The sequence below is a fragment of the Solanum lycopersicum genome, chromosome 10 (assembly GCF_036512215.1).
Source record: "Solanum lycopersicum chromosome 10, SLM_r2.1".
Taxonomy (NCBI): Eukaryota; Viridiplantae; Streptophyta; class Magnoliopsida; order Solanales; family Solanaceae; genus Solanum; species Solanum lycopersicum.
Genome location: NC_090809.1, coordinates 64,072,459 through 64,322,639, shown reverse-complemented (window position 1 = coordinate 64,322,639; position 250,181 = coordinate 64,072,459). Strand labels below are relative to the sequence as shown.

Genomic DNA, 250,181 nt, shown 5'->3' with positions numbered 1-250,181 from the left:
AATTTACCAGGAATGTACTGCTCTAATAAATATCATTATTGTACTAAGTGAAATATTACTATAAAGAAGTAAAATAAATACAATACGAAAATTAGATTCTAAAGAATATCATATTATTATAATGAAATATCATTATAAAAAATGATCATTATAAACATATTTAACTGTATTATTAAAATAGGCACATGTGATTAATATTATAATTTTTTTTCAAATATTTCAATTTTGTGAACTCGTTAGAGAATGACAAAAAGTCTTATATTGATAGTTAATAAGATGAGTGGACTTTTTATAAGATTTGAATAATTTTTCTCCTTTTAAATTAGCTTTTGATGTAAAAACTAATTTCACACGGTAATAAAATTACGAAAATATAACAACAATCAAATTTCAGAAAGGAAAACAACGGATGCAAATTACAATTTGTAAAATCATAGTATCTCTCACAGCTAATATTGATGGTGAAAGACAAATGTTATTGGTATTCCTAAATTGTGGGGAATGTTATGTAGGATCCATACAAATATGGCGTTTTCAAGGAAGTTTCTCTTTGGGAGAAATCTTATTTTTCTCAAAGAAAAGCACATGTTTAATGAGACACATTAGGAAGCTACTTTTCTCCTTGCTATATGGATTAATAATAGGGTGTTAAAAAGCATAGGCTAAAACCTCCGTTTTTATGTGATAACTTGTACATATTACATAGTTAATTCGTATTAAGTAAGTTTTGATATTACGAGCTTAATTCAAAATACAAATTTTTTATTTTTAATGGTAAGGTGTTTCAAACATGAAACTCTTACTGTAAAAATTTAAAACCTAAATCATTAAGACATTTCGAAGAATATAATTACCTTATATTTTTAAAAGAATGATTGTAAATAATTAAAAAGAAAAATCTTAATTTATATTGTTGAACACTTCTTCAAAAGAATTTATAAAAACTTAACAATTCACTTAATACATTCTCTTTCTGATCATGATTATTGACAAGAAAAAATTGTTATATGAGAGATATAAATAATTTTAAAAATAATTATATGAAGTATAAATTTTATTTATATAGGAAATAAATCACTTATAAGTGTTAAAAGTAATTATTTTTTGGGCAGCTAAAATGCATATCATGGCACAGTCGTTCTTAGGCATTGAACCCACCTACTTAACTTTAGCACCTGACGTATTTGCTGAGGCAAATTTTATCTATGATTAAATACTTATACACTCCTATTTTGTTTATACAATATTATACTATCAAATAATTGTACAAAGTAATAAAGTGACAAAGTCGAGTCGTGAATAAGCATTAAGCAAATTAAATTATTCCAATTAGCATCTAAATGAGGAATAAAAATAAAACTAAAATAAACTAACTAAAAGTTAATAAGCAAACAAATAATGAACTTTAACCAAGACATGAATTCACACCAAAAGTTAGATTGGAACATGAAGGACATTAGAAAATAAAACAAAGAATTTCTAATTTTCACATTATTGGTAGTTGAATTAAGACAAAAATAAAGGGAGAAGATAAGGATGGCCTCAAAATGGTACCGTTGGATATAATGAAGACTTCAGTATCGAAAAAATTTAAGTATCATGACACATTTAATTGGCTTAAGATAAATGTATATCAAATAAATCAAAGAGTAGTGTATAAAGTTAACGCATGTATTATTCTTCAACTCAATATAAATAATTTACTTTTTTTTATTTAATCTAAAAAAATTGATATATTTGACTTTAATATCTGTTTTAATTTTAGCAAATTCATATAACTATACAAATATTTTTAATTTATTTTACACTATAAATTCAAAAAATAATTCTAATCATATTATAAAAAAATAAAATAAATAATTTTTTCTAATACATCCTAGTAGTTTTGCTGAATTTGGACAAGTGGATATGAACCGGGTCTGAGATTAACATTGAATTTTGACCCGGCACCAAACATCTAGAAGGAAAAAAATGAGCCACCAAATATGACTCTTGTGGCCCATTCTACGTCATCTTGACATGACGCTTTGTTGGAGTTTGACTTTCTACATCCTTTTCGTTATATAAATTATTAATTTTAAACTTGATATATTAGTTTAGTTGGGATCATTATTTTCTTGATAAGTTTTAATCTTTGAACTTTGAGTATAAAAAAAAATATTGCTCCTATGCCACATTAAATTTGAGATGATTCAAAATTAATTTCGAAATTAATTATCTCTTTTATAGATTCGAAGGTTTCATGAAAGAAGTCCTTCATATGGGATAAACAGGGTGCGGATTGCCAGACCATTTTTATTTTTGACCAGTAGATATTCTCTCTATTCCTATTTATTTGTTCATATTTTCTCTTGTAGATGTTCCTATTTATTTGTTCATTTTGACAAATTAAGAAAGAATAACTTTTTTTCTATTACAACCTCACTTAAACTTCTTGAAAATTTCATAGTTTTATATGAGATAAAATGTGTGTCTTTTATAAAGTGGACAAATAAAAAGAGACAGAGACAGTACCTTAGGTTAGTAGGTCTTGACTATTTTTCCGTAGTTTATGAATTTTTGTTAGAAGACCAGACTTTTCACTTTCATATCCCAAATTTATACTCTCTGCATTTCAAAAAGGAAAATCTAGTTTGACTTGAAGTTTAAGAAAAGAAATAAGACTTTATAGTCTTGTGATTCTAAATTAAAGTTATGTCAAATGTATCAAAATACCTTTTAATCTAGTGATCTTAAATATGTTATGTAGAAAACTAAAGTTAATGTGTTGCCGAAAAACAAATAAACAAAAAAAGAAATAGAATCATTCTTTTTAAAACGGAGGAAGAATTTATGTACTCTTTATTATTTTTTGAAAGAAGAATAAATACAAATCATATGAGATTAGATGGTGGTATAGGTAAATAAAGAAAAAAAAAAGGTAAACATCTATGATTAGGAGAGAAATCTAAAAAGTTCTATAAAAACTTATACTAATATTTATTCTTAAATACGTTGTTTATTTCTTTTGCAAAAGTCTTGAAAGGTTAAATATTAGGAATTGGGTTTGGACTACTTAGCTTCCCATACTAAATCATATATTGTTGACCCAAAGAGTGGCCCAAAATTATTTTGCTGGACCTTACCTCTTCCTCTATTCTAACTTTTGAGAGACAAAGCCCTAGTTTGTAAAATATTTTAGAAAAAACTATATAATTCGACATACTATATTATCAATATATAATTCTTAAGATTACTTTTTAAAAATATTACGTATCTTAGCATTAATTAAGTTTTTTCTATCATACACTGAGAAAGATGCATATACTTTTGCTATTAGATAAACTAAAATTGTGAGGGAAGCAAGTGAGATTTGTTATGTATCTAGTGAGCTTCATATGTTTCATGAGTAGATGGGGATCCACTATATAAGGTGGGGGTGCACATGCACCCGTTAACTAAGGAAAAAATCATGTGTATATATGTATATCTATGTTGACAGATTGACAGAAATTAGGATACCATCAACAGTTCATCCATGAGGAACATAAGAGTGATGTTGCGCTATTGGTACAAGCCAAAGAAACCACCCTTGAGACCTAGGTTTGAATCCAACTAGACGTCTATTTTCATTGTTTTTATTTTAAGTTATCTTAGAGTTCATATTTGTGCTAAGGTAATATTACTGCACCCGAAGTCTTCAAATCCTTTGACCTCATGTATCTCAAAATACATGTATCTAAACGTATCTAGACCCATCAAAATCCGATAAGATTTGTAATAGTACAAATTCAAGTGTATCAAAGTAATCAACTCTTAAACTAATAAAATTTATGTGGCAAAAAATTAAATTGAGCTGTACTTTCTATCATAAATGTCCACATATTGTAGAAATTACCCACGTCCAATTGCTATAGAAATCCCCATTGTTCTAATGTTGCCATTGTTATGGAACTGATGAAGTTGGTGTTTATATAGTTAAAATTTACAACCCAAAGAATTTCTCATTACAATACGATAGCTCTAGAATCTCATAATAATATAATTCCTTTCTTTAAGGGAACTACAAGATATATTAGGCATTTTATAATTGTGAAACAAAACAATTATTTTAATTATTACATATGCGGGTTACATTAAAAGAGACATGGAATTATAACATATCTATCTATGTTTTAGAAATGATTTAGGCCACTGAATTACTTCACACATGATTTATTAATGTTGAGCAACAATTTAATCATCAATCAATTTAACAATTGAGATGTGCTCCACTTTTTATCGACTCTAAATATAATGACAATAGATATTGTAACTAAAATGAAAATTTATTATATTACATATCTTTTTTGTTATAGTGATATGAACATTTAAACAAAGTTACTGAGTTGGTTGGATTCATACATTGATTTCTAAGCCCACTCTCAAAGTAAAAATTTTAAATATAAATTTAAATTAATCAAAATATAAAATAGAATTTTTAAGTACAAAACCACCTAAAATATTTCAAACTTCGAGATTTGACATTTCGACAAAGGTCCCTTTAACAATCTTTTATTGGGCCAAACATGTCGGATTTTTCTTTGTAGGGGAAGAGGAAGGTACCAATAATTAAGCAAATTGTAGCAATCATGCACGTTGTGCGTACCCTAATATTTCATTCTTTTTAATTTATTTATCGGATAGTGACATATTATTAAATTTATAAAAATATAAAAAAAGTAAATAATTTAGCCTTATGATATTAGTAAAGAAAATTAATATGTCTTTTTACTTATAAAAATAATGGTCAATATTCTTTTTGAAATGATTTTTTATAAAAACAAAAATAAAATGAAGTGAGTATTAGTTAATAAAAACAAGCAGCTCTATTCCATCTGTCACAGAAGCAAATGACAAATCTGTAAGTAATTACGACAATGAACAAATAATAAAACCTTCATTTCACTTTATTTCTTTTATAAATAAATAAACATGCTTCTTTGAAGTCTTTCTTGATTTTTAATTTATTTTGTTTTCATGTGAATTAATTGGTCTATAAAAGAGAAGATTTGTTGAAACATTGATATGTGAATGTATATATATATATATATATTTTTTTTTATAAAAAAAATACGAAAACAATTAATCAAGAAACAGGATTTTATAAGGTATATAGAAATTTGAGTTTCATAGCCTTTACAAGGCAAAATTGGGTAGCTACTGAGCTTCTTCTATGTTTTCCTATTTTGGAATTTTTTGTGAATGTAATGTCCCTATAATGTAATTGTAAGTTGGGGGGATAACCAAATTGGAAGACCCAACACATAAATTATTGTGAATGTAATGTCCCAATCAATTATCATTTGTGGGCTAGCCAATTTGGAAATTAAGTATTGTAGTTGAGTTATAAAATTTGTTGCCAATAAATCTGTAATCATCTTATATACAAACGTGGTTTAATTTAATTTAAATTAATTATGTCCTTATAGATAAATGTGGTTTAATTTAAATTAATTATGTCCATTTTATATACTAGGGAAATATAAAAGTGAGGATTGATACTTGATTATTGTCACCATAATTTTTTTTAATTAGTATTTTGCATCTATAATTTAAAGAAATAAAAAAAAAAGTTAAAACATTTTATTGAAAAGAAATGGATGAAATGGTGACTAGCATCTGGCATCTTGTATGATAGAACGTGTTATCTAGGTTTAGTGATAACTTTATGAAGTAATTGTTAGATTAACAATGTTGTATGTGCAAAGTTTTGACTCATCAACGATATAATTCACGTGTCTAAAAGATAATAATAGAAATAAAGATGTTAAGATGGATAAATATGAAATAAAATATTTTAATAATAAATAGTCTGAAATTGATTTAAAAAGTACTATTGTAAATTTTTTTAAAAGTATTTTTATTATTTAAACAATGACTTTTCAAAATAATTATACTCTTTAACGAATAAATACAAAATTTTCACCTTGGTCATATAGACTCATGATCCCACAATGGCTAGGCCTCACATGACTTGTTGCAACTCTTTTATGACGTTCATTAAATATCGTCATGTCAAACAAAGACATTCATAGAAAAAAAAATTAAAAATTATGGGGAAAAAGTGATGGAAATGAGAGGCTGGCAGGATAGCTATATTAGAAAAATTGTATTTTTACGTAGAAAATGATTGTTCAATTTGTTTTTTTTTTAATAATAATTATCACTGATTTTTAGGAAAGTTCCACACCTTGGTGTTTAAAATTCATAATAAAAATAATATTAAATATAATATATTAGTAGTGTTTAGATTTATTATTAATATTGATATTAGTCCAATTTTTAATCACTAATTTGATATATTAGAAAAATAAGTCTTGTATAGCTTCTATAATAAAATGTTTGTCTATAAAAATACCTTCTACATTCATTGATTAAAAAATAAATAATGTTTTGAGAGAGACACAAGTAATAGTTATATCATTAAATCAATTATATACATATATATATTGAAATTCTTTGCGTACATTATCTTTCTAATATATGGTTTAAGTACCGCCCCTCAAAGTGGTAATAGGTACACGTTTTGAATAATTTTGGTGTTCAATTGGTACTAGTATTAGTTGAAGTGTGTAAGTGAATTATGCGGACAAGTGCTGATGATTTAAACCTATATTATTTGTTTTTATTTCTTATTAAAGAAAGATCAGGGAATGACAGTTCTACGTAACTGATATCTATATACCTTCTTTATCTATCAAAGTTGTGCATATTAATTTTGTAACTTGAAACAAATTTATCACTACATTAAAAATGTTTGATACATATATACTCTATCGTCTAATAACTATCATATACATACCTTTCATTCTCTATCAAACGCTGCACATTTAAATACCAAACGTCGAATAAATACAAATTGCATGAGAGGGGAGCCCCCATCCAAAAATGGGTAGCTACATAGCTTCCCTTTAGTCCAATGTAGGGTAATTAAACTGGAAACAATTATTGTGAAATAACACTCAGCATCCCTAAATTTTATTTTATTCTTTTTGAGGAGAAAAGTTAATTATTATATTTATTTATGACACTCTCAAGATTTAAGAAAATAGTACATACAAGGACCATATTTTCTTGCCGCGTAAAGAAGTTAAAACGATATTTAAAGCATTAAAATTCTACTTATTAGTTCAATAATAATTGTCTATTATAATAAAATAATAGATAATCAGTAATATCAATTTAATTTAAAAAATTAAGAAATAATTTATTTTTTTAATCTATTTTTTCCTTAATATTACAGATTATTTATCACCTAACACATTTTTAAAGCATTAAATTTAATAAAGTCAAAGGATAACATAATAATATTAACCTTATTATTTATTATTTTTTAAGAGGCGTACCAAGTTAATAGTGGATAACTAATATTAACAGTATTATATTGATTTTAAAAAAAAATTAAAAAGACAAAAATCCCTTAAATTACTCATTTATTTTTTCTTTTTATGTTAATTTTTAATGATTTAACATGAGTGAGATCCCTACCATTGTGAAATTAGGTCTTACGACTAAGTCAAACCCTAAAAGCTAGCTCAAAGGGAGGAGGATTGCCCAAGTCTTATAAAAAGTTCACCCATCTCATTAATCACCGATGTGAAACTTTTGTCATTCTTTAACAACCATTCCGAATAAGCGAGTGAATTTCAAGCCAGGGAAACTTCCTATTAGGAATGGCTTCCTTTCAGGTTGTGTTGTATATGCGTTAATCAAATGAGAAACACAAATTTTAAGGGGGACATCGAACCAAAAAGGTTCCAATTTATAAATTTTACATAGAACCTAGATATCATAATAAATTCATAGGGGCTCATAACATCTTATACTATCTTTTTAATTTGTCCTCCTACAAAAAGCAAGACAGTTTGTAAATTATCTATTCTCAAAAGGCATCTAAAAAGTAATGAAAAGAATATACCAGCATTTACAAGGTTCAAGCACGAGTACATATCAGCTAAAGTTCAACTAACATGTTTACGTGATTGGCCGAAATGTTTTAAAAAATATTTTTTGAATTATTTTATTTTTCTCAAATTTACAAAAAATGTATTTCCTTAGAAAAGAAAGTAACGTAAATATTTTCTAAAATCATTTTAAATATCACACCTCAACTTAATTATCATCATAACTTGAGACTTATGTATCAATTTGCGTATTTGGAATTGGGTGATGGAGTTGAATGTCAGAATTATGTTTTGAGTTAAAAATCAAGATTAAATCTCATATCAAATATCAGTTTCAGCCTATTGAAAACTATCTTCCTAATAAATAGATAACTAAAATAAAGATAAATGTTTTCCATCGCTATTTTTTAGAAAAACATTTTTCCCTCTTCCTTAAAAGGCAAACTTAATAGAATTTTTTTGCATTAACTGCATTTACAACTAAAGAAAGTGAGCAACTTCAACCTTTAATATGAAATTCCATATTAACCTCTCTAAAAGGAGAGTTTGGAATCTCACTTCGCTAGAAATAATATCTCAAATGATCATTCAAGTTTAAATCATTTTTTTATATATATTTATTCAAAATTGATTTTTAACTAAAATTAAATTAAAACAGAGTTTGCAAAAAGCCAAACTACTTGCAGAATCTAATGGATGATAAATTTTTGAGTGATTATTTGATGTCTTATATAGAAAATAAAGTATTTAATAATACTCCTACTAATTTTTAATAAGTCTATTATACATGGATTTTTTTTTCTTAAAAAAAAAAAAGGAGAACTCATCGAGGATATGGTTGAATTAATTTTTTAAAATTATGTTATTGTTACATTTATTTCTTTATTCCTTTTTAAATATTGATATTGCTTACGGAAGAAGTTGCATATGCTCTCACAATTTTTATCAATTCTACATTTTGTAGTTAGACTTGTAAATTGAACTCTCCAAATTCCTTAACTAAGCAGCTTGATTCTTCAAAAGCTCTCTGCATTCACACATCAAAGTTTTAAAAATATTATGATTTATAATTAATCCTACTTTTGGTTCTTTGGAAGTATTTGATTTGACTTAGTTAATAATTAAAAAAAATATCATGTTCGTTAGTGGGTTCGGTAGCTACGAAACGGAGAAGAGAAGGATAACTTACATATTTTACGTCTGTTTCAAGGAATGTACTAGTCTATTTCTATCGAGTCATGGAAAGAAAATGAAATAGAGGTTCATAAAAAATAATCGATTTCAAGTGGCTATAGAAAATATATATATATAGTATAAAGTAATATATAGCCTGTGACCTCTCCTCTAAACTCTATTCTTTTTTACTAACATCTCGCTCGATAGTAATAGCTTCCTCCTCTCTCTGTTCCATCCTTATAACAACTTTCAAACCTAAACATTATCATTTCAAGAAAAAAGATAAAGTAAATGGAAGTGAAAGAAAAATAGAGTACTAAACGTAATAATATAATAGTTTACTTAGAAATAACTCGTGATATACTGTCTTGATTTGCTCAATCAATATATATTTATATCAGTTTTTGCTGTATATATAGATGTATGAATATGATTTTACAAATAATTTGTGGGTTAACCAATTTGAAATAATTACTATTGTGAATGTAATGTCCTTGTCATTTGTGGGGCAACAAAATTGGAAATTATTGTTGTCTAACGTCATAACACTTCCTGTCGGTGAAACTATATATTATAATCTTTTATATATATAAAACTTAAAACTAATATTATTGTGGTTTATTAAAATGAACTTTATAACAAAGATTTGTGATAAACACAGAATGAAGAAATTTTGTTTATTTATCCTCCGCGGTTTAGGTGACACATTTTAAATAAATTTATCTTTGATTATTTTTTTTATACATATTATTTAAATATAATGAATTGTAAATAATTGATACTTATAATAGTTTTTACACAATTGACAAATATATAAACTTCAGTTAATTTTTTTAAAATGTCATGAGCATATTTTCGTCAAAACTTAAATTGTTTGACTCTCGAGAAACGAAATGTGTCACATAAATTGAGATAAATAGAATAGTTAAGAAAAACTAACGTATGTATTAGATTTGAATATTATTAATATTATATTTAATATATATTTTTAATCAATGTATAAACTACTATATAGAAAATATTAGCTACGCAAAAGATCTGAATATATGGATTCGCATGGTTAAGATATAATAATAATGATTTAAGATGTAATTAAGAAAAAATTTTAATATTAGAAAATATTTAAGATAATCGAAGTTAAGAAGAAAATTTATTTGTCAATGCCTTTGTGAATAGTTAATCGATGTTCTGAGGCACTATTTAGAAAGATAGTTGAAGTGAAAAGTTTTTTTTTAAAGATATTGGAGATTTAGTATTATATATAATTTTTAATTTATATATTTTATACAATTTTTTATATACAAAATATAATTTTTCGGCTTATTATATTGTACTATTGCAATTCAAAAAGATCCAACTACTATCAAATTGGGCTATTGGAATATGCCATGTGCTGTTGGAAGATTATTCTCTTTCACGAAAAAGGAAAAAGGAAGATAGAATACACAATGATTTGCAATTTGAATTGAGAATTTTCAAAATTACAAAGTTTAGAAACCTAATGAGACATAAATATCTAATAATTCCTAATTACATAATATAGCTACGTATATCGAAGTAAATCATCTTAATACAATATCTCTTTAAAAATAGTTAGAAAAAAAAATAAATTTTAAGAAAGATTATTACGTGATGTTTTTTTTTTTTTGTTATACGTTTGTTTTCTGAAAAATTTTGTGTGTGTAAACTAAGTTAAAATATATAAAATGGGGATAAAAACATGTGCATTTTGTCCAATCACGTTTTTTTTAAAAAAAATATTATTTTATGGTTAGGTAAAAACAAACAAAGCAATGACAAGAAACTATAAGTGAAATTGTTTGGTAACATTATATAGATTTTTTTAAAAACTACTTCAAGATAATTTTTATATTTATAAAATTTAGGGGATTACCTTTTCTATGTAATTATTATGCTTTTCTACAAATAAATAATATATGTTCAGTTTTAGACCTCCAAATATCACAACTTAACTATGCAAAAAACTTAGAAGTTGCTCGTCTCACGTGACTTATCGCAACTCTTAGGGCATGTGAGATAAAATTAAGATATGATATTATTTAAGATAAAATTAAAGTTTTATTTGAACATGTAATTTGGAATATCAAATTGTATACTTTGGCTCATCAAAATAAAAACTTCATAATTTGTGAAAAGTTAAAATTATCCAAATTTTTTATTCAATATGAAAAAAAAAGAGACTATTACAAATGTAAAATACAATATCACACACAAGGGTGTCGTAACCTTGTAGTAAATGAATTAGTTTAGAGTCACGAGATCTCAGGTTTAAATCATAGTAAAAATTAAAAAAAAATGCTAAGCGATTTTCTCATCTATTATAATCGATGGTGAGAAGTGACAAATATCTAATGAAATTCAAATCTAAATTTTAGAAGAAATATCCAAACTCCGTTTATATTTCATAATTTTAAATTATGAAATAATACCGCATATCCAACTGCCTATTAAAAATCTTTCATGTCAAACGAAAAAAAGAAGTGATGAAAGTGAAATTTAAAAGAGTATCTCAAGGCTGGCATGATAGGTACATGGGCAAATCTGGATTTTTGTGTTTGAAAATGAGTAAATGACTGATCAATTTGGATTTTAGAACAGTTGTCACTTAATTTATGGAAGACTCCCTACTTTTGTGGTTCGATCTTTTCCACGTCCATAAAAAGGTTTTAATGCACCTTTTTAGAATCCAATTACTTCATTCGTCCACGATTGTTTTTTATTAGGATACTCTCTTCAAGAAAATTTAATATAAGGTGTAACTTGATTAATATAATCCTATTATATTAAGAATATCAAAAATTTACATAATTTTTTAATTGATCATAATAGAGTAATTATTAAGCGCAGAATTGGGAAAAAATGAGTAATTTTTTTTTTGATTATTTAAATTGATAATTAATTTTGGACATTTATTTTTAATATATATGTCAAACAATTGTGGACGGAGAGGGTATATACGTGTATAACTATATATAAAGACAAAAAACAGAGGTAAAATCAAATCATCATGAACAGTACATCTATGTCTTCTTTGGGAGTAAGAAAAGGTTCATGGACTGAACAAGAAGATCTCCTCTTGAGGAAATGTATCAACAAGTATGGTGAAGGAAAGTGGCATCTTGTTCCCATAAGAGCTGGTAATTAAACTAACTATCACGCTATTTTATCTGTCTGTCTTATTTTATGTGACATATTTTATAAAATCACGTGAAAATATACTTGCAGGTCTGAATAGATGTCGGAAAAGTTGTAGACTAAGGTGGCTAAATTATCTAAGGCCACATATAAAGAGAGGTGACTTCGCTTCGGATGAAATAGATCTCATTTTGAGGCTTCATAAACTTTTAGGCAACAGGTATATATATATATGCAATTTTTATGTTTTAACATATATATATATGTGATATTTCATCCAAATGTTACTTTATTTTATGTAGATGGTCACTTATTGCTGGTAGACTTCCAGGAAGGACAGCAAACGATGTGAAAAACTATTGGAACACAAACCTTCTAAGGAAGGTAAATATTACTAAAATTGTTCCACGTGAAAAGTTTAAGAGTAAACGAGGAGAAATTAGTACTAAGATTGAAATAATAAAACCTCAAGCTAGGAAGTTCATATCGAACACAGAGAAGAATATTACAAACAATATTGTAATTGTAGACAAAGAGGAAGAATGTAAGGAAATAATAAGTGAGAAGCAAACTAGAGATGCATCGATAGACAACGGAGATGAATGGTGGGCAAATTTACTGGAAAATTGCAACGACGACGTTGTTGAAGAAGAAGAAGGAGGAGGAGGAGGTGTAACTGATTATGGAAAAACAATAACAAGTTTGTTACATGAGGAAATAACACCACCATTAAATGGTGGAGGTAACATCATGCAACAAGAACAAAGTGATGGTTGGGATGATTTTTTTGTTGATATTGATATATGGGATTTACTTAATTAAAGAAATATGTAATGGCAATATTATTGTAATCTTGTAATAGGGATATACATTTATTCTTTATAATTTGTATCCCAACAACAAGTTGTGAGGAAAGTAATGCTCAATATATATTTTTATTAATATATAAGTGCATGTACTCTGATAGTGTTTAGGTTATTTTTTTTTTTTTTTTTGGTGTTCGATATCCATATTAAAATTTTGGCTATTTATGCTTGGTTATATATGTTCAACATCTTTATGTATATTCCCTCTGGTTTATATTAAAAAGAAGAATTGTTGAGATTTTTTTTTTGTCATTCAAAATAAGTGAAATTTTTAAAAGTTCAAGAGAATTATTTAGACCTTTTCTATATTTACCTTTTATTTAAGAAGGTTTTTAACTATTTCTTCTGTTCACTTTTATTTGTTCATTATTTCAAAATAAATATTTTACTTTTATTTGTTACTTTTAATGTAGGCGGTTGCGCGTGATAACTAGTCATGTTAATTTTTTTTATTAATCAAGCTAAGTCACAAAGAAAAGTGAATAAAGAAAATACTTTATATTTTCTAGGAGAATAAATTTATAATTACAATTAAAAGGAGGAGTGGCTCACTGATTTTGGCTTGGGACTTCCATATTATCCCTTACCAGCAAAGAGGTTTGCCTTTTAGGTATCGGATTTATCTAGTACGAATTACCTCTCTCATGTGATTTGTAAGCTATTACATAAGAACAGAAACTCTATCGTGTGCACACCCAAAAAGTAGCGACTATGAATTTTCTTTGTCATGAAAAATACTGTAACCTTTGATTTATGTATTTACAAATATTTTCTCAAAAGATATATAGTATCCCCAGCATTCAATTAATATGAACTAAAGAGAGAGTACATATGCTTTTGTGTTTTATAGTGTCAAGTTCATAATTGATACTCCCTCCGTTCCTATTTAGTTGTCCACTTTAGAAGTGACACACATATTAAGAAACCAATGATTATCATAAGTTAGTTACAATTTTACTCCTAACTTAAATGATTATTCAACTCTCCAAGTATAATAAATGTAGTTTCTGGTTCCAAAGAGCATGCATTACAACTTAGTAGTACTATAAATTTTCTAAATTAAATAAGAATATATTAGAAAAAAATTATTTTCCTTGCTTAATTTGTTAAAAATAAACAAATAAATATGAATAGATTATAAAAAAATATGAACAAATAAATAGGTAGTGTAATTTGTGGACTAACCAAATTGGAAACAATTAATATTGTGAATGTGATGTCCCTATCATTTGCCAGCTAACCAGCTGAAAATAATTATTGTCTAGTCATTAAATTTCTTAAATTAGTCGTCTCAATATAATCTTGTGTTAAATTTAATAAGTTGATATAATGTAACGATCTGTTAGATTGTTTTTAGTTCTAGACATATTCTTTCCTAAAAGATCCTCTTGTAAAATTATAAATGAAAATTTGAACTATTCATTTATTGCACCTTTTTGTGGTGCAGATCCAATTTCGGATACAAGCACACAGTTTGAGTTTGGAGTATTTTAAAGTTGTAGTGAGCTATTTGGTTGTTTCGAAGTCTATATCTCTCTTTATCTTATTATTTATTTTATTATTTTAGTATTTTGAAAAAATATTTTTTACGTTTAAATTTGTCAGTTTAGTTTTAGACTTGAATTGTATTTTAAAAGTTCTTATATTTATGACACTGAAATCTCGAGTGATAATTTAGCTTTTCCACATTTCATACTTATGAAAGACTTGATGTTTGAGGTATTATACTTATTATTACCTTTTCACCTTAATTATTAAGTTAAGTTGATAAAATAGTGTACTGATTTATCTATCGATGGAAAATTAGGTGTCATTACGACATATAAATTTTGAATTGCGACAAATATTGAAATATTATTAGCTTGTTGCAAACTTGAATTTGAAGAAACACTAAAAAGCAAATTTAATCTTTTTGTAGCAATATACTTTGTGAGAATGTTTGCCAATTTAGGAGACTTCAACCTATTCAATAATAAATATCAAACACTTTGCAAAAAAACAAACTCCAAAAATATAATTTTTAAAAGAAAAAGAAAAAATAATAAAGAAAACCCCAAAATATGAGATGGACATTTTTAACAATCTTTTTTTGGGCCAAACATGTCGGATTTTTGTGTGAAGGAGGAAGAGAAAGGGTACCAATAAGCAGAGTTGTAGCAATCATGCATGTTTTGTCCTTACTTGATAATAGAAACAAACAATTCTTTTACATCTGTCGGGTATTATATTGGGATAAAACGTTTCGTAATAAAGATAATTTTATGCGTAAAACAATTCAAATTTAAAACACATAGTTAAGAATAAAAAAGTATATATCATTAATTTTTCACATACTTCTTAGATGTCTCTTGATTTATCTATTTATTTCGTGTTCAAGTTAATTTAATTAGTCTAGAAAATTAAAAAGTGAAGACTAATTGAAATATTAAATATATGAAAATATTTTACAAAAGAAATAGGAAAATAATTAAGAGTACAAGATTATACTACTAAAAAATATTATTTATTTGTAAATAATTTTATTATTTTCATATATATTTTGATGAATCGATGAAAAAAAAAATAGTAATATTTTCATACAAAAGAGATAAGAAAGTTTCCGACTATATCAGGAAGAATTTATTTTTCACTAATTCATTTTTCCAGTGAACTCATTTGGTGAAAAATAAATGGGTACATCATGTGCTATAACATGAAATTCCTACCGACTCGTGATGAAAAAAATCATTTATTTTTGTAGTGTTATCCATATAAATATTGTAGTTGTTTTATATTTAAAGAGGAAACTTTAATTTATACTCCATCATACCAATTTTCGTAAATATATTTGACTGAAAGTTTAACAATGAAAGAAATAACTTTGCAAGTTGTATAGTCCAAAATAAGATATATATTTATGTGGTTATATATAAGTCATATTCTCATTAAAATAAAATAATAAATTTAGTTAAAAGTTGAATTATTATTAAATATAAAAGCGAAGTTATTTTTTTTGAATCTAACTAAAAAAATTATATAAAAAAAATTATTTTACGATTCAAAACTCAGTTAATTGAAATTCAAATTTCGTCTCTACCTCTCCCATGGATTAATTACTCTCCTAATGATCGACTAGTACTCTATCACAAAAGCCACATTTTGTATAGAGAAAAATTAAATTCATAATCATATATGAATATCTCATAAAGGGAGGAATAAACAATGTTTCACGTAGTAGCTTTATGAATTATGAGTCAACTTAAGTCCGTTATTAGTGAAATTAAAATTAAAATCTAAATTAAATTAATTTAATTAGATTTTAAAATTATTAAAATCAAATCAAATATATATATATATATATATATATATAGTTTGACTGTTATTAATTTTAATTTAGTGTTTCAAGTAGTATCATATACAAAAATAAAATAAACAATTCATTCAAAAGAGAGAAAAGAACAACTCATTCAAAAGGAAATAAATTGTCCTCGTGCCTTTTTGGTCATAATAATTCTTATATCAAAACTCTCATTATATTAAACCTCCTATTTATATTGTTGGTTAATTTAATGTACTAAAACAACATAAATTTACTGAATAATGCATAAACTATCGATATTACTAAACAAATAAAAAACACATTATATGTTTTTCTCTTTAATTAATGTCTTCTTTCTTTAATTTGTGGCCTAACCAAATTTGGTAACAATTAATATTATTTTATATATATGAACCCCCTAAAAATGAGGAGGATGCCCGATCCACAAATGGACATTTGAAAACGTAAACTTATGTGTTTTCCTATTGAGTTTTTTGAAAGTGATATCCCAATAAAATAATTTATGGCTTAACCAAATTTGGTAACAATTAATATTATTTTATCGAATGTTGCGCGAAAGGAAGAAATAATTACTATTATTTAATATTGACATTTGACTATTGTTAATGTGAAGTCCCTATCCTACCATTTGTGGGTTAACCAAATATTCTAGTCTATATATAGTATGTGTGAGGGTTAAAATATTAGTTTTCTTGTTATAATTTATGTGATATTTTTTACGAGTCAAACATTTTAAATTTGACCAACATTTTATGTATGAAATTTTAAATTTTTTAAAATAAAATTTATATATTTATAAATTACAAATTGGATCGTAAGGGCTAAAATAGTACTTGGTCGATTATGCATTTATTTGTTTCAGCCTATCTTGTCCATTGGTATTTTTTTATGACTTTAAAACAACTTTACCATTCGATCGTACGTGCTCAACATTGCCTTATATATATATATATATATATATATATTCCAACTGTAATTTCTCACTTCAAAAATTTACAGTCTATCGATTTTTGAAAAATAAAATTGAGAGATTGCATTGATTTTCTTTAATATTTTGAGTCTTTTTTTACAATATAATTTTCATGTACTTTTACATAAAAACGTTCATCGATTTTTCTAAGTTCGTTGGTGTGATATTATTATTATTTTTAGAAAAATAAAAAAGTGACTAACTAAAAACATCACTTATTTTAAAAGATAATAAGTATTAAGGATAAAACACGTTAAGATTCAACTTGTATATTTCCTTGAATAGATGTTTCGTCATTGACAACTATATATCAAGCATGATTCATAATTGCCATGTTTTGCTTGAAGACTAGTATCTTTCAACCAAAGAAAAAAAATGTTACATTCAATTGCGATGATCTACGGTAACAAAAGGCTACTCCGTATTCAAGGAGATTCAAATTCGATATCTCTAATTATAGATGAAGGAGTATTTACTATTCAACCACAACACTTGTCGGTGAGATTATTTAATGCTGATTAGATTAGACAAAAATTAATTAGTTTTGAGTAGTGGCGTAAGTGTAAATAATTAGTCTCTTTTTTAACTTAGAAAATAGTTTAATCCTTAGTATAAATAGTCAAAATCACTGGAATGAAAAACAGTTTTTAATTTTTCCAAATTTGATTCTGATACCATGTTAAATTCGTGGTTCAAAATCACTGCAATGAAAAGAGCAATATTGTTTAACTTTTTTTAGGAAAATCGAATTGATTTATAGTCAGTTGATATAGAGTGAATACATAAGGAACATATACAGTTGATACAATTGTATAATTCGTTCATACACTTAATACAAAGTGAACCCACAAGGAACATATACACTTAATATAATTGTATTCCTTGATACAAACCAATTTTGTTCGTGTCTCTACTCTCTATTTCAATTTCGCTTGACTCTTTACTTTTTCTAATATGTAGCTATAAATCGTAATTAAACAATACTATATCTCTAAATCTCTTATTAAGCTCAAACTATGGTCATATTCGAAAAAATCCTTTTAAATATTGGTCCCCTCTCACGATTAATGATAGTTATAACTAACATTCAAATTTTAGTTGTACTTGACATCTAAAACTTAAAAAATAGTACAAGTTAACTTTTTCTTTTTTTTAAAAAAAGGAAATACTTGTATTTATTTTTTTAATATATAGTTATATTTTTGGTTATTTGAAAATACTTGATCTGTCATGTATGCTCAGTTAAATATCGTCACATTATAGAGAAAAAAGTAATAGGAGAAAAAAATTAAAAATTATTTCGAAAAATCAAAATTTTTTTTTGATTGAAATGAAAGATGGGTTTCCCAATCGAGGCTGGCAGGATAGGTACATTGGGAAATTTGGATTTGTGTGTTGAAAATGATTGTTCAATTTGGCTTTTATAACATTTGTCGTTTATAATTTGTAGAAGGCTCTCTACAAGTTGGTAGTTACAATTTAATACACCTTTTAGGCACGTGTATAAGTATATATAGACAATAAAAAAGTAGTATAATATATTATCAAATTATTATGAACAGTACATCTATGTCTTCATTGGGAGTGAGAAAAGGTTCATGGACTGATGAAGAAGATTTTCTTCTAAGAAAATGTATTGATAAGTATGGTGAAGGAAAATGGCATCTTGTTCCCATAAGAGCTGGTAACTATTAAATTAACTATCACGTTATTTTTATTTGTCTTTCTGTCTCATTTTATTTGACGTTATTACGAATATCATCTGAAAATGTACGTGCAGGTCTGAATAGATGTCGGAAAAGTTGTAGATTGAGGTGGCTGAATTATCTAAGGCCACATATCAAGAGAGGTGACTTTGAACAAGATGAAGTGGATCTCATTTTGAGGCTTCATAAGCTCTTAGGCAACAGGCATGCAAGTTTATGTTTTGACAAAATTTGATTAGTATATATTATATATACGTGTGACTATTTCATCTAAATGTTACGTTATTTTACGTAGATGGTCACTTATTGCTGGTAGACTTCCCGGAAGGACAGCTAACGATGTGAAAAACTATTGGAACACTAATCTTCTAAGGAAGTTAAATACTACTAAAATTGTTCCTCGCGAAAAGATTAACAATAAGTGTGGAGAAATTAGTACTAAGATTGAAATTATAAAACCTCAACGACGCAAGTATTTCTCAAGCACAATGAAGAATGTTACAAACAATAATGTAATTTTGGACGAGGAGGAACATTGCAAGGAAATAATAAGTGAGAAACAAACTCCAGATGCATCGATGGACAACGTAGATCCATGGTGGATAAATTTACTGGAAAATTGCAATGACGATATTGAAGAAGATGAAGAGGTTGTAATTAATTATGAAAAAACACTAACAAGTTTGTTACATGAAGAAATATCACCACCATTAAATATTGGTGAAGGTAACTCCATGCAACAAGGACAAATAAGTCATGAAAATTGGGGTGAATTTTCTCTTAATTTACCACCCATGCAACAAGGAGTACAAAATGATGATTTTTCTGCTGAAATTGACTTATGGAATCTACTTGATTAAAAGATATGTTATTGTAAACTTGTATTAGGGATACATTTGTTCTTTATAATTTGTGTCCCAACTACAAGTTGTTAGGGAAGTAATTAATGTTGTTAGAATGGGTTACCATCCACATACATTCATTAGGGAATGGACCGGTGGTAACTTATTTTTACGGACTTGGATAAATTTATCTTCACGAACTAATTTCTGGAGTTGAGTTAGATTCAAGTTCCAATCAATAAGTGCATATGCACTATGATATTGTTCATGTGATTTTTAGGTTACTTATGTTATTATATATTTGCAACGTCTTTGTGTTACTTCCTTTAGTCTATATTAAGTGAAACGTAAGAAATTTTTTTTTCTTACTCATTATTTAGTGAAATTCTTCGCTATATTATATTTTCAAAGAAAATATTTCAAAAGAGAAACAGCAAAAAATAACATTACTTTGTTTTCCTAAGTATATATCATACCCTAAAAATTCATTTTTAATATGGATATAGAAGGAATATATGGTTTTGTGTTTTATGGTGTCCAAAGAAAGAAAAGTCTACTCCCTTACGACCTTTTCCACCAATGATGAAACGATTACATCAAGGGTCTGTTTGGAAAGGTCAGATAATTGTAATTGGTGTAAACGTAATAATTATTATCTTACCAATTTAGTAATTATGAATTTACGATGACACACATGTTTGTCACCAGTCTAATTATAAGTGCCTTGTTTGGTTGCACATATATCATCATAATGTTATATTGAAATTTAAAAATAAAATTAATTATTTTAAATTAAAAACTTGCTTTTGTAATAATATTAAATTGTCCTATTTTTAAGTAAGGTTTATAAAATATAATATCCGATGCTTATATTTTACAAATTGCTCATTTGTTCACGGTAAAACAAACCTATGTGTCTAATGGTTAATATGCCGAATATTCTACATGTGTTTAAATAAAAATTTTGAAATAAATAAATGTGACGTGACATAGCTTCGACTAACGTGTATTTATTTTTGATAATGGCCCCATCATCTTGTAATCATGAATCTACCTATTATCTCTTATATATATATATATATATATATATATATGAAGTAGACACCAAGTGATCGTTTGGTACAAAAATGAATAATGCAGGGATTAGTAATATAGAAATTATTTTTATCAAGTGTTTGATTCATTGTTTCTTATCTAATTTTATGTGTGATTTAAAAGTTTTAAAAAAAAACTTTCCAATGATACCGTAGAGTTATTATGAAATTTTATATTTCATGTAATTGAGACAAAGTAGATAATTAACGGAGAATATTATTTTTTATGACATTTTTAACTAATTAGGAGAATAAAATTTTTATTGTCATGTTCACTGTTTTCTCACTTAAATTATTTGAGAGTAAATAATTGTTATCTTAATAAATTAGAGTTAATAACTCAAGGTCACACAACCATAATGATTATAGAGAAAATTTATTGAACTTTGTTTTGTATCAATAGATTTTAAAAAACTCTTTATCATAAAATAAAATAAAAATATAAAATAAATATAGAAAAATAAATTAAACTATTTTTATACTCGAGATGTGTGTGTATATACACAGAGTCTTGTTTTAGACTACTTGTGTAATGTTTAACGAACTTTCATTAAGAGACAATATTTTACTTATGACTTGTTCTTAAATTCATACATCAACATTAACATATTAGTCGAATTATAATATTTTGTATTAATAATAAATAAATTAAGTAATTTTTATTTTAGAAACAAAAAACTATATCTAAATAATAAAATTTATAAGCTAATTTATTTAAATAACTTTATTAGTATAAATATAAGATATAAAATATAAAATCAAAAAAATAAATAAAATATTAAAAGGATTTGAAGGGTATTTTTGTCTTTACCTAGAATAGTCTCATGGTATTAGAGTTAATACCTCCAAATGAAAGGTATTAGTAATACATCACATAATACCATGTAGGATGTATTAACTAATTCATGGATTAGTTATACATAGGCTGACATTCCTACCAAACGCAATATTAAATTATATCACATCTAATACAAGAATTATTTCTTTTAATACAGACTACCAAACGCCCCCTAAATGATAATATAATTGTCTCACAAAATCACCTAATCTATCTTATCTTTACGATATATGTTTCCGTGGCTGATAACTAATAAACATGATTCTCAATTGATGAAATGAAACACCAATTAAATATAGTTACGTCAAATAAAGAAGTTATGAGAAAATAAAATCTAAAAGAAAACAAAATTAAAACTTACTTAAAATGATGAAAATGAAAGAGAAACCAAATATGTGTTATGAAATAGTGGTAATACTATTTCATTTTTAATTAATAATATTAAATTTGAATATCAAATATAAATAAAATGCTATTTTAAATAAATCTTATAATATGCTATACAATTTAATTTATCAGTACGGAAATAAAAAGAGAGTGTCCCAAGGGTTGAAGAATAGCTAATAGGGGGACATGGGCTAATTTGGATCTTTTTGATTAAAAAAAAGTGCAATTTATTACAAGTGTCATTTTGTGGAAAGCTCCCTTAGTGGTTACAAGTTCTTCCACGTATGTCGAAGGGTTTAACTTTTTGTATATATAGAGACAGGAATGGTGTAGTATTATAATTAAAATATATGTATTAAAACTATATATTATAGAAAAAATAATGAATACTCCTATGTGTGCATCGTTGGGAGTTAGGAAAGGTTCATGGACTGAACAAGAAGATTCTCTTTTAAGAGATTGCATTCAAAAATATGGTGAAGGAAAGTGGCATCTTGTTCCTGCTAGAGCTGGTATTACTTTTGTACTTTTTCTAATTTGTTTTAAAAAATAATGTATTTTATATATTTATAAATGATTTACTAAATTCTAAGTTTTGATTTTACTTTCTAATAACATAATTTATAGTTTTATGATTTGTTTTAAATCATAAATTTTTGTAATATTTTATATTTATTTATTAATTTTGAATGTTATGTGAACATGTATAGGTTTAAATCGATGTCGAAAGAGTTGCAGACTAAGGTGGCTAAACTATCTAAGGCCACATATCAAGAGAGGTGACTTTGCTCCAGATGAAGTGGATCTCATCTTGAGACTTCACAAACTCTTAGGCAATAGGTAAGTCTATGCTGCAATTATTTCATTCAAAAGTTTTTGATGTTATATTTTTTTTTATATTGTATTGGTCAAATATATAAGTAGATTTTTAAATTTGTTGGATTTTTTTCCTCAGATATTTCAATTACGTCATTTTTCTGTATAATCATTGAACTCCCATAATTTGTTCCATTTAAACAATCATCGTTGTCTGATGTGGATCAAGATTTGTGAGGGTATTGTTTCACAAATCATAGTCCAATTGATAGTGAAAATGTTTGAGAATAATTGTGTTTTACTGAAGTCATTTTGAACACATTAGAAAACAAATGAGACTAGCACGGTTTGTCTTCATTCCTTCTATCAAAATTATTACAACTCAAACACAATCGAAGACATTTACAATAGAAAAGCTGATCAAAAGTGTTTTAAAAAAACAAATTATGGGTGGTTCAATGATTCAATTGAAAAATGACGTAATTGAGGTACCTGAGAAAAAAAAACCTAAACATATGTGTAATTATTTCATTTAAAAGTTAGTTATTTTGTATAGGTGGTCACTTATTGCTGGTAGACTTCCAGGAAGGACAGCAAACGATGTGAAGAACTATTGGAATACACACTTTCACAAGAAGTTAAGTATTATTGCTCCTCATCTACATCCTCATTCTCGTCCTCGTTCTCATCCTCGTCTACAGATTAAGCATAAGAGCATCGCGGTTACTAAGAATGAAATAATAAGACCTCAACCTCGGAACTTCTCAAACGTTAAGAAGAATGATTCTCATTGGTGCAACAACAAAAGTATGATCACAAACACATTAGACAAAGATGACAAACGTTGCAACGAAATCGTTGTAAATATTTGTGAGAAGCCAATAGGAGAAAATACATCGTCGATAGACGATGGAGTTGAATGGTGGACAAATTTACTGGAAAATTGCATTGAAATTGAAGAAGAAACAGCTAATACAAATTTTGGAAAAACACCAACAATGTTGTTACATGAGGAAATATCACCACCGTTAGTTAATGGTGAAGACAACTCCATGCAACAAGGACCAACTAATAATTGGGATGACTTTTCAACTGATATTGACTTATGGAATCTACTTAATTAAAGAATTTTTATTTTTGTCGACGTTTGATATTTATATTAGAGTCCAACTGAATTTAAATTTACAGATTCATACAATGGGTGTGTCAAACTCAACCTCTCTCCTTAATCCTAATTAAGGAGTACTTATTACTATGACATATCCTTAGTTGGTATTAAAGAATATGTAATGATAAATTAATATTATTGTATAACTTATAATAGGGATACAATATAGTTGTCCTTTATACTTTGTATCCTAATTATAAGTTGTTAGGAATGTAATTTTAAATATTTTAGAATTATTGTAAGTGCATGCACTCTATTTTTATATTTTATGTGATTTTTAGGATAAGCATAAATATCAAAAAGTTAAAAAAGATTTAGATAGAATTGGGTTGATTCGGTTCAAATTTTATATTGCAATATCGTGGAGTCTTGAATACTCCGTCATTCTTAATTAGAGCTCTCATATTTAAGCTTCTTGTGCTTGAAGTCGTATTTATTAGGAAGCACACTAGTCCCTAATATGATACTTTTTAAAGCGAACCCAAATTTAATCAAATTTTAATATAAATCACGAACGACCTCAAATGACAAGCCAAAATACATGAACAAATAAATAGTTAAAAAGTTTAATTGATGAGTTCTTCATTAGAATCTCTTTTACTAAATAATATCCGAATAAAAAAAAATATCTTATATAAATTTTTAAATATAATAGAAAAAATTATTGATTTTTCCCATGTCAGGTCATAACACTCGCTGTCGGTGAAACTTAGAAATGTGGTTTCGTAAACTTTGAAAAGAAAAACAATTACTTGAATTATTTTACATGAGATCATTTCAAATATACTGTACGTCAATTTTAATAACCTTCAACTAATAAATATCTATTGTTTATAATCGAAGGAAATGACATATTTAAATTATTAAATTATTATTTCCTATGTCTTATTTATATTATGATTATTTTAAATATTTTTAGTTATTTTAAGAAAGAAGAATATATTTTTTATATACAATTAGCAATAAATAATTTAGATGATATAATTTTTTAAAATAATTAGTATATTTAAAAATATATTATTTTTACATTAAATGTTGATTAGAAATTGCAAATTTAAAAAATTATTTGATGTTTTCTACACTTCACATCAAATCGATCAAATAATATTATAAAATTGTGATGAAAGGAATAATAATAATCCCTTCGACATTTTTCATTTTGTGAGAAATAATAATACTGAATTAAATCAACCTCTTTATCCTGGAAAAATCTATAATATTTTTGTCTTGCTAAAATTTAATTCTCCTCTCATAATCTGAATTAAATGTGTATAAATTCTGAAATTTGTACTTTGTTTAAGTTCGATGTAAAGAAAGGAACAATTTGAGAAGGTAAAATATCCTAACTATTCACGAATCAGGTACCGTGCATTCATGATTAGTGTTTTAAAAGATAGTTTAGGACTCGTTTCTCGTATATGAACAATAATTTATAACATTATATTATTATTATTAAAACCGAATATAAGCAGGTGTAAACGCGAAAGCTAGCAAAGCAAACCTCAAAAAACCATGAGTAAGAAGACAACGAGAAATATATCAAAAAACACAAAAATTTAACGTGGTTCGGTGAATCGACCTACGTCCACAAAGAAAATGAGCAATCCACTATAAATATGAGAGTACAAAATACAGAAAGAAACAACCTCAACCAATTCACTCGGAATACATAGGAGGTTCACACAAGTGATAATATATCAAGCTTGTAACTCACAAATTACCCCCCTAATCAGAACTCTCAAAGCCCTTAAAACTACATTGTGAATGTTGATTAAGTTAGAAGGAACATGTCTCTATTTATAGAATCCTAAACTTTTTTCCTACAAGAAAAGAATTAGTCAATCCAAAACTTTTTCCTAAAAAGAAAACCTATTTATGGTAAGAAATTTAGGGCAAATAAAACCTAACAAATCTCCCCCTTGGCCTAAATTTCTAACAAAATAAATTTGTCCACCTTCTTTACTTAATCTTCAACTACTTGCTTCTCTTCTCCATAATCTCATTTGCAAAATTTATGTCTCAACACAGATAACCTCTTTGAAATAATTTCTCCAACAAAATCTTCATTACTGTCAAAAAGGTTGCGGTTAGAACTACACCCACCAAGATGAACACCTCTTTCTAACCTGGTTCAATCATCGATTATCAAACCACTAAACCTGACTCCATCATTGAATTTGGCTCTGATGCCACTTGTTAGGACCAAAAATAAGTAGGTGTAAACGCGGAAACTAGCAAAACAAACCTCAAAAAACCACGAGTAAGAAGACAACGAGAAATATATCAAAAGACACAAAAATTTAACTTGGTTCGGTCAGTCGACCTACGTCCAACAAAGGAGATGAGCAATCCACTATGAATAGGAGAGTACAAAATAGAGAGAGAAACAACCTCAACCAATTCATCTCGGAATACATAGGAGGTTCACACAAGTGATATCATATCAAGCTTGTGACCCACAAATTCTCTCCCTAATCAAAACTCTCAAAGCCCTTAAGACTACATTGTAAATGTTGATTAAGTTAGAAGGAACATGTCTCTCTCTATTTATAGAGTCCTAAACTTTTCTCTTACAAGAAAAAGATTAGTCAATCCAAAATGTTTTCCTAAAAGGAAAATCTATTTATGGTAAGAAATTTAGGGCAAATAAAACCTAACAATTATTTACTTTGATATTATTTTAGAGGAATTATTAGAATCATATAATGTAAATGTGTTTTGCGATTTCAAAGAAGATAAAAAGATAATATAGTTATATTGCTAGGATGTTTCAAAAATATCCTGGTCGTTTGTCAATTAGCTAAAAAAAGGCACTCCAATTAGTCAACTTATTCAAAAATACTATTCTTACTAACGATTACTTCAAAATAAAATAAATATATCAATTTTTTACTTGGATTATTTGAAATGGGAACCTTTGCGGATTTGCCCTCCATTTGAAGTTGTGAACAAGTGTTATTAATTACTAGGCATTTTGAATTGTAATTTTTATACAATGCCAATTTTATAATATTAAGTATAATTATGGAATTGTTTTTTCAATTAAATATTCGTTCTTTGGATTTTTCTAAAAATTATTATAGCCCCGATTGAAAATTATAATGACTTTATGGCAAGGGAATATTTTAGCCAAAAGATAATAGAGGACACAATTAATTTTTTATACCCTACCATATTTGTTTACTATGGTCATCAGAAGCATGTGATAGTCTGGAAGTTGCTTAATAAAAGAGGAAAATACTCGTTTTCACTCATGCAAAAAAAGTATTTTTTTAAAAAAATATTTTAGTGGAAAATTGTTTGGCTCAATATTTTTAAGTTAATAAGGGTTGTCAAATCAAGTTTTGATTACCATTACTTGTATACTACTATAAAAATAAAATAAGAAAATACCATATGCTATAAATTTGAAAGGGGAAAAAAGTCAGGCTCAGAAATATACGTTGTCACAAAACAATTTTTTTATATATATATATATATATATATATATATATATATATATATATATTGCCACTCTTACTATATAATTTATCACATAAATTGTTAGGTGAGGCGATTAAAAATAATAATATGACTCAACTTATTGAGTCATTTAATTTGGAATAAGTTATTTCAAAAGTGTCAAATAAATAATTTAATTATCTGATATATATTTTCGATCAAATACAAAATAATATAATTCTGTTTTTAATTTTTAAATCATTATATATACATTATATGTCACACCAAATCGTTAAGATTATCAAAAGTGATTAGAGTAAAAATAGTACTCTATGTGTGCTTATTTAATTGTCACCCTTTTAAGTTTTATTTCCCTCCATTTTACTTTTAACTTTGTGTTTTCTTAGATCAAAATTTTCATAAATAAATATTAATTTATTTATTTTAATATTATAAATATCAATCAATTAATTGGCCTTTCTATATAGATAAGATAATGCAAATTTTAAAGACTAATAACTAAAGGCCCACTTATTCCATCTAAATTAAAAATGGAATCTATTGGTGTTATCACTAATCTACACGTGAAAATATTGAGTATTCCAATACAAACAAGTTATCATTTTATTTTTTTTCTTGTAACGGAAGCATTTTATTTACTAAAATAATGATAAATTTACATGTATAAAAGAGAAAATAATCTAAGTAGTGCAGATGATACGATCGAGGGAGATGCATAAAAATATAAGGTTGTCTATTATATATTCCGAAGCAAAGAATTATTTTTTTCAATCTCGATGTATTTGCTTTTTTTGGTTATTTTTTAAAAAATGTCTTTTTATAAAATAATATTTTATTTTTAAATCTTCACCAAATATGTTTAAGATATATGAAATTAAATGACCTTTTAATATTTTTTTTAAATTTTGTAAGATGTAGCAACCAATGAGAAAGCACAAGCTGGAGCAAGATGATATAATTTTTTAAAATTATTAATATACTAATTGCTTTCTTTTTGTCGTAATTTAGATATATAATTTTTTAAAATAATGAATATATTTAAAAATATATTATTTTTTTATAATTAATGTAACTTACATTAAATGTTAATTGTAAATCGCAGGTTTGAAAAATTATTTGATATTTTCTACACTTCACATCAAATCGATCAAATAATATTATAAAAATTGTGATGAAAGGAATAATAATAATCCCTTCGACATTTTTCATTTTGTGAAAAATAATAATACTAAATTAAATCAACCTCTTTATTCTGAGCATAGGAAAAATCTTTAATATTTTTGTCTTGCTAATATTTAATTCTCCTCTAAATAATCTGAATTAAATGTGCATAAATTCTGAAATTTGTACTTTGTTTGCGTACGATGTAAAGAAATGAACAATTTTTGAGAAGGTAAATCATCCTAACTATTCATGAAATAGGCACCGTATATTCATGATTAGTGTTTTAAAAGATAGTTTTGAACTCGTTTCTCGTATATGAACGGTAATTTATGACATTATATTATTATTTACTTTGATATTATTTTAGAGGAAATGTGATTATGTTACTAAGAGATTTTGTTAGTTTATAAAAATCGAGGGATATAAATTATAATTAAAAAGAGTACATATTCTTTTTGCGAGAAGTATGAATAAACACAATTTCAGTTCCATTTTGGTCCTTCTAGATTGGCTCAAATGGGTTGGAGGGTGATTATCCACACAGAAGATTTAGAATCGATCTCCCTCAATGTTTTCTGTTTCGAATTTATCGCATAAGAATTTACTCAGCGCATAGGTTATCCTGGTCACGTTCCAAAAAACATCCAATTTTTAAAATTTCAAAAGAAGTAATTTTTTTTGGATTGTATGATCAAACGTCCACTTAAACTTTGCATATCATAAAAATCAGATAAATAAATTAAAAATAGGAAATAATATATTAATAATACTTCTATATATAGTATAGTAGTATTTATAAAGTATAATCACTTGTCATTTGTCATTTTGTGTGAAATAATAGACAAAAGCCTTTTGTACGTTGTATTTGTTTGATCATATATATGTATGCTACCTAAAAAATTGACCACCATGTTCTTAGATACTTTTTCCAAATATTAAAGTTATTAATGTGACATCGGATTCCAATGAAGCTATTTGCTCTAATTTATTTCTAGTATTTTACGTCCACATTGTGCCAATCTTAGGCGGCGGAGCTCTCAGTCTGGATGCGAGTTTAATTGAATTCAGTATATTTTATTCAAACAATATATTTATATTAATAAATGCATCAATATGTAAATAATAAATTTATAATTTTTTTATTATCACTTAAAATTATTATTATAAAATTCAGATATCGTAAAATTGAAATCCTAATTTCGACATCTATGGCCACAAGATACCTTATCATCTTTCCTATAAAATGGAGACTCAAGGTCACTTCATTTTCCACACAATATACACTATTAAACCTAACTTCACTTCACTATAGAAATGATGAACCAAAGTACACACCAAAAGCCTCATGCTATATTATTTCCTTACCCCCTTCAAGGTCATGTAATTCCTTTTGTTAACCTAGCAATCAAACTTGCATCCAATGGCTTCACAATTACCTTCATAAACACTCAATCAATTCATCAACAAATATCGAAAGCCGGTCGATCGAACGTTATTGATAACGAGAACAACGATCTTTTCTCATGTGCATGCAAATCAGGCCTTGATATACGAGATGTGTCTATTTACGATGGTTTTCCTGTAGATTACGATCGTTCACTTAATCATGACAAATTTTTTGAAGCTATCATGAATGATTTTGTTTTTCATGTCGATGAGGTTGTTGGAAAATTGATGCTCTCAAATCCATCACCAAATATATTGATTGGTGATACTTTTTATGTATGGTCATCAACCATAGCTAAAAAGTATAGTCTTGTGAATGTTTCCTATTGGACGGAACCAGCTCTTGTTTTTAGTGTGTATTATCACATGGACCTTCTAAAGCAAAATGGACACTATGATTGCATTGGTAAGTGATCTCTTCGTTTTTAAATGATAGTAAATTTCAGACATAATGATAAAATAAGATCCATATTTCGGTTAAAAAAAAGATATTTAAATTGAAATGAAGAGAATATTTAATTTTCACTTTTACATATACTCGATACTAAGTATATACTTGTCAGGAAAATTACATTGTGTAATTAGATAAAAATAATTTTTCTTTCTTTGACTTTTATGAAATAAAATTTCTTTTATATTTTGTCATCTTAAAATGAAATTCGGACTCCGTCACTGATCACTAGCTTTGTGAATTGTGATTGAATTTTCATGTTTTCTTTGCTAGAGAATAAACGTGAGGACATCATAGATTACATACCAGGAGTGAAGGCTATAAAGCCAACAGATTTACCTTCTTATCTTCAGTCTGATGACACAAATATGGTGGTCAATCGAATAATCAAAAGGGCATTCAAAGAGGTGCAAATCGTAGATTTTATTATTTGTAACACTGTCCACGAACTCGAACCTGAAATCATAACCGCATTACAAAAATATCTCTCTATTTATTCGATTGGACCAATTTTCTCCCCTGGATTCACCAACACCTCAGTGTCAACTAGTCTATGGTCCGAATCCAATTGCACCGATTGGCTAGATACCAAGCCAAATGGCTCGGTCTTATACGTCTCGTTCGGGAGCTATGCTCATACTAATAAAGAAACTATAGTGGAAATTGCGCGTGGTCTGGTAATCAGTGAAGTGAATTTTATTTGGATACTTCGTCCTGATATTGTTAGTTCAGAAGAGACTGATTATTTACCGATTGGCTACGAAGAGAGTATTAAGGATCGAGGATTAATCGTGCCATGGTGCTGTCAAACGGCTGTCATTTCTCACCCCGCGGTAGGGGGATTTCTGACTCATTGTGGATGGAATTCGATTATGGAAAGCATATGGTGCTCTGTTCCGTTTATTTGTTTTCCCTTGCTAACCGATCAATTTACTAATAGAAAATTAGTAGTCGATGATTGGAAAATTGGGATTAATCTTTGTGATGAGGGTTCAATTTCGAGGGATGAAGTGGCAGAGAAAGTGAAATTTCTGATGAAAGGCAAGGAAGCAGAGGAAATTAAGCAACGGATTAAGAAAATTAAGAAGGAATTAGAGGATGGATTAGCATTAAATGGATCATCTCAAGTGAATTTTTCAAAGTTTATGGATGATTTAGAGTCCAAAATTTCAAAGAAAAATGTGTTGGACGTAGAATTTGAGAATCAGAAATTAAATCATATCGCAAAATGATTATAATGTAGCCCCTTCAAAATAAGAGTTTACAATAAGGAATAATATTGTTAATTATTTATTTCTTTTTTATATGGTAAAGGAATAGTAACAACTTATATTTATCAAACACCTTTAACTCTAAAAAAAATGATCACATATCTTTTCAGATAATAAAATAAATCCAGTCGACATACATATATAAACAAGAATACAAAAAAAAAAATTAATAGTACATGACATGGATCACTCATTTTGATTTAGCAACACAACAATTATGAACCAAACTAATCATGCAATTCATTACCCTACAATTTGTATGTCATGTAACATACACGTGATTCTTTTTCCTATAAAAAGCTACAAAATTCACAAAAACTAATCACTTTTAATTGTTTTTTTTTGTCTTCATAATTTTCCCTAATTGTGTGGCCATGGATGAACCACAAAAGATCAAATTTAAAGTTGAGTCAGAAACATCAGAGTTCAATGTGACAATGAAAGAGGAAGATAAAGTAAAGGATTTGGTTGAAATTGTTAAAGCCAATTTTGGTGATGATTTGCATTACACACTTGAATACAATTCAATTGAAATGAAATGTGATCAAGCCTTGTCTACATACAACCTCAAAGATGGCTCAATTGTTAAAGTAAAATGGTTTGTTGATTCACCTTAGTTAAATTTGGCTTCTACAAATACTATGGTAGTATTACATTTAAATTAAATGTTTTTTAAAAGTTTATGAAGTAAGTCCAAGAATATGATCATGTATAGATGAACATCTTTATTATCATCCTTAGTAACTAGTGATTGGAAACAATATTGTAATGAACCTATCAAGTTCTATTGAAGAAATATAATTTCAAATTTCTTGTTGTTAAGCCTCAAGTAAAAATAAAGTTATCACCTGTCTTTAGAATTATTCGATATCGTGAAATTTTAAATTCTATATGTGAAGTTTTAGGACATTAATGTCACGGGGGGTTCACTTTTAAAATTTAAATGTTAATTACTTTCCCTATCTTATAATTTTGATTGGGACTTTCAAATTATTATGGTTGGAAGCAGGGAAGTCAAACATTACAGTTGTAAGGCATAACATTTTGTACATTGCGATAGAGTGGTGTAGGGGCGGAGCCAACCTTCTATTATAGATTTATTTGAACTTTATTTAACAAAAAAATATTATTATTTGTATATGATTGAAAATATTATATATATTAGATATTGAAATTTTATTAATTCGTATATTTATTTTCTTCAAATTTTGAACTCCTATTAAAAAGTGTAGCTCCGCTATTGGTAGTAAGGCAGTGTAGCAATAGGACCACAAAGTCCTTTTTCCTTTTGGACCAATGAAAAGAGTTTAAGTTGTAGTGGTGTCAAAAATGAATCTAAATATGGATAATTCACCGAATTCGCTTAGAATTTTAAGGGATAGACTCAAAATAATTTGAATTGGCTCAACACACTCAAATAATTCATTTGAAGAGAATCCATAACAAAGTCCAATTCAATCTCTAATTTAAATCCGTTTTAATTTTTTTTATTAAGATATGTACTTATATTGAGATTAATAAAGTCAAATTGTGTAAGTCAAAATCCAACCCATTTTTTAATCCATTTAAATCTAAAATAAACTTGAAAGGATCAAGACCCAATTTAATTTCTAGTTCAACCTAACACGCCCATTTGGCACCCCGATTTAAAGTTTTACCTTTGTACAACTTTCATAGATCTAACGAAGAGCAAAACCTAACTTTTGCAAAATTGAAAACGAGGAGATAATGAAGCCAATAAAAAATTAAAATTTGCACCACATAAAATTTAAATTTGCACCGGATAAAATTTAACCAAAATTTTTGATAAAGTTATTCACCAATAAGTATTACTATAATTCATAATAAAACGACAAAAGAGAAGACTTGAAAAAATATTAACTCTCCTTATATTTAAGCTCCACTCTTATCATCTCGTGAAAAAGAATACTATCTGTTTCGTATTAAATTGATTATCTTATTAAAAATATTTGTCTCACATGATAGAATTAATTATTTTTTCTCATTTTTCCCTTATAATTAATTTGACCTTTGGAGGCTTAAACAAATTTTGAAGATCTAATTTTTCTTTCAAGTGGCTAATAATTAATATAAACAAAAGGTAAAATAATAGTAAATTGATAAATTTATTGCTAATTTCTCAATCCAATTATTGGAGTTATTGACACCGGATTCCAATGAAACTATTTTCTCTAATCTATTTGTAGCATTTTAGGTCCACATTATTGTACCACTCATTCATTACCACAAAATACATTATCCTCTTTCCTATCAAATAAAGACGAGAGTGGACAATTTTAGAAAATATTTACGTTTCAAAGAAATTATTGTCAAGGGTGGTGATATGAAATATCATCGGTTGGCTCGAGTACCACGCTTGATACAAGTTATCAATTTCTCGTTTGTTATAAATATTATCCATAATCACTAACAAGAAAGCTTACACCAATGGAAAATAAAGTCGTTGAAGAGAAACAAGTAGACAAGATCCCTCTAATGAGCCCTTGTAAAATGGGAAAGTTTGAGTTATGTCATAGAGTTGTATTGGCACCATTAACAAGGCAAAGATCTTATGGTTATATTCCTCAACCACATGCTATACTTCATTACTCACAAAGAAGTACAAATGGTGGCCTTCTAATAGGAGAGGCCACAGTAATATCTGAGACTGGCATAGGGTACAAAGATGTACCTGGTATATGGACAAAAGAGCAAGTGGAGGCTTGGAAACCAATTGTAGATGCAGTTCATGCTAAAGGAGGAATCTTCTTTTGCCAAATTTGGCATGTTGGTAGAGTTTCCAACAAAGGTAAATCATCACTTAATGTAGTCTTTATTTTATATTAGTTTGGTTCGATATTACTTTTTCAAAATCAAAAATCAAATCGAAATTTGATAAAATTGAACCGTAGCACACACCCTGTATTTTTCCTAAAATAAAGAAGATACGCTCGAGAAAGAGAGTGATCTCACACCCAAATTGTTGTCTTTTCCCCAACACTTTTCTACAGATTTTCAGCCCAATGGAGAGGATCCTATCTCCTGCACAGACAGAGGACTAACACCTCAAATTCGTTCCAATGGCATAGATATTGCACACTTTACACGACCTAGACGGTTGACAACAGATGAAATTCCTCAAATTGTTAACGAATTTCGAGTTGCTGCTAGAAACGCAATTGAAGCTGGATTTGATGGGGTTGAGATCCACGGAGCTCATGGCTATCTAATTGATCAGTTTATGAAAGATCAAGTTAACGATCGAAGTGATAAATATGGAGGGTCTTTAGAGAATCGTTGTAGATTTGCACTTGAAATAGTGGAAGCAGTTGCAAATGAGATTGGATCTGACCGAGTTGGTATAAGGATATCCCCATTTGCGCATTATAATGAAGCAGGGGACACGAACCCGACTGCTTTGGGACTTTACATGGTGGAATCGTTGAACAAGTATGATCTCGCGTATTGCCATGTGGTTGAGCCTAGGATGAAAACAGCTTGGGAAAAAATTGAATGTACTGAAAGCCTTGTACCGATGAGGAAGGCATATAAAGGTACTTTTATAGTAGCTGGTGGTTACGATAGAGAAGATGGAAACAGAGCTTTGATTGAAGATCGAGCTGATCTTGTTGCGTATGGACGTTTATTCATATCTAATCCAGATTTACCAAAGCGATTTGAGCTAAATGCTCCTCTTAACAAGTATAACAGAGACACATTTTATACTTCTGATCCAATTGTTGGCTATACTGATTATCCATTTCTAGAAACCATGACATGATTAAAAAAAAAAAGATCTATTAATAAGGATCACTAAGATTTTCTGCACTTAAATTCTGTTTGTAAGTTTCCATCTTATTTGGTACTCCCAATAATACTCATGCCCCTCATTTTGGTTTCTGTGGTAGTTGGAAAATTATCTTGTGGTGTCACGAGGCTTAACTTAACTCTAGAAGATAATTTACGAGGAAAGAATAGTCCAAACTCTAAAAGATAATTCACGAGGAAAGAATAGTCCAAATCTGTACGCCAATCCATTTCTCAACTAATATAGGATTTTAATCCACTCTAACATCCCTCTTCACCTCATGTCCAATTGAAGCGTGCTCCAAATGTCCGAACATAAATAAACTTGATTTGCATATTATATAAAGATATAAAAACCATTTTCTTATAACTTATTTAAGACAATTGACACACATCCCTTTTCGTATTCAAATATTTTATCACATAATACTATCTAGTTTGCTAATATTATCATTAAATTTGAATAAAATTTGGACCTATGATGACACGGGGCCTAATTTAACCTTTTAAAATAATTTACAAGAAAAAATTATTCAAATTTATACAAGCAAATCGTCATTTCATTCCTTAATCAATGTGAGAGTTTAATCTCTTCACCTGTCGTCAGATCCAATTAGGGTGTGAACCAAAAATTTAACCAGAAACACTATAGTAAACTTGACTTTCATATCATATAAAAATATAATACTTAATCCGTATAACTTATTTAAGACAATTAACACACATATAAATATAATTCTCTGTTCCGTATTCAAATATTCATCATAAAATACTATCGAATTTGCTTATATTACTATCAATTTGACTAAATATTTTTTTTTCCAACCAAACATCAAAATTATTTTGAAAAAAAGCACTATAGTGACCAATCTATATTTCAATTAGACTCTTCCCCACTATCCCCAAACATGATATCGGCATTTCGAAATACTCTTTTCACTCATTACTTGTTAAACCCTAAACCCTTCTTCCCTCTTCTTCTCATTTCTACCCAAAAATCCACCTTTGTCTCTTCGACTTCTTCTCTCTGCAAACCTCGTTCTCACTCTACATTTCTCTCTACTCTAATGGCGGGTGGTGATTTCCTCAATCCTTCGTCGGACAAACTGGAGAAACAGTTCGAAGACTTCCGCCATCATTTGGAGGAATCGGGGAATCTCCGGGAGCGGATACGAGCTGTGGCGACGGAGATAGATTCAGTTACTAGGCTCATTTATGCTAGCCTTCTTCTCGTTCATCAGTCTCGCCCTGTTGCTGGTATTTCAAAAAATCAAAATTAGTACTTTATTTTAGGTGTTTTTTGTAATGTTAGATGTAAATTTAGCTCTATATAACCTTCACATTTTCAGAATTTCAGTTTCGTTATACCATTCACATCTTGTTACATTATGTTTGTATGTTGTGTTTTGAAATGTTTGTGCTGCATAAACTATTTGTGCCTGTGTATGGTTAAGATGTTTTGAGTTTAGGTGTGTTTGTAGTGTGGACATCAGGAGCAAGTGAAGATTGAAACATTTATCTGAAAGCGTGTAAATGTCTTAGGAATTGTCTATTTTCACGCTGATTGAGTGATTTGGTTGGTGAGGTGAGGGTATGAGGCACTTCACATTTGAAAGAATGCAAACCTCACACAACTTTAAAATTCTGAACTCAAATCGTTTGAAAGAGCTAAGATAAAATGTAATGAAAGATTAATTACTTCTATGATTACTTGATTAGAAGCATGCTCATACATAGTGTGCAAAGTTGTTAGCTTTTGGTTTCAGAATGCCCTTCATGCAGATTAATAGTTCATACTTGAAAAATAAGATTAATCAAATTATTTAAACTAAGAAACACAAGTTGGTGAGAATTGCTGGAATGTGGCAGAATAATGGGGCCAAAACATGGAGGGAGAATAAATGCACGGGGAGGGTGGCTGAGCTTTGAGCACACCGATGGGGAAGGAAAAGATTGAGGATAAAGGGTGATGCAAAAGAGAAGGTCACTCTTTGACTTACTTAAATAAGAGGGAGAATATGTCATTATGCCATAACTATGATCCAAGCCAACATAATCACCCCATCATTGCTAATTCAATGTAGTTGTAGATTCCCCAAAAAAAGATGGAAAAAGTCTATCAAATGCGAGATTGCTCTTATCCGCATTCTTAGTTATCCAACTAACTATTAGTCCGTGACCCCTAGAGCCGTACATGGAAAAAAAAAACCTAAACTCTAAAGCAGTACAGAACATCCATTCTTAAGACTGTAGGGATTAGAACACTGAATTGATGAAGGGAATGGTATTTCTCTTTACTTAGCATGCATAAAGCCAATCAATATGTAATATAGGTAAGTGCTTATGACAATATATTCATACAGGTTTCATCATAAATTGTATCAGTAGTGAACAATTCAAAATGTTACTTTCCCTGTGCCCCCCAGGGCTTTGGTCTAGTGGTAAGAGATCCCGTGATGTGTGGTTAGGTCCACATCATAGGCTCAAACCTGACTATGGACAAAATGTTTGGTATTTAAATGAAGAAGAATAGAGCGGAGGGCGCATTATTCATTGAGTTTCAAATTGTGCGCATTGGCTCTCGGAGATTTCTCGGCTATTGAAATATGAAAACAAAAGTACCCACACTGTGGTAGTCTGTAATCTGCGTCCACTCAAATCACTAACCAAGAGTTCTAATCTTCAAATTTTTCTGTTAATAACTTCAAAAAATACAATTGACGATAATTGCATTAGCTGATATATCGGGGAGATTTTACTAGGTCATGGAAAGGAAATTCAGAAAAGAAATGTCTAGACAACTTTTTAGTTTCTTGCACTTCTTATTATTAGCATAGATTTTCTTTTGACATGTGACATAGTGTAATATTGTTCTGTTCTCTATGCTGCAATAGAGGTTATCGAGAGGGCTAAGTCTCAGATTGGAGTGCTGAAGGAACTTTACAGTCGGCTTTCAGAAATTATACGAGAATGCCCTGGTCAGTATTACCGGTGAGTGATACTTAGAATTATTACCCTTTTTACTTGATTTCTCAATATTAGGTTATTTTATTGTTTCCTTTCAGACCTTGTAATTATGGATTTTTTTGTGGATTAGGTATCATGGTGATTGGAAGAGTGAAACCCAAACCGTGGTCTCATTGCTTGCTTTTATGCATTGGTTAGAAACAGGGACTCTTGTTCTGCACAGTGAAGTTGAAGAGAAACTTGGGTGTAAGTTTTTCTCTGTTTATCATATTTCCTTTTCCCAAGAGGTGCTTGGATATTTTCTTGGGCAAAATGCGTTTGGTATTTTTTAGTATAACATAATTATTTAATACTCTACACTAGTCACATCGGGTGCAGGCTGCAGCATTTTTTTTTTGTGATGTTAAGCTGTTCTCCTCATATCAATATTGTTTCTTTGTACCTCATGGCGCTCTAAGGAAATTTCATATTTCTCATTATCTTTTCCTATCTTATAATTTACTTTCATAACCAATTTAAGGTGAATTCAAATGATATATCTTTGAACATTGAGAGTTAAATAGTGAATGTTTGACAAGGAAACTTCAAATTATCATTGGGAGCAGGGATGCTCAAATGCTCACTCACCCTTGCTGTAGTGCCTGGTGATACCTCTCTTTGCACCTTCTACAGTTCTTGGACTGTTATCACCTTTCTTTATGGGGATTGATTCAGAACTTCTATATTTGAATTCTCCGACAGCAAATGCTAACGAGGGAGCCCCTTCTCAAAAAAAAAAAGAAATGCCAATGAGGGAGTGTCAACCTCTTTAAAAGCAAAAGCCAATTTAAAACTGAAAGCAAAAATAATCTCTTTAATTGGCTGCTTCTGCAGAACAATTCTCCCTTGACTTTAGAGGTGAATAGACTCTTAGATATTCAAACTGAACATCATGTTGATTTGTTTAAAAAAAACATCATGTTTATTTGTATCAGTTTTGATCTATGTGTTTAACTTTTGGTTGGATTACAGAATATTTTATGTTTTTAACTTTTCATACTTCTCTACTTGTAGTGACACCAACAGAATTTGGACTTGATGTTGATGACTATCTTATTGGTGAGTGTCTCTAATTTTCCAGTAATATGTGGTATAAAACTTTCTTTCTTTCTTTTTTGATGGGTAAACTTCTTGTTATTCTATTGGAAATGTTTCAAGGATAATTAAAAGTGTTGGAGATTATTTGGTTCTGTTGGTTTGAGGCTCTATCTACCACATGTCTAAGGAATTCATTGTGTAATATGCAGCCATTGTTGTATTATTCGATTCAATTTTTTTTGGAGGTGGTAATACTTTTTTTTTTCTTTCTGGCAGGTATTTGTTTTATGTCCAATGAGTTGGTAAGCACAAAAACTAGAACCCAAAATATATTGGATTTTCTGTTTTATATGTCTTAACTTAATCTTGGTAGCTCTGTCATGGTTTGACTCAAAGCTTCGCTTGTGAAAATTAATGTATAGAGGAATATGCCTAAGGTTGTCTTCAGTTCTTTCTTCTTTGGTCTTTGCTAGCTGTGAATATTTCATAATGCTATTGATATGCAAAATTTTCAAGCAATGGATTCCTAGCCAAACTAATTAGGAAGGGCTATTGATAATATCTGTTATTGGATTGGTGAATCATGTGTTAATGGTGTTGCAGCCTAGATATGTGGTGAACCAAGTGACAGCTGGGGATTACGATTGCCCACGGAAGGTTTTGAAGTTCTTGACAGATCTTCATGCAGCATTTCGCATGCTTAATCTCAGAAATGATTTCTTGCGCAAAAAATTTGACGGTGAGCTTGCTATTCCATATAAATTAGATTGTCCTTCTTCTCCTCGAAGATCCTTATAAATTTGCATATTTAGATCACTAAGATTTCAAAGTATCTTCAGTTAAAATTTGCTCTTGTAACGTGTGAAATGAAACACAAAGGAAACAATAAAATCTAATCTTGGTAACTTTGTGGTTTTAATCAAAACTGGAGGACATGACGAGAGAGATTAAAGTATAAGTACTGCTGGTCTGCAGAAGAAAAGAAAATCAGACGAATTGTCCAACATACATAAGTTGTGTATATTTTTTTACCAACCATAGAAAGAGGTAAAAGAAATGCATTATTTTCCAAAACCAGTCAGTTTAACTTTTCCAGCTTGAGCGATAAACTAATTTTAATGTGGACATAAGGTGACTTTTTGACTGTTTCACTAAATAGGGTAATTAGTAAATAGCATCGAAGCTAGACCGATCATCTTCACCTCCCAAAAAAGTATGTTCCACAATAAACCAGTGTGTGAATGCATGTTAAAACTAGTCCTGATCAATCCACAACATTAGGTTGCTGCCCTTGATCATATGACAGAGTGCATTATTCCTTTTTCTTTTCCTGGCTGAAGGACCACAGAATTCTCCCACCTTTCTTTGGTTCTATGTAAGGCAAGAAGTTACTCAATATGCACATTTCCTCTTTATCTTTAAGAAGGGTGCATTCATTCTCTATGTGCAAGTATTCATAACTTGTATTTTCCTTTACATTCAAATATTCTTGGATTTGGTTCTTGATTTTAGTGCTTCTTCTATTTGACTTTCCAAATCATGTTGTTCTATGAAGTTGAAGTCTGTTGTTTTGTGCAGGAATGAAATATGACCTGAGGAAAGTTGAAGAAGTATTTTATGATGTAAAAATCAGAGGCTTGGCTGCTAATGGAGACTCAACCGGAGAAAAACAGGCACAAGGACAGTCTTGAATATTATCTGTGCACTGACATTTAAAATAGTATTTTGTCTTTGCTTTTGTGTATGTTCAAGGATGGGGAGTGGCTCTGTTCCAGTTCTAGTTTCTCCTGTAATGCCACAATGCAGGTTCTGCTGATACTGTCAATGAAACAGGAAAGAGTTGAACTCTATGCTATTCCTTTTGCCAATGTGATAATTGTAAATTTCATCCCAAAAAAAAAAAAGGTTTTTAAATCTCTAGTCAAAATTATAATATTGTGGAAGAAAATAGTTTAGTATTGGACGATATTGTGGCTGGGTGCCAGATAAGAAAATACACGTGCAATGCAAGTGTACAGAGTCTGTCTAATCAAATCATTGCCAGAAGTTAGCCCTCTTTGCAATATAATGTTGTGATCTCCTCCCCGTGGGCTTTTGGTGGTAGGTCCCTAACTTCATGTGCTCTACATCCCTACTTAATCAATGTTTCAATCCAAGAATGGCTTGGGTGTGGTTTCATCTCCGGTGTTTGGTACTTAGGAGCTTGATAAAATTTGGATTTATGTCAGAAAGTTCTACAAGTCAAGGGTACAATATTCTATAACAAAGGTGATTCTGTAGTTGGGTAAATTCAAATTCAAGATCTTTTTTTGTTACTCCAATTACAACCCTTCTTGGTGGGTGCTAGTTGATTTTGAACTTTTGATCTTGCTTGTCTTATGAAAAAACATCGAGTTAAACAAGTTTGTCATTTGACCTTGAAGGTTTTTGCATGTGATTTCAAAGTTTAAGACCATTCATTTTCTCGATGCCTCCAAACCCCGTAAACTCTGAATGCACCTGCATACTATTCAACTGTTCCAAACTTTCTGTTGGGAGTTAAATTTTGAGTTTCTTCAAGTACTACTGGATGTTAATTAGTAGTAATGGTGAACAGTAAGGCGAGAGTTTCTAATTGTCAGACCTCACCATTTAGTCTTCAGTCCAATAATATGGAGGGCATGATTCGAGCAATAGAAATAACCTAATGTAAGGTAAGATCACGTACAATATATCATTGTGGTTAATTTATTTCTTAAATCTCGTGCATAGTAAGAATTTAATGCACCAGACAATTCTTTTTACACGTGGTCATTTTACCATACTGATCCTACTTCAACTTATATAAATAAATTTTAGAAACAATTTTTTTTCCCAAAAAAATCATTATGGAATAGTCTAGAAAATAAATTTTGTTTGGGAATATAAAAACATGGAATTTCGAAGAAACTTCCTTAATGTACAGCCAAAGTTTCCTTGATTAAGACATCACATTTTTGTGATATGTTGTAAGAATATTATGCCTGTAGGTAGCAAGACAGACACCATGCTAATATTAATCATTTCATTATTTTTGTAATTCATGACCAATATTCTTCTTTGATATACTGCTTACAAAAACAAAGATCAAGCTCCCCTTGTCATTCTTTTTTTTTTTTTGAAATGTAATACCCTCCTATTTTATGTACTTAAGTCTGTCCTTTAGAAATAACTTCTTTACCTCCATGAGCTAGGGGTACAGTTAATTCAGGGTGGCTAATCAGACATTCATCGTCAAAAACTTGTAATTATCTATATAAGAAGATTGTATGAAGTATATAGGTTAAAAATTGTATTTTCATACATATATATTAAATCTTAGATATTCTTAACAAAATTTCTAATTTTGTCACTGCATGTGTACATTTTACCCTTCTCCTATCATACTTATCGAATATTGATATATCGTATCATTATTAATATGTCTAAAACTTAAGTCATGAATCATGATAATTAGATGTATTGAAAAAAAAAGGAAGAAAGAAAGCTAGTAAACTCCATTTTGTTGCGATATTAAGGAATATTATTAGTATTGAAAAAACATTCAAATACAACAAGCTTTTGAAGCCCATCCTTTCTACCTACACTCTTTTTCTCTTTTTTTTTTTTAAGTGATGTTATTAAAAATATTAAAATAAAATAAATTAGACTGTAATGACTGTCAACAAAATTTGTTTTTAATAAAAAACAGAAGCAGGAAGTTGTAGGTACCATGATCCACTAATGAAGTGCTTTTTGCCTTTGGATAAATGCAAAAATATTGCAGCCTTACATTGCCAGAAAAAGTTCCCCAATATTCACACTTACCAAGAAAATAAAGTCCTAAATTTCGCATATACTAAAATTTAGTACATTTTTAAAAATAATATATCATATTATTATAAATTTTATATTTTTTTTACCTTCGATAAAAAATGATTTTCAGTCGTACAAATATTTAAGAACAAACATATACTATAATTCAGAAGTTCCTTTAATTTTTTATCTTTTTTGTCATTATCGTATCAAGTTAAATAGGATCATATAAAATAAAATAGAAATAAATTTCAGAAGTTTTTTTTATCTTTTTTCAATATCGTGTCAAATCAAATGATATTACGAAATAGAAAGAGTATATATATGTGTATTTAAATAAGTGTTAGAAAAAACGTGGTTCCTTTACTACTGTACGGCAGATGGCACTTTGAGTGCATTAATGAGTTGTTATATGCAAAATTAAAGATGAAAGGATAAATACACTAGCATAAAAAAAAGTACATGCTAAATAAAAAATTACCTAGTGTAGAAAATTAAAAGGTCAAATGATGATTATAAAAGATCGGTTCAAATCTTTATCTTTTTAACATGGAATTTGCTAATGTCACCACCACTCACCTAATTATAATGCAGTGCTCTAATTAATTGGATGAATGTTTGATAATCATCCTTCCAATACAATTAACCTTGTTATCGACGTTACAAACAAAAATATTTTTTAGCGATTATAATATTAAATTTTTTATCGATATTAATAAATTGTCATTGGATTAAACATTTCTAAACGCTTTAGAGACATATATAAAGAATATTAATTGCCGCTAAAATTACATTTTTAGTGGCGATTAATTAATTGTCATTAATTATCGCTAAAGATCATTTATTAATGTAGTGCAAATTAGCGATCTGTTAAGTCAATTTAAAGAAACTCTTAACATGTTATAATATGATCAAGTTTTTTCTCTCACCCTACTCCACTCATTCTTTCGGAGAACCAATAATGTATCCACTTATATTCTAGCGTAATTTGAACCTTCAATCTATTGGTTAATGACAGAGGTGTTCAATCATTTCAAGCTATTCAAAACCTTCTGAATACCTGAGGTATGGAATGGAAAATCGGTGGCAAACGAGAGTTTTGAGCTCCTTATAAATCTTGGATAAATTTTTTTGAGAGTGTAAATCAAATTCGAAATCTAATTTTGCATGATCTCAGAACCATGCCTGATTCGACAATGTGAGGCCCCCAAGGAGTTACGCCAATTGAAGGGGGTCGAGGATACCCCAGGTCTAGAACAATCGCGAGGGACGAGAATCTTGTGTTTATTATGAAGATCGATTAATCTTTTTCTCTTCAGCCTAACTTTTGAAATGTGAATGAGCGAGATTCAAGAGCTAATTTGCTAATAAGTTACTTTCTTTCATCAATTAATTTTAATATTACCGACATTTTCTTCTTAGTCAAAATCTTTATTGATCAATCAAAGTGAAATTATAGAGGAACATGACTCAATTCTAGATTTCTAGCCCCCACTTCCCACTCCTCTAATTAAAGTATATAGTATTATTTTTAATTACTTATGAGTTGTGACAAACAATTATATAATTAGTGGGAGATGGGCAATACACTTTCCCCAAGAAACTTATCTCATGATTTCATCTTTTCATATCTTATCAACTTCGTTTTTCCATCTGTAGGGACCAAAATTAATTTTTCAGCACATCACTAATAAAAAATAATTAAAATTAGCCTATCAGAAACAAAGATGAAAAAAAAAATAGAGCAATTTTTTGATAATTTACAAAATGCACAATATTCTTTATTCATCAAAATTGCCTGTTCGTACATTATCGTATCTAGAAGTACATGACTGCGTACTGTTAAAGAACCACCTTGACCTACGGTTAGGGGTGGTTTCGTCAACTTACTAATTATTCTCGAGAAGCAAAAAATAACAATTATTCTCAAATAAAAATAGGATTAAATTGAGTTTACAATTTCTTAATGATATGCTAAAATAACAAATATGACAAGTAAAATAAATCATAAACAAATATAAGGTCAATAATAATACATGAAAATGTTATGTTATAATTACTTTCTTTTTATCTTCTTTTTTTTTCTCTTAAAATACTTTTATCTTTATATCGTTTATAGATATACTATCTTCAAAGGATTGTATATAGTTATGCAGAGAATAATTATTTAGTACAACTAATTAGACAGTACAAATTTATAGTGATAATGTTTATTTATTTTTTCTGATTTTCAAACAAGCATCGCAATATTAATCTATGTGTTATTTTATGCTGGAGTTATTTTTTCCAACCCCTCATAATATCAATCACACATGCTTTGCCACTCTCAGTTACTCAACAGTATGTTGACCTTTTAGTGATCCCAAAAAGATTGGCTCTTGTACATATAAATAATATATATACACACACAAACATATCTCACTTCCATACAAACACCATTCTCTCCTCTTCTTCTATATACTCTCTTTACCAAAAAAAGAAGGATATATTATCAAAATGATGGATGGAAAATTTGTCAAGGCATGCCAAAAGATGGGCACAAAAGTGATAACTTGTGCAACAAATTGTGACAAATGTTGTAAGTGGACAAAATGGCCATTTGTGCAAGAAGATAATAATATCCCTAGAGATGTTCCAAAGGGTCACTTAGTGGTGTATGTAGGAAAATACCAAAAGAGATTTGTAATCAAAATTACTTTGCTCAAGCATCCACTATTCAAAGCATTGTTAGATCAAGCACAAGAAGATTTCTATGATTACAATCATGTTGAGTCAAAATTATGGATCCCTTGTGATGAAAACATATTTGTAAGTGTTATTAGATGTGCCACATCTCCAAAAAATAGACGTATCTCTATATGTTTTTGATGTTTAAATCATATACATACCTTGTGATTAAATTTCATTAATTCATGATGTTCAACTCATAGATAGAATGTTGACATCTATTAAGTCTATATTATATCATATCGTGTGTATTCGTTGCCTAATGTATCTTAAAAGCATTACTTCCTAAGGCAAGAAAAGTAAAGCCGGTAAATTCATTTAGAATCGTGTCAAATTAGATTTTGCGCCTAAGTCACACCTCCAACCGCTAGTTTAAAGGGAGGAGGATTGTTTAAGCCTTATAAGGAGCCCAGAATATCGTCATTCATTTACTAATGTGGGGACATTTCATTCATCACCCGTCGTGTTTGGATCCGAATATTATCTATCAAAGATACATTGTCTGGTCCAGTACGTGCACATTCATGGCCCGGGGGATGTTGTCATCCAGACAACTATTCGATTTCCTAAGGGGCCACATCGAGCAAGGCTATGATACTATATAAAATTAGGTCTTAGGCATAACGCATTATCCAAAAAGTTTAGCTCAAATGAAAAAAGATTGTTCAAGCTTTTATCACAAGGACATTCCATTCATCAAGTCACTTAGTGGCGTATGTGAAATTTTGTGAAGTTATATCAGTCGATATTATCACAATTTAACTTGTATGTGTTAAATCTGTCGGTTGCATCTTATGCAAATTGATGCTTATTTTGTGTTAATTCAAGGCACATGGACGGACGGCTCTGGTCTAAAATCAAATTTTAATATAGCCTTAAATTCTTTCTTGTAAGGCTTAAGCCTTCGTAATTCTTGTGTCATAGGATTACACTAAATATGTTTTTGTTTGCTTTCTAATAATTATTTCTTACCCATCAGCATCTAAGATCTACTATCGCTGGGCAAACCATAAACTTAAGTCAATTTGTGGCAACCAACGGCTATGCTTTTAATTTGGCGCATCACATAAGCAAAATTAAATTCGACACACAACCTTTAACAAAAATTGAGTTGTTGTATGATGAAATTGTTTTACATCTTTCATGTATTTAAAAGATCACATAGATTTATAGGCGTTGGCGTTGGAGAGGCATCTAGCTACTACCTCTTTTCCATGATATAAAAACAAAGGGCAGTAAATGAAACACACTTTCTTATTACGAATGAAAAACTATAGATAGAACCATCGTAATTGCAATTACAATATAATGTTATTCTCAAATGATGGAGAACAAACATAATAAAATCCCTTACAATATATGAGATAGGAATTAGGATATGGAAATACCATTAGCAACAGGCATAACTCAAGCAATCAAAATTACTAAAAAAGAAGCTGAAAATATTACTGATTAACTGGAGTAAGAAAATGGCAAGCCCTCATTCAAAAATCGGGCTTCTCGGGGTATGTGCAACCAGGCCTCTGGATGATGACATTTGATGCATAACATCCTGCTTTTACACAATCTGCAATAGGTTTTTCTTGGACCAATTGTGCAAGGAAACCTCCAACAAATGCATCCCCTACAAAAGTTTTTAAACACAAATTATGTAATTTCACTATAGAACAGGGTGTGTACATGATAAATCATTAATGCATCACAGGACATAATTCAACCGAGTCATGCTAGTTGATTTTACTCTAGCTGAAGAAATATATTACCCAGAAAGTAACAAGAGGCAGTTAGGAAGTGCTATATTTTATAAGAATTGGTAAACACTTCACATTTCCAAAAAAAACTTGTAAAACTTTATAAAAGTAGGTGCAAAAACATCTCTCGTCTTCTTTTTAAAAAAGAAAGTGGCAAAGTAGCTTGGTCAATGAGAAATCTGTAAAATTAGGATTCTGGTTCCTACCCACTGTATCGTTTGGATTTTCTAGATAAAAAACTCAGCTTGTTAAATGTGTTACTGGGTGCAGTTTCATCAGTACAGAGGCAAAGATGACAGAATACAATGGTTCATCTCTTGTATGGGTCACTTGAACGTTTTCCATTATAATAATGAAGTCATAAAACTATCTTGTGACATTGAAGTTACTAAACTTAACCCACTACAATAGTAAAAGTCACAAAACTTATCAACCATAGCTGTCTAATCATCTTGATGGTTAGGTTGGGACGTTATAGTGGGTAAAAGTAGCAACTTTACTGTTACAGTAACAGTGAAAAAGGTTCAGTTACAGCTTGGTAACGTGTATTCAATTGAGTTACTATATTGTCCAAAAACAGTTTTGTGATTTAATTGTTGTAATGAAATTAAGTTCAATGACTACATGAAATTAACCCAAAAGCAAAACTAATATAAACCACATACCAGCACCATTGGTGTCGACAAGTTTCTCTTTTGGCAATAGAATTACAGGGAACTGCTTCACCTTCCCATCCTCAGCCACAACAACTGGATCAGCACCCTGGGTAATGACAGTGATTCTCTTGCGAGTTCCTGATGCCTTTGGCCATTGGGAGATCTTCAAAGCTATTTCTTCAACATTATCAGTCTGGTCATTACAGCATAAGTTAGCTATACAACACAAACCCAAATAACTATGAGAATGTTGCAGTTAGTCATCCATTACCTCCCAGCCATGAACTCTAGAGAAGGTTCTTGCTTCCGTTTCATTACCAAAGACAAAGTCCATATACCTGAAAACAAGAGATGCAAGGCCTAATCAGTATCTTCTACAGTCAAGTAACCTTAAATAGGTGGGAGATTGGTCTTACGGCAGGACTTTCTCTTGCTGATCCTTGAAGAACTCACAGATAAATGGAGCTGAAAGATTCATTGAGAAAACCTGCAGTATTTAGGAAATTATATGATCGCTCATTTTAACACTACATAAAGCGGTCAAACACAAACAATGTCAACAGTCAGACCTTGTTCTTAGCAGCTGCATGTTCAGCAACCAGCTGAATAGATTCTGGAGAAACAGTGAGAAAGAATCCAGCGATGTAATAATACTTGGCCTTCTCCACTATATACAAATAAAATTAGTTTAACATAAAAATTACAGATTTGCGTGGGAATAAAAAAAGGAGTAAGGATTCCTACCCAAAGCCCAGTTCTCTGGCCGTTTCAAATGGTCAACCTTGTAACAGTTTGCAGCTGATAAGTTTGCAACCAGTGACCTGGAAAATTTTGTTTCCAAACAGATTTGTAAGAAGCACTGAAATCTTGAGAAAGATGAGTTTATCATGTTTTAAACTTTTTCTGATTGAAAAATATATTTTCTTCTTCTTCACCCTCCTCATAAGCTAAGAGATTAATTATACGACAAGAAGGAGGTAAAACGAAAGGCAAACTGCTCCAGACTAACCTTTCGCCGTCAAGCACACAGACAGCACAAGTACCAGTTGGACTCTCATCCTCATAGTAGTGAACCTAATTACAACCATGTGTAAAGATCATAGAAATTAAAGTCTCTCTTTACCATGTTCACTCCAAATGATAGCAAGAACAAGGCAAAATGATGAGTTGATAAATCTGAAAGTATTCATACTAACCCCACATCCCCACCTGGGGAAAAAGGAGAAGAGAAAAAAGCAGACAAGGAGAAAAGAGACAAGGAATTTACATTAACACCAGCATCTAGCGCGTTTTTCTTCATCTCCTCCCCAAACTTGTCCTTCCCGATAGAGCCCATGTAACTTGTTGCGCCAGGAATTTGAAGCATCCACTGCAAATGATAATGAAAAGTTAATTCTGCTGGACTAAATAGGCCATGTAAGATAGCAAGAACCAAGGGAAAAACAAAATGACAACACACCTGAGCTACTCTGATTGAATTTTGAGTTGCACCTGCAATTCAGAATTGTAAAGACAATATTTTTAGTGCATCCTGCTTTCTTCAATGCAAAATATCATTCAATACAGATATTGCTAAGCAAGGATCAAGTGATGGCAGTTTACCTCCAGCAATGAAGTCAACAGTATACTTGGATGTCATTTCTTCATACCTAGGATATAAAATTACTTTATCAGCACTTTAAATTAACAAAGCATTTTACTTGTAAAGGCACAGGACCCAACTAATTCTTCAGCACAATAAGTTCTAGTGACTACTCTGTTCATGTTTGTACTCCAAACATACAACTATTCAGCAAGGCAAAGACTTCACCTTTAATATCAGAAAAGTAATAGGCCCGTTTTTAAAAGAAACAATTCATACTGACCAAGAACAAGATTAACTCTAACCAGTAAAATATCTGTACAAGACTAATCTTTTGAATCAGAGTGTATTGTAACCAGACATGCACTTATGAAAGCATTAAGCTTATCCATAGAAGAAATATACTGATTTTCTGGACACTGCATTTGTGATTTCACATGCGAAATTAATTGGTTTTTGACAAGTCATATTCAAAAGTTGGGTTTAAGGGTAATTCAAAGTGAATAATCAAGAAACCATGGAACCTAGTTTCTCACAATAACATGGTGGGATAATACTGTGAGGTGATACTATCTATAACTTCCAAATTGACTAGAAATTGTACTTTGAAATAAAATGAGCACAGATCTATTCAAAATAGGGCTTTTTTTAAGCGGCTTTGTATTATTTTTAGCTTGCATTCTACATGGCGTTAAAAAAATATTCAACGCGGATAAGCACAGAGGCAACCCATTAGTTATTTTACACATGAAATCAGGTAACTGCAAGAAATATTATAATCAATCTTCCATAAATAATTCAGAATAAAATCCTCATTGCCGAATAAACTTGCAAATCATTCTAATCCATAAGTACATTATTAATGACTCTGAAACACGGTATACTCCATCTATCTTACTCACAGTCACTGATTATTCCCCAAAAAAGTTGTCTTTTTTTCCCCTATTAGAAAGGAAGTAGACCTATTCTCTACTGTTTTACACAGCACATAAATAACTAGCACAATCAACAGCAAGCTATGTCTACAATGTTACCCAAATGACGGTCAGGAAAAGAACCAATTCCGCAACTCAGTACCTCTGAACCCCAATCAGCTGAATTATCACTCATATGTACGTGCGAGCATTAATATAAACGATAAATAAACAAATGACAGAGGCAAACTTATCAAAACGAACGAAAAAAACTAATTAGTACAAACACAAAAATACAATCTCTTATCACAAGCTATAAAATGTGGATAAACACATCGAGCTAAAATGGAAAACACAGTGTAACTTACATAGGCAAGTGCTTATCCTCAGCAAGTATAGCATTGTTCATCTTGATGTCATACCTGAGATTTAAAAACATAGCATTCACATAAAAACATGATTTTACATCCAAATCCAGATAAAACTAATGAATTTCGAAAGCTATTATACAACTTCACTCTAAAACTATAAACTAAAAACTAAAAACAATATATAATAGGACAAATACTGAAGATTCAAATTCAAAATGCAACAATAAGTGTAAATAATGTAAATCAACATCGAGCATTCACCAGATCTATGGAATCAAACTGCACAAACTAAACAGTTTAGATTTAGCTAAAAAAAAATCGAAAAAAAGTGATAAAATCGTTACTTGTTTAGGAAATCTTGATCGATAACAGCTGAGATATCGAGCAATGGATTGCCCATACCCAACAGAATTCCTTCATACTCCATTTTTTGATATGATGTTTGGAGTTTGTTTCAGATCTCAAATTAGATGCAAATTCGGCTTTAGGTGTGTGAACTCATTATATAAAGCAGCGGAGTCGGGTGTTGGTGAATTAGTGGGTAAATGATAGTGACACCATTTATTTTATTGTAAAATTTTAATTAATTAGTATGATTATTTTCTAATTGTCTCATTTACTTTGGTTTTCGCTTAATAAAATTGAACAAGTAAATACACGTGACATCAGATAGGATGCAATTTATATATTTATTGTAGATTGGTTTTTTTTTATAATGTTAATTTTTAGAATCTATTTTTAGTAAAGTGATTTATATTCTCATACATATAAGTTTTATTATTATTATTAAATTTTGTATTTGATCAAATATTATCAAAATTGGAATGATAGAGCCGATAGTTTGCAATTATATGATTATTGTTAATATTACTACATAGCTATTTCCTACTTAAAATTATATATAATATATTTTGTATGTTGTACATTAATGAAAATGTTTTATTTTAATTTATTTTTGATATTAATTACTTAATTTTTTTTTAAAAAAAAAGTTATAATTTAATACTAAACAACAATTAATAAAAATAATAAAAGAAAATAATTATATTAATTATTATTTTCTTATGAATCGTGAACGAAAAAAGTATGAGATTAAAATTTTTAAGTATTAGACTAGTGTACGAGTAAGTTACTCTCATTTCAAAAAAAAATGTTAATAACTGATTATTTTATAATTAGATCAACTTGTAGTAGGAGTAAAGATAATAAATTTGATTAAGTTCGGTCAAATTACACTAAAATAATGAAAAACTGTTAACATGGAGTTTAAATTCATAATTTATTTATCAAGAAAACTTTAAACCTAACCTAGCGTGACATTAGGCTTTTCACATCTCCAAGTTCAAAATTGGGTAGGTTGGTCCACTTCATTTTGGTGGGGTCTTTTCACCAACCATTTTTTTGAAAATAATATATAAAATAGAATATATAAATGTCTATTTTAAATTGATTTCAAATTTATATTTATGTTTTCTACTTTTAGGCTTGTACGAGTAGTTATGTAAGTTGTATAAATTTGAATAAGTTAGTGAACATATGTGTAATACATGATATAATATAAATTAGTTCAATTGCATTATATATAAATTGTCATATATATCTATTTGTTCAGTTTTATATAAATTTAAATGTTTATTTATGCATATTTAAAATTAAACGATTTAAATATCAACTGAATCAAATTAAAAATCATATTCATGTATTTTACCAAAAAAAAAGATCCACTCATATGCTTCCTTTCATACACTGCAAACAAGGCAAAAGTATAAAATCATTTTTTTTTTTTTGCCAAATTTGACATGAAATATTAGTTAGAAGACATTGACCTTTTTAGTGATCAATTACACATCATGGAAATTGGATGAAGGACATTGGTTGATGAGATATCAAATTAACAAATAAAATCTTTAGTGTGTAATTAAAAAGATAAAAGATGTCACCTCTTTTTAGGAAAAAATAATATATAAACTAAATATCATTCCCCTCCTTTCCTAATAAATTTTCGGGTTTAATATGTATATGGATTCAATAAATATATATGGCGGGCGCCATATTAATATATAATTTATGACTAACACTAATTAATCAATCTAAGGATCCTATCAATATATAGTGAACTCAGGTAATATAATTTGATATAAATATTATATTTTAATAAAAATTTATTCTTCATTACTCGGAGAATTTCGATCTTAATTAGTTATAATAAAGTCATAAAATCTTTATATATTAACCCTTTGCTTTTCATTAAAAAGATTTTGTAATAGATAAAATTGTAATTTAATGATTTCTTCAAATTACTATGTGATTATCTTTAAAAATTAAAATATTTGAAATTAAAGAGTCCTAAAATATTTGATAAAGAAGGAAGTATATTTTGAAATTTTGGGAGTCCTAAATATAAGGTAAAGTATTAGAAAACTTAAAAATTAAAAGGTCCTTAAATATATGACAAAAATTAAAATATATTTTAAACAAATGCATCATAAAAAATAGAAAGTGAAATAAAATCACATAAAAATAAGAATTTTGCCAACATAATGTGGCCTAAAATTTGGCATAAAGAACCCACATTATTATTTATTATATGTTTTGGTATTCCAATAGTTTTGATACCTAATAGCTCAAATACATTATTTTCGATTTATTCAGAATCTTAACTTTTTACGTTATTGTTGCAAGTTAAAATTTTATTTTTGACCTAATATATTTTATTAATCAGTATTGATCCATGTTCATAAATTATCATTCTTTTTTCTCTTTTGCTTTATTAATTATTGTGTTTTTTTAATGGGTTAGTTATCAACAATAACTTTGAATCTAGAATTATAAACTTGAAAAACATTTTAAGTAAAATTCAATCCACTCAATAATTCACTTGTGATTTGTTAAAAGAGAGAAAAAAAAAATTGAGTGGAAAGTATTGACTATACTCCAATTCTATGCTTTATGTTACTCTTTTGAAGTAGTGACATGTCATTTCAATTATATTACTATTATTAAGGAGTGGCGGAATTGAACCATCCTGCAAAATAAAAGTTTAGATAGTAAATGAATCACGATAAAAACTTCTCAGTGTTTTTTTAAAAATTAAAAATCACTTTTTTTTTCCAAAGTTGAAAAAATGATTTTCATCTTGGAGTAACAAAACTTTCTCCCTAGTGGTTGAGAAAGTTATTTATATGACTAAATTACAATAAGAAAAAAAAATACAAAAGGTACAGAACATATAAGCACAAGGTCACTTTTCTTTTATTTTCATAGAATAAAAAAGGACTTGTAATAATATATAGCTACAAACCAATATATTCAAGAGAGTTCATATTTAGTTTTTAACTCCAAAATGGTAAATGTAAAAAATAATTGAAGTAATTGACAAACATTTAACATAATAAAACCTGTTGCTTCACTTCTAACAGACTGGTAGTGGAGCACCATTCCATTCCTTAAGGCATTCTAACAATGAATCAATGATTTGTCCATTGCACATTGCTGTGAACACCTTGTCACATTCTTCACCTGGTGATCTTACTCTTTCTCCTGTCAACAATTCCGTCCCGAGCTCCTCCCTAACAAACTTGTAGAGCGGGTATGATCTGCATTCGTTGATCCTGTTTGCAATCGCGGGGTTTCCACTTTCCAACGCGACTCTGGCACTCTCGACTTCTCTTGGTAAAACAGACTTCAACTCTTCTTCAAAAGCTACAATCTTTTGAAAGATTGAGCTGCTTGCATTCTTCTCATTTTCACCGTTTTGCAAGGCGTGCTCTACGAGGACTTGTCTCAGTTTCTGCATCAGTGGGTAGTTAGCGCTGCAGGGGTCATCAGCATAAGCGAAGAGGTATTCCCTGTCCACAATGCGGAGCAAGTCTTTCTCGCAGAATCTTGATGGATGAAGTTCTCCGTTGGCACCCATTGTCAAGGTCCTCTTAGCTACTTGGCACACCGTGTTCTTGACAGCATTTCTCAAATTCTCTTCCAAATGCCTCAAGTCTATAGCTTGACAAAGTGCCACTAGGTATGTGGATGACATTAGCTTCAAGATATCCACTGCTTCAGCTGTTTTTCTTGCTGAGATTAAGCCCAAGGAGTTCACGTCTTGGTTGTGCTGCTCCGCGCTTTGTACGTGGTTAGTCACTGGATTTGCTAAGAATTGAAGCTCTGAACAGTATGAAGCCATAGCAATCTCAGATCCCTTGAAACCGTAGTCCAAGCTTGGATTCCTTCCTGCAGTCAGATTAGATGGCAACCCATTGTTGTAGTAGTCGTTGACAAGCTCGGAGAATTGTGCAAACATCAATTTCCCTATTGATGCAAGGGCTAATCTAGCATTGTCCATAGAGACACCAATGGGAGTGCCCTGGAAATTGCCACCATGTAAAGCCTTGTTTCTTGAAACATCAATCAAGGGGTTGTCGTTCACTGAATTAATCTCCCTCTCGATCATCTTGGTTGCAGAACGAATAACTTCAATCTGAGGGCCAAGCCACTGTGGTGACGTTCTAAGAGCATAACGATCTTGCTTTGGTTTCTGCAAAGGATCCATTTCGTGGAGCTTCTGAGCTGCCTTCACATAAGCACTCCCATCCAAAATGTGTTCCATGATTGCAGCAGCCTCAATTTGTCCAGGATGATGCTTCAATTTATGCGTCAAATGATCAGTGAACTCGGGCTTTCCATTCATCACCTCAGCAAAAATAGCCGAGAGAACTTCAGAAAATACCGCGAGCACATTAGCATCAAACAACACAATCGAAGCCAAACCAGAACCAACAGCAGTACCATTCACAAGAGCAAGTCCTTCCTTAGGCTGCAGCTCAAAAAATCCACCATTAACTCCAGCAACATGGAACGCTTCCTCAGCATTCAACGTCTCACCATTAGGTCCAACAGCCTTGGAATTAGGCCTGCCAGTGAGCAATCCAGCAATGTAGGACAAAGGAACAAGATCACCGGATGCAGTGATTGTGCCACGAAGAGGCAAACATGGAGTGACATTGTGGTTAATCAACTTAGTGATAGCTTCCAAGATTTCAAATCTGATGCCAGAGTACCCCTGAAGAAGAGTATTAATCCTAACAAGCATGGCTGCCCTTGTGCTTGATTGTGGCAATGTGTGACATGACTCAGTACCATTACCAAAAACTCCAGCATTCAAGAATCTGTCAAACCAATAACATCAAAAATCAGATATGCCCCACAACGACATGTCATATGTGATTGGAATTATTATTATTATTACTTCCTCCGTTTAAAAAAGAATGACCTTATTTTCTTTTTCGTCTGTTTTAAAAAGAATGATCTCTTTCCTTTTTGACAACACTTTAACTTTAACTTTCTACATAGCATATTTAAGACCACGATGCACAGTTGATATAACTTTAATTTAGAACCACGAATCTTTCTTTTTTTAAATTCCATTTTAAATCAATCCAATTCATCCTTTTTTTAAAAGGGAATATTATTTTCATAGTAAAAAGAGAGGAATGGGCCTAATGTCAGAATCATTAAGAAAACGCTTGAAAAATGTGATAAGTCATTATTATACTCATCAAGAATAATGTGATTAGAGCCATTATTACTCCTTTTTTTTTAAAAAAATGACAAACTGACCTTTTTCCCAAAAAGAGAAAAAAATGCTGGAAAATTTTGTCATTTAAGGTAGCACATGGCACAACAGTGACAACACTGAGACTCACCAAAAAAATATAGGAAAAAATGAACTATTTACATGTGCCCAAAAAATTATATTATCTCACACTTTCCCCTTTTTAGATTAAAATAAATCTCATATAAATTTTTCTATGACTACAAAAAATTATTTTTTTAGTCTAACATAATTTTCTTTTCCATTTTGTTGACCGCTAAAAAACACCTACATATTTTCTTACACTACATAAAAGCCCACCTACTAATTTTCTTTAATTTACACTCAATATTTTCTTCTTAAGAATATTCAGGCAGCTACTATTTTCTTAAAAAGACATATACTTTTAGCCAAAAAAAATAGTGAATTATTGATCTTCTCTTCCTACTGTACAGAAACTATAGATTCTTTCTGACAAAGTTTATATAAACAGGATCTCCAAAATAAAGACAGTTTAAATATAAATCCTACCAATCCTAATAGGCTAATTCAACATTAATCACTTTAATTTTAAAACTTATATTCCTAAATATGCATTAAATAGGTTAACACAAAGTAGACATCTCATATATGTTGATGATCTAAAACAAAGCAAGTTAGATAGAAAATGGTTTACCTAATAAGTTCCTTTTGTAAAGCACCACCATTTTTTGTTCTCCTATGAGATGTAGCACCAAAACCAGTAGTAACACCATAGCTATCAGTCCCTTTACTCATACTTTCCATAACCCAATCACTACTAGCTTTAACACCAGCCCTAGCATCCTCACAAAGCTCCACTTTCACATTTTCAACATTAACCTTTGCAGCTACTGAAGCAACTTGTGCAACTGTCAATGTTTCACCACCAAGTTTTACAACTGGCTTCCTAAACTCGGCCACCATCTTTTTCACTTCATCTAAATGGCTACCCCTCAATGACTCCGCTGCCATTTCCCAGTTCAATGGATCCACTTTGATGCAAAAGTCCAAATCTTGCTGACCATTAATGACACCAGCCATTTTTTTTTCAAGAAAGTGTATAAAGATTGGATTTTTATGTGAAAAGATTCAAGAAAATATAAAGGGGTTGTTTTTTTTTGGTGAAAAGACTCAAGAAAATGAAAAGGGGTTGTGAAAAAATTCAAGAAAATGTAAAGGGGTTGTTTGTTTTGGTGAAATGGTCCAAGAAATGTAAAGGGGTTGGTTGGTTTAGTGAAAAAGATTGAAGAAATTTGTATAGAGCAAAAGATTGTTGAAGAGAGAATGATGTAAAATAAATGTGAGGATGGGTAGAAAGATCCTGATTATTGAAGTAGTGAATTGAGGTATAAATAGAGGGGGGCTTGAATGGGTGTAATATATGGTAGGTGAGTTGATAAGGGGTCCATTTAAAATGATTTAATTAAAATGAACCGTTTGATGAATTATGTGAATATTTCTTGGTAGGTGGACATAAGGAATTATATGGACCGTTCGATTAAGAGTGGAATTTATGGTTGAGATATATGGACAGCGTGGGGGAAAGGATGTAACATGACTTTCAAGAAGTTTTTTTGGGGGGGTTGGTGGATTTGGCAAAAGGTTTGGTGCTTTTGGGTTGTTGAGACTCTAATTAAAATTGTGTGGGGAGGAGGGTGGGGTGTCAAGACGAGAAACTTGATGAAATTAAGCTAGCGTTTGATATATATTAGTTATAGAATTATGATGAGGAATTTGATGCAGTTAAGCTAGAGTTCGATCGAGATGAGAAATTTGATGAAATTAAGCTAGTGTTTGATATATATTAGTTATATGGAGTTATGATAAGGAATTTGATACAATCAAGCTAAAGTTTGGTTATATTTTTTAGACTAAATTTGATAAGATTTAATGTTTTTGAATTAAGATATTCGTTAAAATTCGGGAGGGGGGAGGGGGGTTGATGAAACTAAATCAGCATTTGATTATATATTTTAGATTAGATTTAACGAAGTTTCATGCTTTTTGGATTTTTGAGACACTAATTAAAATGGAAGGGGATGAGGGGGCTTGATGAAACCAAGTTCACATTTGATATTAAATTTAATGAGGTTTAGTGCTTTTGGGTTGTTGTGACATTAATTTAAAAAATTTGATGAAATTAAGTTAGTAGTTGATCATAAATTATATATTAGATTTGATGAGGTTTGGTACTTTTGGGTTGTTGAGATCGTAATTAAGATTTTTTTTTCGGAGGGGGACGAGAGATTTGATTTAAAATTATGGGGAGGAAATGAGGGATTTGATGATATAAGTAAGCACTTGATCATATATTTTTTAGATTAGATTTTAGAAATTTATTTTTAAATATCCATTGGGAAAATAAACTTTTTCGTAATGTATGTCTAAATATAATTTTCAATTTCAAAAACTATACACGGAGAAAATGAGAAATTTGATATTATTAAATTAGTCATAGATCATATATTTTAGATTAGATTTTAAAATTTTGTCTTTGAAATATTTTATATTTTGAGAGTCAAATTATGTACGTTTTGAAAATATATATATATATACCCGCTTTAACATCTTTGTATTTTGTTAAAAATAAGAATTAATAGTGAAAAGTGTTGAAAAAAGTGTGTTTCAAATTCTTTTTTATTTCTTTTTAAATGATAGTTTCAAACATTATTACGAGCATATTAAAATGGGATATATCAAGTCATCAACTTTTTGTGTCAAATTCTATGGTTCTAATTCTTAACTTTATTAAATAATTGTCAACGTATTACTTATAGAATTATAATTATGTTAACAATTCATATACTAATTGCCTCAATGAAAGGATGTTTTTCAATGTTTAGTTAATAAAACTTTATCTAAAACTAATACCTGAAAAAAATAATATTAAAATAATAATATTTTTTATTTATCTTAAATAGTGTAAGAAAAATAGATTTTAAATAAATACTATTTGAAGTTTATTTATATTTTAGGTCTTGAATTAAAATTTAATTTTAGGCCTCCAATCACTGCTCACATTTATATCATTTAAATTTAAGCATGGAGGAAAATATGATAGTTTTTGTATTCTTTAATTTTTCTAACTTTAATTATTATCATTTAAGCAAGAACAATATATATGATATTTTTGCCGTATTCTTCAATTATTTTCTAACTTATCTTTCTACATTTACAATTTGCATCATTATCATTTAAGAAGGAAAAACAATAACATCTTGTCGTATTTTTCAACTTATGAAATAATTCATTCAACTTTAATTAAAAAATGAAAACCTTTACGTAACAAAGAAATTGGCATACGTGACACTTTTGTTGACATCTGAAAATAGATATTATGATTAATCTTCTGTCTATCAATAATCACATATCTTTTTATACAATAAATGTGATATAATGAATTAAACTAGTACTAATCCCCCTCCCCCTTAAACTAATTATGTGTTATTATTAGAATACGCACTGTCTAATAAACTTTATTGAGTGAATGTAGTTAGAGCCGAATATCATTCAGTTTAGTTTGATTTTGAAGTTTATTGAATTGGTTTATTGATTATCGGTTCGTAAAGATGCTAAATCGTTTACAGAACATTAACATATTGGCTTATTGATTTTTTATTGTTATCGATTTAGCCGTTAAGATTTGACACAAAAGAAAAAACATTGAAAATCACTTATAAACAAGGTGAAACCAAATAAACCATGCACTTGAGTTCATAAGTTATCTTGTTAAAAAACAAACCTTTTACATTGTAGAATAACCAAATGTTCGAGACAATCAAAAATAAAAGTAGGAAATCAAACTTTAAGTCGAGGACTTTATATACAAAATGGTATAAATATAACTATTTAATTTACTATCGGGTTATCGGTTAAAAAAAAATTCAAAACCGTTAAGAATCGATAATTCAATAACAAAAATAATCATAACCGTTATCAAAACCACTAAACTAATAACTGAGTACCATAAATCAATAACTTTTTTATCGATTTGAGTTTGATTTTGAACAACCCTAAATGCAGTTGCTCTTATTTACCCTTAATAGTTCTAAACAAACTTCTTAAAATACCAATTAGTTTTACTTTACGAAGTCTTGCGGTATATTATATCAAAAAAATCAATGGATTATGGAAGCAACTAAGAGTATCGGATAATAAAAAAATAATAATGACCTAATAATAATATATTCAATATAATGTTATAAATATAATTTAAAAAGGATAAATACATAAATTTTATTACTTTTTAAAGAATGAAAAATTATTTTCCATATTTTCATTTTTATTAATCAAATATATTATGAAAAATTAGTTATTTTTCTCTATACTTCGTCTTTGACATTAAATATTATTCTCCTAATTATTTTTCATGAGTTATACTAGGAGTATATATATATATTTGGTTTGACCAAGCATATATAAGTCAACAGTCTTCGGTCTTCAACATTTGACTTGCATTTCTAATTATTTTATTTTATTTATTTAAGCTTTTTAGATTATTATTTTTCTATAACATCTCCATAATAGCTCCTAACTTTTTTCTTTTACTTAATTAGTTATTCAAATTTAATTTTAATTAATCTAACTTTTACCTATAAAATTTTATTATTATATTGTTATATTCTTTTAAGTAATAATACTTATATAAGTCAATTAGTAGCTTAATACTATACAATCTTTTATTAAATACGGTCAAAGATGAACTAACACGACATAGTTGATTTACTAGAATATAAATAAAATTTTAATAACCTTTAATAAAAATATGACGTGTTTCAATTGTGCTTATTTGACTTGACTTTCTTCGTTTTATTTCATGAGTTACTATTTAACTTAATAATTAATATGACATTTTAAAAAAGAAAATTATGTGTGTCTAAAATGTTTTATTATGAAAAAATAAATAATTTTAATTAAATAAGATAATATGTTTTTTAGTGTAGTGTTTTGAATATGGTAGGAAGATTGTTAGAAACTTGACGGTCTTTGACTTAAAACTGAATTAAGACCAAAAGAAAAGAAGAGAAAAAAAAAAAGACAAAAAAGGCAACTTAGGTTGTTAGGGAAATTATATGCAATTCATTATTATTTTATTATGTCATATTGAGTTTAATTTTATTTCTTTTATTAATGATGAAGGATTAGGTGTAGGACTCGAATTAGGTGGTTTCCGAATGAGTTTATTAATTTTTAATAGAATATGTATGTGTTAGAGAATTGAGCAAATATGTGTATATATATTAATCGTGAATTGTCTAAGTAAATCAATTGATAATTCATTGGTAAAAATTTAAGGAATGAATGATAAAAGTATTTTTTTAAAAGAAATTTGCTATATACGTGGCTTTTCGATTCAATACAATTGGTGAATATCTCTTGTAAAAGATGTACTAGTTTTTTTTTACTAGTAGTTTTTATTATTTAATTTTTAAAGTTTAAATAAGATTAAAATTGAAAGAATATTGATAAATATGAAACCCAACTTATTATAAATTGACTTAGTTTAAATATTTTCAAGTTAAATTACTTTTTAAGTACTTTTATATTGTTAAAATAAAAATTGTAAAAAAATATTTTGTAGCACTTCCAATCCCAAAAAATTAAGATTAATTGAAAATCATAATTGAACTTTTTAGTTTATACTATAAAAAGTATAAATTTATCCAAATAGACTCTAAAACATGACTTACTTCGAAAGGACAAAAGTATCAAAATTGCAACTTCATTAAAGTTTCCTAAATTTGACTCTTATAAAGGCGTTTTGCAATAGATTTTAGGATAAAGTATAAGTATTTCTTTTGATTAGGATTAAAATTTTAAAGATATATTTTAATAAATTAAAATTTTTATTTTTTTTGAATTTATTTATTTGTAGTTTTATATAGCTTTTGCACTTCGTGATCCTCCACAGTTAAAGCGTGTGAGAGATATTTAGATGTTACATAAGTAAAAAATATGTATAAAATCACACAAAAAATAAATTTATTGTATCTATGAGATTTTGGACATAACCTAGGGATACTCGTAACCTTTAAATGAAATAAAAAATTAATTTAAAATACTAATAATTTTTACGATAATTATTAAGATGATAACTTTCGAGCACTTGTATGTCGAGCTAGGAGATAAGAGTCAGGATGAAAAATTGTATAAGTTTACGACAAACAAGAAAGAGAAACGCCTAGATTTAAATCAAGTGAAGTATAATAAGGATGAGAAAGACAAATATTGATGGAAGAAACTTCCATTAAGGACTTCTTATTAGTTCTTACATATATAATATGACACAATTCTTAATGTTAAACATGGTAAAGTTAATTCAATAATAATTCAAGAAAAATAGTAAATAATAGCGATCGACAGTTTACATGCTATATCTATTTAAATGATAGTATCGACAAATATTATATCTCAAGTAGTTATTGTTTATAGTGTCTCACTTGATCTTTTTGTTACAAACAAAAAGAATAAGTTTAATTTGAACTTCAAAATTTTAATTATATAGTGTAAATTAAGATAAAATAATTATTTTTTATAACTATAAAAATATATATGTGTAAAACTCTAATGAAAAATCGAAAGAAATGATGTGATCCTACATGTTCTCGAACTCATGAGGCAAGTCCAACGACAATGCACAAAATATCAAAGAATATTTTTAGTTTAAAACTAAAAATACATGGAATTCAATTTCGTAGCTTAATAATATCATGTGGAAAAAATCAGAATTAAAGATCTTTTTTGAAAAAGGTAAAAGATAATTTTTTTTGACGAAGGAAAAAATAAAGATAAACAAATTAAAACACAATGAGTAATAAATAAATTAGAGTTTTAAAAGTTCCAAAATATTTTGATTAGCTGATTAAGTATGGATTCAAAGTTTGTTTAGTTTATAGTTAGTGTCCACGTGAAGTTTCATGGATTTAGTTATAGAGTTCAATCAACAATTAACCAACTACACAAATTTAGATAATTAATACAGTATATATTACCCCATCATTTTTTCAATCATATATTTTAGGACTTCTTTTTGACATACACGAAAACGAAAATGTTCAACATTAAATTTTCATAATTTTCCCTCTTATCATATATTTTAGGATTCTTTATTTTTTTAAAATTATAGTCAATATTAGAAAAATATTTAAATAATAATTTGAGAAAAAAAATAGTATATGACAATTTTGTCTGGTATAAAGATTTTAATAAAGGGTAAAAAGCTTAATCATTATTTTAAAGACCTTCATACCTTAAAAAATAATATAGATTAAATGAATAAAAAAATCTCTCCTTAAACTTATTCACACTTTTATGTTTACATCAGATTTAGAGAATGTTTGACATTACTGTTGAGAGGTTAAAAATACTTGTTTTGATAAAAAAAAAAAATATTTAAAAAATTAAGTGTTTGACAAATTCTTAAAAATGTTTTTAAATTGAAGTAGAAGGAATTTTCTGTTATTAACAAGAAGTTAAAAATGTCTACTTCTTAAAAAAGGCAGAATCAAAAGAAGAAAATTATCTTTTTTCGAAGACTAAAATATTTCTTTCATATATACATTTTATCAATATATTTCTTATTAATTAATTAATATATCTCATAAGTTTGATCATGTTTCAAGAATTTTTTTTTTGTTTTTTTTTTAATTTTATTTTATGTTTATGTATTATTATTATATTTTATATATTGTTTTATATTTTATTTCACGGGATTAGAAATAAAGGTAACAAAGATATGTTTGTAGAAAAAAAAAATGAATTTTTCAATGGCGAATTTTTCATATATGGTAGTTTATTTTGTGGAATGCTTTTTAAAATTTTCTTTGCTTAACATTTTTAATTATATTTTAATTATCATGTTAATTTTATACATAATTTATTTATCTACGTATATATGAATGTATAACACTGATTGAAAATTTGAATCTATGCATTTTGATTTAATTAAAGTAAATATTTTATTAAATTTTTCTAATAAATATTTAAAATAGTTTTCTCTATAAAATAATTTTTAATAGTAAAAGATATAGTGATACATATTCTTTTTCCTAATTTGATTTTCAAAAGCCGTTATTTAAAAAAGAATTAGTTAAACACAATTTACTTATTAAGAACAATTTTCAAATGAATTAGCCAAATAATTACTATTTTTTCAAAAAATTATTTTTTTAAAAAACCATTTTAAAAAGGTGTTTTCTGAAACAAATAATTTTTATGAGCAACACAGAACAGGCTCTTATAATACATGAAACTTGTATTTTTTTATATTTGTACAAATATAATTATTACTTTATTAATTATAGTTAATTGATATATATTTTCATTTTAGATAAAAAAAATGAACATCAAATATGTGTAAGTTTGCTAAAAAAGTTATGTTGCGCACATATTAAGGTCAACTTTTTTTTTTGTATGTACCTATAATTAATTTTGAAATATCTTAATTATTTTTTTATATATTTTTTGAAATTAAATTATAAAATATGTATAAAATATCATGAATAAATTTATAAAATAAAAATAAAAATGAGTGATACATCTTCATAGACACAAAAAACAATGCATAAGTGCACTCAACTGTGCAATAGCATTATCCTAATATATACCACATAAAAAACAGTACAATCTTGATAGACCCTAATTGCTCTTGTTAAGAGGAGTTTTAAAAATGAATGTTCATTAAGTTCAAATATTCGATTAACAAAATCGTAAGTAGAGAAATCCATTTTACAATTCAAACCCAAGTATGTATATAAGAGCCAATCACACTATTTTTCTTAAGACTTGCAAACTTTGAAGAGGTAAATAATATGAAAAAATTAAATTCAGAATCATATATTATAATATTTTGATAATTTAAATTTATAGATGCATAACTATCAATTTCGTCCAAGTTAGAGAAAATTCTTATATCTTATTGTGTTTTAAATTCTTTTAATGAAAATTTTGATTATTATCAATATCTAAAATGTATCCGTGTAGAATTTCACACGCCACAATTTAAATCTTGATGGCAAATTTGACACACTAGACTTGTAGTGAAACAACGTGTCCACCACCATACCATGATAACCATTTTAGGTGCAATAATACCATTATATGCTACTTGCTCCATCATCATTTATAATTGTTGGTGGAGGTAGCATTAAATAAGAAATCAAATTGGTACAAAGTAAGTAGTAACAAAAATTAAAACCTCAATTTTGATGTGTGATTTATTTTCGTGTTGTTTCAAAAGTCAAAACCAAACTCATGGATGATAAAAAGGAAACAAACCTAACCACAATCGATATTGTTGTCTTATAGTTCCCACTATATATTCAATAGTAGCAAATATATATTTTCTTTCACACCATATTACGTACCTAACCACAATCAATGTCATTGTCTTAATCTTTCTTTTCGTATTTGATACTCGTATTGAAGTTGGGTTTAAATTTGAAACCTCTAATTAAGAGATAAGCAATCTCATTCACTATATCACATTCTTCCGTAGTTTTCCCAATATATATATATATATTTAATTGTAGCAAATATATACTTTCTTTCACATTATATTACCTAATCACAATCAATATTCTTGTCTTTTATTTCCCACTATACATGTATTGGTTTTCCATCCAATGTTTGATAGTTGTATTAGAGCTGAACTCGATCTCTTATTAAGAGAAAAACAATCTCATTCACGACACTACATTCTTTCCTCCATATATTTAGATTTAGATTGTAGCATTGTATACTTTCTTTCCCACCTAATATAACACATGTATATATAGATATGATTTTTTTTTCCGTTTTTAATTAAAAGTTATAAGAATCTTGATATAAAAAAGAAATTTATTGTGGAGCAATCACATGGATTTTAAAGAGACTTATACAAGGTGACCCGTTAATAAATATCATATTGTTATGATAACATAGTATATTAAAAATAATAATATATCTATTTTACATTACAAAACAAGACTAAATATAAAAGAACCAAACTATAAATATAATATTTTTATGGTATCTTGATCGGACCTTAAATCTTGAAGTTTGTAGAAAACAACTCAAACCATATAATTATATTGTAAACAAATAATTTTATGACTTATGTACGTGGTGACGACGTGGTCTACTAATGATCCTAATTATATGGTTGATTTGCAATTTTTAATATTGCCTCGATCGGATTTAGTGAACTAATCAATAAACTATTGCTATTAATAATAATAATAAAAAGTTATTAAGTGTGTCTGTTATAATCATGCAACATAAATTTTTAAATATATCTGGAGCCTAAGCACGTGTAATGATGATTAAAATATTTTAACCTTTTTAGGGTACGGTCAAACTCTTTTCCTTTGATCAAAGTCAAAAATAGTTTTATAATTCTAATTTATTTGGTTTTATGTGAGCCATGTTGATTTCACTCTTCTCTAAAATATTTATTAATGATTTATTTTATAAAATTAATCTTATTGATTACACATGTAAAAACCAAATTTTGACTATTAACATCTATATAGTTGTTTGATTTCTTAATTTGCTAAAATATATAATTATTTTTTCAATATAAGAATCAAATAAAATAAAATAATTTTTTTTTCTAGAGTCAAGTAATTATCAGTGGCGGATTTTCTATAAATACCAAAATTAACTGACTGGATTCTTAATTTGTCTCCATTCAAGGGAAGTTAATTGTCATGATCCAAGATTCCTCTCTTGAGAGAATATCACAAAATCATTATTCTCAGAAAAATAAAATTTTGCATGAATTTATTAATATGGTAAATGTCATTATTAAAAAATCATTATTTTTCATTAAAATTATCACTGAAATATATTCAATGGCTATATATTTCGATAAATATTTTGAGTGGATCAATAAAAAAGAAAAAATAGTTATATTTTCACATGATAATTTAAAAAAATTCTCAATATTTTCAATTCCTCATCATTTATTTTTTAGCGAGATGGTTTATTGAAAATACTAAGGATAAGTTATTTTATTATCATTAATCATAACATATTTAACCAATTAATTTTGAATGTAGCTTAGTGAGCTGATTAATTGAAAAATATCAAGGATAAGTTATTTTTATTGTCATTAGTCGTAACATATTTAACCAATTTTAAATATAGCTTAGTGAGCTGATTCATTGAAAAATATCAGGAGTAAGTTGTTTTTATTTTCATAAGTCGTAACATATTTAACTAATTTTAAATATAACTTAGTGACATGATTCGTTAAATAATGTCAAAGATAAATTGTTTATATTATCATAAATCATAAAATATTAAACCAATGATGGATGTAGCTTAGTGAGCTCGTTAAAGGATAAGTTGTTTGTATTGGAACATTAGTCATAACATATTTAACCTATAGTGAATATAGTTTAGTATAGACTATAAACTCGATCAAATACTATGTATATTTTTCAATAAAAAACATAGATATATATGTAGGGAAGTTGAAAAAATATTATATGTTATCTATAATACAAAAATGTGAATTTAACTTTGCATCATTAATTTCACATATATGTCATCCAACTTTAGATATATATAGGTAGACTCTTAAACTTATACAAAGTCGATCAAATAAATATACTAGCCCTATGTGACATTATACATGTAGAACACAAATTATTATGTAGGATGTTATGTTAGACGCATGTGTCAATTTATTCAAATTTATATAACTTTAAATGTCTACTTGTAAACATTCAAAGTTGGATAGCATAAAGGTATAAATTGAGACTATATTAAATAACATATTTATATATTATACCATTTAAAAGTATAGTAAATTATAATTATGCCCAATTTGAAAAATTTAGGTCGAAAGTACTCATCAAAGATATAGGACCACTTTTGTTTTCCTCCCCCACTCCTAAGTCCTACCAACTAAGTTATTATAAGTAACTAAAGATGTTTCGCAACTCCTTTTTAACTTTCACTTCCTACCAACTCAATCCTCATATCTCCATGCCCTACCAAACCAATAAATCAATTATTTTTCGGTTTTAGTTTGATTGTCCTGTTTTAATTAAATATAAGTTTAAAAAAAAAAAGTTTTTTAAATTTTTTAATTTTAAAATTAAAATTTAAAAATATGTAGAATATGTTAAAATATTTTTTAATTTTATAATTTTTAACATATTACGTGAAAATTAAGCTGTCAAAAAATGAAAGAGACATTTTTAGAAAATAAGCGATAAAAAATAAGATAAATAAATTGAAATAAAGTCGAATGTACGTGGAAGTCCAAGCACCATACCAAAATATATGTTCTAATCCTTATATAAACTTGATGACTTATATCTACTCACAACTTAATGCTTTCTCTTGTCAACGAGCCGATTTAATACCTTTAATTTTCTCGGAGCTTTGGAGGCACATACAGAAAAAAAGAATTTTTTTTTGAATTTTTTGTAAATTCTTAATTAATATGGGTGACAAAACATAATTATTAATAATATATATCTCGAGATAAGCCTATGATCGAGGTGATGGTTAAAATGGCACTTTGTTTGATGAGAAAATTATTGGATATGTGAATAAAGTATCATATTAATAGTTAAGGGAAGATCCACGTGAGTTACGAGGGTTCATATGAATTCTCTTGATAAAAAGTTATATGATATATATAAAGTAAATTTTTTATATTAAAGCAGATATGTCATTTTTGAACCCTCTGGCCCTCATGAACAAGAAGCAAGTTGTGGTGTAGCAGTAGATTTCCTCTTAAATTGATCTTTGTGTCCAAGGTTTGAATCACCGTTGCAAACATTTTTTGTTTATATTTTTATTTTCTCTTTATTTAATTTCAGGATCAATCTTTTACGCTTTTAGTTGTTTTCATTTTAAGAAAAATAATTTTTATCTATTTATTTAGCTTCTCGTCATTTTATTTGAGGTCCAATCTTTAGAACAATTTGTAGGCACTGGGACAATAAATCACAGTCAATAGACTTACTTGGCTCTAAATAATCTTGACACTTAAACGTGTACTGAAATGAGTGGATACAACACATTGGAAAAAATATACCTGCTTCAACTGTTTATATCAAATCAGTGTAAAATATATAATTACGTAATTTAATAAAATGAAATAAACTATAAATTTGAACACATATAATGTATATATTAACTTAATATAAACACCAATATAAATAAATTTTATCCCAAAATATTATATCGTAATTTTTTTTTATACAAATTATAATTTAGTAGGATTATTTTATAGATATCAAATATTTCGAATGAAAAATCAAGCACCCCCACCACCCAAAAAAGGACACCATATGTTGTTTTTATTTATTACTAACAAGAAGTGAGTGGTAGATGAGTTGGTTCAATTATCCCACAATATCAGTGATTTTATTTTTGGTGCTTTATCCTATCCAGTACTAGTAATTGATTGGGGCATACAAGAGCCAGTACAATAGTATTGAGACTAGCTTAGCCATCATAGATTTTTAAATACTATGTGGATAAAAATTTAGGTAAAATTTTATATTGTGTTTGATTATAATATTTGAAAAATATATATAATTTTTTTAAGAAATATAATTTATACTCATAAATTTTAAAAGCTATCAAAACTAATGATAGGTTTGTATTAAGTAGCGCATGATTTTGTTATTTTAAGTCGATTATTCATCATTTTCATCAACAATCATATCATCTTTTTGGCCATCACTACTTTGATGATCATATAAAAAGAAATATGTAAAACAACACAACCAACTACCATAGAGTTATAAAAGATAAAATTTTGATGTAGAATTTGAATTATTAAAAATTCTTAAATAATGAGATTTGACCCAAAATACTAATTTTTCTAGTATTTAAAAATTTAAGTTATTTATCGAATAATAACAAATTAAATGAACAACATCATTTGTCAATTTTTTTTTAAAATATTACTTAAAAAATCTACGACCAAACAAAAAAAAAGTAAAAAAAAGTCATCGTTCAATTTTCAGGTTCTTCTATCTTAGACATGACCGAAGATAAATAATAAAACAAAGAGTGAAAATTCACATCATGTGAATGTAAGTAGTCTTTGTTAGGAAAAGTCCATACCCTTGATAGTCCTATTATCGAAAGCATAATTAAAATTTAAAATTTAATTCTTTTTTAAATTATTAAGCTCAGATGAATCGAGTCGATTGCCCCGCTCGGTCTACCAGCCATTGTATTTCACATCAAACATTATCTTTTCCTTGTTTTCGTATGGCCAATAGTAATAAGACACGTGTTATTTGAGATTTTGTCTAAAATCTCCAATTCAATCCTGTAAAACTTGTTATGAAAATTTTCAGTGTAAACGTTAAACATTGATGAAAATAATGGAGATGGAGTCATTGAAATCATGCGGAGCATTCATGAAAAAACTAAGATTAGAACCAATTGGCTCTGATTCAGATGAACTCAATGGTCTAACTTTTGCGGTGAAAGACATATTTGATTTAGAAGGACAAATTACTGGTTTTGGAAATCCAGATTGGGGAAAAACTCATTCTGCAGCAATATGTACTGCACCAACTGTACTATCTCTGTTGAAATCGGGTGCTACTTGTATCGGTATAACCGTAATGGATGAAATGGCTTACAGCATCAATGGCGAAAATTTTCATTACGGTACACCTGTTAATCCTGTTGCACCAGATAGAGTACCTGGAGGATCTTCAAGTGGATCTGCAGTCGCTGTTGGTGCAAAAATTGTTGATTTCGCATTAGGAACAGATACTGGCGGAAGCGTTAGAGTTCCTGCATCGTATTGTGGGATTTACGGTATTCGTCCTTCTCATGGAGTTGTTTCAGTTGATGGAGTTATACCTATGGCACAAAGTTTCGATACAGTTGGATGGTTTGCGACGAATGCTTGTATTTTAAAGCAAGTTGGAAGAGTATTGCTTCAATCTGATCACGAATCGAAAGGTCTAACTAAATTTATTGTGGCAGAAGATTGTTTTAAGCTTCTGGATTCCAAGAGTAATCGTCAAACGATTGGAATACTTGTTGATTCGGTGAGGGAGCTATATGGAAGTGATCAAATGATTGAATATGTGAGTATAGGTGATTACATTGAGAAAAATGTTCCGAGTTTGAAGAAATTCATGACGATTGAAACTTGCAGTAATAATAACATTCCATCCTCATTGCGAGCTCTTTCAGCTGCAATGAGGTTGCTTCAGAAATACGAATTCAAAGAGAATCACGGAGAATGGGTTAGTGAGGTGAAGCCTAGTTTAGGTCCTGGAATAGCAGAACGCGTGCAGGAGGCGTTGAGAACTACCAAAGATGAAGATATTGACGTGTGCCAAACGGTGAAGACTGAGCTTCGAGTATCTCTTAGTGGTCTACTTGGGGATTGTGGAATACTTGCAATCCCAACTGTTCCTGGACCTCCACCAAAACTAAAAACTGAGACGACTACGTTGGAAGGATTTCGTGCAAAAGCTTTTAGTCTTTTGTCAATTGCTGGAGTATCTGGATTTTGCCAGGTTAGTATACCTCTAGGTATACAAGATAATCTTCCTATATCAGTTTCTTTATTAGCAAATCATGGTTCAGATTGGTTCCTGCTAAATGTTGTTGAGGCTATTCACAATGTTCTTTACTTGTAAGAAACATAATAAGTTGCGAAAAACCAAAAAAAAACAGAACCATGTATATGATGAATAATTTGCAATTCCAAGGTCTCATTTCTTTATTTTGGCATCAACATCTTTATTTATAAGCTTGAAAGCATCATTTGATTCACGACATACTTATAACCGAGTCTACGAGCACAACCTTGGAATTCATCAAACTCGTCCTGTAACTTGTATGCCAACTTAAACATTTGCAATCAAATTACTCAAAAAATAATAGAAGAAAGACTGGATACTTTTACTAGAATGAAACTTAAAAGGTTCTAAAATGGTACTTGTGCGCGATAATGGACCAAACTTATATTCCAACGCGGGCTGAAAGCATCTATAGTCTTTGACAAAGAACCAGCCTTCTCGGGGAAAGTGAATCGACAAAGAAGCTCATTGTGAAGATTTGATCTACTGGCTGTCTGCACAATTGATAGCAAGTGGGAAAAAAGAAGGAAATCAAAACATATGAGCCATCGATACCTAATGAAAACTCCATATTTTACAGAATCTTTGCTGATGTCCTCAAAACAGTCAGGAATGAGATTGACTGATTGATACTCTTTCTACTGATTGAGAATCCCAGTTCTGAATATAAATATTTCTGCGATTCAAAAAATAACAATACAAGTAACAAAGATTTGATGAAATTCAGTATGTTACCAAATGTGTCGAGTGATCTTTGACCAAGTCATTATCTGTAAGATTAACAGTGTGCAGTTTTGCTGATCTCATTTTCTCTATCAGAGCTTCAAGTTCCGATTTAGTTTGATGAGCAACCCTGCAGACCAAAACAGATATTTTCTTGTGAAAAAAAAGGTGAAGTCTGTTAAAATGAGCCAACGTCTCGTTAAAAGATCAAGAACCTTGCCTGTCAAGCACTAGAGCCTTTTCATCTCTAGAATGATATCTGTACTTGAATTCAATAAACTTCATCGTTGGTCCAATCTATGATCCAAGTTGACTTTTCACGTCAGAGACATGGGTAGATATCTTATATGATCACTCAACTAATAGTGCTATTATGTCTTAAAAAGTCACCTTTCTTCTATATTCTGATTTTCTTCAAAGAACGTGACTTTCTAAGATAATAATATTAGTTGATTTAACCATCTATAGAGCTTTAGTGAGCAAAATAGCATATTGAGTGCTCTATATGACCTGTTTACAGAACCGTTTGAAGCTTTCGGGCTCTTCTGGCATACAAGTAGCTAGCACAGCTTCGCGATTTCTACCAACATCTGCAAATTTGCTTATCAATCTTAGTCTGTCAAAGTTTATATTGACTCCACTTGTTATTGCTACTACATTTTCATCCTTGAGGCCATAGTACTTGCAGTATGCTTCAGCTCCTGCAAGTGCAAGTGCACCTGCAGGCTCTAATATGCTCCGTTTTCTTCAAACATGTCTATTAAAAAGAAATAGCAAGCTTTTGTCACGTCTAATAAACTAAAATTCAGATAAGAAACCAGTTATCTATTACTTCTAAGATTATTTTGATAATAGACAATGGTAAGAAGGCACATCTGAAGGCCATAAGAACAACATTACCACCTAACCTCTCAACTGATTTTCACTGCTCATTTGGTAAAATGAAGAAGAGAAACCAGAGTTTAGAATAGAAAAATATAAGGGGGTAATAGATAAGGGCATATGAGTCAATGCGTCCGGTATACCACGTAGGATGCGTGCGTTTACCTGTTCAATTTTATACAAGTTTAAGCGTTTACTTGTGCACATCCAAAGTAGAAGGGCATAGATGATAGTAAAGCTAAGTTAGAGATCATATTTATCTAAGTTTGATTCATAATAAGCAAGACACCAAATTAAACACATTGACTCATAAACGAAAAATTCAACAGAAAATTTCTTATTTCATTCTAATTCTTTATTATCCTTTTTGAGATATGTCGAAAGTTATTGAAATAATAATAGAATGTCTTAAAAAAAATAATACATAATTATGCGGTGCCTAATTATGCCTTTTAATTAGGTCTCAACTCACATCTATGTCCTTCAACTTCGACTATGCACAAATAGATACTTAATTTGTATAAAATGGAAGAAATAGGTACACACATCCTACATGACAATTTGCTACCTACATGTTCATGTCTTATATGCATTATTCAATTTTATACAAAATTAAATGTCTAATTATGCAAACCTAAAATTGAAAGGCATAAACATAATCAAATAAGACCAAGTTAAAAGAGCACTAATTTTAATATCATCCAGTAGTTGCTTTATTATGTTTTAAGAGTAGTTGTTGACTCATCTCCATAAAAAGACTGAATGAAACAAAGTTTCATGTTTGTAATCCGCTACATCATTTTTAAAGAGTTCAAATAACATAGTATAAACCTCTTCTTCAAAAACTTTAACCGTATATACAAATTTTAAGATCAAAATTATTATCTTATTCTAACTTTAAATGAGAAGACTTGTCAAATGAATAATTTGTGTTTGTATAAAGCGAGAGAGAGATTTGATTTACAAATATAAATGTTTTTACTCGATTTAATTATATATGGATTCACATTTTATGTAGATATACAAACACAATCATTGATACGTATACATAGTAGTTATATATATATAATTATCTAATCTATATTCATATACCAGTCAACTCTCTCCACTCTTTGCCCTTTCTCGCTCACCTCTCTCATCTCTCCTAATCTCGCTCGACTCTCTAGCCTAACATAAAAAACATATACATATTCAAATACAATTTTCTTTGTTATTCCTAAAATTTACTCTAAATTAAATCCAACCCTCAAAAAGAATACAAAAATCTAAAGGGCTTTGGTGTTTGCCACTTTGGCAATAAAGCGTATGTTGATATAGAACCAAATTAACCCATTGGGCCTTATTCCCCCCCTTTTAGGCCTTAACCTAAAAAAATGAAAATATCTACACATTTTCCCACTTATAAATATGAACGTTGCTTCTTCAAAATCTTGAAAAACCTTATCTTTCCACTTCTACACTATCATCAACTCGGCGTCTTAGCAACAATGGCTTCTTCAGTTTCTTCTCTTCAATTTCTCTTTGTAACTCCACAAACCCTTTCTTCTCTGAAACCCAATTCCACACCAACTTCATTTTCCTTCTTCTCTCTTCCTTCGTCCTCTTTGAATCTTTCTTTATCATCTTCAACCCCTTCTTCTTTTATCAGGCCTTTTGAATCTTCTTCTTTCGGCTCTCGGTTTATTCGTAACGTGGCGTTATCTGAATTTGACCAATTGGAAGATGATGTTGGAGAAGTAGAAGAAGAACCCAATTTCTCTCCGGACCTTAAACTCTTTGTTGGTAATTTGCCGTTCAGTGTTGATAGTGCTACACTTGCTGAGCTTTTTGAACGAGCTGGAAATGTTGAGATGGTTGAGGTAATTTAGCAAATTATTCATTGTTTCTATTATTGGGATACTTCAATTTTGTTGCTTAAAAGCATAATTGAAGTAAATAGAATTGCCCTGTTATAGTATTTGCAGCACTTAAGACGTAATTCAAATAGTGTAGTTTTTCGGCAAAGAAATTGACACCCTTAATACCTCTAATGTATAACTAAATGAGTTAGTGATAATGAGACATGCTATGAAACTTTTTCGATATAGTAGTAAAACGTTTTCTCCATGCTTGCTCAAGTATCTTGGAGAAAGGGCTGTGTTTTGTACTATTCACTGTAGTGAGCTTGAGAAGATTTTATTTGCCTATATCGAGTTTTCGATTGGATGCGAGATGCTAGGATTGTATTGAAGTTGTTATACTTTTGCAGGTTATCTATGACAAGCTCACAGGAAGAAGCAGAGGGTTTGGTTTTGTGACAATGTCATCAAAAGCGGAAGTGGAAGCTGCTGAACAACAATTCAATGGATATGTAAAGTTTTACCCTTTGCTCTTGCCATTTATTAGTATCTTCGAGTTAACTTGTATTACAGTGTCTGCTTAATGTTTCGACAAGTGAATATGACTTGCTAAGCTAATTAGCTGCGGATGATATCACTTTCTAGTCTCACTTTTCAATTTGTCATTTGTGTAATCTACAAATCTTGTCTTTCCAAAAGAAACATGCATATCTAAGTAAATGTTTTGATGTTTCTCTTGCAGGAAATCGACGGGAGGGCATTGAGAGTGAACTCTGGGCCAGCACCAGAGAAAAGGGAGAATTCTTTTGGAGGTGGACGAGGTGGAAGAAGTGAGAATTCTTCTTATGGAGGTGCACGAGGTGGGAGAAATTTTGATAGCTCCAACAGAGTCTATGTAGGAAACCTCTCATGGGGTGTCGATGACCTTTCACTTAGAGAATTGTTCAGTGATCAAGGAAAAGTTGTTGATTGCAAAGTAGTCTATGACAGAGATAGTGGTAGATCAAGGGGTTTTGGATTTGTCACATTCAGTTCTGCTCAAGAGGTCAACAAGGCAATCGATAGCTTGAATGGCTTTGTAAGTATATTTTTACTAACCCTGATTAAACACGGATTATAAATTAAATCTCGAGTTATTGTGAAAAGATACACGATATTCTCATCAGGCTGTTCTGATACTATGCATCTGGTGTGATTTGTTGTGCAGGACCTTGATGGCAGGCCCATTCGCGTAAGCGCTGCAGAAGAGCGACCCCCCAGGCGTCAATTTTGAATGTGTTAAAATACATCTTTTTGATTGGGAAAAACTTGAGGTAAACAACTCACATGTTCATGTTTCAAATTTATTCATAGTCTCTTAAAAGGCAGAGAGGAAAACTCATCACTGTATACTCTTCTATGGTTAATTTACGGTTCAACGCTCTTGTTGAATGTGTTTTAGCTTCTTACAAATGTGAAATCTTACATGGCAGGGCCTGGAAATGATGAAAATCGCAACAAAGCTCACGAAATGCTTGCAATGGTCAACACCTGCTGCTACTTTTACACCAAATTTGGTACAAAAATTTTGGTATCTGCATCTAGACTAATGAGAGTACTCAGTATATTTTGTTTTACTGTTTCTGTTCCAAAAATTGCCTTGGGGATAAATTCTAACCTGTAATATTATTATATCCATTAGTTGATAATGGACTAGAGAATGACATGTTAGATCACTCTTTGGGATGTGTTATCTTGGTGTGAAGTGAATGTGGTTGTTGCACAATTTTTTTGTTTGAAAACTTAATTTGTTGATTGTATGTCTGGTGTTGATTGTGTTCGAAAAATGGTCATCGCATACAAATACAATACAACGTCAAAAATCTATGTAATATTTTATGCATGAAAGGATGAGTGATATCTAATCTCTGCGTGCTTTGTACTCTAGTAGTTCATTCACCACCTTGTAAAACGATACAACCTCTTTTACCTGCTTCTGTGGAAACATTATACTCAAGTCTCTTTGGTAGATAAGCAATTGTAGCTGGCATGCTGCCTTTCTATAGCAATAGAATGCACACATCCTATAAGAAAAAAACTCGAATCTTGTCTATCAAATGTCAGACCAATATCCATATGATCAGAGACCATAGCATATAAACGAAGTCCTGATGGCAAGAAATGAACAAAACATAATGATAAATTTACTATGTCTACCTTCATGTAGAGCCTCCATTCTTTTGATTTTTATGCTCATTAACATGTCGAGGTTGTAACTTGCTGGGATTTACTGAATTCAAGTCACACTCAGATTTTCTTCCACAAAACACATTCCACTTTTTCTTTGTTTTTACCACCTTTTTAAACTCCTGTTTCATGCTGTTGCACTCTTTCTCTAGTTCTGCAACACGCTCCCTCATGTCATCGATACTTGATCCTCTTCCATTTGATGTGTTTGTGTTCCTGTTGCCTCCATGAAGAGTAGTACTTTGGGAGTTGTCAAGATTATCTGAGACAAAGAACAATCCTGATATTGATGTCCTTAGTCGAAGTTGTTCAAAGAACAAGACCTGAACTATGACCCTAAGAGGTAGCCTCTCGTTTTGAGCAGCGTGTGTGCAAGCTTCCAACGAGAGCTTCTGGCAATTCATTAGTCTGCAGATTTGCTCTCTTTCTGAGTCTGTGAGCCAAGGATGTGCCTAAAATTGAAATGTGTAAGAAAGGATGCACAATATTAGATCACTGTGAAGTTTAATATAATATGTAAATCCCAACAACAATCCCACATGTAAAGTCTGCACAACTTGTCCCTACCCTACGGAGGTAGAAATACTATTTCCAAAAGACCCTCAACTCAAGTAACCGCATGCATTACATAGCAATTTTACATAAGATTAAACGACACATTTGAAATAAGAAGAATGCGTATCATTAACAGAAATATAGAACTACTTGTTACCTTCAAATATATATCAATTGCACGATAGATACCATCTGTAAGTGGCCTTGCAAAATCCGGGATTGTTGCAGCAAGAGACTGAAATTTAGGGAACTTGTAATTAGCATCAGGCGCGACTTCAGAAAGATATGAATCCACTAGATTTGCTACCCTTGTTAGTGAAGTTAATGAAGTTGAACCTTCCATCAATTGGTTTTCTTCCATAATACATGGAGAGGGTGCAGAAGAAGCCTGGTCTACTGACATGAAATGATCCAAAATTCTCTGAAAACAGTCTATGTCATATAAAGTTTCTACTGAATATCCCATATTTGGTATTAACAAGTCATCAAGTGCAGCTTGATCTAATTGCAATCCCACTCTTCTCTCCAAATTCTCCCTGCAAGATGGACTTGCTTGTAGCATCATAGCGCTACGCAGTAGCCTAAGAAGAAACCTGTATAGATATGCAAAATACGTAATTTAAAGTATGCTCTATGTAACAACAACATAAACTTGTAAATAAGATAATTCACGCAATTCATTATGGTACCAGGGCAGGCGAAAGGTGTGTTTGGTATGAATGAAGATGTTTTCTTACAACTTCTTTCTCGAAATAAGTGATTTTCTTACTTATTTTCTAATATTTGTTAAGTAAGTAAGAAGTTATTGTCTCGAGCATTTATACGCGCTTGTTTGGATGGACTCATAGCCTATGGCTTATAAGTAAGTTTGAGTTCAAAACATCTATAATAAGTCAGGATCTCTTAGAAAAACATTATGGGGATGGGGTGATTAAGTGGTGGTAGGGAGGAGACAATTGAACTTTGGAGGGCCGATTAGGAAAGTCACTTTTCTCATTTTCAAGTAACTTGTATTCCCAAAGAAGAATATTCTTCAAAACATTTTGACCAACCAAACATGGAAAAATTGGAAAACATTTTCTCAGTATCAAACACATGCACCCCTAAGTTCAAATCTCATGGCCAAACAAAAAGGAAAAAAATGTTAAGACATAATATGATGAAGTAAATAAAAGTGTCTTACGAACCTAGTTTCTGTTACTCCTTTCTGATTTGGCAACAACTCCATTATCTCCTCTAAAAGTGCCCTTTGGTCTGCTTCTGATGGAGTTGAAATTGTTGATCCTGATTTATTAGTTTGGCTAGTAGCATCCTTGAAACTTGCTTGTCTATTCATCAAAGGAATATATTTCTTTGCATAAAACACAACTGCGCCTGCTACATTATCCGGCCTCATTCCTCCGGCTTCAACTGCCTGAATCAACCGTTTATACAGAGGTAAGCTAAGGAACGACACGTCTTCATACCACCAATCATCTGTCATCGGCTGTGTCTTGGATCCGGTGCATATCCCATTCCACACCTCCGTGTCTGTGGTATCCTCGTGACCATTTTCAGACACAGGCCAGTTAAACAACTTTGCATCGGTACAAGCTTTCATTGCTAAGGAATTTATGCATCTTGACACAATATGAAGCTCTTCAGCCTGTGGTAGAACTTCTTCACATGTTTCAAGAGCTTTTATAGTATCTGTCCAATTCCCAAAAACTTCGTTAAGAAAAGATTCTGTTTGTGCAATGAGATTTCTCTCACCATATTCATCTGTCATTTCCAAATACTCTGATGCACATCTAAGGCTCACTATATTCAACGGAGTGATTTCTATTTTGACACCATAACAGAATTTGGCTACTAACTCAAATGCTTTAGCACCACCAGGTATGTCATTGAGCTGCAGTTCGCTAACTGATACGTCGTCTTTTGATGAATCTTTAATTAGCTTTGCTAGTAGTCCACTTCTTGATATCAATGGGAACTGCACAATAATGCACAAACACTATACCTCCGTTTCAATTTGTTTGTGTTACATGGCATGTTTAAGATCAACATTTTGATACATTCTATATATCTTTAGCTTTAAGACCATAAGATTCAAAAGTTTTTTTTACTCCGTGTCAAGACAAAACCAGGTTGAAACGGAGGGTGTAATTGATAACAACAAAAGAAGAAGAAGGTGTGTACCTTGTGTAGATAAAAGGACATTTCTCCAATTTCAAATGTAACATCACTGGGAAGGCCTGATGTGCAATGCCTGAAGAGAGTTCATAATTCAAAGAAAACATTTCTAAGTTTGTTACTTCAGAAACAAAAATGAATCAAATGTTTTGAACTTTTAATAATACTGAATTGTTATGTTGCTCGAACTCTTCAACAATATCAATGGATGCATGTTATGTTCTCCAAAAATAAATTCAACACAGATGCGGCATCAAAAGTGAAAAGTGAAGTTGAACTTCTGTTAGTGAACATAGTGATTTTAAGCATAAGCTCAAATTTTTTAATCAAATTTGACAGGGGACTAACTCCTTCTAACGAGTTATGCATTTTGTTATCATTTTCCAATCAAATGATCCAATAATCCAACTAGTGTATGATTACAAACGGATCGATTTTTTTTTTATTTTCATTGGACATCGATCTCTAAGAATGAAAAATAAATAAATAAATAGGGAGCGTTCTCTTCTTTAATAAGTTATACACATCACAAATCTAGATTAATCAGGGTCTTGAAGCGAACATTGAAATTTTTTATTTTATTTTAGAGCTCGAAGAGGGACTTACCAAGCTTGGCCTTCACGACGGAAGGCCTCAGATTTGGAACCAAGTCTTAGAAATGCCATGTATCCAAATGGAGTCAAAAAGTTAATAATGCAATAATTTTATTGTTTCAAATGACTGACAATAATTTCTATGCTGCAAATTTACACAAACATGAAGAATCAAAATGAAGATAAACACACGACATAATTAGGAAAAAAGGTCTTTAATAATGATAATCAGTTAGGAATTGGAAAATTATTATATATTTGTACTAATTATATTATTTGTTGTTTTTATGTGTATTAGTAATTAATTAAAAAACAGTGAGTGTTGGTAGCAAAAATAGTTTTGGACCGAGTCTTTGGCAGTTTAAACAACTGTTTTCCTCTCCTCTTATCTACCCTCTTTATACTCTTCATATTTCATAAACGTGGCCTATAAATTTATATTATATAAGAAAAAGAACTGTTATTTTAAATTTTATAAAAAAGACATATGCTTAGAGTGAAGAGATTGTTGGTATCATTAAAAGAATTATATTTAAAAAGTTAAATAGTTACTATGATTATCGACTAGTAGATCTTTATAAAATTGTGTATATTTGAAAGTTTGTAATCACGATATTTATTTATAAAAGAAACATGGAGATATGTGATTTATCAATACTTGTTGAATTTGGATATTTTATTTATGAACTATGCTTTGCTCATTTGGTATTACATAAGAATTTGGAGAAACTTTGATAGTTTTTACAACCTGTTAGACTTTATATATTTCTGAGAAAAAAATTAAATTAAATGTGCAAATAAAATAAAATGTCAACTTCAAATGAAACTGATATCAAATCCTATGATTCTATATCACATGTCCAAATTAACAAATATGAAAAAGAATAGAAAAAAGATCAAATTTCAAAAAACATAGTGGTATAGAGTGAATTCCCTTAAAAATAGTCGAGGTAAGATATGCGTATACCTATCCTTTCGAACCCTCTATGCGAGATTACATTAAATCATTAGGTATAAATAAAAAAGTGTAAATTAATTATTTTTAAATATAGATTAGTAAAAAAAAAAAAACTTAAAAAGCCACAAAACATTGGTTTAGCACCACCTAAGGATGTGGAGCAGAAAAAAAAATCAACGAATGCATATCGAATTTTTTAAAAATATATTTTATAAAAAAATTGATATAAGTAAATAACATTTTTAAAGAGTCTGATCATCTTAGCTTTCTTTTTTTGGATATGTATATGTTGAAATTATTTATTTATTGCATGATGAAATAAATAAAATTGTTGGTGTTGATTAATTTGGATCTAAATAAATAAACAAATATATTTTTATTTCAAATTAAAAGATGGAAGGACACACTGGTGAGGACTCCTCTTGTATCGGTGTCCTGTGTCCGTTAAGAGAACTCCTCCTGCATTTTCTTACCTAAAAATAAAATTATATAATTTATCAAACATTATATATTAAAAAAATATATACGATATATATATAATATAATATAATATAATAAACAATCCTTCGAACAAAATGTAAGAGAGATAAAAATAATTAAATAGTCGTACACAGAAATTTCACCCAATTAAATCTGAAGTGTAGGTAAATCGAGTAAGAAGTTAAACTTCCTCTCAATAGCTAGTTAGCAAGCACAATAACCAGATTAGTGTTGCTTCACTTACTACCACACATTTGTTTTTATTTTTGTCAAAATGTTCGATATGATAAATATTTTTTATTTGATCGAAATAAAATAGTCTTATACACTATAACATACTTTGAATAATTCGTTATAATTAATTCCAAAGAGAATAAATATATTATAGGAATAATACAAATAATAAATAATAAAAAAAGTTATATCTTTGTTATTTTGATTGGTTTCTGAATCCGAATAAAAAGGTGAAAATTATCAAAATGTTCCATAAAAATTTAACTGCAAATAACACTTCTAAAGAGAGAGAAAAAGATAAAAATAAATAACATGGGCATGTTTTTCGTTTTCCACCTCTTCCTATTTTCTCTAGGGCGCTCTCTCTCCTTAATTCCGCGATTTTGTTAGTCCATTGCATTTGCTGCTATATTTATTCACAAATTTTACTCACTCTGCACCACACTCACTTCAACATCTTCAATTGAATCAAAATTTGATTTCGCCATCTTTTTTATACTGATTAATGTTTCTGCAGAATCTGTTAATGGCGGACAACAAATCAAATTGTTTTGATTCTCGATTGTGGCAAGCATGTGCTGGTACTATGGTAAAAATGCCTGCAGTTGATTCGATAGTGTTGTATTTTCCTCAAGGGCACGCAGAACATGCCGGTGTAAATGTTGAATTTAGGAGTGACGTTAAGATTCCATCCTACATTCCTTGTAGAGTTTCGAGTATTAAATACATGGCAGAACGTGAAACTGATGAAGTTTTTGCGAAAATTAGATTGACGCCTGTTCGTCTTAGTGAATTTTTCGAAACGCCTGAGGAAGAAGGAATGGTGAAAATTGGGTCGGATAATTCACGTAAACCTCTTTCGTTTGCTAAGACATTGACTCAATCAGATGCTAATAACGGTGGAGGTTTTTCTGTTCCGAAAAATTGTGCAGATACGATTTTTCCTACTTTGGATTACAATGTGAATCCTCCCGTTCAGACGCTCTCAGCAACGGATATTCACGGGAAATCATGGCAATTCAGACATATTTATCGAGGGACACCAGAACGTCATCTTTTAACAACCGGCTGGAGTACTTTTGTCAACCAAAAAAAGCTTGTTGCAGGTGATTCCATTGTGTTTCTAAGGAATGAAAATGACAAAATTTCTATAGGAATTCGAAGGATTAAAAAAAAGAGTGTTGCAATGGAACCCGAGACTTCTCCTTGGTGGTTTCCATCGGTTGGTAATCTTACTATACCACGCGGAGGATTTTCAGCTTTTCTCAGAGACGATCATAATACAAACTCGAGTTGGAGTTTGATAAACAGGGGAAATGTTAAAGCAGAATCAGTTATTGAAGCTACGAAACTTGCAACTAATGGACAACCATTTGAGGTTATCTTCTATCCGCAGAGTACTACTCCAGAGTTCTTTGTTAAGGCTTCACGTGTCAAGGCAGCATTGCAAATCCCCTGGTGCTCAGGAATGAGGTTCAAAATGCCCTTTGAAACTGAAGACTTAGTGATAAGCTGGTTCATGGGAACTATATCGTCTGTTCAAGCCAACGATCCAAGTCAATGGCCAGATTCACCTTGGAGGATGCTTCAGGTAATACAAACTATATTTAGTATATATATCATGTTATTGTGATCCGTTATACCACGACCTATTAGTTGATACCTTTATCTCTCTAATTGTTGTAGGTGACATGGGACGAGCCAAATTTGCTCCATAATGTGATGTGTGTCAACCCATGGCTCGTGGAACCAGTCTCAAACATGCCCACCATCAACTTTAATCCCTATACACCCCCACTAAAGAAACTTCGATTATCTCACACTTCGGATTTTCCTTTAAATGGTCATCTTCCTATGTCAGGTTTTCCCAATAACCATCTAGAATTTTCTATAGATCCTCCTATGTCAAGTTTTCCCATCCATCATCTACTTAGGCCCTATGGTTGTCCTCCTAACAACACCCCTGTTGGTATGCAGGGAGCCAGGCATGCTCCATATAATTTATCATTACCGGATATCCACACCAATAATTTGCTCTCGAGTCTATCTCCTGTCGGATTTCCATCACTTCATCATGTTGTTGCGAGTCCAAATACCTCCAATAATACCATGATTCCCAAGCCAAGTAGAAATGCCGGTATATCTAGTTTGCTAACCCTTGGAAGTTCAACCCAAACTAATAAGAAATTTGACAGTGAAAAAACGACACAATTCGTACTGTTTGGTCAACCCATAGTTATTGAACAACAAACCTCTCAAAGCAATTCAAGAATTAGTGTTTCTCCCCGTCATGCAACGAATAGTTTTTCTGATGGGAATGAATATAAAAAAGAGAATACCTCTGATTCCTCAGATACTTCATTTGTTCACAATAGTGTACCAGATTACTTACCATCTAAATCATTTCGATCAGAAGAAAATGTGGAGATTGGACACTCTAAAGTTTTCATAGAATCTGAAGATATAGGACAAACAAAACAACTTGGTGAATGGTGATGAGTCATTTAGGTATGAATATTCAAACTTAATCCAGATTCATACCATCATTTCTTTTTTTATGTATATTATCCCAATTTGTTTTGTAGGAAAATTCACAAAAGCGGCACAAAGATTAACAATTCTAACGGCTGGAAGCAGTGATAATATAAGAGCTAGGACTTATAGTCGCTTTTTATTTTTGTCTCGATTAATATTTTTACTAGGTTCAATGATGATCTTGAGTTTTGTTTTCAGACTTAGTACGTTTTGTAGACTTAAGTTTAGCATTTGTTGATAGTGAAAATTATATCTCGTTCTTCACTCTAGTATTCTACTAAATTTAAAATGTAAATTTTTTTGTTTCATTTTGAGTAATTACTCCATATTATGTTCATGAATCATGAGGAGTAGGGCGGAGATAGGAAATAAATGACTATATAGACTTATAATACAACACAAAGTAATGAAATCATACGTGAGAACCAATCTGCTCTTTTAAAGTCTAAAGACAATACTAGTTTGAATATTCATGATATTGATGATCTTAGAGGATTGTTCAGTATATTGATCTGCGAATTAACTTGATAAAACATACTCATTTGAAGCACCCCAACTGAAAGTTGCTAGCCGTCGAGTCCATGATACCTAAAAACTTTGTTTTTATTATACAACCAATTATTTGTATATAATTATAGATTATGACTTTGTTTATAAAAACCATAAACTTTTTATACAACTTGGAAAATAATTTTTCCAAGTTAATAAAATGTTAGTTATTTGTTGCAATATAATACCTTGTTCTAGTTCTTAAAACTTTTATTGATTGAAAATAATTTAATTCAAAGTTCCAAAATATCAAATAAATTTTTACTGTCATATAACTAAATATTTTTAAAAAAAATCAAAGAAAACATTTTCACGTTTCCAATATGACAACTATATAAGGAAATAATGAACTTCATATATATTAATTATAATTCTACAATACATATGGACATCATAAATATTGGATCATTATAGATGATAATTTGTCCACGTGAGCACATATATACCTTTAAAATACATATTAAATAGTGGAGCGGTGATAGGTCCTGCTCAAAGTGTAACTATGTGATTCCGTCATTATGGAAAAGTCAATCAAAAAATAATAAGGGCCAGAAAACTTTTTGATAGTAACTTGAAATTTTCCAATCTAGTCCAGATTTGGATGTAATCGGAGGCATTAAGGTGTAGGGAAATCTAGTAATGAATGAGATCTAATTGTGAATTTTATTACATGAGTGCATAACTAAGACGATAAGGAACCCGTACCACTTCACGGAATCGAATTCAGGCGAGTAAAACTCTGAGAAATGATCTTTTCATGAATGAGTACATTCTGTTTCCGTCGAGGCCGCTGGAGAGGGATTTTGGGACCTTGAGCGACGCCGTTGTAGCGAGATGAGTCTGTAGCGGGCCAGACGTGACTTAAAGTCGTTAATAAACCCCTAAACGACCATATTTGATATTTTTCGACTTTTAGGGCTAAAGAGGCGACCCAGACGAGTTCTTCATAGTTTTTCTCCATTCTTAAGGCTATATGTAAGGTTTTAACACCCTGAATCGATATTTATAATGTGAATGTTGCATTATTGGTCACCTTACTAATCGTAAATGAGGATTGAATAATTGTATGTCATTAATCACCTCTTGTTGTATGATCTTGATGATATACTTGTGTTTGTGATTGTGGTGCGTGATTGGGGATCGGATTGCCACGTTTCGGCAAGTTAACTTGGATCGAGTTGCTACATTCCGGCACAACTATTGGATCGGGTTGCCATGTTCTGACACAATTATGGGATCAAATTATCACGTTCCTGCAAGCTAACGGTTTGGATTTGAATTCCACGAGAAAATCATTGAATTGTGTTGTGTATCTACTTGTGATGATTATGTTCATACCTAATGATAATTGACATTGAAGGACTAATTATTGCTCTGAAATGATTTAATTATATATTGTTGAGAATTGTAAAATTGTCCGTTGATGTGAATGATAATGATATTGTATATGTTTTGATATTTGCTTGTTTTATAATGTTGTGGTTACTTATATATGTTTCACTTAGTGGGATAGCCCAGTACACTGTGGTTGTGTAGTAATACTGTACTTGCTCTTATTTTTGTTGAGTACATAGCATCTTCCGGCGGCTATTAACAGATCTCGTTTAGAAATCAATGATTGTTTGAATTTAAGAATAAGCTAGTTCTTGTGGGTTGCCCGAGTTCAAGGGCGAATAAGTAAACCTACGCTATCGTTATCATTATCCTTACTCAAAGTATTTTGTACTTATGTTCCGTAAGAAAGGAAAATAAAGTTTATACTGTTGTTAACTCATTTCGAAAATATATAAAGCAAAAATTACTTATTTTTTATTTGTTTGTATATTTACTTAACTACGAGTTTTTCTCCTAATCTCTAATTTAGCAATTTCTTAGGGAGCATCTCCTATATAATGGCTCTTTCATTCACAGTTTTCTCTTTAATTCATAAATAATCTATCAATTTCTCTTCATTAACAGAAGCCTTTTAAGGTAAGTTCTTCTATTGCTCATCTCTATCCTTTGTTTTTATTTTTATTTAGTTTTCCTTTATTCCCTTTTATCTAAAAAAAAAAAAAAGAGGTGAAATTTGGAGTATGATAATTTACTGTCTATTTTCTTGTTAATTAGGATGTTAATTTCTTAAATTTTTGATATAAAATTTATGGGTAAATTTATATATTTAAGCGTACATAAGAAAGAATGAAGAAGTTTGAAATAGAATAATTGAAATTCAAAAACTGAGGAATTATAACTTATATATTTAGATACTATATACATGAAAATATATACAACAATTCCTTTTTTTTAATTTAAAGAATATTTAAAATAATTTTGCCCTTTCCTGAATCTTATGCCTAGTGAACTTTTTTATATTTCAAGATAAAAGTTATTTTAATCTCTAAGCTGTAATTATCTATTGATTTGATCATCTCATAGTTCAATTTATTCAGATGCTCTGAATCGTATCTTTATTAATTTAACATAATTAGTTTAATCTCGATCGATCTATTTTTGATCTCATATATATTTTTTTACATTTATATATATTTTGTGAATTTACGTAGTCTTATGAGCAGAAATATATAGAAATAATGTAAAATTCAAAATAAAGATAGAATTTTTACACGTACATCTTTTTCCCAATCATATATTAGGATATATAAGACGAAAAAATTGTCTCAAAAATCAAACTATCTTTACAATTGAAAATATCATAAAAACGATCTAAAAAAGGAGATTATAAAGATAGACTACATATGTCAAATCCTTGTCAAGATCTAATCATGATTTAGTTCAAATGATTAATAATATTATCCTTTGTTGTTGTTTTTTTTTGAAAAAAAAAAATATTAAGAGAATACATTAATATTTTTATTTTGTACAACTTTCAATACTTTCTCTTACGGATGCAAATCTTTGTTAAAACTCTCATTGGAAAGACCATTACTCTGGATGTGAAGAGTTCCAACACCATTAACAATGTTAAAGCAAAGATTGAAGACAAAGAAGGAATTCCCTCAGATCAACAAAGATTAGTATTTGGTGGAAAACAATTTAAGGATGATCATACACTTGCTGATTACAATATTCAAAAGGAGTCTACAATTCATCTTGTCTTGAGTCTTTGTGGAGGTTATAGGGAAGATGAAGTTTATCCTATCATTATTAGGACATATAAGGGCGAGAAATTTATCTTGGAAGTCAGGACTAGCTTTAAAATTGAAAATATTATAAAATCGGTTCAAGAAAAAGGAGATTATAAAGATAGGTTACACATGTTGTTAGATGGTAAGTATCTACAATATGATAAAAGTCTTTCGCAGTATCATATCAGAAAAAATTGGACACTCCATCTTATACGACGATAGAAAGTAAATTATAAATCCTTCATTGTGAAGACTATTTTTGTTTAAGAGAATTCTTATACTATTAATAATGTAATACAAAGATTAAGAATATATAGCATTGTGTCACTCCTCTATCAATTGGCTCTAATTTTAATTCATGAAGTATAATGTTTAAAAGGCTTAATTGTTTTAAAGTTTATGTTTAATCAATGCCCAAAGCTTACTTGGACTAAAATAGACTGAATCAATATGAGCTAAGTTATGGATCACAACTCAATTCGTCAAATATAAATTCATTTTCTAAACAAACAAGTCTTCCTAAATATTTCATATTATAAAATTTAATAGATTTATTTACATGTATAGCTAAAAATTAAAAAAAATGTAATTTTAGTTAATTAAGTATACTATATATCTATATGTGCATATCAAATATTCATGTAAAATGTATTGACATAAAATGATATAGAGAAAGTAAAATTTAGGATTGAAAGGAGTAGAAAAAAAAATGAAACCTAAATAATAATAATAATAATAATAAGCACCAAACAATAAGGAAACAAAAATAAAGATATAGGAACTGAAGTAGTTGAACTCAAGCATCAAATTCATCAAAAAAACATTTCAAAATTAACACTAGATTGGCCAAAAATTCAATGTTAGAATACTCAATAACGAGTCTTCTGTAATAATATCATTCGATACAAAATTTATTTGTGAAAATTTAATTTTCAAACTTCGAAATTTTGAATTTTAACAATGGCCAGACACCAATTTTTACTTATAATTATATCAAAGGTTCAATATAAATTAGGTTAATTTGGTAGGTCTTCCTATTCGTATGTCTTAGGAATAACATTTATTTATAGGCTTACGTTAATGGGAAGAATGCACAAGTTGAAATACTTAGGACTATTGTAGCTGATTAAGTGTATAGCAGGGAAATAATAATTGAGTTTTTTTAGATAACACAGAGAAATTATGCAATTTTTTCAAGAAAAATTATTTAAAAGATGGTGATGCAATATAAATTTTGAAAGCCAAGTTAACTATTCAAATTGCGAAACTTAATTACTATCCTTTACCTATAGCTCATGTGTAGTTGCTTAGCTATTCATATGTTAGGACTATGTCCAATACCAGATACTGTGTATATAATTTCATACTTTGATATATAAAATATCTTTATTATAAAAACTAAAAATAATATTATAGAACAAACTACGTGCAAAATAAAATATTCTATCATCAAACAAGAAGAAAGCACTCTGCAAATATAAAATATGCAAAAAAATCAAAAAAATATAATTCTAGGCTATCCTTTGTTGACCTACCCCTATCAAAAACACTAAAGATTCCAACCTTTATATAGCCATGTTTAGTATAAAATTATACCTTTCTCAAGGTAACCTTTGAGGTACCTTAAAATTCTTTTTACTATACCTGAAATGTAACACAAAAGAGTTATTAAGGAAAAAACGATAAGACATTAAACTTAACATCTCGTAAATAAGTTTAGAAATTTATTTTTTGAAATATTTGAATTTTTTTTTGTTTGAGCATTTTCTTTCGAAAAATAGATTAAAAATTAAAGTAGAAAATGAGAACTATGAAAAAGTAAGAACTTTCGTTCGTAAAATTTATAAAAAATGTCTACTAATCCTTAACCGAAGGCGCATTGTTATAATTTGTTTCAACTCGACACATTATAGTAATTTATTTCAACTCAAGACATAAACAACGACAAGATTAATCCGACTCGTCAGAAGAGCCGATGTACAACTATACCAATTACTTATTTTTCAAATCCTTTTTCGTAATATAACTATAAATTATTTTTTTCAAAAAAAAAAAAACGTGTAAAATTTGATATAAACAAATAAAAGAATATTACTCATTAAAAACTTTAGAAATTAGAATGAATTTGGGCCAAAAAAGGCATAGGGCTACGTATTTTATTCTGCCCTTTTGTTCTCCTTCCACAGGAGCCAAACGTCAGTAGAGTTTCAAAGCTCCACTCTCCTTCTTCCTTTACCGATTCCATTTAGGGTTCTGTTCTCTCTCTCATGAATTTCTCACAAATGTCTTGAATTGTAATTCCAAAGTTTAAAGGCAGACAGCGATACACAGAGAGAGAAATGATGAGTGGACCGGCGGTGCACCCAGTGGAGGCTCCGCCGATGACTATGGCGGTACCGATGGTGAGGATGAAGGACTTTCAAGGCATGCCTGGTACTCTTGGAAGCCTTTTTCTACGATTGTGTCAGTTTGTGTTTGCTGTTATCTCTATATGTGTCATGGTTACCACCTCCGATTTCCCCTCCGTCACTGCTTTCAGGTATACTTTCCTCTTTTGATGCTAATACTGTTTATTGTATTATGTTTTATTGCTATTGTATTGTTTTAATAAATATAATATTTGAACTTTCCTCTTCCATTAGCCTAGCTTAGAGGTGTGAAATGGGGCGGGTTGAGTCTTAGAAGTGAGAAATGGGGCGGGTTAAGTCAAATGTGTGCGGGTTTACTTTAGTTAAACATAAAGTGGATAATTATTCAACCCGTTGATATTTGATATGGATAAAAATGTGTTGGATAATAAATGGGTCGGGTAAAATGCTAGTTTACCCATATTTTCATGAAAAAATAGTATTTTACTTAATAATTCAATATGGAGAAGATATTTTAGTCTCTCTTTTTTTAAGATAAAAATGTTAAACATGCTTCATTTATTTTTATTGTATCATAAAAATCCTATAACTTTTCAATATAAAATGAATTTGTTATATTGTATCATAGAAATAAATAAAAATCCTATAACTTTTCAATATAAAATGAATTTATGTAATAACAAGACGAAAATATTCTTAATTTTAAAGTAAATGAATATTTGCATTTTAGTACTAAAACATGCACTTTAAGCAATGCCAATACTAATACATTATTTGCTTATTTTACATATTATTGATTATCAAATATAAAATTAAATAAATAAGTAAAATGTAATTATAATTAACAAAAGAAATGTACATTTAAATTGTTCATTTTTGGAGGGTCAAAGACTTCATCTTTTCAATCAGAGAGAAAAATAGTTAGTGAAGTTACACTTTTTTTTTTAGTGATATCATGAATTTTGAGTGAATAAAAGGTAGAAGCTAACTCATTTGATTCATACTTTACCCATAGTTACTCATATTTTTATGGGTCAAATATGGGTATCAATCCATATTTTATCTATGTGAAAAATCATTCACTCAGTCCATTAAAAAAATGAGCGGTTTGGGCGGATCACCAAAATATGGGCTCATTTTGCCGGCACAGCTAGCTATATTTGAACAAGATGAATCAGCAACAAAATTGAAAAAAAAATTAGATAAATGGGGGTATAATAAGGATGAATTGAATCTAAATATTAATTTCTAGTATCGTAAAGGAACATTGAGTACAAAGAATTGTTGTATCATTCTACTACTACTCAATGATAAACCAAGTGTTCTTGATAAAGCATATGTAGCTTCAATTGGCTGAGTGGCAACCAATTTTTGTGCAAGAAGGTGTTCACTAATCACTACTATTAAACCTTCCAATTTTTGATCGTTCAATTATCTTACCTTTTATGCATGAGCCTAACCTTTCAACCTGGTCTGGAGCTTGAAATTTTGTGATTGAGGATGGGGTTACAATTTTAGGAGATTAAGTAAACTTTGCTTAGGTCTCCTTCAATCGCGTCCAAATGCAAATAATGGTTTGTGTAGTTGCCTTTTCTAGTGGAATCTTAATAGTTTCTGAATAAATTAGGAATGGCCCTATTTAGGTTTATAGTTTCCCTGCATGGTTCATAATCTCTCATAACAAGATGTTGCTAAAAAAATATTGCATGCTTCTACACATAATTTCTTGCTGACGTATTAATTTAGTGGAAAGACAAGATTTTTGCTGACAACTTTTACCTCTTTGAGTTGCATGTGCTTTACTGCCTTTCTCTCAATAGTTTCATGCAAATTTATCTAAACAAAGAAAGTTGTTCTCGGGTTTTCTGTCACCCATGCAGTGAGTAGTTAATGTTCTTCTAATTTGGATGCAATATTCTTCCTGCATCTGTATTTTAATTACCGAAAGAGATTAATCATGAAATTCTTCTAAAAAAAGATGAAAACACATAAATAGCTTCACAACTGGGTCATACTTAAATTAGTGTATGCAGGAGTAAACTGAATGTTTTGTGTGGTATCTTATTATCAGATGAACGATGCAAATACCAATGGATTAAGTTAGAAATAATGTTGTTATTTCGTCCTACTTCTAGCACACTTTAGTGTTGGTTTAATCAATAAATCTACCTGACACATATTCTTCAGAAGAGCTGGGATTTGGATTTAATTTTACCTCCATTTGCTTCTTCTTCTGCCATTTGGTTTATGTGACATGTTGTGTTGTTAAATGCAATTGCATCCCTTTGGAGAAGGGATTGTCACAAGGAATCAAAGGTGCTTTGATGTAAGGAACATATTTTGTTTGTGAAAATAGATTTATTCTAAATTTTAAAATATGGCATAATGCTTCTCTTGAATTTTGATTATGACGTTGACGCAATGTTGGGATGCTTAGAACCCTTTCAGATTTGAGGGACCTGTATCCAGTTGATATTATAATAGAATCATCTTTTACTGATCAAAATTGGTTATATGAAGGGATTCTAACCAGTATTTGGGACCCTTGTTTGTTTCAGCTACCTTGTAGCTGCTGTTGGTTTACAGATCATATGGAGCCTCGGACTTGCTATTGCCGATATATATGCAATTTTGGTGAAAAGAAGTTATAGAAATGCAGCAATTGTCAGTCTATTTGTCATTGGTGATGGGGTAAGAAACATCTTTTTGCAAATATGTAGACCGTTTGTTCCTCGAGGTTGTTTTCTGTGTTCTCAGTGATCAATCTGTCTTCTCTACCAAAACTTGTGTAGCTGTCTTACTGGGACTTGATTGACATTTACATTTTCCCTAAATGAACTTCTCTTCTGTAAGGACTGTTGTTTCGCTCTGAAATATTGATTTTATTTGCTGACTAGCTGGCCTTTGTGAAACATCCGATACACATTTGCCTTTCATGCTACTTTGAAATTCTCACTTCATATTTGTTTGATAAAGCCTTGTGAATTCTAAATGTGGTTGGCATTCTTGTCTTCCTTGTTGAAACCGTTTTGCTAATTTCCATTTCGTTCAAGTGAATTAATTTCGGTATAAACACGTCAACATTAACCCATTGATGAAACACTTACTAAAGAAGGCTAAAGGTCCACATATCTCAAGAAAGAAGATGTTGATGGAGTATCATACATAGAATAGAGTAGTAAAGATTAACATCAAATTTTGCACTTCAAGATTAATCATTACTCCTACAAAAGTCTGTTCCATGATGAAGATCAGATCCGCACAATACAAACAAGCTTAATATATATCTAGGACAAAAAGAGAAAAGTAACGTGAAGTTTCATAACTTTTGATATTTACTTCCTTCAAAGTAGAGGAATATAACTTGGTAAAAATATCTTCCTTAACTTGAGCTTCCTTCACTAGGGTAAAAGTTCCTACTAAAAAATTATGGCACTGCAACAAACTTAATACACAAACTATGACAAAAGAAAGAAAGTTAGTAGAAATTTTCACAACTTTTGATCTTCTTGAAATAGCTTGAACTTGGAATGGAACTAGGTAAAGATCTCTTTCTTAGCATGAGCTTCCTTTTCTAGGCCAGGGTAGAATTCCTTAACAAAAAAAATGCAACTTTTCTATTTGTACCACTTGATAGCATAGAATAACATGACGAAAATATCTTCTTCAAGAAAAGCTGCAACTGCAACCTTGTTGGAAACTACAAAAACTTAATTTTTCATTGTAGAGGCAAATAATGAATTTTTGAAGGATTTGAAGAAAGAAAGGCTTCAGCCCTGTTGCAACTAGTGAATTTCAAGTAGAATATAAGAGTTTTTGGGCAGAGTGCCTTCATTGCTTGGGTTTGGCATTACAGTTCAAACTATTTGAAGGATTAGAGACCAAAATCGATGAATCTTTCCCCTTCCCTCTTTGTTTACGTAATAATTTGTGTTAAGCTTGTTTGTATCATCGGAAATTTGGAACTCTACGATGGAGTATTTGTTGTTGCTACTAGTCTCTTCAATGTTATCTTCTATATGACTTCATCACTAACTTTTTTCTTTCCATAATTGATTTTAATATGCTTTACTAGGGTCTATCAGAATCAACCCTCTTATGTTCACAAGGTAGGGGTAAGAAACACGACACCCTTCTGAGACCCCCCTTGTGGGATACACTTTGTATGTTGTAATAATCGGGCAAAATTAATTTGTTCATTGAGAGAAACCAATCTCTGCGGAAGATTACCTTTTATATTATAATTTGACTTTATGAGAATAATTTTACACTGCTAGTTAGAACTCGTCAACAAGATTAGAGATGATGGTGTATGAGAATGCAACTATGCCAAGTGGAGTAAAAAAGTTGAAGGGCGTTTGATCATTTTCTACACAGATCACCAAATTTAGTCTTTTAGCGCGGTATTAAATATGGTAGAACGAAATGAGGTAGATTTGAAATCTCTTACATGGAATTATCTCAAATGATTTTCCATCTTTAGGAACCATTATGGATTTAGCTAAAGATATGAATAAACAGAAGCAGAAAATCCATTTAGTTAATCCAACTAGTTGTCACTAAGACAAGTTGTTGTTACGCTTGTATTAGGTATGGCTCAAGACAGGTTTGAGATTTATAGAAACATCTAGTTTTAGAGATACCCTAACGCTCATTAAAAGACGGTCTCAAAAAAAATAGGAGGGAAATATATGGAGAATAACTAGTTTGGGCTTGAGAGGTGTGTACTTATTATATGGTTAGGAGAAGTAATTGGATCATCTTTTGCATAGTCTGTTTTTGAATACATTGTAACTGCTAGCACCGTTCTCCAAGCCTTGATTAGGTCGTTTCCATAAATTTTGAGCTGGGTACGTAAGCCAACGCAATATGCATATTTTAAAAATAAGTCTGTTTAAACAAATTGCTTGCAATCGATTGAGTTTAATCAGGCACCTGTGGAATGATTTTAATATGTGATCATCATCACTATGGTTCATGCTTTCATTTTGGTGCAGATCACTTCTACTCTTACATTTGCTGCTGCCTGTGCATCAGCCGGAATAACAGTTCTTATTAGCAATGATCTTGAGAAATGCAAAGTGAACCACTGCACGAGATTTATGTCGGCTACAGCGATGGCATTTTTAAGCTGGTTTGCTGCATCACCTTCCTTCTTCATGAATTTTTGGTCTCTGGCTTCTCGCTAGCTGCACTTCTGGTCGACTGCAAAAGGATCTTTTTTCAGTCAGGCCACCTTAACTGTTCTTGTATGTAAAAATCAGCACATTTCAGTCGTTATTGACAAAGTTGTATAAGAATTACCAACTATTTTTTAAAATTTTGGCTCGTCATCGTTTGTAACCTAGTTATGTGCCTAGATTGCTCATGAAGCCTCTTAACTAAATTACTTTACCATCTTAGGGTCACATGTTTCATCTCTTTTGTGTTAATGTGGCCAAAACTGCTCATGAAAAATATACGTGACAGTTTTCGAAACTGAATATCTTTCCTATGAAAGTTAAATACTTTGTTGTGGCTCTCTCTGTATAAACTTGAGAGAATCTCAATATTACATAAAGTTGAAATTTTGTTTTCTAAACAAGTGTTTAACTGTGTAAAACATTGAGATGAGAGAATGAAAGTTAATTGCTCAAAAAATAAGATGATGGATGTTAAATCGACAGAAGGAATAATAACAAGAGGTGAATTTATTAATACTTATTTGCAAATACAAATTCCTATCCAAAGAAAATCTTATACATCAAAAAGTCAAGCAAACTTTATTTTATATTTTCAGTTTGTTAAATCGTATCAGTAAGGTAAGAGTCGACTAGTTCAATTAATTCAAATCTTCATCAGAAATAGAATAGATGCATTCAAGAGATAAAACGAACCGTCTTAAGCAAACAGTGTTAAAAAAAGACATGTCTTAAAGCCCCAAATTTAAGGGGCCTCATTTTTAAGGAATTATTATAAGAAATTTGATATATTTAGAGTACTATATCTCATGAAAAATAATTTAAAATAAGAGTGGTTATATTATCAATTGAAAACTAGAAGAAATCAGTTATATAAAAGTTATTAACAATTCAAGTCTAAGGCCCTATTTGATTTTCGCTTTAGGCCACTAATATACTTGAGCCGCTCCTGATAATAAAATTTGCATAGTCTTTTACCCTAAAAGATTTCCATAATCGTTTTCCCAAAAGAACTACTCTAAAAGAAGTAGAGTTTTTATGGTTAGACAAGCATAATTATTAGCAACAAGTATGCACGGTCTTGCTAGTTTGGTAGAACGTATTAGTAGTAAATTTTAGTACTTATAATGTTTGGTTGAAATCTAAATGTGCTATAATTAATACGTGTATTAGTTATATACTCTACTCTGATACTAATTTTAATATATAGTAAACGATAGTAATAACAATATAAGATATTATTTCTATTTTAATACATCATAACAATAACTATTCTTGTTCTAGTATATCCTATTCATCTAATATAATAAAATCAAACCGCCGATAAAAAATAATACCACTATTGAAGTGTATTTTCACATTTGAAATATCAAAGTCCCAATGCCATTTTTGTAGTTCAAATCTATCATGCGTTCTATTTTATTTGATGGAAATCCAGAATATGAGAATCACGTTACTTAATTTCTGTTGTGCATTCAGAGATAAAAAAGAGTTTCTTTTTTTTGTCAAATCAAATTTTAGTATAATATGTATCACAAACATCAAAATATTTATGATTATTTAAAAAAATCTTGATAAAAACAATTTGATTTTCCTATTGGTAACAACTAACATGTAATGAAACAAAAACTATTCTCAATTTTTCAAATACCCTTTTAAAGCTAAACTTCAAATACATTTATAATCAAATCTCAACCAAACATGTCCAAATACCTACAAAATCATTTAGTAACATTTCTATATTTCGAAAACTTAAATCAAAAGTTAAAAATAACGAGGAAAGAGGATATCAACAAAACAGGAAATATATATTATTAATATAACATAAACTTACATAATTCATGATCCTATGCATTAATGTCTTACTAGTTAAACAAAAGATCAATCTACCCCCAAAATATTAATAAGACATAACACATTAATCCAGCAACCCCCCCAAACCCCAAACCCAAAAAAGCATCTAAAGATTTGACCTAACGATCAATAACATTATTAAATATTATATTAGTTCTGATAAATGATATCGATCTATTCGATATCTATACTGATGAAACATAACAAGTACCACCTCCTCGCGAAATGTTAGTTTGCTAATCTATAAAACCTGTTTGTTTCAAAATAGCATCCCTCAGCCTACTCAAATCCCTTCCTTTGAGTGTCCTTCCCACACCTTCACACACTGAAAATGAAGCCCCTCTTTTCTTAGCCAAATATTCATGAGGTGGAATCCAGGTATCATCATCAGCATCCACTTCCTCCTTGTCTTGAATATCCACTTCCTCCTTGTCTTGAATAGCCTCATTCTTGTTCTTATCACCTTGGACTTTTGACCAATCCGGTATGTTCACGGGCAACGATCTTGCTAGTGATGGTGATGGTGGTGATGGTGATGGTGATTTTCTTGAGGAACGCGGAGTAGGTATCAACCTTTTGGGCTCAGAGTGATGAGAAACAACATTAGTAGTGTTATCCCATATGTCAGATTCATCAAACTCAAAAATGAGATCATCAGAGCTAGTTTTTAGTTCCATTGATGCAAGGAATTGGAAGTTCTTTCTTGTAGCCATTTTGGGAATGATTTAACCAAAAAGGATAATTGAGTTGTGTTGATATATAGGGTTCTATTTATTTTGGTTTAGTCTAGTCAAGGAGGGACTTAAATAAGACTAGAAATATTCTTATATAATAGTGAACTTGGACATCCTTTTATTCCATATTCTTTTTTTACATATATTTTTCATCATTTCTGAAATCTGTTCAGCTTTTTACTAATAGATTCGAATTCATGTTAAAAGACAAATATCTGTTCAGCTCTCACGTGAAAAATCAGATATATTTTTAACGTTTCACTGATTATTCTGAATTCACGTGAAAAGTTTTATTTCAGTTAAAAATTTTAAATTAAAAAATACTTTAGTGTTTCATTGTTTTCTTTTTCTTTACTTGGTATTTTTTTTTAAATTCAATTTATAAAATAGTGTATTATTGTATTTCTTTGTTACACCATTTTCTTAGTTGCATGTTCATTAAAAAATAAAGATGTATCTTTATCTTTGTTTAAGAATTATTTAATTAATAAAATATACTATTATATTACATTTACCTAATTGTGAGCTTATTGTTATTCTTTTTTCTTTTATATTTTTTCCTTTTTAGTTCATAGTTGACTAGATTTACTACCCAAATTAGACCCCATGAAGCTCAATCTCAGATACGGTGTCCAAATATGTTAATTATAATAAGAAATTTAATTTTATGTCATCTTCATTTTCTCTTTAATTAGGATTAGTGCCATTTGTTGAGTATCGGCATGAAATTTATTTGAATTTAATATTTTCAATGTAAAGCATATATTATTTATATAAGAAATTAATATTCGAAAGCTTAAAAATAAATATTAAATCTTGAATACATCTGATTATGAGTCATGATTTTAATCATCTAATCACGTAAATACCTAAGCATAGAAGTCGCACGATCCACGTGAAGATCCTATATTGCATTGTCATCTCTTCACAAAGTAATTCACTTGGGACAAATATAATGGGTTATAAATTAAAATATCTAAAAGACAAATATACGAAAGTAAATAACGATGATTAGAATTTTATACTTTAATTAATTATATCTTAACTATTAATTTTAAACTATGATATGTTCTCCAATCTAAGGTAGAACTTGAAAAAATGAAAAAAAGAGAAATAGAAAGGAGCTAAATCTCGTCTACGTAAAGCCACATAGTAACCTAATAATTTAAACTATATATTAACTCATAATAATAATCAGAAGTGTACATGACCAGTAGGAGATCAACTTCGTCTATGTACATAGTTTATAACCACAATCTACTACTACTCATATGGGTATGGGGGGAGGGGTCAGGATATGGGTGGAGTGAAAAATGAAATTTAAAAAATTTAACATATTTTTGAAAAATGTTGCAAGTAAGAATTGAACGAGCACTAACTCATAAAAGATGTCTAGACATACATTCAAGACATCTTAAATCATTAAGCTATAACAATCTATTATGTCAAGGGTGTTCAAAGTATATTAATTAATCAGTTCATGTAGCATTTTACTTGCATATATGGTGTTTTTTCCGACGAAGGGTATCCAATTGGACGCCCTAACATACATGTGTCTATGCTCCTGATGGGAGGGGGGTTGGGGATTGGTTTGAGGTAGGGGTAAAAATATATTTGAAATTTAAAAGTTAAATAATTTTTTTTTGGATGGGGAGGGTTGGATACAAGGGGTAGGGTAAGAAAAAAATCTTGAATGTTGAAGTAGAGTTTTGGGAAATATTTTATTTAATTTTTGAAGAAAAATTGATTTCAAAAACATTTAAACCGAAAAAAAAATAAAAGGGGAAAATTAGAATGAGTGTAATGCATGAGTCTAGGGAGGCTAATTAGTGATATTAGTTTATAAGTATCAATCTGAAAAAAATTCATTGAAAACTTTATTTTGAAACTGTTATTAAATTTCTTTTGCACATATATCCATTTCAGACATGCTGGAGTTAGGTTTAAAAATATTCCATATTCTTTTTTTATATATATTTTTCATGATTTCTGAAAACTGTTCAGCTTTTTACTAATAGATTCGAATTCACGTTAAAAGACTGATATCTGTTTAGCTTTCACGTGAAAAATCTGATATATTTTTAACGTTTCACTAATTATTCTGAATTCATGTGAAAAGTTTTATATCAGTTAAAATTTTTTAATTAAAATACTTTAGTGTTTTATTGTTTTCTTTTTCTTTACTTGGTAATTTTTTTATTAATTCAATTTATAAAATAGTGTATTATTGTATTTCTTTGTTACACCATTTTCTTAGTTGCATGTTCATTAAAAAATAAAGATGTATCTTTATCTTTGTTTAAAAATTATTTAATTAATAAAATATACTATTATATTACATTTACCTAATTGTGAGCTTATTGTTATTCTTTTTTCTTTTATATTTTTTCCTTTTTAGTTCATAGTTGACTAGATTTACTATCCAAATTAGACCCCATGAAGCTCAATCTCAGATACGGTGTCCAAATATGTTAATTATAATAAGAAATTTAATTTTATTTCATCTTCATTTCTCTTTAATTAGGATTAGTGCCATTTGTTGAGTATCGGCAAGAAATTTATTTGAATTCAATATTTTCAATGTAAAGCATATATTATTATCTAAGAAATTAATATTTGAAAGCTTAATAATAAATATTAAATTTTAAAATTTAAATCTTGAATACATCTCTAATTATGAGTCACGATTTTAATCATCTAATCACGTAAATACCTAAGCATAGAAGTCGCACGGTCCACGTGAAGATCCTATATTGCATTGTCATCTCTTCACAAGCTAATTCACATTTAGGACAAATATAATGGATTATAAATTAAAATATCTAAAAGATAAATATACGAAGGTAAATAACTATAATTAGAATTTTATACTTTAATTAATTATATCTTAACTATTAATTTTAAACTATGATATGTTCTCCAATCTACGTAGAACTTTAAAAAAAAAAAAAGAAGAAGCTGAATCTCGTCTATATGAAGCCACATATATAGTAACCTAATAATTTAAATTATATATTAACTCATAATAATAATCAGAAGTGTACATGACCAGTAGGAGATCAACTTCGTCTATGTACATAGTTTATAACCACAATCTACTACTCATATGGGTATGGGGTGGGGGGAGGGGTCAGGATTATGGGGTGGAGTAAAAAATGAAATTTAAAAAATTTAGGGAAAATACCCAAGTACCCCCTCAATTTATGGCCGAAATTCCAGAGACACACTTATATTATACTAAGGTCCTATTATCCCACTGAACTTATTTTATATGTAATTTTCTATCCCTTTTTAGCCTACGTGGCACTAGTTAGGAAAAAAAAGTCAACCATCGTTGGGCCCACAAAATAGTGCCACGTAAGCTAAAAAGGGGTAAAAAAATTATTAATAAAATAAGTTCAGGGGGGTAATAGGACCTTAGTATAGTATAAGTGTGTCTGTGAGATTTCGGGCATAGGTTGAGGGGTACTTGGGCATTATCCCAAAAATTTAACATATTTTTTAAAAATGTTGTAAGTAAGAATTGAATGAGCACTAGCGCATAAAAGATATCTAAATACATATTCAAGACATCTTAAATCACTAGGCTATAACAACTTAATTATGTCAAGAGTGTTCAAAGTATGTTAGTTAACCACTTTATGTAGCATTTTACTTGTATAAGGTATTTTTTTTCGACAAAAGGTATTCAATTGGACGCCCTAACATAGATGTGTCTACGCTCCTGGTGGGAGGGGGGCTGGGATTGGTTTGGGGTAGGGGGTAAAAATATATTTAAAAATTAAATAATTTCTTTTTCTGGATGGGAGAGTCGGATACAAGTATGGGGTAGGGTAAGAAAAAATATTAAAAAAGGATAAAGTAGAGTTCTGAGAAATGTTTTATTTAATTTTTAAAGAAAAATTATTTTTCTTAATTTGAGAAAAATAAATTAATTTCAAAAACATTTAAACTGAAAAAAAAAAAAAGGAAAATTAGAATGAGTGTAATGCATGAGTCTATGGAGGCTAATTAGTGATATTAGTTTATTAGTATCAATCTGAAAAAAAATCATTGAAAAATTTATTTTGAAACATTTATTAAATTTCTTTTGCACATATATCCATTTCAGACATGCTGGAGTTAGGTTTAACAATATTGAAATCCATACCTTGTATTTGAAGTTATATATGAATGTAGTTCATTTACTTTTTAAAGTTGAACGTTAATTATTTTTGCGTGAGTTTAAATTGTGAAGATTGCTGAATTATTTTAGTTGTATGGTAATATTCACATCTTATTACCAGAAAAAAAAAAGAGATTTCCAAATATATAGAAACTTCGACTATGATTTAATTATTATTACTTTCCAAAATCAACTATGTATTTTCTCGTTTTATCGAATAAAAATGACAGGTAATACGTGGATGAAAGAACAAACAAAGATTGGGCCACTGATGGACTTGTAAGTGGGCCTCTAATTTCCATGGGCCCAGTAGGCCCAGTCCATCAGTCCATACCAATCATCATCATCAATATTTTGTAAGACTTGAAATGGGTGTCACGAGCCAAGTTCCAAATTAGGGATTAGGATTCGAGTTAATTAGGTAACATAATTATAATTTTCATTAATTATCACTTGCAACTTAATTTTATCTGTTACATCCCCTCTCACCTTTCTCTGCTCTTGTACATATTCTAATTGATATGATTATATACAATTTATTCAGTCATACAAATTGTATTTCTTTAATACTATTGCATTTTTTGATACCTATGCATATTATATAATATGTAGAGAGAAGTATGCAAATATACAAATATAATTATTGATACATATGTATAACTATCATATATAATATAATCATTGATACATATGTATATCAGTAACATATATACAATTATATGACAGATATATAAATACAATTCGTTTTTCTCCACTATGTGCCCTCTCTCGCTTGCCTTTCTCCTTCCTCTTCCAATCTCGTTCGTCTATATCCTCCCTCTAACATATATCTATGAATTGTAATCAGCAAAATATAATTATAAAACCTAATTAAGATTATTTTATTGGCTATTTACAAGATTTCTTCATTTTTATATCTTAAACAAAGAAATGGTCATTGATCATTATGTAATATAAATAACAAAAGTAGAAGATTGCGTATCATCAACAATTAACCAAACTTGTACTATAATATAATGTATATTGAAAAGGAAATTTCGTACTACAATGTTTGAACGATTAGAGCAACTATCTTTATTTAATATTTTGGTTATTAATTGGACTTTTAAATGATCACCAAAGTTCAAAAACAATTTTAAACCCTATCACGAATGTGTCTTAATTATTATTTACGTCTTTTTTCAAAATATTCGCTAATGTTCCTTTGACCTTTTATATTATTCTTTTATTTTTTTGGTTTTCTAACCATCAAAAAAAATTACCGTAAATAATAAGTATAATTGTAGCTTAAATGAAATTATAGTTCGAACTTTGAGAAACGGGAATGGATTGCTTCGTGTTGGGAGTATTTTATCTTTTACGTGAGACTTTTTCATTTAAATTTAAACTATCAAATTCTAAAACAGATTGTTTCTTCTAATTTATCTTTCTAGTATGAAAAAAAAATGTGAATTTTGATAAGAAATGCTTTGTCTATATCAAAAATCTTATACTCTACAATTTTTTTTGCATTTTAATCAAAGTTTACATCGATAATTTTTTATGTCAAAATCTACATGGTATTTCGTAAAACACTCAATTTTTATATGATTATTTTAGTAATATAAAGTACAACAAGCAAGAACGTCAATGGATGCAAAATGTCAACATATAAAGAAAAAATCAACAAACATGTAGTCGGCAACTCATCAAGCTTTATCTCTTCAAAATTAAATTAATTAATTTACTATATGGTTTGGTTATTAGGGAAACAAATATCTCCTATAAATATCCCCATAAAACCAAATGAATGCAACTCATCAAAACTAGAAAATTTAGAAGAAAAGACTATGGAGAAGTTAACTCTTGTGGTTGTCTTCTTGCTTCTTGCATCATGTATGTTAATTTGCCCTTATTTCCCTCTCTTATTAATTCTCATTTAGGTTTTCTTCGATATAGAAAAAAAAATATTTTCTGATTTTTTCATGTTCAGTTAGTAAAATTATTTTTTCTTTAATGAAATTCATTTTTTTAGAAAAAAGAAGTTCCTTAATCATCAATCTTGAATTAGTTTGTTGGAATAGTGCATATAATTGTCTTTCTGAATTATCATGTTTGAGTAGTAAAGATCTTTTTTTATTTTTTGATAAAATAAATTTATGGGAAAATAAGCTCCTTAACATCAAGAAAATGAATTTATTTGTTGGAATAATTGCATAGTATTGTCTCTTCTGATTTTTTTTCATGTTTGATTAGTGAATATATATATATATTTTAATAAAATATATTTTTTACTAATTCTCATATTTATATGTTTTTACTTCCACTATAATTAAAATATGCAAATTTTGAAAGAAATCAGTTGGGAATTAATTCATATGAAATGTTTTCAACTGACTTTCTATCAAGTAATAAAATATTTCAAATGAAATTAACATATTTATATTTTTAGTAGTATTTTCTTTTTCCTATTTATTCAGACAAAAATTAATAGTTAATCATTCTATATGAACAGTGATTCAACCTCTCACGGCTCAATCCGGTTGCCCAGGTTTGATTTATAAAACTCTTCTTAATTTATCATATAGTATATTGCTAAATTATTTGCCCATATATAATAATTCTTATTTATTTTTTTCATAAATGTTAATAAATTATTACAGGAGTGAGAAAAGAAACATGGCCAGAACTTCTTGGTGTACCAGCAAGATTGGCTAGGGAAATAATTCAAAAGGAAAATCCAAGACTAACTAATATTGGAAATGTACAAAATGGTTCACCTGTTACACAAGATTTTCGATGTGATCGAGTTCGTCTTTTTATTAATATTTTGGATTTTGTCGTACAAGTTCCTCGAATTGGTTAAAAAAATATATATATTTATATATATACGAAGAAACATATTATTTGTTTCGAATGTATACATCAACCAGCTTATTAGGTCAAGAATAAAATTTGGAGCCGTATGATTAGTGCTCCAGGCTTGTAATTCAATATTTGGTGATAAATAAATGTGGCTTTCTTTTATTTTGTGTTTATTCTATTTTAGTCATTTTATTATTTGGATTAATTAAAGCATAAGTAGTTATTTTGAGATAACTTCCAAACATATTGTATTTACTTTAAATTATTTGTGAGTGTAGATGGAAGTTTTCGTAATTCCTTAATTAGAGAAGTTCTTTAATTTCTTTAGTTTAAAAGGGATGACTTATCTATTAAATGTAATTAGAACATGTTTGAAAAATTTGAGATCATATTAAAAATAAAAGTCTACTCATTTTTAGGAAGAAATTCAGGCATAATTTTCTTAATTAGAGTAATTAACTTGCACCAAGAGCATTTCTACAAGTAGTTATTTTGTTTTTATTCATTTTATTATTTGGATTAATTAAAGCATAAGTAGTTAGTTATATGGAGAAGTTAACAATCATGGTTGTTTTCTTGCTTCTTTCTTCATGTACGTTATAAGTCCTTATTTCCATCTCTCATTAATTAATTCCCATATTTAATTTATAAATAAAATTCGTTTTTTTTGGGTAGTATTTTTACACATATTTTTCAGCTTATTCAAACAAAAATTGATGTAAATTATTTTATATATGAACAGTCTTTACTCAACCTCTCACGGCTCAATCCAGTTGCCAAGGTTTGGTTTTTAAAACTCATCATCTTATCATATATTCCTTTATATTACTATTATGTTCATTCATAGCTAGATAAGAAATAAGTTATTCGTGTATTTATACGATATTTGGTAAATAGATAGAGATTAAGTTATTCATATATAACATTAATATGACATTTGATTGGTAATTTAGAAACTCGCATAACTAATACATGTATAAGTTATGAGATAATCTATATACTATTTTATGCGAGATAGAAGATGAAATATTTATCTATAACTAATTCGCCACCATAACTACCAAACGACTATATGTATGAAATAATACATAGGTTTACTTAAAACTAAACATGTACATTACTAATATCTATATAACTCTAACCAACTATCAAATGATCCTTCTTGTTTGTGTATATCTAATGTTTTTTTTTCTTTCTCATATACGTATGAATTTATAAATAATTTATGATAAACTCAATTATTATTCCAGAAGATTTAATTTATCCGGTTGTTAAAGAACTAGTTATGCGTATTCCAATATTTAAAATGTAAACATTGGTCTTATGAAATTGAAAAACCAAATTTATGTAATATAATGTATTGAAAAAGAAAAATTGTATTAATAGAATTAATGTTTGCACGATTAGGGTCACTTTCTTTGTTTTTATATTATGATTTTTGGACTTTTGATAATCAAAGTTCAAACTTGAAAGGCAATTAGAAAAATGTGTTTTATATATGCTTTTTTTAAATATCCCCCCATCTTATATATCATAGTGCTCCTTCTATAGGTTGAACAAAAAAAACAAAAACAATTCATTTCGAAAATATTTATATCAATTTCTAACTTTTTTCAATAATCATTTGCTTAAAATGCCTAAGCTAAATACTATATAAGTATTTTATTTTATAAAAAAAAAAAAAAAAAAAAAACTGTCCGAGTTCACTATTCAAAAATTGGGAATTCTATATTATTAGGGTCGTTCGGATATGATTAGAATATATCCAAAATTTGATTATTTTTTTTATATAATTTGAATTTCTTAAATTGTGTTAATTATTTAATAAATATGCAAAATCTCATAATTTGTGAAAGTTATTAAAACTTCCTCAACGTAACTCTTATACAATCTTGTCAAATCTAAAAAACGTATCTAATAAACAAAGTATTGAAATATCGTAAGAAGTCGCATTAATTTATAAATCACATATGTTCATGTTTCTTTATAAATAAATATTTATCATTACATACCATTACAAACTTTCAGATTCATATAATTTTATAAAAAAAATAAGTAGTACAAAAAATCAAAATAATAGTAATGATAATTTATCCATGTCAAACACGGATATTTTATTGCGAACTTTAAAATAACAAAAAAATTTATAAAACATAAACTTATGAATCAAATTTTATTTTAAAATGATAAATCCGAGCCCTAATTAAATCGTATGGTCAATTTCTAACAGAGTCGCTCCTTACATACACATATTTTTTTAAGCGAAAACTTAGACTCATAGCAAACACTAAAATTAATACAAGTACTTTCATGATTAATTAAAGCCTAAAAATCTTGACATTAGTATTAATTATATAGATCATTTGCTTAAACCGTACGTGTTGGATTTTTTTTTTTCTAAAGAACACGTAATATTGTAAAACATTCAACGATAATACAATTTTATTTTAAGTAAAGGAGAACTACAAGAAAATCAATTTATACAAAATGTCAACAAATAAATAAAAATTAATTAATAACAGCCTATAGTTGACAACTCATCACACTTATCTTCAACAATATTTATTATTAATAATATGCTATGGTTGCTTTAAAAAACACTAGTTTTTCCTATAAATATCTCCATAAAAACCAAATGAATCTAACACACACAAAATTAAAGCAAAGTAAATTTAGATAAAAGATTATGGAGAAGTTAACTCTAGTGGTAGCTTTCTTGCTTCTTTCATCAAGTAATTAGTCCTTATTCTCCTCTCATTAATTTTCATTTTTTTCCCTTTCGCTATTAAAAAAAACGTGAATTTTATCAAAAATTTCATATTTCAATGACGCATCTTTTAGTAGTAGTTTTTTCACATTTATTTGTATTTATTATTGTAACGAAAATTAATTATCTTATGAACAGTCTATATCCAACCTCTCACCGCGCAGTCCATTTGTCCAGGTTTGGTTAATAAAAACTCTTCATCTCGTGCTTATAGTAATTCCTATATATTATTATAAATTTATAATTATTATATTACCTAATTGTTTGTGCATGTATAAATAGTGTTTATTACTATTTTCATCATATATGTATAAATTAATCATAGGGGTTAAAAAGGATACATGGCCAGAACTTCTTGGAGTACCAGCAAAGTTGGCTAAGAGAATAATTCAGAAGGAAAATCGAAGACTAACTAATATTCCAAATGTACTCAATGGTTCTCCAGTAACAAAGGATCTTAGATGTAATCGAGTTCGTCTTTTTGTTAACGTGTTGGACTATGTTGTACAAACTCCCCGAGTTGGTTAATTTGGAGAGAAAATTTACTCATATCGAGTGTTTATATATGTGTCTGTTTAGCCTCAAGAAAATAAATTGGAGTTGTATGGTTAATGCTCCATGCATGTAATATACTATTTGGTGATAAACAAGTGTGTGTTTAAATAAATCTTTTTTTTTTAAAACGAATTTTATTGATCACGCAAGCTAAAGACAGTATAATTAAATGTTGATCAATATTTGATATATAGACAATTGATACAAGTCTACTCATTTTTATTCCAAGAAAATTCAATCAGAAAATAATAAAATGTTCAATAGATAACTGGTACAAGACTTGCAAAACTGCTAATTAAATAATGAGAAGGTCGAAAGATTATTAATAACATTTATAGGTGAGTAAATAACTCAATTATAGTTGTTTTATTTGGTAACAAATAACATCAATAAGGATAGAAACAAAATCTCTTTATCGATGTGTCTGCTTTTATGTTGAGAGTATTTTTAAAATTTTAATAATATATATTTTGAAAGTGCTTTATAAACGTTTTTCAGTAATAGATTAATCCCACGTTAATAAAAAAACTTATCAAATAAATAAAACCTAACATGAATAAAATATATACTCATTAAACATTTATCAAAATAATGCAATACCGCTTTTAATATACATATTATGATACGTTGATTTAATCCAAAAAGTTAATACTATTAAAACATACATGTTAATTATGCATGCATGCAATCTAAAACGAAGAAAAATTATAAGCCAACCGCTAATACATGCAATTAATATTCCAGTTCCATTCAATTAATCCATTTAATTATAACATAATTAACCCTTTGCCAATTGCCATTACCACAAAATTAATTAATCCCTTTTACCCATGATCTTTAATTTGGGAGATAAATTTTGATTTTGGGTAAAAGGGTAGAAATTATTTAGATGGGTAATACCGGAAGTAATGGTATGAATGGCCGGAGAAGAAATTACAGCCACCGGCGGAGCCACCTGCCACAGCGGGAGATCACCGGCAACAGTTACGTATTTGACGCAGCATCGCCACCATATTCTTATCAGCAAAATCGTAATACGACACCGTACTATCAGTACCCGGGTTATTATCCGCCGCCGTATGAACAGCATTCCCACCACCCTATGAACCCTAATTATGCAAATTGGGTTAATGGCGGTTACCCGTGTGGACCACCCATGATACCTCCAACGCCTGCACCTTATGTGGAGCATCAAAAAGCTGTGACGATACGTAATGATGTGAATCTGAAGAAGGAGACTCTAAGGATAGAGGCGGATGAAGCTAATCCTGGAAAATACCTCGTCGCTTTCGATTTCGATGCTACCGTAGCTGGAAGGTAAACATTATCCTCCCTCTTGATGTTCGATATCTACATTGGGCCCGATTCACAAATTAAGATCACTAGTAAAGAAGCCGAAATGTAGTAATTACTGTTTCACCACAGTCATTGTTGGTCGTTAAATATGTGTAAATTTGTATATATTGTCCACGAGGTAGTGGTAAAGTATATCTACCAGAGACCGAGCCACCTTTATAATTGAGAAATTAAAAATTTTGGCTCTGCCTCTGCTCGCACGATATTGTCTGCCCTGAGATAATAAAAGTACTTTTTTTTTTGTTTTGTTTAATTGCAGCTTGACTGTCATTTTCTTTGCAAAAGAAGGTGAAGATTGTTGCTTGACTCCTATGAAGGAAAGTTTACTTCCACCAATAACCATTCAATTTAAAAAAGGTTTATCTCAGAAATTTAGGCAATCCTCTAGAAGTGGCATTGATGTTTCCATGTTTGGAGAGGCAGACTTGTGTAATGCAGATATATATGAGCTGGCGGTGAAGGCAGAGGCATTGGAGGATGGAAATGCAGTGTCCACAAATTTCCAGATTACTCAGGCAGTTTTTGAAAAGGAGAAAGGCGAATTCAAAATTAGGGTGGTGAAGCAAATCCTCTGGGTCAATGGCATGAGGTATGAATTGCAAGAGATTTATGGCATCGGGAATTCAGTTGATAAGGACTTTGATGGAAACGATAATGGGAAGGAATGTGTCGTATGTCTTTCTGAACCTCGAGACACTACTGTACTTCCATGCCGCCACATGGTATGTATTCTACTCTTTTATCTTAACACTCTTCTTCATCTTTCTTGTTTAAAATGATTGTGATGTAACACTATTGATGGATATGAAAACTAACTGTGCATCTTAAATCCAGTGCATGTGCAGTGGATGTGCACAAGTTTTGAGGTTCCAAACAAATCGTTGTCCTATTTGTCGTCAGCCAGTTGAGCGATTCTTGGAGATTAAGGTCAGCGAAGCTGCTGAAGAGTAACAGTCGTGACAACCACCATTAATGTATAAAAACAGGGGCGAAGCTAGATGCCTGAATACAGGTCTGGCTGAACCTAGTAACTTTTGCTCTTACACTACACTCTACATTGAAAATTGTGGCTCCGCCTTTGTATAAACATATTCCTTTTTTCCTCAGTATCCAGTGACTGAAAAATGATGGTGTTTCCAACAAGTATGTCAAGAAATGCGGTAAGTTCATCAATTTAGTATTTTACGCCCTTGTTAATACTCTCCCTCCGTTATTTCCTTATACATTTTTATATTTAAGCTTTTTGTAGCCGTACAAATGTTATATGACATGTTTAACTCCAGTATCAAGTCAAATTACGTCAAACAAAGTGAAACGAATGTTTATTTTAACATTTATTTTTTATTTTTCCAGGGGAAAGACCAATACACGGAGTTAAATAATGTATAGCAACAGCAGAATTTTCATTATATGTATTAACACAGTCTGAAATGGTTACAACAAGGAGGTAGATGGCAATTTGCTGATTTGAACTGTACTTAATCAAACAAAATAACAAATTACCAGAATTTGTTCTGTTTTATGGAGTCCTGAATAAAATATTTGTACATATTAAACGAATTTTTAAACTTAGAATAAAGTTGCTTGATTCTACTGAACTCATAACTCAATCCTTCTTTTCAGTCTAGCTTGGCTTAGATAGCAGAAGCTACATGGTTAGTTGGTATGTTTGTAGACTGAAAAGCTACATAGTGGATATGTTTGGACTCAACTGCAACACATCATTGTAGTTACGGAAAAATGAAACATGACAACTAATATGGAAAACAAGACAAAGCATTTCGAAAAAAAAAACAAAACAATAACAACGAAATAATGATTCACCTCCTTCCAATATCACCCTAAATCTTGTTCTTTGCAGGTTGTTGCCTCACCTAACCAACAGGCAAAAGAAAAATTCGATGACAAACAGCTCTAAATGTTTCGTACTATGAGTTAATCCAATATAAGTAATTGTCAACCAACTGTTTCTTAGCAAAATTGGCTGAAAACAAAGGGAGGAAATAGGAATTACATATCTCTCAAGAGACAAACCTCAAATTATTTTTGCCTATCATACTTACAAGCTGCTTCGACACTCTTCTAACCTCCTGATGTTCCCGACAGCATCTTCATTGTTCGCTATACAATTAGTTGGTCAATCTCAGTGCAAGCAAATCTGAAGACAAATAAATGGTTACTAGCATTTGTAGATGGAGCTCCATTTAGTGAATACGCCGTTCTGCAACCCCCTCCCCCAAACACACACAAAATGTGATTACTGTTAGGTCATTGCTTGAAACTTGGAACTGACAACCTTTCCTGATATCGGTGGCTTCTCCTTCAAACTAGTACCTAGTAAAGACTCTGAGTTGCTAGTTTGAGTTTCACCAAACTCTGGTCTCACCCAAACCTTTATATGCCCCTCACGGCAGATAGTAAGAACTGATTCCTGAGTAAACATCACGCCAGAGAGTGGTTCAGTGTGAACACGGTGACTGACCAGGGGCGATAGCTTTGGAACATCTCGCATGCTTGGAGCAGGCTGCAGCGTACCAACAGGGCAAGCCCTATCCCAATGAGAGGACTGACTCCCCGTGCTGTAAGTTGGTGATCCACCATGAGGACGGCGCATTGGTACTACAATTTCATCCATTTCCAGATCCCATAAGAGCAATTGTGTGTCCTTCAAAGAGGTATCAAGTCAAAAACAGCTAGAAAGGAGATTGTCAAGCAGAAACACCTCAAAACAGATCAGTCTTTGAAAATCATATTATGACCAAGGCAAGAAAAATATTATGGAACACAGAAACGTTTAATCTTGAATGAGCAAATTAAAGACCAAGTAAAATAGTGACATGTAAACTCAAAAATATGAGCCTTTTATTTTGAAAATGTACCTGACCAACAGAACCAAAACGGTAGACCACATTTTCATCTGTGCCATCTGAATTTGGTGCTGACCAATATGAATCAAATGCCACACCACTGACCTGCCAGACACAAGTTAAGAGAATAAGCATGAATGCTGCATAGAAACCAAGGTAAGTAATAACTGCTCGAAACTCACCCAGGAGTTATGCCCCTCGCCCCAGGCAACAACTTTGCGTTCTTCCATGCTCCAAACCTGAACTAGGTCATCTTCTCCACCAGCTAAAACGTACTTTCCATCCATGCTGTTGGTTCATGTACAATCAGTATAGATACTCTTTCTAGCCAAAACAATAAAACAACATGCATTCATTTGTGTGTGGGCATCTGTGGGAGTGGGAGTGGGCGTAGGAAGGTGGGAGGGGAATGTGTGCTGCATGGTCCACAAGGCAAAAGTGACTTCAAGTTACAAATACGACACGCACAAAAAAACCATAAACACTCACCTCCAAGCACAACATAACAGAGCACCATAATAGCTTTTTCCACCACATATAAGCTGTTCATTCTTGTAGTCAAATATACGCAGATAACCTGCATTAGATCAGTCATATTCAGTAAAGGTAAATCATCACAACAAAAGATATAATAGATTCACAAGTCATCTCATGATGAAAATACCATCCCTCCCTACAGTTGCAATATACGCCCCATCAGTTGAGAAAGCAATGCTATTGATGGACCCTTGGCAAATATGCCATCTAGCTACAGGATTCTGCATATAAAAGCCAAACGGAAATATGTGAAGGGAAGAACTTAAAACTGTAGTTCTTAGATTTGAGATCTAGACAGACAAATATGTTTTAGTCTTACCACAATCAATTAGGAGATGCTAAATAAAATGCCACAATGAATTGCTAAACTAACCGACACATTCATCTAATTTTGGTAGAGCAGAAGCAGACTAAATGTTTTTATTCCAGACAAGATAAACATAGAACGTGCTTGTCAACATATAATGGAAAAAACTGGTCCAGTGTTTAGGAAGATGAAACTGGAACTTTGTTTATGTTTTTACTGAGCAGTAAACTTGCTTCTTTAGGGATTATTTGGTTCCCGAACAGGTTATGAAGGGATTATTTTGCTGTGAATAATAACGTGAGGATTTCTATGCACCGAATAATATTGCAGGAACTGTCATGTGGTAAGAAATAATGTAGGGATTGCTATGCCGGGTCAGGGATGCCTCTTTATGCATTTTTGTCTTTAGGTACTCTTATCTATGTTTTGCTAATACAATTAGTAGTCGTTTGGTATGAGGTATAAGGTATAATAATACCAGAATAAAATGTAGGATTATTTTATCCCACGTTTGGTTGGAGGTATTAGGTAGTCCATGGATTATTTATTCCACCAATTTTGCTATAGTGATGGCATAATTATCCCATATACATGTCGGCATGACTTATCCCGTGATTAATTATATCGGGATAACTTGGTCCTAACCAAATGACCCGTTACTCTTATTCTGCATCCTCCTACGTAAAATAATATTCCCTCCGTTTCAAAAAGAGTGGCCTAGTGTGACTTGTCATGGAGTTCAAGAAAATAAAGAAAGACTTTTGAATCTTGTGGTCCTAAACTAAAGTTATGGCAAATGTACAAAATTGCCCTTTAATCTTGTGGCCTTAAATATGCTACGTGGAAAGCTGAAATTAAAATGTACTAAAAAGGAAAGAGGTCATTCTTTTTTAAACAAACTAATGCAATATTAGCCATTGCAAGATATGATATAATTTGTCTCATACTTAATATCCGAGAGATAACTTAATTTACTAACAGAGACTGTATTACTAATTAAATAACAGCCTCAACATACTGAAAGCAGTTGACTGTACACATGTCTTTCATCCAACTTGTTTATGTCACAGAAGGAACATGCTTGGCTTACTGATAGCTATTTTATAAAGGTTAGAATGTTGTTCTTAATAGAAAGCGGGAATATATGAACCAAGAAATTTCCAAATGGCTGAAGGTAAGCATGAGAAATTGATAATCTCAGTACTGATACCAGGGGACATCATCAAACGCTGAAAAAAGAACTATATTCACAAGCAAAATACCTTACTATAACGTGCATGGGCGACTGAAAAATGAGTTTGATCTTTGATGACAGGAAATGAGGGATCAGCAGATCCGTCTTTGCTCTGAAATATGACAACAAAAATGCACATTGGTTTAAGAAAAGCAGAAAAGATAAGGATCATTGAAAAAGACCTGAAAATTGGTACACTCCCAATTAGTTACAACACTTACCTTATCATAGACGTAAAAATTTCCGTCAGCATGAGCAACAACAAAAGCCCCATCACTGTTAGGCACCCAAGTGATACTAGTACATCGACTGTTGAAAGGCAAAGTAATATATTAAATCTGCTCCATCATTATAGGCACCCATTAAAATTGATATACTAGTACATTGTTGGTCAAACAAAAGAAAATATTATCTTCGGTATAAAACCCTTAAGTAACTTGTCTTTTCAAATACGCAAAATACATAGATTGACATTTAAAGTTGTCGCCAAAGATCAGAAAAACACTAACTATCCTTGGAACCAGATAGGTACCTCTTGTTGGCACAAGTGTACCTCATGAACACCCAAAGTATGATAGAAGTTACATGTGAGTAACGATCGCGGATAATGTGGCCGTTGACGACTCAAAGGATGACACATGATTTCTTGGTGGTTCTCGGATGACTGAGTGTTTATGGAGTTAATGGTGTGAAAATCATGTGAAGAATGTACAGAGAGTTTGTTTCTGTTTTGTGTGGCAGCTGATGGGTTTTGTTGAAGGAGGGGTTTGGAGTGGTGGATGATGGATTGGAGGCTAAAGATGGTTATGGGAGATAAAGGTTAGTGGGTGGTGGTGACGGCAATGGTACAGGTGTGAAGAGAGAGAAAATGTTGATGGAAGTTAAGGGTAAATAAGAATTTCCATGTTTTTAGCAGTTGGAGATAAATTATAATATATCCAAGACGCTAAAAAACACTAGTAGACTTGTGCAAATGAGAGGAATCTATTTGGTCACAAGGATAGTTAAGGTATCTATGGTGAGATTGACAGCTCTAGGTAGCAACTTATGTACTTCACTTTTCAATATCCCATGACGCAGGAAGCAATATGAATATTTAGGAGGTGGGTGGCAGGAAGGGAAGGGAAGGATACTGTTCATGGAGCTAATATCACGACTCTCATTGTCTTAGGGTTGTGTGGTGAGCTTCAAGTTGTCTACCTTGGTGAGATTTCTAAAAACTGAAAATTCTAAAACAGTCGTCTTGTTATCCCAATATCCCCAACTAGTTTGGAGTGAGATGTAGTTGATTGAATATTGATTTCACTCTCATACTACAAAGACTATCCTAATTCTCTTTCTTTCCCTTGGTACACAAACTGGAAGAGGGAGCAGCATAGGGATCAAAATTCTTGAAGCATCACTACAAGAACTTTGAATTATGATTGCAATACATTTATAAGACCGCAGAATGTGCTTCTAAGGTTACTCACTATTACTTCTGCAACATAATACCAGAGAATCCCACAAGTAGGGTCTGGGGAAGGTAGAATGTTGGCAGACCTTACCCCTACCGCATAGAGGTAGAACACTGTTTCCGGAGGACTCTCGGCTCGAGTACAGCAAATCAAAGTAGGCACGAAAAGGGAAAACAACAGTGAAGAAAACATAGCAACTAAATAAGGAAACAGTAACAACAAAATAATAGTGAAATAATCAGAACACCATTAGAAACAAATGATGATAGAAGCCAAAAGCAAGACACTACAAGAATAAGGCTAATACCATGACAGACTCCACCAAACCTAAACCCATCGAGAACCAAGACAAAATTCCAATTAATCTTTTATCGTAATCCTGACTTCCACACCTTCCTATATAAAGTCATGTCCTCGATAACCACCTCAACTGCATTGATCATCCAATTAATCTTATTCTAGATTGCGCAAAGATCCAAAGAAGGCTACCATTACAACCAATCAAAAACATAAGCAACTAAAGATCTCAGCTTCCAGCTTTATTGGTAGGAAAAAATTGTCACTCTAATAGTTCTCAAAGAATGTTCTAGGAAACACTCAATTATACTAGTTGTAAAACCATACATGACAGAGCTATGACGATTCGTCTATTTAACAAAAAATAACTCAAAAATAGGATGGCAAGCCCAGACCATTAACATTATCCCAAAAAGACAAGATAAATAAGATAAATAAATAAAGAAAAGTGTTACAATTCCAAAATAGTATTCATAAGAATAACAAAGACGGTCGAGTTTAGAGCCTTACCTGTTGTTAATAGAACCATCCTTGTTGTAATGTTGTGCCCCAATAAGCTTCTTCCCAACATCTTGCATTTGTTGACGTAGAGATACTGAATAAACTGCAAAGCAGATGTTGTAGGTAAAGCGTGAAATGGAAGATTGAAGTTGTACGTCAAGTAGAGAGAAATTTACCATCTCCGGAGCTCAACCCAATGAGCAAATCATGTCCTTCCTTTGCATCCGGATCAAATGCATGGCAAACAGGATTTGAATTACTGAAGTGTATTGACTTTATAGGATCCTACATTTCCAATGAACCTCTCAGAATTCATATATTCAATTTTTTCTATCTCAAAGAATAAATATAGTTGATAACGATACCTTATCTCGAGAATTCAAATCACTAATAAAAATTGTGTCACCAACATTGAATATCAAATAAGTCCCTTTGCCATCGAAATTGGGAATACTACCGGAGTTATTTGAACTTGTCACCCCAAATGATCCAGCTCTACCACTCATACCACTGACAGACTTACTTCCACCATTTCCTCCGACAAAACTAAGTGACTTACTACCATTTCCACCACCTAACAATCTCGCTGCTGCTGACTTAACACCACTGGTGACTCCAAAACTTGATGTCGAGTGAGGCTGTGCCTGAATGGGCTTATCTTTGAGAGGAGCTAGAGAAACCTGAAAATCATCTCGGGACTTCAAAAGTTGGACTAATATTTAGGTTGTTTTGACAATACAAAGACGGCAGAACGAGCATTAGCTAGTAGCTACTAACTAAATCTTATCAAGCTGATATCTCAATGTAAAAGCCGCTACTGCGTGGATATATTTCCTTCATTTAAAGGGTTTATTTCAGTCATTTATAGAAGAAAGCTCTTCAAGTAAGCCAGGACCCATCAAGTTTAAAATTGAAGACATAAGGCCTGAAATGAGTGTAAGCACTGAAACCAAAGAAACTTCAAATAATCTCTATACTGGGACTGTCAAATTAAAGCATTAAGAAATATTTATAAAAACTGAATAAACTGAAAGTAATTGTTTTTCACAGGCTCTCAATTAACTTCAAAAACAAAAGGTAAAAGGACAAAACTATTGAACTTTTCGCAGAATAATGAATTATTAAACCCCATAATCTTCAAATCGACCATGTAGCCAAACCCATTACAGATTCCGCTCAAAAGATCGATTTTTCAAAAAGGGTCAATCTCAAAAATCCAATTTTAAGCACCATATTTAAAAAAAAAAAATCCCAAAATAACATAACTGGACTAAATTAAGAAAGAAAAAAAAACAACCCTAGAAAGGGGTTTACCTGAGTAACAGTTTTGCCATGGGAAAAATGAAGAAGACCAGCAGGATAAGTCTTCTCATTATGAAGCTTATATTTTCCTTCTGGGGTTTTGAAATAAGTCTTCAACCCAGGAGATTGTGCGGCGTTGTTTGCCGATGCCGATGCCGATGCCGGCGACATCATGCTATTACTATTACTATTACTACTGTTGATCATTCTCAGAAAATACCAATCCAAAATTCTCAAACTAACACATGTAATCAGATCATTTTGAACCAATTTTTGATTCTCTGTGTATAATTCTTTAAGCGATTATGGAGTTGAATGAATATAACTTTGAAAAGGGTGAAGATTTTGACTTTCGATGAGAGTTTTGGGAGCTTTTTGGTTGAAGGGATGGACGGTTGGAACAAGTCTAATAGCTAGTTATTCTTCTTTCTTCTTCAATGCTCTCTGTTTTGAGTGCGTTGAGATTAATTTGGATTGAGGGGAAGATCCAGTCTTTTCTTTACTCTATGACTTTGCAAAGTGTGTTTGGAAAATATTCTCTCTATAAAAAAATGTTTTATTAGAAAAAAATGAATTTTCTTTTTAATATTTGGTAACCATATATCAACGTATATTTTAACTTTCAACTTAGCTTTATTTTATATTAATGTATTTTAATTTTGAATTTGTAAAATTATGCATTTTAATTTGTGTAAAGTTGAATAAATAGCTATATCTTGAAATATTGCATAAAATTTATATATTTACTTGTTTAACTTTTATACAAATTTATATATTAATTCATTTACACCTAAATTGAAAAGGTGTAAATGATAATTTGAGAGCAAATTGAATAACTCGTAAGCAACAAAAAAAAAATTATTTCAAGCCTATAAACAAACTCGTATTTTCCAGATATGGTCAAGAGTGTCTAATATACCATAAGAAAGGATATGATATTGAGGTATTCAAATCATAATGGTCATATTTAAAGCTTTGAAAAATCAAGTAAGTTGTAATAGTAAAAATTGGTAAAAGTTTGCACGTTACTTTGATTAGCTTCAAGAATTCTAGGTTAAACATCTCAGATTTTTTCTCTCAATTTATACAGAGTGAGAGAATCCACGATTTGTCAAAACGAAAATCTGCAAGTTTAGTTTCCAAGGCACTAAATCATTTGTCGCTGCAACTTCACAATAAAGATATATTTGTATTTTTGCAAGATGACGCAAATAAACACGGACCTAAATTCATATTAGAGGAAACTATAAAGATATATCTTCTTTGTTATTTTCCATGTTTTTTATGCTTTAGATCGTAGGATAGAACCTTAAAATTTCAACTTGCATTATCTTTGGTTGTTGAATTTTTTCTTGGGTTTAAATTTTTTGCGGGTTATACTTATTGCCTGTGGCCCTGCATTAATGTTTACACGGCTATATTGATGCTTAAAATAATATTGAAAGACAGTAATTATCTATGGGCTAGTACGATAAGTTTGTTACTCGACTGTCTTACCTGGTTATTTTTGACACATAATGATACATGTCCAGTTTTTCAATCACCTTTCATATTTGGTACATTGTTTTGTACATACACATATATTATATAGGTTCAATTTATAGGTTTATATGTTTTTACGTTAGGAAAAGGGTCTGATATACCCCTCAACTTTGTTATTTAGAGCTGATATACCCCTCGTTATAAAAGTGACTCGTATATACCTCTACTTGTAAACAAATGGCCCACATATACCCTTTTCCTCTAACAGAAATGAAAATAATAATAATTTTAATCCTAAATTTTTATTATTTTTTTCTAAAAAATATAATCCCATATGAGTAAATTTAATTTTTGTCAAACATGTTTTTTTTGACTTTTTTTGTTTTGATGACTAATTTATAATTATTATTTTGATAATCAAATTTATTTATTTTTCACTAATATTCTTGTAAAACTTATTATAGATGATCAAATTTTTTCTTCGAATAAGAAATTAAATTACAATACACACAAAAAAAATAGTTTAAATTTTTTTTCTTTAAACTAAGGAATGAAAGAAAAAACAAAATAAGAATAAGAAACTCAAATAATTATAATAAAAGAAGTCAAAAAATAATTTATGTATGAAAAAAATTAAAATATACCTTGAACTTTGTTAAAAGAATCATATATACCCCTAAATAATTTTTAAAAAAAAATTAGAAGTAACAAATATAAATTTAAAACTAATTTTTTAATTTCCGTTAAATAAAGGGTATATGTGAGCCATTTTGTAACGCAAGGGTTATATGCAAGCCGTCTGTATAACGGTAAGGGCATATATGAGCCACTTTTATAACGAGGGGTATATCAGCTCTAAATGACAAAGTTGAGGGGTATATCAGACCCTTTTCCCTTCTACATATCATTATGATCTCAACAGTCTGCATAACATTGCTTTGATTATAGATATCACGATTGTCTCAAAGACTCTTAATGATCCATATAAGTTATAGTTTTTATTCCATATAAATTGTTGAAATTAATCGAATATATTACAAGTTATGTTGACAGACATCTTGTTGAATAGTGACTTACTTTTAATTCGAGATATGCTTATTTGTTATAATGCGCTTATAACGGATATAATTATCCAACAAAAGACGACTCAGAATCAAATGTACACTAGATACCAACTACTTTTTATTTGTCTTGAAAAAATAAATTTTTATTTTTGTTTATCACTTTTAATATACTTACTGCAAAAGGATAGTTAAAGTAATTTTTTTATGGGAAAATTACGCGGCTAAGCAAATTTATACTATTTAATTACTCATCATAGCTATAGTTTGCTATAATTATCACTCGCGACTAGCATTATACATTAATTACGTGGGCTGACTTCGAGTTTGTATAATTAGTTATGTTCGTATATGTATAATTCACCAGGATATACAAATATATATGTATAATACACAATTTTTTAACCTATATACATATACAATTCACCTCTCTCCCACTCTCCGCCCTCTCTCGCTCGCCACTCTCCTCCCTTTCTCAATCTCGCTCGCCTCTCTCCTCCTTTTCCCAATCTCCCTTGCCATTTATACAAATATATATGTATAATATATAGTTATATACAATTACATACATATACAATTCACCTCTCTCCCATTCTCTGCTCTCTCTCGCCTCTCTCCTCCCTATCTCGATCTCTCTCTCCTCTCTCCCAGTCTTCGTCTTCCAATCTCTCTTGTCATATATATAAATACATATGTATAATATATAATTATCTAACCAATATAAATATACAATTCAACTTTCTCTCACTCTTTTCCCCCTCTCTATCGTCTTTCTCATCCATATAACATATAACTATAAATTGTAATTATCAAACTATAAATATAAAAAATAATTAATTATTTTTAAGTGCATATATGTGAAAGTTTACGAAGTAATTAAAAAAGAAGAAAATAATTTATTGTTATATGCACTTGCCCATTGGTATTTAAGCAGCAAAGCCTGACCGGAAGTCCATTTTTCTCTTTCCGTTTCATACTCGACAAAATCTGCGTTAGGTGACGATGAATTTCTGAAGATCTGATTGCTCTAACAATCTGAATTTGTGGATCATCTTCCTCCGATCGCGTGGTAAGCTCCTCTAAATCTCACATTGCATTTTGTTTCTTCAATTCTACCATTTTTTTTAAAGCAGATCTGCTTTGGTTTGAGTCAGATTGTTAATTTTTTTGTATGTTTTCTGCATTTTTTGTTGTGTGGAATTGTGAAAGTGTATTGTTTCTTTTCATTTTTTTGGGATGAAGGATCTATGATTGGAGCTATGTTCAATTTTGCAATTTTCTAAAGGTCTGATTTTGTTTTTCACTGTTCCGTATTTGCGTGGATTGTGAGATTTTAATTACTTATTGTCGTTTTTTGGTTGATGAGGCTCGTTCATTTTGTTGCGATCTTGTGATACAGAATTCTGAAGGTTTGATTTTGTGCACTGCTGCTTATTTGTTTTGATGAGATCTGGATTCCGAAAAGATTTCAACATGTCAGTGCATAACAAGCAGATGTTATGCATTTAATTTTCTCGCATTAGCATAGTTTAATCAATCAGGCTTGTTGAAAATTGGTGATGAAATCCTTGACAAACCACCATTTGACATAGTGGTGCACAGACGTTACTTTGTCAAAAAGGAAGAACATAAGTTGATAACCATCATTGTACCTCTATGATTTTGTGGGTTGGAAAGAGTATATTAGGGAAAAGCCCATTTGACGATGAAAGTGACCAAAGATATTCGGTTTTTTTTTCTAAACTCTTTAGCCTGTACACAAATACAGCGGGCCTTTCCTAAATCCATGTGAATTCCTCTTCATAGGTTTTCATTTCACCAGGGTCGTGAAATGAGTTGGCTTCCAAAATTCAATAAGATTGAGGTTATCAAAAGAAAGGGAGTCTCACCAATTCGTTTACCCTGGTTATGAATATGTGATTCACCTCTGAAAATTAATGACAAAAGTTTGGTTTGTTTATCTGCAGCTGAAAAAATCAATATCAATTGGATCCATTGATATGTGTTTTTTATTTTATCTGTCTTAGTCTAAAAGTGTGAAATAATGCAAGAGAATTTTATGAAAAATACGAAATGAGTGTAGTCAAGTCATTCCAGGAACCTGTATTTATGATAGTAATTTCCCCCCCATGCTGCATGTGGTAGATGGAAGTTCTGATCTCAGGATACAAGGCGTACAAGTTGCACTCCCTGATTTTTACATTTTGTTCTTCTATCAAAACTAAGGCAATAGAAGGGAGGGCTAAATTTGGAGTAGACTATCAAAGAAAGAGGAATAGCAAAAAGTTTCAATTTTAATGAAGAATTGACAGAATAGTATTAAGAAGAATGACTTTTTTATATGACTGATTTCATTTTCAGTTGCTACAAAAAGATTGTATAAACAAAGAAAGCCAACCAACAGACACTTTTGAAAATTAAAAGAAAAGGTAGTTACTCTCTTAATAATACTTACATGAATTAAAGAGAACTAATTTGAAGTGTCTTCTCTAAAGATTGAATTTTCAAGTGCCCGTTGGCTAGCTTCAAAATTTTGAAAAGCAAAAACTATATCTATATGTAGGTTCCACCGTTCCAGTGTTCAGGAAAGCTAGCACTTGCAAGCCTTCTACGCTTCACAGATTAGAATGAGTATGTGAGCGCTTCATTGCTTAAAGCGAGTGCTTCATCGCCTAAAGCGTGAAGCGGGGCCTTATCGTTTTTTTCCGCTTCACGCTTCCCTGAACACTGGTAGGTTCTCTGTAACAGCCAGAAAATCAATTGGCTATAGAAAACGAAACATTTCTTCTTTACACCATTCTGCCAGTTTTTCTTTAATGTTGCTATTCCTCCTTCAATCTACTATAATTTTCGAAGTCCTTCTTTCTATTGGTTTAGTTCTTGTGATAGAAGAAATTTAAAAGCCCCAATTGATTTTCTGAGTAGACATTGTATTCTAGGGATAAATGAAAAAAAAAATCAGTTAACCATTTGTACCATATGGGGAAATATAGTTTCTTGAAAAGGGGGCTTACACTTATTCCGTGTTTTTAAATAAAATTCTGCCATGATTTCACTGGTTTAAATTATTTTTCAATATCTCTACAAAATTCCCTTGTTAAATAAGGAGGAAATACGAAGGTACGTGTTACCTTTTTGTGTGGCATTTTCAGCTCCAAAACTAGAAAAAGAGGAGCAACTAAATGTTCTTAATTTTCCTTCTACCTATACCAAACAAGTGGAGTAGTTTAAATAGAGCAGTACTGCAAAGCAGTTTTGACTAATGACAGTAATGGTCAAATGTCATGTACATAGAATATGGTGGCCAAATGTATTAAGGCGTGGCTTCTACTATTGATCCATATATGGCCTTGATGTTATAAAGTGCCTCGAATTTTGTCCTTCCTACGTTAATCTCATTGGGTTTTGCAAAAATTGCATGCCAACTCGCCAAACCAACCCTTCTTCTTCCACCACTAACCAAAATCACCGACACCTTCATATATATCATCACCACCAACTTAAGTAATCTACCTTAGATATTATTTAAGATATTTCTTGTAACCTCTAAATGGATGGGGTTAATGTGGGAAGGAAAAATTTGAGCCACTTTTATAACGTCAAGTCCAATATGGACCAATGGTATACACAAATGGACGATAGTATAATGGAGGACAATACTAAACCTTTTTAAATAGTAGAAGGGCAAATATGGCCCTTTTTTCCCTTTTCATTATCACTTGTTCTTTGACATTTTTCATGAATATGTCATACGGACTATGTTATTACTTTGTAGATGTTGCTATGCATCATTTTGACCTAGTAGACGCTTCCATTGAAAAAATGGTTTGTATTTTAAATGTATTATTTTCCCAATAAATGCCAACATGTGAAGATTTCTTCTGAAGTTGGATAAATGCCAACATGTGACTGCATCACAGAGCTATTCAAAGTTGGGATTTGAACGTGCTCTTTCGGTTTAGTGTTTGATCTGTACCCAATTATTACCTGTGTACGTAAATTGAATTGATATTTGTTATTGTTTATTAAGCAGAAAAACATGGCCAAGGATGTCGAAGTTAATGGATTCAACCCAGGATTGATTGTCTTACTTGTTATCGGTGGGCTTGTGCTGACGTTCCTTATTGGGAACTATGTCCTTTATGTGTATGCCCAGAAAACCCTTCCTCCAAAGAAAAAGAAGCCGATCTCCAAGAAGAAGATGAAGAAGGAAAGACTGAAGCAAGGTGTTTCAGCACCCGGAGAGTAGATGTTTAGACACTGGAGGACAAGAACATGTCTGAATTCATGTCCATCAGCACTAAAATCAGATGATTGTAATTCTTAAGGTTACATTTCTTGTCAAAACAGATAGAACATCAAAAACTTCTTTTGCTGCCTTTTATTGTGCTACTGACTGAGAAATTTTCATAGAAGCTACTGGATTTTCTTTTTTAAACTTCTAGAATAACTATCGGTTTTTCTTTTTGGTGATATGAGGTTTATGTTTAGTACTTGCGTTGCATAATCGTCAAAGAAGTTGATTTTGTTCCTGATAAAAAACTCTCATAGATTTGTAACGGTAACTGCAGCAATCATAATTCCACAATGCTCATTTACACAAATTATAGCAGATGATATATTTCTAATGCTTTTCACAAGTCATTACATATACACTTGTGCAGTTTAGGAAGCCTCATTGCTTATTCAATCAAACTTTGGTAAAAACTCATCCATGAATTTACTTCCCCTGCAATACATAAAAAAGATGTCCACTTATAGAAATACATGAAACACTACTTGTTGTGTAGAAGGAAGAGAGAGTTTAGCAAGGCATACTAGCTCTAAGGCCATTAGAGTTGCAACCAGTTCAGAATTTGATGTGAGGAAAAAAATCCTAGGTGAACACAATAGCATCCCTAGTTTAGTCTAAGAGATTGTTTTTTGTGGGGGCCAAGAACAAGAATCAATTCCTAAGTCATGATGATCATGGAAGAAGAATGAAGTGGGGGTAGGCAAAAGGGCAAAATGAGTTAATGAACTAAACTAGTTTTGGCAATACTGGATGTGTCGTTATCTTGACAGCAAAATTAGTTACCAAGGTCCTTACATGTGTATGGTTAGAACATTTATGTCTTGAACTGTGCCATGTGTGCATTATTGAAAAATGTACTATAAGCTATACGACTCTTCAAAATTATCATTGGATCGTATGTGTACATTAGAAAAATACACCTATCATCTTAGTTTAAACAGTATCAATTGACACCATTTCGTCAAAAATTATGCAAACACAAAATATAATGCACAAAAGTTTAAGTGACAGTTGCTTGCCTGGTTAAACTCTGTAGTTTTCTGATTCAAAATTTAAACCTAGTAGATTTTGATACAGAACACAATTCATCTGATTGACTAGTGTTCAAATTCAAAATAGCTACTATGGATATGATTTTTTGAAGAATCAAACACGACTCTAATAATTTAAACAAAATTACTTTTATATTACGTTATAGAGGTGTCTAGATCTAATCAATCTACATTTTTGAACCATATACTATGTGACAGTTGCAAAACGTGATGTGTGATAGAAATTTACTCATGCCATAATTTTTGGCTTTAATTGAACATGACAGAAATGTGAATTAAAGCCTCGTGATCGATAGCTAAATCTTTTACTACAAGGGTACACTATTTTCATTTCCCTATGCACGTGTCATGTGTGTATGGGCCGAAGCCGATAGACATTTACAGTTTATGAGATAATAAACGATTGACACCAGTTAATCATTTAACTCCAATGGCAATGCTAATAGAATTATGTATTTATTTATAACTCATCACCACACTAAAAAATTGTTTTATGAACAACTTGTATTTATCTATCTATGGCTGTGGATGCTTTTCTTCTCTAATGCAATAACACTTTAATTAATGGTATCAGCTTCATGAGTTGTTATTATTAAAAAGCGAATAAAAAAACTAATAAGAAGCATCTAATCATTTTCTGCCGGAAAATAAATAAAATAGTGAGATAATTACAAATTAACTACCAAAGAAGGTGGTTATTGTTGATGAAGATGCTCTTCCCTTGATAATGATACATCGAGTTAAGTTTGAGTAACGAAAAATTCTTAAAAGGGGTCGTTAATTTCATTTGAACTAATATAGTATATGAATTTAAATTAGTCGAGCTTCAATGCAGGTAGCACGAATTAAATGGAAAAAAATACAAAGTAATTACAAATTAAAAATGTGGGGTCCACTTGCCCAGGTCTGCCCAATGGGTCCCAAAACCAGCTGGTCTTCTAACATGGTTGAATTCTTCATCAAGATCTGATTTTTATCACACTACAAATGCCTAAAAGGGTGCTAAAGTAGAGGGGTCCAACATTTTCTTGATCTTTTTATGTTACCCTCTACACTGTATAAACATATTTTGAGATAAAGTTACATTCTTTGTAGAACAAATTAGATTTTTTTTCTGAGATCTGAAGAAGGGGGCTGCAATTTTGTCTAAAGGGTATTTCTTCATACTTCAGATCTTTCAAAATATGTATATTTTTTCATTTTTTGAGTTTTTTTTGCTGTCTTAGTGGAAATTGAAGCTAGTTGTAGTGTCATTTTCTTTAATGTCTTTTTAAAGATTTGGTGGACTGTTGCTCTTTTGGAACTAATACTATAATATGTTCAGTTGAATTAGTAGTTCTGTTATCTGTTTAGCTGTTGAGTAAGTATAGAGATAAAAGAATCAATTTTGAATCATCTATGTGATTTTTGACTACTGTGGGACTGAGGATTCAGAACCTTTCGTGATTTTTATCCCTATTTGAGAAATTAGGTGTAATAGTGTAGGTTTTGGATAACTTGATAATCTGGTTGGAAATGACTGTTTAATTCATAGATCTTTAAGTTATTACCTTCTGTTCCTTAAATGATCTTCAGATGATTTTTAGGTTCTTTCCTCACCCTTGTCGCAGTATTACTCTTGTAGTTTCTTGTCCATTGATTTTTGTTATCATCGGTTGTTTATTGATTGTATTATTTTGTTGTAGCACTGTTATGTTACTATATGTTGCTTTTACCCTCCCTAGACCCCACTTTTGTAGGACTGTAGTATTTGCTTCCTTTTAATTTTGTGAGTTATATGGATAAATCTCTCACTGAAAAGGTTAAGCTAGCTGTGTAATGTGCTATGCTTTGTCTTTTAAATAGGGAACATTGAGGAATGAATTGAAAATGGGGAAGAAAGGAAACTGGTTTTCTTCGGTAAAGAAGGCACTAAGCCCAGATCCTAAGGTGAGAACATGGAGAAGGTTTCGTGGAATAGCTGTATCGAGCTTTTCTAGTATGCTGTAATGTTTTTTTCATAATTGAACTGTGACTAAGCATTCTTGAGCTGAATTTCAGAAATCAAAGAAGAAATGGTATGGAAAAGAGAAGGATCCAGTTCCAGATTCTTTCTCCCCAGTTGCTGCCTCAGTATCTCCTCCTCATCCTGTTCCTCATGTGGAAGAGGTTGCACTGGATGAAGTGGAAGAGGAGCTGACAAAACATGCATACTCCGTTGCAGCTTCCACTTCTGCAGCTGCTGAAGTTGATGTTTCAGCCACCGAGGCTGCTGAAGAGGTTGTTTGGTTAGATAAAGTGACTCAGTATACTGGCAAATCAAAGGAGGAAGTAGCCGCCATCAAGATTCAGACTGCATTTAGAGGATATCTGGTATGCTTCTGTACATTCTTATATTCGTTTTGTTCTAAACGAATTTCCCATACGTGGCAGCATTTCTTTCCAGCTAGGTTACCATAAGCTTGATACTTTTCCTTATTAGATCAGTAAAGCTAGTAATATTTGTTTGATACTGAAAAGGAATTTGCTATTGACATTTATCAAGTGCAGGCTAGGAGGGCATTGAAGGCTTTAAGAGGGCTAGTTCGACTCAAATCACTTGCTGATGGACCTACAGGGAAACGGCAAACTGCACATACTCTAAAATGCATGCAAACGCTGTCTCGCGTGCAGTCTCAGATTAGTTCTAGAAGGATTAGGATGTTGGAAGAGAATCGAGCTCTCCAGAGGCAGCTTATGCAGAAACATGCAAAAGAACTTGAGAGTTTGAGGGTCAGTATTCTTCGGTTATTCCACCTTTTTTTTTTCTGAAAGAAGGAATCTGCACCAATATAATGCTTCGAAATGGATTTTGTTTCTTTGGCTGCTTTGTTCTTTCTCTAATAGAATTTTTTGTCTGTTTTGACAGAGAGGAGAGGAATGGGATGACAGTGCGCAATCAAAAGAGCAGATTGAAGCAAGCGTGCTCAGCAAATATGAAGCTGCTGTGAGACGAGAAAGAGCACTGGCTTATTCATATTCACATCAGGTAATTAATTAGCTTATCTTTTCTTCTATACAAAAGAATTAGTATTTAGAAAGAGCACAGTCGATGCATATGTGTATGTATATGACCTCCCGGAAACATGTGTATGACCTCTCTCATTTCTATCATCAAAACTTTGTGATGACATGATCACAGGTCTCATATCTTTTTGTTTTCCCTATAAAACATATATAATGCATTTACTTCAGCAGAATGACTCTTTAACATATGTTTATAACTTATAATTTCATAGCAAGTTGGAAGATATTTTTATAATGCTTGTGACAAAAAACTTGTCTGGACAGAAAACCTGGAAGAAGTCACCAAGATCTGCCAACTTGTTGTTTATGGATCCAACCAATCCTCAGTGGGGTTGGAGCTGGTTAGATCGCTGGATGGGCGCTAAACCTTGGGATACCCAAAGCATGTCAGAGAAGGAACACAAAAATGATCAAATGTCTGTTCGAAGTGCCAGTATTGCTGGAGGAGAAATTACCAAGGCATTTGCCCGGTATCAGCTGAACTCTGATCTCCCTTCTCCATCCAGCCAAAAACCAAGTCACCAATCTCCTACAACCCCTTCCAAGCCAGCCAATTCAACAGCATCCAGAAAATTGAAATCGGCAAGGGTAGCTGCAATAAGCCAAGATGATGATGCGCGAAGCATGATCAGTATGCAATCAGAACGTAACAACAGGAGGCATAGCATTGGGGTAGCATCTATAAGAGATGATGAGAGTTTGGGAAGCTCCTCCTCTGTACCGAGCTACATGATACCTACTAAGTCAGCAAAAGCAAAAACACGTTTGCAAAATCCTCTAGGCATGGAGAATAATAGTACCCCAGAAAAGGGACCAGCAGGGTCTGTCAAGAAGCGACTCTCTTACCCGCCTTCACCTGCTAGACCAAGGCGGCATTCAGGTCCACCAAAGCTGGAGAATACCTCCATGAACACCTCTATCAACACATCCATTGCCAAGGACAACGTCAAAGAGGTCATCAACTAATTATTCTTGCCACAAGTAAGAAACTATCCTGCTGCCTTGCTACATGAACTAAATGCAGATAAGAAATAAACATGTCTGGAATTCTTTGTTTCTGTTTTTGGCTCAACGCGGATGGTTCTTGCTCTTATATATTTCCTTCTCGCAGAGTTGTTGAACACATGAGACTAAGATAGTTGTCAATCATTTTACGGAAAACATTATTCTTGATTGTGATTATATATGATTGTATCCTTATTATGTATCCACATAGTGAAAAAAATTACAGTATTTATTTATTCAGTTAAAGGTACATTATTTGCTGTCTTACAATTTTATCTGTTTTTGCTTGCTTGAATTCTGGGTATGGTTGACAAAATGATAGCCTTAAACCTGAATGTCAATCATTCATAACAACACAGAACACCCCGCGTGCTAGGATTGGACATCTGGAGCGTAAGATAGGGGGCCAACATTAGGTAAGCAATGAATTTGGATGAGTCTGATTCTGATCTTTACCCCCAGCTTAACATCAGGTAAACAATGAATTTGGATGAGTTTGATTATGATATTATGATACAGAAACGGACTCCGAGTCCAATCATTCAGTATGTTTTGTTGTTGATAATATCCTCTATCAACATCAATCAAATCCTTTAAGCACTTAATTTTACAAACATACTTGGCCATGAAATCTGTCACGATCTAAAGCGAGACCTTCATCGGCATCCAATGCTTTAAATCGAAGTAAATATCATTTTTAGGTAAGTATTTTATACGGGGTCTTAAGCCTTCAAATTTATACTCGTTTATTCATATTTTGAAACATGATACCATGTTTCAATTATTTCTTTGCCCTCGTTTGGATATGTATGTATCTCGTGATTAATCGAAACATAAATTTTAAGTATGTAATTAGTCGAAATTATTGATAAACAAAATTACGATCCATACAATATCTTCACTCATCAATCATCATGTTATTTGACACTGTACCATGTAAATTCAAATTAGTTACATCGATAAACTTTTGATATTGAATAGTGTAGGGGAAAAAAATACTTTTCAAGATAAATCAATTTATAATTGTCAGACAAACTTCTGAACAATACATGTAAGATTTGTATATCGAACCTAAAATTTGTACCCAACTAACATCTATTCCTCTATTTTTGAAGTGTGTATAAGTAGACATTTATACTTGTATAAACTTAACTACTTAGACACATGTATCCTATGTGGTATTCTATGTGACAATTAACGCCTTACATCGCGTCCCAAGTGTATTATACCATGTAGGACGTATGCGTCTACTTGTTCAACTTTATAAATTGAAGTGTCTACTCATGCAAATTCAAATATAAGAACCTAGATGACAGTTGAAATCAAATTAAAGAATATATTTATGTATTATATTTGTGATCAATAATCGGACTTTCTCTATAATCGATCGATAATTAGATCTCAAAGTACACTATTTTTGAAATTTCCTCATATTTGCCTAACTAGCCAAAACATTAACGCACATTAATAAGTAATGGCCCAAAAAAGGGTCATAAGAGTAAATCTATCAATTAAAAACTGGCCCGGTTTAATTAGGCCCAAACCCATTTTCCAAAGTATTCGTTTTTTACCTTCTTCTTCATCTTTCTCGTTAGTTCTTCGTTCTTTCATTGCTTCAGACCTAAAACCCTAACAGGAAAAAGGCGAAAAGATCAAATTTTGAGAAAAGCTATGAGTTCTTCTTTGTTCTGAATTCATCTTTAAGCCCTAAGGAGAACAACCTTCTTGTAGAAAATGGTAAATCAATCATTTCGTGCTTTGAATTCTTTTATTAGAAAGAAAAAGGAGAAAAATTAACTTTTTTTGAAATATCAGTAATTGTTCGCTTTGATTACATATTTTATATATGATTTTTTTAAATTTGAGTTATCGATCATGTAGCTGTAAGTTTTGTACTAGTTGTTTGTTCTTCTTATTGGTTAAGTTTGAAGTTATGTTTTTTTTCCGTCCAAAATTTGATTGTAACTTGTGAACTTGGGTTAAGTTATTGTTTTGGGTGTTCGATGCTGTCTAAGCATTTTTTTTTCATATCATTTTTGCGGATCTCAGCTAGCTCTGGATTGAAAATAGTTGTTATTTTTGCTTACTCTCAAGTTTGCATATTTGTTATCTTATTTTTGGACCTCTAATATAGCTCCCAAACTCGAGCAAAAGAGATTTGAAATTTTTCCAGGTGTCATGGTCCAGTTAGGTTTGGTTTTCTTTTTTCCTTTCTATTTGAGAGAGCGGAAGTGGAATAGAGAAGTTCCTAGAGTGGGTAGATGAAGGGGATGGATAAAGGCCCTCATTGGTGGGAAATAGACCGGAGGGCTATGATTTTCAAATGAGGGCATTGAAGTTGGATAGCACCATATTTGTGTTCGTATTGTGTCTTCATATTTGTTATTGGATTTGTGTTATCCCCTTTGTTGTCAGTTCTACACTTGTTAAATTCGGTGCGCAAGAAACTCACTATTTGTTGTTGTACTTTCTTTACCTAGTATACGATGTGGCCTTTGGAACAAGGGTTCACATATATATTTCACATTCTAAATTTTAGTTTCCATGTTCTTTTTCTCTTTTTCACGTATTTCTGCATTCTCTTTTGTCTCCATTCAGTTACTCATTGTTTTTCCATATTTTATTCCCAAGTATTTTGCTCTATCTATTTGTATTTGTATATCTGTAAAATACATTACATAAATTTAAGAAGTAGCAGACCAGTGGATTTGTTCAAGTGATAAGAGCGTACCGGAGGATATTAAAGAAAGAGAGAAAGAGAGTAGTGTGTGATATGTGTTTAGGTGCATGCCATGAGTTTGAATCTTGCTGCAGATAAAACCTAGTATTTTAATGGAGAAGGATAGAGTGGGTAGGCATTATCCATCAAAATGTCGAGCTGTGCACTAGCTGTTCCTTGGATTTTGTCTGTTTTGATTCCAATACATTATTTTTTAAAAACACTAGCAGGAGTAATTGTGTTAACAGGATGCTTTCTCGTCTGTTGTGGTTTTCTTACATTATTTTCTTAGTAATTATAATTAAGTATTAAGATCATACTTGTTTCCAACTTGTGCATCAGACCACACCATTGATAGCAGGACTGAGTGTTGCTGCTGTTGCATTGGCCGGAAGGTATAGCATCCAGGCTTGGCAAGCATTCAAGGCCAGACCACCCACTGCGAGAATGCGAAAATTTTATGAAGGAGGTTTTCAGCCTAAAATGACGAGGAGGGAAGCAGCTCTTATTCTTGGAGTCAGGTGTGTTTTATCATTCTTATTAAGGTTTGGTGGGCTTGCCAATGCTTAATCATAGAAATTAGAATGCATTACATATGTGAAGACACTCATTATTTGCATAGATGACGAGATTATGTATGGTTGTTTTGATAATCATGTGCATTAATGTTGATGTGCCCAATAGTGTTATTGCATGTATAAGAAATAACATGACTATGTTTAGTATTAAGAGTTGTGTCAATGTTGTACCGGAAGTTATGGACTTTGTGGCCAATGAAGTGGGTGCAAATCTTGGAGGCTAGGGTTCAAATCTCCAAAGAGGGAAAAAAATATTACTCCCTCAGTCCCAATTACACACTTTCCTCTACAGTCCTTTCCAAAACAGAATGTCATTTTTCTATCATTATAAACAATTTAACTTTAAAATTTTCCATTTAATAATAATTTACTGTCACACAAATGATCAAGGAGTGTTTTAGACCACAAATTTCAAAAGTCTTGCTTTCTTTTTGAAACTTTGTGCCAAGTCTAATGGTGCCGCATAAATTGGGACAGAGGGAATAAGTGATTTCTTCCTGTGTAAGTCTTGTTGAGCTGAGTTAACCGGGTACCTGTGTTAGTGGAGTTAGCACCCGTAGCAGATACTAAGTGGAATACCTGAGGTGCGCACAACCTAGCTAGCTTCAATATGCTCCTTGCTAAAGGGTACAAATTATGGTGAAAATATATTTTGGTAGATTTTGCACATCTATTATTTTCTTGTTGCACGTTCACGCTGACCATCTATTTCATTCTAACTTAGTATAAATTAGTCTCAGGATAATGGCTATTTATTTTAACTAGAGGAACATCATATATGTCACTTAATGCAGTGTTTTTGGAAGCTTTTGCTTCGTTGAAATGAGACACAATTTTGTAAATAAATAAATAAATAACTAAACCTTGCACAGAGACTTTATATATACATAATACATGAATGTTTCAATATCAAATCTAAAAAATAGATAGCAAAATATTCCCCATAGGACAAGCAAATTCAAAACCAAAAATACATTGGTTGGCCATGTATATTATGATTACGAGGATGATAAAAAATCAGAAGAGCTGTCTGGTGCATTGATAAATTTATTAAATCAGAAAACTTAAATGGAAATATGCTATTACGATGAAATTAATAAACTAAAACTGACAAATTTAGTTAACTAAAAATAATAACAAGAAGGAATTCGGGGGAAAATAGTTTCAAAAATTTTTTTGGGGGGAAAAGAAGTTCATGAAACCAAGGATTGAAAAAATGAAACTGTTAGCACCTTCCAGCAGTGAAGCCACAAAGAGAAAAAGAAAAGAGATGACATACTTGGAAGAAGACAATGGAGTCGCGGTCGCACATAAATGAACCCTAGTTGGACACTTTTTCGATTCGAAGAAGAGTCCATGTAGAGAGGTACTCTCTTCGTTCTTATTTAGTTGTGACCATTTTAGGTTTCACGCCCCTTAAGAAACTAGGTTATTATTGTACTCTTATTTAGTGTTCTCTTAAAATCAAGTTTTCAATGCTTGTTGGAAGTCTAAATATATATTATTAAAATTTTGCAAAGTGAAATTAATAATCGATCTTTTCATATTCTCTTATAACTCCATGAAGACTAAATTAAAAGTGGAGTACATTACAATTGAAATGCATTGGATGTCTTTCAAATCTTGAGCTTGAAATGATCCAAATCTGAAGATTTGCAATTTTCCACTTCAATTTCCAATGTATTTAAAAATAAATGTTTTATTAACTTTTGAAGTAAACATTTCAACTCACTCTTGAGTTATGAACATGAATTAATTACTTAGTTTTTTTATGTTGGTCAAATGCATAGTTTCAAGGCTAATAACTCTCTAGGGTAAAATGGGGGAATAGTTTCATTTATGCATTGGTTTTGTGTAATGAGAAGTATTAAGAAACATTTATTTTTGTTAAGGACGAAATGTAAGTTGGAACATAGAGAGTATCATTTTTTTGTGATAGGCTAAAAAGGGGAGTGTTTCACAAAAATTGGGACATATATACCTTCCGTTCCTATTTACATGTTGTTCTTACTAAAAATAAATATTTTTTAATATTTGTCATTTCACAATATCAATGTAAAAATGACACTGCTCTTCCTACTTTGGCTTTGAAGTAGTATACATTTGACCAACATAGGAAAACTAAGTAATTAATTCATGTTCAGAACTCAAGAGTGAGTTGTCATCTCTTGAATTCTTTTTACCTAAAATATATTAGGAAATTCTAGATTTTGGATAAATTCATATTGAAATTTTGGCTCCAATTTAAAGCTCAAAAATTTGAATAGTTGTCCAATGCATTATAAATAATGTACTCCATTCTAATTTAGGATTCATGGAATATGAAAAGATTGCTTCTTTTTTTCACTTTGCAAGATTTGACATGAATTAATGTTGATTTAGACTTCCAACAAACATATTTATCATTTATTGAAAACTTGACTTCAAGAGAACACTAAATAAGGGTACAATGATAAATTTACCCAATTTCTCAAGGGGCGTGAAAACTATATAGGAGTGAAGGGATCACCTTTTTTTTTGCACAATCATATTTACCATTCTGATAAACCGATCTAAAATATATCCTAATTATTTGTTACTCCCATGTTCTTTGGTAAGCCTTATAAAAGATCATTCTTATTGGGGAAGCTGTAGCAGTATTCAGTTGCGCCAATCTATGTGAAATTCTTTTTGAGTTGGTATATCTTGAAATGTTGGCACTATGTCTTGATAATCTTATTATTTTATACAACTCTTACCACTTCAACTATTAAATTTTAATATGATGTGATGTTTTCTATGGCACTAAGTACTAACATATCAAATATTTATTAATTATTTTTCATCCAGTAATAGTATGTATGTATGATTCATATAGTCTATCCCAGCTTGTTTGAGATTGAGGTATAGTTATAATAATAGTTTGCATCTGTTTTAACTATACATACACTAGCCTTCTAACTCACATCCCCTTTGGTAGAGCCATTTCTATCTGACTAGCCTTATTTGTGCATTCTTGAAACATTGAGATCAGGATAAGGTAGAGATGTCAGATCACAATAGATGTACAAGAACACGCTCCCTTTGGGGGCTTAAGTACTCAATTTTTGGAACATCTCTGGTAGATGTAGCTGGACCATAGCATAAGTGTGGCAATGCTTCATTTCCCCTTTCTTTTCTTGGAGTCTTCTTTTTCAGGTGTTTTGCAAGATTGAAATTAGTTTGACATGGTAGCTAAGTAAAAAATCTTTTATTCTGGAACAAGTCAAAAGTGTGTGCTGGCATCAGGTTTTGATCCTTTTGCATTGAAGAGCGAAGATGACTTTTAGGGATCTCTTTGAGATTAAGGAGACAAAATGTCAAAACTCAAAAGTCATCATTCCCTACTTCCGTTCCATAGATAATATAAGAAGTAATACTTTGTCTCTTCCAAGAAGGCTATATTTAGATGTTTTGATCATTTATTATATCACCCATGAGACTCAGCTAGTACCTTGTTATGTATGAAGAGATGATTGGTGACATGAGGCGGTAGTCTTTGGTTTCAAATAGAAGCCACTTCTAGTAGAGTATATGGGCAAATAACACTCTTCATCGCTCGCCTTTCACTTTTAGCTGTCCACTTTGGACTTTCACTTCAGGACTAGTACATACTACATAGCATACCTGTTAAAGTGGAAATGTATATCACTTCCCTTTCCACTAAATATCTGCAGGATAATTCATCTTCTGATCTATTGAATTGATTTCGTTGGCATCATTTACAATAGGGAAAGCACTCCAGCAGATAAAGTGAGGGAGGCACATAGGAAGGTGATGGTAGCCAACCATCCAGATGCAGGAGGCAGTCACTACCTTGCTTCAAAAATTAATGAAGCGAAAGACATAATGCTTGGGAAGTCTAAGAACAGCGGTTCTGCATTTTAATCTCAAACGAGAATCCCTTTGGTGCTTTAGAAGTTACAAATTACATGGTAATCGGAGGCGGATCATGCTTTCTGGCATTATAGACAACTTTAAAGTGAAGTAGATTGATTCTTTTTGACCAAAAGATGTATGTTAGTTGGAAAAGGCAACATTTTGATAGTTGTATGAGTTCACTGAATGTGAAGTTCCAGACAGAGTGTTGAGCCAATATGTACTTTTAACAATTGATGACACATATTCGTGGTTAATAATTGGTTGGCTTCTTCTTTGTTTGGATGCTGATGAAATTCTCACTATCTTTGTGTTGACAAGAGCAAGAGTCTCCTATGTAACCTAGTCCAGTATAGGAGTGATTTTTTTTAATGACCGTGGTGTATGGGCCAACTCTTGTGCATCTCGATTAATTCGGTGGAATACCTGCCAGATGAGCCAACTCGATTAATTGTGCTATATCTGTATTTGTACTTTACTTTTGGAAGTAGGACAATACAAATATCCCTAATTTGATTTTGAGATATAATTTCTTATCCCTCAAATTAAACGACTGGAAAATAAATAAATCTTAGAATCATTTCCTTTGACAATATGATTTTTACCAAATAGAACATGCCAATCTCCTTTATAAAATATCTACTTATGAGATTTTCCATAAAACAAAGAATAATTAAAAAAAAAGTAATCATATGATAGTACATTTTACATTGATGATAAATGTGGTTCACTATACCTTGTTGAGGCTTTATCTTAAAAAGTTGATACTATACTTAAACTTAAAGTTAAGTATAATTAAGTTGTACTGTTTTCATTGATAAAAAGAACTGAATAGACTTTCAAATTTTGATAACTTAATTATTCAAAAAAAAATATTAAAAAAAAATTAATTGTCTTAATCTTGTTGATTGATAACTATAACTGACAATGAAGCGTATATTTATAAAAAAGATATAGCCACATGTATATGTGCGTTATATTTAAGTATTTAATTTAAAAAATAATAATTGTCCAGAACTAATAGAGTTTTTTAAAAATTAAATTGCCACAACGAAGGAAAGCCTGTCTTCACCAACCAAGCCTCTGGAAAGATGACTCGGAATTTTTTTATTTTTAATTAGAGATTTTAAATTCGAATTTTTGAGAATATAGAAAGTTTTGATGGCATGCGACTTAAGATGTATTTGATATGATAACTAATTATTTTTATGTGTTAGTATAAGCTATATATTTGGCTCAAATCAATCCAAATTTTTACGAACTTCACCTTTTAGTTATATCAAAATTGACCTGTTACAAGTATATGTTTATCCTAACTAATTCAAATTTAGACGAATCATATTTTTATAAGCTAATTTTATCTCCGATTTATAATGTATTAAGGGTACAAAGGACCCAAAAACTTAATGATGAATGTGACTTTGGACCCATGCAACACATGTTAAACAGTCATTTCAAAATGTTAGTTAGCTGAGTTGTTTAATTAATTTATATTTGTTTATTTTACGAGAATTTTATATAATCAAAGTTTTCTATAATAACATCTTTATATAATGATATCTCTCATTATAATAGCCGATAAGCAAGTTTAGAATTTGACATCTTTTTACTTATAATAATAAAATATTATTTAAATATCAAACCTTATTGTGGTTACATGATAATCAATCACTATAGCTGTTTAAACATATCTAAATCAATAATGTTGTTCTTAAAAAAATTAAATTATTTTTTCTAATAAAATAATTATATATAAAGATATGTCAAATTATGCACATAAATAATGTAAGTCAACTAGATGTATAAAAGATTTTGGTCCGTGAGGTTCACGGATATTAGACTCTAATTTTCAAGTTGGTTGGAAAATAATAAATAATAATATTTTCTCCTAGTCTGTTATTAAAATCAATAAGTAAAAAATAATATAATTAAAGTAACTACAAAATTCAAGGTTAATTTTCAAATATATTTGATAAGATTAAATTAATAAAATAGATTGCTCATAAGGAGTGTTAAATTAATATAGACAAAGTACATTTAAAACGAACCAAAGTACATTCAAGTAATTAATGATGCAAGTTCCAATAAATACTTTTACCTTTCCCATATATAATCTAATACTTCGGTTATCGTAATTTGTGTGATACTTTTTATTTTTTACAAATTAAATTATTTATGATAAAAAAATCTTTAAATATTTTTTAAAATAAAATTTTATATATTAATTAATAATTTAAAATATTTTTAAAAAATATAATAAAATTTACAATCAAAACTTAATTTATTTAAGTTTCGAAATTCAGATTGTATCAAGAGTAGATCAAGTTAGGAAAAGAATTCCCCTAAATAATTACTCCATTATCATTACTAAAACCACCCAAAAGAAAAAAAAATAAGTATTATTTATCATCGACTATATAGACACAAAAAATTATTTTTTAAAAATAGAAAAAAAAACAAAAATGAAGTAGAGTAGTCATTTTCATTGGACAAGAAAACAAGTGAAGTCCATCTTGGTTCGGTAACTTGAGAGCTATCATTCACTACTAACCATTGGGTGGGTCCTACAACATCCAATAGCGCATGTTTCGAGAACATCATCGACTATTCTATCCGTCTTAAATTATATGACGACTTTAACCGTTTAAAATTAACAGTAATTTAAATTATTAATTAATATAACTTACGTAGTTTTCAAATATATTTGAATTATGGTGAAAGTCTAATTTGGAAATTGAGTTCTCCACATAAAAATTTGGGATAAAGAATTTGAAAAAGGACTACGCAATCTATTTTAATACAAATATTAGTAACCGATAATCAAACCTCGTTGATAAAAAAAAATACTATCATATTTATAAAGTATAGTTCTAGAATTTTAATTTAATTGATTTGAATCTCCTTAATTAGAAATTTGACTTATTTATTTAATAATTTTGATCCACTTATACCTATATAATAGATTATACAGAGACAATTTTACCGTTGCTCCAAGTCGGCTTCCCTTCAAATCAGTGCACTACACTTTCTCCATCCACTGACCACAAAAAAAAAAAAAAAACTTGATTCTGGTCAGTTCAAAAACTGTTCATTTATTGTTTTTAGAGCCAGCTTGTTGATTCTTCTCATTTATAACAGTTATGTTCTTTCCACAGTTTTCATGTGTTTGGTATACTAATAGTTGTTCACAGCATTCATTTCTCATATGGGTTGGTGTCCCTTTTTTATTTTTATTTTTGTATGTGAATGTGAGTTGGTTTCTTTATAATAAAGTTTCAATCTTTGAGTTTTTTTTTTTTAGTTGGTTTTACTGTGTGAGTTTTTTTTTTTTTCTGTTTCAGATCTGTTTTATGCATTAAGAACAGAGAAAATAATCATTCAAGAAAAGACTTCCTAGTTGTGAATCATTTTATGTGGTTGTGTTCCATAAAGTCATTAGTAAATACTATGTCAATTAAACACTTTTCAAAGATTTTAACTGTGATTTGTGATATTTTAAACGAGCTTAAATGAAGCGATATGGACAGTGAGGGTTACTATTGTAGTAGTTGTTTTTGTTTTAGCTTAGACAGATAAAACAAAATCATCTAACTTTTTTTTTGTCTTCGCTGAAATTTGAACATGAGACATTGTGGTTGTGTAGGTGCCTATTTGTTGTTATAATGGTGGTTTCTAAAGTCATTTTCTATGTGTATTTTAGTGTCATTTTCTTTGTATTGCTGTTATACAGTATAAACAACTTGAGTAGAGATGAAGTAAGAGGAAAAAAAGAAAAGAATTGGATATATATGAGTTTAAATAATTTTAGTTATTATTTTTGGGTTGAATTTTAATTTTTTTTCTCTTTTTCTGTTTTTGGATTGTTGCTCTTTTATTTGTATAGTTGGTTGGTGGTAGTGGAGGTTGTTTCTATATGGAGTTCCTTTGAAGGGATTGTATGTTTTACTTAATTTGGTTTCTAATTTGGATGTGGATTGCAATTTGCAAATCCATTATGTAACTATATTGTTTTTTTCTGTAGTTTTATACTTTTGCATATGCACATTTTAATCAATTTTCTTTTTTCTAAATCAAGAAATCTTTTCAACTATTTTCAGGTTTTGCTAAGAGGAAATTAATATTATGCAGACACCAAAATCAAGGTATTTCTAATCTCTTAACAGTGAATGACAATATTCATCCTTGAAATAATGACATACAGTTCTGTAGTTATTATTATCTATATATTAGAAACAAGAATGGTAACTAGGTACTCGAAACTCGAAAGTAGTGTAGAGTTTACTACTAACATTATTTTCTCTTATACCTCGAATCTCAAACGAGTCCTGGAGTAGTGTTCTTAGCAGTAATATGCTCACTAATCATGTGGTTATTGAGTACTTGAGGATCTGCAGCTCAGCTTATGCTATCTCAGAAAAAGACTAATTGAAATCGAAGGGAGTAAGTGATTAGAAAAAAGAGTTTGATGCTAAAGGAACTAACAAATGAATTTTATTCAGTCTTTCTTTTTGGTCTTTGTTATGTGATTTCTTTAAGATTTGATATGTAAAGTTCTGTAACATAGGTTAAGTTGTCTCCGCATGACCTATAAGCGACTAGCTCGAGATCAATGTTCTGATGTGTCTGTTGTAAGTTGTTTGCCTGTCTCATTCACCTTGGCGTGTTTTTGGCTGAAGGAGTGTTACGGTGGAGGTGCCACAAAGGACATCTCCTGCAGCACCAAAGACAGCTCGAAAGCTCAAAACTCCAGGATCAGATGCAGCTACCAGGACACCTAAAGAGAGGAGTCCTAAAGTTGTTGTTCGTCGTTCTCCACGTAGTCCAGCTTTAGAGGTAAAGAAATTTCAATAGTCTTCACAAAAATTTCTGCAACTAGAACAAGTCTATCAATTCTGTATCACTTTGATACAACTTTTGTCCTATTAATCTTGTACTGTCTCATTCTTATAAAACTGGCAGCTATCATGTTCAGTTATGCTTTTAACTCTTTTTTTTCTCGCGAAATGACCATTTAATATAGCTATGTTTTCCCGGCAAGTGTAAAAAGAAACTTCACGTCTTTGTACTGAAACTGTTTTGTTCTTGTTGTGGATGATTTATGGCAGTATCACTAAATAGAGTGAATCATGCCTCTTTCGTGTGAAGATATATAGCGTGGTTACTAAATCGGATGCTCTTTCTATTCCCTTTTTCTTTTTTTCAGTTTCGCGTCTGAGTAGCTAGTTTGAGGTACTTGTTGCATTACTTGATGGAAACTTATTCTATTTATATAACTTAAATTCCATAATCTACAGCATTATCTTTCTATTCTTATCCGCAGACCATGCTAAATCGGGATGCTTTGTGCACCGGGTTGCCCTTTTATTAGTTGTTTGCTGCTCTCTTACTGCTTAAAGGTCCTTGAAATGTTGCTAAGGTACTCATTGCTCATATTTGTATAACAGAAGAAGCATTCGACCCGAGATTCTGACTTGGAAACTCAACTTGCTCAACTTCAAGAGGAGCTGAAGAAGGTAAAGGATCAGCTTAATTCATCTGAATCATTAAAAAGACGGGCTCAACTAGAGGCAGAGGAAGCGAAGAAGCAGCTAACAGTTATGTCGGAGCAGCTTGAGGAATCTGAGAAACAACTACTTGAACTCTCGGATTCTGAGGAAGCTCGAATCCTGGAGCTACGCAAGCTATCACAGGAACGAGACAGAGCATGGGAATCTGAACTTGAGGCTGTCCAGAAGCAGCGCGAATTCGACTCTGCTACTTTAGGTTCTGCTATGAATGAAATCCAGAAGCTTAAAATTCAGCTGGAGCGCGTAGCTGATTCTGAAGCCAATCAAGCTCGACATGCTGAATCAGCTTATACTGAGGTACAAAGCTTAAGGTTAGAACTTATGGAAACACTTGCATTGGCCGAAAAATTGAGAAATCAACTAAATGATAGCAAGGAATCTGAGGCTTGTGCACTTGAAGAAGTGAGTAAAGCTCAGATACAGCTGGAAATGGCAAAGAAGACCGAGGATACTCTACGTTCTGAAGGTCTGAAAGCAATGGAGGCTTACAAATCGTTGTTGTTGGAGTTAGAACAATCAAATAACCGAGTAGCTACATTGGAGGAACTTGTCAGTGAACTCCAAAGTGCTCAAGATATTGAGAACATGAAATCTGCACAAGAAAATGGAGTGATTGTTGAAGCCGAGGAACTCAAAACCGAGCTGAGTAGTCTACAAGTTGAGGTGAGTCAACTAAGAGCTGCGTTAGAGGTTTCGGAGACAAGATATCAGGAAGAATATATCCAGAGCACTTTGCAGATTAGAAGTGCTTATGAGCTAGTGGAACAATCAAAATCCGAATCAATACAGAAAGAGGCTGAATGGGAGGCAAAGTTAGAGGCTACAAAAGCTGACTTGGAAGAGTTAAAGGAGAAATTAATGAGCAAAGAAGCTACACTACGAAGCATTTCAGACGAAAATAAGCATTTCAGTACGTTAGATGCTGTACTGAAGGAATCAGAGTCAACCTTGGGAGTATTGAAAGCAAGTTTACTCGACAAAGAGACGGAGTTGCAAAGCATAAAGGAGGAAAATGAGATACTGAAGTCTGAAATAAAGAAGAGGGAAACTGAGGGTAGCAAAGCGAATGATTCAGCTCTTGCCTTGGTAGAAGCCGCGAGAACTGCAGAAAAAGAGGCACTAGTGAAGTTAGGATACTTGACTGAGGAAGCGGATAATAGTATTAGAAAGGCAGCACGTGTGACCGAGCAGTTGGATGCAGCACAGAATGCCAACTCTGAGATGGAAGCAGAGTTGAGGAGGTTAAAAGTACAATCTGATCAGTGGAGGAAGGCTGCTGAGGCAGCTGCAGCTATGCTTTCAACTGGAAACAATGGGAAATACGCGGAGAGAACAGGTACTTTAGATTACCACACTAAGATGGATTCACCGTTATCTGAAGACACAGATGATGACTCTCCCAAGAAGAAGAATGGAAACATGTTGAAAAAGATTGGTGTTTTATTGAAAAAAGGCCAGAAGTAGTAAGCATATAGTTGCAAGTTGTTTTCGAATAATCGTTGTTTGATTTGCCTGATGATAACAGTTTAGTTTAATTCCAGTTTTTCTGTTAATAAATCTACTCTACACCTTATGAATCTCATAGAAGATTTTTGTATAGCTATTTGAAATTAAGAACACTGTATGATCTCAGTTGCCAAATATTTGGTAAGCTCTCTAAGGAGATATTAAGTGTTGTAATTTCTTCTGGTTATAATTTCAGTTCATATGGTAGTTGAGCTATTTTTGTATTTTGAACAAATTCTGCATATGTAATGAAGCAAAGAAACATGATTAAGGATGTGTTCAGTATGTTTCAATTTTTTCAAGTTTGGTTGGTCAAAATGTTCTCGAACACGAGTTTGAAAATGTCTCCAGAAGTATTATTCTAAGTTCCTCGTCTCTTCCCCACCCATCCAACGCCCCTAACTCCATTGCCTTGACCATCTTGTTTACTTAACAAACACTAAAAAGTAGGTAAGAAATTAACTTGTTTTTTAAGAAAACATTTTCCTTCGTACCGAACAACCCCTAAAGGTAGAAGAATTGATCTATTTGCATATATACAATGAACTCGTCTAGTGTTGTCGTTGTGTAGAGAAATCTCTTGTCGTGTGTATTGTGATTTTAATTAACCTTCAACACCAACAAGAAATATTTATGGAAATCTATGCGGGTTTTTTTTCATATGATAATTATTTGTTCCAGATGTGAATTAAAAATCTATCTATAATTCATGAAAATATCTACTAAAATTTATTTAAAAAAACATCATACGAATAAAAAGGACAGTCTGTTGCACAAAACATTTCGTATTAGCGAAATCTGGAGAAGAGGTCGCAATCTAAAACATTTTATGATGGATGTGGAATAATTAAGCAAGAATAATTGTCTTGAGAGGAATAACCATCATCTCACTTGCATATTGTACTATCATTTGTCTGCCTCATTTGCCTTCTGAATAGTGTTTTTATTAGTAATTATGAATGAAAAAACTTACGAAAATCTCCGAATGTTCAAGCATCTAATCAATTGAAATAAAGATAACAAAAAGCTACTATCTACTAATCATACATATTTCATTAGTAACATTTTCTTAAGATGTTATTGCTAATTTTACAAGTATTTCTAATATTTATGTCATATTTGCACTTTTTTTTAAAAAAAAAATAAGATAAAAATCTCTAATTAGTGACTCAAGTCATGAAAGCCACATTCTATGGGCCTTAGAAAGAAGCCCAAAGTTTGTTAAAGCCCAACTTCCTTATCAAGCAGCCCAATCCCAGAACTCTATTATAAGACCGGTTAGGGTTTTATTTGTCTGCTGCCTCTCTTCATCAGCAACATATCAAACTACAGCTGAAGTCGGAGTTCTCTGTCACTCAGCAAACATGGGGTATGGTTTCTGCTTTTTTTTGCTTCCATTTTGATTTACGTATTCACAATTATTATGGAAGTAAACAGTAAAAGAGTGTTTTGTTCTTGTTGTTTTTGGTTATGGGAATCTGACTCTAGCTGTTCGATTTGAGCTCTTAATTCTACCGAGTGAATTTTCTATGAGAATGATGGTGAGCTACTAAAATATGTGTGAATGTTTGAGAAATTTTGAGTATCGAATATCTAGAAGTAGTAGATATTGTAATTTGTAAGTGGTAGATATGGAGAGTGTTTAATTACGTTAGATCGCTGGAACTAAAAATGGCAGATTGAATTGGTTGTTCCTATGTCATAATGCATTTTTAGGTGAAAAAAGAATGGCATGAAATTGTCAGTGTAAGGTTGGGGGCTAGTCTGGATTTCAAATCTGGGTTAGATTCATTGAAACAACTGTTGGAATAAATAAAAACTGGATTTTGAATACAATATCACCATGAAAATCCCTATTTTATTGTAAAATTGTAGAATTTATAATAAGAAATGTAGGGATTGAAATTGAGTTAGAAGTGTCCCACTTTGTTTCCCACGGTTTACATTAGTAGAGTAATAATATCTCAAAGCTGGTTAGAGAAATAAACATGAAGAGAGATCAAGAAATCAGCTTCAAGACATTTATAAACAATCACTTATTTGAAATAATCTCCAAATTTATTTCAAATATTTGGAATATATGACGCGTTGGAGAGTAAATATATGGTAACACCATATATTTACTCTCCCACAGACCCAACATAGTTAAATAGTTTCTATGCAAGGTGGCTAATAAAGGGGGTCAAGGCTATTAAAATGCCAACTTTAAGGGGGTAATTAGATTAACCTACAGTTCTAGGTGTGCACTAATATAACGTGTCAAGTTTCGGAGGTCTGAATGTATTCTGCCAAATTTCTTTTTGATAAGGTATGAAGAATTAACCCTAAGCTACTGATTAACACATTTGTGGTTGAGAGGTAAGATCAGTGCCCAGTAAGATTATATTTGTGTTGCATTGGATGATAGTTCATTTTAGATTCCTATGATTTATCATGGTATAGCATCAAGTCATATCTGCAGTGTTCTGTATACTTTAGAAGGTATTTGTTTAAAGGAAATCTTCAGCTATTTTGCTCATATAAGCTATATATGTCATTGTGGGCAAAATTTTGCAGGAAGACACGTGGTATGGGAGCTGGACGCAAGCTGAAGTCCCACCGTAGAAGACAAAGGTGGGCTGACAAGTCCTACAAGAAATCCCATCTTGGGAACGAATGGAAGAAGCCATTTGCTGGGTCATCCCATGCCAAAGGCATTGTGCTTGAGAAGATGTAGGTCCACTTTATTCTGTTTATGCTTACACTATTCTCCAAGTCATGCAGAATTAACACTTGGCTCTAATGTTCAAACTTGCTGGAATGTTTGTGCAGAGGTATTGAAGCTAAGCAGCCGAATTCTGCCATTCGTAAATGTGCTAGGGTTCAACTCATCAAAAATGGGAAGAAGATTGCTGCCTTTGTCCCCAATGATGGTTGTTTGAACTACATTGAAGAAAACGTATGTCCCTTCCTTCCTTCCTGTTTTCTCAGGCACTCTCAAATTTTTTCAGTTTTCTTGTTGCTGACCCTTGACACATTGCAGGATGAAGTGTTGATTGCTGGATTTGGTCGTAAGGGACATGCCGTGGGAGATATTCCTGGTGTCAGGTTCAAGGTTGTGAAGGTTTCTGGTGTCTCGCTCTTGGCTCTTTTCAAGGAGAAGAAAGAGAAGCCTAGATCTTAGGTTGTCCTTTTTGCCAAAATACTTTCAAGCATGATGTAACAGGCTATTAGCTAATCTTGTTGAGTTTGTGAACAAACAGTTTTTGATCCTAGGTATTGTACTGGAATTTCAATTATTCTATGAAGTTCATATTTATTGTCTTAAAAAGTATGTTCAAATTAAGATCCTTTGGAGTGGACTACTAGTTTGGGTTTGAGACTTTCACGTTGAAGGTCTCTAACTTTGAAACTTGGGCCAGCAAAATCAAGGGGTATATCCTTTGGATCGAGTTTCGCTATACTTGTCTTGTCAATTATCTTTTTGTATGTTTTGCAAGCTATTACATAGGAGTGAGTGGTTACTTTCTTATTTTTCGTGTTCTATATTTAAATAAATAAAATTTATCTTAAATGTATTTACATATAGTTGAGATAAATTTTATGTGAGTTGAAAGCAGAGTGAAAAGCATTTTGAATTCATTTCTGGAGGGATCTGAGAATGATATCTGTTAAGGAGTAACGTTAGCATGGACATATCTTACTCCCTCTTCCATTTTAGATATGGCTTTAGCATAAATAAATAATTGTTACTTTATGAATTTATTATTATAATTGATAATTATTTTTCATTATATTTTTAACATTAAAGAAGTCATTTTTTTTATTAAAAAAAATACTCAAACTCTTGAAAAAATATCTAATCTGAATAAAGATCACTAAATAAACTATAACTTGTGTGATTAATAAAGATGACTTAATAAACTATAACTCGTGTCTATTGTTTTTTTAATGGGCTTGAAAATATCCTATACATTTTGTAAAGTAAGGTATGACTAAAGTAAAGCTAAGAATTGTTGGAACTTGCATTGTCATGATACGTTATATACATTTTGTAAACTGAGATATCCGACTGAAAGTAAAGAAAAAGGATACACGACGGTCATCAAAAAAAGAAAAACAGTTGGGTATGCTTAGGGAACACATGCCAATTAGTTCGTTACTTCTTGTAGAGGGGGTATATCATGAGAATTATGATGAATCATGGGTTGAGTGGATGGTGTCAAAATGTGTATTAGGTTGGAGGAGTTTTATGTTAATGACTGGTTTAAATTTTAATGATGTTGTGAGTCCCCAGGATCCTGGTTATGACAATAATTTGATTGTGAGATGCTTTGATGGTAATGATGAACAACGTACTCTAAATTTCGTGTGGGATGTTATATAATCGATTTGTTCTTAATTACTTGTCCATATTTCCCCTTTTAGTTTTTTCCTACTCCATCTGTCCATAATTAACGATATATATTTTCATTTGATCTAATTTAACTTTAAAAATTAATCAAATTGAACGGAAGTTGTCTACGTTTTCCTTAATAACCTATCCTATTTTGAAACATCCATTAGGTAAATAAGTTCAACCATTTAAAAAAACTCATTAAAACATTCATTGTGAACATGCCTTTTCTAAAAGATGAACCAAAAGTATTTAATGAGTAGCAATACTTCATTCATGTGTTCAATATGAATAGAGATAGTGACATAACATATTTGTGCTGTTGGTTAGACCAAAAGTTGTAAATATTGACACAAATTAGTTGATACTCAAATTTCATCAATCGAAACGATATCTTTACCACTACTATCCATGATTTTCAGGGGAAAAGAAGCTCAGGGCATTTGCTTTAATGGAGGAAAATATAAAAAGAAGGTGGGGAAATCGATAATAAGTCATGCATCCAATGTTGGAGCCAAATAATACTTAATACCATATCTCTTGATAAAGCTGTCAACCAAAAGGGAACTTGACAACAAAATAAGGTCAGGGGAAGAATTTGCAAGTAACTTGAGGATATAGTTTCCTCCCCACTTAATCTCAGCTTGGACCATCAAAACCAAAAAGATCAGACTGAACCAACAAGTAAACAAAATAGTTTCTAACATCACCTCAAAACAAAAATGATCAGTTACTGTGTAACGCCAAGCCACTTTGTGAAGTTCTCGAATTCGGTGTAATCAGAATCTGAAATCATTGTCTTGAACCAAGATGTGCCTGCTGCTCTGATAGCTGATGCCTCCTCCTGTCAAATATGAAAAAGAAAATTGAGTAACATAATGCACAACCAAACTCAGGTTTCAAAACAACATAAAAGTGTGTTGTGAGATGTTAGTGAAATCAGTATCGAACCAATATCAATTACATAAGAGAAAAGTTAAAGTTGGAAAATCATTTATATTGGAATGTCACACCCCAAAAATTCATTTATTATGGAATGCCACGAGTATTTGGACAATATTTGGATTATTTTATCATAATTATATCAAATACTTTTTTTATTCACTACGTCTCCAATCATTTGTCGCTTTTTCACTTTACACGCCCCTTAAGAAATATTTATTTATTCGGAGGAATTTTTTACTATTTTAATCATATCTATATTTAAGCTATGATCTTTCTCCATTAAATATCTACTCAAAAATTATGTGCATCTCCATTAATGAAATGAGTATGCAAATGTTGGTATATCAACAAAAAACTAAATTAACACTTCAAGTAATAACACCCTGTAATCAAGGAATTTGCAGTCTTCAATAAACTGTCTTGGCTTAATTTTACCTTGAACTTCTAAAACGACAAATAATTGGAGACAACTTTTTTAGAAAAAGCAACAATAGAGACGGAAGGAGTAATATTTAAGATTGTTCACTACAATCTTAAATATTACTTTAATGTAGTTCCTAAATATGCAAATTTTACCGCCTCAACTCATGTTGCTTACTGAAAATAGTTTCTCAAATTATTTGTCGTTTTAAAAATTCAAAGCAAAATTATTTTTCCCGACTATGGTTGTTACTACATGATAAATTTTAATTTAGTTTATTCCCAAGTGTCTATCTATATTTTCTACTCATTTGACATTTGCAATTGAATACTTAATAATGGAGATTACACATAAATTGAACAAATATTTTTACTAAACAAAGATTGTAGTCAAAAATGATAATTAATATTTCTTAAGAGGCGTGCAAAGTAAAAAAAACGATCAATAATGTGAGACGAGGATAATTTCCAAATATGCCTAAATTAATTTGACTCTGTACTCAAAATCAAGCCAAACAAACTGGACAAAGGGAGTCCCGCAACATCCCATAACTAATAAAAATTAAAACTTAATCCAACAGTATCCTAACCTTCAAGACTTCCTTTCTTAGGACTACCATTCATGCATTGTTTTGCAACTGAACCACCAAGACCTCAGTTCCAAAACAAACCTTACTATTAGATTCCCTAGCATGCTTAAACATGTTGTTAACTATATGAAATTGGGGATGCAGAACGCAGGAACAACCCAAAAGTAATGTCATGACTATGGTCAAATAATTAGGGGTCGTTTGGTTGGGAACAAGTTATCCCATCTGGAGATAACTTATCCCACCATGATATAAATGGTGGAATAAGTTATCCCAAACATGTCAACTAAACAAGACACCAAAATTTAATCCCAGGGCAATTTTTTATCACAGGAATATTTATTCCTATCCCTCGCACCAAACGACCCCTTAATATGTTTATGTATGTTGTTTAATGGTACTTCGATTATCAGAAACGATCACTATCACCCAAGATGGTAGTGGTAAGGTCAGCTTACATTATACCCTCTCAACATCCCACTATGGGTTATACGGGTATATTGGTTTTGTTGTTGTATTATTAGTTCATGTAAGTAAATCAGCTGATTTTCTTGTACCATCACTAAAGATTTAACACTACAGTACTAAACTAAACAATGAAGAGTAAAACTACACAAGTATCTAGGTTTTTGTATCAAAGTCCACAACTTTAGAAAAAAGTGTAGCAGGACATACCTTAGTTATTTGGTGTCTCTTCTTGTCAAGCTTCTCGTTCTTGGCCTTGACGCGTTGAGCCTCAGCCAAAAGAGACATTCTCTTTGCAGTCTTTGCATAGGGGTTGAGTTTCAGCAGCACATTCAGGTTCTTAAGTGGGTTCTTCTTCAATGTTGCCCTCTTCACATCCTTCTTAATGGGTCTCACAACGGATTGTACCTCGTCTGAGTTGATGATCCTAGCAAGGTCAGCATTCACCATCTTTGGACGTGGCAATAAGTACCCCTTCTTCTTCTGAGATGGCTTATCGAATGACCCGTAAATGTCATCCAATTTCTCATAAGCTGATTTCGTCCAGATAACAAACCGTCCAAGATGACCTCCAGGAGCAAGCTTCAAGAGATTCAAACGCTCAACATGGCAAATTTCTACTCCAGGAATATTGCGGAAGGCTTTAACCAACTTAGCCCCTTCAGTTCCATACACAATCAATGGACCTTTACGGGAAATGTATCGACGATTCCTCATCTTACCCTTCCCTGTACGAATAGCATGGCTATCCTTCGCCTTCTCGGCATCAGGATAAGCACCCACTTGCTTTAGTGCCTTGATAGCATTAGAAGTCTTCTCAATTCCCTCAACCGAATCAGAAACAACCAGAGGTAACTCTGGCACTGATTCAATACGATGTCCTCGGGCAAGAACCAGTGAAGGAACTGAGGAAGCAGCAATAGCTGAAACTACCGCATAACGCTTCTGATTAACCGGAATCTTTCTATGCCAACGGCGCCAGATCTGTGTAGGAGCAAACATACGACCACCACGACACATATTACCAAAAGCAGCTTGTCCAGCACGGTGAGTTCCACCACCAGCAACACGGGGGATACGAGATACAGCACGACCAGTACCCCATGACTCAGCAGAGGTCTGATGACCAGCCTTTCTCGAAACGGCGTAAGGTTGTCGTGCATTTTTGGAAATATTGGCGTGGACGTAGGTTACAACGTCAGGACGGATCGGAGCTTTCATCACGGCGGGGAGAGGGATAGCGGCGGAACCGCCGTCAGTAGCCATGTCATTTTCGAATACTTGAACCGTAGTGGTGGGGATGGCAGCAGCTGTAGCCATTAGGGGGGGGGGAGGGGGGTGCTGCTAGGGTTTGTGAGAGTAGAAGAACAGAGTGAGGCCTTACAGAAGCTAGGTTTTCTTCCATGTACAAATATAAGTAAAGAACAGAGGAACAAGAAGGGTTAGAAATATTGGGCTGGACTTAGAAAGCACACTTATTGGGCTTAGAACCCAATAAGATCTTTTTCACTTACCCATTTTCCGATTAATCGGATAATAATACGAGTTACCTTCCATACCACATTTACTTAGATGAAATTTGTTTCAAATACATTATAACTAATCGTGATTCACATATAAATGAGATATATTGACCTTATCACTCGCTTCTCTACTTTCTTATTGCATGTCTATTCTCTCGCTCAACTATCTTCCTTTCTCACTCGTCTCTCTTCTTATGAATTTGCATTTCAAAATTCATCTAATTCATCTGATATCAAATATGCATGTGTATATTATCAAAAAGATACATGTTGTCACTCTAACTTGCCTCTCTTCTTGTATTTATATAGTATTAACGTATCTAAAGGATTGATGTATCTAATTTGAAATTTAATACAAAATTATTAGTTTAGTGTGAGATATTTATATGCATTCTTTGACAAAAAGCCATTAGTTCAGAATGGATATGAGATTGAGCATGAATATTTTGATATGGCAAAAGGGAATAGATCATGACAGTTTAAAAATGACCTCCTCTTAAATTTGTAAGTGTATGTTTACATTTTGTTGTTAATATTTATTGACTAATATCTTTTTATCATTGTTATTAGTGTAAATGTTTAGGTAGTATGCCTAAATTCAATTGTGAGCCATAAATATAAAGACAATGACAACTTGTTGTATTTGTACAATGAATGAACAGAAAGATAGTAGACTCAAGTTAACATGCTTCTTGCTTGCCCTTTGGTATATTTTTCGCCTATTCCAATTTATGTGACATATTTCGTTATTCGAGAGTCAAACAATTTAAATTTGATCAAGATTTTGCCCATTCAATATTTAATTTTTCTAAATGAAATTTACATATTTATAAACTACGCAAAAAATAGTTTAAATCACAATAATTGATAATCCAAAAAACTTAAAAAATATATGCAAATTTATTTAAAAAATAAACTTATTTATATCTTGAAATTTGAAATATGTCATATAAATTGGGGAAAATAAATCATAAAGTGATAATTAAATTGTTTTGAATGATAAATTTTTATCGAATGAATATTTTATTTATAATTATTCCAGTAGATAAAATACATTGAAGGTGAGCAAAGTTTGGGAAACATATTGTCATTATTGTATTTTTAGCAAAAGTTGTTTGTTAGCGTTTGGCAAATGGTGCCAACAATTGATAATGCTAATGTTTACAAAGCTACTTTTCATACTTGGTTAATGTCTTTGTCTGTTTTATATACGATTACTCAATTATTAGTTATTATTTTTTTTAAAGAATTATCTTTTAATTTTATTTGTAGTTTAAAAGTTGTTTTATTATCGATATTTTACCTATAAAATAGTTGATTGACTTTGTAAATAAAAATAACAATAATTGAATGTTTTTATTTACAAGAAATCATAAAAGTTGATAAAAATTGCTTAATTTTAGAAACCACTTTACTCCATTCTTGTTGAGGTTTGAACTAATTGAAGCTATGTTTATACATTTAAACATTGTATTTGACGTAGACACAAGTTAGGTAAACAAGCAATGCTTCTGTCTTTTAGTATTTGACTAAACTTTTTTATTAGTTATGTCATGTGTTTATGATTGTGATGTTAGTTATGATTGGATAAATTATTGATTATATTAATCTTGAAAATAATGATAAGTGTAATTAGATCGTGAACAATTAATTATCGTATTGTAAAAAATTAATAAGTTTAATAATACGCTCCTATGCAATAGCTCAGTGGATACGAGTTTGACTCAAAAGGCAAATCCTTGCTTTCAAGGACAAAGGGTTTCGAACTTGAGACTTCTAATATAAAAGTTTCAAGACCAAACCACTGGATTACTCCGAAGAATTGTGTTATTAGATTTATTTTTCGTTTTTCCTTTTAAAAAGTTAGAGAAAATTATAAGGTGGATAATAGAATTGTAACGGACAAGTCGTTAATCAATTAGATTTTCCAAATATGAGTTATTCAAATTTTAATGTGTCTTTTGATAAGAAGCACTAGTAACAATTTTTTTGACATATTGCCTACTTTATATACATGGCCAATGATGATATGATCAATTTATTCATTAAATTATATCTTTCTAAAAAAATAGTCAAAATACAAAACCATCTAAAATTAAAGAAAACAACACCCAAGTTCATCTGTAATAAAAGAAAAATATATTACTTAAATTTCGCTAACAAATTATAGTAATGTGATTTCAAGATTACTAATGTGGTGCTGGAATTTTAGAAATATTGTTTATTATTAATGGTCAAACATCATGTTATCGATAGTTAATTCTTTAAATGTTATTAAATATATGAATAAAAAAATTAAAATTGAAATTAATTTACATATAAAAATATCTTATTAGAAATTTATGTGTTTAATTGAAACAGATCGTAGTTAAATATTTGAATAAAATTTATTACTATATACCTAGCAATAAAACTGGCAACTGGCATATAGATGCTTGTAGGAAAAATAACAACCTATATTGAATTTCGATTATAAAAAAGGAAATGACGAACTCAACAAAATATATATATATAACCACCAAATCGATAAGAGCATACTATTAAACATAAAAATGATTATTTTCTTTTAGAAGATCAGAATTTGATCGTATAAATTTTGACGATGGCATTAATGTTATGTGACATTCAATAACCTAAATAATGTATGTTGAATAATAATTTCTTTTATTTTCAACTAAGAATAATTATCTGTCAAAGTAGTAGAAATTTTTACATAAGAACTTTGATGGTGATGGACAAATGGATGATTGACAATTCAACGGTTGTGATTCAATTAGACAATTAGGTACATGAAAATTCTCCTGTGTTTCGTGTATGTATGAAAAAGCCCGTTATCCATGTAGATATTTTCAGATATTTTTGCCTAGCCACACGATTTTCTCAATGCTCAAAGGGTATTTGTGTAACTTACATACAAAATTTAGACGCCGTCAGAACCGTCTATTCATTTTACTATTGGCATCTGGCAAAGTACACTGAAACTGACATTGACGTTTTCTTTTACTTCTTCCGTCTATTAAAAAAATTCTCTTATTTCTTTTTGTTAATGGTTTAATTCTTTTTTTTTTTTCACATTATATACTGGAAATAAGTTATATCAAAATTAATTATTTCGAGATAATTTATATTGTGATAAGTTATTTTATCATTTACCTGAAGAATAATTTTTTCATCAAAAACACATATATGATGACATAAATAATTGCACGTTTACCTAATATCTATAACCAAAAGCTGGATAAAATAGTCATACATTTTGTCATGAATCATTAACCGTCAACATATCTTTAGCTTAGTTTTACGAGAATTAAAAGTATTAATCCATTTGTTTATTTTAACTTATTTAATATATTAAGCATAATTGTTCAATTTTAATTGTCAATTCGAAAAATCAAAAAGTAATTTTATTTTGCTTTTGCCATTAAATATTAATTCATTTTTTTTCTGATGAGTTATATTTATTTTTAATAGGCAGTAATATAGTAATTTGTTTTAAATTTATTACTTTTCAAGGAGCGTGCAAACTATATAGAGATGTATTTATTATTTATTTAAATTTCGTAAATCAATCTTAAATAAATAAATTGAAACGGAAAGATATTCATCATTTGCCACGTGTTTTCCAACAAAATCTGTCGCGATTCGGCAGCAGCCGTCGAGCTTCCTTCTTTAGATTCTACCTGACGTGGAACAATCTCATCCTACGTGGCGCCTGTGGGACCTACATTTCATCCACGTCATCACCTACAATCGTTCCGCCTAAACTTTCCGTGGATATAGTAAAGTGTTCCATACAATCAAAATCTCCTGCAAAAAGCCCTCTTGTATTTTTCTGGATAAAGCAAATCTCAACTTTATCTTTAATTTTCTGCAAAATTCATCGCTAATTATAGCTTCAATTCAATTTTCATGACGCCGTTGCTTTATTTTTTGCTCGGTTTAACGGAATTCCGGTGGCAAAAGCAATTTTAGTGAGTGCTTTTCTGATGAGTACACTAGGTTTAATTGTATTGATGAAATTTTGTTTAAAGGTAAGATTTAATAGTATTGTTTTCGTATCTCGATTATCGTATTGTTTTGTTGTAGTTATCTGTTTTTGAAACTACACTAGATTAGGTTTAATTTAGATTTTTGCTATTTAATTGATTGATTTAACGTTTCTGATGTGTAATAGGTATGATAGGGTATATATATGAAGAATTTGTGGTTCTGAAGAAGAAGAAATGCGGAGTTTGTTTTAGTTGACAAGGATTTAGGAAAGGTTATGTTGTGTGACATCTTCCTTATCATCAGTAGTTTTAGATCTGGATGACAGGGAGTGTTTCAATGAAAATCGTTGGCGATGAAGACAAAAAATGTTTGGATGAGGAAAAGGTTATCGGAGATGGAATTGGAATTTCTCATGAGGGGATAAATGTAGTTAAGGATAATGAGTTGAAAATTAATATGATTAGTAATAACAAGATAGGAGGGAGGGAGATCACGTTGCAAGCTCAACGAGGTTTGAAATTGCAAGAACAACAATATTGTCAAGTTACAGCAGTCTGCTGGCAACAATTTCTTCATGTCACCTCCGTTAAAGTGCTGCTGGTGGAGAATGATGATTCTACACGACACGTTGTCTCCGCTTTACTTCGAAATTGCAATTACGAAGGTTTGTTCTTTTTTTTTGTCTTGTTTGAGGTTTAGCTTGATGGACTATTAGCAAATAGATAACATTTGATCTATTTTGATAAACACCTAGCTTGTCCTTGTATCTGCATAGCTTTCAGCCTTTCCTTTTGTCCATTCAACTCTAGCTTGCAAGAATCAAATACGATGGACAAAAAGATGAGCCAGACTGTACATCTGAGTTTGTTTTAATTTCTGGTTATGAGTATTTGCAGAGCAATCGGATATTACTTATGACAATGGGTACTTAAAGGTAGGAGTTTGAGGTGTCATTTACCGTATATTTGTCCGAATTTTTATAACCTGATGCATAGTGGTGTGGCAAGTGGATGTAAACCTGATGAAAATCGGAGTAGTCAAAAGCGAAAAGCCCTAACGAGCACCAACCTCTTTTGGAGATTTAGTTGCAAAACAGATTTGAATTATGTGTTTAATGGAGAAAACACTAATAAAGAAAATAAAAAATAAATGTGTAATGCAAAGGAAAACAATTACAAGCACAAATAACTATTTGTATTAAAGAAAGCAGATGAGTATAGTTTGGCGGACTATATGAAGTAAAAATCATATCAATCAAGATGAAAAACCATCTTAAATTTCTGATATAGATGAAAATATGCCGTTTCATGTTTTCTGATATAGATGAAAAGATGTGGTTTCATGTGTTCTGGTGCTAGTTTCCTTATGCCAAAATTTTGATACTTGATTTCTAATGACTAAAATTTCACTGCTGACATTTTTAACAATTATAGATAGTTGGCATAATACATAAATATGCCCTTTAACTTTACCTCATTTCACATTTATAACCTCCAACTTTGAGTGTGCACAAATAGGCACTTAAACTTCTATAAAATTGAACAAGTAGACACACGAGTCCAGTGGCATAATTTTTCGTTTACGGCAGCATGAATAGCTAGAGCACCTAGGAATCTCCACTTATTTGCATGAATGCTGGCTAGTATGTAATACTAGTGGTAGAAATGTGAGAAAACAAACCAAATCATATATCAGTTAGTGCTTCATGTGTAAGCACTCGGGTACATAGCAGGGTACCTGATAAGTTGGGGTAGACTGTCCTAGACACGTTTGGTGTACAATGGGTAGTGATGAACATCAAACATAGCTGGATATTTGGGAGGAGAAGGAGATGTGAAACTTGTAATGTTGCTCCTTTGGCACTTATATGGGTTCTTTGGAGGAAAAGAAATAGGAGAACATTTGAAAGAATGAAATATGATTTTATGCATATTCTGGCATGCCTTTTGTTAATTTTTTATGTACCACGAGGTTTCCATTTGTATGGATGATTGGTTTATCATTTTAAGAGAAGCATATTTTGATGTAGGTTTTCTAGTTGTCAACTTATTGCATATTGTCCCCAGTCCCCAGGACATCAATAAAATTTTGATTTATTAATAAAAATGTCTTTATTGTGTGGCTTGTTATGCTCATTTCAGATGCTGCTAACCTCATGCCATATCTTGTATTTAGAGTTATTTGAAGGGGAGCCAGCAGCAACTCTACATGAATAGTTGCTGACATCCTTTTACTTATGTAGCAACTTAGTTCCATTCCCTAGGTTAATTTGGCTGTGTAAATTAATATATAAATAGGTCGTGGGCATCTAATCTGTTTCTATTATGAATCTTGTCAGTACGTTGACAGCAGAAATCATTAATCATGGTGTTCAAATAGATACATATTTTTACTTCAACTTAATATGAAGTTTCAAGTTTCATTTTTGTGGTATTTGGTCAAAGCAACTTGTGCATAGTTTCAGTGACTTGTTCATCGGAGATTTTACCACAGTTCTCCTAAGTGGTTCTCTATGCTTTTCCCTTTTTATTACACTTTCTGTTCTTGACTTCTATCTGCTGTATTTGTTGTAAATATCTTTTGTCTGGTTTCTCTCTTCCCATCTTTATTGTCTTTATTATCTAATTAAACTTTGATATTTGCAGTTATAGAAGCAGCCAATGGATTGCAAGCTTGGAAGATCCTGGAAAACCTGACCAATCACATTGATCTAGTGTTGACAGAGGTTGTAATGCCTTGCTTGTCAGGCTTAGGTCTCCTTACCAAAATCATGAGCCACTACACACGCAAGACTGTTCCTGTTATCAGTAAGTAACCCCTGCTGTTCTGCCAGTTCTTCTATTGTAAAACTCTTACTATGCCATGTTTAATTTGAATTGATACTGTTATACCGCTACACATGATGACTGATAAGGGCCATGTGCAGTGATGTCATCTCATGATTCAATGGATATAGTCTTCAAGTGTTTGTCAAAAGGTGCACTTGACTTCCTGGTAAAACCTATACGGAAGAATGAGCTTAAGAACCTGTGGCAGCACGTGTGGAGAAGATGCCATAGTGTGAGACACCATCACTCTCAATATCCTTTTTTCTTGTTAGCGTCTTGGTGTAAAAAGGACGGCTGATGCATTGATGTCCATCAATATACCTAAATACAGTAATTGTTTGTTATGGAGATCGAGTCTGCTTACTTGTTGGTGGGCTGTTTGTCTAGTTATTCGCTGTTTCTTTCGTTATGTGTAATATGCCATTTCTTTTTCTTCACAGTGTTTTTGTGTTATACCATGATTAATTCATTCTCATTTTCTCAGTCTAGTGGAAGCGGGAGCGAAAGCGGTACTCAAACCCAAAAATCTATAAAATCAAAAAGTAGTGAGAAGTCTGAAAACAACAGCGGTAGCAATGACGGGGAAGATAATGGGCGGTACGGCCTAAATGTTGGTAAAGGCAGTGAGGATGGAAGTGGCACACAGGTATTGCCATTTGGATTCCCTAGAAATAAAAGCACATTGTGCAGAATCTGCCGTTTAGCTTATTGTCATTCATTTACATGCAGAAGATCACATGATAACAACAACCTCGAAAACAAGCTAGGTCTACTGTTTCATAGTTATTTGAACCATTAGATAATTGAAATGACTTCCTTTTCTTTTTCCGAAAGGTTCTATCGATTTGTACATGTAGATGAGAGTCTGAGACATATGCTGACACATTTAGAACACCAACTCTTGCAGCAAACAAACGAGGTAGAATTGTACAACATCATTTGAGTTAGAATCCATTGGTTAGTCCATCACAACCCAAAAGTTAGCTCAAAGGGAGGAGGATAGTGCAAGCTTTAGAAGGAGTACACCCATCTCATTAATTACCAATATGAAATTTTTGTCATTTTTTAACGCCCCACCTCATGCTCAGTGCTTAACATTTGTGGGTGGTCAATTTTAATTTTGGGGATCCATCGATTACTATATAAAGAAGAGTTGTAAATTACAGTACTTCATGTTTGAGTAAGAATATTTTGGTTTTTCTTGTTCCTTCTCTTTGACGTTTTTCATATGATCTCCTCTTATAGGTGGACTAGAAAATCGAACAGAGTTCTTTCTTGTAACACTTTGCCCCTCTTTTTATCTATTCTTTTATTTTTTTTTCTGAAATTGAGTAAAAAGAAATAAAAAATATTCGAGTTAGTTATAAATTATGAACAAATGAACTAGCCCTTTTATTGGTTACTGGACCATGTTGAGATAGGTCCTTCTCAATACCATGTAAAATTAGGTCTTAGGCCTAACTCACACCCCAAAAACTACTTTAAAGGGATGAGGATTGCTCATGCCTGATACAGAGTCCACCCATCTCATAAATCACCAATGTGGGACTTTTGTCATTCTTTAACAGTGACAGAGATAAGTTTATATGTCTGAGCAATCAAACAATGCTTATTTAAGTTTCTTAGGGGAAGGAAGGAGGACTCCAAAATTCAATGTGTTTTTCTTAGAGACATTGTCATTACGTTCAATATAATAGTTCTATTATGATATCCCTGTTAAGCATCAAAATTCCAAGGCTTAAAGACCATAGAAGTACAGAATGATTTGTATAACATTTCTTTTCTGAGTCTGGAATTTGTATTTTGCAGAATTCCTGGACAAAGCAAGCTGTTGAAGCTGTTAGCTCTCAGGCAGTTTCTCCATTGAATCAGGTACCTGAGTGTCCAGACAGCACTTGTGCACAGGTTGTTAGTTCAAAGGCAGAAATTGCTGCTTACAAGAATGCACAGAGAAATGCCAAAAGGAAATGCCAAGAAGAAGAAGAACATCCTGGTAATGAGTATTTCTAATCTTTTTCTCTCTGGCTTATTGTCTCTTCGTTGACTGAAACGTATCTATCATGTGTTCCATTGAAGATTACATTGCAAAAAAACCCTCCCTCAAGGGCATACCTAGAAATCAGAAGTTACAACCTGAAAATGCAATTCAGGTTCCAGTCGAACTTGTTGATGCAGAACATAAGACCCTGCTGGCAATAAATTCCAACCCAAGCAGTTTGAAGATGGATGAACACCAGGAAAGTCTAGATGGTAATGTTCCATCGACAGAATATCATGATGTGACTGCTGAGACAGCTCATCCTCGGACCAACAGTAGAAGGTTGAACAAAGCTGTGCAGTTATTAGAAATCAATAATTTATCCATTGGTGAATCTAAAGAGCCAAGTTTTCAAACGGTAAAAGTACCCGAAAAAGGTGCTCAAGATGATTTTAGTGTTTTGAGAAGATTAGATCTTTCAGCTTTCTCAAGGTTTGGAGACAATAGTTACTAGTTATGCTCTTTCTAAACTTTTTATTAGAGCTGTGCTGATTTCCTTTGTTGGATGGGGCACTTTCAGCAATTTACCTTTTGCTCCATGGTGGACCATTTTGCAGGTATAATTCATCCTCAAACCCTACAAGGACTCCTAATGGGATTACACTTGGCAGTTCTATAATTAATAATGGCCAAGAAATTGCCAAGAAAGAATCAGTATGTGATATTCCAACTCATACAGATGAGAAATTTCTACATCCGAGCTCAAGTGGAACTATCAATATTATAGATAAGGGGTCCACCACTAACAAGATTTCTGAGGAACCATTACTTTCTAGAGAAAAGGCAGAAGCAACATCAACAATTAAGGGTTTGCACTCATCATCAGCTTTCAAGCCTGTGAATATTGATTTCAGAATCTCCCATCAGCAAGTGCCACAAGTTAAGCTTAAACCTTGTAACATGCAAGCTACAGACAGTCTTGTTCTGCGAGGCTCTCTCACTGACATCCAGCACCCTCATCAGCACCACCACCATTATCACTTCCATGACGTAGATCAAGATTGCACTTCCACCCATGTAGATTTCTCATTGAAGAAACTAACTGCCGGTGGCCCAAGTTGTGCTTCATTCAACATTCTATCTAGGCCTTGTGAAGGGAACCCTGAGTATCACAGTTTGAACAGAAGTGCTTCGGGAAGTAACCGTGGAAGCAATGTGCAGGATGGAAGCTTCACAGCTATAAATGCTGGAGGAACAAATGGGGAAAGTGATAATGGGTTAGCTGGCAAAAATGAAAGTGGTGATGCCAGCGGCATTGGTTGTGGAAACACGACAGATCCTTCTAAACTTGCCAGAGAAGCAGCCTTGACCAAATTTTGTCAGAAGAAGAAAGATAGATGCTTTAAGAAAAAGGTAGATTGAGACATCCCATTTTTAGATTCTCTATCTTAATCTTGTATTCAGCGGTGATTGGTCCTAGTCCTACTTTCTTCTGAAGTAGTTCGCCCAGCATTCTACTGTCGTACCTGGTCAATCTGTTTATCTGTTGGTATATATAGATGGCATAGCTATTACATGCAATGATCATGAGAGAATCATCCAACTAAAAAATATCTAAAAAGTCATTTGCAGACGAGAATTTAAAACTTCTAAAATATTTTCTTGGTATTTTGAGTCCCAATGAAGACACAATCTTATTTCACAACAAAAGTATGTACTAGATACCTGTAAATACATAGTTATGGATTGGAAGCCTGTTGATAGTCTGATGGTCTGAACAGTAAACTGTTATCAGATCAGGGGAAACCATGATAAATCCTAAAAGTTACCAAAGGCTAGTTAGGAAGTTGGACTATGCCATTGTTACCTTTAAAAAAAACTTTGCTTTTGTTGTGGGTGTCGTAACCTGGTCAATGCATCTGCATACCAGTCAATGAGATGCTGTTTTACCAATTTATCTATTTTTTTGGGAGTTGAAAGTTGTTTTTTGAAAAAATAAAGCAGAGAAAGAGAACGAGAAAAGGCCTAAATTGCCAGTGAAAACACGTTTAGGTGTTGGGTTGGGTGGGAGTGTTTTTACTTGATAAAAGAATTATGTGGACCAACCAACCACTTGTTTAGTGAAATTCCATGTCATATTTCCCTTAACTAAAGGGAATTTTTGAACCTAAAGAAAATGTTAAGCGCATTTTTCAGCCAATAGGTGGAAGGAGGGATTTTTGAACCATTTCTAATAGGTTAAGGGTATTTTTTAGCCTTTTACGTACATTGAAAATTGAAGTTTGTAGACATTAAAGAAACAATGTTTTATTGTGATAATCAAGCAACATCAGTTATAGCTTCCAATCCAGTTTTCATAAAAGAACTAAAATTAGAAATAGGTACCACCTTGTTTTGGAGAAGGTTATCTCTAAGGAAATTATCGTACACCCTTTGGCTCAGCTAAGCTACTACTACCAGCTATCTTTAGAAAGGTTCCTCATAGGACTAGGAGTGAAAACATTTCTAAGAAGTTTTGTGCGTATGATTTATATATATGTTCCGACTTGAGAGGAAGTGTTGGATATTAATGATAATTCAAACAAGGAAATCAACAAGTCAAGCTCACTTATTTGGAAAATCGTAATATGGATAAGAAACTCATGTCAATAAGTGCATCTCACTAAGGTCAAGGAGGAGCCACGTGTAGCACACAATCATTTATAACTTCCTGGCATATGTTTAGTTTTCGTATAGTAAATCTTACCCCTTTTATAGGTGGTGATAAGCAATCGTTAATTTGAAGGAATTCACAGATCTTTTCTAATTTCAACTTCAATTTTTGTTTTAGAGAGTTCTTATCTCTTTCTTAGTCTACACATTACTGAATTGAAATAACACTTCTTTTAGCACTTCTGGACTATGGATCTAGACAAATTGGGTACTTCTTTGGTATTCAGGCCGCTCAGTCCAGATCAGATATTTTCATCTCCAGTGTTAGTATGCTCTAGACATTCTTGTTTTAGACCCATTGACACTCTTATGGATCCAAATGTTAAGCTTCTACTAGGTCCATATTAGTCCTTTTAGTGACCCTGCAAGATATAGGTGGTTGGTAGGTAGGTTGAATTACCTCTCAGTAACTTGGGATGATATTGCCTTTTTGGTGAATGTTGTAAACTAATTAATGGACTCTCCATGTGACTCACTGGGATGCAATAGTCTATCTTTTTTGTGAGTGTTGTAAGTTAGTTTATAGACTCTCCATGCGACTCATTGGGATTCAAGTATCTATAATTTTTTGAAACATAGAATCAATTTCAGAAGAAGATTATTCTTTGAGAACTGAGGACATGAGAAAATACGGAGTACACAGATTTTAGATTGAGTAGGGTTATCTTCTAATAGACGTTTGACTTCTACATTTTGTATTTTACTTTGAAGTAATTTGCGTTGGGAAATCAAGAAAAAAATTAGGTTGCTAGATCCAGTGAGAAGCAAGAGCATCAAATAATAATTTATTGTAACTTGTGAACTTATTCGCACCAAATAGTTGTTCTTCATGTTGCGACGAGTCTGGTGCTTCATGAGAACCAAACACATGGAGAAGGACCACACTTTCTTGCAGAAAAATACACTTAGGAGACATTGTCATGAAATTCATGAGGTCAAATGATCAGTTGGAAGATATATTCACCAAGTCTTCCACTGGTGTTCTTATAAGTTATTAAACTCGGTGCATACCACTTGTATGCTCCAGCCTCAGGAGACCGTTAGGGAAACATAATAATATACATAGTAAAGTGTTCACGTAAAAAGACCTAGGTGTGATGTGTAAGACAAGTGTTTTCACACATTCTCATAATTCTTTCTGCCTTGCCCCCACCAATGCTCAACATTCATACTTTTTAATGTGCATAATGTTAAGAAAAGAGAAGAAAGAGATCTTGGGAATAAATTACTTTATCATTCGGTCAAGCATGTTGGAACTTAAATAATATTTACACGTAATCCATAAAAGGAAAGGAAAGTAATTTCTACTCCAAATCATTGCAAAATTACAAGGATTTATGCCTAATCGATATTACAAAGAATTTCTATTTTGTAATATTTACGTTCTTAACACAAAGTTCCATTTTTCTCCATGTTGGACATTTGTATACACTGTATTCAAAGTATATGTCGGAATTGACTAATACAAAGATAGTCATTGATGTTGGGAATAATCTAACGTCCACGGAGATTGGAGATCTTGTTCATATTAACTGAGGAGTATGATGAAGTATAGCTGTCTAAATCCATAAGCCTAGAAAGTCGTTAGTGCTTCTCTACTTGCTCACCTGTGGCAGATTGGGATGCGTGTAGCTTAATAGTTCACTGTCGGGCATAAACGATTCAAGTGGCTATTGGTTGTGTTGATGGAGGAAAAGATGCTGCTCCTGAATAAGTTTTGGTTATTTTTGGCAAGAAAAAAGAGAGGAAAGTGAGAGACTTATTTTTCATATTGTCACTGTTCATCTAGTCATAAAGCTGTCTTTTGGCAAGGTTTGCATTTCCTTTTTCTTCTTATACAATTTTCATACGAAATTCTTGTAGTTTGAATATTTGATAATTATAGTGTAGCTCTCCCAGATAAAAAGTAAGCACTTTTAACCCCCTCCCTCTTGAATCGGATGATCCAGTCATGTGTATTTCTTAAAATGTATGAAAGTGGGATATTAAAAAAAAAAGTATGAAAGTGAGATATTGTAGAAGAAATTCCACATCAAGTAAAGAATGTGTGAAATAATATCGATTTCCTGGGAATGAGAAATATTTTAGTCAAAGAAAGGATTCACGTAAATTGAAATGGGATGAAGGAGGAATGTTAGTAAGTAAATTGTGATGGAAGTGAACATGTTTGCAACAATTGTATCTAAACTCACTTGTCATTTGCTTCATGGATGAAGTATAAAACTGTCTTCTGTTGCGAAGGTACTTCTAGTATAGAACAAATATGCTATGCTAATAAGTCATATTTGTGCCAAATGTTGCACTTCTATGTTCTTTTATTTGTTTTAAGTTATTAAACTGATAACTAACGTTGTGATTCAAACTGTTATGTTGCAGGCAAATGGACTTTAATTAGGCAGGCAATACTTGAACTGTTACTTCTGAACCTCTTGACCAAATCTTAAGAGAATTGATTTATCTTCTTCCAAGTCAAGTGACCCTAACTAGTTGAAGCCGGTGTACTACCTCTCTGCATCATACAGTTGATCGTGGGGGAACACACATATTTCTAGTTCCAGTAATATTCCTTTTGTATCTTGCATGCAGTCATTCAGAAAGAGATAGGAGTGCCTTCTATACATAGGGAGTTGGAACTTTACAAGGAATGAGGTTGACCTGATATGAGTACATGGATTGAAGCCGTAAAAGCTACGCGGCAAAACGCATGCAACAATCAAGAAGATTGCATTCTCTGTTATTTTGCTGAAGTCAAATGGCTATACCATCCATCCATTTGAATCCGAATGGTGTAGTAGCGTTAATCTTTCTTCCTTGAATTGTATATTTCGGTTTTATACTAAAACAGAACGAGACTAGCTGAAGCCAGGTGTTTTTGAGGATATTTTATGAGGCAGGCAGAGCAAAAACAACCCAAACGATACTGTAAATGATCATTTAGACTGTACTTCCTGATCTTTCATGCATCAAGTAAGTTTGTTTATAATAATAGTGTCTTGTACAGTGAGCAGTGTCTAAAAAGGCGGGTGCGAGGCGAGGCGAGACGTTTTATACCGTACAGGGCCAGGCGTAAGCCTCGAGATAGAAAAGGTATATATACCATTTGATTACCTTGTGTATTATTATGTTATTTCTTTTTTGTTATTATTTTGCACTTGGTATCGACTTTAAGGCATCTAACTAGTCGAGATTTCTACTGGGAAGTTTTACTACGAGGGATAAAGTGTTTCCTACCAAAGATGACTCTGTATCGTGATTTTATTTGGTATATCTCCTTATCCCATTTCGTAGCGATCCCAGTGTATCCTTTGAACTATAAATAGTTGAATACCATAATGCAAACAAAAGCAACCTTTTACATAAATTGCTTTTGTTTGAGGTACAAGTTTACTTGTGATTTTGGCAAATGGTATCCGTGTGCTTGGCCCGGGTGTTTAGCCAAACTTCTAATAGAAAATTTCTTTGTTTTGAAAAATATTTTTATGAAATTATGAACTTCTCAAAACTAAGGGGAAAACAGTATCTATTTGGTAAAATTATTTGAGAAATGATTATTAAGTGTTTTATAAACAAGATTTTGGTCAAAGAATCTCTATTATTAGGTAATCAAGAATCTCACAAGCCATGTTAAATTGATTTTTCTCTATGTTGTATGACCATTTCTATTTAGTTGTTTACTTATATTAAATTAATTATAGTTAACGATGCTGTGGTGCATTTCTATAGGGTGTTGATGTAGGTTTTGTTTAGTGTAATTAATCATTAATATGATTTGATGTGCATTGATTGCATTTGATAATAGTCATTTTCTTTAAAGTTAAAAAGAGATCTTAGGTTCTCAAATCTCTCTGTACCTACATACGGTATATATATATATAGGTATCATATTTTTATTAATCACAACGCTATCAATAAAAAGTTTTGATAAAGTCGTAAATATTTTCTATTTTTAAAGGTTTTCTATTTAAACTCTGAGTATAAGTAATATTTTTTTAATCTTTTAATATAGAACTTTTTTAACATAAATTCAAATTAGATGAGCATGTGTGAAAACAAGAAAACTGTAATTGCAACACATAAGTTAGTTTATATACTGAGTTTGCAATGGATCATTCAAAAAATTATTTTTATTATCTTGACCAATAAAATAGCATAAGAGAAAATTAATATTTCTTTCTTAGTTGTAGGAGGTGGGTGAGGATAAGTGGTGCTCCACATTCTTGTTTAATTGCAATATTTCTTATTCTATAGATATCTAGAAAATTAAAATCATTTTCAAGAAATTACATTTTTTGTGGCAAAGTTATGTATATTCATTTTTTTTTTTTCAAAGTGAAATTTGATTAATTATTTATTACATCATGTAAAATATAATTGATTCTCAATTTTCGCTAAATTTGTTTTATACTGTCAAATAATGTGATATATCTATCTATCTATTTTAGTGGTATTTTATATTCTCTTAATTAATCGTCTTTTAAAAAAATAAAAAATATATGAACGTTACGTTCTCATGTTCTAACTTTCACTTACATGATTCTTTTCAAAATATGAAGGAAAAAAATCAAACAGTACCAACACAAAAAGAATCGAGATATTTGAGATGATTCAAAAGGTCATATTTTAATTATGTAAAACAATGATATAATATAAATTTTATAAGTCGAGTCAAAACATTATACCATTTTTTTAAAAAAAAACAAACAAATTGGAAACACCTAGTTCCAATCATAGAACTCTACGTGAATAATGTGTTATATGTGAAAATATTCATAGGATGAAGATAACAAAATAAACCCTTTTTCTTCTTATAACATAATAAAAGTTTAACTGAAAATATTCCTATTATATATAACAAAAAAAATCTGAGTTTATGAAGAAAATCTTAGTCCTCAAGAAATATATGGCACTAATATGTGAAGATTACCTATCAATAAAAGATTCCCTCCACATTATCAAGTAGTATATTCTAAAGAATCTTTTCATTATTCTTCTCATCAATATGTAAAAATTGCTTCAAAAATAACGATGATCCTTGAATTATATATGCCATAAAGACTGTGGTGAAATGATCATATGTATTTCTATTTTTAATTAACAAAATATAATCAACCTCTAAACTTATATCTTTGAAGAGTTTTTAGAAGTTTTAAGTATAGGTAGATAAGTTTTTTCAAAAAACATTATTGTTATTAATCTTAACAAATGAACTAAGATTTTAAGGCAGGTGGATTGACTCAAAAACAGCTCCTTGGCAGAGTTAATAGAGAAACATGCAGTTTTAGACGATAAGACGATAATAATTCATTCAATATGACCTCACAAATAAAACGTAAAAGGATAGGATATATACAAATCTTATCTTATTTTTATGGATTATCGAGTTTGTTAGTAATCTATTTTAAAATTAGAAATTGAAATCTAAACAACATTTTGAAATATCAATTATTTAGTCCTTATTTTTCTTAATTAGAAGCAGTAGAGGTCCACTTCTTCATATTTTTCTTTTTCTTTTTCAAACTTTGGGACACTACCTTAAAAGTTCTCTTTTTACTCTATAACATTGTCTTGGAATGTTCAGTTTTAGGATATTGTTATGAATATAAGTTTTTACAATTCGAAATTCAAGAATATTATGTTAGAGGTCAAACTTATACAAATTAAACCCAAATAGATTGAATTTATTTATATATTTTTTCGCCTTTATTTCGCCTCATGGGAATGCATGAACGTAAAAGAGGGATTCTATCAACTTGTTTCGATTTAAGATAACAATAAGCTCATGAGCTTGGTCTTACTTCACCGTCGAGAAAGGAAAAGTTTAATTTAAATGTAGCTCCTTTCTTTTTTTTGGGATGTGAAAAGCAGTGTCAAATCAAAATACTTAACAAGCGAAGTGATTGAGCTGCACCTTCGATACGACTTCACTTCAGTCACTAGCCTTACCTTCGAAATTTTCTTCTTGCGGAATACAACTTTATGGTATTATCTGAGAATTTGAGAGGGAGATGATCCAAATTTCAAAATAAAATAAAATCTGAAGTTTAAAATGATATAAAGTAAAACTTTGAGATTTTTTTTTCTCTGAGCTTGGATGATTCAAATGATAAGGTAATTATGTCTATGATGAGTAAAAGAATATTACATTACATCTATGACAAAAGTTCATTGAATTTTATTTAAAAAAAATAAAAATAATGAAGCATTTCACATGTGTAAGTCCTTATAATTGTCCAAATATTATTTTTTAATTAAAGGGCGGCTTAATTTCAAATCAAAATCAATGGATGCAGTAGGTTACTCAAATAATTTTTTATTTATTAAAAAAAAAAAGGTTTTTGTCTGAATTGACCAAGTCAACCAACTTTACAAGTGAAGTCATATGAAGTATTTACTCTTACTTAAAACTAAAAATTACAAAATTCCGACAATTATTGTAATAAAAACAGTAAAAAAAAAAGAAAAAAAAGAAAAGAAAGAGCCACGAAAAGGTTTAATCCTCCGTCTTCACTTTTGTAGACAGCTAATCAGCTGTGCAAAAACTTCGCCTCTCTCAAGTTGTAAAGGAGAAGAAAATGGGTTGGTTTCCTTGTTCTGGACCATCCAAACAGACCTCAAAGAAGAAAAATTCAGTCGATTCGGGCCGGCACTCTACTGGTATTTATCAATCTGCACAAGTTGTGATTTTTGTGTATATAATCAACTGATTGTTTGATTTGGTGAAATGGGGTTGCTTTATGTTTGTTTAATTTTTGGATGTTTTGGTTATTTTGGGTTTTTACTTCTGATTCTTGGATATTTATGCTGTAAAGTTGTAATCTTTGTGTATATAGTCAATTGATTGTTTGATTTGGTGAAATGGGGTTGCTTTATGTTTGTTTAATTATTGTTGGGGTTTGGTTGTTTTGGGTTTTTACTTGTGATTCTTGGATATTCAAGTTGTGAATTTGTAATTTTTGTGTATATGGTCAACTGATTGTTTGATTTGGTGAAATGGGGCTGCTTTATGTTTGTTTAATTTTTGTTGGGTTTTTTTTTTACTTCTTTTTTTTTGTTATTCAAACTGTGAAGTTGTACTTTTTTGTGTATATGGTCAACTGATTGTTTGATTTGGTGAAATGGGATTGCTTTATGTTTGTTTAGTTTTTGTGTGTTTTGCGTTTTTAGTTCTGATTCTTGGATATTTAAGCTGTAAAATTATAATCTTTGTGTATATAGTCAACTGATTGTTTAATTCGGTGAAATGGGGTTGCTTTATTTTTGTTTAATTTTTGTTTGTTTTGTTTGTTTTGGGTTTTTACTTCTGATTCTTGGATATTTAAGCTTAAAAGTTGTAATATTGTGTATATAGTCAACTGATTGTTTGATTTGGTGAAATGGGGTTGCTCTATATTTGTCTAGTTTTTGTGGGGTTTGGTTGTTTTGGGTTTTTACTTCTGATTCTTGGATACTCAAGCTGAAAGTTGAAATCTTTGTGTATATAATCAACTGATTGTTTGATTTGCTGAAATGGGGTTGCTGCATGTGTGTTTAATTTTTGTGTGTTTTGGTTATTTTGGGTTTTTACTTCTGATTCTTGGATATTCAAGTTGTAAAATTGTAATCTTTGTTTATAAAGTCAACTGAATGTTTGATTTGCTGAAATGGGATTGCGTTATGTTTGTCCAATTTTTGTGGGTTTTGGTTGTTTTGGGTTTTTTACTTCTGATTCTTGGATATTCAGCTGTTTACCATCAGGGGTACTTTGATCTGGATCTTGATATCATAATCAGTGACTTGAAATTTAAATGTTATGCTACTTGATTGTTGTGGTAGTATGTTATGGAAGTGCTGGATGACCTGCTCCCTCTGGTTAATTTAGTCTAGGTTGTAGTTGGATCCAAGGGGGTGAAGCTGGGATGAGAAAATGAAATGTTGGATGATCTTTTCCTATCTGACTATGCCTTGGTGGAAAGTATCATTGACAATATCGTCTAGTGGACAAAATAAGAAAAGGACAAAAACACTTTGACCTCCAAAGATTTGCAGCTTCTCCATTTCACAATATATAGATTTTGGAGTTTTAACTTTTTTATCTCAGCATATCATATCACATAACTAGTTATCTGCCTATCAGGTAAAAATGTGAATTGTGCATTACTAAATTTTGAAGAACACATGGTTGTCATAGATATATTATTGGTACCATTATTCTAAGCTCGTCAATTGTTGCTGTGTTTGGTAGCATATGCCATATTATGCCATATCGAAATTTCTAACGTAACCAACATCAACTAGTGAAGTTTCATAGTTCGAATTTTAAGCAATCTTTTATAGTTAATGACGCTTCATAGTTCAAACTTCAAACAACCTCCCCCATCCCTAAGTTGAACCAACAAAAAAGTTTAGATGTCATTTTCCCCTCTTGTCAATCATCCTTCTTATTTCTGAACACTCGTTGCCTCACTTCAATGTCATGCTTTTGCTTACTTTTCTATTTTATTTTCTTGTTTTAGATAAGTTGAAATCAAAGAATTCATTACGCTCAAAGGAAGTTGATAAGGATGCAGGGTCCAACCAAATTGCAGCCAAGACTTTTATATTTCGTGATTTAGCAGCTGCAACAAAAAATTTCCGAGGTGATTATCTTCTTGGAGAAGGAGGCTTTGGTAGAGTTTACAAAGGGGTGATCGAGTCCAATCAGGTCAATTCTCATCAAGTCTTTTTTGCTTTTGGCTAATAATGGAACGTAAAAAAGAAATCAATAGTTTGGTTTGCCTCTAATGTACGAGATTCTGTTGCACTTCCTACTGAGCTGTTCTGTAAATCTTCGGAGTATTTTACTGATTTTTTTTCTTGATTCTTACTGAGCCACGGCCACAGACTTTTATCCCTTTCAGATGAGCATAGCTATGTTATTTTCAGTTGGCTCATTTGCAGAGGGTCAACACTTGGGACTTCTTTCCAGTCTGTCAATTGGCAAAAGGTGGAACACTGGGTCACTTGAGTTTTTAGTTACATGAGAAATCTGAAACGTAAATTTCACTTTTGTTCTTTAGCATCTGCAAAGTGAGACTAGGCCTTACTCAAATAAGGAAAATGCTTTTCTTCTTTCTAACAAGTGGTGATGTACATTTCATGGATACTTTGGTTTCTATTAGGGTTTTTATCATATTCGTTGAGCTAATTGGGCTCAATTCCCTTTGCTCACATATATGTGAGGTTCGAGTTGAAATAGGCAAAGGTATAACTGACAAAGTCATTTACATTTTCTTCTAGTGTTGCCACCATGCTTGATGGTTTGCTTCTCACGTCTAAGTTGTTAGCTGGAGCTGAAGTTTAACACCTTTTGTTGACTTTTAATGGTGCAGGTCGTCGCCATCAAGCAACTAGATCGTAATGGATTGCAGGGCAACAGGGAATTTCTTGTCGAAGTGCTGATGTTAAGTCTGTTACACCATCCTAACCTTGTAAATCTAATTGGCTATTGTGCTGATGGAGATCAGAGACTTCTGGTCTACGAATATATGCCATTAGGATCATTGGAGGACCATCTTCATGGTAATATTTCTTAGGTAGAATTTCCTTTTCATTTTATTTGAAGTCGGATTAAATTTGGAATTGAAGTATTGCTCTGCAGATCCTACGCCAGGTAAGGAACGGCTAGATTGGAACACAAGAATGAAAATTGCTGCCGGAGCAGCAAAAGGATTGGAATATTTACACAGTGCAAGTCCCCCTGTAATATATCGTGATTTGAAATGCTCCAACATTTTGCTTGGTGAGGGTTATCATGCGAAGCTCTCTGACTTCGGGTTGGCCAAATTGGGGCCTGTAGGGGATAACACCCATGTTTCTACAAGAGTTATGGGTACTTATGGGTACTGTGCACCAGAGTATGCCATGACAGGACAATTGACTTTGAAGTCAGATGTTTACAGCTTTGGGGTAGTCCTCCTGGAGATTATTACAGGCAGGAAAGCAATTGAAAGTTCAAAAACTGGAGGAGATTTCAATCTGGTTATATGGGTATGATTTCCTTATCATACAGCTTTTTGGCAACTCTTTTTTCGGCGGTGGATTTTTGTTTCATTGATGTATTATGATCTCTATAGGTATAGTTGTTCAACTATAGAAGGGAAAGAAGTATTATCGGACAGTTACAAAATGTCTCTACAGTATCTGCAAAATCCATAAGATGAGTTCAATGAATGAGTTAAAAAACTGGTTATTTGCTGATTTAATACGGTTTGAAAATTTTAGTGCACTATCTGGAAGAAAATGTGTTTAAGTGACTTTAGGATCCTTTGTGGAAGATCTAGAGTACTTTTTTACCTGAATGAAATAACAAATGTACTATCATTCTTAAGGCTGGGTGAACCAGTTGATGTTGACGTGCTGCTCAATGGAACGGTGTCAGTTGACACCACTTGAAGCAATGTATCTTCACCATGGGGATAGGGGCAAGGTTGGGTATTTCAGTTGATGTAGACGTGCGTGCTGTTAATCTCCATTTAAAGCTGGAAGGTAGTGGAACATTCAGTGTCGGAAGTCTAGAATTTCTTTCAAGTTCTCGTATATGTGATGTTTAAGGAAAATCTTGATCCTCTATTGTGCGTCAAATGGAGCAGAGGAGAGATTTATAGAGTTTAGGTCCTCTTTGGTTACATGGGGCATTATATGTGTGGAGGGCGGGGGTGATGTAGAATCTGTAGATTGTTCTTTTCTGTTTGGCAGCCATAAAGAGAACCAAGTTTCTAATTATATAGTTGTGCTCTGTATATCAGGCAAGACCATTGTTCAAAGATCGGAGGAAGTTCTCACAGATGGCTGATCCAATGCTACAAGGCCATTATCCAGTAAGAGGCATGTACCAAGCTCTAGCAGTTGCAGCAATGTGTGTTCAGGAGCAACCTAACATGCGTCCAGTCATAGCAGACGTTGTCACGGCTTTGACTTACCTTGCTTCACAAAAGTTTGACCATGAAACCCGAGGGGGCATCCAAACTTCACGGCCAGGACCTGCTACTTCACCTAGAATGAAACGATGGTGACAAGCTGCAAAAAAGGTTAAAATGGAGCTATGAACTAGATGGGTGATGGGAACAAAACAAGATCATCAAAAAAGGGGGAGCCAAGACTGGAACCTCTTGAATATCAGCTAAGTTGAAAGTACAGATAACAAACCACAATCAGTGACACCTAGAGTGCAGGTTCAATCACCTGAAGTATATTTGCGCAACAAATATTTTTTCCCTCAGAAATCAGACCAACTATGAGGTCCTCCCTTGTTCTTTCTCAGTTGAAGCTGCTAGTTCCTGTTAATTATTGCATTAATAGGTAATTTATGTTTGTCCGATTTGTGGTTTTCGTCATTCTTTGGTAAACCTCCAAATCCTGGTCCGGTATTTTTGTTGTACAGACATGGCTTGTGTTTACGAGTGCAAGTATGTATTAGAATAGCTCATTATCATGTACAATCGCGTGATTCAGTTTATTTCTGCAGCTATGTATGTTGAAATGACATTTTCCAGGAGAACTCTTAAAATTGTAATACTACAAGCTAGCATATATGACTCTTGAATGCCTACTACAAGAACATTTTGTTTTCTTCTTCTTTCAATGTTGGTTTACTTTTCAATTTGCTCTCATCAGTCTCATTAAAATGACTTGTTGACTCCCCATATTATTGAGGTAAGAAAGATCAAGTGTTGTCCATGGATATATGGCAAGAAGATGATCGTTGTAATAACTCATCTCAACCTGAGTTGTATTAAGAAATCAAATCATTACAAAAAGAAACATGTTAAAAGATTGTTAATTTTGTCATTGTCAAAGTACATTGGACAGAGAAAGTTCAAGACAACGACAAAGAGAAGAAAAAAAAGGAACACCATAGATATCTCTTCTATCCTCCTAAAGAACATGATCTCGAGAGAGCACCCAGACTCATTGATCAGATTTCTTTACAAGACTAAGCAAGACTCCAGCGCTTAGGCATGTTGCTACGACACCAAGAGACGCCTCTGTGGAAACATGGTATCCTGCATGAATTTTGATATCAGTTAAGACACTTACCAGGGATTTCAGTTGTAAGAGGAAAAAGGCTCAACTGATGTTTGCAGAAACTTACCGAAAAAGTCTAGGATCATTTTGATTCCAATGAATCCCAGGACAACACCAATGGAAGGCTGAACAGAAATTGGATCTTAGTTAAAAATTATCATCCACTAGCGGCTAGTTTGATTTGTATTATTTATTATCTTAATGCTACCATTTCATATCTGTAGAACAAGGGCTTTAACTTGAGCAATCATGACTGACTTGGGATGATTGAGTGAATGGCTGTTATAATAAAAGCAAGCAGAGACTTATAAAAGCAAGTCAATACTCACCTGTAGATATTCCAACTCCCCCATACTTTCAGAAATGAGTGTGTACAATGACCTCAATCCTGCATAAGAAGAGCTAGGTTGGTCACCTAGTTTATACGGAAGAAAAACATATTTCGCAGAAGGGTAATAGATAAAAATCTATTTCTTCGCGAAATCAGAATGAGTAAAAACAAGACAGATTTTTTCGTGAACAACTAACTCCATGCACATGAGTCCTCAATATATATGAATTGATGAAAAAAACGTCAACGAAATGTCCTTTACAAAGCATAGAAGAACATATGTCAATTATCACTAGTTTAAACCAACTCGAATTTGGTACAAGAAATCGCATTTCAATTAGTAATGGGCTTTTTTTTAGCACTTGTGGTTAAAAACTTACATTAAGAAGCAAAGTAAAGAACACGGGCTTTACCTAAAATTGCAAAGAGATTGGATGTGAAAACTATGAAAGGATCTCTTGTGACACCAAAAACTGCTGGTATAGAATCAACCTGAGAAGAACACAACATTGTTGTTAGGACGGAAACAAGCAGGTATGTTAGCCTTTAAGATATGTCAAATCCAGCATGAACAGAAAACTCACAGCAAATGCAATATCACTGAGTTCAATAACCGCTACTGTAAGAAGTAAAGGTGTAGCCTGCCCAAAATGTTTAAGGCTGTTAAAAATCAGAAAAATTAATCTACAAAATATTCTAGAAAACTATATAACAAGTACACAGGTTTTTGTTTGTATAGATGGTCAAAAGATACCGGATTTTGTTAGGCCTGAAATTTACAAGTACAAATTGATATATACATGAATATTATTGAGGTGACATGCTAAGACAGATAAAATTGAACTGCTAAAACAACTCCCTGTTGACTTACTTTCCATACACCATCCTGCAAAGTTATGAACCTGTCACCATCATATTCAGCTGCAACACCAAGATAAGTTTGAAAAATCACCATATATTTCAAAAGCTGAAAGGTTAAATTTATGTATAAGGACCAGAGCTTCATCATCCTAAGGAAACTTATTCCTGGATCCTACTCATGTATCATAATTCATATGAACCAAAGAGTAGCTCGAATAACATCACGAAACTAGAAGAACATTAATCTCAGACAGGAGAAACATTACCTAAATCAAAGCAAACATGTAGCTAGAAAAGGGAGTATTTTCTATATATGGAGTTTTAGTTGAACTGGACCATGAATTTTGGTGATATCCAACAGATCAATAGCAGGAGGGCGAATTGGATGTACTTTTTAATCATATGCTAAAAGTGTACCTTTGTTCAAAAATAGGTAATCACAAGAATATTGTTGATGTAACACAAACCAGCGATAAGGGTATGCTGGGCCAAGAGTACATCCAAAAGAGAATTTACAATGTCCATAAAGAACTAAGACAGTCAACTATCACATCTGGCTCTAGTATATGTGCCATAGTGTTGTTGCACCAAAAAATACGTAAAGATATACACCTGAGCTTAAGATTAATTATATTACCCTTCTTGCCTTCAAAAACTCTAGCATTTCTTTCTCTTCGTATTACCAAACCATACCTTTGTTCTATAAGTGATTTCTAGTTTTTCGGAAGGACATCGGCCCTAATTGTCTCACCGTCACTAATTTAATGCCCCCAGAGAAAATGATACTCTTTTTTTTTTATAGATTAAACTAGCAGTTGGACTTGTAGTTGGACTTGATCACTTCAATTATTCCAGAACAACCAATACCAAATCAGTACCAACATAAGAAAAAAAATCAAATCAGCATTCATTTGAAGGAGAACATACAAGACCAACTAGAAGCCAAATATTGCACTTAATTATGAAAAGATACAGAAATTTTTACATGTGATGGGAATGAATTTCTGGCAGGTCTTCACAATGAAATTGTCAGATAGATCAGCATCTTCTTCTTCTCCAGTGAACAACTATGATAAGATTAAAAAAACAGGCATCATGAATTAAGTTGCAAAAATGTTTTTGGAAAAACAATATCGATCAGAGAGTAATATATGAGCCCGTTTAGGTATCCCATGGGTGCTCTTCTAGTTAGCTTACAACAGTTCAGAACAGGTGGGGGCCTTAATGCTAAGCTTGTCTACTAAAGTCTATTTTCACAAGACATGAAAAAGAAGAGTCGTTGTACTAAACCAAGATATATTGTTTACATCGAGAGGAACTCCAATTAGCATCTAGCCATCTCTTTCAACATACTTTTAGGCTTGATTGGTAAAACTCAAAATTCTGGCAGCATTTATTGCATGACTTGAAGTGATAATTCTTAAATGTTTGTATTTTTGGTATTCTCTTCTAGATAATTACTCGAAAACATGGCGTAATCGACAATCCCTCATAGAGAAAATGTTAAAGCTGTTTACTAGATTTGCAGCGATTGTAGAGATGGCTCTGCCTTTATCTTCTTTTTAAGCAAGTGGTCAGACTTTTAGTTCACCGAAAGCACCAAGAAGGTGTTAATATGTACAAGTCAAGAACTCAGGCTACCTCCTTAATGTCTAGGGAGCTCATGAACTCAAGTAGCATGTTAACATCAAATATCTTGCATATATATCTAATTTTTTACATTCGATTGGTTAAAACTTCAAAATGTCTTCTAGTCTTGTCAAACTACCCAAATGATGCAGGCTGGGATAGTAAACCATATCTTCCTGTTCTCTCTTCCCATCTGCTTTCAAATCCAGCTCCACAGCAATTCCTTCAATGGCCTAACAGAATACCCAGTTTAAATTGTACACACTGAAAACATGCTTTAAAGGCAGTATATGAACAAGTGATGTATCTCTCCTCCACTTCCTTCACATATGAAGCATCTATTACACATTATGAAATCCCTACTCCGTAAACTTGATTGAGTTAGACAACCTTCATGCACATCAATCCAGACAAATTTGGCCACCTAGGGAGTTGCATTGCCTTTTCAGATTATCTTCCAAGGCCACTGCAGTGGACCATTTTAATCTGTGGTTAATATTTCATAACCATACCTGACAGTACTTTCCATCTCTCTAATGTCTCCACCTCACTGCATGTTTCCTCCTGATATATTAGCATCTTCTAGTATTCTCAGAAATTCAGAGACCTACTATTTTCAGTCCTCAAAATTTCTCTAAAATTGGCTTCCCCGGCATTGTGCTACTAATGCATCAGGGTTGATCCAAGTAATTTGGTAGTCATGGTGTTCATACATAGGATCCTTAGTAATATTATTTGAACAAAAAATAGCAGTTGCAGAAAATAATCATCATAAGCATTACTGGAGAAACACAGTTATGAACAGTGAGAAGACTCTTTTGAGGCCTCAAAGTGATGATCATGAATTAAGTATCTAATAGCCACTCCTAACCCCGCGCTTGTTCCTACCTCCCATGGGCCATGAGTGATATCCACAGACATATGTGCATCTATCAGAATCTTTTGGGGAATGCTCGTTCTTATCTATGTTACATGGGCTTTCAAAAAATTATAAATGTTACATGGACTCAACTAAGAACATGTATCCACTATAGATATACTTAAGTATCAGGTACGTTTATGTGTAAGTATCCCGCATATGTATGCACAAGCATAAGGTACAAGTACTTTGCTATTTTTTAATGTGAAGAATTCACACAAAGTATCCACACTCATGTCACAATTGTTCAACACGGCTACATCAAGGCAAATCAAGGACCATGTAACATAAGTTTATCTTCTTAAAAACATTGCATCAGCAAAAAGAAGCTCAAAGATAGTGTTTTAATTCTCATGAAAGTAGATAAAAGAGAATTCACCTTGAATGATGAGTATAGAAGAATCCCAGCCAACAGTAAGTTAACTGCCTCAAATCTCTATAATGACATAAAATGATAGATGTGAATAACTCTGAATAATGTGTACTTCTCTGGGTAGGGGGATATACTTGGAAGTTGGAACTTTTGCATGTTTGTGTAATTACATGTTTGCAATGAAATTAGCAGCCAACCTGCAGGGTTGCTGTTCCAAGCAGTATGATAGACAACCTGAAGATTATGGCACCAGCAATTCCATACGATAGCACCCGGTTCTGTAGACCCAATACACACATTTGCATCATGAACACGGTCTCAAAATTGACACATACAAACACTGTCCAGTTTATATAAAGTAAAAGTAGGGCCAGAATGAACACAAACATCGCGAGCACGGACAGTAAGTGCAGAAAGATTAGCACCGCACCTGATACATAAGTGGTACTTTGAAATATTTGAATATCAGAACGAATACAAATAGATTATCCACTGACAAACTCTGCTCCAGCAGATACCTGAAAATGTATAATGAAACCTAAAACCAGTAAATCCAGAAACAGTCACGCCTAGAAGCACTGGAACTTGATAGGAACAAATTCGAAGACCTAGGAAGGCAGCCCATTGTCTAAAATTGAGTAATAAAAAAAAATCAAACTACTCAATCCTCAGTGCAATCCAGCACCACAACATTTACAACTTTAAGGGCAAAATGAGAATTTTATTGCACTTCATAAACAGCATCAAGAAACTGCTTGCTCACTATTTACTGAAAGACGACAAAAGAAAGCAGACTTTAAGTTTTACAATGGAGAAAATTTCATGTTTATCGTCAGGAGGAACACTCTCTGTAAACAATCAAATTTTCATGGCCAGGCCAATAGCATCTATGCAACATCTTGCACTTATGTGATAAAGGGTACAGTCACAGCTTATTTTATGAATTCGTTGAAATGAAACTTCAGAGATCCTCACTCCTGACCACCACAAACTCTTTCCCCAATCAAACATGTAATGTATTCACCTGGCACAGTTAATAACTCCAAGATAGAGTATTGTTCTAGGTTGACCCCTTATTAACACTTCACAGAGGCCACATCCCTGAATGTGTGTATCAAATCAATAGAACCATTGCTCTGCTTGATAACCTAGACATGAGATCTCTAACTTTGAATTAAAGAATCTTTGGTCCATTACTTAAAATGAGCCCTGATAAATAGTCTCTCTCAGTGAAACACATTGTCAAATTACTATTCTACCTGGTGACTACCACATTGCCTAATAAAAATACAGCACACTTATGCAAAGGATCAAGCTATAGTATAATTAGAGTTGTAAGAACTCTCTTTCTGTCCCCACACCCAACTATTTCTCCTTTTCTCTACTTCACATATCTGTTTCCCAGAGTCTTCTCACTTGAATCACAGAGTTATTATATAGTGCCAATTCTATATACCTTTATATTCTTGTTATCGTTTTAGCATTACAAATAATTTTGATGTACTCCAAATTCTGCAGTCGCAATCAACAACAGAGGTTCTATCATCTTAAAACAACAAAGAACTTCAAGTATTTCCAAAATTGATAGGCTCAAATCTTCAGTATGCTGAGAAAAGTAATTGACTCTTTACCCAGCGAAAAATTCAGATGACTTGCTGACTCCATCCGTGAGTCCCACGCCAACACCAAATGCCACTGCTGAAAACACCTATATAAATCCATCACTATATTTCCTTCAATTTAGAGTGCTCTAGATCAGTCTGACAAACTATAAACACTGTTATGACCATAGCAAGGAATTACTTACACACAAGGCTACTGTCTTGACAGAAGACACATAAGTTCCAGACCCTTGAGTTCTTTCTTCTGTTTCATCAACAGCAAATGTATTATGAGACATCTTAATATCGTTAGTGCCAACACTGATGACCTTAGAACATGTTAACAGAAATTCCCAAGACTGATGAAGTGATGGATATCATTTATGTCCTTTTCTATAGTTTTCATGTTAGCAGGATAGTAAGTTGAAGCCATTTTGGTAAATTAACCAGTGGAGATCAAATTAAAATGATTTTGTGGTGAAGATTATAATGGATAAAAACCTTCGGAAGAGCTTGCAGGTGAATTCATTATCCTGATAATTAAATGGTGACAGAAACTTGAACTAAGTTCCCCATTTATTTTGTTTTTACAGAATGGGGGGCGGGGGGTATGTTTGGCATATAAATCAATCATATGGAAGCAAGGATGGTCATATTAGTATTAACAACCGAGTTATTATAAAGCTAAAAATGTGACAGAGTTAAAAACATTATGAAAGAGCGTATATAACATTGGCAACGAATATGCTATTGCATTAGATGCTAAATGTAAACTACTAGAGAAGAAGTGTGAGGCAATATTTCATGAACCCGGGTATCTATGCAGTAACATTTGCTTTTCACTTGTACGACATGATTTGGTACAGCAACAAGGAAAAACAAAGGGAGATCATTATCCTGATCATCTACATGACTCTACAAAGATAGATTTCTGGTCTGGATTTTGGTTAATAGTACTGGATATATTTGTTTTAACGAAGATCCAATTTTTATTCTAGTATTCTCTTTTCCAAGTCCAGACCAATAGAAAAGAAATTCAACATGTCCTAAGCAAAAATAACTGAACGTGACTATGTTATCATGCTGGGAAATCCCACATCTACAGAACTTCATAGAGTATGATACGTTATCAGCACAATAGTGAATTTCCAAATTCTTATCATTTCATTTTCTTTAGCTGAGTATATTTTTGGCATAATAGATAAACACACTCAAACTTGGCCTCAACTAGCAAGTAACTACTCCAACCTTTGAGAGTACACATCTAGATACTTTAAAACTTGGTTTCAACTAACACCTAAACACTCCAACTCGTCCCTAGTGTCTCGTGGATACCATACACTGACGTGACACATAAATTTCGGAGGTGTCTAGGTGATCATTTTGTATGTAGAGTGTTCAACTGACGGAGTGTATTAAGAGTTAAGGTGTCTAGATGTGCGGACTCAAAGTTGGAGTTTTACTTGCTAGTTGAGGCCAAATTTGAGTGTATTACTTATGAAAACAAGTAGTGTAATAAGAATTCTAATATCTAACCAGCATTAGACAACTCTTCCCCTTGTTCAGATTTTCTCAAGCAGGAAACCACCGCACTATATCTTCTTCCTCTACATTTACACCCAACTGCAAACAAAAAAAAAAAGAAACTTTAGTACCATATTCTATCTACTCAGGTTTACACATGAGCAATTACCTGAAATGGGTGGTGGAAAGCGAAGATGAGCTAATTGAAAGTGAACCCATTTGGGGGATGAAGAAGGCGAAGAGATTGGGGAAATCTTGTGGAACTTTGGAGGGGATTGAGTAGTGTTGTTATGGATTATGGAAGCCAAATCCATGGCTCTTCTTTAGCTTTCTTCAACAATGAAAATGGCTATCACAACTTTCTGCTGATTTTCACAGATAGGAAAGTGACCACAATTCCCAAATTGTCCACTCATTTATTTGAAGCACTCAATAATTAGTTTTATTTTTGAGCTAAAAAAATGATTTTTTATCAATGAAATTTAAATACAATCTTGATTTTGTAATATTGCTAAAGAAGGTATATTTTATTTAGTTAGATGAGTGATATTTTTAAAATAATTAATAATTTGGAGACAAAATCAATAGTAGTATTTGTAAGGAATTTATTTGATTTTAGTTAATTAAATAAAAATGTTTCTTTTTAAATTGACAATAGTTTAAAATTAAATTAATAATTCATTAATACTTCTTCCATTTTTTTTATCATTCTCGTACAAGAATTTGTAGCCATTTGTGTTTAGGAAAGCGAGCGCTTCATGGCTCAAAGTGATGCGTGCCTTCTACACTTCATCAAAGACTAAAATGTGCATGTGAGCGCCTCATCGCTTAAAGCGTGAACAATACTTGTCCATTTTAAAATATTAAGAAATAATTTACATTTTAGATCTATTTTATCATTGTTATCAAATATTATTTACCTTCGAATATATTTATTAAAACATTAAATTTAATATAGTTAGTAAAAGAAAATATTTTAAGAGAGAAAATAAATTGATAATGGAAACAAACCCATAAGGGAGTTAAGGGTGTTTTGGGAATTTTAGTTAGAAAATATCGGCCTCCAAAGTCCGAACTGAACGAGCCATATCCCAGAAAAAGCAGCTACCGCTTCCATTCCGTGGTTTTGGAATCGCCATTTCCAAAGTTCTCTTTATCTCTTCGATCGATCCTCAGCTATGGCCACCACTACGACGGCGCAGCAGAATCCAGATAACCATATGAAAACTCTAGATGAGCCGTCAGATCCCAAGCCATCGGCTGAAAGCGTATCTCCTCCCGATTCCGCACCCGACTCGCCGAAATCACCACCAACCGATGGTGCCAAAGAGGAAATCAAGGCGGCGGGAGGAGATGACAGTTGTCAGGGTAATGATATTCAGAAGAAGATGAAACGAGCGGAGCGGTTCGGAATGCCTGTTAAGTTATCCGAAGAAGAGAAGCGAAGTTCCCGAGCTGAGAGGTATTTCAAGTCGTTACATGCAATTCTGTTTGTGGTTTATTCTCTAATTTTGGCTGATCCTGAGTTCAAATATCAGCACATATAAATTTTTTGTCTATATACTTTTAGAAACTGTTAGTATTTTTTTTATGAGATTGTTCTCAATACAACTGCTATTTAATTGCTCTTGCTGGAAATTAGCAGTCTTAATTGTTTTTTTAGGTTAGATTTTCTATCCGATAATTGTAGTTCCTTTGCAGTATCAGTAGGTTCAACTGGACATATTTGAGGAGTTGTGGTGGACATTGGTGGTTATATGCATTGACAATAGATTTCTGGTTGTTGTGAGGAAAATTGCTGGGCAATCTACTCAATTTTTTCCTGATTCTAATGATTAATTGAGAAGGTGTTCTGTTAATTAGTTTCTAGAGGTTTATACTAGGATGTCGAGACACTTAACTGATAACGAAGGTTCTGGTATTGTATACTAATTTCTGAGATTTTAGTATCTATCTGGTTGGACCTGCAATCAAACATGTAGTTATATGAGACAAGTGAACAACAGTTCTTAGTTTGTCAGGAAAAAACAGAAAAGTTGATAGCATTTATGTGTTTTGCACTTCTTGACAGCTTTTTTAATTGTATTTCACAGGTTTGGCACTGGATCACCAGTTCAAGGGTCAGATGCTTTAAAGAAATCCGAGGAGCATAAGAGGCAGGCTAGGGCCGAGAGGTTTCTATTTCTTCCTGTTTTCTTCATCTGAGATGTATTAGTTAAATTCATTAAGAGTTCTTCTTGAGCCGAGGATTTTTTAGAGATGGCCTCTCTACCTCCTCAAGGTAGGGGTAAGGTTTGCGTAGACTCTAACCTTTACAGACCCGCTTATGGGACTACACTGGGTTTGTTGCTGTTTGGTTATGAATTCTTCATCGGTTTTGTTGCTCCTCAGGTTTGGGATTGTGAAATCTGACACAACTGATGAGGAGGCTAAGAAGAAGAAGGCTAGGTTGACAAGGTTTGCGCTTCCAGGGAAGGCTGATCCAGTGGAGGAAGATAAAAGGAAAGCTAGGGCTCTCAGGTTGTAAAAAGTTAAAATTGTTCATTTTCTTTTATTACACCTTGGAATCTGCACAATATTTTCCATCCTTATATCAGTAAGAATCTATGGATAAATGAGTGTTTGTCAGATTTATGACTTGATTCTGATAGTGATGCACAATTATTTTTTTTATAATAGGTTTTCACAACCCCAGCCTGGTTCACAACCACAAGCAAATGGCAAAGGAAATATTGAGCAGGTCTGTTTTTGTTTTATAAACAGTGCACAAGGTTTGGCCAAAAAGACAAAAGAGAAGTGACATCATTATGCATTTGAATGTTATTTACTTTGATTATTCACTTGGTATTCATGATCTGAGAGACAGATCTTGTGTCACCTCCTCACCTAGCAGTTTAAGCTATTAAAGAGGAGAACTTTTATTTATTTATTTTGGCCTTCAACACTTCGCACGATTTCTTAGGCCTCCACCTCCCTGGGATTGAATGGCTAACCCTGTATAAGTCTGTTAACAACCCCATAAAAGTCTCTCAATCTGTCAATCAGTTCTCTTTACTCTGTTTTATAGTTCTACAGCCCAAGAAAAGGATTATATAAGGAAAAAGGTGCACCAACTCACCGAAATGCATGTGCCCTGTTATGCAATCTCGTAATCGGGTGGGGGCTCTCAGACAGAAAAGAATAGGAACAGAAGTTTAACCTCGCTCCTCTCTTGGATTACCATGCTAAAATAGAAAAGAAGATTCAACAAAAAAAAAAACTATTACGTTAGTGTAGTGACATTTAGTGAATGGGTTTTTATTTTGGGCTCAGTAATTGTTTTTATACTTCCATATATATTAAACATTTGTTGTTTGTTTGTTGAGTGGTTATCACCGTCAGGATTCTGTACTCACTGTTATCAAATTCTGGATCCCTCTTTGTTTGGTTCTTTCTTTCTTTCTTCCTCTACAAGCAACAAGGCCTCACCCCAAACAGTTTGGGGTCGGCTATATGAACTCCAACTGTCCATGTTCTTCCTTTGAGCACAACTCATTCATCATGACCAAATAAAAGTAAAAGTGAAAGATAAGTTTTATATATATATATATATATATATATATATATAAACTAACAACAACGATTTTCTATATTTTTACTGGCATATAAATCTCTGATAAGGTCAAGTACATGTACAAAAGCAATAGCTTCACAGTAACGCTCTAACAAAGACAAAAAACTTATTTCCAACTAGTGTATATCATCTGTAGGGATCTTTCTCTTATTTCTTTATGTAATGTAAGAGCTTTTTCCTAATCTATGGATATATTTAATTCAGGAAGCTGTTGCTGCGGACAAGGCTGGAGAACCTGAATGATTCCAAACTTCATTAACGAGTAAGACTTGCTTGATTGTATAGTTTACTGTTGTTGGGTTGTGGTTAGGGCCTTGTTAACTGCAGAATTGGAGTTCCTCATCTTTTAACCACTTATTTCCAATTCTTGCAGGTTGGTGGGCTTGGATACTAAAGTTTTTGACCTTTCTTTAGCTTATATAAATTTTGGCTTTCGATTACTGCACAAAAGGCTTTTCTGGTCTTCCTAAAATAGCATACTATGTGTTTCTGGAGAGCACTAGGATAATTGACAACCACCTCCTTGGCATCAAACTACCGGAAATGACCCATGATCAATATTAAAAATGATGAAACTACGACCAAAGTATCCTTGGAAGGGTTTGATTTGACGACTTCATCTTCAATCTCTCAGTTATTAATCTGCAATATGTGTCACATTTATATTGTAGTGCATTGCCCTTAAACATAGTAAAAATATAGACTCCTGTTGCATGTCAAGGATCAACCAATGCTAGATTTTTTGTTTCGACTTATCCAAGTGGTTCATAGTAGATAAGAGATTGCTTGATGTTAAAACTTAAATGTTCCCCATGGTTAGAAGTTTTCATTGATTTGGCTATTTAATATAACCTTATTGACCCTTCATAACTCTAATAGCTGAAGTGGGATGTGTAGTGCATGTTGTGTTCTCTAGCAGATAAGCATTTGTCGTGCTTTTAAAGATCCAAGAAATCTGTACTTCTCTTTGATGCATCATATCGTTTGGCCATGCTAAATTTGATCTTCTTGTTGGGTTCTTCATAGTTAGAAAGGTAAGACTAGTTATATCTGTTGCAATATATATTTGCTACGTGCTAGTGCATCTCAAATGGTTGTGAAACTTGTTTGCACACACTGCTGGAGTTATATGATGGTCAAAGTCGTCAAATCCACATTCCTTCAAACTGGTTCTTTTTTGCTGTTTTCTATGAAAGGTTCAATTGTTTAAGAGCTTTCCAAGTTTTCTTAAAATCTTGATGTGGGTCATTTCGGACAGATTGACACGAACGAGGTGTTGTTCAATTACCTAGTATCTCCAGGTAAATCTTGTAGGCTGCAGTCGATGGCTGTGTAGAAGTAGGTTTTAATGTATTACGAAGACATCTAGTTATATGTTTGTTCTTCTTGTTATGTTAATTGTAAACAGCAATGTTAATTTAGCTGTGTTTCTAGTCTTTGAGCTTTCAGTAAAACCTATCTTCAATGATTTTATGCATTTCTGTTGTTTTATTTTCCATTCTTTAGTACTCTCATTCTATCCTAATTTTTACACATTTTCTGAGTACTTGTATTGTTTCAATTAGGATGGAAAACTTTTTCATACTTCTTACTGATGAGTGGATAGAACTTTGATGTATTATAGAAATCAAGGGATCATGGTGTTCTGAATTTTTAAAGTTGATTGTCTTGAAGGGAAAAAACTTAATGTGCACCGGGTGTTTACACCAAATCAAAGTAAAATGCATCACTACATGATTTAGTAAAGTTAAATAAACAATAAATTTAAACAAATGACATGCATGTATTGGCTTTGTGTAAACACTTGATGCAGGTAAGCTTACCCTGTCTTAACTGCTTTTGCGCAAAATGTAAATGGAAAATTGTTATTGATGCGCCTAGACGGATAAAATATGTTTTAACTTGATTGTAATTTTACTAAATCAACTTTGTTAATGATGCTTTAAAATTCCAGAGTTTTACTACTCTACATAGTTTATTTAATATTGAAGGTAGTATGAAAAAAATGTACTCCTTTGTTTGGAATTGTTTGACCTTTTAATTATCTTTTGAGGTGAATATGAATTTGAACATGGTCATACCTTAATCTCCTCTTTTAACGCTGCTCTTTTCGTATACAACTAACATAAAACTCAAAAAAACAAAAATATGTAAATTAGTTGAAACCATTTTTCTATTAATCCATTTAAGATTTTTTTATATGCATTGTCATTATCAATGTCAATGCTAATATCAAAATCCCAAATCTTATCAACAGCAGCAATTTTGCTGCTATTTTCCATTTTCATTTCATTTACAGAAGCAGTTGTCCCTCAATTCGATTGGGTCCAACAGGAATTCCTTAAATCACATAATGATTTGAGGTCAAGCGTACAGTGGGACGCCAACTTAGCTGCGTTCTCCCAGTCATGGGCGAACCAGCGCAAGCAGCAATGCGATTACAGGCACCACTCCACAAGCCCTTACGGAGAGAACATATTCTGGGAACTCTACAGGCAGAACACAGCAACTAGCATTGTCCAGAAATGGTTTGGAGAAAAGCAATTCTTCAACCACGCGACGAATCAATGCAATTGCCAACCTGAACGTGCAGGATGTGAATGTGGTCACTACTTAAACGTTGTATGGAGATCTACAACCAAAGTTGGATGTAGTGGTTTTGTATATTGTGATGATCAAAAAGGCGCCATTGTTGTTTGCTCCTATGATCCTATTGGAAACGTAAAAGGCGTTAACCCTTTGAATCCTGTTAACAATATGCGTGGTGTTGCACCACCAGTTTTACAGGTGAATCTGCCTGTGGCGTTACCTGCCAATGTACGTCTCACACCACCAGTTTTACCACCTAAACCGGTGAACACTGGAAATGTGAGACGTGGTAGAGGAAGAAAACACAATGTAGCTGTAAAATCACCAGCTCCATTGAGACGCCCATCGAGTCCCCAGAAAGCTCAACGTGGGAGAGGTAGAAGAAATAGTCAGGGTTTAAACATATCTGATTTCAATATTGGAGCATCGTCATGATTAATGGCGATGCTCCAACTTTAGAGGAGATATGATCTCTAATGTAACACATTTTTGTGGTGATCAGAATGTAACAATTGTTCTGCTTCTGTAAATCAAAACACTGACATGTGATTGCCATATGAAAAAACTTAGTTTTCACTAGTAAAACATCTTGTTCATTAGTTTCAAACTCAAAACCCCTTTCTTCACTCTGAGGAGAAAACTTTTGTTTCTAACTGATAAGCTTTGGTGAAGAACGATGGCCACGAGAGGTACGTTGAGAAGATGCTGCTAACAGTTGATGCCCCTATAAGCATGTTCATTACAACAATCTGCAGTTGAATCGCCTCGAGAGGAGAGGCTCCTCCCATAATTAGTCCTGTCATTGCACCTGGAAGTGATATAAGACCAACTGTTTTTGCATTGTCCAACACTGGAGACAGAGCAATAACAAGTGATCTTTTCACTTGTTGTAGCGTTGCTTGCCTAGGTGTTGCCCCTAGAGCCAATGCTGTCTCTACCTAGCCAAAACAAACTACATTTTTTAGTATATACATACACCAAATTTGTCAACAACAACAAACAACATACTCACTATAGACCAAATTTGCCAACAACAACGAATAACATACTCAGTATAGACCAAATTTGTCACCAAAAACAATGACAACATACTCAGTATAGATCAAATTTGTCACCAAAAACAATGACAACATACTCAGTATAGATCAAATTTGTCACCAACAACAACTACAACATAATCAGTATAGACCAAATTTGCTAACAACAACAACAACATATTCAGTATAGACCAAATTTGTCACCAACAACGCACAACATACTCAGTATAGACCAAATTTGTCACCAACACTGAACAACATACTCAGTATAGACCAAATTTTTCATTTACTAAAATTGAAACTAATAGCAATGTACTATCAAAATTGAGCAACTTTTCTACTTCTTCTTGTTCCAGTTTATGTGACAAAATTTTCTTTTTAACAGTTCAAAACAAGAATGTCAACTTTCTAAATTTAGAAATACCTTAACTTAAACTTCTCATTTTAGTACACCCTTTATATCAAATGTCTTATAACCACACAAAAATGTAATGACATGTTAACAAAAAACAAGTTTCAATAGTCATACTTTCTTTCTTAAAACTTTGAATTTGTTTTGTCACATAACATCATGCCTACATTAAGATTTAAAACTTAACGTACCAGGGCCATTTGTATCTTGATGTCATCGCGGAGTTTCTTCATTGTAACCCCAGTAACTGTCATTGCATTGCCAACCATCATCCCCGCGACAGGAATAATGTAACGAGGAGTGAAAGGGAAAACATTCAAAATAACCAACAAGAACATAGTAATACAAGTTCCAGCAAGAATTGAAACTCCAGCTATGTATTTTCCTCTTGGTACATGTTTGGCACGTTGTCCAGCAGTATAACCAGCAATTGTAACCTACAAAATCAACAAATATTACCAAAGCAAGCCTATTTTTCTGCATGCAACGTCTACTTGTTTAACTTCATACAAATTTTAAGTGTTAACTCACAGTTAAAAGATATATATATATATGTATCAGTTAAGTTTAATTTAACGAGCTATTAATTTTGAAAATAATATATATTATGATGTCATACCAAAAAGGAGGTTTTTAATTAGGTGTAAGTGGAGTAGTAAAGATGATTTGAAAGGTCAATTAAGAGATTGGGAAGTGGAAACCAATACCAATACTCCAAATGGAAAATTAAAATAAAATAGAGAACATGGGATGCAAAATAAAATAAAGTCAACATTAGTATCAGCAAGTGGGAGAAGAATATTATTTTACTTTTTTCTTTTTGGATTCTACAATCAATTTGTTAGATGATAATATTCATAAAATAAAATACAAGTGCAAATAAAAAAAATTATTTAATAAGAATAAGAACGTGTCCTTGTTGATTATTTTTTTTTTAGTACATCATTTGCAAATACTCCATTTAATACGAGTCTATGCATTGCAAGCTATATTTATTATCATAGAGATTCTCACAATATGTTTTTTTTTTTATAAATAAAATTTAGATTCGAAATTTCTAATTAAGAATAAAAGGATCACAAATATTTTACTATAACTCATATCAATTCTTCTAAAGAATTATTATCAGAAAAATGCACAATTACCTTCTCAACCTAAGCCCGAAATTCCAGAGACACACTTATACTATACTAAGGTCCTATTACCCCTTGAACTTACTATAGAAGTAATTTTTTACCTCTTTTCAGCCTTGGCACTATCTTTTAAAAAAAAGTCAACCAACAATAGGCCCACAAAATAGTGTTACATAGGTCGAAAAGAGGTAAAAAATTATTAATAAAATAAGTTCAGGGAGATAATAGGACCTTAATATAGTATAAATGTGTCTCAAAAATTTCGGACATAGATTGAGGAGGTACTTGTACATTATCCCATTATTATTTGCCGAAAGTCAAAAGAAGCATAAAGTTTTAATGAAACGAGAAAGGTAATTAATGACCTAAGGAAGAAGTATAAAATCTACTAAAATCGAGATAATATATATAAATATTATGTTGGTCCATGTAAATTATTTTACCCTCTGTCCATATTAAATTATTTATTTTATTTTCTTATAGGCATTTTGAAATAATCTTAATTAGAAGTATTTTTTATTATTTCACTTTTAATTAAAATGAAACAAAAAAATTTAAATAATTATTTTATAATTACGATAAACAATTTAAAACAGCAAGAGAATAATAATACAGGTAGTATCTTTTTAGAACTTCTAAAGCACATGACCTGAAATAAATGTACTAATTATATGACATAAACATATTTTCGTTTTCAGTTAATAGAATTAGCCTATAAAATTTCTTTTTCTTCTATAAAAATGTACAACATATTTTTGTTTGCTAACTTTACATAGATTCTCTTATTTTTCACGTTATATTATGCAATTATATGAGTTCTACTTTCACACCATAGAAATTATAGTTTTCTCAGCTATACGTATAGGTTATTAACTAAAATTCAATAATTTAAATTAATAAAAATTTTCAATCAACAAATTTTAAATTTTAACTCCATATCTGAATTTGTATGAGGTCTACTAAATATGTTCATTCTTCAACATTTCATATTTATAAATTACGAACGAACGATTACAGATGGACACATGCATCTATAGTCAAAGATATGTCAAATCAATCTCAAATAATTTTGTCAACACATATGTAGAAAGATTATACTACATTTACTTTTTCTAAATTTGAAAACACAATAAACAAAGAAGAATTAAACGATTGATTTCTTAGATGATCGTCTAATTAAATATTATTACTTTTTGAGATAATAACACTATTATATGAGAGATGGTACGAGAGAGAAATTAAAACATACCATGAATAGATAAGCAAGAATGATCCAAGCAACATTCTTCTGAGTGAAAATGAATTGAAGAACAAAACCAATAATGGATAGTTGAAGAAATGCTCTAAATACTGAATAAATCATTTCTCCTTCAAGTCCCAATTTTTGTACATAAGATAATCCAATTGCCATAAACACAACAACAAGGGCAGCAAATGGCTTAATCATCCCTTTTAAGAAATCTCTTAACCAATCCCACTCCATAATTATCTTCTTAATTATTAATTCAACAAGAGAAAATCTGAAAAAAGAGATTCAATACGCACTAACTATTTATGGGTGGAAGAAACTTAGAAGATTTTATCATTTTTAGTACAAACCCCCCCCCCCCCCCCCAATAAGAAAAAGGAAAAAACTTTATAGTTAATAGCATTTCTAGTCCTTCAATTATTGTCCTTGTAAAATCTGGCTAAGAATATGTAATCTTTAATAGTTTAAAAGAAATTTATTAATAAACTTGAAACGAATTATTGATTTTGTTTTTAAATTATTGACAGTCTTAAAAATAATTTTTACTTGATTAGTTAAACTTAAATAAACGATTGATCTTGAAACTGAAATACATCTCTAAATTCTCGCTAAATTTATGAACTTTTTCAATATTTCTCTAGATTTTTATTAAAATTTTAAGATCACTTTTTATATAATGTGATGAATGGATGACATGTCTAAGTTTAGATAGTTAAAAAGACGAACATTTTTAAAATTATTAATAATATATGAATAAAAAATATTTTCTTCTGACTACTACATATTCGAAGGTACAACATCACTAAAAAGTTCAAATAAACATAACATATTTCTATAAAAAAAATAATATTTTAATTAATTAAAAATTAAACGGATCAAAATGTGCATTAATGAATAAAGGAGGGACTAAAAGTGCTATTATCAGTAATTAGAATTTAAAGATGATATAGAAAAGACCTTCCCTAGATAGACTTGTACCCGAAAGCATAGGGAAACGTACGTACGACCACATACGAAATGGGACCCACTAATGGCAATGTGGGTCCCTTGTTAAAGATGATGTGGCTTTTCCGAATAACTTTTCGCACTAAAGCACGACAATTGATATTCATATTAAAGTCTGAATCATTCAAATGTGATTGGTTTAGTCTCTATTAATATTGTCTTTACCTTAAAGATTTTGATATTGAGAAGTTTAATTAAGAAAAAGGTAATTTAATTCGTTGCACCATATTTTTTATGATGATTTAAGGAAGGTATATTGTGTAATGTCTCATCTACCTTTGCCATATCTACCTTTTTGTTTATAAACTTTAATAAAGTTAGGTGTAATCGTGGAAGGTTTAACTGGGGAAATAAGACAAATATAAATTTGTTTTTTTTCAATAAAAGAGAAAAGAAGAATAGATACAAAAAAGACAAATGTCGAAAAAGATATTTTTCTTTTTGTTATGAAATATGCTTTAATTTGTGAAGAAAATATGATAGCAATGCATAGTATAATAAACTTAAATCGTTATGATAACTTATGAATTTTCAATCGTAATCATTATTATTGTAACTATTGCTAATATAGATCAGAATGAAAACATTTCATTAGCAAAGCTTAATACACAATATATATATATATATATATATATATATATAATAGAGTGATCTTAATCATTGTTAGCGGTGGAAAATTGTACGTTTTAAACAGTTGATTTGTATAACATACCTTAATAATTTAATCGTTAAAATAAAAAATTTAAAATATTAAAAAGACTACTCCTATTGAATAAGTCATGTATTAAACTTGTATTTTATTACTATAAAATCAAAGATTCCTAAGTAAAAAATTTAATATATTAAATCATAAATTAATAGGACTAGAATCAACATTATTCATTAAAGGAGGGACGTGAAGTGCTATTATCAGAATTAATGAATGATGCAGAAAAGACTTGTACCTGAAAGCATAAGTGGACGTACGTACGACCACATACGAAATGGGCCCTACTGATTGTGGGCCGGATCTTAGACTATTGGGTCCCATATTTGCTGATTTCATTATCAGAATGACGTGGCTAACACTCACATTATTTGTCAATTAACACGTAATTCCTCTCTCCTAATTTTTTCTTAATTTTCTCGCTTGCCTATTCATATTAAAACTCGACTATTTCGAATTTGTTTTATGACCCGATTCAGCGTAAAATACTTTCTATTAGGATTTTTTTATATTTAAAATTTGGATTCGAAATCTTTGATCAATGAAAGAGCAATCTCATTTGCTGCACAATTATAAAATATTGAGCTGATCTAATCTATTTTAATTTATCGTATATTCCCTCTGTTCTTAATTACTTCTTCATTTTTTCTATTTTAGTTGTCTTTAATTACTTATTTATTTTGACAAAAAACAAAGATAGAACTTTTTGAAAGTTTAAATTTTTTAATTTATATACTTCATAATCAATAGAGATAAAACGATAAATATACTATTTTAATTATTATTTTTTAATAAATATGTTAATTTAAAAGTATTATAAATAATTAGGAAAATTAGAAAATATTAAGCTAGAGACATAAATAATTTTAAAATGATATATATTCTGAAAAGAATTCCCAGATAATACCTTAGCCTATCTTTTTGTTTTTTTCTATAAAAGTTTGGTGTAGGTTTAACTGGGGAAATAACGGAAAGGAACTAAAAAAAAAAAAATTTTAATAAAAGAAAGAAAGAAAGTGGATTAAAAAAGTGACTTTGTATAGAAAAATTGTTTTTATATGTAAAATGGAGCAAAAGTGAGATAACTTGTTAAAGCAAGAGCAATTTAGATTGATAAATGAATAAAGATTAATATAAATATGGATAGATAATTGTTCTAATTAAATTTAGATGAGTTGGATGAATGATGTCATCTAATTAAATTAATTAATCATTCAAAAGGTTATGTCAACTTGGTGATATGCATTATTAGTCAAAAAATAAACTAAGATTAAAGTTAGTTACTTAAATTTTTTAAAAGACAAACAAATTAACTATTAATTTTGATATACACTAACTAACCGAAAAAAATATTTTGAAGTGAAATTTATATATTTATAAATTATATAAAAATATATTATAATAATAAATAGTTCAAAATAATTAATCAATATATATTTAAAAAATTACGATAAAAATAAATTTATTTAAATTTTAAAATTCAAAAAATATCATAATTAAAGCAATTTGTTTGGAGTATGACCAGGTAGGATCAAAATCACATGGATCTCACGTTCTTATAGCAACACACAAGTGTCATCTTCTCTTCTTACATGACGGATCAGTTCTTGTCCTTTTTTTTTTATTTTATTTCGATAATAAATAAATTTACGCGATTTATATAGAAAAAGATTTCATTGTATATTATATTTGTAAATGATATAGTATTAACGAACATGATACTAGACAGTGCTAGTGTTAGATTAAAGGTTTGAAGTTAAATTTAAAGTTCGAGAAGTTAAGATTGAACAGAATTAAAATAGAATATTTGAAGTATGAATTCAAAATTACATCAAATAAAGCATATATTAAAATACGATTTGTCAAACGGACTATTCTTAAGAGCGAAAATATTATTAAATATCTTAATTTTGAATTTAAAACATCGATAATGATATCGTATATCACGATTGAAGGATTTTTTTCTTCTAAAGTTCTACTAAAACTAATTACTCTATATGACATAAGATAAAAATAACATATATATTATTGAAAAATATAAATTCAATTGAGATAAGTTGAGTCTGAATAAAATCCGTCGAGTTATGATAAATCCCACTAGCTTTCCAATAAAAGATACTACTACTAGTTGATAAGCATTTTTACAGAACAAAAGGATCTAATTTATTCAATAAGATATTATTATTATTATTATTTTATTTTATAAAAAAAGATCCTGGCTTTTTGCATTGGATCTTGATTATCCCCCCCCCCCCCCCCCCCTTTTTTTTAACAACGTCAGCAGATTAAATTTGAAATTATCAATCGAACTCAATCATTTTTTTTAATTTTGGGTTAAGGAAAGAAAATTAGAAGTGTCAAATCGGTTAATTTAATTAAATATGAGATTAAATTAGATTGAGCTAATATATTAAAATAAGAAAGGTAGTTGTTAATCATTAAATACTTACAAGTGTTTGTAAAAAAATTTAAAGTGATATAAAATAAATTACAATCGCACAAAAAAAAAAGAAACATAATTTATTCATCAATTGCGATTACAATTTTATTTCTTTCTTGATTCTACTTTTCTAAAATTTATTTATAACGTATTTCTCGAATTATATAATTTAAATTTGATCCCTATATAAATATTTATCAATTTGTAAAATATTCGAAATGTTTTTAAGATAATTTATAGTACCCCACGGCCCACACGTTCAATGTCTACAATAAGATCATAGAAGAAGAAAATATTATCATAATATAATACTAATAAGAATCAATAAATCAAATAAAATAACACTAACATAGTAGTAATTTATTATATATTTTTAAATACATTATCTCAAGTAAATTAAAAAAAAAAAAGAAAGTCAACTAGGATTAAATGAATTTAATTATGAAGTAATATACTTGATAAAAATAAAATAAAATCACGAGGTAGTACATTTTTAAATCTTTAATTTTTTTATTTTTTTTTGTGTGTGTGTATTCTTAGGTACTTTGCCTTTAATATACTTTTTCTCAGAATTGTGGGTATTATCACTTGAATAAATTTATTTTTTTCATGTAATTAACTATAGGAATGTGTGGAAGAACAAATAAGGTCTACCAGGTTTATTTCAGTTCTTATTTAGTGAAGAAGCAAATTAAAGAGAACAATAATAATCTTTTTTTTAGAAATGAACATACTCCTTTCGTTTTAATTTACTTGTCTTTGTTTCCCTCTTTTTACTCCGTTAAAAAATAAGAGTTAATTCGGTATTTAAGATTCCACCGTTACCAATAATTACGTATGTTATCACAAATTGAGAGTTTATTAAAAATATACACCTAGATACATATATTTTTGCTACTAGATACACATAACAGGGAGAGAGACGAGTGAGATGGGAAGAGAGATAGTTATGTATCGCATATACATGAAAATCACACTAGATACATCTATCTGTATATATCTGGTGTGATTTGCATGTATCTTGGATATCGGGTACATAGGAAAGTTGTGAGCGACATGGGATGAAAGGTGTTTCTAAATAAATTACACATAATTTTGACTCCATATATCCCAAAATACATGAATCATGACGTATCTAAACACACCATAATCTGATAAAATTCGTAATATTATAAATTATCATGTATCTAAGTAATTAACTTTTGATTTAGTGCAATTTCTGTTAAGAGAAATATTTAAGCGTGATGGGCTGAGGGTAAATGGGCTTTACATAGCTCAACAATAAGCCCAAAATTACTTCAAACCTCTTAAAACCCGACAAACAAGCTTTTGATTTTATTTTATTTTTTGAGAGAAAATTATATTATATTATTTTATACTATATTTTACATGTCCATAAGATATTTATTCATAACAAGCTCCCTAATTGACTCCACTTAAATCGATACGATTTAAGTGGACTTTAATAAAATTAAGAATGTCAAAGTAATCGATGAAATTATAACTCGTCCAATCACCATAGACTTTAGAGGATTAGGCTGAGCATTTAATCATTGGGAGACCATACTTAAATTTATTAATCTAAAAGTTCGAGCAAATTTGAATGGTAATATCTTATATGAAATATTCAACTAACATAAGAGAAATTAAAAAAAATATATTTATTATTTAAAGCCTAAAAAAAATGTTAGTTTCTAAAATAACATATAAGGAGGTAATGCAAGTCGAGATTCATCAAAATCTTGCACACTCGAAGTCAAGCTAAAAAGTAGGTAGATTTTTCATCGAGTGGGTTGCTTGAAAAATATAAAGACTTGAAGCTCAACTTGTCAATTAAATCCTATCTTGTTGTTCAATTCTTGTTTATTTGTTGTTTTTTGTTTGTTTATTTTCCGCGTATCCAATATATATATATGGGGGTGAAACTAATACTCACCCAAAATATCTCTCTTGACACAATCTAAACTTCAAAAAATACACACATTTTTTCCTAGTAAAATGGCCAAAAATCCTCTTCCATCATCAATAAACCACTTAAATGATGAAGAATACATAGACAGTGATGTTAACTCTGCCTCTCAAAACAGAGAATTTGAATTCCAAATGGCTTCAATTACCAATTATAACACAACTTCTCCTGCTGATGAACTCTTTTATAGAGGTAGGCTCCTTCCTCTTCACCAAAAAATCCTTCAAACACAACTATTTGAAGATTTAGAAAATAGCTTTTGCGTGGAGGTTTCTGCAGAAAGACCCCTTGATTCTGGCAAACGAATCAAGAGCTCCGCTATCAATTTCACTATAAGTTCACCATCTCAATCATTTGAAGTTAGTCCAAATGATCACAAAATAAGTCCTAAGAAAGTGTGGATTAAGTTCATTAAACATTCTTTAATCACTCAAAAGCTCAAATCTTTGTTTAGTAAATCTTCTTGTAGAAATGGGAATTGTTGTTCTAGTAAAGACATGAATGTTTCCAACAAAATAATCCCATTAAAAAGTAGTAATGACATTGGAAGTGTGTCTTCAAGGTCTTTCAAGTGGCAACAAAAATCAAGAAATGGAAGTTCTTCAAGGTCATTCTCTTCAACTAATTTTTCTTCAAGGTCATCATTTGATTGTTCTTTTAACTCCAATTATGAGTTAAATTTCTCCAAGAGAAGTAGTTTTACTTCGGAGAGTGAAGGTTCAATTGAGGATGCTGTTGCTCATTGTAAAAAGTCGCACACTGGTTGAGGAAATAAATTATGATCCCCGTAACGTAACTGAAATCGCAAAATTGAGCTAGGGTGATGGTCTATTTCTTGTTTTTTTTTTTAACGAGTTTAGTAAAAGCACCTTTCTTTTTCTTACTCCACCAATGAAAAAATGACATGTTATTACTTGTTGTATTTTTTTTTAATGTTGGGTTCCCGTGTTATGTTACTCATGCTCTTTGACATGTGGAAGAGTACGTTAAGTCCCACATTGGTGGAGAGAAATAACGTTGCTCTCCTTATTTGGTCTTGGTCAATTTTCATCATTTTTTTTTCTATTTATTATTTAATTATTTATAGTTTTTTCAATTTGTTAGATGAAATTCCGATGAATTAGGTTTATAAAGATCGCAAAGTCCTTGCTTGTGAATCCAAAATGAATAATGTAGAGCTTGGATTTCTTGTCTGTTTGTAAGGACATTATAAAAATTTAATACTAATCGTGGAAATGAGTTGTGATATTTATAATTGAAATTTGACAATTTTTGTCTCACAAACTAATTTTTGGGTTTGAACTAGGAAAATTGAACCTTCACAAATTTAGTAAAGGAACCTAGATTATCTTAATCCTCCAATGCAAAATAGACCTATCTTAATATTCTTTCCTTATTATTGTTTTAAAATTGAACTATCTTATTTTTTCCTTATTATTGTATTAAAATAGACCTATCTTATTTGTTGCCTACAATTGTATTTTTCAAATTCAAATATTAGGCTTTCGTGTTATGTTTATGTTTTTTGACATGTGGAAGAGTGTTAAGTCTCACATTTGATCGAGAGAAAGATCGATTGTTTCTCATTCTAGTGGAAGTTCAATTGAGGTTGTTGCAAAAAGTCTCACACCGATTAAGGAAATAAATAATTAAAACAGGTATTTTTTATTTCACGAGCTAATTTTTATATTTGAACTATAAAAATAAAACCTTTCATGCGAAATAAACCAGTTAAAATAGACCTATTTTTTTTCTCTCTTATTATTGTCCTAAAATAGACCTATCTTATTATTTCCTTATTATTATATCAAAATAGACCTATCTTTTTATTTCCTTATTATTGTATTAGTATTAAAATAGACCTATCTTACTTTTGTTGCCTACTATTGTATTTTTTAGTGTTTGTCACGACCCAAAATTTTCAAGTCGTGATGGCATCTATGTTCCCAACCAAAAGGTAAGTCAACCCAACATATTAACCCAACTAAACCAACAAATGAGTAAAAAAGACCAACGCTTAGCAAGAATCTCCAACATTGAGTTCCTTATAAGTACGAAATGCGGAAGATAAAATATATCACCCCAAGAATTGGTGTCTTAAGTACAAGAGCTTCTGAAATTCGAAGCAAGTCTGAAACTAAATGACAAATCTAACATAAGGGATATCCTGTTTGAATACTAATAACAGAATAAATAAAGATAGAGGGAGGTGTGGGCCACGGAACAGCCAAGCAGCTCACCACAACTCCAAGAACCTCAAGCCGGACTTAATTTGCTCCACGAGATGTGCTCCTACTCGGAATCGAATCTGCACCACAAAGAGTGCAACAAGCGTAATATGAGTACGAAACGACGTGTACCCAGTATGTCTCATTGACCGACAACGAAGAAGTAGTGACGGGAGTTATATAAAAAAATAAATTCTTAGATTGTACAAGTATATATATATATTACACTTACTATTAAGTTTCATCAATAAAGGAAATCAACATTTAATATTTTTCAAACACCAAACGAAACGTATAGTCATCAAAAATGAATGATGGGATGAAATGCAATGCAATATGATGTCGTGTAATGATATGGCTCAGAATACCCGGTACTCACTCAACCGTATATACATGATACTCCTCAGAAATACATCTAGAGTTCATGACCCATGGGGGACTCGCGAGGTCCATATACCGACACGGACGATCTCCACGTGTCTGTGCGGACGATCTCAACGCACTATCATAATATCAAATAATTTTCGCACGGACGGTCTCCACGTGCCCAAATTACAATCTTAACATCTCACCATCCCCAGCACGGACGATCTCCACGTGCCCAACTTATACTCAGTCTCATGTCTATGCATGTGCACAATATTATTTCAATAAAGGGGATGATGATGCATCTCAATCAATCAATATGAACATAATACGTAACTACCTCAATTATCACAACTATACGGGTGAAATAAATAGAACACAATCACACATGGAATTCAAGTCAATAATATATCAGCTAATGCCCATATGCTTTGGCATTCTCAAATTTCAATCCACATTCTATAATAGTAATTTTTCGTTTTATAACACCGGTACTCGTACCAATGCCCGTCACACCATTGATACGAGACCACCATCTTTCCCCCTTATTCCTTTGTCTATTTTCATTTTTAATCTTTAATTAGGAAAACGTCCTTCAACAAGTCTAAAAAGTCTTAACATACCTTAAGAGCCGAACCTCGTGCCACGAATCTTCAAGATAGTTTCTTTCCCTTTCGCAAAGTTTCGGAATGTTCACAATCTACCAATTACGCAGTATTCGTAAGTAAGCGAGTTTGTAGACTTTAAAATTATTGTATGTCTATCATAGACCCAAAAAAAAACTCACTCATAATTCAAATAAATTTTCAAATTTTAATATAGTTTATATGCCAAAATTATTATACTTGCTAAATTTTAAGTCAAGAATTGAACTTTCATCTCTCCAAATACCCTAAATATCAATCTTAATATAATATACACCTAATAATTAATTTCCTATCTCAATATACCAAAAACTAGTATCTTAATGTGATAATAATAAGAAAATAAGCCAACTTAAAACCATTTACGAAGAACTAGTTTGTTGCACCTCAAATTCCTATACATCTGCATATTTGCATACAATTTCTCAATCCCAAAAAGAAAGAGAACTATCCCTGCAGCCATTGAAAATCCTTGGGAACTAAAAACCTTGCCAAAAGTAGGAAAAAAAAATTCAAAATGTTTTAACCAAGTACTAGTAAGGACCCATAATATAAAACTATTATTTAATGTCTCTTTCTACCTATTCTGACCATTTCATTCTTGAATTCAAATCAAAACCTTAAAAAAAAAATTATCTATAAAGAAGAATTGGAAAGTCACAAAATTTGTCCACTAACCTTGCAGGTATACAAAGCAAAATTGGAAAATTGACATAAAAATATAAACAGAAAACAACAAAAGTTAAAAACTCTTTCACTCAATGACTAACACACACCTAACCCCACCACTTTCACTATATTATCCCATTAAATCATAAAAAAATAAGAATAATATATTATTATGAACATTCAATAACACAATTAGATTGAAAGTTCACCTGCAATACACGACTCACGAGTAAATATTATGCTCACGCCGCCGATAGTTTTTGAACCCTTTTTATTTTTTTGTTTTTTTTCTAATGTTAACTCGTTATAACAAATAAACTAATCCCACTAACTTAAATAAATTAATGGGTCAAGTATAAGATATTGAATAAATTATGGATATGACCCATTAACTATTAACTATATTAATCCTTCACTAAATTTTTTTTTCAACTAAATACTCTTAGTCTTCAAATAATTTAAAAATACCCATTTAAATTTTCAAAAGGAGTCAAACTAGTCCTAGTTCTCAAAACGACCAGTGGATCGTTACAGTGTTGGGCTCTCATGTTATGTTTACGCTTTTTGACACGTGGAAAAGTGTTAGTCCCACAGAAAAAGATTTTTTCTCATTACATAGTCTAGGCCAATTCTCACTTTAAAGCTTTTTCTATTTATTATTTTAGAAATTCTTCCATTTTATTGGATGAAATTTCTATGAATTAGATAGATAAAAATTGCAAAGTCCTAACTTTTGAAGCCAAAATGAATCGTTTAGAGCTAGAATTTCTTGTCCATTTGTAATTGGATCTACATTTTTGATAACTAGAAAAATAAATTTTAAGGAAATTAGATTTCATTCAAATTTAACGCTTGTTATATAATCATCAAATCTATAAACAAAGTTTTATATCGAAAGTTGATAAGAAAAATATGTGATAACTATAAAATACACGAATGCTTTAAATTATGTGAATGGTGTGGATTTAACCAAAAACCAATAATGTCACATCAAAATAATTTAAAATTATAAACATTTTATTGCTAGAATTTAGAGAGATTGCAATTAGTCCTATTTTTGGTTTATTTTCAGTGTTTGGTTGTTTCCTAAAATCTTTAAGGTAATTTAGATGATTAATATAAAAGAATACAATAAAAGAATTGAATCACTTTTATAACTGTCTTTTCATCGACAAAACTTTGTTTCACTCAATCACACAATTTATTAATGATCAATTAATTAAAGTGAAATTTAGAGTTCTCAGTTATTCATTAACATTACTAAAAAATTATTAATTACTAATATAAATTTCAAAAAGGTCATATTAATTATTTGTGTTACCATAAATATTGAGTATCATTAAAAATAATAAGAAATTTAAAATTTAATTATTTCTAAATTATATATAATAAAAACATGTCATGTTTTTTTTTTTGACATATATACTAAAAGAAAAGGAATGGTTAATATATTGAGATTGAAGAAAATATTGAAGAGCTAGTTAACTATTCAAGGCTGATAGATTATACTATAGGATTACTAGCATGTATAAAAATTTAAATTCATTGGAATTCTGTAGTTAAATTTATTGACATACTATAGTATTACTAGCTTGTATAAAAATTTAAATTCATTGGAATTCTGTAGTTAAATTTATTGACATCTAAAAATTATTGATCACTATCAGATATACTATCATTATTATTTATATTTTCAAAATATTATGTATCTTAACACTAATTAAAAGTTTTCTATCATATCTGAAGAAAATACACTTATATATATGTACTTTGCTATCAAATACACAAAATAGAGATAGAAGTGAGCGAGATGGAGAGGGAGGCGAGCGAGATTCGTATATATCCCAGATATATATACATGTGCATCACGCTAGATACATACTAGATATATACAAATATATGTATGTATTTGGCATGATTTGTATGTATCTGGGATACCAAATACATGACAGAGTGGCAAATAGATGAGAAAAAGATGAGCGAAATTAGTTATGCATCCCAGATACATGCAATCCACTTAGATACAACGTATTTGAAAGTGTCTGAGCAACCCAAAATCTTATAAAATATGTAATATTATAAATTAAAGTGTATATACATAATTAACTCCTAAACTTGTAGAATTTGCATAAATTCTCCATGAATATTCCCACTTACGTATTTATATATATAATTAACTAAGTAACTTTTGGACCTGAGTTAGAATATACACAAGCACAATAATGATATTATCAACTTCAAATACTTTTATTTAAATTTCAACATAAAGTTAATTGTAAAATAACTTTTGTACCGTGATATTTCTCAAAATTAAATTATGATTTGTCAATATCGTTAAAGAGAATTACATGCACTTCTAATATGAGGCTGAGTCCCTTTTTCTTAGCAAATGCATGTCATGCAAGTTGATAATAAATACCTTTTCAATTATTACTGTATTATTTTTTGGTTTAGTGTTTGTTTTCTTTTCTTTCTTTGTCATGAGCTGTCCAATAATTCAAACTTAAAACAATCCACTCAAAGTTGTAAAATACTATGAATAGTAACGGATCAGAGTCAGAATTTTCAGTAAAATTGTTTGAAATAATTAGTTCATCTTTATTCTCTCTCGGTCAATTCATAATTGTATATCTCGTAAAAATTGAAATCTTCAAATTATCTTATATATGATTTGCCAGAAAAAGATAGTAAAAAGTCGATAATAACATTTAAGCATAGACATAACTTAGAATTAGTTATGTTACTAAGACTGAAATCGTAGAGTTCAATCTCAATTTAAAAGAAAAGACATGTTTATATAATAAAATCACTACTAAGTAGAGAAGCAACCAACAATATAAACATTATATTTAAAATCAATATTATTCTATAATTTTTTTTACGTACTCGTAAATTAGTTTAAATATATTTCATGCTGTCATTGACAATAGTTAATGGTATTAATTATCAAGAAACATAGTAGGATATTTATCATAAGTAAACAAAATACTTACTACAATTAATTTGAAGCATAGGTAAATTTATTATGTCGGCAGGATATCTTTAGACAACTTTTGAATGGTTTTCGACATTTTTTGAAAAATATTTTTCTAATATATTCGTAATATTAACAAAGAATGTGATATATAACAAATGAAGTTATTCTTTCCTATAGATATTTCAATTTTCAGGTTTGAATCTTAACTACTAAAATATTGTTGAATAAGAAGTTTCTATATTATCGAAGACCTGATTAAAAAAAATGATGCCAAGGGTGCTTTACTAGGACTAACTAATAAAAATCCTAGAAAAGGAAGTGATCTTAGCAACCAATCACGTACCCCAAAAAAATCTCATTATCATATATGTCTAGAAGAAATACAAAAAATTGCATTCTTTTTATAGTTATCGAATGACAATTACTTAATATGGCAAGATCAAGGCGAAGCGTTTTCCTAAATGAAACCTTACGCAATGTGAATCTAGATTAATTAGTCAGACTTCAATACACGATATTCATCACCCGCCTTTTGTTATACATGGAACTCAAAGGTGGATTTAATTAAGGATGTGTAAGTGGGGTTGATGAAGTGATTATTTCTCACTTGATATTCAGTATCTATATTGGGATTTAACTAAATTCAAATTCACGCATTACATTTTCCGATTACGAGGATAGGCACTTCCAGATTTTCTTTTTTCTTGTTATAAGCCGTTGAATTGAGTCTTAATATTTACTTATGTCTCTATATGCCTGACTTTTATTGAACATGGGACATGTTCTGGACTCCAATATGTGCAAGCCAAGAGCAATGTGCTATTTAACTTTAGTTTAGTCATGTTCCTAGCCCATATGGACTTGAAACATGTTCTGTATTTAGTCACTTTGTGAAAATGACATATATATTATTCATGCACTACAACGACATAAGGTACGTCCTAGTACATATATAGCCCACTTTAGTTACTTTTGTATAGTTGAATATATATCGACGGTATAGTATATATATGTGTCTTATAATATGGTCTTAATTGACGTGAGATATGATTTTTAACTCTAGATGTGCATGAGTAGACACTTGAGCTTGTATAAAGTTGAATTAGTAAACACACACGTCCTTCTTGGTGTCCTACGTAACAGTATTTCACGTGAGATACACTTGAGTTTATTTGTATATGTCATGTAAGACGTTATTTGTGTTTGTTTGTTCAAATTTATACATACAAGTTTAAGCGTTATCTTAGCTTATATAAACACTCACGTCCTTTATGGTGTCATATGTAGAAATTCGCGTGAGATATATATCCTCGAACTGATTTGTATATGTCAGGTAAGACGTATTTATTTGTTCAACTTTATACAAATTTAAGTGTTTATGTATATAAAGTTGATCAACATGTAAACACACGTCCTTCATGGCATCCTACGTAACAACTCGCATGAGATACACTCGAATTCATTTGTATATACATGTTAGACATTTTTTATATTTATTTTACTTTATACACTTCTAGAATTTAAAAAATTATATATCAATAGAAATTAAATTAAATGATATATTTATGTATTACGAGTCTGGATACACATGGGACTAGAAGACGATGAATAGTCAATATCATTAAACAGGGTTACACGCACTTATTACATATGTGAGTTTTGTACCATGGAGTTCAACGTCATGTGTTTATGTCATTGACGGAATCAAAATTTTTATTAAAAAAATTTAAATATAAAAACAAATATACGAAAATGTAAAAGGGATTTAATATGTATTATATATACATAACAAATAATTTATATATGTATAAATAATACAAATTTTTTGTCAAAAAAATACGAATTAAATGACCCCTCAATCCTATCTAGTCCCGCACTTTATACATGTATTTCAATTTTAGTCCGCTTTTCAATAATTCAAACAAACAAAATCTAACTCAAGCTAATATTATTGCATGGAGATGCAAGTTGAATATTAACAAAAAAAATGGTAAAAGGAAATTAATAATCAACAAAAGTATATGATTAATTAAGGCTAAGAATGTATTAGAGGGTTTGTATAATTAGTGGTTTCGTGACTACATATGTGTTATAGAATTATAATTACAAAAAATTCTGTGTACACCATTAAATTAAATTGTGATAAAATATATCAGATATGAATAAATTGGACACGTAGTATAATGAGTGAAAGTTCGATTCATAAATAAAATACGTTTTAACTAGCATATAAAAATTGAAAGATAATAATATTACTCTTTATAAAATTATTTTTTTATAAATAGCTTTACTCAAATTTTAAAATCAAACCTCTATTTATATGATTATATTGAAAAATAACAAAAGGTGTTGAAGATCAAGGGTGTATTAAAAATCAATAAAAAGATATTGTATGTGGACTTGATCATAATATATAGCTTACAATAAGCCCAAAATTTACTTAAACCTCTTAAGACATAGGATTAATTTGGTGGGACAAATGGACTCACATAGTCATTTGGGCACAATTCAAGTCCATCTAAATGCATGGGGTAACCATTTAAACGATATTAAATGTTATAGCTATAGTTTTGAAAAATTGTGATTCGTATCATGATTTTCCTAAATCTTGCAATTCATTTAATTTGTATAGTTCACCTAATCTGTATGATTCACCTGATTGTAAAATTAGAATTTTGTATAGTAATTTGTATATGTTTAATCTATTTGTTTGTATATGATATATATGATATGAAAAATTCACACTGAACTTTTTTGTTTATATATTGGTGGCAAGCGAAATATACAAACGGAATTCTAATTTTTTTTTAAATGTATAAATTCAGGATTCGTATATATTGACGTTGTCTGTATATTCACAAACAAAATATATAAATGGACTAACGAAATATAAAAATCGTGTGAAATATACAAACTGCAACCTTTCATAGCATACAAAACTATAGTTATGAAGTGCAACTATCAATATCATAAAGCCTTATTATGTCTATTATATTTGCTATTTCTGAAAATTTTCTCATAAATAATAATACATGAGGAAACACACAAAACACATTATTAATGATGCTAGTTATATGCTAAATAAAAGCTTTCTTAATTATATTTTCCGTTAGGAAATCTTGTTTCGGATATACATGTATATTAATAATTATAAAATGTTTTATATATATACTCTCTAGTTTTATTGCATTACATAATCGCAACTTCTCATCTATATTATATTTTGGTGATTTTGAATTACAATTATAAATAAAAAATATTTACGATAATTTGAAAATTCAAACCTTATATTTATGGACAGTTGATCTAACGTATGATAATTGATTAATTTTTTATGTTATAAAAAATATTTAAAATGTATAATTATGGTATAATCTCTCATCTCGGTAACTATTTAGGAGAATTCAACAAAATGGCAACTAATGACACTGTTCCGATTGTATAATTGGTCGGCGGGAGAGACGACGGACGGCGGCTTCTCTCAACGGCGCCACCAGAGGAAATTGACCGGAGATAATCAGAAGCCGATAAGTATTAAGCTCTTCTTCTGATTCTTCATCTTTCCCCTGAAAAAAAAGAAACCCTAATTTTATCATTTCTCAATTCCATAGATTTCTTCAAGGACAGCTTAATTGATTTGGTGAATTACTTGCATTGTTGTTAGTTAACGTATTGTGTATCCGTAATAGGAGCAAATTTAGATTCTGTAACTAAAGTAGATAGCGATGAAAAGACAAGAAAATGGCGGTGTGTCAATATAGCCGTAAGACGCAACTGTTGAAGCTCCAGAAACTAGTATTATCTTGAAATTGTAGAATTGTAAATGTATCTACTCAGTATTATGCTCCCTGATAAGTTAGTGGCTCAGTGTCATCAAGCTTATTTTAAAGTTTCCATGATAAAATTGTTACTTGTATGCGGTACCTGTGTTGCGGTACCTGTGTTGGTGGGAGTAGTCAAGGTGCAAAGAAGCTGATTTAGACACTAATGTAATCAGGACAGACAAAAAAAGATTGTTTCTTGATTACAGAAGCTTGTCACATTGATGTAATACAGGACTGATTTGAAGTTATGATTGAAATCTAAGTAAGCTTTTTTGTAAGCTTTAATATTCCATCAATTCCATATTTCCATCCATTAGTTACTTAGTTGTCTACCTACCATCATTTTTCATTTGACGATAACCTTTTGATGAGATTCTTGTGGTCAATTTGAATTTGATTGTCTCTTAACACCCACATCTCATCAAACTTCAACTTTCCGACCTAAGTATTGTTGTTTTGCGTTCTTCCAATTTCCAGATGGGACTTACGATACGTGTAATAGGAAGGAGTTCAGTTTTGCAAACTGTATGAGCTGGTATGCTTTATAAAACTGAAAGGAATATTTTTTCGTAGTTGAGATATGGGAGTAACAACCTGAAGATTCAAGGTTTGAGTCGATGTTACAACACACATGAGCTCATTTCCTTTACTTTATGGTTGGTCTACTCAGCACTTGTGCTTGTGGGCTTTAATAGGCTGTATTAGACACCATTGTCTAAAAAAAGGAAAATGATAAGTGTGTTAGTAAATGTTTCTTTTGTCTCATTTACATACTCCTTAATGCTGAATCATTCTAGGAGTAAGAAACGCATTTGAAATATATCATTTTCCCTTTTTTTCTTGATGCACTTTTGGGAGATGGGAATAACTCTTCATGGTTCTTGCTGATCCTTATGTTCTGTTTTAACAGATTCCTGCAAGGCATGGCTGCCAAACTGCCTTTACCGAGCTGTCCCACAATCTTTAAGCATTTGAGTGTAGATCATACTAGATCAAGATTTAATGGAGCTGTCTGCCTTTGGGGAACTGCACATTCATTGGGCAGAATCATGCATTTCGGGCTATCTTTTACTAATATTGTCCAACCTTATTCTTTCAGAATTTTCAAGTGAGTTTTTCCCTCTGTCCTGTGAAACTTTGATGTACCTTGATGGTTGTGCCTCTTCCCCTCTACAACAAATGGATAACATGCATAACAAGGAACCATGTATGATATCAGCAGGTTTTCCCAGGTTTAATTTCCCTTACAGTAAAATCCCTTTTTCAATAAGCAAGAATACACAGATATTTAGGATTCTCCGTTACTTAGTTTGTCAATTTGCAGTACTAGTTATTGTGCCGTATGGAGAAGCCAAGATATAAGGATTAAAGACTGTTAGAAGATTCTCATTTATCGTTCTTCGTAAGTACAAGAAACTTAGCAGCCGGGATAGAAATCCTTATTACACTCGGAAAGAAAGTTGGTGATCATCCTAATTATACTCGGAAGAAAGAATATTAACATCATTCTGTGAAGTGGAAGTCATTTTCTGAATAATTTGTTTGCAAATTTCTGCTCAAAGTAACTGATATTGACTATGGGTGGTTTACGGTTGAATAACTTCTCCAAATATCCATTAGTCTTGTCTAATCCAAGTTTACTTGTCCTATGCACTCCCACAAGTTTTCCTATATGCTGATCTTGTAAGAAAACGTATGATATTTGCTATATGCTGATCTTTGTTTAGTGCTAGATCCTTGCTCAGAGACATGTAAATGAGACTACTTTTCAACTCATGTATCTCAGATTTTAATTCCAATATAGGAGGCGGGCATGGTCTATAAGAAGTGCTGCAGATGGCAGTGGACTAGATTCTTCTCCTACAACCAGCGGTAGCAGTGGAACTCGACTTATTAGGGCCATAGAGGCTCTTCTAGTCAAACTAGATGCGAGAATTAAGGTGTTGAGAAAAAACCTTCCAATGAAGTTGCTGTTTTTCTTAGTGGGTTTCTATTGTGCAACCGCATTTGCCACTGTAATAGGGCAGACAGGTGATTGGGATATTATTTCTTCTGGATTGGCTGTGGCTGTGGTTGAGGGCATTGGAGCTCTCATGTATAGATCTATTCCTTTAATTGATGGGGTAAGAAGCATCATCACTATGTTCAATTACTGGAAAACTGGACTGACTCTTGGTCTATTCCTCGACTCTTTCAAGTATTAACGCGGAGATGAGGAGAGAAGTGTACATAAATCATAATGCCATTGAAATTTCATAGTTTATGTTGTGTGTTTTTGTAGGCAAATTCATGTTGTCAAGAGGGTAACTATAGTCTGTTGTACAGTGTCTCCAATGATACAACATATACGTCACTTGTACATGGGAGGCACCCCTAGTTTGGTTTCACATTAATAAAATGTATACAGAAATATGGTTTGATCTTTCAGTTTTATACTATCTTGTTTAATCAACACCATGCTCCTGGATGTTAATAGAGTTGATAAGAAAAGTTTCAAATTTAAATATTGGTGAAGCCAGAAATTCAAAAAAGAAAAGTTCTTATATATACTAAAGATATTCAACAATTTATATATATATATATATATATATATATATATATATCTTTAAAAAAAAATTCATATTTAAATAGTGTAAAAGAACCCCTTTGACATCTACAAAGCTATGGAGCATCAACTAAGGAATAAAATTTGTAAAAATGATTGAGATATAAAAAATAACAAGTAAAAACGACAGTCTACAAGTTTTTGTTATCAACTAACAAAGACTTTCTTATACACAGTATATCTGGAGAGAGACGAATCCATATACAAACTTTTTGTAAGTAAATGTCACACGCATACTGAAGACTTGATAATTTGAGATATCGCACATCCTCCTCATCAATTCTAACATGTAACTTATGAACGACTTTAAATAGTTTATTTAATTCGATAATAAAAAACTAAAATTATAATGTTTGGAAATTTAGAGTTATCTAATTAACTTGTGGAATAAGAATATACGACCGCATAGCGCAGTGGATTAGCGCGTCTGACTTCGGATCAGAAGGTCGTGGGTTCGACTCCCACTGTGGTCGTTCTTCATTTTTTGAATTAATTTTTGTTCCTATTTTAAAAGTGGATAAAATAAAATTGAAAATAATATATTTTTTAATTTTCTAGATAAAATATTTTGTTCCATTGTCTACCTTAATTAATTAAGAATTAAAAAAGAAAAATTCATTTTAGCATACAAATTACTACACATTATTAGTCTTGGAAAGGTAAGAAGCTTTTGCATGAAGCAAGGCTTTTATTCATGTGTACATTTGTTATCTTCAAAGTGAAGCTAGTGCCTTTGATGATTACACTTTCTAGTCATTGAAATTATGACTGGTAGGTTAGCTTTATTATAGGTCGAAGTCAGAATTTAAAACGTATAAATTCGTGAATTTATTTTTGAGTTACTAAGTATTCAGATTATGTTCTTTTAATATAGTTAAACGCGATGTTGAGAAAAATTATGATTTTGACAAGAAAATAGAGTTTGAGGGCTGGTTCATTTGGTGTTTTTTCCTTTTTCAATATTGTGGTTGAGAGTTTAATGTCTTATAATAATCGTTATCTTTTTCCTCATTCAACCATAATATGTATATATATAAACTATCATTTTTTAAGAGTTCTACACATTCATTATCTGTTATCTATTTGAACTACGATACCATGTTCTCTTTTTTTACTTGAGCTATTATTTCTACTACTATTATAGTATGATCTTGGAGTTGGCTAGTTCTATAACCGTTAATTTTCTTTTTCTATCTTAATTATTACTATCTAACTCAATACTTTAATACATAAATAAATAATAATAGTTAAAAACTTATCATTAGATACGAGACTCACAAAACAATTCACGTGATCTTTATCTCCAAATTTATCTACTTTTTAAAAAAATAGAAAAAATAGTTAGCTCACATTTTCCGTATTTCCCATAGGACCAAAAAAAAAAAAAATTTGTGGAAAAAATTTGGCTTTCTCCAAGAAGTGTGGAAAAGTTACATTTAGCAAAATTGAGCTAATCTTGTCTGCTACCTTATAGACAACAACAAATGCAAGAAAAAGATCACTTTTTTCTGATTCTGCAAACATTATACTCTGTTTCTACCTGAAAATTTCTCCTAAAAAGATAAAAAAAATTATCCTAATTGAAGAAGAAGATCAAGAAAACCATGAAATTGCATACCCAATCAAGCATAAATCACAGAAGAGATGAAGAATCAACAATGTCAATATCACAGAACACCCCACCATCATCACCAAAGACCTTGAAACATCCCAGATCTCTTCCAAGATCCATCAATTACATTCTTAAAGAGCAAAGACTTCTCTTTATCCTTGTGGGTATTCTCATTGGTTCAACTTTTTTCATCCTTCAACCAAGCCTATCTCTCCTTAACCCATCTTCTCCAATACCCAAATCTTATCATGGGTTCGATTCAGTTCCTGCTGGAATTCACCACACATCTACTGTTACGACGCCGTATAGGATTGCAGGGAGTGTAACAGGGAGGGTGCCGGTTGGGATTGGGAGGAAACGGACCCGGGTTGTGGTTACGGGTGGGGCGGGTTTTGTGGGGAGTCATTTGGTTGATAAGTTGATTAAGAGAGGTGATGATGTTATTGTGATTGATAATTTTTTTACTGGGAGGAAAGAAAATGTCATGCATCATTTTGGGAATCATAGATTTGAGCTTATTAGGCATGATGTTGTTGAACCTATTTTGTTAGAAGTGGATCAGATCTATCATTTGGCTTGCCCTGCTTCGCCTGTTCATTATAAGTATAATCCCGTCAAAACTATTATATCCTTTGTCTACATTAGTATTTGGATTGTTTTCCGTTATTCTTTATGTATAAAAGCATGTTTTTTTTCTTTGCGATGTGGGCGTGCATGGATTTACAGGTTGTAGTATGATGTTTTACATGTTTTGCGAGTTATCAATCCATGATTGTTATAGGAAGTTACTTGTAATTGACTATTATGTAGTTAGATTGTTTATTCTTCGCATTGTCAGTGCATAGGAGTTTGATTATGAAGGAACTTCTGACATGTTTAAGTGCTGTTTTATAATCTTTTTTAATTTGGATGTACTTGAGATCCTTAATTGTGATTACAAGACAAATGTGATGGGTACTCTTAACATGTTGGGACTTGCCAAGAGAATTGGTGCGAAGTTCTTGCTTACTAGTACAAGTGAGGTTTATGGTGATCCACTGGAGCATCCACAAAAGGAAACATATTGGGGAAATGTGAATCCAATAGGTGAGTGGCAGCTGGAATAATTTATTTTCTGTTCCATTTGTAAGTTGTTTATCAGATGGTTTTAGTGATGTTTGAGTGTGTTGAAATATCTAGGTGTTAGGAGCTGCTATGATGAAGGAAAACGGACTGCTGAAACCTTGACTATGGATTACCATCGTGGTGCAGATGTTGAGGTAATGAGAGATTTGTGATTCTTTCAGATTGTTATGAGAGTTGATGCTGAATTCTCATGTGGATTTCCATCCAAACGTCTGTAGCATTATATGTGAAACGAGTACTTAGTAAGGTGGTTAAACAACTCTTCTGGTTGACGTAATGAGTGCACAGCTGTTCTATTCAGAAATGAGGTCACAGAAGTACTTTTTTGCAGTTCAAAATTATGAACTTGAAGAAACATCAACTTATGATGATCACGAGAGAGAGAGAGAGAGTGAGAGAGAGAGAGAGAGAGAGAACCTATGTCATATAGGCATCGACAGAAAGACATTTTTTTAGTTCCACTGCTACTCCTGATTTAAGAATCCATCCTTATAAGTTTTCTATTTGTGACTTGGTATTAAATTCTGTTGATTTCAACTTTATGAAATGCAATACCAAAAATGACATTATAAGCGGTAATTTGTATCAAATTAGACTTGCTCTCTGGAGGTGTATCATAGAGAACCCAGAGTTTACAATCCATAATCTGCATATGCAGGTGCGCATTGCCCGAATTTTCAATACATATGGACCTCGCATGTGTCTCGATGATGGACGTGTTGTAAGCAACTTTGTTGCCCAGGTTTGTCGTCTCAGCTTATTTTAACATCAGTGCTGTAAACCAAATTTCCCTTTAGACGATCCATTTGTTGTTTTCCTTCTAAAAACCATGTTTGCAGGCCATCCGCAAACAACCAATGACAGTGTATGGTGACGGGAAGCAAACACGTAGCTTTCAATATGTCTCTGACTTGGTAAGTCATTTTAACAAATTACACCTTTCCATTTTAGTATGCCCTCACGGTCTATAATGCACGGGGATAGCGTGTGGTAGATGATATTTGTTGAAGGTCAGAAAGTAGAAAGTGCTAGCTCTGTGTTTGGTTGACTACCCCTGGTAGTTGTGGCTGCAAACTTGACTTAAGCTCTTGGAAAACTTTAATTGTTTCCAAAAAATTAAAAAATGGTGATGCATGCTATAGACAACTTCCAATATTTCTTCCAGGTGGAGCCAATTATTTTCACTTTAATCAACACTCAGCTTTCTCTACATTTGTTGCTAAAGAGCTTGTAAAGTGAATTTCTAAATCAGATAGATTGTAGATTTATGTGTCTTCTTCTTTAACTTGCTTTATTTAATGGACTAGGTATTTTACCTATATTTGGAAAATCTGTACTGTTTGTCCCATGAGTGGTCTACTTAGGGTATGCATGCTGTCATTTGTTACTGCAATGGGCTTTTATTGTGATAAGAATTTTTGTGCCTACCTTTTTATATGTAAGATGGTGGAGGGATCTAGTCTCTTATTTATAGCTCTCAAGTTTTCTGTGTTCATTTTGAGAATTCCGAGAACTATTTGCCATAACCAGTCTATTGCTTTAATGGAATTCAACTGTGAGAATCACAATGCAGACCACTAGATGTTTCACCTGACAAGTGAATCTTCCTAATGTGGCTATATTTCCAAGTTGTAAGTATGTCCGGAAAGATGCTTTAGAAGGCTAATAATCTTTGCTAGTCGTTGGTTGAGAGAAGTACAGATCAAGTAATTTTTTTGACTGAATACCTTGTGAAGGAGACTTTAGTTATAACTCATCAATTAACAGAATGGCTTGTTTAATGATGCACATAGGAGATGATAATAGTGTGACATATTATGGTGTCATCGAACTGACAAAGCATGTTATTTTGCCTAGTGTGCAAAGCTTTGATCAGAGTGTATCACCTGTTGCTATTTTCCTCTTATTAGCTGGTTTAGAATAAAGAAACAAGGAACATTTCTTACTTTAAATGTGTACATGTTTGTGTGAAACAAGCTTTTGATATGTGCAATACCCTGTTATTTGGCATCTCAATTTTGTGAATATCAAAAATTCAATAAAATGTCGTGGATTATCCAATTTAAAAGTCCAAGTGCCCAGCTTGATTTTTAAAAAAAAATTATGGCTGGTTAAAGAATTCATAACCAAGCTATAGTTCTGTTAGAATGCAAACAATGATACTAAACAATTAATTTCTGTTGATGAAAGGTTGACGGATTAATGGCCTTAATGGATGGTGATCACATTGGCCCTTTCAACTTGGGAAACCCAGGAGAGTTTACCATGTTAGAGCTTGCTGAGGTAAGCTATGGTTTCTGCTGTAATACATATTTGCCTATTCACTATTAGTTTGGGCGCAACCTGCACGAGCAATTTAGTGAATGTTGCTCATTGAGAATCAATATTTGTATCGAGTTCACAAGTTTTTTCTTATTTTCTGTCATTTATCATTATTGCTCAATTGATCGCAGTTTTATATTCTTACTACAGATGCAAGTTAAAAAAATAATTTCATTGGCTATTTGATAGAACTATCACTGAACATTTTCAGGTGTCGAAATATTAAATCTGCACCATCTGTAAAGTATGCATAGCACCACAGTGTTTCCTTCTCGCTCTTCAGATTTGACAAACACCACCACCACGCTATGTCCTCAGTCCTCCTTAAGCGATGGAAAGCATACGACATAAACTCATCCCCCCTGAGCTTCTCTCAATATCTCAAACCGTACTCCTCCACTCACAGTCCATATTCTCCATACCAAATGACTCCATTTTTCTCTTATCCTCATACTTTGTCATCCACCTGTCTTCCAAGACTCAGGATCATAAAATCATCCTCCGACTCTCCTTCTTTAAAATATTGTACCACCTTCAAAGCTCATGAAAAAAGACATATATTAACCCAATATCCTCCTTAATTCTTGAAATAAGCAAACTCCAATAGCAATGTACACCAGCAAGCACCTCACAACAACCAACGACTTATATCACCGGCCACCTCTCTCTCTTTCAGTTTTGCATATTTTCAGTGCGCACAGGGTAAAACCCTTGCTCCTATGCAATAGCTTGCAAATGACACATGAGAGGTAACCCGTACTAGGCAAGCCCGGTGCGGCAAGCTCGACCCAAAAGGAAAACCCGTTGCTTTCTCTGACAAGGGGTTTCAGAAGTCCCAAACCCAAACCACTGGGCCACCCTAAAGGGTAGAAGTATAGATCATTGATTTATTGTTATACATGACTGAGTGTCTAGTGTATTATCCATGCTTAGTCGAAGTAGGTCTACAACATGAGAAATAATTAAGTGATGAAGTGTTGCATATTGTCTTTCCAAATATGAACTTATCCACCATGAATAAGTCCAGTCATCTTGAAGTGGTACTCAGCACACTAGTTTTTCGAGTACATTTCACCCCCGACTACAAAGTATGCTTAATGTCTATTCAGTTACCTGGTTTAACTTACAGTTTATGTTATCAATCTATCCTAAATCATTTCACTTGGCAATACAGGTGGTCAAAGAAGTGATTGATCCAAGTGCTACTATTGAGTTCAAAGCTAACACAGCTGATGATCCTCACAAGAGGAAACCAGATATCAGCAAAGCAAAGGAACTGCTAAACTGGGAGCCGAAAATACCCTTGAGGGACGGGCTGCCTCTTATGGTCAATGATTTCCGCAATCGCATCTTAAATGAAGATGAAGGAAAAGGCAACTAATAAAGAGTAGTAACAACAACACTAGGTTGTATAGACCAAGCTTAGTGTACTGTTTATTGTTTTCTCTTCCATACGAAGTTGATATTCGTTCATTTTTTTCCCTCTTCATGTTTGTATCATTAGCTAACTGGAATGCTCAGCCATCAGCCACTACTCTAGGCTGATGCTTCGTGTATCCGTTTTTTCGTTTTGATTTTTCCCCCCAATACACATCATGTAATTCTACAGGGAGAGAATTTTGAGCTTTTAGCTTCAAGTTAACAAGTAAGTTGGTCTTCTACTGTGGTTCTCCTGCCTTTTCATTTAATATTTGTAGGTACTGTTTTGAACTTTACTTTATGTGGAGCCACTCTTTGAATGAGGGTTCATTTTTTTAATCTTTTGGACTCATAATGCTACCTGCTAAGGGTAGACCCCGCAAGGGGGTAAAACGCTCCCTATCAAGTTCTCGATTTCAAGGTGGTTAAAGATGGAGAGATTCTAATCACTCGATCATTTGAGAACATATCTATGGGTAGCAATAATTGGTATAATAGGTAATACTTACGATCTATAAAAACAAGATATGAAGTATCTGAATAAAGGAAGAAAAGAGACTTTTATGTGTTGTGTTATGAAGGTATCTGATTCTATGGAGCTCTCCTTCATTCATTCATGATATTGAAAAAAGAAAATTCCAAAGGCATATTTTACTTTAGAATATGAATATGGTTCTTATATTCTTATTCTACAAAAAAAAAAAGTGTTATCCTTTCTCACTTATTCTTACTTAATTCAATGGATTGCAAAAAGTGAAACCATATAGGCATTTACAAAAGTATCCTTAAATTTCTTTACAATTTTTCCATTACTCATCTGTTCTCGTTTTTTTTACTCCCTTGATGACTTAAATCTAATCTTAAGATTGGAGATGTAGGATGTTTACCATCTAAGAAAGAGCAAGAGCAAGAGCAAAAACAAGAATTTTCACGAGTTGTCTCTTTTTGGAACAAACTTTTTAGTAAACAATTATGTTTTAAGTTTTCTTACAACTTTTTACACCTTTGGTGACTTAAATAAATCCGTAATCTTAAGATTGGAGATAGAGGATGTTTACTATCAAAGCAAGAGCAAGACCATGAATTTTCATTAGTTTTTTCTTTTTTCTGAACAACTTTTTAATAAACGATTTTATTTTTATTTTTCTTGCATCTTATCGATATTTTAATTGTAAATTTTAGATAACGGTTTAATATTCTGTCCATAAGATTAAACGACATATGAGCAAACATTAAACCCGAGTTTAACATCATCCAATTTGTAATTTTTGAAGAATTGTATTTGCATAATTTTTTTAAGAATAAAAATAAATTCTAAATAATAAGCCAAGTAAAAAAGAAACATTTACGCAAGGCAGGACCCAACAAAATTGAACTACCTTCAGACCCCTCATATTAAAGTTGCAACGACTTTCACACATTAAATACTTTATAGTAAAACAAAAATACTAATTAGGGACCCAAAAAAGGACTAAAATGACATGAAAACTTGAGCATTAATTAATCATAATTTTTCATCTTAAATTCCCAAGACTAATACAACTAAAAAGTTAAACATGAGTACAATTTCTAGCTCAGTTAGTCGATAATTTAAAATAAATATCTTCAATTTATATCACAGTCACAGTACATATTATTCATTTTCATAATCAAGACATATCAACTCCAAATAATAAAATTAAGGGATATATAATATCCTTTTTCCTTTAGACTTTTACTTTGTTGACGAGAAATTCATTCTCCTATTTTTATTTTTTAAAAATTTAAAAAAGACAGTAAATGAAGTTGGCATTTTGCTAAAACCCCATAAATTGAATAAAACAAAAACTGTATGATTTTGTAACAAACAAACTGAACAGCTGCACATGAAATCTGAACTTTGTGTATCATTATAAGTAGAAATATTTTTATTTATTTGGGTGTCCACAGATTATTTAGCCGTTGCACTGTCTCATTCTCGTGCAAACTCTGCTAATTTCAGCTCAGAGCTTATCCGATTTTAACTTGATACGAAAATTTTAAATATAATAAATATTTTTAAATTTTACAATTGTAAATTAGAGATATAGTCAATAATTTGTTGTTTTTTAAAAAGATTGCCTAGAAAACTGAAATTAAGAGTTTAAAAATAATTAATTAAATATTCTTTCTTTAAACGAGCTAAAAAGAATTTATTGAAACGAAAGGAGCGTAAGATACATAGGTGCCAAAAGAGTATAATCTTTTAATGGTTTACTTTTACCAAATTTGTATTCCTCTATCGAAATTAACATATAACTCGATGCACAAAGCTTTTTTCGTTCACGCTAAGCTCGGAATGAATCGATGAGCAACTTATTCTGATAACATAGGATTCAAAGACTCGAACCCACGTCTCATTATAGACAACTTACCGAAATAATAAAATCAACTATTAATTATGTAGTTCGAACTCATATTTATATGTCATACAGAGACAACGAGCACCTAAAAATAATAATATTTATAGAGTTGTGTTTAAAAAATTGAGGCCGAAGGCCGGAAGCGCACTCTTAGGAAACTGTCACTGAGTCTTTCAGAAAATGCAGTCCACGAGTGTCACCATTTCTACCTTTTATCTTATTAAAAATACCACTATATAATCATTAATTTCACTAAATATTGTATATTATTTTTTTAAAAAAAAATTAATATCATAATCTTTGCAGGTACATTGTTGAGAATCTTTTAATGAGAATTTTGATATAATTAAATTTATAGTTCTTCCCCAGGAAGATTAGTTGTGTTTTTTTTCCTTCTATTTTATCTTAACGAAAACTTAACAATATTTTAAAAGAGTTTGAACAAGTGAAAAAATTTAAATATATTATAGAACTTTATGTTATTTATTAAAAATTTAACTCGTTTATATCATTTTTTCATTTAAAAAAAGACTCTTTCATATCATTATTTTCGCGTAAATATAGAAGTTGAAAAGAATTTATGTCCAGGCTGTATGATAAGTTAGCACAACATGTGAACTTAAATACAGATAAAACAGTACAATAGTATCAATATCTCCCATGTAACAACTCAAAACACTTTTTCTTATCTCCTTTTCTCTTAAAAAAATATTTTTCAATCATAAATTCACATAAAGTTTTTTTATGCACATTCTCTAAATAAACCATTTGGCTTTCAAATTCTCATTATTTTCCTTCACCCAAAAAAAAAACTTAAAAAAAAAATGAAAGATATGTTCTGTGCATCCCAAGCTGCTACAGCAATATGCCTTAGCATGGAAGAATTAGGCTCTTCTTCTTCCTCCTCCTCTGTTATACAACTCGGCGGCGGAAGCATCTCCGGCAGCCGCACAATTGATCGGTACATACTACGTCAGAATTTCCATTTTCATGAGTTTTGAATTTTAAAACAATGTTTCATATATTATGAGTTGTGAATGATAAGCAAATTAGTTGATTTTTCTCGATTTTTTTTCCAGGTACAATCCAATAATAAGAGATTCACGAAGAACAGGTCCTAAATCAATATCTGCACCTTGCTCTGCTCGTTCACCAATTCCTCCAAAACCACATAGCAAGAGCAGAAAATCAACTTCGAAAGAATCGAAGAGATCGAAAAAATTACTGATAGAGAAGGATGATGAGAAAAGGAAGAGCAGTGTTAGTGAAGGAAATGAGAATATTTTTAAGACAAGTAGTTGGAGTTGTAAAAAGCCTGGTGAATTTATAACTCCACCTGGTTCATCTAGATATCTTTTGAGTGAGAAGAATATTTTGGATGCTTTATCAGATTTTGAACCTGTTCTCAAATTGGTTGATTCTAGTAGTAGTAGCTCTGTAGCAGAAGATGTGAAAACAGAGACAGATCAATCTTGTCCTCCACCTTCTGCTTCTGCTAATCAGGTTCCTCAATTCTTCTTCTCCTCTTTTTTTCTTTTTAATAATCGCGGTGTTCAGGCCAACTTGAACTAATCTGTTCACTATTATGTTATAAATGGAACCAGCACACTGGAAAAATGTTTATGAAAATAGATACTGATTTTTTTAGTAATGATCCAACTAAATTCGGATATATGAGAAGAAATTATGGATTGTTTTTGTTTGTAACAGGATTTAAACAGGTGACGTTATGATTCTCAACCTACTTTATATTAATTTCTATGGTTATCAGAGGGAAATATGAAGTTTTTAAGTTAAAAAGAGTTATCAAAAATATATTCTTTTAGATCTAACCAATGTTAGTTTTACTCTCCAAAAATATTTACGTACGCGTTAATTTTGAAGGATTTGACATGCATAGAGTTATGATATTTTTAAAGAGTCTGAGACTAAAAACGAAAGAGTGTTATTGGATTAGAAGAAAAGGACTTCAACTCTAATTTAATAAAGTGTTTTAGAAAGATAGAGGAAAAAACATTCTTGTTATAATATAGGGAAGAAAAGGGATACTTTACAGGTTAAAGAAAATCATCTTTTGTTTTGTTAGAATATATGAATAATGATATATTAGTTTTAGAAGAAAAAAAAAGTGGTCCATATATGAAATGACAGAGTAATGAATATTTTGTTGCAGGTGGTTGTTCTTAGAGTTTCACTTCACTGCAGAGGATGTGAAAAGAAGATGAGAAAACACATCTCTAGAATGCAAGGTATGTGTGGTTCTCTCTTCTTCTTGGGGGACCATTCATAATTCCCTCTTTTGAAATTTTCTCAATCACTTGTCACGCGTTCAAGCCGTGGAATCAGTTGATACTGATGTTTGTATCAAGATAGGTTTCTTATGCGGTCCTACCCTCTTACTGAACATAAAATACTTCGTGTACCAGACTATCCATTTTTAAGTTATATGCATAAAATGATTAAGTTACCTGTTACGACACATTAAAATTCATTGATAAGTGTGCTAGAGGCTTACTTAGCATGTAATGTTTATAAGAGTCCTCGTGACTTTAGGTAAAGCTCATTGCATATATGACCATGTTTTTGTTTTTGGTTCTCACCCGATATTTAGTGTCCGGTACCCACATTAATTAGAACCCAACTAAATTTGGATTCGGCCGGGAAGTCCACGTAAAGGGTAAAACGCTCCCTAACAAAGACGACTTAGGAACTCGAACTCGAGATCATTGGTTAAGGAGGAAGTACTTACCACTCCACCATAATCCTTGTTGGTTATATGAGTTATGATCATGGTGAAGTTAGATTTAACCCAAAATGTACTATTTTCATGTTATTGCTTGATGCTTATCGTAGAAATTCACTTGTTATTACCTTATAAATGACTTAATCATGTTTATACTGTCGCATATATATATATAACTTAAACTCGTTGAAAACTTTTGATTGGGCATGCATGAGTCAGGTGTGAAATCTTTCAACATAGATTTTGCTGCTAAGAAGGTGACAGTAACTGGGGATGTGACACCATTAGGAGTTCTTGCAAGCATTTCCAAGGTAAAAAATGCACAGTTATGGACACCAACACTGGCATCTGCTGTCCCTACAGCCAAAGTTAATTTGAGTAATTCTGAGTTGAAGAATAATGACAAGCAGATGGTGTTATCTCATGAAAAGATAGAAAATGTTACTCCAACTACAACAACAATTCAACTAATGTAAATCATCTTCTTTTTTGTTTTTGTTTTTTGTGGCTTAGTAAGACTTTAGAGAAATGGAATTTTAGATTGGGATTGGTTTATCATCTTCCTGATGGATTTCACTTTTTTAGTGCTTATGAACTTCTCAATCATGGAAAAGTTTCGCTGCCTATTTTAGCACGAATGGATGGTCTTGAATTTTCACAACGCTTGCTTCCAAAAGCAAAACTTCCAAGTTTCGGTTTATAACCTTGAAGTTTTGCCTTATGAGGCACAAGATCACTCATTTTCAAGGTCCGTGAAGTTTCCTGGGTAGCTAAACTTATCCACATTTTTAACTGTATCCATCTATGCCAAACCCAGCAAAATTCAATCATGTCACCAATGCAAGACGCGTAACATGCAAGTGTCTTGCATTTCATTTTCGTGGAACAAACACTGAGTATGGATAAATTTTCACTGTAAATTCATCTAAAAAATGCATCTTCAGCTGCTGGGAAAGGAAAAGAGGGATGTCATTCAAAATACCATCTGATCTGAAGTTAAATAGTTTCGAGCTCCATCTAAGTTACATAAAAAACTCATCTTGGCATACGAATTTAAACCTAAGTGCTACAATTCTATGTAAAACCCTCTACATTCTCAAACCAGAGCGAAAAATATACCTAAAAGCATCAAATAAGCACGATACGATCAATCTACAGTAATACAACGCAATTCGACTTACCTCAATCATAGACTCTCAGCTTCCATGGAAAACCGATGATCACATCCTCTGTCTCATGTGAAAAAGAAAAAACCTTTGTTGCAATCAAGTCGCCATCATAAACTCGAATCTAGCATTAGTATGATCTTGAGGTATCAGTCCTCGATACTTGTCGAAACACTTCTCAGCCTCGTCGTTCTTCTTCAATGCTGTATATATCATGCCTTGACACAAGTAAGGCCTAAAATCCCCTGGCTCCTCATCTACTAACTCTTGATAAACCTTCAATGCTTCATCATATTTACCTCCAATAACCCATATTTGTGCAAGAATAAGCTTCAAATCCCTCAACTCACTCTCTTTCTCCTCCTTCTTACACATGTTAATCCCCTCCTCGACCTGTTTCTCAATTTTCTTCATTTCCTCCACGGACTCATCTTCCGATGCAGCCACAACCAGCCCGCGATACGCCTCTACGTAATAAGGATCCTTTAATATAACATCTCTAAAACCCAATTTAGCTAATTGAATCTCCCCACTATGAACATACAAGTGAGATTTCAAGAAACGCCATTCGATCTCTTCCGGCTCCAGCTCAATCAACTTGTTTATTATGCTGAGAGCATCGTCTAATTCTCTATTCTTAACACGATTTTCCAACAAATTTCTCAATATTTCAACATTTTCAGTTCCCTCCTGTTCTAAAACTTCTTCTTTCACATTCGTATCCACGATTGGCACCGGCGAAACAGGACAACATATAGCTTGCTTGGGGTTGAAATAAAACCCTGTAAAGAAAAGGGCAGTGGCAGTAATGGTGGAAATCAATGTGGGTTTGAGAAAAGAGAGTGGAATTAAAGATTTGAGGGGCTCAGAGTTAGAGGTTTTAGAGAGTTTAGTGGATAATGGAAATGGGGATTTGAAGGAAAGAGTATTGAGGGGTTGCTGAGTTAACACTGAAGGAATGAATTGGTACTGAAAATTGTTTGATTTTGCAGAAAGAGGAAGAAGGTTTAAGGTGTTCATGGTGATGGTGAAGCTCTTAAACCCTGATGATAATGGAGGAATGGCAAAATTTGGGAACACAGAGACTACAAAGAGGTAAAATTTTGGGCTCAACAAGTTCATAGGAGTTGGGCTTTTTGTTCAATTTTCATAAAAATATTTGGAAAAACTCCTAAAACCCAAATAATTAAAGGACAACTTTCGTACGTATAAATCGCTGGCAGTCTCTAAATTCAATTTCATGTGTTTGTGCATAAAATTTGAATTTGTATATATTTGTTTTTGTATAGAGCGAGAGAGGCGAAGGTGAGACTGACGAGCGACAAACCTAGGGAAAGAGGCAAATGATAATCGTTTGCTACAATTAAATCAAATTGTGATTATATCATTTAATTGTAATTAATAGTTTGTTATTATATAAAATTATCCGTAATTATAAGTTCTTATTTAAATCCAAACTAATTTTCGAAATACTCATTATCTCATAAATAATTACAGTTCATACATGATACCACAAGAATATATGTATGATACTTAAAATGGCTCGCAATTTCTTTACTTCTATAAATAAGAAGCTAAGAGCTCGTTTAAATTAATTTATTTTAAGTATTTTTAAATCAAAATAGTTTCTAAACACTTTTAAAATATTTGATAATTAAAAAATATTTACATTTACTTGATTTTAAGCTATAATAATAAAAATAAATTATAAATGAAAAGCTAAAAATCCATTCAAACAGACATTGAATTAGTTCATTTGTGCTTCAAGAGAAATAAAATCACTCCATTCCCTAATTTTTCTCCAATTTCATCATTTTAAATTATATTTATCATAGTTGATAAAAATAGCAATGTAAGCTGGAGAGTGTCTCATTCCTCCATTAATGGAGATTGAGTCCTTCAACAGTGAAACGAAATGAAGGAGAAGAAGAAAGGTGATCTTTTGAATTAGAGTGCTCAATCTCAACAATGTATTACATGTGTATATATACACAATAATGATGAGCTAACAGATTAACAAATCAACAATCCAAAAACATGTGACTATAACCAACTACAACTAACTACTTGAAAGATGAATAGTGCCAACTAACTAACTCCAACTAACTAACTAACTAATTGATAAGCTATTTTTTATTACCCCCTCAAGTTGGAAGTAAGTTGCTTACAGACAACTTGGTTAACAAACCAGTATGCTTAATACCAGTCAATGCCTTAGTGAAAATATCAGCCAGCTGAGAATCTGTCGAAACATATTGGAGTGTAATCAGTCTTTCTTGCAGCTTTGTCCTGACAAAATGGCAATCGACCTCGATGTGCTTAGTTCGTTCATGAAATACTGGATTCTTAGCAATGTGTACTGCTGCTTGACTGTCACAAAATACATGTATAGGCAAAGGAACAATCACTGAGAGTTCACCAAGTAGTCTTTCTAGCCTCACCACTTCCCCTACTACTTGTCGTATGGCTCTGTATTCAGCTTCTGCTGATGATAATGACACTGTAGGTTGTTTCTTAGACTTCCAACTAATGGGGCTATCTCCCATAAGAACCAAATAACCACTCACTGATTTCCTTGAATCAGGACAAGAAGCCCAATCTGAGTCACAATAAGCACTAACAGTAAGATCAGGTCTATTGTTGATAAAAACTCCCAAGGTAGGATCATGTTGTAGATATCTGAGTACATGATAAGCTGCTTTTAGATGAGGTTCTCTAGGAGATTGCATGAATTGACTGAGATGCTGGACACTATATGCTATGTCCATTCTTGTGTTAGCAAGAAAGTTAAGCTTGCCTACTAATTTTCTATAGTAGGTGGGATCTGGCAATAGTTTGCCTTCTGCAAGCCTCAGTTTTTCAGTGGGATCCAATGGTGAAATTGTAGACTTGTAGTTCATAGAGTCAAATTCCTTCAAAAGATCAAGAGTAAACTTTCTTTGTGAAATAAGGACACCATCTGGCCTGTACAATATCTCTAGCCCAAGGAAATAATGCAATCTTCCTAAATCTTTTATTCTGAATTTCTCATGCAAGAAGAGCTTCAAAGATTCAATCTCCTTCATATCAGTACCAGTTAGGATAATGTCATCAACATAAACAGCCACAAACACCAAAGAGTTACCATTTTTCTTGTAAAACAGTGAGTAATCACTGTCTGAATGAACATAACCTTTTGAGCAAAGACTATTGGCCAGTTTCTCATACCACTATTTACTAGCTTGCTTCAAACCATATAAGGACTTCTTCAATTTGCAGACCATATCACTGCTGTCCACTACCAGTCCTGGGGGTAATACCATATACACCTCTTCATTTAAATCACCATGTAAGAAAGCATTATTGACATCCAATTGATACAAGTTCCAGCCCTTCTTTACTGCTAAGGAGATTAGTGTTCTAATTGTAGTCATTTTCACCACAGGTGAAAAGGTTTCATTGTAGTCTATCCCAGCTTGTTGAGTGTATCCTTTTACCACCAATCTAGCTTTGAACCTTTCTATGCTCCCATCTGCCTTATGTTTAATCTTATACACCCATTTACATCCAACAACATTCTTGTCTTTTGGCAACTTAACCAGTTCCCAAGTATCATTAATATGCAATGCATCAAATTCTTGTTTCATTGCTGCTAGCCAGGCTGGATTTAAGCTTGCCTCTTCATAAAATGTGGGTTCAATATCATGTGAGACATTATGAATCAACTGCTGACTCTCATAACATAGTGTAGAGAAGCACACATGGTTAGGATGGGTTGTGAAAGATGTGAGTGATTGTTGAGAATCAGCAATATTGTTTATATGTGAAGTAGAATGTAACTTAGGTAATGAATAGTTGTAATCTTTCAAGTAGCTTGGGGGATGACAGGATCTATTAGTCCTTCTTGGTGTAAGAACAGATATGTTTGGTCCAGTATGTGTTGTGGTAGGTATATTTAGTCCAGTGGGAGGTGTTGTGGATTCAGTTATAGGTGTATTTTCAGGCATGGATACTTGGTCACAAGTGACTTCATCCAGTGTGTGATCATCCAACATTTCATCATCAATAAAAGTGTTTGTTTTACTAGACATGCAAGGTAACTTATTTGAGTAAGGGACAAGACATTGCAGTATAGAATTAAAGTTAGAGCCAGCAGGAGCAATGACAAAAGGAAGAATAGTTTCATAGAAATAGACATCTCTAGACCCATGAATTCTCTTGGTAGCCAAATTTAAGACCTTGTACCCTTTTGTATTGAAAGGATATCCAATGAAAATGTGAGGTACAGTTCTTGGTTCAAACTTTTCTTTATGAGTTTTCAAGGTGGTTGGAAAACAAAGGCATCCAAAGTTTTTGAGATGAGAGTAAAAAGGTTTCTTCTGGTATAACAACTCATATGGAGACTTCCCTTGAAGTAGTTTAGTAGGTAATCTATTAATCAAATAAGTGGCAGTTAGTACACATTCTCCCCAGTATCTCATAGGTATTTTTGATTGAAACAACAGTGCCCTTGCTGTCTCAAGAAGATACTTGTGTTTCCTTTCTACTACCCCATTTTGTTGTGGTGTGTAGGGACAAGATTTCTGGTGTATTATGCCCTTTTCTTGAAAAAAATATGTTGCTTCATTATTAGAAAATTCTAAGCCATTATCAGACCTGATGGTTTTCAATCTGGTGTGAAATTGATTTTCTATTAAGGATATGAAGGCTTTTATAGTATGAAGGGCATTACTTTTACACCTAATGAGCTGTGTCCAAGTAGCTCTACTGTAATCATCTACCATAGTCAAGAAGTAGTGATATCCATCGTGTGTTGGTACATTATAAGGTTCCCACAAATCAACATGTAACAGCTCAAATATTGAACTAGTTCTAGTAATACTTTCTGGAAATGGCATTCTAGTTTGTCTAGCCATTGGACAAATTGTGCAAGTGAAAGGTTGTTTGTTGGAAAACTTTAAAGGAATGGTAGATATGCTTTTCATTTTCACAAAAGGTACATGTCCTAATCTAGCATGCCATAAGAATTCATTTTCTTGACTGAAGGAAAAATGAGTAGCTGAGTTAGAAGTCTGATCAGTAGAACAGGTTTCTTTATTGATTATATGAGGGTGTCTTGTACTAGATGGTGATGGTGTTTTACAGAAGTTAAGAAGAGAAACAGATTGACATTTCTGATGAGAAACAATATCATCATTTACAGATGGAATGTGACACTTTGAACAAAAGAAATACAAACCATTCCTTGCCTTACCAAGTGCCAGAGGGCTCTTCAGAGAAGGGCCCTGCAGTAAACAAGAATCACTGTTAAAACTAACCATCCCTCTGAGTTGATTAGCCAAACAACAAACTGATATTAAGTTGAACTTGAAGCTAGGTATGTACAACACTTTATACAGAATTAATGTTGGATTCAAACACACATCACCAAATTCAGTCACCTTGACTTTGTATCCATTTGGCAAAGTGATTAAGTAGGGATAAGGTAGAGACTTAAGGTTTGTGAGATTGTGCTTTGTGTAGGTCATGTGGTGAGATGCCCCTGAATCAATGATCCAAGAGCCAGCAATCAATTTTTCACATCTACATGATATATCACCTATCCTACTGATGGAGGAATGACAAGCAAATATACCTGCTAAGCTTGCAGCTCCACTTGACACATTGTTTAAGTAATCAGATTCAGCTCCACCATGCACATTTCCAAGTAAATTGAGCAACTGTTCATATTGACTTTTTGACAGATTCACTGGCATTTGTTTTCCCTGCTCAAAGTTTTCTTCACATTTGTTGCCATCACTTTCAGAGGTATGTACATTTGTTGCTGATCCTTTGCCCCTCCCTCTTGGATTTCTTGTGTTGGATAGATAACCATGAAGTTTGTAGCACCTATCTTTGACATGTCCAGTTCGTTTGCAATATTCACAAAACATATTTGATCTATTGCCAATGTTGGAGTTCCCTCTATAGGTATTAGTGTTGTTGAAGTTGCCAGTACTGTTATTGTTGTAGTTGCCAGTGTTGTTGTAGCTTCCATTTCCCCTACTTGTGCTTCCTCTATAAGGACCAGAGTTTGTTACATTACTTTGAGGCAACATAGAAGCATTAAGTGAAGTAGATTCCAAAGCCATATGGTTTGGAGGCTTCATTTCTCATTGCCTCTCTTCCTGTGACAAGATAGCAAATGCCTGTGCCATTGTAGGCAAAGTAGACATCATGAGGATGTTCCCTCGCACAGCAGTGTACATCTCATTCAGACCCATTAAGAAGTGTATAAGTCTTCTGTCCTGCTCAGTCTTATACAATTTTACCTTTCCTCCACAAGTACACACACAACTACACTGAGAATGGACATCAATTGCACTCATTTCCTCCCATAATTTCTTCATTTTTGTATAGTAACCAGTAATGTCTAAAGTACCTTGTACCAAGTCATTTATTTCCTTCTGCAATTGGTACAGTTTGCATCCATTAGTCTGATCATATCTATCTTCCAATTCCTCCCACAATTCCTTAGCATTGTTAACATATTGAAGGCTATCTCGCAGTTCTGGGGAGAGGGAATTCAGGATCCAAGATGTCACCATGTCATCACATCTCTCCCACTGCATGAATGATGGATCTGTAAAGCTTGGTTTCACAATCTTACCATTGATGAATCCAGTTTTGTTCTTAACGGATAATGCTCTAAGAACTGCTCGTCTCCACGATCTATAACTAGTTCCATCAAACACCACAGGAAGCAAGGTAGACGCAGCATTTTCAGATGGATGTAGATAGAATGAGCTATTGAAGTCTGGTCGTTTTAGGGAGTTATTGGCATTCACATCAGTTGAATTATCACCCATGGAGAATAGATTGATGTCAGCAAATGGAAAGCTCTATGAATCAGCAACAAGTGATCAGCCAAACCAAAGAGAAACAGAGAGGAAAAAGAGAGAAAAAAAACAGATTAAAGATCTACTTGAATAGAGGAGACTACTAAATCGATCAACAATTAGATCAAGAGATCTAGTGTGAGCAACCTTGCTCTGATACCATGATAAAAACAGCAATGTAAGCTGGAGAGTGTCTCATTCCTCCATTAATAGAGGTTGAGTCCTTCAATAGTGAAACGAAATGAAGGAGAAGAAGAAAGGTGATCTTTTGAATTAGAGTGCTCAATCTCAACAATGTATTACATGTGTATATATACACAATAATGATGAGCTAACAGATTAACAAATCAACAATCCAAACTATAACTAACTACTTGAAAGATGAATAGTGCCAACTAACTAACTAACTAATTGATAAACTATTTTTTATTAATAGTAAACTCACATGTTCATCTCTATATTCTTATTTTCACCACCTTCATTTTTTTAATATGAGACTTTTAATTAACCAACATTCCGTCCATATAATAAAGTTGATTTAACCATAACTTGCTATAAAGTTTAAATATTACTTGCGTCTAAAAAAATTTGAAAAATATCTAACTAAAATTTCATTTTTAAACTTCGAATTATCCTTTAATTTGGAGATGACTATTAACGTGCGATCACTCAACATCATCCATGCAGGGGTGGACCTACATAAAGTCCACCGCACCGGATGTTTGAGTATTCACTAATTTCATCTTAAAATATAATTATATATTTATTTATAAATTAAAAAATACTTATATAAAGTCAACATAGAATATCTGAACAAATGACTTGATTGATTCATTCGTTTTTGAATGAATATTTAAGGTTTTTTAATGTTATTGAATTGGATTTGAATCTCATTATTAAAATATATATTTTATTTCAATTCTTTCAAAATATCCAAAAGTCTTAAAATCCTATATGCACCTACAACATCTATGTTATACCAAGTGCATTTGTCTGTCGTATGACATAAAATGTTTTTTTTTTTAATATGCTTATGTTTGCCCTTACATCATCAATTTAGCAATGAAAATGACCCCCTTTTGCAAATATTAATTTGGTCGTATTTTATGATTTCAAAGTGAAATATGTATTTTTAACTTCATACGACATAGAAGACTAATTTATTAGACTTCGTGTAAGCTTGCGTTTCGTCATAAAATTTTATATTATAATTTTATAATATAATTTTAAATCGAATAAATTTCTTAATTTAGGCAGGAGGTATAAGAAGCGGACAAAAAAACATTTAAAAGAGTTTGGATTTGAACTCTCAAGAAATCAGATTTCCCATTCATTCCTATCATGTGGAACTTTCATGACCATCAGTCTGATTTTATCATCATCCTCCAAAAACGAGGGACAGATCAATAACTAAAAGTTACGTGTTAAGGACAATTTAATAATTTTAGGTATAAGCACTAAACATGACCCTAAATTTGACGTCAGTTGATAACTATAATTTTTAATTTTAAGTAATATACAAGTAAGCATTTAATTTTATATAAAGTTAAATAAATAGACACATTCGTCCTAAATTACACCCTACATGAAATTTTTTGTGTCCTACGTGTATTATGTCACGTAAGGTAATTGTTAAAGAATGACAAAAGTCTCAATATTGATGATTAATGAATGGGTGGACTCCTTATAAGACTTGGGCAATCCTCCTCCCTTTGAGCTAGCTTTTGGGGTGTGAGCTAGATTTAAGATCCCGTCTCACCCGATGTTGGGGTCCCCAAAAATTGCTCAAACACCGGATACTAAGCACATGGCGTGAGGTGGGGTATTAAAGAATGACAAAAGTCCCTAATCGGTGGTTAGTTAATGAGATGGATGGATTGCCCGTCTCACTCGATGTTGGGGTCCCCAAAATCAAAATTGCACACGCACCAGATACTAAGAACTGCGCGTGAGGTGGGGTGTTAAGGAAGTTTAAGTGTTCACATGTGCGCACACACTTATTTTGTACAAGTTTAAATGTCAGCATGTGCACATTTAAAGTTAGAATACATAGTTATTCATTGAAATCAAATTAGAGATCATGTTTATCTATTAAATATGTCATAATCTTATTTTAAATTCAAAATTTTTAAACTAATTAAAATGACGATAGCGTACGTGAAATGTGTTTGTTATAAGAATGGGACGTTTTGTATTCTTGTGAACTGGATGTATCTTGTATGGAGTAATATTTAATCTTATCTTGGGTGTTTATTTCAAAAAAAATTTAAACAAAAATAGAGCAATATCTGTAATAAGCTGGTTATTTACAAAATTAGAAGTCATTTTGTCTAGTAAATATCATCCTCTCATATTCAATTTCACAATAACAATCAGTACATTATCACCATTAAGATGAAGCTGAAAATGCTTATGTCTGCTCTTACATCATCACTTCACAATATACTCTATAAATTAAACAATATGTTGATGAAACCATAGTGTAATAATATAACAACAAAAAAAAATATTCTCTCATTTTTTTCTTTTGATTTAACAATGGGTGTTCTTACTATAGAGCCACATTTTGTGTTGTTTCCTTTCATGGCACAAGGCCATACAATCCCTATGATTGATATTGCGCGATTACTATCACAACGCGGAGTTATTATCACAATCGTTACAACACATTTGAACGCGAATAGATTCAAGAAAGTCATTGATCGCGCTATAGAATCAGGACTGAAAATTCAGGTGGTTCATCTCTACTTTCCAAGCTTAGAGGCTGGACTGCCTGAAGGATGTGAAAATTTCGACATGCTTCCATCGATGGATTTGGGGCTGAAATTCTTCGATGCTACGGAAAGACTTCAGCCCCAAGTGGAAGAAATGTTGCGAGAAATGAAACCTTCACCAAGTTGTATAATATCTGATATGTGTTTCCCATGGACAACTAATGTTGCACAAAAGTTCAACATTCCTAGAATTGTTTTCCATGGAATGGGTTGCTTTTCTTTGTTATGTTTACATAATTTGAAAGATTGGGAAGGGTTAGAAAAGATCGAGTCTGATACAGAGTATTTTCGAGTGCCTGGATTGTTCGACAAGATTGAACTAACCAAAAATCAGCTTGGAAATGCTGCCAGGCCGAGAAATGAAGAGTGGCGAGTAATGAGTGAAAAAATGAAGAAAGCGGAGGAGGAAGCTTATGGAATGGTGGTGAATACCTTTGAGGATTTGGAAAAAGAATACATCGAGGGTTTAATGAATGCGAAAAACAAGAAAATTTGGACCATTGGCCCTGTTTCACTCTGTAACAAAGAAAAACAGGACAAAGCTGAAAGAGGGAACGAGGCTGCAATTGATGAACACAAGTGTCTAAACTGGCTTGATTCGTGGGAACAAAACTCTGTACTCTTTGTATGTCTCGGGAGCCTATCGCGCCTTTCCACGTCTCAGATGGTTGAGCTAGGGCTTGGGTTAGAATCATCGAGACGACCCTTTATTTGGGTTGTTAGACACATGTCAGATGAGTTCAAGAATTGGCTAGTTGAAGAAGATTTTGAGGAAAGAGTTAAAGGGCAAGGACTATTAATCCGCGGTTGGGCGCCACAAGTACTACTCTTGTCACATCCTTCAATAGGTGCGTTCTTGACTCACTGTGGATGGAATTCGAGCCTGGAAGGTATAACCGCTGGCGTGGCCATGATCACTTGGCCAATGTTTGCTGAGCAGTTTTGTAATGAGAGGTTAATAGTGGATGTACTCAAGACAGGAGTGAGGTCAGGCATAGAGAGGCAAGTGATGTTTGGAGAAGAAGAAAAATTGGGAACACAAGTAAGCAAAGATGACATTAAGAAGGTGATTGAACAAGTGATGGATGAAGAAATGGAAGGTGAAATGAGAAGAAAAAGAGCAAAAGAATTAGGAGAAAAGGCAAAGAGGGCTATGGAGGAAGAGGGTTCATCTCATTTCAACTTGACACAATTGATTCAAGATGTGACAGAGCAAGCAAAAATTTTAAAACCTATGTAGAGGTTGGTTTAGGATATGGTGAAATTAATGAATTATGCCATTTAGTAAAGTTCAGTTACTTCAATATAGGAGTAATATTTAATTTTATGGTCTTATAATTGTATTGTACACGGAAAGAGTTAAAAAAGTATCTTTAAATTACGTGAAATTGAATAAAAATGGTGTTAGGTAATCGTTTGGTTCAACAATCCTCTTGTTATTAATTGTTTGGTTTTAAAATGTTTGTATTATCAATGGTTTGATTCTAAATGTCATTTTTCTTAAGAAATATAGTAGTATTTTATTAAAAAAACATACTCTATTCCTAATTAAAAAGTGTCACAATTGAAGAACTCAATTCTTGCTTCTTTTCTTTTCAAATCACTTTAATTAATAAATAATTAAAAACAAAATATATTCTTAATCTCATTTTAACAATTAAACTAGGATAATTCTATATATTAGGCATGTGTTGAACAATTGTATCACCAAAAATCAAATTACTAAAGGGAAAGTACATACATTCAAGGATTTAAGAGGGCTTTTCCTAAAGAGGTGGAAGATTACATACTGAGACGGATTTAGGATTTTTAAAGATGATGGATACTACTATTTTTTAATGGTATAGTATATGTTTTACGATTGAATACAATAGTGATGTTTTAGTATATATCTTTGACTAATTGATAAAATTGTTTGAAACTACACGTGTCATTCAATAATTGATTTATGCAATACATCATAAGCAAGTGTGTCTTAATATTTTTGTTTCTCACTCAATATTTGATATCAATATTAAAATCTGACCAAATTTGGATCGTGCTGAAAAGTCCCCTATATGTATGTTTAATAGATATACTTCTATCAAAGTTAAAGTGTGTGTTTGATCATTGACTAACTTTAAGTGACAATCTTACGAATTATGCCAAATTTAAAGGGCTATTTAGATATTCGGTGTATGTTTTATATGTACCAAGATAAGAAACATGAAGAAAACTCACAAACAATATCAAATAAAGACCCATGATTTGGATAAGCTATTAGATGATCAAACATAATAAGATAGCAGCCTTTAAATTCAAGTAAAATGTGAATCATGAAAATTTGCACATAAAGTCTTACTACATTGATAGCCTTATTTATCGTATATTACTCAAAGCATGAACTAAAAAAAAATTAAAAATTGAATTACGATTTTATCTTTTTTATAATTTAAATTGTTATAAAATATTTAAATATTTGATTGTATAAATTTAATTAAAATGTTAATGATTTTAGACTTTTTAAGATTAATTTCTAATTAAATATTTAATTAATTAATATTTATCATCTATAATCTATATGTATATAATAATTATAATTTTTTTTAGAAAAATGGTCGCTACCTAAATTGCTATATTTTTCCTCTTCTCATAATTTTTTCCTTAACCCTCTCATGAATAATATAATTAATGCGGATAAAGTATTATCCTTAATGATAAATAACAAAATTTAATAATTTAAAGGGTGCAAATCTGCAAAATGAAAACACACATTGATAATAAGAACTTTAGTTGTCCAACAAGCTAATGTAGGTTTTGAATTTAGTTGTAATAATATATTCTATTGAACAGAATAAGTTGTTCCATAAGTTATTATTTCATCTAAATATATAAAAAAGAGAATTGAGCATTCCATACATAAAAGTTTGGACAAAATCAATATTACAGAAATAGGTAAAAGTGTGAGAGAGGACTAAAAGTACACCAATATTACAAACATTGTGAGTGCCTCTTGTGCAAACTCAAAAATGACTTTAAATCTTAATCCAAAGATCAGATATTATTTTGAATTGTATACAAGACAGATGTATTTCACAAGAAAAAAAATGGTCCTATTCTACAAGTTCTGGCAGGAAGTGTATCATTCTTATAAGAGAAGATACTTTTAAACTTAATGCGGATTATTAATCTCATCCCTCAATTACGGCACTTTTGTAAACATCTCTTTACTTGATTAATTGAACTGTCTTATTATAGTAATTGAACTTTTACAATTACTATAAGGCTTGATTTTGAACTATAAGGAACACATAATTACCTCTTCAATCAACATTTTAAAAGATTTGCTTGCTCTGTAACATCTTGAATCAATTGTGTCAAGTTTTGGTAAGAGGAACCCCCTTCCCCCATAGCCCTCTTTGCCTTTTCTCCTAATTCTTTTGCTCTTTTTCTTCTCATTTCATCACCCATTACTTGTTCAATCACCTTCTTAATATCACCTTTGCTTACTTGTGTTCCCAATTTTTCTTCTTCTCCAAATATCACTGGATTCTCCATGCCGGCCTTCACTCCTGTCGCGAGTACATCCACTATGAGTCTCTCATTAATGAACTGCTCAGCAAATAGTGGCCAAGTGATCATGGCCAAGCCAGCGGTTATACCTTCCAGGCTCGAATTCCATCCACAGTGAGTCAAGAATGCACCTACCGAAGGATGAGATAAGATGAGTACTTGTGGCGCCCAACCGTGGATTAATAGTCCTTGCCCTTTAACTCTTTCCTCAAAATCTTCTTCAACTAGCCATTTCTTGAACTCATCTGACATGTGTCTAACGACCCAAATGAAAGGTCGTTTAGACGATTCTAACCCAAGCCCTAGCTCAACCATCTGAGACGTGGGAAGACGCGATAGGCTCCCGAGACATACAAAGAGTACAGAGTCTTGTTCCCATGAATCAAGCCAGTTTAGGCACCTGTGTTCATCAATTGCAGCCTTGTTCCCTCTTTCAGCTTTGTCCTGTTTTTCTTTGTTACAGAGTGAAACAGGGCCAATGGTCCAAATTTTCTTGTTTTTCACATTCATTAAACCCTCGACGTATTCTTTTTCCAAATCGTCAAAGCTATTCACCACTATCCCATAAGCTTCATCCTCCGCTCTCTGTATTTGATCCATAATTTTCTTCATATCTCCATCTTTTATTAGAATATTCGCAAGCTGAGCTTTGTTTAGTTCAATCTTGTCGAATATTCCAGGCACTTGAAAGTAGTCAGTATCAGACGCAATCTTTTCGAAATCCTCCCAATTTCTCAAATTGTGTAAGCACAACAAAGAGAAGCTGCACATCCCATGGAAAACAATCCTAGGGATGTTAAATTTGTGTGCAACATTATTTGTCCATGGGAAACACATGTCAGATAGTACACAACTCGGCGAAGGTTTCATTTCTTGCAAAATTTCTTCCACTTGGGGTTGAAGTCTTCTCGTAGCATCTAAGAACTTCACCCCAAGTTCCATCGATGGAAGCATGTCGAAATTTTCACACCCTTCAGGTAGTCCAGCCTCTAAGCTTGGAAAGTAGAGATGAACCACCTGAATCTTTAGTCCTGTTTCTATTGCACGATCAATGACGTTCTTGAATCTGTTGGCGTTCAAATGTGAAGTAAGGATTGTGATTATAACTCCGCGTTGTGCCAATAGTCGTGCAATGTCCATCATAGGTATCATATGCCCTTGTGCCATGAAAGGAAACAACACAAAATGTGGCTGCACTGTGGGAAGAACACCCATTATTAATCGAATATTTTTGTTTATGTTTCAAGTTGTTACACTATAGTTTCTACATTGCTTAATTTATACATTGTAAAGTGATGTAAGAGCAGACATAAGCATTTTCAGCTTTATCTACTGTGTGGTTAGTTAGCATTGTATTTTTTGAGGATGATATATACTTGTCAGTCACAAGAAGAATACAAATGCACGGAGTGAGGCAAAACTATTGAATTCTGTCGAACGTGTAATTAACTTCAATGATTGATACGTCCTTCGTTATTGGAGGATGGTGACAAAATCCAACTGATAAAAATGAATGGAAACCTGATTTCTGAGAGATCAAAGCCAAAACTCTGTTGTAAATTGTTTTTTTTGTCCCCTTTCTAGTGAATCTAAGATAAGAAATTTGTGGTATATATCTTTTAAAAAATAATTTTGTGCATATATCAAAATTTAGACATGTGGTTTCTAAAGTTAGATTTAACAAAAATTGAAGTTTAAGAAAAATGGCTAAAGTGAGGCAAAAATGGTTTAACCTCGACCATATATAGATACCTAAATGTAGCGCTAGATTTGAAGTTAGACTTTATTAAGACTAACTTGATATATCGTATGAGCATAGGTTATCGGCAAGGGAATATATGTTTTTCTTAGAAAATTATCGTGTTACTGTACAAAAAGAGTGTCCTTCGTTGTACTTTTGGTCCATCATTGCATCGATGTAACAAAATTGATACTCAATAGTGTTAAAATTCTTTGCCATCCCAACTCCATTTTACGTCCTACAAAACTTGATTCTCACATTTGGTTCGAAGTGAGAATTTCGTACTTATTTTAAGTAATAATAAATTAGATGATCGAGCCATAAATTTCTTTGGAACATCCAAGTTGTAAGTATTTTGTTCCATTTGTTGGAGGTTTTTATTAGTTAAAGTCTCATGATGATCGCAATAAAAAGAATTTTCGCACTGTATCAAGGTGAACATAAAAGGAAGAAGTGAGAAATATTAGAGAGGAACTTCTCCCTCTTTATAATCTTCAAATATGGATCGAGTCAAATTGAGTTAAATAACGAATCATAACTCAAACATAATTAAATTTCTTCCTTTTTTATACATTGCAATCAAGCCACTAGGATTGATGTTGCTATGTTAGATGGCCTTAAAGAAATTAAGGCCGTGAAATTATAAATTTATCTATCGATTCAGCTCTTTTCATATTCATTAAGAAAATTAGTATTCCTTTAATCTCACTATTTCCTTCTTATACTATTTGCCGATTTGGCTATTTCCATTCCGATAAAATAATAATTTATAAAGTATTCTTTATTAAATCATCTCTATTTAATAAAATAAAAAATAGATTGATTATAGTACGAGACTTTTGGAAAAAAAAATGAGACACACGTGATCCAAAACGAATAATATGTTAAAATAAACTTATAGTTAATAGTACTTCTATATCATTTTACGTGTAAATTTTATCATGAAAGACTTGAAATTTCAATATTTATATTTATGCGGAAAAAAATACATAATTTAATTATCATATTTTGAATTGTCGAACGTAAATTGGGATGGAAGGAGTAAACATGAATTGCCATTTTCTGGAACGTTTTACCAGGTCCACTTAATTAATAAGTCGATGAACACAATGGCAAATTAAAATTCTAGATAATTATAATGTGGATCGAGCTACTTCTTGATGGCCACTTTGCCATTCGTTTTTGATGATACGACAAAGTCCACACAGCCACAATATTGTACCATTAATTCACCTTCTAGAATTATTTTCATTCAATAATCATGTCACATCTAATTATGCTATTTGAACAAAGTGAGGGGAAAAAATATAGAGGCAAATATAGGATATATAGTGTGAAACATTTTTGAAAATCTGAAATTTCCTAGTTAATAGTAATACAAAACGAGATATATATATATATATATATATATATATATATATATATATATATATATATGAGGGTAGAATATGTATACAGTTGATCACTCGAAAATTCTTTTAATAAAGATATTAATTTTAATAGGATTTGTAGGTCTATCATAATAATTGTTTTGCCTAGTAATAAATTGCTGATACTTATAGCATACCAATAGCGTACACACAATTTTTTAGGGTGAATATCTTGTTTATCATAATCCTACGTAAAGATGAATTTAGTTATGGGATTATGGTACCTATATATAAAAATTTAATTTCTATAGCAAATTAATTAACATTTACTTCGTATTATTATTAAAGAAATAGCGACTGATAATATGTATACATATATATACTGCATGTTTAGTTATTATCAGTAAAATTTACTTCTTTAATAAAACAAAATAATTTATTAGTGTTTTTTCAAGAAATAATTTATGTAAAACACATTTCTAACTTATGGAAGAAGAATTTTTTGACTATTCCACTTTAATAAATGTGTTGATTAATAATATTCAAATTAATCCGCTTTAGATTAAGCATATATAGTTTTTCAATTTTTTTTATTTGTTTTTTTAACTTAATAGCTTCTATTTTCTTTGCCAACTCTAATATACAATTATTTTTTTCAATCTGATAGTTTTTTTTTCCAGTTGTTGGTATAAGACTTTATTCTCATACAATCTCCTCCTTAAACTTAGTTTAACATAATGAAATTATTAGGAACTAATTTAAAAATTAATTGTGTATTAACCACATCAATCGAGTATTTAAAATCACTAAAAAATGCATTACGTTGAGTCTTACTTATTTCATTAAATTATTGAGTATGATATTAGTCAATGTGCTAACATAATTCAAAAATATTTAAAATATGATTTTGGACGATGTGCACATGATTTTCCTTGAAAATTTTTATACATATCATTAATAATATTTTTTAAAAATATTAAAGTAAGAAAATAATATTATATTGTCCTATGTGGCCTGGATTTTGGTTGTTAAATTGTTTCTAGCTAGTATACAAACACTGCAGAATTTAAACATATTAAATGACGATTGACAATTCAAGAAGACTAACAAAACTAACGACTAGAATATATGTTTAATCAATCAATTTTAAAGTTACTAAAATTGACTATTAATTAAAATAACAATAAATCAACTAAAGTTTAATTTGAATTTACCTGGATAATATGAATCAGTTGATCCCATTCTGCTCTATTTGGACTCACGTCCACAGTTAAGAATAGGTCTCGCGTTCGAGCCTTTTTTTTTCTAGGTATTCATTTTATTTGGGCTTTTAGTTTAATGTTTCTATTTAGCGAACATAGTTATTGGCAAGAATTTATTGAATTCATCATTGTTTGCAACAAATTAAACATATGGAAAATAAATAAACCATACAAATAAAATATGAAGAAACATGATTTTATTCATCAAGATTGTGAGTACAAATCTGTTTCTCCCTTGATTCTACTCTCCAGGATGATTTATCCATGATTCGAGGGCCGTTAGTGGCGTATTTCTCGAATTAGGATGATTTAGATTTGACCTCTCTATATGAATAATCCATCAATTGTGGAGTATTCGAGATCTTGATCTCTTTGTGGATTTTTCGAGATGCCTTTTAAGGGAATTTAGTATCATTTATATAGGTATAAACTAGGGTTTAGGGTTGATTAGCCTCCAAGAATCCTTATCTGAGTTGAACACAATTTGTAGAGTCCCAACTCGAATTGAACGCATCTTGTAGAGTCCTACAACATTTCAATGTCTACAATCATTTAGGCTCATAATAAATTAAAAGTTGCTCTTGCTACTCAGCCGAGAGCCTTGAGCATTATACAAGGACGTGCTGTAAGTCAATGTTGGGTCGAGGCTCAGTTCCTAGAATTTGGATCGGGTGTCGAATCTCATATCTTGAATGGCGGGTTGAGACTTGGTTTTGTTTCTCGGGTCAAGATCGGGTGGACTATTCAAAAGAATTGAGTTTAATTGGGTGAGTTGTGATCCAATCCGTTTTAATTTAATTAAGTAGTTTTTGATCGATTTTAGCCCAATCTTTTATTTTATTCCGACTTACTCAATTTCAATTTGATATGCTCATTTGACACCTCAACTATCCCACCACTTACAAGAAATATTATCTTTATCTTCACAAGATGAGAATAAAATTACGTATACATCATTCTCTGTATACTCTATTTGTGAGATTACATGAAATCTTTTTTTATTTTGGCCATATTAGAAAAACATATTTATGATTGATCAAGTTTTCCAAAAGTGCTTCTGCTTAATATTTAATTATTTTCTTAGCTTCTAAGAAAAAACTCCTAGTATTAGTCAAAAACATTTCATTTTAAAAAAAAATGTCTTTAACATCTCGATTCTTTAAAATAAATAATTTTAATTATTATGTATTTAATTGTCTTACATGAGATGAGGGTTATTCCCCACTTCATGATATGACAACTTTTGCTCATCCATTTCACCTCTTTAAATGCGACACTCTTTCTGATTATCATTTATTTAACGTCCAAATATTACATCTTTTTTCATTATCATCTATCGTCCTTTTTTCAGAAAATATATTTTTAACTTGTTATAAACTTTGACAAAACACGGAAACAGGAGAGTTTCAAAGTGATTATCAGGACAGCTCATTTTATGATAGTAACATTCTTTTAAATTTCAAATGAGAAAATGTATTATTTGGTCATGAGTACTTTTATTAATCACATCATCTAGAAGTTACTTTATTTGTAAAAGAACAGTACTATATTTCCTCGGTCTTATTTTATATGGTATTTTTTAGATTTTGAAATTTAAATAAATTAATTTTTAATCATAAATATTTTGAACTATCAATTATATATTGAAATTTATAATATTTATCTCGTAGTATACAAATATATAAAAAAAAAAATGAAGATTTCGTACTCAAATTTAACGTAGTCATAGCCTACTAGGAGATACACCCTTGAACATCATAGTCTGATTTTTTTTCCAATTTAAACCAATCGACAATGTAACATAAAAAGATTGCGTTTAGTATAGTAAAATCAATCAATTTGACATTTTTGTTTTAAAAAAATCATTCAACTACATTTATTATTAAAATAAATTTGACATGACAAATCAAAATTTTTATTTTTTATATGTCAATATAATCATAAATTGCATAAATAATTATTTTAAAAGGTCACTAAACTAGGAAAATAGTAACAGAATCAGTTCTCATTGTTCAACTATATATGTAAAAACCCGTTAGATTTTCTTTCAAGCTGGAAGAGCTTCAGACACCGGATAAAATATCAAAAAAAAGAAATATACAAAAAATAACCAACATAAATCACAATTAACTGATAAAAGTCTCTTACTCTTAACTAAATATCTCGAATTCGAGTCTCGAATAAATATATTAGTAGTTCATTCATATGAAAACAATATAATATTGCGTGTAAGCAGGGTCGGGGCATGGCACCATCACTAGTCGTCCAAATAACTTTGTCCAGTTGTGTACCGCCTCTTGGAGTCAACACCTACAATCTATTTGTTCATTTCTAGCCGCAATTGACTCATGACCAAGTCTTCACCATTTCCAAATTTTCGTAATTCGTGATCGAATCAGAAATTTATAAAAATATTGAAGAAAATATTATACCTAAAATTTGAACGAATATTCATATTAATACTAATTGATGTTTAGTTTATATAAAAAATAACTCGAAGAATAAATAACTTATTTAAGGGTTATAATATGGGGAAATTCTCTTAATATAAAGTGAAACGATATATTTATCATAATGAACAAATAAAAGTAAATCGAAGGGTGTAAATATAATTTCAAAATAATTAGTTTTACCCCATTTACAAAAATGAAGGTATAAGCGTAAATACGAATTTGATCAAACTAACAACTTTATTAAAACTATATACAATATTAAATTTAGAACTCAGTATTCAAATCCGTTGAAATTTCGATAATGTGGCCGCTAGTTATTTGCACAGTATATAATTTTTTTTAGCAAATGAAATTCTAACTAACCCTTTTGTGCAACTTACCTCCATCCCATTATCCTCATCTTATATTAAACCAAACTTTATTCTTATTATATAACCTAAGAACAAGTCTTATAAATGCAAGTCTCCCTTTCCATCTAAACACCTATTTTTCTTTCAAACCTCACAAGTTAGCTAGCCTTTTTTTTTTTTCATTCAACAATGGCAACCAATATTCCTCAAAAACTTCATTTTGTGTTTATTCCATTACTAGCACAAGGCCATATGATTCCCATGATAGACATGGCTAAGCTATTCGCGGAGCATGGTGTGAAGGTTAGTTTAGTAACTACACCACATAACGCGTCAAGATTTGCAACTATTATCAATCGGGCAAAAGAAATTGGGTTAGATATTGAACTTATTCAAATCCCATTTCCTAGTGAACAAGTTGGCTTACCTATCGGTTGTGAAAATCTAGATAGTGTGCCTTCGCGTGACCTTATAAGAAATTTTTATAGAGCACTTAATATGTTACAAAATCCATTGGAGAATATTTTGCTTGACCAAAATACCCCTCCAAGTTGTATAATTTCAGATAAGTGTCTCTCATGGACATCGCAAACAGCGCGAAAGTTCAACGTCCCAAGGCTTGTTTTTCATGGGATGTGTTGTTTTTCATTGTTAAGTTCACATAATTTGATGCTTCATAGGCCTTATTTGAAGGTTAAATCGGATATGGAACGTTTTGTTGTGCCAGGGCTTCCACTAAGGGTTGAAATAGCAAAAAATCAACTTCCAGGGGCTTTTGTGCAATTACCAGACTTGGATGATATTAGAGGTCAGATGCAAGAGGCTGAATCAAGTGCTTATGGAGTTGTGGTTAATAGTTTTGTAGAATTGGAGCATGGATGTGTTGAGGAATATGAAAAAGCTATTAATAAGAAGGTATGGTGCATTGGACCAGTTTCGCTTTGTAATAAAAATGTTATGGATATGTATCAAAGGGGAAATAAACCTTCAATTGATGACAAACAATGTTTAAAATGGCTCGACACGATGAAAAATGAGTCCGTTCTTTATTGTTGTCTTGGTAGTCAATGCAGGTTAATCGCATCGCAATTGATAGAAATTGGGCTCGGTTTAGAAGCATCAAAAAGGCCGTTTATTTGGGTAATAAAGACCGCAGATCAAAATTTTCTTCAACTAGAGAAATGGTTGTTGGACACAAAGTACGAGGAGAGAATCAAAGGGAGGGGACTTGTGATTAAGGGTTGGGCCCCTCAAGTTCTTATATTGTCACATCCAGCCATAAAGGGGTTTCTGACCCACTGTGGTTGGAATTCAACGATAGAAGGGGTGAGTTGTGGTGTGCCTATGATCACATGGCCTATGTTTGCGGAACAATTCTTCAATGAGAAGCTAATTGTTGAAGTTCTGAGGATTGGAGTTGAAGTTGGAGTTAAATTTCCGGTTAGATGGGGAGAAGAAGAGAAAGTTGGAGTACTTGTTTGCAAAGAACAAGTTGTGAACGCTATAGAGGAACTCATGGATGGAGGAGAAGAAGGCGAAAAGAGAAGAATTCGATCTAAAGAACTAGGGACGATAGCAAGAATGACCATGGAAGAAAATGGAACTTCTCGACTCAACATATTAAACCTCATCCAAGACATCTTAAACCAATCATTAAGTACTCAATTAGTTTAAAATTTTAATTACATACATTCACTGACAGTATAAAGAATTTTATACTATTAGCATTTTAAACTTGTTATCATACATTTATTTTCAAAATTATAGAGTATACCTTGCCTCTTTTATTTGAAGAGCTATCTTTTGTTTGTTGTAGGTAAATTTAAGTGCATAAGACTTTTAAGTTTTCCCTTTCATTTATGGTACTCTATAGGGATATTGTGATATCAGCTTAGTAGTTTCTATGATTTTCTCCATTCATGAATATTTATCTTAATATTTTTTCGAACAACTTTTTTTCCTTCCCTAAAAAATAAAATGTTACATTACACTAAAACAAACAAAAATTATAACGAAATTCATCAATAAATATTATATCTGACTAAATATTTAAACTATTTGTTATTAACTTATCGTTAAATAGAAACAGCGATGAAATATTATTGTAAATATGGCAAAAATATCTATCGTAGATTCATTTTATAGTGAGATATATTCTATAGTAATGTGTAAAATAAT

At 31.4% G+C, this 250,181-nt stretch overlaps 39 protein-coding genes and 1 non-coding gene across 56 annotated transcripts; 29 read left to right on the top strand and 11 right to left on the bottom strand.

The window, feature by feature from the left end:
* Positions 1-12,074: 12,074 nt before the first annotated feature.
* LOC101250068 (transcription factor MYB1) lies at positions 12,075-13,398 on the top strand. Its single transcript, XM_004249620.4, has 3 exons — positions 12,075-12,259; positions 12,348-12,477; positions 12,560-13,398. Exons 1-3 carry the CDS (start codon positions 12,130-12,132, stop codon positions 13,077-13,079), a joined length of 780 nt encoding a protein of 259 aa, XP_004249668.1. The 5' UTR covers positions 12,075-12,129; the 3' UTR covers positions 13,080-13,398.
* A 5,568-nt stretch (positions 13,399-18,966) lies between these two features.
* ANT1 (anthocyanin 1) lies at positions 18,967-19,978 on the top strand. The gene is made up of 3 exons (NM_001247488.1): positions 18,967-19,096; positions 19,193-19,322; positions 19,414-19,978. Exons 1-3 carry the CDS (start codon positions 18,967-18,969, stop codon positions 19,976-19,978), a joined length of 825 nt encoding a protein of 274 aa, NP_001234417.1.
* A 2,683-nt stretch (positions 19,979-22,661) lies between these two features.
* MYB75 (transcription factor MYB75) lies at positions 22,662-24,276 on the top strand. Its single transcript, NM_001279063.2, has 3 exons — positions 22,662-22,791; positions 22,990-23,119; positions 23,652-24,276. Exons 1-3 carry the CDS (start codon positions 22,662-22,664, stop codon positions 24,217-24,219), a joined length of 828 nt encoding a protein of 275 aa, NP_001265992.1. The 3' UTR covers positions 24,220-24,276.
* A 5,730-nt stretch (positions 24,277-30,006) lies between these two features.
* On the top strand, positions 30,007-32,079 carry LOC101261977 (UDP-glycosyltransferase 86A1-like). Its single transcript, XM_004249573.5, has 2 exons — positions 30,007-30,741; positions 31,060-32,079. Exons 1-2 carry the CDS (start codon positions 30,204-30,206, stop codon positions 32,016-32,018), a joined length of 1,497 nt encoding a protein of 498 aa, XP_004249621.1. The 5' UTR covers positions 30,007-30,203; the 3' UTR covers positions 32,019-32,079.
* Positions 32,080-34,398: 2,319 nt separating this feature from the next.
* Positions 34,399-35,851, top strand: OPR1 (12-oxophytodienoate reductase 1). Its single transcript, NM_001247852.1, has 2 exons — positions 34,399-34,866; positions 35,069-35,851. The coding sequence occupies exons 1-2, from the start codon at positions 34,506-34,508 to the stop codon at positions 35,836-35,838; spliced, it is 1,131 nt and encodes a 376-aa protein (NP_001234781.1). The 5' UTR covers positions 34,399-34,505; the 3' UTR covers positions 35,839-35,851.
* A 770-nt stretch (positions 35,852-36,621) lies between these two features.
* Positions 36,622-41,758, top strand: LOC101263654 (uncharacterized). The gene is made up of 7 exons (XM_004249579.5): positions 36,622-37,121; positions 38,759-38,855; positions 38,962-39,077; positions 39,885-39,929; positions 40,185-40,210; positions 40,512-40,647; positions 41,487-41,758. Exons 1-7 carry the CDS (start codon positions 36,773-36,775, stop codon positions 41,597-41,599), a joined length of 882 nt encoding a protein of 293 aa, XP_004249627.1. The 5' UTR covers positions 36,622-36,772; the 3' UTR covers positions 41,600-41,758.
* A 4,148-nt stretch (positions 41,759-45,906) lies between these two features.
* LOC104644403 (auxin-induced protein 15A) lies at positions 45,907-46,769 on the top strand. The gene has a single exon (XM_010314044.4). It carries the CDS (start codon positions 46,218-46,220, stop codon positions 46,587-46,589), a length of 372 nt encoding a protein of 123 aa, XP_010312346.1. The 5' UTR covers positions 45,907-46,217; the 3' UTR covers positions 46,590-46,769.
* Positions 46,770-47,684: 915 nt separating this feature from the next.
* LOC101251530 (adenosine kinase 2) lies at positions 47,685-52,282 on the bottom strand. The gene is made up of 12 exons (XM_004249538.5): positions 52,067-52,282; positions 51,720-51,773; positions 50,458-50,504; positions 50,315-50,346; positions 50,123-50,224; positions 49,865-49,929; positions 49,600-49,676; positions 49,425-49,522; positions 49,272-49,342; positions 49,127-49,193; positions 48,865-49,048; positions 47,685-48,072 (listed from the first exon to the last, which is right to left on the bottom strand). Exons 1-12 carry the CDS (start codon positions 52,147-52,149, stop codon positions 47,933-47,935), a joined length of 1,020 nt encoding a protein of 339 aa, XP_004249586.1. The 5' UTR covers positions 52,150-52,282; the 3' UTR covers positions 47,685-47,932.
* Positions 52,283-54,952: 2,670 nt separating this feature from the next.
* Positions 54,953-58,711, bottom strand: LOC101243656 (phenylalanine ammonia-lyase 6). Its single transcript, XM_004249510.5, has 2 exons — positions 57,986-58,711; positions 54,953-56,884 (listed from the first exon to the last, which is right to left on the bottom strand). The coding sequence occupies exons 1-2, from the start codon at positions 58,369-58,371 to the stop codon at positions 55,135-55,137; spliced, it is 2,136 nt and encodes a 711-aa protein (XP_004249558.1). The 5' UTR covers positions 58,372-58,711; the 3' UTR covers positions 54,953-55,134.
* An 11,048-nt stretch (positions 58,712-69,759) lies between these two features.
* On the top strand, positions 69,760-73,039 carry LOC104644402 (amidase 1). Its single transcript, XM_010314043.4, has one exon. It carries the CDS (start codon positions 71,664-71,666, stop codon positions 72,951-72,953), a length of 1,290 nt encoding a protein of 429 aa, XP_010312345.1. The 5' UTR covers positions 69,760-71,663; the 3' UTR covers positions 72,954-73,039.
* On the bottom strand, positions 71,629-74,560 carry LOC138339169 (threonine dehydratase 1 biosynthetic, chloroplastic-like). The gene is made up of 3 exons (XM_069290535.1): positions 73,840-74,560; positions 73,632-73,749; positions 71,629-73,390 (listed from the first exon to the last, which is right to left on the bottom strand). Exons 1-3 carry the CDS (start codon positions 73,902-73,904, stop codon positions 73,244-73,246), a joined length of 330 nt encoding a protein of 109 aa, XP_069146636.1. The 5' UTR covers positions 73,905-74,560; the 3' UTR covers positions 71,629-73,243.
* A 1,355-nt stretch (positions 74,561-75,915) lies between these two features.
* Positions 75,916-78,138, top strand: LOC101255645 (29 kDa ribonucleoprotein B, chloroplastic). Its single transcript, XM_010314042.4, has 5 exons — positions 75,916-76,360; positions 76,750-76,851; positions 77,082-77,417; positions 77,547-77,652; positions 77,812-78,138. The coding sequence occupies exons 1-4, from the start codon at positions 75,989-75,991 to the stop codon at positions 77,610-77,612; spliced, it is 876 nt and encodes a 291-aa protein (XP_010312344.1). The 5' UTR covers positions 75,916-75,988; the 3' UTR covers positions 77,613-77,652; positions 77,812-78,138.
* LOC101262272 (BTB/POZ domain-containing protein At5g03250-like) lies at positions 77,810-82,112 on the bottom strand. 2 transcript variants are annotated; one of them, XM_019216071.3, is made up of 5 exons: positions 81,902-82,112; positions 81,302-81,371; positions 80,308-81,116; positions 79,278-79,713; positions 77,810-79,017 (listed from the first exon to the last, which is right to left on the bottom strand). In XM_019216071.3, exons 1-5 carry the CDS (start codon positions 81,958-81,960, stop codon positions 78,538-78,540), a joined length of 1,854 nt encoding a protein of 617 aa, XP_019071616.1. In that variant the 5' UTR covers positions 81,961-82,112; the 3' UTR covers positions 77,810-78,537. The 2 variants fall into 2 exon arrangements, with proteins under 2 accessions (XP_019071616.1, XP_004249834.1); XM_004249786.5 differs by having other exon boundaries at positions 80,308-81,095.
* Positions 82,113-84,034: 1,922 nt separating this feature from the next.
* On the top strand, positions 84,035-86,280 carry ARF14 (auxin response factor 14). The gene has a single exon (NM_001247861.1). The coding sequence runs from the start codon at positions 84,066-84,068 to the stop codon at positions 85,191-85,193; it is 1,128 nt and encodes a 375-aa protein (NP_001234790.1). The 5' UTR covers positions 84,035-84,065; the 3' UTR covers positions 85,194-86,280.
* A 2,250-nt stretch (positions 86,281-88,530) lies between these two features.
* LOC101252735 (CASP-like protein 5A1) lies at positions 88,531-97,543 on the top strand. Of its 2 annotated transcripts, XM_069290098.1 has the most exons (4): positions 88,531-88,615; positions 92,079-92,311; positions 94,700-94,832; positions 97,139-97,543. In XM_069290098.1, the coding sequence occupies exons 2-4, from the start codon at positions 92,112-92,114 to the stop codon at positions 97,328-97,330; spliced, it is 525 nt and encodes a 174-aa protein (XP_069146199.1). In that variant the 5' UTR covers positions 88,531-88,615; positions 92,079-92,111; the 3' UTR covers positions 97,331-97,543. The 2 variants fall into 2 exon arrangements, with proteins under 2 accessions (XP_069146199.1, XP_004249677.1); XM_004249629.5 differs by lacking the exon at positions 88,531-88,615 and having other exon boundaries at positions 91,887-92,311.
* A 1,868-nt stretch (positions 97,544-99,411) lies between these two features.
* Positions 99,412-99,888, bottom strand: LOC101261979 (protein S40-4-like). Its single transcript, XM_004249785.5, has one exon. The coding sequence runs from the start codon at positions 99,886-99,888 to the stop codon at positions 99,412-99,414; it is 477 nt and encodes a 158-aa protein (XP_004249833.1).
* A 5,817-nt stretch (positions 99,889-105,705) lies between these two features.
* Positions 105,706-107,080, top strand: LOC101254438 (trypsin inhibitor 1-like). Its single transcript, XM_004249634.5, has 3 exons — positions 105,706-105,949; positions 106,569-106,604; positions 106,717-107,080. Exons 1-3 carry the CDS (start codon positions 105,805-105,807, stop codon positions 106,917-106,919), a joined length of 384 nt encoding a protein of 127 aa, XP_004249682.2. The 5' UTR covers positions 105,706-105,804; the 3' UTR covers positions 106,920-107,080.
* A 2,459-nt stretch (positions 107,081-109,539) lies between these two features.
* On the top strand, positions 109,540-110,352 carry LOC101256437 (trypsin inhibitor 1-like). The gene is made up of 3 exons (XM_004249641.5): positions 109,540-109,650; positions 109,824-109,862; positions 110,011-110,352. The coding sequence occupies exons 1-3, from the start codon at positions 109,605-109,607 to the stop codon at positions 110,211-110,213; spliced, it is 288 nt and encodes a 95-aa protein (XP_004249689.1). The 5' UTR covers positions 109,540-109,604; the 3' UTR covers positions 110,214-110,352.
* Positions 110,353-111,015: 663 nt separating this feature from the next.
* Positions 111,016-113,194, top strand: LOC101268819 (probable E3 ubiquitin-protein ligase LOG2). Its single transcript, XM_010314040.4, has 5 exons — positions 111,016-111,557; positions 111,856-112,318; positions 112,431-112,608; positions 112,704-112,756; positions 112,950-113,194. Exons 1-3 carry the CDS (start codon positions 111,130-111,132, stop codon positions 112,545-112,547), a joined length of 1,008 nt encoding a protein of 335 aa, XP_010312342.2. The 5' UTR covers positions 111,016-111,129; the 3' UTR covers positions 112,548-112,608; positions 112,704-112,756; positions 112,950-113,194.
* A 204-nt stretch (positions 113,195-113,398) lies between these two features.
* On the bottom strand, positions 113,399-120,666 carry LOC101248062 (probable catabolite repression protein creC). The gene is made up of 11 exons (XM_004249527.5): positions 120,111-120,666; positions 119,162-119,476; positions 118,973-119,081; positions 118,806-118,899; positions 116,763-116,850; positions 116,570-116,653; positions 115,128-115,221; positions 114,953-115,040; positions 114,646-114,751; positions 114,476-114,568; positions 113,399-114,261 (listed from the first exon to the last, which is right to left on the bottom strand). Exons 1-11 carry the CDS (start codon positions 120,303-120,305, stop codon positions 113,860-113,862), a joined length of 1,668 nt encoding a protein of 555 aa, XP_004249575.1. The 5' UTR covers positions 120,306-120,666; the 3' UTR covers positions 113,399-113,859.
* A 2,868-nt stretch (positions 120,667-123,534) lies between these two features.
* On the top strand, positions 123,535-127,079 carry LOC101256730 (DNA-binding protein S1FA). Of its 3 annotated transcripts, XM_019216157.3 has the most exons (3): positions 123,580-123,710; positions 123,884-123,926; positions 126,675-127,079. In XM_019216157.3, exon 3 carries the CDS (start codon positions 126,681-126,683, stop codon positions 126,888-126,890), a length of 210 nt encoding a protein of 69 aa, XP_019071702.1. In that variant the 5' UTR covers positions 123,580-123,710; positions 123,884-123,926; positions 126,675-126,680; the 3' UTR covers positions 126,891-127,079. The 3 variants fall into 3 exon arrangements, with proteins under 3 accessions (XP_069146497.1, XP_004249690.1, XP_019071702.1); XM_069290396.1 differs by lacking the exon at positions 123,884-123,926 and having other exon boundaries at positions 123,535-123,710; positions 126,672-127,079; XM_004249642.5 differs by lacking the exon at positions 123,884-123,926 and having other exon boundaries at positions 123,548-123,710.
* Positions 127,080-128,993: 1,914 nt separating this feature from the next.
* Positions 128,994-132,303, top strand: LOC101255348 (IQ domain-containing protein). Its single transcript, NM_001366885.1, has 6 exons — positions 128,994-129,140; positions 129,833-129,916; positions 130,028-130,339; positions 130,517-130,738; positions 130,875-130,994; positions 131,297-132,303. The coding sequence occupies exons 2-6, from the start codon at positions 129,857-129,859 to the stop codon at positions 131,996-131,998; spliced, it is 1,416 nt and encodes a 471-aa protein (NP_001353814.1). The 5' UTR covers positions 128,994-129,140; positions 129,833-129,856; the 3' UTR covers positions 131,999-132,303.
* Positions 132,304-133,557: 1,254 nt separating this feature from the next.
* Positions 133,558-139,508, top strand: LOC101254748 (mitochondrial import inner membrane translocase subunit TIM14-1). Its single transcript, XM_004249635.5, has 3 exons — positions 133,558-133,774; positions 135,099-135,277; positions 139,084-139,508. Exons 1-3 carry the CDS (start codon positions 133,772-133,774, stop codon positions 139,238-139,240), a joined length of 339 nt encoding a protein of 112 aa, XP_004249683.1. The 5' UTR covers positions 133,558-133,771; the 3' UTR covers positions 139,241-139,508.
* Positions 139,509-142,202: 2,694 nt separating this feature from the next.
* Positions 142,203-146,578, top strand: LOC101245112 (interactor of constitutive active ROPs 3). Of its 7 annotated transcripts, none has more exons than XM_004249516.5 (4): positions 142,203-142,302; positions 143,329-143,373; positions 143,908-144,064; positions 144,676-146,578. In XM_004249516.5, exons 2-4 carry the CDS (start codon positions 143,354-143,356, stop codon positions 146,260-146,262), a joined length of 1,764 nt encoding a protein of 587 aa, XP_004249564.1. In that variant the 5' UTR covers positions 142,203-142,302; positions 143,329-143,353; the 3' UTR covers positions 146,263-146,578. The 7 variants fall into 7 exon arrangements, with proteins under 7 accessions (XP_004249564.1, XP_010312339.1, NP_001333112.1 ...); XM_010314037.4 differs by having other exon boundaries at positions 142,224-142,368; NM_001346183.1 differs by lacking the exon at positions 142,203-142,302 and adding an exon at positions 142,342-142,440.
* Positions 146,579-147,566: 988 nt separating this feature from the next.
* LOC101252449 (small ribosomal subunit protein uS12) lies at positions 147,567-149,614 on the top strand. The gene is made up of 4 exons (XM_004249628.5): positions 147,567-147,673; positions 148,861-149,016; positions 149,116-149,242; positions 149,327-149,614. Exons 1-4 carry the CDS (start codon positions 147,669-147,671, stop codon positions 149,465-149,467), a joined length of 429 nt encoding a protein of 142 aa, XP_004249676.1. The 5' UTR covers positions 147,567-147,668; the 3' UTR covers positions 149,468-149,614.
* A 1,555-nt stretch (positions 149,615-151,169) lies between these two features.
* On the bottom strand, positions 151,170-154,894 carry LOC101253641 (large ribosomal subunit protein uL4z). Its single transcript, XM_004249545.5, has 2 exons — positions 153,310-154,894; positions 151,170-151,523 (listed from the first exon to the last, which is right to left on the bottom strand). Exons 1-2 carry the CDS (start codon positions 154,417-154,419, stop codon positions 151,410-151,412), a joined length of 1,224 nt encoding a protein of 407 aa, XP_004249593.1. The 5' UTR covers positions 154,420-154,894; the 3' UTR covers positions 151,170-151,409.
* A 3,495-nt stretch (positions 154,895-158,389) lies between these two features.
* On the top strand, positions 158,390-169,116 carry LOC101249224 (two-component response regulator-like PRR73). Its single transcript, XM_004249531.5, has 9 exons — positions 158,390-158,653; positions 158,797-159,276; positions 161,258-161,419; positions 161,539-161,672; positions 161,925-162,086; positions 163,250-163,433; positions 163,517-163,910; positions 164,036-164,831; positions 168,507-169,116. The coding sequence occupies exons 2-9, from the start codon at positions 158,931-158,933 to the stop codon at positions 168,519-168,521; spliced, it is 2,193 nt and encodes a 730-aa protein (XP_004249579.1). The 5' UTR covers positions 158,390-158,653; positions 158,797-158,930; the 3' UTR covers positions 168,522-169,116.
* A 3,414-nt stretch (positions 169,117-172,530) lies between these two features.
* Positions 172,531-177,729, top strand: LOC101258609 (probable serine/threonine-protein kinase PBL7). Its single transcript, XM_004249561.4, has 5 exons — positions 172,531-172,784; positions 174,623-174,810; positions 175,478-175,667; positions 175,747-176,135; positions 176,894-177,729. Exons 1-5 carry the CDS (start codon positions 172,703-172,705, stop codon positions 177,158-177,160), a joined length of 1,116 nt encoding a protein of 371 aa, XP_004249609.1. The 5' UTR covers positions 172,531-172,702; the 3' UTR covers positions 177,161-177,729.
* Positions 177,730-177,849: 120 nt separating this feature from the next.
* On the bottom strand, positions 177,850-185,860 carry LOC101251832 (thylakoid membrane protein TERC, chloroplastic). Its single transcript, XM_004249539.5, has 14 exons — positions 185,580-185,860; positions 185,423-185,509; positions 184,093-184,151; positions 183,917-183,993; positions 182,716-182,803; positions 182,483-182,563; positions 182,292-182,348; positions 180,350-180,431; positions 179,375-179,424; positions 179,088-179,144; positions 178,917-178,995; positions 178,502-178,560; positions 178,240-178,297; positions 177,850-178,150 (listed from the first exon to the last, which is right to left on the bottom strand). Exons 1-14 carry the CDS (start codon positions 185,722-185,724, stop codon positions 178,056-178,058), a joined length of 1,074 nt encoding a protein of 357 aa, XP_004249587.1. The 5' UTR covers positions 185,725-185,860; the 3' UTR covers positions 177,850-178,055.
* Positions 185,861-186,404: 544 nt separating this feature from the next.
* On the top strand, positions 186,405-192,197 carry LOC101267179 (pathogenesis-related protein PRB1-2). 2 transcript variants are annotated; one of them, XM_004249591.5, is made up of 6 exons: positions 186,405-186,872; positions 187,504-187,584; positions 187,802-187,930; positions 188,090-188,150; positions 189,228-189,285; positions 189,397-190,477. In XM_004249591.5, the coding sequence occupies exons 1-5, from the start codon at positions 186,589-186,591 to the stop codon at positions 189,264-189,266; spliced, it is 594 nt and encodes a 197-aa protein (XP_004249639.1). In that variant the 5' UTR covers positions 186,405-186,588; the 3' UTR covers positions 189,267-189,285; positions 189,397-190,477. The 2 variants fall into 2 exon arrangements, with proteins under 2 accessions (XP_004249639.1, XP_069146422.1); XM_069290321.1 differs by lacking the exons at positions 186,405-186,872; positions 187,504-187,584; positions 187,802-187,930; positions 188,090-188,150 and having other exon boundaries at positions 189,397-192,197.
* Positions 192,080-195,828, bottom strand: LOC101249226 (protein ALUMINUM SENSITIVE 3). Its single transcript, XM_004249618.5, has 3 exons — positions 195,444-195,828; positions 193,253-193,498; positions 192,080-192,550 (listed from the first exon to the last, which is right to left on the bottom strand). The coding sequence occupies exons 1-3, from the start codon at positions 195,675-195,677 to the stop codon at positions 192,236-192,238; spliced, it is 795 nt and encodes a 264-aa protein (XP_004249666.1). The 5' UTR covers positions 195,678-195,828; the 3' UTR covers positions 192,080-192,235.
* Positions 195,829-201,592: 5,764 nt separating this feature from the next.
* Positions 201,593-202,330, top strand: LOC101261677 (probable membrane-associated kinase regulator 3). Its single transcript, XM_004249784.5, has one exon. The coding sequence runs from the start codon at positions 201,593-201,595 to the stop codon at positions 202,328-202,330; it is 738 nt and encodes a 245-aa protein (XP_004249832.1).
* Positions 202,331-211,543: 9,213 nt separating this feature from the next.
* LOC101251834 (uncharacterized protein ycf20) lies at positions 211,544-214,698 on the top strand. 6 transcript variants are annotated; one of them, XM_019216182.3, is made up of 4 exons: positions 211,766-211,978; positions 212,749-212,806; positions 213,182-213,503; positions 214,076-214,698. In XM_019216182.3, the coding sequence occupies exons 3-4, from the start codon at positions 213,274-213,276 to the stop codon at positions 214,473-214,475; spliced, it is 630 nt and encodes a 209-aa protein (XP_019071727.1). In that variant the 5' UTR covers positions 211,766-211,978; positions 212,749-212,806; positions 213,182-213,273; the 3' UTR covers positions 214,476-214,698. The 6 variants fall into 6 exon arrangements, with proteins under 6 accessions (XP_010312335.1, XP_004249674.1, XP_019071727.1 ...); XM_010314034.4 differs by having other exon boundaries at positions 211,828-211,978; positions 213,182-213,379; XM_010314033.4 differs by lacking the exon at positions 212,749-212,806 and having other exon boundaries at positions 211,544-211,978.
* Positions 214,699-215,275: 577 nt separating this feature from the next.
* Positions 215,276-215,349, top strand: TRNAR-UCG (transfer RNA arginine (anticodon UCG)). Its single transcript has one exon. It is a non-coding gene; the product is annotated as a tRNA-Arg (tRNA).
* An 881-nt stretch (positions 215,350-216,230) lies between these two features.
* LOC101257718 (UDP-glucuronic acid decarboxylase 1-like) lies at positions 216,231-221,596 on the top strand. The gene is made up of 7 exons (XM_069290320.1): positions 216,231-217,114; positions 217,428-217,574; positions 217,668-217,747; positions 218,272-218,355; positions 218,453-218,527; positions 219,804-219,896; positions 221,110-221,596. The coding sequence occupies exons 1-7, from the start codon at positions 216,481-216,483 to the stop codon at positions 221,314-221,316; spliced, it is 1,320 nt and encodes a 439-aa protein (XP_069146421.1). The 5' UTR covers positions 216,231-216,480; the 3' UTR covers positions 221,317-221,596.
* A 2,270-nt stretch (positions 221,597-223,866) lies between these two features.
* Positions 223,867-227,033, top strand: LOC101266884 (protein SODIUM POTASSIUM ROOT DEFECTIVE 2). The gene is made up of 4 exons (XM_004249590.5): positions 223,867-224,696; positions 224,815-225,238; positions 225,909-225,984; positions 226,698-227,033. The coding sequence occupies exons 1-4, from the start codon at positions 224,560-224,562 to the stop codon at positions 226,952-226,954; spliced, it is 894 nt and encodes a 297-aa protein (XP_004249638.1). The 5' UTR covers positions 223,867-224,559; the 3' UTR covers positions 226,955-227,033.
* A 6,742-nt stretch (positions 227,034-233,775) lies between these two features.
* On the bottom strand, positions 233,776-234,471 carry LOC138338973 (uncharacterized). Its single transcript, XM_069290082.1, has one exon. It carries the CDS (start codon positions 234,469-234,471, stop codon positions 233,776-233,778), a length of 696 nt encoding a protein of 231 aa, XP_069146183.1.
* A 2,443-nt stretch (positions 234,472-236,914) lies between these two features.
* UGT73C4 (UDP-glycosyltransferase 73C4) lies at positions 236,915-238,687 on the top strand. The gene has a single exon (NM_001361348.1). It carries the CDS (start codon positions 237,040-237,042, stop codon positions 238,513-238,515), a length of 1,476 nt encoding a protein of 491 aa, NP_001348277.1. The 5' UTR covers positions 236,915-237,039; the 3' UTR covers positions 238,516-238,687.
* Positions 238,431-242,167, bottom strand: LOC101261675 (UDP-glycosyltransferase 73C4-like). Its single transcript, XM_004249572.5, has one exon. It carries the CDS (start codon positions 242,040-242,042, stop codon positions 240,582-240,584), a length of 1,461 nt encoding a protein of 486 aa, XP_004249620.1. The 5' UTR covers positions 242,043-242,167; the 3' UTR covers positions 238,431-240,581.
* A 5,915-nt stretch (positions 242,168-248,082) lies between these two features.
* LOC101261380 (UDP-glycosyltransferase 73D1) lies at positions 248,083-249,802 on the top strand. Its single transcript, XM_004249783.5, has one exon. It carries the CDS (start codon positions 248,193-248,195, stop codon positions 249,675-249,677), a length of 1,485 nt encoding a protein of 494 aa, XP_004249831.1. The 5' UTR covers positions 248,083-248,192; the 3' UTR covers positions 249,678-249,802.
* The last annotated feature ends 379 nt before the right edge of the window (positions 249,803-250,181 follow it).

Coding starts and splice junctions, on each gene's coding strand:
- LOC101250068 (XM_004249620.4), top strand. CDS start 12,130: ATGAACAGTACATCTATGTCTTCTTTGGGAGTAAGAAAAGGTTCATGG. Junction 12,260..12,347: donor TCTTGTTCCCATAAGAGCTG/GTAATTAAACTA, acceptor ATATACTTGCAG/GTCTGAATAGATGTCGGAAA. Junction 12,478..12,559: donor CATAAACTTTTAGGCAACAG/GTATATATATAT, acceptor TATTTTATGTAG/ATGGTCACTTATTGCTGGTA.
- ANT1 (NM_001247488.1), top strand. CDS start 18,967: ATGAACAGTACATCTATGTCTTCATTGGGAGTGAGAAAAGGTTCATGG. Junction 19,097..19,192: donor TCTTGTTCCCATAAGAGCTG/GTAACTATTAAA, acceptor ATGTACGTGCAG/GTCTGAATAGATGTCGGAAA. Junction 19,323..19,413: donor CATAAGCTCTTAGGCAACAG/GCATGCAAGTTT, acceptor TATTTTACGTAG/ATGGTCACTTATTGCTGGTA.
- MYB75 (NM_001279063.2), top strand. CDS start 22,662: ATGAATACTCCTATGTGTGCATCGTTGGGAGTTAGGAAAGGTTCATGG. Junction 22,792..22,989: donor TCTTGTTCCTGCTAGAGCTG/GTATTACTTTTG, acceptor GAACATGTATAG/GTTTAAATCGATGTCGAAAG. Junction 23,120..23,651: donor CACAAACTCTTAGGCAATAG/GTAAGTCTATGC, acceptor TATTTTGTATAG/GTGGTCACTTATTGCTGGTA.
- LOC101261977 (XM_004249573.5), top strand. CDS start 30,204: ATGATGAACCAAAGTACACACCAAAAGCCTCATGCTATATTATTTCCT. Junction 30,742..31,059: donor TGGACACTATGATTGCATTG/GTAAGTGATCTC, acceptor TTTCTTTGCTAG/AGAATAAACGTGAGGACATC.
- OPR1 (NM_001247852.1), top strand. CDS start 34,506: ATGGAAAATAAAGTCGTTGAAGAGAAACAAGTAGACAAGATCCCTCTA. Junction 34,867..35,068: donor TGGTAGAGTTTCCAACAAAG/GTAAATCATCAC, acceptor ACTTTTCTACAG/ATTTTCAGCCCAATGGAGAG.
- LOC101263654 (XM_004249579.5), top strand. CDS start 36,773: ATGATATCGGCATTTCGAAATACTCTTTTCACTCATTACTTGTTAAAC. Junction 39,930..40,184: donor TGTTGATGACTATCTTATTG/GTGAGTGTCTCT, acceptor TCTTTCTGGCAG/GTATTTGTTTTATGTCCAAT. Junction 40,211..40,511: donor GTTTTATGTCCAATGAGTTG/GTAAGCACAAAA, acceptor ATGGTGTTGCAG/CCTAGATATGTGGTGAACCA.
- LOC104644403 (XM_010314044.4), top strand. CDS start 46,218: ATGATGGATGGAAAATTTGTCAAGGCATGCCAAAAGATGGGCACAAAA.
- LOC101251530 (XM_004249538.5), bottom strand. CDS start 52,149: ATGGAGTATGAAGGAATTCTGTTGGGTATGGGCAATCCATTGCTCGAT. Junction 49,930..50,122: donor CGCTAGATGCTGGTGTTAAT/GTAAATTCCTTG, acceptor GGTTGTAATTAG/GTTCACTACTATGAGGATGA. Junction 49,677..49,864: donor TGTGTGCTTGACGGCGAAAG/GTTAGTCTGGAG, acceptor AAAATTTTCCAG/GTCACTGGTTGCAAACTTAT.
- LOC101243656 (XM_004249510.5), bottom strand. CDS start 58,371: ATGGCTGGTGTCATTAATGGTCAGCAAGATTTGGACTTTTGCATCAAA. Junction 56,885..57,985: donor TTACAAAAGGAACTTATTAG/GTAAACCATTTT, acceptor TTGGTTTGACAG/ATTCTTGAATGCTGGAGTTT.
- LOC104644402 (XM_010314043.4), top strand. CDS start 71,664: ATGAAAATAATGGAGATGGAGTCATTGAAATCATGCGGAGCATTCATG.
- LOC138339169 (XM_069290535.1), bottom strand. CDS start 73,904: ATGAAGTTTATTGAATTCAAGTACAGATATCATTCTAGAGATGAAAAG. Junction 73,750..73,839: donor AAGGCTCTAGTGCTTGACAG/GCAAGGTTCTTG, acceptor TTTGGTCTGCAG/GGTTGCTCATCAAACTAAAT. Junction 73,391..73,631: donor AAGATCACTCGACACATTTG/GTAACATACTGA, acceptor TCAATTGTGCAG/ACAGCCAGTAGATCAAATCT.
- LOC101255645 (XM_010314042.4), top strand. CDS start 75,989: ATGGCTTCTTCAGTTTCTTCTCTTCAATTTCTCTTTGTAACTCCACAA. Junction 76,852..77,081: donor AACAACAATTCAATGGATAT/GTAAAGTTTTAC, acceptor TTTCTCTTGCAG/GAAATCGACGGGAGGGCATT. Junction 77,418..77,546: donor TCGATAGCTTGAATGGCTTT/GTAAGTATATTT, acceptor TTTGTTGTGCAG/GACCTTGATGGCAGGCCCAT.
- LOC101262272 (XM_019216071.3), bottom strand. CDS start 81,960: ATGGCATTTCTAAGACTTGGTTCCAAATCTGAGGCCTTCCGTCGTGAA. Junction 81,372..81,901: donor CGTCGTGAAGGCCAAGCTTG/GTAAGTCCCTCT, acceptor AACTCTCTTCAG/GCATTGCACATCAGGCCTTC. Junction 81,117..81,301: donor TGTCCTTTTATCTACACAAG/GTACACACCTTC, acceptor ACGGAGGTATAG/TGTTTGTGCATTATTGTGCA.
- ARF14 (NM_001247861.1), top strand. CDS start 84,066: ATGTTTCTGCAGAATCTGTTAATGGCGGACAACAAATCAAATTGTTTT.
- LOC101252735 (XM_069290098.1), top strand. CDS start 92,112: ATGATGAGTGGACCGGCGGTGCACCCAGTGGAGGCTCCGCCGATGACT. Junction 92,312..94,699: donor CCCTCCGTCACTGCTTTCAG/GTATACTTTCCT, acceptor TGTTTGTTTCAG/CTACCTTGTAGCTGCTGTTG. Junction 94,833..97,138: donor TATTTGTCATTGGTGATGGG/GTAAGAAACATC, acceptor ATTTTGGTGCAG/ATCACTTCTACTCTTACATT.
- LOC101261979 (XM_004249785.5), bottom strand. CDS start 99,888: ATGGCTACAAGAAAGAACTTCCAATTCCTTGCATCAATGGAACTAAAA.
- LOC101254438 (XM_004249634.5), top strand. CDS start 105,805: ATGGTTTGGTTATTAGGGAAACAAATATCTCCTATAAATATCCCCATA. Junction 105,950..106,568: donor CTTCTTGCTTCTTGCATCAT/GTATGTTAATTT, acceptor CTATATGAACAG/TGATTCAACCTCTCACGGCT. Junction 106,605..106,716: donor GGCTCAATCCGGTTGCCCAG/GTTTGATTTATA, acceptor AAATTATTACAG/GAGTGAGAAAAGAAACATGG.
- LOC101256437 (XM_004249641.5), top strand. CDS start 109,605: ATGGAGAAGTTAACTCTAGTGGTAGCTTTCTTGCTTCTTTCATCAA. Junction 109,651..109,823: donor TTTCTTGCTTCTTTCATCAA/GTAATTAGTCCT, acceptor TCTTATGAACAG/TCTATATCCAACCTCTCACC. Junction 109,863..110,010: donor CGCGCAGTCCATTTGTCCAG/GTTTGGTTAATA, acceptor AATTAATCATAG/GGGTTAAAAAGGATACATGG.
- LOC101268819 (XM_010314040.4), top strand. CDS start 111,130: ATGGGTAATACCGGAAGTAATGGTATGAATGGCCGGAGAAGAAATTAC. Junction 111,558..111,855: donor GATGCTACCGTAGCTGGAAG/GTAAACATTATC, acceptor GTTTAATTGCAG/CTTGACTGTCATTTTCTTTG. Junction 112,319..112,430: donor TACTTCCATGCCGCCACATG/GTATGTATTCTA, acceptor TCTTAAATCCAG/TGCATGTGCAGTGGATGTGC.
- LOC101248062 (XM_004249527.5), bottom strand. CDS start 120,305: ATGATCAACAGTAGTAATAGTAATAGTAATAGCATGATGTCGCCGGCA. Junction 119,477..120,110: donor ATGGCAAAACTGTTACTCAG/GTAAACCCCTTT, acceptor GATGATTTTCAG/GTTTCTCTAGCTCCTCTCAA. Junction 116,851..118,805: donor GATGGTTCTATTAACAACAG/GTAAGGCTCTAA, acceptor GCCTTTCAACAG/TCGATGTACTAGTATCACTT.
- LOC101256730 (XM_069290396.1), top strand. CDS start 126,681: ATGGCCAAGGATGTCGAAGTTAATGGATTCAACCCAGGATTGATTGTC.
- LOC101255348 (NM_001366885.1), top strand. CDS start 129,857: ATGGGGAAGAAAGGAAACTGGTTTTCTTCGGTAAAGAAGGCACTAAGC. Junction 130,739..130,874: donor AAGAACTTGAGAGTTTGAGG/GTCAGTATTCTT, acceptor CTGTTTTGACAG/AGAGGAGAGGAATGGGATGA. Junction 130,995..131,296: donor CTTATTCATATTCACATCAG/GTAATTAATTAG, acceptor TTGTCTGGACAG/AAAACCTGGAAGAAGTCACC.
- LOC101254748 (XM_004249635.5), top strand. Junction 135,278..139,083: donor GCTCTTATTCTTGGAGTCAG/GTGTGTTTTATC, acceptor CATTTACAATAG/GGAAAGCACTCCAGCAGATA.
- LOC101245112 (XM_004249516.5), top strand. CDS start 143,354: ATGCAGACACCAAAATCAAG. Junction 143,374..143,907: donor ATGCAGACACCAAAATCAAG/GTATTTCTAATC, acceptor TTTTGGCTGAAG/GAGTGTTACGGTGGAGGTGC. Junction 144,065..144,675: donor CACGTAGTCCAGCTTTAGAG/GTAAAGAAATTT, acceptor TTTGTATAACAG/AAGAAGCATTCGACCCGAGA.
- LOC101252449 (XM_004249628.5), top strand. Junction 149,017..149,115: donor GGCATTGTGCTTGAGAAGAT/GTAGGTCCACTT, acceptor ATGTTTGTGCAG/AGGTATTGAAGCTAAGCAGC. Junction 149,243..149,326: donor TGAACTACATTGAAGAAAAC/GTATGTCCCTTC, acceptor GACACATTGCAG/GATGAAGTGTTGATTGCTGG.
- LOC101253641 (XM_004249545.5), bottom strand. CDS start 154,419: ATGGCTACAGCTGCTGCCATCCCCACCACTACGGTTCAAGTATTCGAA. Junction 151,524..153,309: donor AGAGACACCAAATAACTAAG/GTATGTCCTGCT, acceptor CATATTTGACAG/GAGGAGGCATCAGCTATCAG.
- LOC101249224 (XM_004249531.5), top strand. CDS start 158,931: ATGACAGGGAGTGTTTCAATGAAAATCGTTGGCGATGAAGACAAAAAA. Junction 161,420..161,538: donor CAAGACTGTTCCTGTTATCA/GTAAGTAACCCC, acceptor GGCCATGTGCAG/TGATGTCATCTCATGATTCA. Junction 163,911..164,035: donor GATCTTTCAGCTTTCTCAAG/GTTTGGAGACAA, acceptor ACCATTTTGCAG/GTATAATTCATCCTCAAACC.
- LOC101258609 (XM_004249561.4), top strand. CDS start 172,703: ATGGGTTGGTTTCCTTGTTCTGGACCATCCAAACAGACCTCAAAGAAG. Junction 174,811..175,477: donor GGGTGATCGAGTCCAATCAG/GTCAATTCTCAT, acceptor TTAATGGTGCAG/GTCGTCGCCATCAAGCAACT. Junction 175,668..175,746: donor ATTGGAGGACCATCTTCATG/GTAATATTTCTT, acceptor ATTGCTCTGCAG/ATCCTACGCCAGGTAAGGAA.
- LOC101251832 (XM_004249539.5), bottom strand. CDS start 185,724: ATGGATTTGGCTTCCATAATCCATAACAACACTACTCAATCCCCTCCA. Junction 185,510..185,579: donor CTTTCCACCACCCATTTCAG/GTAATTGCTCAT, acceptor TTTTGTTTGCAG/TTGGGTGTAAATGTAGAGGA. Junction 178,561..178,916: donor CAATCTCTTTGCAATTTTAG/GTAAAGCCCGTG, acceptor CTTCTTATGCAG/GATTGAGGTCATTGTACACA.
- LOC101267179 (XM_069290321.1), top strand. CDS start 191,241: ATGTCAATGCTAATATCAAAATCCCAAATCTTATCAACAGCAGCAATT.
- LOC101249226 (XM_004249618.5), bottom strand. CDS start 195,677: ATGGAGTGGGATTGGTTAAGAGATTTCTTAAAAGGGATGATTAAGCCA. Junction 193,499..195,443: donor TTCTTGCTTATCTATTCATG/GTATGTTTTAAT, acceptor TTGATTTTGTAG/GTTACAATTGCTGGTTATAC. Junction 192,551..193,252: donor TCAAGATACAAATGGCCCTG/GTACGTTAAGTT, acceptor TGTTTTGGCTAG/GTAGAGACAGCATTGGCTCT.
- LOC101261677 (XM_004249784.5), top strand. CDS start 201,593: ATGGCCAAAAATCCTCTTCCATCATCAATAAACCACTTAAATGATGAA.
- LOC101251834 (XM_010314033.4), top strand. CDS start 213,274: ATGGAGCTGTCTGCCTTTGGGGAACTGCACATTCATTGGGCAGAATCA. Junction 213,504..214,075: donor ATATCAGCAGGTTTTCCCAG/GTTTAATTTCCC, acceptor ATTCCAATATAG/GAGGCGGGCATGGTCTATAA.
- LOC101257718 (XM_069290320.1), top strand. CDS start 216,481: ATGAAATTGCATACCCAATCAAGCATAAATCACAGAAGAGATGAAGAA. Junction 217,115..217,427: donor TAATCCCGTCAAAACTATTA/TATCCTTTGTCT, acceptor ATTGTGATTACA/AGACAAATGTGATGGGTACT. Junction 218,356..218,452: donor TAAGCAACTTTGTTGCCCAG/GTTTGTCGTCTC, acceptor CCATGTTTGCAG/GCCATCCGCAAACAACCAAT.
- LOC101266884 (XM_004249590.5), top strand. CDS start 224,560: ATGAAAGATATGTTCTGTGCATCCCAAGCTGCTACAGCAATATGCCTT. Junction 224,697..224,814: donor GGCAGCCGCACAATTGATCG/GTACATACTACG, acceptor TTTTTTTTCCAG/GTACAATCCAATAATAAGAG. Junction 225,985..226,697: donor ACACATCTCTAGAATGCAAG/GTATGTGTGGTT, acceptor TGCATGAGTCAG/GTGTGAAATCTTTCAACATA.
- LOC138338973 (XM_069290082.1), bottom strand. CDS start 234,471: ATGGGTGATAATTCAACTGATGTGAATGCCAATAACTCCCTAAAACGA.
- UGT73C4 (NM_001361348.1), top strand. CDS start 237,040: ATGGGTGTTCTTACTATAGAGCCACATTTTGTGTTGTTTCCTTTCATG.
- LOC101261675 (XM_004249572.5), bottom strand. CDS start 242,042: ATGGGTGTTCTTCCCACAGTGCAGCCACATTTTGTGTTGTTTCCTTTC.
- LOC101261380 (XM_004249783.5), top strand. CDS start 248,193: ATGGCAACCAATATTCCTCAAAAACTTCATTTTGTGTTTATTCCATTA.